The sequence below is a fragment of the Lytechinus variegatus genome, chromosome 2 (genome assembly GCF_018143015.1).
Source record: "Lytechinus variegatus isolate NC3 chromosome 2, Lvar_3.0, whole genome shotgun sequence".
Lineage (NCBI taxonomy): Eukaryota > Metazoa > Echinodermata > Echinoidea > Temnopleuroida > Toxopneustidae > Lytechinus > Lytechinus variegatus.
The window spans coordinates 70,054,820-70,325,480 of record NC_054741.1 but is presented as its reverse complement, the minus strand read 5'-3'; the positions used below and the strand labels follow the sequence as shown (position 1 = coordinate 70,325,480).

The 270,661-nt window shown below is 35.6% G+C and overlaps 12 protein-coding genes across 17 annotated transcripts; 7 read left to right on the top strand and 5 right to left on the bottom strand.

Moving 5' to 3' along the window:
• Positions 1-660: 660 nt before the first annotated feature.
• On the top strand, positions 661-12,063 carry LOC121406936 (protein CASP-like). The gene is made up of 8 exons (XM_041597811.1): positions 661-679; positions 5,430-5,566; positions 5,805-5,874; positions 6,145-6,248; positions 7,214-7,333; positions 8,553-8,696; positions 9,380-9,525; positions 11,982-12,063. Exons 1-8 carry the CDS (start codon positions 661-663, stop codon positions 12,061-12,063), a joined length of 822 nt encoding a protein of 273 aa, XP_041453745.1.
• A 3,415-nt stretch (positions 12,064-15,478) lies between these two features.
• LOC121408854 (hydroxyacid oxidase 1-like) lies at positions 15,479-28,624 on the bottom strand. Of its 2 annotated transcripts, XM_041600529.1 has the most exons (8): positions 28,429-28,624; positions 26,999-27,150; positions 25,984-26,245; positions 25,040-25,212; positions 17,388-17,479; positions 16,803-16,964; positions 16,247-16,316; positions 15,479-15,568 (listed from the first exon to the last, which is right to left on the bottom strand). In XM_041600529.1, the coding sequence occupies exons 1-8, from the start codon at positions 28,581-28,583 to the stop codon at positions 15,510-15,512; spliced, it is 1,125 nt and encodes a 374-aa protein (XP_041456463.1). In that variant the 5' UTR covers positions 28,584-28,624; the 3' UTR covers positions 15,479-15,509. The 2 variants fall into 2 exon arrangements, 1 of the variants encoding a protein (XP_041456463.1); XR_005969092.1 differs by lacking the exon at positions 15,479-15,568 and having other exon boundaries at positions 16,250-16,316; positions 16,803-16,960.
• On the bottom strand, positions 17,831-21,014 carry LOC121408855 (solute carrier family 35 member G1-like). Its single transcript, XM_041600530.1, has one exon. It carries the CDS (start codon positions 20,331-20,333, stop codon positions 19,215-19,217), a length of 1,119 nt encoding a protein of 372 aa, XP_041456464.1. The 5' UTR covers positions 20,334-21,014; the 3' UTR covers positions 17,831-19,214.
• Positions 28,625-30,884: 2,260 nt separating the features above from the next.
• On the top strand, positions 30,885-45,850 carry LOC121408853 (hydroxyacid oxidase 1-like). The gene is made up of 8 exons (XM_041600528.1): positions 30,885-31,222; positions 36,730-36,881; positions 38,512-38,791; positions 39,375-39,547; positions 39,927-40,018; positions 41,976-42,137; positions 43,506-43,575; positions 45,445-45,850. The coding sequence occupies exons 1-8, from the start codon at positions 31,074-31,076 to the stop codon at positions 45,501-45,503; spliced, it is 1,137 nt and encodes a 378-aa protein (XP_041456462.1). The 5' UTR covers positions 30,885-31,073; the 3' UTR covers positions 45,504-45,850.
• A 3,084-nt stretch (positions 45,851-48,934) lies between these two features.
• LOC121408852 (transmembrane protein 17-like) lies at positions 48,935-57,556 on the top strand. The gene is made up of 4 exons (XM_041600527.1): positions 48,935-49,107; positions 53,448-53,551; positions 54,694-54,807; positions 55,919-57,556. Exons 1-4 carry the CDS (start codon positions 49,008-49,010, stop codon positions 56,219-56,221), a joined length of 621 nt encoding a protein of 206 aa, XP_041456461.1. The 5' UTR covers positions 48,935-49,007; the 3' UTR covers positions 56,222-57,556.
• Positions 57,557-59,621: 2,065 nt separating this feature from the next.
• LOC121406935 (coiled-coil domain-containing protein 63-like) lies at positions 59,622-68,456 on the top strand. The gene is made up of 9 exons (XM_041597810.1): positions 59,622-59,804; positions 60,926-61,115; positions 61,429-61,551; positions 62,084-62,265; positions 62,649-62,845; positions 63,970-64,253; positions 64,755-65,006; positions 65,616-65,752; positions 66,183-68,456. The coding sequence occupies exons 1-9, from the start codon at positions 59,623-59,625 to the stop codon at positions 66,385-66,387; spliced, it is 1,752 nt and encodes a 583-aa protein (XP_041453744.1). The 5' UTR covers position 59,622; the 3' UTR covers positions 66,388-68,456.
• Positions 68,457-69,241: 785 nt separating this feature from the next.
• Positions 69,242-139,427, top strand: LOC121408851 (nuclear cap-binding protein subunit 3-like). Its single transcript, XM_041600525.1, has 11 exons — positions 69,242-69,500; positions 98,735-98,812; positions 107,314-107,443; positions 109,899-110,024; positions 122,534-122,722; positions 124,157-124,267; positions 124,731-124,874; positions 125,367-125,466; positions 127,059-127,180; positions 131,215-131,464; positions 136,201-139,427. Exons 1-11 carry the CDS (start codon positions 69,270-69,272, stop codon positions 136,619-136,621), a joined length of 1,902 nt encoding a protein of 633 aa, XP_041456459.1. The 5' UTR covers positions 69,242-69,269; the 3' UTR covers positions 136,622-139,427.
• Positions 139,428-142,088: 2,661 nt separating this feature from the next.
• Positions 142,089-157,243, bottom strand: LOC121408850 (ubiquitin carboxyl-terminal hydrolase 30-like). Its single transcript, XM_041600524.1, has 9 exons — positions 157,054-157,243; positions 152,076-152,246; positions 151,221-151,315; positions 150,405-150,503; positions 149,611-149,757; positions 148,879-149,214; positions 146,693-146,922; positions 145,519-145,740; positions 142,089-144,491 (listed from the first exon to the last, which is right to left on the bottom strand). Exons 1-9 carry the CDS (start codon positions 157,181-157,183, stop codon positions 144,266-144,268), a joined length of 1,656 nt encoding a protein of 551 aa, XP_041456458.1. The 5' UTR covers positions 157,184-157,243; the 3' UTR covers positions 142,089-144,265.
• Positions 157,244-166,552: 9,309 nt separating this feature from the next.
• Positions 166,553-185,746, top strand: LOC121408849 (vacuolar protein sorting-associated protein 37B-like). Of its 4 annotated transcripts, none has more exons than XM_041600522.1 (6): positions 166,553-166,730; positions 169,927-169,929; positions 171,357-171,841; positions 182,224-182,395; positions 182,729-182,811; positions 185,209-185,746. In XM_041600522.1, exons 3-6 carry the CDS (start codon positions 171,506-171,508, stop codon positions 185,590-185,592), a joined length of 975 nt encoding a protein of 324 aa, XP_041456456.1. In that variant the 5' UTR covers positions 166,553-166,730; positions 169,927-169,929; positions 171,357-171,505; the 3' UTR covers positions 185,593-185,746. The 4 variants fall into 4 exon arrangements, with proteins under 4 accessions (XP_041456456.1, XP_041456457.1, XP_041456455.1 ...); XM_041600523.1 differs by lacking the exon at positions 169,927-169,929 and adding an exon at positions 169,380-169,433; XM_041600521.1 differs by lacking the exon at positions 169,927-169,929.
• An 8,499-nt stretch (positions 185,747-194,245) lies between these two features.
• Positions 194,246-196,048, bottom strand: LOC121408848. Its single transcript, XM_041600519.1, has one exon. The coding sequence runs from the start codon at positions 195,942-195,944 to the stop codon at positions 194,784-194,786; it is 1,161 nt and encodes a 386-aa protein (XP_041456453.1). The 5' UTR covers positions 195,945-196,048; the 3' UTR covers positions 194,246-194,783.
• A 49-nt stretch (positions 196,049-196,097) lies between these two features.
• On the top strand, positions 196,098-206,549 carry LOC121408847 (arylsulfatase A-like). Its single transcript, XM_041600517.1, has 6 exons — positions 196,098-196,425; positions 198,098-198,352; positions 201,766-202,134; positions 202,790-203,042; positions 204,195-204,464; positions 205,877-206,549. The coding sequence occupies exons 1-6, from the start codon at positions 196,178-196,180 to the stop codon at positions 206,132-206,134; spliced, it is 1,653 nt and encodes a 550-aa protein (XP_041456451.1). The 5' UTR covers positions 196,098-196,177; the 3' UTR covers positions 206,135-206,549.
• An 18,811-nt stretch (positions 206,550-225,360) lies between these two features.
• On the bottom strand, positions 225,361-270,344 carry LOC121408846 (arylsulfatase A-like). 2 transcript variants are annotated; one of them, XM_041600515.1, is made up of 5 exons: positions 269,994-270,344; positions 252,032-252,249; positions 228,247-228,652; positions 227,388-227,637; positions 225,361-227,047 (listed from the first exon to the last, which is right to left on the bottom strand). In XM_041600515.1, the coding sequence occupies exons 1-5, from the start codon at positions 270,233-270,235 to the stop codon at positions 225,617-225,619; spliced, it is 2,547 nt and encodes an 848-aa protein (XP_041456449.1). In that variant the 5' UTR covers positions 270,236-270,344; the 3' UTR covers positions 225,361-225,616. The 2 variants fall into 2 exon arrangements, with proteins under 2 accessions (XP_041456449.1, XP_041456450.1); XM_041600516.1 differs by lacking the exon at positions 269,994-270,344 and adding an exon at positions 253,586-253,677.
• Positions 270,345-270,661: the final 317 nt, after the last annotated feature.

Genomic DNA, 270,661 nt, shown 5'->3' with positions numbered 1-270,661 from the left:
ACAGGTGTTTAAAGAGATCTGACTTAGATATCCCCTTAGATATACAGCGTAGTGGATCTTGATTTAAAGAGGAATAGGGAAAATACTCTCCAGATTTGAAAAGTTGATGTTAGTTTATGATGTGTGAAAAATGTTTGCAGGGATATGAAAACTGAAGGTATACCACCAAAGATTTGAGCACAAACCATCAGGAAATTCAATTGTCAAATGCCTTCCTTTGTTTCATGGAGAATGCATTAATTTTACATTTTTTGTCATTACAATGCTTCATTATTTAGATTAACCATTACATTCTGCATCTATGATGTATATGTTTTGGGTTATTTTGAAGCAAAACATTAAAAATCAGGAGTTGAATTTCTTTAAGAGCTTAAGGGGAAGAAGGAGGCACTGGGGAGTAATGGAAAATGGTGGAACATGTTTTTTTCCCCAAAGGCGTAATGATTTTCATTGAACATCAGTTCTTTTTTTTTCTTATGTTATTTAGAACAACATGGTACAGTGAATCATTAGAGAAAAAGAGGACAAGATCCTTATATACGAAACAATAGTATGTGAAAAGTTCCACACATACACACACAACCAGTGCATTTATCTTCATCTTCTTGAAGCAGCATTTACTCTGGAAGAAGGAGAGAGAAAGAGGGAGAGAGAGAAAACATGGAGGGAGAGGGGGAGAGTAAGGATGAGAAAGATAAAGACCAGTATTTGCCTTGTCATGACGAAGGAAAATTATTTGTGCCATATTAAGCGATGCCATATAGAACAATGTATTCATGAGCAATTATATTCTTACCAGATGCAAGACCGCAACATATTTATAAAAGGTAAATAAATACAGAGGTCTTGACATGTAAATCATTTGACCCAGAAAAATGTATGTTTGAACTACTTTGAAGACAGCAAAGTTATCTGTGGTGGTATTCTGAGGCCATTTTGAATTTTAAGATATTTCATTGTATCAATAAAGATCATATTATATCTCCCAGATTAAATGCAAAATTTTATCTGAAATTCATTTTGCATACCTAAACATGATTTTCAACAGAGCAGTGCTTTAGTAGACTTATTTATCGAGTCTTCTTGAACTCTTGGGCCTCGTCTTGTAAAGAGTTATGATTGATCGGATCAACCTCAAATATATGGAAATCCATCAATGTCATAATTTTTTTCTTCAAGAAATTTGCACAATGTCCTTTGAAGAGAAGCATACTGAATTGTCAAGCAAACAGTGAATGTATGAAAATACATAATTTTTAGATAAATATTTTGAAGAAACATGTAGATGTTGACGTTGCTGGCTTTCCATATTTGTGATTGATTGGATCAGTCATTACTGATTGTAAGATGGGACTAAGATATCAGTATTCAGTCAGCAGACGAGCATCTATTTACTTCATTATGCAGGACTGCCTATTGCTATGGCAGGCAGATTTATAGAAAATTAGGGTGTGAAAAGTTTAAATCATTTGTTATTCAATACTGAACATTTCAAGGGAATTGGTGCTCATGTTCTTTCTACATATGTTTGTATTTGTAACTGCAAAGAAAGGGTCACACATTGAAGTATCTGTCACGGTTGCATTTCAAAATTCTCATATTAATAATGGTTGTCCAATACTCCATGAAATTCAATGAAGTGCTGCTATAATCTTTTGTTCAGGTTTGAACCAGCCAGCCATCAATGATTGTTTTTGTCACGCAGGTAAAAAAAAAAGACTTCTCCTAATTGAAACTAAAGAAAATAAAATCAGTAGTCTGAATGATACGAAGTCCACCCATTTCTACATATCTACATTTATGATAGTGCTATGCTATGATGGTTTCTAATACATGAATATGTTTTGTTTGGGCATTATGACTAATTCTGGTTGTTTTGACCATCCTCCTTACTTTTCATGCAGTAAAAGTCATGTTTTACTCTCTGCATACAAACAAACAGAGCCGGGGTTTTCTTGGTCAATGGCACTTATCAAGTCTTATGTATAACATAAGACTAGTCTAGTAGATATCTTTTAGCTTGAAAAGGTCTTCAGTATATTTAAGTTTCAACTGTGACTGAATTTTCTTATGATAACCTCTCTTTTGTATGAAACCCATTGTCGTGTCAGACCATGAAGTGTTCTTGGTCAGACCTAACACAGCCAAAGTCATTATCATTCATCCAGTGCATTAAGCAATCCAACGTGTACTTATTTCATTGTATTATATTTCAATCATTTTGGGCGTAGAGGCAAATTCATATTTATTCAAACAAAGGGCTGAAGGTATGTGTATTCATCATGTTGTAATAGATGTTTCATTTGCTTTGTACTAGAGCAGGCTCTGTGGAGCAAAATGTAGCTGATAGTGAAAAAAACATTCTCTTTATTTCAAACCGAAGTATATTATTGATCATCATTACGATGGTGTACTTGTTCGGATTTATATTTCTGAAAACTTACATGTAAGTATCCCATAAAAATGCAGAGGATTGCATTAAATTCAGTTTGTCATTAATACATAAAAAACTAAGGAAAAAATATTCTTTTACAATTTGCCAGTAATGATATTTGTCACTAATACATGTAAAACTAAGGAAAAATATATTAATTCTATTGCAATTTGCCGGTAATGGTAAGAAGAAACAACAATAATTAATTTCGAAAGTATCTATTATATTTTGATTACAATATTATTCTATTTAAATACATCTTGCATATTGCTGCCAAAATGAAATCAGATGTGAGAATTGGTAAAATTGGGAGAAAATGGGAGCTTTTCATGGAAGGACTTGTCAGATTTTTTTTTTCAATAGAAACCATAGTAGCAGTCAGGCACTGTCGCTCCTCAGATCCAAACCAAGGACACCTGTCAAGATGAGAAATGTTGATGACATGCTCTCCTGGGGGTTTATTTGTTATTTAAAGTATTGTTTGACTTGAAAATAGTAACTTGCCTTTTCAAATAAAAAGATTATAACATTGAACAAAAATATCTACATGTATGATTACGGTAACTTTGCCATGGTAACATTTCTGAGCAGCCAATCACAATCACGGTAGTTACATCTACCATAAATTGATGACTTTAACAACTTACAATGTGTCAATTATTGTTATTTTAGCATTTTACCTTCTGACCATTTTGTATTATCCAGCCTAGAACCAGCATAGTCTGTAGTAGTATGTGTTTTGTGCTGCATCGTATGTACGTTTACTATTTATCTTGCCATTATTACTATGTTATTACTTTGTATACAATTCATGTTATATGATACGCAGGTAAAGTTGCTACTTACTAAGTAATCACCCATGTTGATGAAAACTAGTAAATGCTTTTTTTTTTCAGGAATGGAGTAAGATCTGGAGTTTCCTATGAGGCAGCTTGATAACAGTTTCTCCCATAGACATAATGTCACTAGTCCACTACCTAGACAAAGGCTGGTGTGACCTGAGCTTTTCCCAAGTTTTTTTTCTCAAAACCCATTCTTAACATCAAGTAAACCCCTTTTTTCATGTCTAGCAAAGAAATACTTGTAGGTGTACCATTAAAAGGAAGCAACAATTGTAATACATGTATTTGTATCTAAAGCAACAAGCTTCTTTGTGCCCTACAATCATTTACAAAGTCAAATATTTCAGCACTTGCTATGGTTTTGGGAAAATTCTTTCATTCATTTTGTTTTACATGAATTCAATTTTTTTGTGGTTGATGAGTGATGAAAGTGTTTTTACTAGCAAGCATTTTCTAGTCTTTATCAATATGGGCCATTGCGCTATCGCCCTCGAGGACAAGGACGTTTGCCAACTCCCCTTTTGCACTGAGAGGTAACGTCTTTCTTGCTCTCTAGGGTGATACACAATTGACTTCCAAACGTCACAAATATTGAGCAAAAGAATCATGTCTGTTTTCTCTTTTCTACAAAGTGTAAAATTAGGGAGGATTTTAATTGAACTGGAGGATTTCCCTGATGTCTAGGATGAAATCCTTGGTAAAAAAAGGATAATTTTTCCATTAAGAAATACATGAATAAAAGACATTGTCTTTAATTATTTCTAATTAGTGACGTCTCACTGGTATTCATTTGTGTTTTTTTTGTTGTTGTTGATAGTTTATGGTGGAGTGTGTGTGTGCTGTAAAGAGTCAGGGCAGTCATTAGTCTGGAAATTTTATTCGCTTGCTTTTTAGGGAAATGATAGAGTGGTTTTGTTTAGGCGGGGTTGAGGGAGATAGAGGAGAGAGAGAGAGAGGGTGGATGGGGACCATTGCAAACATGGAAATGATTGGAAAGAAAGGGAGGCAGACTAAAGAGACATTATGAAGAAGGGAGGGAGGGGAGACAGAGCTGAAGGAGGGTATGAAATAGATTGAGGGGGAGGCTTGAAGAACGAAGAGTTACACATGTATGACTATACTTTCATCTTTTGCTGCATTTGAAATTCTGTCACTATGATGGTGGGAGATAAAGAGAGGTGAGACCATGATCTCTGAAATTTGGTTGACACCCCACATTTGGATCTTTAATTTGAACACCATGGAACTGTTGCATTGGAAATAATGGTACCTTTCCATCTAATGGTAACTGCCATGGTAACAATGCTAAACTGCCAAAAATAAATCAAGGATTCCTTGAAAGTTACAGTTGGATGGCACAGTAACCATAACAATAGGGCCTTTCTCGGATGCCAACAGTACAGAAGTAAGAGTTATGTGTTTATTTAATCAGAGCCTGCCAAGTTCAGCTCTCAGAATAATTGATCTTGTTCAGAACCATCTTTGTTGCATGAGAGAAAACTCTTTTGAAAATATTTTTGTATACAGATATTTACAGAAAAGTGATAAGGAGCTTTCAAATTTGAATTTATACTTTTTGTTCAAGGCCAGGTATCTAACTGAATTTTATTTGACATCAATAAATCAATTATCTTATGTGCATGTAGCATCTTTTATACCCATTACAATAAACTTGATACTTTTGATATCACACTATTATACTTGTCAGATTTAAAAATCTTGGCAATATCATGTCTTATGCTTTATGTACATGCATGAGCAAAACCACCATAGTCACTATGCAGATTGGGTTGATCGGGCTGGAGTTAACCATCTGATCAAATTACTCCTAAGCAGAAATGGGATGATCATGAATTTGAGAGTCTGCCCTGTAAACTTTAATAGGGTGGGTTATCTGTACAATATCCATTCATGAAGGATCTCTCTCAGACAGGAGACTGGCAGTTCATTCTACAAATATTACATGAAAGCTGAAGTGGATATTACGTTGCCCAAAGTACCACAGTCAATGCTGGGTGATGTCTTCTGATTCCTGCATAGCAAGTACTGTGGACAGAGCTTTCCAAGTACAGTACTGTGAATGTTGCATCCTAAAGGCATCCATTCCTAGTTGATATACTGTACATGTATTTTTCAATGTTCTCATTCTCCAGGACGATGCTTGGAGCTACAGACTCAGTACACTCATCTCAACCAAACGGTGACGGAACAGAAGGATCTCATTGGTCAACTTGAGAAGGACCTTCTTAGTGTGAACGCACTCTCTACAAAGTACAGGGGAGAAGGAGAGGTAAGCTGTTAGTGTGAACAGTAACTGATTTGTGGCCACACAATGGCAGGGGCATGAGTATAAACCTCCCAAATAGCATGTAAAGAATTGTGATCATGTTTTTTAGCCACAGATCTAACACTGGAATGTTATTTAATCAAATTTCTGTTATTTCATTTTGAATTTATCATTTTTGAGATTTCATTAATATTTTATGAAATGTTTTCATATTTTCTGTATTCTTGCCAATGCAATGCAGGGCCAAGCCACTCCCTCAAACACAGAAGCAGAACTGGTAGCAAAGGCTGTAGGAGAACAAAACATTACCCGTAAGTAACCCTTTGTACCTAAAACAAGTTCAGAATACATAAAATACATGTTTTACTTTCTCTTAATGGATGAATACTTGTTTGATGTTATTTCTGCATTTCCAATCACAATGCAACGCAGTTTATTTTCTTGAGACAACAATTTGCTGTAGTAAAAATATAAGTATGAATATACTATGCAATTCAAAATATACCTTCATTTCATTTGACAATTTTCAGCAAAGTTCTTCAATCCATTAAAATCATACCTGTCTTGTTTATCATTGCTAGTTGCCAAGGAAACAGCTTCTACAGGAGGAGCTGCTGAGTCATTGCTTCCTATTGTTTCCAGTCAGAGAGAAAGATTTCGACTTAGGAATCAAGAACTAGAAGTGGTTAGTAACCCTAAAGGCGAACACGATATTGCTCAGCATCAAACTTCAGCAACATTTTATAAAAAATGCCAATTGGATATGAGACAAAATCAAAAACTTTCACATTGGCAGGAGTCTTTTTTGGTCACCTTTCTACCAACAAACTGCAAACCAATGTGGGGACTGACCTTATAATGAAATCATTATGATGTCTAATAATATGACTTTGACAAGGTCATAATGAGATGAGTATGATGATGACTTTACGTAGTGCGTCTTCTGGTTGTTGCAATATGTCTGAATGATGAGGCTTTTTTCAATGTCTAAAAAAAGGATGTGGAGGAAATGTATCTTTGTTGCTGAGAGTCTGCCAGTGATTTCAAAAGTCAGTATTATAAAATAAAAATAATGATAAAGAATGGGATCTATTCAAGATGAATAATTTTTACATGAATTCAGTTTTCAACAATACGTTTTACTGGGGTGACAAACTTCATGAAAAAAAAGCTAGATATTCAGGAATATGAAAATAAATGGCTACCATAACACTGCGTCCAGTAAGATAGTCTTCCATTCGACATAGTGGCTTTAGTTTTCAAGATACCTAGAGTGTGTTATGTACAGGACATCTAGGAAAACGAGAACAAAAATTTCCTTTTAAAATGTATTTACAAGGCTTTGCCACTCAGCAATGACTCATTTACAAAACTTTCTGTTGTGCTTAGTGATATGGGAATTTTAAAGCTGCCTACTCCTATTTCAATTGCAGAATAGAGTCTTGGGTGCTTGTAGTATTTCTTGTCCTGAATTAACAAAAATTATTCCAATCACAACTAGTGGTAAAGTATGCATGTGTGCAGTTTTTAGAATTCACCTTTTTTCCTAAAGATAACATTTTCAGTATAATTCTGATTTTCACTTGGAAATACCAAACATTCACATTGTAGCCTTATGATTGTGAAAAAAACATTTGTTTTTTCTTCCAGGAAAGTCGTCAGCACCAGCAGCAGAATATAGTCCTACAGAATGAAGTAGACAAACTGAGACAGGACAATGTGAAGCTCTATGAGAAAATCAGATTCTTACAGAGTTATCCATCATCAAGGGTAGGTCCTAGACCAGGTCCTTGGCTAGGAAACCCAAACCAAAGAAGAGAAGCAATATTATTGGAAAGCGTAAAATGAGAGAAACAATTTTAAAAGAGTTTCATCAAAATTGGTTATGAAATAAGAAAGTTATGGCAGTTTGAAAACTCTTGTTTTCTCAAATTGGCAACATACCTTAAAATGGCTGATTTTGTGGACAACTCTCCATTTGTTATGTACACATCAGATTTTGCTCATTATCTTTAAAATTGCATCTTGCCTCCTTCTGAGCACAACATATGTAATGGGAGAATATGATTCACACCATATATGTCAAGGTCAGGAGGAGATAAAGTGAAATATGTAAAATAAAGTAAAATTTTACTCTTTCCAATAAGATTGCTTCTCTTCTTGGGTTTTGATTTCCTTTAAAGGTAAATGCCAGTTTTGGTAACGATATCAAAATGAGTTCGTACAGAATCCAATGAATTAACCACATTAAGTGTCTGTTTGTATAAATAAAGAATATGTGCCAAAGGATTCCGGAAGAAATTGTGTAATTGCTGAGAAATTAGCAAATAATCACAGGATTCGGGTCAAGCGTTGGGCACGACATTCAAAGCAATAATACACTGTCCCAAGTGCGCTTATCTGTGTTGGTGATCTTCAGCGTGAATATTTTTCAGCGTAGATTTCAAGATTTCACAAATTTCAGTTTATGTGACTGTACCAGATCTAGATCCTCAATGATATACTGACAATTAGGCCTGGTTTTACAGACTTTCTCATGAAATCAGTGTTTACTGCAACTACTGGCATTTCTCTTTAAATATTGTCAGCAATGACTATATAAACTGGGTTCCAAAAGAAACTGATCAAACATTACAAGGGCACTGTACAAATTCCACTCAGTCAAAAGAAAGTCCATTGCTAATAAAATGGGATTAAAAAACTTCCCAGTTTATTAAACATGTCCAACATGGGCATATTTAACTGATGGACTTAATCACAAAAAAAGCTACATGAAAGTAATAACAAAATTTGACTGGAACAATTAAACAGCCACATACAGATCACCCAGCCAGGGGATGTGCCGGTAATCGGGGGATAATTTGAACATGGTGTGTATCTGTGTGCATTTGAAACAGCCACATTGAATCAATCATAGATATGAATTTGTCTTGATGAACTGAATATCAATTTGTTCAACTGAACTGAATTTCTTGATATTTCTCTGCAGGGCACCAACAGACTTGACGATACAGAGAGTCGATACCAGAGCCAGTATGAAGAAAGACTTGATCCATTCAACTCGTTTAGTAGGAAAGAGAAGCAGAGGAAATACATGGGACTCAGTCCATTTGATAAGGCTACTCTCAATATGGTAAGCATGTAAAACAGAGCTAAAAATGAGTTGACTAGCTGTAATGTATATCTATATGTGGAGAGACAAGATCAAGGAATGAGAGTAAGTCAGCAAACATAAATAACTGGTTTGTATCCACCTTGTTTTAAGAGCAGATGGTCTAGTTCTCAGATCATCAAACACCATAATAGTCATTATATCCAACCGTTCTTATATCAATTTAATCTAATTACCATTTGGTCTAATGATCACTAGGTCCAATACTCACTTTTAGTCTAATTCCTAGATGGTCTCATTTCCAGTTACACCACAGTGATTTTTATTAATCTTCTTATTTTCGCTCTTTTATTAAGCCCAGCAATTGTCTATCAGGACCAACTATTAAGGCTCACTTATTTCATATGGCATTTAGTTAACCCCAATCTCAGCTTTCCCAGTTGAAGTATAAATATAGACAGTTTTCATCAGCCACATTGGTGCCCATAATGTGAAATACCTATGACATGTTTGCTGTCAAAATCAAATGCTTCTAATTCAGTAACTATTTCAGTATCTTAAAATAAATCCACACCATTTAATATTGTTACTTTATTAATTCACTGATTGGACAAAATCTATGAATTACCTAACCATTTATATAATCTAAGACGACTGCCATGCTTGTGTTGTTTAATGCTATTGCCAATCTGTTTGTCTTTCAGGGTCGTTTAATCCTATCCAATAAGATAGCCCGTATGATCACCCTGACTTATACCATCATACTACATCTTCTAGTCTTCCTTGTCCTCTACAAGATGGCCCATACCGAATCCTGCAAGAGAGATCTGGCTTCAGAATGTGTGCAGAAGTAAGTATAATCTGTTTTCCAACCATCTTCTCTTTATGTGCGTGATGCAGTGACATGACATGGAGTTTGTTTATGAAGCGGTGCGCGTGGGTGGGATCATCGATCAACTTCATCAGATTTTGTTTAATTTTATTTATTCATTCTGTCGCATTTCCTATCTGTTGCTTTTGATACCATTGATGGATATAAGCCAAATATGTATGGCTGTTAGAGCTATGGTAGTTGATCCCCTCAGTGATGCGGATGTGACTATTTTCCTTCAGAGCTGCACCCCTCAGGAAAACATTCGCATTCACATCACTTGTGAACCATAGTTCCAACCTGGCCACTACATATATTTTTGTCTCACCTGCGAAGCAAAGTGAGACTATAGGCGCCGCTTTTCCGACGGCGGCGGCGGCGGCGTCAACGTCAAATCTTAACCTGAGGTTAAGTTTTTGAAATGATGTCATAACTTAGAAAGTATATGGACCTAGTTCATAAAACTTGGTCATAAGGTTAATCAAGTATTACTGAACATCCTATTAGAGTTTCATGTCACATGACCAAGGTCAAAGGTCATTTAGGGTCAATGAACTTAGACCATGTTGGAGGAATCAACATCGAAATCTTAACCTGAGGTTAAGTTTTTGAAATGTCATCATAACTTAGAAAATATATGGACCTAGTTCATGAAACTTGGACATAAGGTTAATCAAGTATCACTGAACATCCTGCATGAGTTTCACGTCACATGACCAAGGTCAAAGGTCATTTAGGGTCAATGAACTTTGGCCGAATTGGGGATATCTGTTGAATTCCCATCATAACTTTGAAAGTTTATGGATCTGATTAATGAAACTTGGACATAATAGTAATCAAGCATCACTGAACATTTTGTGCAAGTTTCAGGTCTCAGGATTAAGGTCAAAGGTCATTTAGGGTCAATGAACTTTGGCCGAATCGGGGGTATCTGTTGAATTACCATCATAACTTTGAAAGTTTATTGGTCTAGTTCATTTAACTTGGACATTAGAGTAATCAAGTATCACTGAACATCCTGTGCTCATTTCAGGTCACATGACCAAGGTCAAAGGTCAATGAACTTTGGCCGAATTGGGTGTATCTGTTGAATTACCATCATAACTTTGAATGTTTATGGATCTGATTCATGAAACTTGTACATAAGAGTAATCATGTATCACTGAACATCCTGTGCGAGTTTCAGGTCACATGATCAAGGTCAAAGGTCATGTAAGGTCAATGAACTTTGGCCATGTAGGGGTTTTTTGTTGAATAACCATCATATCTCTGTAAGTTTATTGGTCTAGTTCATAAAAAGTGGTCTAGTTCATTAAACTTGGACATAAGAGTAACCATGTATCACTGAACATCTTGTGCGAGTTAGAGTAGTATTCATAGTCAGCACTGCTGCTATATTGAACCGCGTGATGCAGGTGAGACGGCCAGAGGCATTCCACTTGTGTTAAATATCACCTGCATACAAAAGGCCTCTCTTCTTGTCTTCATTCAATCATTTTTAAACACAGGTTTTGATATGAATTCCATAAGCATTTTAAAAATTAACAAAGAATACAGCCATGCTCTGTTACATCTTCTTCTAATTTTTATTTCCACTTATAATACATGTATGAGTCATTTATAAAGACAATACGATTCTATGGAAAGTAAATAGTAGATAGCACTTTTTCCTATCGAAACTATCATACTCTACAAAAGACAGTAACCCTAGCACATATAGTAATATCGGAAGAAATATAGATGTTTTATTTCCACATTTTCTATTAACAATGGATAGTATGTTTGTTATGTACTCCTAATTAATCTACAGTAATTAGTAATTAAGGCACATAAATAAGCACACGTCTGATACTCTTGGTATATGATTCCAAAGCTAGTTTATTCCGCATTGCGCCTGCGCAGCTACAATTGTGAGTCATGGTATGACATCATGAATGACATCATTATCAATATATAACATCGTTGGTATATAGATTTGTATACATCTTCATGTTATAAAACAGGTATCGTAAGAATAATTTGTAAATGGTGATAATTCTGGTTAACAATATAATATACAAAATAAGTTAATGTAAGTTACCAATTCTTGAGTGAGGTAACTTTATACTATAAGGTAATAATGAAAATTAGAACCATACCATGGGAATTTTAAAAATTTTATTTAATTGCATCATGGATGTCATCAATATATTCACTTTACAGCCCCATTGACATCTATTCTTTTACTATACCCTTGATATAACTGTATGTATGTTACCAATATCCATATATCGCTCGAGCAAGTAGCCTCTTCAGCAAAGAAAAAAGTAAACTTACACTGAGAAAATTAGTTTTGGAAATGATTTTTTCTTTTTTAAATGGTAAGATAAAGAAAAACATAGTGTATATTTGCCATCTGATTTTGAATGCTTGATTTGAATTTTTCTTAAATGCAGATTTGCTGATCATATGCATATCTTCCACCCTGATGGTGGTGCCGAAGGGGGCGCTGTTCACGGTCAAAACGTAGGCGGCTGACACTATCGTCCAGTTTCCATCATCTCAAATTGGACACTTTCAAGAATATATTCCAAGCAACTGACGATGAGATTTTATTTGGTAATACTTAATGCTCCTTGTGAATAAATGCTGAATAGATTGTTAGGCTTTTTTTTTTCATTTGGAGCTTTATATTATGAATGATAAGCATAGATACTATGACCTGATATTCAGGTCAAAATAATATTTTGAGAACCAAATGGTGCGCAGCATGTGAACATTCAAATATCTGTAGCTTTTAATAGACATTGTTCAAATGTATAAGCACAATACTACTATAAAAGCAGAAAAATATTAGTTACTATTCCATTGCCTTGATTTTTGTTTGTTAATCTTTATTTTACTGCAATGATTTCTTTGTCCATATTACTCCTGTACATGTCATATGAATTGCAACTCTATGGGATTTACTGTATGTGAATTATTAGGTGCCAATTTTGTGACAGCTGTATGTTTAGAGAAAAATAAGTCTTTAGAATTCAAATATGGATCCATTGCTGAAAGAGTTAGATAAATATTCATAATAATAATGGCGATGTCTTATTGAGTGCATACACCGTCCAGAGATGCTCATTGCGCTGGCGCCATTAGAACATATTCAAACACAATGATTCTTTGGTTCTATTTGGTTGAAAATGAGATTCTTATATATTTTTGAGAAGTTTATTTCTATAGTTGCATTCGATTGTATTTCTTTCTCTGTTTAGCAATAATATAAGTGTGTTGCTAGTTTGACCATCTCCATGGCCACAAACATGATGTCAAATTCAGTGCTAGATGCTTTCACCTGCTGGCATTAAAAGATAATTGAATTGAATAATATAAGTGTGTTGCTAGTTTGACCATCTCCATGGCCACAAACATGATGTCAAATTCAGTGCTAGATGCTTTCACCTGCTGGCATTAAAAGATAATTGAATTGAGAATCATTATGCTCCTGAATTAATGTGAAATTAGAACCAGAGAGCATTGTGTAATACAATACAAAACAAGTCCCTTGAACTGCATTATGAATTGTGTTATTTTAAAATGAGCATTCTGATGATCATATCATGAATTTAGCGCTCATTTTCCTTGGATATTTTACTTTCTTTGTTTTGATTTGTTCTTAAATGATATCTGTTGTTTTGATATAAATTTGGTGGGTTTTTTTTTTCAAAGGGTTTCCTTTAATTTGCTCTTGTGCTACAGAGGGAAATTTCATAGAATGTTAAAATGACTCCTATGTTTCATCTGAAAACATATTGGAATGATAGATGATATTTTCAGCCTTCTCTCCTTCTACAAACATCCTTTATGACTTGTAAATCTAGTATCACAGAAATTATTTGGACAGGTGACTGTCATAAATTCCATTGTTAGTACATTTCATCATTGGAATATTAAGATGGTATTTTATACTGATCAATGCTTGTATAGATGCTTGTATTTCCAAATTAAGTTTGTGTGTAATGTATGAGCCTACTTTGATTGCTAGTTTGTTATGCTTTTAATGTTCATTTTGGAACATTCATACAAGTCATGTACTTCACTTTTTTTCTAACCGGAATTGGTGTGAACAGTGATGCCATCACTGTAGACATAAAAACATGTAATGAAAACATTTGCATATAAATACAAATTATTTTCTCTTTTACTGAAATGAAATAAAAGGATATGTTGAATGTTAAATCCTCTTCTGAATTTATTCACGCTTTTCATATGATTATTTCCTTATATTTAGAATCACACCAATGTCATGTTATCCAAGAATTGATTTATTTTAAACATTAAATTCTGTTTATTTTTTTCAATTTGCCATAATCCTCTGAAATAGGAACAGAATATTGATAATCACACTACTTTTCTTGCACAAGAATAATTATTTCACTCAGAATAATTTGGTCATGAAGTAAAATATATTAGTCCTGGGTATTCAATGCATTTCTTATACTCTTTGAAACTGATTAAAAATCAATATTGCAAGATGAAGGAGTAAGCCCGGTGAAACAATTATTCTTGTCACCTATGCTTACTGTTTTCTAGAATTTGACAAGAAGACTTATTTCTGACCAGAATATAGTGAAATATATATAACTCAACATTAGTTTCCCTAGTCAATGTTTACTTAGTCAATATACTTAGGTTTTTATAGAGTATGACTGGCAAAATATGCTAATGCCTGATGCCATGCTGAGATTAACAACTTTCTTGCTAATATATATTTTATTTCTAAACATGTAATACTTTGATTCATTTTTTACATGGTGTATGAATTGAATTCTTTTCATTTGAATTTTACTTTTCACCATTCTGTCTTTTGTTATTATTAGTGTGCTTGAATTATGAAAGATTTATACAGTCCCAGATATGTTTCTAGTTTGCTAATGAGATGTCCTGTGCCATTTCTACTGTTATTTCAACTTGTGATTAATATTTTTGAAATTTAAGATGCACACAGCATACATGTGTGACATCAATATAGTAAACATCATAAACTTGAGCTGTATTGTAGCCTAAAATATTATCATTATTTAAATATGAAAATAAGTCTTTATGTATTGTACTTTGTAGCTGTAATGATTAATCTAGATTTGTATATAAAATAAACTATTTAAGAAGAATTTGGTTGTATTTTGTACAACATGTTGTAAATGATATTTTCTGAACTACACACATCCACAAATATTGTCAACATCCAAGAATTTAAGTGCAGAATACTTGGTGGAAATTCTCAATTTAAGGTTTAATGTGATAATAGAATTAGTTGACACTTCAATAATCCTGTCCATATGTTTGAAATATATACCCCCTTCTACAATCAAAATGATTCCAAAGAAAAGTTACATTTGGGAACAATTAATTGTTTGTAACCTTATTTAATCTGCCTGTCTTCTTCAAATTGGCAACAAGGATTAAGCTTATGTATCCAAAATAAAAAAAATTTATATAGAACATCTTAAGTAGTTGTAACGTTGCATTGAACAGGCTATTTTGAAGTATCAATGGCACTGCCAATCTGAGGATTTTATGCAGGGGTGGATCCAAGTTTTTCCAAAAGGGTGGAAAATTTTTCAGAGGGGGGAAAAAAGGTTTTCAACCAAAAATTAAGAATATTTCAGACCCGAAAAAATTGACAAGTAAAAAAAAAGGTCTTTAATGGCATTTTTACATTACAAATTTTTTTTTTTTGCTTCTCAAAAGGGGTGGCAAGTGCCCCCCCCCCCTGCATGGATTCGCGCCTGATTTTAGGGATTATTCTACTGAATGGATGGGAGTTTCTCTCCTTTGGTGTATTTGCATGTTGTCAAGTGCTCTGGATAAAAAGTTATTCGGCTAACCAACATGTCGCATTGTCCTGAATCGGTAAAAGGGGCTTGGCAATCTTGTGCCTCCTTGTTACCCAAACTCATAAGCTGAGTGGCGTTTGGTTTATGATGTTGAATTCAGAGGTAAGATTTCCGAGCTATCAATGAAGGTGGAATGTCCTGGACATTGGTGCAACCTGTCAAATATAACATTAACAGAATAATTCTGTCAGGTATACTGAAAGAGTGCTCTATATTGCAAGATCATTTATATTTACACGGAATGTGATTGTTTGACAGGGTATATTAGCTTTTCTTATGCTGTAATATACATATTAAATCTAGGATCCAACTATATAAATTACAGGCAATCACGAGGGTGAGATAAATAGACAGATGAATTCAAATGGTTACACAAATAAGAGATAAAAGTATATAAATCGAAAGTTAAATAGATATAAAAACCAAAAAGAGAAAGATATAGATAGAAATAAATATTTTAGCCCATATGGCCTCTATTGGCCAAACGTAACGAAATATAATTTTTTTTTAAAATTAATTAACAATTTGGGAATGGATTAACTTTACAAAATTACATGAAGAGGTAAAAGGTGAATATCATGAAAAAGGGGCGAGATACTTCCTTTTATATAAATAATCATTATATTATCAGAAACATTAATAACTAGACTATCCAGACTAAAATAGGATCGTGATATAACCCTACAGGAAAGTACCCAGTGTGACATCAACACATAGTCGCTAGGTAAAAAAAAATCTGAATAGCGAATACAGATAAATTGGAGCATTTTCACTTGATAGTTACTATTAACATCATCACTGTTGTTTCCAGTAGGGAGGCACATTAGACTAACCTGAAATACCCAGGGCCATATCCAGTTCGTTTCGTAATATTGATAATACCTTGTTAACTCCAGCAGGTCCCTGTGAAAAAAGTGGAATTTTGATAATATGCCAACCATAGACCAAGACCACTAGTCTGTCAAAAAATTCTGAAAGGTACAATTCCTTTGTGTATGTTCCCCTTTTATTTCATAAAAACCAAGATCCCATATACTCACTGGGTTGTTATGAAGCATATAAAACTTGTGTATTGAACACAATCGCGGGGGGGGGGGGCAGAGATTTGAAATGTTTAGTTGCATAAAGTGTGATAGGTAAACAGCTATTATATGGGACCTAGGTAAACAAATAAGATAAAAGCGAAAGGAGGATATGATATGCAACACTTTGCTGCTTTTTTACACCTGGGTCGAGGACAGGGGTAAATATTTATTCGTTTTTAGAAACAATACACAATTCACACAACATCATGTTCCCACCCCCCCCCCTTCCCCATCGCCACCACACATACACTCTGCCAAGAGGGGTCAAGAGTTACTTTTTCCATTGGTCCATGCTTTTACTTACATCACAAGCTAGTCCCCAGAGTGCTGGTCTCCCGATCAGTACAGCCCGTGCTCCCAATCCTAGAGCTTTGAGGACATCGGTTCCTGATCGAATCCCTCCATCCATGTAAACCTCAACTCCACGACCTTTGACAGCTGACACAACTTCTGGTAGGACGTCTAACTGTGGCAACGTAATCAAACTATTTTAATCGCTTAAAATCTGCGGATAATGTTAAGTCAGTCATACCGACATGATGATAAAATATATAATTTACTTTCATGAAGATAGTAATATGAAATGAAATGCCTGATATCACAATGCACTTTTTGATGGCAATAATCAGAGAGGAAATAAGTCTAGGTTTGTTTTTAATTTTTTGAAAGTTCCCCCCGGAACTTCCCCACTCTAAAAACGGTTTCTCGACCTTTTAAAAAGTGCTGTCCTTGGCCCTTTTTAACGGTGATTTAGTCCTTTCCATTATGAGATGGAGAAAAAAACATCGAGTATATTTTTTATCATTTAATGCGAATGAGGCCTACAACGTCTCATCATGATCTCTTATTAAATATTGATGTACCCAGAGACATAAAATAATGAATTTACCGGAGCGGGAATGCCATCCATGTATCTTCCACCATGAGCTGATACGATGATTCCAGAGACACCAGCATCGGCCGCTTCTTGAGCAGCCTCTCCTGTAACAAGAATCAGGAAGGCATGAGAGAGGTGTTCTAAACAACACAATGACAAACATTTTCTGAGAAAAGGGGCGCTTTATCCCCATCGTTCCATGGCAGGGGCAATTGAACCACTTTTTTTTAATAAACGTGTATAAAAACGTATAGAATAAGTTGATAATGCATGGTCAGCACCAAGGTCAGCACCCCCCCCCCCCCCCCCCCCCTCACCTCAAATTACAAAACCGTTCTGCGACCCGTGTGAGTCTTCGCAACTGCAACGGAGACGGATTCAAGACCACAGTAAATGTATTGAAAATGCCTGTCAAATCATGATTTAAAAAAAAAAAACAGCTGGGAGATCTTTGTCGAAATCTTGTGAATCAGAACAGCAGTTTGTCCTAAGTTCGAGGCTGACGAAAAAATTCTAGTGGAATTCGCACCCAATTTTCCTTTTTACAACCCCTCAATAATTTATGATTCAGGTGAATTTGAAGACTTTTCTTATTTTCCTTTTATGTGTGCTCACTCATCCATCATCCATAAATAAACGGATCAGTTTTATTTTTCGTTCAGAATTCCATCCATAGGTTGATAAACATTACTTCTGAATTATATTGCTCAAGACATATTTGAAAAAAAAATATTGAATAAGGGCTTACACAATGTAAATGAGAGAAAAACGAAAATTTAACTGTGGCCTTTTTTCATGGACAACATTTTTATTTTTGCTGTGATTTTGTTTTTATGAAACTTGGCACATGACTTCAGAGCGACACTAACAAATACACACGCCAAAATACGACGGCCAAAGCCTTAATCTTTCTTCTCATTTACTTGATTTTCGAATATTGTGTGCTCCCTGAAGTACAAGACAGGGATTTTCATAAACTCAAAGCAAATGAACGATACAAGAATATAATGTGACAGATATCTAAAGAAAACAATTTAATTATCGTCAAAACAAAAAAAAGAACTTTTTACATTCCACGTGTTCATTAAAACATGAACACATAATTATATTCCCATAAAATCATTAGAACATGTTAAATATTGATGTACACATAGCGAACAAAATGTTGAGATTATTTAGTGCACAAAATGTAACCATATCTATCTACAAATTTTGAAAATGACATTGATATTTGTTTCCATTATAGGTGCTTAATGAACTATGAAATGATGAATATTATTACAAATATTGTTCCAGATCATGTCGAAAATCTGGAATTCATTCCGATAAATTGGAATCGAAGTAATTATGTATGCATTGTGTCTTTTGTGGTCACTTTCTTGAAGTCCCAAACCCTCTCTCTCGGAGAACTGTACGTTCCTCGCGCTATGGTATACTTTCGTCAGAAAATAGATGTATGTTTTTTGTGCAAAACAAAGGAATGATATCGTCATATCGTAGCCTTGAAACTTTGAGAATTTTACTTGTAATTCATACATAGCAAACTTCGGTAAAAAAAAATCAAGTAACTTTATTTTACCTGCAGTCAGAGAGAGGGGTAGGGGTTATACCCTGATTGTAAACAATTACCCTTGGATTGCATCCATTCGTGGTGTTAATTCCCTTCATATGCCGCGCTGCCATCGTATATTTGTAATATCACAAGCAATTGATTAGCAAAGGGGAAGAACAGAGTTTGTGCTTTGAAGGTAATATGGGGTCGTACCGATCGGCAAACTCACTGTAAAATGTTCACAACAGTATAATCAGTATATTGTATGATTTCAACGAATCGCGAGATCAACTCCTATTTTCAGAAAGTCTTCTCTTAGCAGCATAGTAAGAAGACATTGTTGCACCCACGGAGCTGCCTGTTACACAAAGACCTCCAATGATCTTAAAAGCATTCGGGGTAACGTCATAGAAGGCATAGTCTAAGACGAAGGTGCCAAAAACGGCTGTGGTCGAAATAACAGCAACAACTGCAGCATTTTCCGTCTGGAGTGCTATAGTGATGGTTATGACCTGAAAGTAGCCGATGATACAGGTAGCTAGGAGTATCTGACGATCATAACCACAACGAGGGATGGACCAGTCATTTAGGGCGGTTTCCAGTAATGCAGATCCAAAAAATCCGATGCAACCGTAAGCAAGATTAATGAGTTGTGCGTTTACCTTGAAGGGAGCAAGAAAGCGCAGAGAGATGTATATGAGAGACATACAAAGTGTTGCAGAAAATGCTGCGAGTAAGCCAAGTGGCGAATGGTCACTGTTGCTTTCAAGAAGACCATCAAAGATAGGCGCTGGCTGAACAACAAGGAACACGCCGACAACGCTAATGCAACACGATAAAGAAATTCCGATGGAGCAATTTTCCTTTAAACAGACGCATGCCAAGATACATGTAAGGAAGGTTGAACCTTGTCTGATACATTTGGCGGTTGAGATATCAAGATGTTGGATAGCGTAGTAATAGCTGATGGCCATTGCCATGCCGGCTATTCCCCTGAAAACTACAAGACTCCAAGCTTTGAGGGGCAGGGAAAGCGATACTCGCTGGCGTTGGAGATTTGGCGCCGTGAAGAGCACGATAGTCAGTGATCGGTAGAGCATAATCTGATTAGGAGACACTTTGCCAGATAAAAGTTTGATTGTCAGCGCGGCAAATGAAGTTAGGATTGCGTATGACAGCGCCCAGAAGATCCCTCTTCGTTGGATCATCACCTCAAAGATTCTAGTCCAAATACGTTTCTCTGTCTGTGTATTATCATTGTAACCCTCAGATAGTGCTTCACTTTCAGTGTGAAGAGAATCGTTATCAACGTTTTTCTGCTCGTCATCCCCAGTGGGATCTCTCTCTTCTTTGGCCATTATAGTATCTTTCAGGCATCTATCTGTTGGACAAACTACTTGCTTCATCAATAATTACTCTTTCACGCAGTTCCATTTTGCGTACAAAAACGTTTCGATCCTTAGCTTCCCAAGAAATAAAAGTGCTCAGTTACCAGCTACATAATAAATAGAGCAGACTGATCTGGTTTTCCAGTAGTATGTTTATATTAGCTCCCGGTATTAGCTACACGTTCATAGCCATTGCAAAGGTCAAATGAGTCTAGCTGTCATTGTAGCCAGCGATAGGCTAGTCTGCAGGCACAGACCCTGATTGAAACTTTGATCAGCAAGTGTGTCTCCACGCAAAGACTGCACATACAAAACTCGCTGTTTCAATTTGAGAGGGCCTTCAGTACACAAGGCATGAGTAGGCTGCACATTCAGACCCTTAACTCGAGTGAAGGGTTTGCACAGCAGACTAGCGGTAGGCTGCCTTTGGACTTCCGTAGTTGACTCTCAGTTGTATATTTGTTTAGACTGATGGGCTGTGCTATAACCTTTACTGAGGATAATAATCTCGAAATTATAGTTTCCACAATAAATGTCACATTTGAAAAAGCTCAAAGGATTGTTTGTTCAACAGTAATATTATCGAGATACTATCTGCCTTTTCACTATCTCGTAAATTATGTCTTCATACACTTCATACTGTAAACTAGCTATTCCGTTGCTTTGTATAGAGTCTTATCGTATTGTACCCCCCCCCCCCGTCACCTTAGAAGCCTATACCCTTTCCGTCTTTACCGCTCTTATATCCGGGTCTTGTATACGTCCTTGAAATCTGATATCATATTCCCTATAAATTTGATGCACATCGCTTAGTAAAATGTATTACCTGTGGATATGGTCGGAATATATAAGATCCCTTAATAAGTCAGGAGCGGTTGTAGAATAAAGGGGTTTTGGGGGAGGGGCTAATGAGGGATTTACTAACATGTATGGCGCGGGTCATTACGAGCAATGAAAAAAGAATATGACCATAAGACGAGAGACTACCGATTATAGGAAGCTGAAAATTTGAGTCTAAAACATAAGCCCCTCCCCCCGCCGGCTAAGTGATGATTATTTTGGGGAGTGCTGGTGACCAAACAAATATATTCACATAACAAATTATTTAAAATTTTATTTTAGAAGTTTATACTGTATATAACCACCAGCGCTTGCAATTTTGATTCACGGAAGAGAGGCAAACGAGATCGTAAACCAGCTAGAGATTTCTTATTTTCAAGAGTGAAGCTTAACATTTTAGAGAACTTTCAACATGTAATAGAGCAAACAGGAAATTGTTGGGAATTGGGTTTTTAATATAAATCCCAACCAGGCGCGCCGGAACACTTTCAGTTTTTTTTTTTTTTGGGGGGGGGGGCAAAATCCCGAAGGGGGCACAATATTTTTGACAGTATGAGATACCGAAGCGATCGAGTGGGAGAGGCTGTGGGACCCCCCCCCCCCCACGGTAAGGACTTTGTGTGAAAATGGAGTATAAAAGTTGCGTTTCTAATAGCATTCAAAAATAAATTTTCTTGAGAATTAAACAGTCTTGGAGTTCTTTTTGCTCCTTCTGTTTCCTCCCTTCTGACCCAGACTGGTGTTTCTTCATGATCAGGGTCGCAGTTCCAGCAAATTACGAGCCTTATTGCAAACGAAATTGTTTCAAACCAATGTAATATAGGCCTTTTAAAGACTTTAAGATGGCAAACATGACCGTACGCAGCCGGGGGCCGCCGATCGAGAGGGCAAAATTCACAAAATTCACCAAAAGTGTGCACGAAATCCTTCAATTTTATTCTAGAAAATTTTTAAGCCCCCATCACAAACCCCCTCGCTCTTAAGTTTCTTCGAAAATTTAGGTCTTGCAGCCCCACCCACTCCCGGATTGTTTTTATATTTTTGCAAACGTCCATGAATAACAAAAGCTGGGATGAACCAGAGAACATAGCTGCCATCTCGATCTGATTAGTAACAGATAATGGGAAGAAGTTTTGGAATCTAAAATACGTGCTATATCATATGAGCTGAAATAGTATCAGACAAAACGCCTTCCAATCATGCCAATGAAAAGGAATAGAGGAAAATACGGGGCTGTGAAAATATCTTAAGATTTTTTTTATAATAGAGCAGTACTGTAACGCTTATTTTTTTCTTTTATATTCTTTATTTACATTTTTATTCATATCTCGGATAATATGAGTCCGGTCAAGAAGACACTTTCACAGATTTTGTTTTTTTCATGTCTAAACATTATCTCAAGTTGCTTTCGAGTGGGATTTACCATTTTCACAAATTATAAATTATAATCCTCTACACATGATTATTCTGCGTGTAATTTTCTGATGACATGTCTATATTGAGTTGAAATGACCTTGGTATTTTCTTTAGGGCACTGACTTGTTAGCACTGTATTAACTCAATTCATATTTAGTTGAAAATAAAATAATAGAAACAAGTTTCTCGAGATGTTATGGTTTCTGGGCTTGACAGCTATGACATAGATTCCATATGTTGCTCGAGTAACTAGTGTTCACGCGCATTAGTGATATCGGGTCCGGTCTGAGCGCTTCTGGGCGACCGCGCGTTTGTTAGACGACACAGCCAGCATCATAGAGTTATAAACCTAATAATTGGTGGACCACTATCAATTTGCCATTCGATTTTAGTCTGAAATGTATTCATTAAAAGGTTAAACGTTATCACACTGTAATAAGATGGAAAAGGGGCTTATCAAAGGTATGTTTCACAGAGGAACTGTTCGTCGAAAGACGCGAGGCTTACTATGATAATGTATTTGCCCCGTCAGGGGCAAAATTTTTTCATTTTTGACAATGGAAATGACAATTTTCAGGCAGAAAAGTGCCTTCGTTTGCTTTTGTCCTTAAATAATTTATCCTTTTTCTACTTTCAGGGGGGCACATTGGGGGGGCAAAATCTCGTTTTGCCCCAAATTTTGCCCCAAATTTTATTTGGGGGGCAAGTGCCCCCCCCCCTGCCCCCCCGCTTCCGGCGCCCTTGATCCCAACCGCCCCTCCCTTATAGAATAACATAAAGTTGTTATTACTATATACATTGATAGGAATGTGGTGACCGAAAACGGAAATTTCAAAGTGAAACTTTTTTTTATTTATGAGTTTTATTGGTTTTACTATCACAAACATAATCACATTATTTACATATCATAACAAATTCATGGTTTATGCCTCTTTTTTATACATTGGTATTTTGATTTTCGGAGGCGGTTGAGGGGAAGGATAGGCCCTACTTGATTTATTTTAATCGTTCATAAATATGTCAAATCATCAAGTCCAAGATGATTTGTACACGACAGTATTCTGTATTGCTCGTCCATTGGAATTTGGCTTAGTATGTACTCACAATTTGATAGACCATAAATGTATTTTTAATTTATGTAAATCAATTTACGATCAATCGTCTGTAATAAAGTGACCGAGTGAGAGAATTAGCGAATTATAAGACTAGAATCTCACAGCACTTTACATGAATAAAATAATGATTAATATAGACATGTTGTTTTATTACGGTTATTTTTTTTGGGGGGGGGTGGGGCTACTGACTCTACTACCTCTTTCAGGAATGCAATGTAAAAGATTAATACTCTCTTCTATTGTGATATGCGTTGTGACCATTGGACGATTCCATTAAGTTTTACGTCCAATCACCAAAAATCAGACATCCCTGATACGATTTGTCTCTGTTTTCTGGTTCATAATATGTTTTAAAGCTCTCGAATTATCATTACTCTAGTCGTGAGAAATTCATGAAGTGAAATTAAAAAGGAGAAATCTGAGGGGTCAGACATAGCATTTTGGTTTAATTTGATATTTTCTATCTATGGCATTTTTTGTAATATTAACGATCCTTCTTATTTCAATTTTATCTCCTCCATCATGGGGTGCATCGCTCTCAACCAGTGGCAGTAAAACTGATATTCTGACAGACATAGAAACGGACGAGGAATTCACTGGAATTAATGTCCCCGTTAGCAATAACAAATCGTAAGACCGGGTCTTCAGCTTTCCCCAGATTGTTTCACTTCTTAACCCCCTAAAAATAATAAATTAATAGAAAAATTAAATTGCATTAAAATGAAAATAGAAATTAGTACAAACAATTACAAAAATGAAATAAAAGAAAATTACTAAATGAATGGATAAATAATGATAATAATGATATGTCAATTTACATAGCGCAGTTACTATAATAATTATGCAATCTACTGCACTTCATAATTAATTGCATGAATTGCCTTATAGGGACTATTTATGATTTAGTCCTACCGGTTACCTATTCACCTCACCTGTATGGGTCGATTTGGATCATTTCTTGCTGAAGGAAAATACGCTAACATGGCTGGGATTTGAACCTACGACACCCTGTTTCTTGATATGCAGACAAATCTACTGGACCACACCATTCCATAAATGATTAAATGCACAAATATTTATAGATCAACTAAAGAATATTGCAATAGATAAAAATTAAAGGATTAATGAATAATAAATGATGCATGAATAAATAAACAAATTAATAAATGCTGAATAATCATATTAGAACTGCATGGTTGGTGATCATGCCACTCTTTGTCTTGATGAAACTGACAGGGGGTAATATAATCCGGGGTAATAAAGATGTGCTTCTTTTATGTTAAAATGGCGTACAACATAATTTATCTAGCATTAAATATATTTGGCATTTAGTGAAAATCAATTACTCCTTACCCGTTAAGATACCCTTCAGCACGATTGGAAGTGATGTGATTGACTTGAGCCAAGTGATGTCATCCCATGTCTTAGGTGATTTGTACTGCTCAGCAAAAAAATGACGCAAGTTGACGTCACCTGAACGGATAGCTTCATTTACCTCTGGTATATCCAGAGCTAAATTTGTTGGTCTGTACGGTGGATTTATTTCATATAAAATTGTAGGGAAAAAAAGAAGAGGGCAATGACTAAATCTTGGCGAACATCCTTTCCTACAATGTATGCTGAAAATCATGATCCGGAAAGCGGGAATGATGGGGTGCTTATTGTGGGGGTGCTTCATAGGCCTATATGTCATACACCATTTAAATTGACAATATATTATCTACGTTCCATAAAGCGTCTACGTAGTGGTTTTCAAAACTCCATGATATGAAACTCTATGATAATGTAAGTATGTAACCATTGCAATGCGAATACTGTCATGACTGCCGTGGTTGTTAACAAGAATGACAGCCGATGAGATGTACGGCTACATTTTCAAACTAACCTATGCAAATACATAAAAAATGTGAGAGATTTTCGGATCGATTTTTTTAACCGTATTAAATAAAGATGTAAAATTTCCATGGAAGAATTGGTCTTTTGTCATGGGTCTATAAGAGATTTGAACTGTGACTCCACTGTGGTGACTCTAGGCTCAATGTTTGATGCATATTGTTGATATGTCTATCTTATCTTGAATAATTTATTTCATTAATACTATACATTTTCAATAATACACTGTAAGTATAATAAACAGTTTCCACCATGGGACCCGCAACACAAAGGTCTGCAGTGGATCGGAAATACAAACATGACAGCACAATTCTAAGTTGTTTCTGATTTGCCGTTTTTTAAACTGCATACCTTGGTGTTAAAGAGTCATTGATTCAAGACATCCCGAAGTTATATATTAATACCTTAGGTTTGGATCGTAATGATATCTCGATGTTGAAGATTTATTTGATGAAAAGTCTGGCCATAGAGGTAAATCGACCGTAAGCACGATCGCTTTGAATCCTTTTTTCTCAGCCTCCCTCACCACGTTTTCTGCAAAACGACGATCTCTGAAGAGATACAGCTGCATCCATTTCAATCCACCAGGAGCTACCTGAGAAACCTCGGCGATAGCTGAACTAGCAAAGGACGACATGATATACAGAGTGTCTGCATCTGCGGTTCCTATATATGGGCGATTTATTAAGCAATGAAATGAACATGATAAATTATAATAATAGGTTTACAATATCAAAAAGAAGCCTTGAAAGATTTAAGTAAAACAAAGTCTGAGATTATGATTTTCAAGAAATAAGAACGATATAAATGTGTTGTGCCTTTTTTATGTTTTTAAGCAATATACCAAGGGGAAATAATGGCTCTGTTGCTTGGTATGCCTGATGCCTTGCAAGCATGCAAACCAAGTGTTTTTTTTTTTTTTTTTGGAGTCTACAAAAGTTCCCAAAAAGTGACATAACCTTCAACAAAAGTTATTCAGTGTTTTGTTGTCTGATTTCTCTTGATATGTTCCATCATATTATTTTTAGCCTGGAGTATCCCTTTATACACAGACATTGGCGGCGGAAGCCAAAAAAATTAGGGGGTGTCCACCTGAAATTTTGGATGGACACATGTAAAAAAAAATTGACAATCAAAAAAAAAAAAAAAAAAAAAAAGGTCATCAACCTAAATTTTAGGGGGGACAACACACGTTTCAGGGTGGTACACGTGAATTTAGGGGGGGACGCAGGAAAAAAATTTGACAAGCAAAAAAAAAAAAAAAAAAAAAAAAAAGGTTATCAAACAAAAATTTAGGGGGGGACCGTCCCCCCCCTAAAATTTAGGGGGGGACACGTCCCCCCCGCTTCCGCCGCCTATGTACACAGAATCCGGTAATGCTCTCTCCTGGATGACGTGGGCAATTCTCTGGATATATACCTTTAGCCGATGCTGCCTCCGCATCGGGATGGGCGAAGCGTTGCGCTGCCGATGGAGCTACGCAGATAGGCATGCTGATTGGTTGACCCAACACAGTGGTAGACAAAGAACGACGTGTGACGTCACGAAGGATACGAGGACGAATCACGTAACTGGAAAGTGTCGGAAAGAGAGTGTATTGCGTTGAGCAGGAGTGGGAGAGAGCGTTTTTTCAAATCAGGTGTAGATGTTAAATTGTCACATTTTCCTTCATATCGTCGCTGAATCCACGAAGTGGCACAACGTCCCAAAATCATGTGAAAAGTAAATTGTGAGTATCTTTTTGTTTTAGGATTCAATTTCAAGTATCTTTCAGCTTTAGTATGCCTTTGCTATGGTCTATCATTTCACCGAAATTATAGAACCAAATTCTCTGTAATTAATGAGATAATTAAAGTAAAATAAACCCACACTAGCTTCAAAATCCGTTGTAAAATAATCCACGAAATGGCACGCACGTGCGCGCCGTTTCTACGCACGCTGAAGTAATATTTTCCACAAAACGACACTTGTCATGCTTGTGTTTGAATCACTGCTATGTCAAGATTTGATGTTTATTCGATAAAATGTTTACATGGGAAGAAGGAGTAAATACCTGGCTAGTGCATTCTTTATTCTGTTAAACTTCACAATCCAATAGCAACTATTAATTGAAAATGTACAAATCTTTTATCGCGTTTGTCTCGAAAAGTGATTTCGCGCATCAACGGTCGCGTGTGCCACTTCGTGGATTCGGCGACGATAGAGGTCTTTAAATTTCACTTGCCTATATCAGTATTCGATTTGCGGGTTTATTATATCTTTACAGACTATCCTCAGTATACAGACCAAATGATTGCAGTAACCCTTTGAACAGATCTAACCAATTCTATAGTGTTCCAACTGAAGTGCTTTTTGGATTGTAATATGCCGAATTTTCATTATGCAGTAAGTTTTTATGCTACTTGATGGTTTCATTTTCATCGTACGACAATCTTTTTCGCACGTAGACTATTCAATTCGCAAACCATGACTGGGGTGTTTCATAAACCTGCTCATAATTTAAGCGACTTTAAGAACGCGGACTGGTGAACCGACCAGTAAACCATCGCCAATGAACATTTTATATATATCATTTACCACAAGAAAGGATCACCATTCCCATCAGTCGCTCTTAAAGTCTCTCTTAACTTACTGAAAGTTTTATGAAACTGCCCCTGGTCTTTCACCTTTTCCCGAATATTCTCTTCGTCATCAATCTTTTTATTCTCCTAATATATCGATTCTGAAATAAAAGGTACCCCCCCCCCCACTAGCTATAGCCTGACGTTATTTTAGGCAAATTACGGCCGGGTGTAGTTACAAACGCTCACTATGCACAATGTTTTTGTTTAAAATGAATAAAAACTGACCGATCAAATGCAGTCACACTCTCTTGAAATGTAGACCGTTGTCCCGCTGCAGCATTATAAAACAACCAGCCTTCTTCTGTAAGCAACTCTTTAGCCCGACGTCGAAATTCCTCAATGGTGGTCAATGAAGTCCCTTTCCCCGATGAAGTGATCATGTTTCGAGCGCAAAGACAACTACAGCCCTGGTATGTGTCCGGTTAACTGACCGTCATAATATATTATGTACAGATTTTGTGTCCGCGTAATTATACATGCATTGAAGATCTTGGATCTTGATAAAGATTACAGGACTTTGGCATTGCTGCTGCAGTTGGAAAATTATTTATCAATTCATTGCAAGCTTCTTACGTCAATCTGCATGTATAGACACAAGCGTGATTTAATCACGTGTGAACCTCTGTAAAAAAGAACGGAAAAGATGTGAATTATCATAGCCCCACACAAGGATGTGAAAAAGTAGTTTTTATTTAGTGATATTAAAATATAAAGGCGTATGTGTAGGCCCTGTTACAACCGATAATGTCGCACCAACGCATAATGTCGCAATCTGCGACATTATTCCAAGAGCGTCCGACGCATAATGTCGCAGTCAACGCATAATGTCGTAGCTCTTCTAACGCATAATGTCACATGTCGCAACGCATAATGTCGCAGCAAATCGTCAACGCATAATGTCACATGTCGCAACGCATAATGTCACAGCGGTATTTTCTTCAGGACTCGAGCTACAGATAAGATATAAAACATGCTTTCACTTAGTATTTTGAGACACGAAAAAGAGAATGAAATTATTTTGAAATCAGGATTACTCTTTGTATGGATATTTGTCGCTTTATTACCATTTCGTCTACTGCCTTTTCCCCACTATCGCATGGTCTGATATCATTTCGTCTACCATTAGGAACATGGACGAAAATGAGAGTACACCAAGTGGTTATTAGACCAATTGGCTATTAGACCAAAAGGTAATAGACGTAATGATATTGGACAAAATGGATATTGGACCAACTGAAAAAATACAATTAGACTAAATGATAATAAACACAACGGCTATTAGACCAACTGGCTATTAGAAGAGATGGTAATTAGACGAAATTGTTATTGGACTATGTTGATAGTTGACTAACTAATGCGTTGACTGCGACATTATGCTTCGGACGCTCTTGGTATAATGTCGCAGATTGCGACATTATACATGCGTTGCTGCGACATTATGCGTTGGTGCGACATATAACAGGCCCGGCCTACTTATAAATTTTGGAGGTGGGGGAGGACAAAGCGGGTACTAAAAATTTTCTCTTCTCAAACCGGAAGTAAGGGAGCGATCAAGCAACTATTAAGATCATCAAGATCTTTAATTTTAATCCGACTCTGTTTTGCTTACATCAATTATTATGTAATGGTGTATTTTTTTCCTTAACAAAACCTTCGGAGTCAAAAACAAGTAACTGTTGCTGTAATATGAGAGGAACAAAATACCTCAGATTAAAGACATGAGATACACGTTTATTCATTTCATTTTGCATTCCCTCAATTTTCCCCTTCCCTTTTCCACTGTCCTTTCCTTCTAGCCGATCTGGGGAGGGCTATCCGGCAAAGGCTATATAATGATAAACACATTCTTAATCCTAATATTCCGAAGGGGGAGGGGGTAGTTTGTAAAATCCTTTAGGGAGCGCGTCGTGTCGTTTAGCGCAAATTTGCGATGCCCGGGTTCGCGATTACGATCGAAATAATGTCAGACCCAAAATTAGTTGCACTAAAAAAAATGACTTCATGTACAATGTCAATACAACGCCACATATAATATGACCTATAATTCATGTGTATTAGTGGTTATTTGTCCTTTAGGTGATATTAGTCATTTGCTTTGATGCTTTTTATGACCAAAATAATGTCACATTTTGTCGAATAAAACAATGAAAATTAAAAAGGTTACAAAAAAGAAATTCGACAAAATTATGAGAAAATATTCTTATACAGAAATATATTTCGGTTGCAATTGTTAGGAATTCTATTAATGTTTATGACCCAACAGCGTAGCTATTAGCTTTAATAGTTAGTGAATTGGAGCAAAATGTGTGGGTTTCAAAAATGTATCATTATAATTAATTCATATGAAATAAATAAAACTACATTTAATGAAACTTATCTATGCAATCGCATAGTTTATGTCATCGTGCAAATTTTCGTCGCGATCGCGCAACCCTCTGCTGAGACCGAGGGTGGAGGGGGGGGGGGGGGCGCATTATAAAAAAGTAAATAGATTTCAGTCACCTTTGTCATGTGTAATAGATATGCTGACTCAGCCGTAAAATGCGTTATACGGCACCTTGTACGACTGAATTGACATTTAATGAGTTCTTGTTCATCATTCAAAATGTGTATGTAAACGTTTTAGCTTTTGTAGTCGCACAATCAACTAAATTTCCTTTGAATTTCATTATCCTTGTATTGAAAATCATCAGACCTACAATGTTTCTTCTATATTCAACTTTTATGTTCCCCGGTTTGTTTCCTGTCAGCAGTCTTTACCTCTGTGACCTCAATACCCAACAGACCTTTGACAGAAATGACCACTGAGCGGACGGAAAAGAAAATCCCAGTGCATTTAGTTCCCTTTGACCAGTTGAGATAAAACCATCATGACCACAGCATCAGGAACACCAATGACTACGATCGAAGAGTTTCGATGTCGAGCGAAAGAGCTGTTATCACCGGAAGGTTGGTCGTTTTATGACGATGCGTCGGGGCGGAGGACAACGTACAATGATAGCATATCTGCTTTTGATCGGTAATTATTCATAACGTGTAATATCAAATACAAATTTCAGTTTACTTTTATGTTCTTCAAGCTTTATTGTTTGCCAGAGGCTTGTCAAAAAAAAATCTTAGAATTTATCACAATACTCTGTTACCGTCTTTATCAGCCCATTGTCCTTGTTAGACAAACAAAATATAGTAAATGATTTTGGTCTACTCATTTCACCGGTTAATAAACAATCATACACCACTCAATCCCCTAAATTGTCTTGTTGTAAAGAACGTTTTGCCCAACTTACAATTCCTTACAATGTAGGCCTACATGTAGATCTCTTGCTATACGGAGTGAGTAAACCTTGACCTCTCACAAATCCCAATTTATGGGAAAATATGCCATGAACACATAATCATGATGGCCGGAAAGAATATCTTCTCACAAATAATTTATGCGGTATGAGATTCACACTTGAATAATTAGTGTAGGTATTCTTTGTAGAGGTGTAAAGTTTGATTTGCTTCAAAAAAGTAAGGCATGACTGCAAATGCTGAATCCAGACGTCAATGATATCAACAAGAGTTGCAATACAATCCATTGCATAACACCTTATCAGTACTCAACATTATAATTATTTAATAAAAACTTTTTCGTACCAATTCTCAAGTTAATTTCATTGAAAAGGAATTTGGAAATATCTTTACTATAACTCATGTAGGACATCATTGGCATTTGAATTAATTAATTGCTGCCATTCTTTACTTTGGCGCAAATCGAACTTTACATAGTGGAAAATACCTTCTGATTATTCCAGCCGAGCGCTATCTGGGAGAAGCTGCTCTTTCAGACCATGTATATGTTCTTGACATATCCCCCCCCCGCCCCTTAAATTAGGGATTCGTGGGGTGTCAATTTTTGTTATTGAACTCCCACGGTAGATAACCATTTACAACAAATGGCGATTCTTTTAGTACACTTCGAACTGAAAAACAGTGTCAATCTTTAGCAAACATTGCCTCTTCCAAAGTTCGTAATTCCATTATCAGCAAATGCCATGATGTCGGAAGGGGCATCTTTGCAACCCCTCCCCCTAGATATAAGCATCGAGACTGTTTGGAAAACATTTATAGCCCTGATCTTCTTTATTTCTGTCTCATGTAGGCCTATATGATACTAGTACAACATAAATTAATTGGTCCGTAATAATTACATTCAACTTGTGCTTTCAATGGCTTTCAGAAAATACGACAAATCTTGAGGAAGACCTTCGTTTTGGAGAGAATAGCCGTAGAAACCATGGGGAAAAATATGCCTACACCTGAAGGGATAATTACTGCCCTTGTGACTTTCCCTTAAAACAAAAGAACTCCTTGAGCAAAGAAAGAAAGGAGTTAGAAGGCGGGAAGAAAAGAGAAAGAAGACTGAGTTGAAAATACAGAGTTCTGAGTCATGTTACAATGAATTACCTTTTAGTAATTTATACCTCAGTCACATTTGCTCTACGGTTTATTCATTCTTATTTCAACCACTATGTAGTCAGTGTTACAAAAAATTTTAAAATAGCTGTTTTCGACTCGCCGTATGGCCGCCGTATAGAGCAAATGTGACTGGGGTAGTAGTTAAAATAAAAATGCTATCTTTAGGCCATCTTAGTCTGCTATGCAGACTCTGAATGGCTCGTGAGGTGGGATCTGCTGGTTTGCGAAGCAAACCAGCCTGAAAGGGCGAGCGAAGCGAGCCAGCAGCCACAGTAGATCTAGTCTGATATGCAGACTCGTTGAATCAGCTGAGGTACACACACTGCAGATGTGGGTCTACATTTGTAGACTAGGCCATCTTGCCCTCACTATCAAAATATCATGGTGTCGCCAGTATACCCAGGTAAGCCCAAGCCTTTTTGTGTCACACCTCTATTTGTCACCCAGCACAACAAACGACTTTAATAGCTCTGAAACATTAATCACCTATAACCTTGACCAGGGCCCTGGGAACGATTATTTGGCCGAAGGTGCTGAAGTTGGCCTAAATTCAGGGGCTGATCCAGCTTTCGCCAATAAGGGGGGATTCGAAAAAAAATATATACCCATATTTTCCCCGATCGGCCACTGAAAGATGATTTATGTTTGTTTCTTCGTAACAGTCACTTCTTTGCTTTATTCTTATAAAACATAGTAATCTCATAAACCATATTTAAACAGTGCGAGCACAAAGCGCGAATTAATTTGGGGGAAATTTCATGTATCTTGAACACAATGCGTATATAACTGATCGAAAAGGGACTTGTTGAGGACTGTTTGTAGTTAGCCATAAGGCAATACATATTCAATAATCAAATAAAGCGAGCGCGAAGCGAGAGCTGACAATTTTTGACATTCCAACATAAAAAATTGAAATTTTAAGCATATTTTATAATCATGGGCAGGATAGGCATATAACTAAACAATGCGAGCGCGAAGCATGAGCAAAAAAGAGATTTAGACATAAAAACGGGTCACCCTATTCATGTTTTGTAAATCATGAAAAGAATGGGTAATTCGGTATCCTAAACAATAATGTAAGCGCGAAGCGCGAGCAGAAAATTTTAGTCTGAAACTGGATGATTTAAGAATGTTTTAGATAAAGAACAAGCTGTGTATCTTGATAAAAATGCGCGCGTGTGTTTAAGATTTATACCTAGTATCTGGGAATTCTAAACATATTTTTCTATCGTGAAAATCAATAATGTGATCGCGAAGCGCGAGCTGAAAATATCTGATATTCCTATCTGAAAAAGGGTCTATTTAATCACTAATTCAAGCACTATGTAGGAAAATTTGTGAAGCGAATATTATGGATCGCTCTTAATAAATGATGTGAGCGCGAAGCGCAAGCTGATAGTTTTATTATTTTATTTTGATCTAGGACCTGGACATTTTGTCATCATATGAAAATGATGACTTTCTTCTATTCCTCTAACTAAGCGTGAGATATTCCATTCTGAAAAAAGGATAATTTAATTATTAGGAATTCATGAAAATCTTTATGGAATACACAAAGAGAATACCTGACAAATCAAATAACTCGAGCGCGCAGCACGAGCTGAAAATTTCAATAAAACGGAAATTTTACAGAGCACTTTTTGAAAATCAATTTATAACTCAAACAAAATAATGGAAGCTCGATGTCAGAACTAAAATATGTTTTGTATATTGACTTCAAAACTTGATATTTTACGCTCCATATCAGCCTATAGAGGGAACATGAATAAATAAATAAAATAATTTTATAAAAAAGGTCAAGTCCACTCCACCTTAAAGTTAATTTGAATGAATAAAGATATATCAAAGAAGCATACACACTTAAAATGTTGGGCAACATACTGTCCACTGTGTTGGGTAATGTCTGTTAGTAAGATATATAAGTATATCCTGGGCAATTATTATCCAATTGAGCAAATTCATTCCCCAATTAGATTTTATTACCCACTTTAGGTGGATTCTAACCAATAGTTGTGTGGACTGTGGACAGTATGTTGTCCAGGGTTGGTTAAAAGTTGAGTTTTTTTTGCCCAACTATATATTTTAAGAGTGTAACGCTGAAAATATGAAGAAAAATCTTATTAATCACAGATTTGTGGTATTTCAATATTTTAGTCACATTTCATCCTATTATTATAGACATTAAAATTTTTGCAGATTCAACATTAACAAATCGTTTCAATCACAATATACTGCAAGAATCGGAATTCAATGCTTCAGGGAGGAATTACACATTGTTTCACATTCAGTGGCATGGCTAGGGGAGCACTGGGGGGTCCTTGCTTTTTCAGGGGGGCACCATTTTTTCTGGTGTGTGTGTAAATGTGTCACAAGGGCGGATCCGACTTTCGCCAATAGGGGACGGGGCCCGAAAATATCTTCACCTATATTTTCCCCGATCAGTCACTTCTTAGTTTTATTCTTATAAAACAACATAAATATGAAGTAATCTCATTAGCCTTATAAAAGTGCGAGCGTATTTTTTTTTTTACTTTAATGTATTTTGTCCTGAAAATATAATATTCTGGGCAATGCTATGTGTGATCCTGAACAAGATTTGTATGTAACTAGATGGTTACTACGAACGCCAAGCGCGAGCAGAATTTTTATTATTCTAAACTTACTAATAAACTGTTCTAGCATTATCGAAAAGGGACCTGTTAAGGACTGCTTATACAGTTACCCACGGAGATGGTATATAGTTCAATAATGCAAGCGCGGAGCGCAAGCAATTTTTTTTTACATTCCGACCTAAAAAATTGTCATTCTGAGCACTTTTTGTATCGATAAATGGGATAGGTATGTAACTAAACAATTGATGCGAACGCGAGAGGAAGAAAACAGAGATTTTAGACCTAAAAGCGGGACACTCAATTCATATTTTGTAAATCATAAATAGGATATAGGTAATTGGGTATCATTAATAGTGCGATCGTGAAGCGTGAGCAGACAATTATTGATATTTTGATGTGAAACTGGATAATTTAAGTACATTTTGAATAAAGAACATGCAGGCTATCGCGCATGTTTTAGATTTAGACCTAGAATCTGGGCATTCTGAAAACCTTTGTGTAATGGAACTTTATGGAATACACTTAGACAATAGGAACTTGGCAAATCAAACAATGTGACCACGCAGGGTGAGCTTGAAATGCTGATATGTAGACCATAAACCGGACATTTTACAAAGCACTTAAATTTGTAAATGAAAAAAAATAATGAAAGCTCGATGTCCGAGCAAAAATATGTTTTGTATATTGACTTCAAAACTTGCTTCATATCAGCCTATTGAGCAAGAAATGAATCTCATCGAACAGGCAATTCTGGCGCGAAGCGCAAGCAAATTTTTTTTATAGTAACATGAAAGATTTGTTTTTTTTGCAAGTCTCCCCTTCACATTATTTAATTCACTTGTCTTCCTCCACTTATTTTCCTCTTCTTTTTTTCTTCTATCTTTCTTCTTCTTTTCCTTTTTTCTTTTCTCCTTTCTCCCTTTTTCTTTTTTTTTTGCTCTGCCAATTTTTTTCAGGGGGGGACACCAAATCTCAGAAGGGGGGTATGTATTTTTTATCAAAATGTAACTTATCCATACTGTACACTGTTATTTTATATTGTTATTAAACTTGTTTGTGATATGTGTATGAGATGGTTATACTTAATAAAAACGTTTTAAAAAAATTCAGGGGGGGCACGTGCCCCCCAGGCCCCCCCCATACCTACGCCACTGTTCACATTATGAGGAAAACTGAATATTCAATGTTTATTTATTAAGATACAAATTATACAATGATCGAGCGAAATCATTGGTTCCCTTATTTGCACACCGACAATGACATCTATTTTGTGACATTAAGCCAAACCTTGAATTGTCATAACTTTTTACATTCAAAATTGATTGATTATATTTTTAATACATAAGAAATAATTTTGGGGATTCTTGGCCTTTATGGAGTTTATAAGGATATCTAATTTGAGATGGATCGTATAATCTGAATGGATCAAAATATATCATTTTTTATATTTTAGTTACGTGATTCGTCCTCGTATCCTTCGTGACGTCACGCACCGTTTATTGTCCACCACAGTATTGGGTCAACCAATCAGCATGCCTATATGTGTAGCACCGGCAGAAGCCCAACGGTTCGCCCATCCATCTGCCGAAGCAGAATCTGCGAAAGGTTCGTTGAAATTATTTGGGACAGACATCTCCACCCACACGCGCCTATACACACCCACACAAAGACGCAACATCCAAGTCACATCCCTCTACACACGCTCACGCACACACAATTACACGATGTCACATCCCCACAACCAATCACGCACACTCACACACCCTAGCTGTCCCGCTGTCCGTGACGGATATAGCTTTTTGCTAGGGGGGGGGGAGTTGACCAGTTGGTTTAAACCAATGACAAGTGAGTCTCTCCAACAAACCTGACACCAGTGGCGGATCTAGATTTTTGGTTGGGAGAGGGGAGTGGGTGACCAGTTGGTTCCAGGCAAACCAATGACGAGTTGCGACGTAGAACTAAACTCCTCAAAAAAAGTTTGGAAATCTGACTTTGATCGATAATCCCTCTTCAGTTTTAGTAACTATCAATATGTAATTAATGTCAATGAATAGATCATTTAATTCCCTTTAAGATGATACCCTTCATGATATGATTATGGTTTATATGGAGGTGCAGTGCCTTGAAATGTTTGGCAAGGTCAAAATTCAAAAGTTGCAAAATGACGCAAATTTTTCAGTAATTTCTTTTAATTGTTTTCATGCACCTTAACATCAACATTAACATGGAATCAAACACACCTCTGCACAAGCAAAAACATAACAAACAAACATGCATGGGTATTTCAAACAACGACACAAACCATCACTACAGAAGCAGGGGCTTGGTTTGAATTGATTTTCATCTCTACTGACACAGACAAAAAAAAACATGTTCTGTATTGACCCTTCATTACTATTTCTGCTCGTTTTGCAGCTTTTCAATCCAGACCTCATCCAACACTTTTGAATCCTTCTCTTTTCGTGATGGCATGATCATTACAAGCATGGTATCATCTTAAAGAGAATTAAATGATTTTATGAATGATTTCAAATATGCATTGTGTAACATTGGGAGTAGGGAGAAAGAAATGGTGAAACTGAGATTTCCAAACCCTTTTTGCTCGTTTTGCAGCTTTTCAATTCAGACCTCATCATCCAACATATTTGAATCCTGCTCTTTTTGTGATGACATGATCATAACAAGCATGGTATCACTTTAAAGAGAATTAAATTATCTTTCGACTGGAAAATCTAGTTTATCCCTAATGAGGCATTTTTTCTTCTTTATTCTTCGTCAGAATATGATGTATGTCACATGAAAATGTATTTTACACATACTACCATGTAGGAAGTATAGTCTGACATGAAGCCAAAATAACTATACACTATGGGAAAGCTGTGGAGAATGACAATACAAAGAAAGTTTCATGCATTTTCACTGCTTACCAGTGCAGTATTTTCCTTTGTCATCACTCAAAATCGTGATCCTACACACTCTAACTTGCAAGGAATTAAAATAAATCCAGGACTGCACTATAGAATATAATACCCCGAAAGATATAAATAAAAATTTGTATGTTTCTCATGCATCAGTCTCAAATTGCCCGCGTAAGGATAAAACGAGGATTTTCAGGGAAATTTCTTGTTATGAAGTTGGCTTGCTAATCTCCACCATACAGTATCAAATTTGATTCACATTATTAAATTACCGATGTTTTGATAAGCTCATATTTTAACTTTTAATCGTATACCAGGAGCGGCCGAAGCTGACACCATGTACATTTTATCATGTCTATCCAATGCATCCATCGCCGAGGTTTCACAGGCAGCACCGAATGGGTTACGATGGATGCAGCTATATCTCTTCACGGATCTTCGGATCTCTGAACACATGGTCAAGGAGGCTGAGAAACAAGGATTCAAAGCTATCGTTCTCACAGTTGATTTACCTCTTTGGGGAGACTATTCATTCTATAAATCTTCGCATGCAACATCTTCTTCAACATCGAGATACTATGGAGATCCAAGCCTGAGGTATGATGATATTGAAATTTGAAGAGTATAATTAGACTGCATATGCAGTTTTATTATAAATATTTTTCAAATTTCTTTCAATGTGAATCTTTTGATAATGAACGAATCATTATCAAAAGATTCACATTGGTGTCGATCGGGGAAGGGGGATGTTTGACATTCCTATATTGTTATCTATGAGGGAGAGGTTTTTTTTAGTTTAGAGGGGGTAGGGGGGGGGGTCAGTGACGTTATGAGCAAAACATTTAAATTTTGAAGGGGACACATTCTTTTTTTTTACCTGCGAGCGAGTATTTTTAACCCGTTTCATACGCCTATTATCATTTATCATTATAGAAAATAAGCTTAAACCTTGTTGGATAAAATCTACATGCATGTGCATTTTTTTTATATGAAAGATCGTTATCGAATCCAATTGTGAAATGCAAGTATTACAGACATGTTATTGGGCACATATTAATTCAGAAATGCAGTAAAACAATGAAAAAGGGAAAATAATTTGTGCACTGGGCTTTACTGTTGATGGAATTTGTCCCAAATCAAAACAGCAGGCATTGGTTTTAACTCTTATTATTTCATGTAGACCAGCAAATTTACGTTTGGATATACCAAAAGTGCGTGAAGCTATCCGTTCAGGTGATGTCAACTTACGTCGTTACATGGCTACAAATTACGAATCACCTAAAACATGGGATGACATCAAGTGGCTCAAGTCAATCACATCACTCCCGATTGTACTTAAGGGTATCCTGACAGGTAGGTAACATTTAATTTCACATTTAAAGCCATTGCAGTTAACATGTTTAAAACTTAAACAACAGTGTCTTATCATTACCTAACCAAGGCTAGTTTAATTGTTCCGTGTTGTCAGGGGTTATACAAGGTACAACTCATTTAGCCCTATTTCTTTATTGTGACATAATACCAGCAATTTATTAAAATCAACAGAGGCAAAAATTTAATAAGACCTTTAGGAGAGAAAAAAAGTTATGGGTGCTATGTTAGTTACGTTGTAAACTGACATGTTCTGCTTTACATTGACGTGACGATACCGGCTCACTAAGGTAAAATATTCTGACCATAAAATACTTGTGATGAAGTTTAGAGTAGCCTCCCATATTGGTTCTTGTTACAGGTGAGGCTGCTAGGGAAGCAGCCGATGCTGGTGTTTCTGGGATCATCGTATCAGCTCATGGTGGAAGACAAATGGATGGAGTCCCTGCTCCGGTATGTTAGCCCCCCCCCCCTCACCACCTTTACAAAGAAATTTTCATCATAGAGTTTATATCGCCCGTTCTGATTGGTTTGTTCTGTAAATCAATGAGAACACTCGATTTTTCATTCCTAAAACAAAATGGTTATTTTATTCCATCTTCTTGCTCACTGTCTCTATCTTTCAGTCAACCCAAACGAAAAGGTGATTTGAATAAAACAAGAAAAATCCAACAAGCATATCACTGAAAAATTCATTAAAATTGTATGTAAAATAAAGATGTTTTGACATTCTATTTTTTGCACATTCTGTTCGATAGGCAATGAGGGGACTGACGATATCACACACTCACTATTTCTTTTTATTTTCAAGAAATATGAAATATTTTAATTTCCTCCACATTCCTGTAAACAAAGTATTATTTTATTGAGCATGTGGAATCCCCATTGTTTTAACATTTTATGGATCAGTCACAATGGTCCCTATTGTCAATTCCGTAAAAATTAAAATACTGTGAAATTCAAACAATAAAAAAACAACAAAAGAAATAGTGAGTGAGGGATATCATCGAGTCTCTCATTTGCGTACGACTGAGTTGTGCATATAACTCAGGGGCGGCGATCCTGGGGAGCCGCGGGCACAATGCCCCCTTCCACTTTTTGAAGACCTGCATGAAAAATTGCCCTTTTTACGCAAGAAAAATGCCCTCACGAACGTAATATGTGCTCCTTTCACCTGAGGAGGACCCGTTTTAGGTGTTACCAAATGCCCTTTCTCGGACAAGTGCCAATATTTTACCAAACAATGCCCCCCCCCCCTCGAAAGTGTTATGTGCCCCTTTCACATGAGGACCTGTTTTATGTGATAACAAGTGCCATTTCTCGTATATCATGGCCAATTTTTACAAAAATGCCCCCTCACGAACGTGTTCAGTGCCTTTTCACCTGAGACGGACTCGTTTTATGTATGAGCAAGTGCCCCTTGAAACAAGAAAATAATATTCCCATTTCTTTATGTTACTACTTATGAATGAAAAGAGTAATCCTAATCTATCACAAAATTTGATTTTCATTACAAAAGTGTCAAAATATTTAATATTTGCTCGCTCGCATTCTTATAAAGTTTACGTGATGCGATTATCTAGCCCCTGAAAATTTTGTGCCCATTTACGCCACTGTTTTTTTTCTTTGTTTTAAGATAGTGCCTTTTTTCCTTGTGCCCCCCCCCCCTTTCAACTTCGCTCCGCCGCCGATTTTGATGAAGTTTTCAGCATTATGCTTGTTTGATTTTACTCTATTGATTCAAATCAACATTTATTGCGGATGGACTCGACCTTTAAGTTTAAAACCTCATCATTGGGCTGTTTAATCGGGTGAGCGAAATACATCTTCCATCTCAGTAAAAATAAATTATGTTGTAAGATGAATTTTTATCTTTTATTTTTCATTATTGTTCATACAAAGTTCGAATAATTGATTTCCACTTGGAAAACTCATGATTCTGTCACGAAATATCAATATTGATGGTATAAATGATCCCGTCTCCAAATTTAACTGGTAGCAGACTTCTGCCATGTCTGCCATCACAAAAAGCCGTACACGAAAAAAAACCCAGGGGAATGGTAAGCTAGGTCTCATCTTCTCTCCATTTTTTACTGAACTTGTGCGCTGTTGATATTCATAGGAATTACACAATAAGTCGTGTATCCACTTCAAACAACTATTTATATACCACGATGATGAAAGGTTATGTAGAGCATCTATGGTGATTATAATTTTTCTTCACTCATGTGATACTGTATTACTTAAAAAGGCGTTTGGCCTGCCGCAGTCATGGCAGATGGAAGGATATAAAAATAATGATGAAATACACATACATTTCGTTAAATACTTTACAACGATTTTCCAGAAAACCATCTCTTTATTGGTTTAAAATTAAACGTACATTTCTAATATAATTATATTTTCGCAGTTAGACGTCCTACCAGAAGTTGTATCAGCTGTCAAAGGTCGTGGTGTTGAGGTTTACATGGATGGAGGGGTTCGATCAGGAACCGATGTCCTCAAAGCTCTAGGATTGGGAGCACGGGCTGTACTGATCGGTAGACCAGCACTCTGGGGACTAGCTTGTGATGTAAGTGGGGGATGGGCATGACAATGCACAAAAAAGTTATCACCCACAATGTAAGGTCATTTTTGAATGATGTATGTCTCCCTGGGATTTCCGCCCATGGGGATCTGTAGAACAGAATAATCTTTTAGCATCCTAACCGATCATTATAGTCTTATCCATTTATCGATCACATGCAGCCTGCCCATCTCGATCCGATGCAACGCGATTTTTCAAGAAATCACATTCTGCATCAAATATGAAAGTTCCAAGAAGTATAATTATTTTATTTAAAGTTTGGCATACTGTTAGGAAATCTAAAATCATATTTTTACTTTGCGGCAAGCCCTGTGGTCGGAATAAAGTCCAAATCGGTCTCACGTCACAGCCGATGATGTCGTCATTACGATTTGGAACTGAATTTGTTTTTATTCATTCAGGGAGGCTCTATCTTGACTGAATTTCGATTTCAATAGTCTTACCACTACTCTGAACTCTGATCCGTAATATTTTATTAGTTGGAATATCCATATCAAATGCTATCACAATTAATTTGAAATTCGGATCGCAACGAATCGCACAGTATGAGAAGGGCTATAGTCACTTTATATTATAACAGAGAACGTCTAAAATCTCATTCGTTCTCGTGTAGTTCATCTCCAGAGTAACACATCATTATTACGAAACAAATCTCTCGAATCATTCATACCTGACAATATTTACGTGTTGCTATATATAGATTTAGCTACTTATACTTGGACTCGCTAGGTACTGTATTCTATTCCGACGATAAGTACTTTATTCCAGTGGCGGATCCAGGGAAGGGGCACATTCGGCCCGTGCCCCCCCCCCCCATTGGTAGGGCCCTGATGGGAACGATTATTCTAGTAGGAGTTGTTACGGGTGCTGATGTGAATTTGAAAAGAAAGAAAATCACTACTAAATGGAAGTCAATCAAATTGGTCCCGAGACTCCCGCTTCCCAGGACCATGGCCCTTTGAGAGCCATAATCAAAGTTGTTAGAGTAAATGTTCTTACACAAGTGTGCATCCCCCCCCCCCCCCGTTGTAAGGTATATCTTTAATGGAAATACGCCGTCCATACGGAAGTGAAGACATTTATTTATATTTTTCTTTTTATTATTATTTTGTTCGTCAATTTTTTCTCGGAAAAATGTGCCCCCCCCTTTGGAAAATCATGGATCCGCCCCTGCTTTATATCATAAACCAAGAGACAGAGGAACATCTGATTAAAGTTAATACATATAAAAAATACTGCTCTAATTTCATGTTAGATCTATGTCTAATTGAGGATATTGACGTTAAAACATAATTACTACGTTTTAGTATAATTGCATTCATATAATTTTGCAATTCGTTACTTTGTGCGCAGGGTGCTAATGGAGTCAAAAAGGTATTATCGATCTTACGGTATGAATTGGACTCTGCATTGGGCATTTCAGGTCAGTTTGTTTCTTTTACATTTCGCATTATTTATCATTTGTATGATGCAGGTTCATGGGGGAACTGTTTTATTTATTGTTTATATATATAATTATTTGTGAATATATACAATTATATTTTTGTATATAAAAAAAATACAAAAATGTTACAGGAAAAATTATAAATGGAGACGATACAAATGTCTTCTATTCCCACAAAGACTTAAGTATACTCGTCCCGACACCTAATTTAGAATTAAAGAAATTATCAAAATGGTTGAAAGCTAATAAACTCTCCCTAAATATAAGGAAAACAAATTTTATGTATTTTAAACACATTCAAACTAAACATATGTTCCTTAATATATACATAGATGACATCCCTATCATTGAAAAACGAGAAACCAAATTTTTAGGTGTATGGATTGACTCAAATTTAACCTGGAACAGTCACATTCACAATATTTGCATGATGGCATCCAGAGGAATAGGAATTTTGTTTAGATTAAAATATTATCTCTCCAAAAAATCATTATTTATGCTTTATAATTCGTTCGTTTTATCCCACTTATCTTACTGCAACTTAGTATGGGGGTATGGTAGTAAGGTAAAAATAGAAACGATTTTCCGTCTCCAAAAGAAAGCACTCCGCATATGTACTCATTCACATTTCATTGCACATACTGATCCAATATTTCACAACTTAAAAACATTGAAAATTGAAGATATTAACATTTATCAAACGGCCATATTTATGTTTAAATTTTCATCCAATACTATCCCGATTCCATTTCGCAATTTTTTGTTTACAACAAAGACATTCACAATTATCCAACACGGCATTCAACAGATCTTCACTTAACCAACCCAAGAATATTACTCGCTCATAAGACGATACGCCACCGTGGCCCAGACATTTGGATATTGCCACATGATATAAAACAATGTACATCTCTCTAATCGTTTAAAGCTTCGTTGAAAAAAATTCTTATTTCTAAGTATACCTAATTTGATTAACCTGCACTCACCCACATACACACACTTGCACTTCTTTTTACCATTTTTTTTCTACCAATATATATATATATATATATATATATATATATATATATATATATATATATATATATATATATATATATATAGTGACGATCAATTTATCAAATATAATTTATGATGGTTTTCATGTAGCCCCCTCTCCTGGCTGCTATTGCTTCAAGCACCTCTGTGCTTATAATAGCTGGCCCCTGTATTTTACCGAACTATATCACTTAGGTACGATTTAATTATCAGTCTTGTTTGTATTATTTACATTGTATCTTTTAAATTGTCACATTTAATTTGTATTCATTCAATTATGTGAACATGTTGATTTATCATTGATTTCTGAATAAAATGCAGAAACTCCTACAAAAAAAATATGGTTGGAAGGCCCACCACTCTAATACTTCCATGCATGAGGTCAAAATGGAAATCAATCCAAGTGAATCGGTATGTGTGTGTGTATGTGTGGGGGTCATGAGAATTTTTGCACACACTGGGAACAGTCGGCGCAGCCCTCCCCCCCAAAAAAAAAATAATAATAAAAAAATAAGTGCAGTATTGATACATTTTCAGGCTCGGTCTAGTATGCATGCCATTGCGACTCAGAGTTGCAGCTCGGCAAGTTGGCCTACAATTTAAAAGATATACGATGTAAAAGAGGTACACAATCTCAAATAGGAGCTAAAAGCAAGGGTTTTTAAATGACAACCGAACAGGTAATTACAGTATCATATTGGGTGTCAATAACCATTGATGTAAAATGCTTTGTGATCGAGGTCCTCCAGCTTGTGCATTACCAATCAGATGTCTGTGTTTCACATATTGTATTCATTTTATATTCCACAGGTTGCACCAATGTCCAAGACATTCCGTCATCATTGATAGCTCGAAAATCTTACCTCTGAATGTCTGCCGAACTCCTTCCATGGAAAGATCCCGACCACCATCAAGAATATACTAGAAGCATGATCAAGCCTTTAATTACCGATCCGCAGAATCGGAATTATTTAGTCAAGATTATTTGCAATATATATCCCAATTCCTCACACTATAGGAACATTACCCACATCATCGCCTCGCCAACACTCACCTACACAATGCACACACACTCATATACACACCCGCATAAAAAATGGAGTTGTATTTTATTCATTCATTTTACCACGGTTAAAAAGCCTGCTTTTAGCCGAAAGCTGCTTTTACAGCAAGACCGTGAACAATTACTGAATGCAAATAATAAAAAAATGAAAATGAGTTTAGAAAAATAATAACAACGAAATATATATATATGATGACGATAATGGAAATAAGAATGACGATAATAATAATGTTAATAATAATGCAACATTTATATAGCTGCATTGTATTGAATATGTATTTAAAAGATTTTTTTTTTGTAAGAGTGAATAAAAATTATTTGACCGGCATGCTGTACACATTTGTAGGCATATGCTCTATTTATTAATGTTTTAATGTTAGCTAATCTGAGTACTGACGTGCTTTTATAGATCCAATCAGCTAAGTGTATCTAATTACTTTTTACGGTCCTAAATACTGGAATTCTTTCAGCAGGGGCGGATCCAGAATTTTCCAAAAGGGGAGGGGGCAAATTTTTCGGAGATAAATTTTTGCAGAAAAAGGTTTTCAACAACAAATTAAGGATATTTCTTACCCGAAAAATTGACAAGCATGAAAAAGGTCTTCAATTTGAGGGGGCACACCTGTTTTAATGGCATTTTACATTACAAATTTTGATTTTGCTTCTCAAGGGGGGGGGGGCACGTGCCCCCTGTGTCCCCCTGGATCCGCGCCTGTCTCTCAGCAATGACATTATAAATGCCGCTAGTTTGAATTGTTTTAAATGAAGCTAGAAAAACGAGAAAGCGATCGGTAGCCAGCTTTGTTTTCCCTCCTCACCTCTTTTTTTTCTCTCTCTTTCTCTCTCCCTTTCCCCTCTTCCTCTTTTACCCACACCTAAGCACCACCCTATCCTTTCGGTTTCTTTTATTTCTTTCATTCTCCTTCCGTCAACTCCATATTCCATTTATCAATCATCGCATCAACTTTATTTATTCCCACCCCCTCCTCGTATGATACCTATCTTTTATCTATTTCTTTGAGGGATGTACATTTAACAAGCCCTGCTTTTCAGTGGATACCTCAATTTCCTCAACTTATATTTTATTAAAAAGATATATATAAATAGCCTTGCAGATGTTAAATCGATATTGTTCTACATTTCGTTTTACCATCATTGTATATTTGAGGCCGTCGTCAACATCAAGCAGGTCGCTCATGACGACGGTCTCCTGCGTTCTGAAATTTAGTTAAATAATATTTTTCATATACTTTTTTTATATCCAGAAAGAGATTGTAAATGATACGTGTGTCTAAAATGTATATATATGTAAAATCTATGTAATAATTGATTATGTTGTATTATGTTGAACATGTGGAACGCAGAAATAAATTTCAAGCAAGCAAGCAAATATATCATATTATGATTATCTTTATTGTTTATTGCTTACCGAAAACATTTATCTATTTCCTTTGTTTGGTCATATTGCTTACATTGTATATTCCCTTGTATTGATTTGTATGGTCATTATTTCATATTCGTGTAATATATGTTGAGTCGAAATGACTTGAATAAAGGAAACTTGAAACAAGTAAAAAGGAAGTATTTGAATACTTCAAAATTGTAAATACTATTTTCCTTTTTTTAAATAAACAGGAGATAACAACATGACTTGCCAAATAGATCAGAATGTCAGTCTTAAAAACGAATTGGCTCTATCAATGTACATAACGTAATACGGTCCTATAGGCCTATATTTTTTTATATTTGCATTATGAAAAATACGAGACATTTGACTTCCTCCTGCTCGTACGCACGGGCGTCCGTCGATATAACACATAATATTTTTATGAAAATATGCACCTTTTTTCTTAAAAGTTGATGGAGAGGGGGAAAATTAATCGTATCAAGTCGGGGTATTCAGTAATGAGTACAGGAGAAACTATATTTCACTGATTTTCATGATTCATCCCATTTGATTAACTCATCTATTCGTGTTTTGGGGCTAATCTTTCCCTTACGCATTGCTTTTTGGCAGAAGTTCTATGGAAAATGCACCTTTTTTCACACAAACTTTGAGACACTCTGTATTCATTCCCCCATTGCTCGAGAATGAATGGGCAGTTAACGACGGGGTTAAAGATTTATTGAGGAACGGAATGTATATTTTATGAAAATGAAAGCCATTTCCCCATTGGATGTTATCTTCAATACGTGTTTTTTAGATGAAATCAGTTATCGAATAGGCTCTCCTGGAATTTGAGGTCTCTATCGGTGACGTCACTCAGGATCGTCATGCCTGGACCATCGGCCAGGCAGGGGTCGCAATGGTATATGATTTATGCATAATGCACTCGATATATACAATAATCTTGTCCTCCCGTTCAAATGAATGTGAAACTCATATAATTTCCATCAGAGCATTCAACAGGAGAACTGTAGTACACATTTCTTTGTTATAAGTGAATTAAAGTCCCTCCAGTGAGTTTGCCTCACCCCTATTGTGAAAATGTATCACCCCTAAGTTGTAACACAGTCAGCTGTTTGCACTCAGGGTCACTCCGTGACCTGTGTGTGCGTTCAAAAGTTGTACACGACTTTCTGTCTCATTTAGGCAGAAATCTTTCATAATGAATCTGTTGCTCATGCACTACAATACTATTTTTTGAGGTTTCTGATATAATTTATTTGTCTTTGTGATAAATTCTAGAATCATGCATTAAAGTCTGTTTTGGAAATCCAACAAGCGTCTCAATGTGAATCATTTTTACACAGTAGGCCTAATAGTACCGTCGGTAGACGAGTGGGGGTGTGCGACACATTTTTTTCTAAAGTGCTGCCAGCAAAAGAAAAGAGTGGATGAAATGGAGAAGGTGGCAGAATCGAAGCAACAGATGATAATATAGAGGAAAAGAATAAAAACTAAAAATTAAAGGAGAAAGACGAAAAAAACAGGAGAGATAAAAATGAATTATTTTCGGGCATCTTTTCTCTCAGTATCTTATGGGAGTCTGGTAGGCCTACTTTCAAAAGTTTCATTCATTGTCTTTTTGTGGTCCTAATTCCACCCTAAATATACTCTAAACTGGTATTTTTTCCTGTATTTTTGCGATATTGATTTAGATAGAAGTTGCCAGCGCTAGCATTTAGCTAAAAATGTTGATCACATTGATTATAGGCCAAATGAAACTAAGTAAAAATGGAGAAACCGAAACAATTTGCAATTCGGTATTTATTCAATTAAGAGACACGTTACGAAACAAAATACCAACAACAACGAAAAAGAAGTCGCGAATTCGAAGAAAAATAAAAATTCTGATTGAAAATAAACATGGCTGGAGATTATATGAGGCAGAAATTGACGTCGTTTACAGAAGCTGTATTTCCAACTCGAAATGCTGTAAAGCGCCAGCATCATATGCTAAAACCTGGTGAGTACACAGTCACAAGAAATAATTTTTAGAGCGAATTCGTTTACGTAGCCCCATACGCTCGATTTGCTGTAGGTCTAGTGTTAGATCTGCGGAGCTGCGGCGGTTTTAACCCAGGCCAGGGAACTCCCGCCCGCGTCGCGGGCGGGAGCCCAGGGGCCGTATTCTGAGGTAATTTTATCTTTAAAATATTTATTTTATCTCTTAAAATGAAATTGGTATTCTGAGATGACATTTTATCTCTCAGATAAAAATTTTAATTTTATCTAGCGTATAAATTAACTATAAATTTTATCTTGCGTATCTATGATGATACGCAACAGAGCAGTGGCTGCGTAGACACATTCAATGAACAAGGTTATGATATAACCTTGTTCTCAGTTACATCTCCATGTGTGGCAAAATAAGGGTGGCAATGTTTGGCTTATTTTCTCTTTTTCTATGGGACAAATGCTTGATTTTCTTACAATTTTAGTTTTCATTACGGCTATTCATCATATAACTTGGCTCTTATGTAAAATTTGATTCTTTAAATTATTTTTTCTTAATTGAAAATAGAGATTGAAAAATGAAAATTTTCTTGCCATATTTCTTTCCACCAACAGAGGGAGTATACAAAAATATGCCCAAAATCCAAGTTTTTGAGCGCTCTGGTAAATACAAAAATTATTCCCAAGTTACTAATGAAAAATAAATTGCAACTGTATGGACATTAGTAATTTGGGTCACAAAAGTGATATTTTAATGATTTTTTTAGTGTGTGCTATGTACAGCATTCCTACCTGTAGATTTACCACAGGCAGGGTGGTAGCAGTGAACAAGTGCGTAGACATACCCATCGCGTATCCGGCCATTGCAACACGGGTGATGTGCTTGCCCCCAGCCCATGTTACTTTGAAGAAAAAATAAAATAAACTTAAAAGAGGGTAGGGGCTATTTTATCTCTGCGACGTTGATTTCGTCAATATTTCTAGGTAAATTAACTTCAAATGTTGGCATGAAAATTAAGAAAAATGATATATTCATTGAGAACAACACCTTAAAGTTATTCCTGTACAATCAGGAAGCATTTCATAAAACTTTTCTGGACTAATATTGTCTTTGAAATGATGCATGAAAAGATGCGATACAGACTTCGAAATAAAGATGAGAGTATTGTCATATTTGTTAAAAAGAAATCTTTGTAAAGACGCGCAAGCGTATAGTGCAAGCGTATTGAGGTCAATAAATTGACGCAATCTCACTCCTTCGCCACACCTCTTTGCGGAATGGATTTCCATTGGTTGAGTGATATGAGAGAGCTATAAAAGCGCGTTTCTAATTGGATATTGATTAAAAAATAGGTGTGTCTTACAGAGATAAAATGAAGATAAAATTGTTCTCAGAATACCAATTCGGAGAGATTTTAAGGGTATTTTATCTCACTGATTTTAACGGAGATAAAATATTTTATTTTATTTTATCTGAGATAAAATGAATCTCAGAATACCACCCCAGGACCTTACGTGTAAGGCATACTCACTTGACAAGCGTGAAGTTTGGTCAAAATAATTCTCCGAATAAATAGTTAAAACAGAAATCAAGCACTTACCACGATTATATGGATGAAGGTCTAACGAGTGGCAGTTTCCTGACATCTGGGCACAACCTCAAGTCAAAAAAACGAAAGTTCTCTCCTTCTACCCCAGTCTTGATTGGCCATTTTGTTACGATTCATAACAAAAATGGCCGATCGAGACGGGGGTAGAAGGAGAGAACTTCTCGTTTTTTTGAGGTTCCAGTTCCCTGGGCTATGGCGGTTTATGAATTTGTCATGAACAATGCCAATAATCAGTTCGTCTGTATGTAACGAACCTAGCATCACATTTTACTTTTAGGGAATATCTGTAATCTAGGCTATATATCTGTCTTGTCTATGCTAACCTAATAGGTCCCCCAACTTCCCAAGTCTGTGCATATCACCATATGTATTGTGTATTTGCGCAATTTTAGGCGGATCCAGGCCAGTAGGGCTCGGGCCGGCCCCCCTATTGGTGGAGCAAAAAAAGGGGAAAAGAAAAAAAAAAGAAGGGAAAAGAGAGGAGGAAAAGAAGGGGAAATACAAAAGGAGGAAGATGAGTGAATAAAATAAGATGAGGTAAAAACTTGGAAAATAATTTTTAGAAATCTTTCGTGTCTCCCTATATTATTTCGGCTGACGCTTCGCGCTCACATTGTCTTTTTAGGTGATTTACATGTACTGTCTTGCTTAATATGGAGCTCAAAATATCAAATTTTGAAGTCAATATAGAAAATATATTCAGCTCGAAAAGTGAACTTTCATTGTTTTTGTTTGATTTACAAATTGATTTTTAAAAAGTGCTCTGTAAAAATTTATGTTTTATGGTCTGAATATGAACATTTTCTGCTCGTGTTGTGTGCTCACAAAATTCTATTCGTCAGGTACCTATTATTTTCCTGTATTCCGAAAAGTTCTCAAAATATCCCTATTCAGGTCAGATTGCCAAAACGTATTAGCTAGTGCTGCATGCTTGCATTTTGATGGGTGAGTTATGTATATCTCAATATTAATTCTATAACATAAAATTCCCATTTCATGACAGTTTATCAAAAATTTCGGCTGGCAATTTGCGCTCGCATTGATTGTTGAAATATATTAACTCATGCATCTTATTCATAATTACAAAAGTGCATTAAATGTCCAGTTTTCAGGCCATAATATCAACAGATTTTTCACTCTCATTAGGCTTATTAGATTAATAAATAAGATATTGATTGAGTACCGTAATCAAATTGTCCCTTTTTTAGAATGGAATATTGACAAGTTTCATCTTGCACTTAGGAAAAGAAATAGGAAGATAGTGATCATTTTCATATGATGACATAATGTCCTTAGAATGTCCTGGTCCTATATCAAAACTCAAAGTGATAATAATGAAACATATCAGCTCTTTTTTAACTGTGATCCATATCCACCTCACAATTTTTCTATTAACTGATTGAAATACAGAGCTTAAATTGACTCTTTTTTTTCAGATTGGAATAACGCTTTATTGATTTTCATGACAAATAGGGGTATTTAGAATGCCCAGATTCTAGGCCAAAATTTTGTTCTCTATTTAAATCATTATTCAGTTTCAGATCAAAATATCAAAAATTTTCTTTGCACTCGTATTATAGAAAGATTTCCAATTACTCATTCTTTTCATTATTTATAAACTTGAATAAAGTGTCCAATTCTTTGGTGTAAATCTTGAATTTTTCTGCTTGTGCTTCACGCTACCAAAATTATTGTTTAGTTATATACTATATCCTTTTCACGATTACAAAAAGTGTGTTTAGAATTTCCATTCTTCAGGTAGAAATGTCAAAATATCCAGCTCATGCCTATTTTCAGCTCACATTATTTAATTATTGAAACATATGGCTAACTGTAAGCAGCCGTTATTAAAAACAGATTATTTTTTTATCAGATCAAAACGTATATAAAAAAAATCTCCTCGCACTTCGGGCTCACAGTAATTTAGTTAAATACACATCATGTTTAGGATCACAAACATTGCCCAGAATGTATCAATTTTAGTACAAAATACATGAAGTGGCTTCCGCTTCACGCTAGCACTATTGAAATAAGGCAAAAAGAAAATAAATTTTGAGCAGCCGATCTGTGTAATTTGAACGCGGAATGTCTATCACAGAATTGTGATAACTGATAACCTCTTTTGTTCAAGTCTAGATTCTGTAGATCTACAAGACTGCATCAAAAGTTGTTTTGCTGAGCTAGGTTCTACATGTTTGTTTGCTCCTCTTGGATGGTTGAAAAGATGTCTGAAATTTTAAAATAATTTTTTAGAGTAAGAAAAGTGATGATCCCAGTATTAAAGACTGAAAGAATAGCATACGGTGACAACAGTAATCCTGTGTGCTCTGGAGAGTAAAAATCATTTGCTAATCTTTGTGACATGCATGCAGTGGTGAATCTACAGGGTATGGGGGACTCCCGGGAGGGTTAAATGCCCCCCCCCATTGGCTGGCTGCAAATTAAAAAAAGGGAATGACCTACTATTTAAGCCAACTACTTTTTTGTGCTTTTCAAAGTTTTTGGGATCAAAATGACCTTCATTTAGTAGTATATTGTACTATTGTAGTGAAACCCTTTTTGGGGGCTTGTTTTCTTGTCAAATTTCTCAGTAAAACCATCCTTGGAGAAAGATAGACCCGCCCCTGTATATGTTTGTGGACACATAAATAAATGAAATTGTGGGCATGCTTAGTGATAGATTTAAAAATTAATACATTATTTTTGCCCTAAATATCGATAATTTCTGTGTTTCTTGCAGGCAATGAGCTAGTGTCCAGCTTACCACTTCAGGTTTCTCTCTACTTCAATGCCTTCTTCTTCCCAATCTGGGTTGTAACCTGTGTGGTTATGCTGCAATTAAAGGTATCTATCAATTCAATTCATCATTAATAAATCATTAACCCCTCTTACCAATACCACCTCTATTGGCATAAAAATAAATATGAGAAATTTAGAATAATTTCCATTGTTGATATGGGGATGGGGATATTGCTATTTGCTCAAAATGTACTAATGAGAAGTTCAGGATTTCCAATTTCAAGAGTAAGGGGGGTATGTGACCACATATACTATACATGTAGTAATGCTACTAGTATTTTCTTAATATCTGTAGGGCTTCATAAACTCTTTCCAAACACTTATTGATACGAAACATATTTTAGGGGTCATACTTCGTTTCAAACGATGATTAATTTGGTTGATTTTTTTCTCTATTTCCATTTTTTTTAATGTTTACATATATTTCTAGTTTTAAATATGCATGACTTTTAATCATGATATTTTAAAAGTGTAAATGTTAATTTATGAATGTTTTTAATACTCGCAACTTTGCTGATTTAATTTTGACAATGATATTTTTACAATGTTATAATTTCAATCAATTTAAACTTCTTTTTTTTAGATCGTCCAAAATGATTTTTTCTTGCTTTATTTGTTGATTATTTGTCTAGCACTAGAATTGTGATATATTGTAATCTTTTAATAATATACATGTACATTTTTACTTTGTAAATATGATAATATGAGTCTTCGGACTTTGTCATATACCATTTTCACAATAAAACCAGAATTGAATTGAATTGAATTAAAACTGAATAAATGATTTCTAGAAAAGCAAATGAATATACCGGTAAGCAATATAACAGTATTTTCATTGGTGTTTAATTCTTAAGTGTTTTATTCTTAAGTGAATAAAGCCAAGTCCTACTGGGGGCATGATGATGTCACAAACCCACATTTTATTTTGTTGTTTGTCATAGTGTGTTGAAAATATCTTTTTGTTTGTTTAAAAAAATTAATACCTGGCCTTACGGTAGAATATACATTGTGTAACGTCTGTACCTCCATTTTTCAATAATTGTCATTTAGATATCCTATGAGCACATCTAAGATAAAGTGAAATATTTCAGATTTCATATAAACTTCAAAAGAAAATGTACTCATGTATCTTTTTTCCACACTCTGTCTCTGTCTGCCTCACTAATTTCCCTGTCTCTCTATTTCAGTTTGCCCATCTGAATCAGATCTATCAGTTCATTAGCATCACCATGTATGTAGTACTGACTGGTGTAGAGATCATCAGGCTTTACCTTGGCTACCTTGGTAACTTACAGGAAAGGGTAAGATGATGATTGATCAGTCCAGCATATTTGCCTTTAAATTAATTAATTGACCCTAATTGGGGACTGACACATGTTACAAAGATACCTGAATGTTAACCAGGATTTATGTATTACGGAATATGTCTTGACCATGATCATTGCTTTTGCAGTATTCAAGGCTAAAGAAATACATCCTGGTCAAGGGCTGCGGAACGGTTTTTAAGGGGGGGGCTGACCATGAAAAAAAATCACAACCATATGGTCATTTTTACGTTTTTGTACATGTACACGGTTTTGGAAAAAACGGGGGCTGAAGCCTCCCCAGCGACCCCTTCCCCCCCTGCTTCCGCAGCCCCTGCTGGTAATGAATGAATTATTAAAATTACTGAATCTGGAGAACCTGATTACAATACCGAACTTCTTGCCAGTCAACTTACAGGTGTGATATTGCCTATTTTCAGTATGAAGATTGGCCACCTAATATATACGTGTATGTAGCTATAGATGCCACTGATCGACCTAGTAGGAAATTAGGGTTGTAATTTGCATGGCAGTACATAGGCCTATGACTTCAACAATTTGAATCAATGGTGCCTTTCAAGGTGCTGTGGTGTTTGTGTCTGATTTTGTTTGTGAGCAAATTGGAAATGTTCAAGGGAGACTTCCAGCTTCCTGGGCTGATGAGGTTTCTGGATTTCTTTGGCCATACAGGAGAGTGTGCTGCTTGCATATCTTGTATATTAACACCACGATCCAAACTGAGATTATTTCAGCACAAAATCTCACATTACTCAGGTTTTCAGAATACTCAAGTATTGTGGAAATGTTTGTATCAGGTGTCCAAAAAAGTTGCCTGTTTGCCAACATGTACCTATTTTGTAAGTCAAACTTTTAGATGAGGAGGAAAATTCACATCTCTTAAAGATTGGATCAAGTCCATACAGAGTGATATCTTCAATCATGAACATGAAAATAGTCCAAAATGTTTATTACACTCTTTTATTGTAAAATCAGATTTACTAAGACATCCTCATCAGACACTACTTAGCTCACCACAGTTTAACGTGCAAGACAATTTCCTCACTAAAAATCAATAATCACACCAGACTTGTATTCTTTCTTGCCACAGGTACCAGAGCTTGCCGGCTTTTGGCTTTTGACGCTTATTCTCCAGTTCCCGCTTGTCCTCTACCTGCTCGTCGACTCAAGGGCAATGCCGTTCCCCATTGAGCGAGCTGTCCACGTCATCTTCATACTCTTCCTTGCATTCGATATCATTGCGGGTTTCTTTGCTCTGAAGCGCATGACCCAGCACCAGGTAATGAAGTTCCATCTGCAGCAGTTTGATGATATCGAATTGATGGAAGATACTCCAGGAAGGTTTATGAACTCACCCAACATAACAACCCAAAGATACAAACCTCTTAGGTGACATGAAGTAGGAGCGATGTAATAAACTGAAATATGTAGGGGTGAAGATGTCAATGAGAGTTCTCTAAGGTCACTCGACCTTGGTGTAACTTGACTTAAGAAGTCAAAGATGAGATTTGATGACATCCAGCTGATTTCAGGTACTCCCAGGAAGGTTAATGAACTCTCTCAAGATAACGACACAAAGATACCAACCTCTAAGCTTACTTGACCTGGGCGAACTGAAGCGAACTAAAGTCTCAAATTCAAAGGTGAGATTTTAATGATATTGGGTTGGTGGAAGATACTCTAGGGAGGCTATGGAACTTGCCCAACATAACAACATAAAGATACAAATCACTAAAAGTTGATGTGACCTAGATTTGTTGAAGTGAATTTGAAGTTAGTTCAAAGATGAAAGTTTGTCAATATAAAGGTAATGTAAAGTATTCCATTGAAATAAGTGGTATTGCCCAACTTAGCAACTCCCCTTTAAAAACCTCTTTGGTGACCTGACCTTGGTGTTCATGATAGCCTTGGTTCAAGAAGTCCATAAACACCACGCAATGACTGCATTGTCAGAAAATTGAATCCCTTTCAATAAACATTGAGGTCATTTTATAACCATCCAAACTGAGAAATGATTTATTTCAATTTTGATTAAATTTACCAGATTTTACAGCAGTAGGTCTACAGTCACTGTGCTCATGAGCATGGTGTGTGTGATATGGATGGTCTTGACTCTTTTGTGAGAATTGCTAACAATCTTGCATCATTTGTATGCATACATCCATGGCAATGGCAGAGATGGTCACATTACCTTCTGGCAATCATTATGAGAATGACTCTGTAAATTATAATTCTCTCGGTGCTTTTCATGCTGACCCTTCTATCACCCAAGCCCAAGGCCTCAAGGTGATAGAAGGGCAGGTATGAAAAGCACTGAGAGAAAAATAATGATTTCCAGTGTCATCCGAATACAAAGTAGTCCATATTTGTTTTGCATTTTTAATTGTCCGTATTCTCACAGTTCATATTTGTTTTTATAGACCTCATCACATAACTCTAGACCCAGGGGCTAACTGGTATCTACTTTAGGACAATTCACTAAAAAAGCACTTTGTAATTTAAACAAACTTCATTGCTGCTGGTCAATGCAATCAATGTTAGCATATATGATCGAGAAGCAGCAGCCAGCTAGTGCACGCTCACGTAGCAACACAACTCGTGGCCTGGTCCTCAAAGGTTATGTGTTCTATCACAGGGTTTGGGGTGAAGCAAGTCAAAACCCTGAGATGATGATAGACAGATAGAATAAGAATCTTAGTTTGAGGAATATAATATACAAATTTATCAGGATTTGAAAAATTATATTGTATTATGAATATGGACCATTTTGGAGTATTCAAACAATTGGAATAACATGCTATTATCCCCTTATTTCATCTGTAATATCTTAAATTATATCAATGAATGTTCTCATTATACATTGAAATGATGTAATATGACTGATATGACATATCCTAGTTTTATCTTGGGTTTCATGAAATTATTTATTTATGCCTTGAATTCATACATTCCAGTTGATTTTAGTAATCATTGTAAATATATTTGTGTAAATATGTGTAATTTATAACATATATTTGATCCCCAGTTTTGTAAAATTTGAAATGAGGAATTACTGTTTTGAATAAATGTCTCATATAACAATAATGACTTTAAAATGCAAAATGGGATTTTTGTTGTTTCTTTTATACAATACATGTACGTGGTATACTTTTTCATTGAAATGAATTCTATTTAGATAAAAACTAATATTGTATGATTGAAAAATATAAATGATTCATCAAATTTTTCTCATGAATCAGAAAGTGGAAGACTGGGAGATAATGTATTGTGGTGGGGGGGGGGGAGAGAGAGAGGGAGGGGGTGTTAAAAGTGGGCGGGCATTGGAAAAATAAATTGTGACATGTGTCCAATTACAGTGCATATTTCAGTTATCATAGTAACTTTGCATCAGAAGATAGATTGAAAGTTTATTTTGCTGGTTATTTAGTCACTACACCATCTCGGTGCCCCTGTGAACTACAACTGATATCAAAGTTACCACGATTTGCTAAATCTCATTTGATAGAAGAGCCAGATTAAATAGACTAAAAGAGAAGAAATCATACCAAATGCACTTAAAAATGATTGATCCATAGTTCTAAATAAACATAAAAAGTGGCGTCTGAACGTTGCAAAGCTCATGTGCATTGGTTTGCAATCCTGACATAGAGATAGTAAACGTCAAAATTTGCAAAAAAGTATTAACTTTCGGATTTGTTATTGTTATCACTGTATATTAATATATTTTAGAAATATCTTGAAATATCTTTTTGGGGGGGATGGTAGTCCGATGGCCGGCCACTTTAGCAAACTGATAAAAACATAATTCTATCTCAGTTTTCTCAATATACCGACATCAATAACTTCGGTAATATTATGAAGGATTGAGCTTCGTGATATCTAATATTCTGTGGTACTAAATTTGAGTGGCTCATATACCCCCCCCCCCCGTGCCCCGAGATCGTCGCCCATGTTGATATATTACTCTTATGAAATACGTTAGAGGTTTTGAAATCAATGAATTGTCCAGTTTTATATGACACGTGGGTAATACTTATTTTTCTTTTAAAATATTTTTTGATCACTTGCTTCAAGCTTACTAGCAAATATTTGGGAGTTTTGCACCATATTCACACTCCTCTGAACTGTTTCCCTCATTATGCCACTTTCCTGTAAAATACAACTAAGGGCCTATCAGATTGACAACTCTTTATTATTCTACCTTCTCTTATTCTTCTTTTCCTTCCTCTTCTTCCTTTTCTTATTCTTCCTCTTCTTTTTTCCCATTTTCTATTCTTATCCTCCCTTTTATCTTCCCACTTATTTTTCCTTTTGTTATCCTTAATTTCCTTCTTTCCTCTTTTTTTCTATCTCTCTCTGTCTGTCTGTCTGTCTCTCTCTGTTTTACTAGTAGTATCCTCTTCTTCTCCTTACTCGTCTCTCACGTTTTCATTTCACGAGATTGGTCCTGATCTAAAGTTAAGAGTAGGCCTTGAGAGCATAAAATTCTCATCTTTTAAATTAAGGAGATGTCTTCCATTAATCTTATTTCGATAGCTATTTCATAAACCACTATTCACACATTTTTAATCCAAATAGGGAAATTATATTAACGCGAAGTCTACTGCAAAGCGCGTCTTTCATTGTTTTGACTGCGCGCATATAAACAATGCCCTAAATTCACCGCGCTTATTTTCGGATTGATCATTGTTATTTTACAGCGCAAAATGGAGCACAAACTAAAAATCATGTTCAGCAAATAAATTTGCAAATTATTAGGCCAATATAGGATTGACATCAATAAATTGGTCTAAGATGGCGGTAACTGCATCAATGAACCGTCGTCGATTGGAAACCCCAAGTATGAACGGGGATGCTGAGGCGGACTATGTGTTAGCAGAGCAGGAACTTGGTAAACTCCATCGGGAATATCGCATCCTCAAGAACCAAAGAAGGGCTTATCTTGAAGAGTCGCAAAACATCATCCGTAAACAAAAGTAAGTGATTCGATTCACCAAATAATTTTACTCCTTTCAATTTAGAGTGTCAAATAGAAATTTCCTATTAATGAATAGTCCAAGCATTATAGATCTAGGCTATATTCGTAAGTATAATGTCGTGACCTTATTGAGCCCTACCCCCCCCCATATTTTGCTTGTCACCTTGCAAATGGGAAAAATATATTTTGGCCGACTTGTCTTCAAACGTATAGTTTTTCTTTTATATTAGATTTTATAGATCTATTTAAACTGGGATCCCTTATTTGTTCAATTCTCATATTTTAGAATGGAATGGCATAAGCTGAGCTTATTTCTAGACTGAATAATTCCTAGGCCTACAGAGATTGAAACCTAGCTAGATTAAAAACCAACAAAGTCATAAGAAGAAAATAGTTATGATAGCAGAAAAGGAGGAGAAGAAAAGAAGGAGAAGAAAAAGAAGAAGAATAGATCTTCTAAAAGATTTTTAGTTTGAGGAGAAAAGGAAAGGAATTAGAAGGGGGAGGAGAAGACAATTAACGTTCATGGTAATCGTTAATTACGGTACTTTTTTTCATGAAATGGTGGTGTTGAGATTAGAACTGAGATTCGTTTGGGTTACGTCGCCCACCCCCTGTTAAAAGTGGAGCATTATAGGCAATAATTTTATGGCGATTATTATGTCGGTAAAAAAAATGAGACAGTGTGGTCTGCCATAGCATTATGTCTGCCCCTCTTTTAACCATAGGTCATATTTTCAGTTTTCAAAGAACAATAATGCTTATAAACGTCTCCAAGTTATCGTTTTAGCGATTTTCAAACCACAAACCTCATCTGCTCGGATGCCATAACGATAGATTAATAAGTCATTATGCCTCCTGTAAAAACCTAGTATTATAATGCAATGAAAAATTAATATTCCAGACTGCAGGTCCATGACGTGTCATGGGGTGGGGGCTAGAGAGGTTCCGTCGATGGGTGAATTCAGAATCGAAACTTGGGCCAAAAATGTTGAGGGGGCGAGATAAGGTGTATCGGGATAATTGCGAGCGATCAGAACATTTTGATATTTTTATCATAAAAATCAAATTTTGTGATATATTTTGATATAATACTCAGAAAACTGTCTTTTTTTAAAGTGGTCATATCGAATCCTTGAAGAATGAGCGATCGGAGATGGATACGGACCTGCGTCTTGCTAACAGTACCAGGGTTTGTGGAAAGGATGCCATTGATGAAGGGCTAATGAAAACACTCCTGCAGAATTACATCGAGTATAAAACACTCTGCGTCAATGAGAAGGAGGAGATCCGTGTATTGGATAAACAGGTAATAAAAATATACGATAGCAACATATATATTAGTCACCGTTTTTTTTTCTTTCTTTCTTTCTTTCTTTCTTTCTTTTTTCCTGCATTTCTTTAGATCTTTCTTTTCTTTTTCTTTATATCTGTTTTTTCATAATTTCATGCATTCATTATTTCATCATTAATACTGACATCGAGTTTCCGAAGTTATATTGTAAATGCATGTGTTTCCACTGTACTGGGTGCTTCTATACAAGGGAATGTTTTATAAAAAAAGAAGAAAAGTGAAGTAGTCCTCCCTACTCAAGGTACTTCATTTTGTTGTGATATTGTAGACACGAGTGATAGGAGAAGCCATGAGAAAGTACCGTATGGAGACTAAAGGCCGATCAGAGATGAATCGCTATCAACTTATTACCACCAAACGAACAAGAGTCATGGAAAACAGACTATACCGAGTAAGTTCAGGAAAGTCAGATCATAAGGATCCCCTCCCACCCCTCATTCCCCGAACACGTTCGATGGATCTTTTTGTATCTGCATAAAAAAATCCCCCCCCCCACTTAAATTTTTATATCCTCTACCGAATCATAGTGTTTCAGCATGGTTTCAGTGGTCTCAGAGTCATTTCCAATTGCATCATTGCACATACAAATCACAGGCGCATGTGATTGTCTAAAATCCTCGGGTTATGAAAATATCCGACTGGTCTGAAAGTACCCATAGACCAGAGAGGTGCATAGTGACACATTTTAATGTGCCCTAGTGTGGCACTCGGTCAATGTTCAAAGTAAAGATCCCCCCCTTTTTCAAAATAGAGAGAGAATAATGGAGGGGGGGGGGGTATTCATATAAATTTGGCTGAAGGACCTATGTTTTGGTTTTATTGTAAATGCATAAAAAGGCTACTAAAAAATATTTATCGCTTATTATAATCAATTGGCTTACATAAAAATAAAGGCTACAAAGTCAGTGTTTGATTATCATTAGTCCACAGTGACTTTCAACAAGGCACTCCGAAAGAACAGTGACCTACGAGAGAGAATCGAAGAACTGAGACGGGAACGGAGGTTGTACGATGCTCTCTACCGAAAGATGTGCTCTGACCAAAATGACCTCAAGGTCGAGATGAATGAAATCATCCAACAATCTACATCAGCATACGATTCAAGGTAAAAAAGCACTTTGTGCATTGAAGAAAAAATCATGAATACTTTTGGTAAACATAAAATTAGGAAAGTAAATTTTCGTTTTCTATATTGTCCTTTCAGATTAAAAATCTTGTAGGATGCCTCTTCGGAGTTCGAACATCAAACATTGACAAATCGCACCATCATGTTAGAATCTTTTTGGTTGGCCAATCAGATCAAGATCTGATTGGTTTAAAGCTTAGTTTGAGATATGATGCCGACATAATCCATTTTGTCAACATAACTATATTTTTAATGGCTATAAGTTACCACAAAAAAATATTCAACAATTTTAAACAACTTTACTCACTGAGTCAATTTGCAGTACTCATTCTAGATCACTGGATTTGTAATTGACTTTGTAGAGATGAAGCCCACAACAAAATGGCAGCTCTTCGTGAGAGGCTCGAAAAGGATCAGAATATGTTCAACATGGAGGTCAAAGGTCTTCAGCGAATCGTGGACCATGAAGAGAAGCTGAAAGCCTTCATGAATGTCAAGGCTCAGGATAGGACTGAACATCTCAAGGCTACTAATGAAGAGGTTCAAAGAAGAAAACAAAGTGAGATATATCATCATCATTGCCGGGTTCCCGGATTATTATGATCATAATCAAATAATTATGATTCGTAGTGAAAAAAAAATCATATTTAGTAGTACAGTATATGTGATATGAAAGAGGTATAAATACATTCATACAAAAATGATGAGTGGTATCTTTTTAAATTTGAGACAGGGGAGATTATGTGATATAAATGTTATAAATATGTATATAGGGATACGGAGCAGTCTTGCAAGGGCGTGGGCTGGTTTGGGGAGGTACACATCCTGGGGAGGTGGAACTATTAAAGTGGTATGGGGTGCACATCTTTGGGAGGTGGAACTAAAGTTTGGAAAATCTGCTGTTGAAAGCAGAAGGGGTAAAAATTTCGTTTTATTTGCCAGTGTCCATGGTGTCGGTCCTCCTCTGCCTCAGTGGGAGGGTGCACGTGCACCCCCAGCCGACGCCCTTGGCTTGTTCTAGAATAAGGTTGGACGAGATATAGCACATGGTTTGCTTTTTACTTCTGATGCACTTTAACCTCAATCCGCAAGATTTATTTCAACGAAAGAATAGATGAAAGATGAATTTATGAATGAAAGAGTAAACTAATCAGTTCAGTGAACAAAAAATTAATCAATAAACATATAGGGAATATATACTGATATGGATGTTCATAATATGCACAATATATATGTTGACTTTTGTTCTACATACACACATGTATTTCAGTATGTCTCTGTGTATGTCCTGCAGGTTGCTTGTCTCTTTGAACATGTTTCCTTGTTTAATACTTTTTCATTGTTTGTATTTATTATACATATGTATTTGTTACTTGTATGCAGGGCCCCAAGAAAAACAGTTCTTAGTCTACTGATGGGGTTACCCTGGGTAAAACAAAACCGAAATAAATAAATAATGAATTAATCAAATTATTAATGCATACATAAATTTACGAATGACTTATTGAATTTATGAATGAACAAAAAAATGTACTAACGAACAAACGAATGAACGAATGAATGATTGATTGAATGAATGAACGAACGAATAAATGAATGAAGGAATGATTGAAGGAATGATTGAATGAATGAATGAATAAAATAAAACCACCGATTATACGACCTTCTTACTCCCTCTCCCAGAGCATGGACAGGTAGATCCAGAGGAGACAAACCTCAATACCTTGGAGCTGTCTTTCATTCGGCTCCGATCAGCGACGGGTGAAGCCGACCTCGATAAACTCGTCCGCCGTTTCATCTACCGAGAAGGACTCAATTTCGCTCTCTTCAACTATGTCAACGAGGTCAACGATGACATCGAACTTCTCCAAGAGGAGATCAAGAAAATCGAGAATGATATGAAGGGTTTCAAGAGTCAAGGGATGGCCTTAGAAGGAGAGAGGCTTAACATAATGAAGCAATTGGAGGTGAAGAATCAATCCCTATATCCATAAGTCGCAGTCATACCAACGAAACTGACTCCAAGCCGACCTATAACGCATTACATTTTGCTCGGTCTGCGGCCGGCGTTTCATGAATACTTTAATTGCCATTATGGTAACTGCTGTGGGAGCCTTAATTGTGATTGGCTGCTGTGATGGTAGTTGCTATATGGTAGCAACAGTTGTATGAAAAGGCCAAAGGAGTCAGTTTCATTGGCGCGACACAAGATTTTTGATAGATGAACACTGCAAATTCTCCTGTTTATATACTTCACCTCCTCTTCCCTCCAAATCGAATATGATGGGGAGGGGGGATATAAAGTTATAGAAATCGGGCACATAGATTACTCCAGCTGTTTGTCGGTATAAGGCTACAACGAATTTTACCTGCATCAAATTGATATGTTTTCAATTTCATTACAAACTACATGAATAAGTTATTCATTATGAATGTGTGAATTTTTGCATTAATTATCTTTTGATCAGGCGAATGCTAATTCTGTCACCAAGTCAGCTAACCGTTTCGAAGGAAACGTGAAGAAGGTTTCAAAGCGACTCCATCGCTTAATGTCTGCAGTGGCGAGCACTGTCCGAAAACTGGGCTGCGACCAAACGGGCGTCATGAAGCGGCTAGGAGCTAGGGATGGTATTACCGAGTTCGATGCCATGGCCTACCTAGGACTCATTGAACAAACCATGAATGATCTGTTGCTAATCGACAAATGCAGAGAACACAAGGTGTGCATCATTATTTGTTCTTACTCTTTTACTACGAAAAAAAAGTATCACGAACGAAAAAACATCATATATCACTGTTTTATTGATTTGTTTTTTTTCAGTTACTTCCATTCTTTTTCAATCGACAATGATTGTGTAGCATCTTCATTATAATTTCTTTGGCAAAAGGGAAACATTATCTCGTCAGCTCATGTATGACCATTCAACAGCAGCTTCCGTGCGCCCGTGATTGAGTCTTTACATAATTATGTACGTATGAGATTGACCTTTGAGACTGACCTGTGACGTCTGCGTCCGAAAGACTTGACCATGAGCGCATTTAATGAACATTTTTCGTCTGATCCTTGTCAGATCTTTGTCAGAAATTGACAGACCCTTGATTTTGATTGGCGAGAAGCACAGTTCCTATAGTAAGTGTCGGATATATCAGGACTTGTCAGATAAAACGTCCAACAAGTCCTTTTATGAAGAAATGTACCCTGGGCCCGAACCGCGAACTGCTATTTGTAACTTCCCTTCATGTAGCTTGGATTACAGATGGCCCAGTTAAATCAGATTTTATTGTCCTTTTAATCGCATCATTATTGACGTTATAATCATGCCTTACAGAGATCGATTGTACCTAAAGCTGAAGATAAACAAGGTGGCAACCAACAAGACGGTCCAAAGGCAGCAGGAAGTGTGATCATGCCAAGACGCATACCCGTTCCGACTGTCGAGGTCACTATTAACCCTCCAACAATCAGGTAATAGTCATGAGAATTCTAATGAAATATGTTATGATCGATCACAAATTCTTGCAAGAAATCAGGAAGGGATAGAGTGGTAGGTTGATCATGTTGGTATCAGACTGATGAATAATCCTAGAGATTGGTTGATTATAATGTGAATAAGTTGAAACTAATTACATAAGTTATATATTTATTTTGAAAATGTATCAACAATTGATTGATTAATATAGAGATTCCTTGGTAGGTCATTGGATGACTGGTTGTAAACCTTTCTAACTGAATGTTTGATGAGGTGTTTCTGATTTGTTGACTTTAGTTGATTTATAAGGTTACCTTGCTTCTTACGTTATTTGTGGATGCCTTGGTGTTCAATGGTGGATGAGTGATCGAATGAATTTTATTTTTACACGTCGAATATAATGCGAATATTTTGTTGGTTCTGCAGAGATGAAATGGATGTCAGCGAGTATTCCTCATCCGCCGAGGTTCTAAACACAAGTGACCAACCCCTGACCCTCGAACAGGTTAAACGGAAGGTTACTCGAAGACTGCAGCGTCTTGAAGCTCAGAGGATCAAGAGCGGTGGCAAACCAATAAAGCCCACACAAAAGTCGACAACCGAGTCGCCGCAGAATGGAGCATCAGCCTAACGATCCCACGCAGGAACTACCAAACATGCCAAAGACGCGATGGTTCTAAATTATACAAGCAGTGCAGAATGGGAGGAATGAGGGCGGTTGAGGAAGGGGGGGGGGTACACAAAAAATGGGATGGCAATGGCTTGAGTGAGGGGTTAGGACCCTTAAACAAGGAATATTGTTGGTCAGTGGTCAAAACGAAAACTTGATTTTTTTTCTTACTTTTGGGTGTAAAAAAGGAGGAAAAGAAAGTTTGAATTTCTCTTTATTTTACTAGTTATCAAGGCCATGTTTCACGAAACTTGTTTTGAACAAGTACCCAACAATACCTTGTCAAAATTTGTTTTTCCTTTTTTTTCCAACCTGTCTTTTGTCCATATAACATGCCAAAGGGACAGAGCGTCACATTATTTCAAAAGTTCGTTATAGCGAATGGTCATCAGTCCGAAGTTTCGTTATTCTGAAATAAAAAAAAATCAATAGTTTGAGGACAAAACTTCTGAATAACGAACTTAACCTTCCGAATAACTAACCCGTTTGTTCTATATAGTATATCGTGTTTAGGCCTATTAACGAACCTTGAAAAGATTGGTACAACTTTGGGGGGGGGGATTAACGAACCCTTTTTCCTGTTTGGACTAGGAACCTTCAGATTATAAAGAGCGCATATTATTATCCTAGCTGTTATGTCAGCGTCAGCCATGGTATTTTTGTTCTTCACTTTTCTGAATATTAATGTTTTTGGTGATATGAGGGTAATTTAGCCCTCAGCTATAATTGAATGGCAGAATATCAGAAGCTGATGCCAGCAGAAGCCGTCGATTTCAAGTTTGAGGAAAAATCCTGGGGTTCAAGTTTAATTTATTAGGTGATTTCGAGTTCGGTGTTGGTGCAGGTGTTGATGGTGGAAGCATAATTTTCACTGCTTTCCATTTACAGCTCCAGCACCAGTCCTTATCGAGTTAAAAAAAATAATATTGATAGCATAATACCAGGTACAGGAGGTCTTGTCCCAAGTCTAAATATCATTCTTTTCTTTTCTTCTTTGGTGCTTATATCAGCCTTGATCCAGCATCAACAACAAATACCAACACCAAACTTGAAATCACCCAACATGCCCAATGTGTTTGAATTTGGAAGACTTAAGAGGACCGTTTTATGAAAGGTCTTGTCGATCGTTTTGTCCGACAGTTACCATAGGAACAGAAGTTCTCGGTCAATCTAAATCAAGTAAAAAGTTGTTAGATTACCAACTTATCAGAGAAATATTGATGAAACGCACCATGCGCATGATTTCGACCCATGCTGCACTTCTGAAAGCCAAGTTCGAGTTCTGTGCCCTGTAATCGCCATTATTCAAATTTACGATCAACTCTAATGTACGGTATCTAAGTTTTCCTATATGGTTTGCCATAAGATGTTTGGTGAAATCTACAATTGATCATATCATTAAAACTTTAATGTTATAGGGCAATATATTGAATTACTAACCTGTATATCAGTTGTGTAAAAATAATGTCCCCACAAAAATTCAGCTTCGTTAAGTCAAACTTTTGAGAGTGAAGCCACCCCCCCCCAAAAAAACACAGAATAAAATGAAGCATTGTTTCGGTATTGCCCAGTAAGAGTAAAATAAATAGGCCTAATGTTGATTCTGAAATTTGTATCATTTTAAGAGACCATTGTCAATGATGAGCTACCCTCAGTATGTAGAACATGAATAAAAGTAATTGAAACAAAATGAAAGAATTGTATTGATTTTCATCTGATATTTTGTTCTTTTTTCTTAAAACATATACAACCAATGACCTATCGCTTTTGCTTGGTGTCAAAGAAAAAAAAAAACGGGAGCGGTATCAGGATAGAGGCCTATATTTTCACAGGCAAATTGACCTGTTTCCTTTCACTTTCCTCCGGTCTACTGTTATGAATTCTCAATTCGCCATATATTTTCAAAGGTAAAAACATTAATACATTTCTAAAAGTTACAATACAATGGAGGAAGCAACTTAGTAGGCAAAGAGTGTGACGAGTGCAGACAATAAAGACACAATATGGCTATGGTAAAACTTATTCATACAAAGTACAATACCTAACGAGGGAAAATTGAAAACAAAACGGTAATTTTAAACCCACTATATCAAAAAAAGAAGGAAAGAAAGATGGGGGGTGTGGTTCCAGACTAAAAGTAGCGAGGGGCTTCTGGGGGCAGAGAAATTTTTGAAATGGGCATCATGGGAATGGGAGACTATGGCTGGGAATCGGTGTCTGTGATACCAGCCTGCATCCTGCCTCCCCCCCCCCCGGCAAAAAATGATTTCCAATTGTATAGCGTAGAAGCGTAACAACCGAGCGAATAAGCCCAATCTCAAAATTGCAGTTCGGGGGTATGGTATTTCGTGTCACGATAACTGGCAATCATTATAGGGGACCTGTGTTGTTACCTTCTCCAGAAGTTTTAATTGTTTATACACTGATGGGGGAGGCGAGGGTTGAAGCCCCCAAGCCCCCCCCCCCCGTAGAACCGCGACTGAATAGGAAGAGAAAAGAAAAGAAAAAAAAAAAAAGAAAAGAAGTTTTTAAAAAGAAACACATTTCTCTACAACCCTAATCTCGCTTGTTGTGATTGGTCGAAAGTTTTCTCCTTACCCCCGAATTACCCTGGCCGGAATAAACTCATTTGAAAAACAAATAAAATGAAACATGATAGTGTAGAAAAATATCGCTGAAAAATGTCACTGTTGGTCAATGGTGTTTGATTGATTTTCAGTGCTGTGAAACGTCTTTGCTTTGGTTACTAAGTTTACTTTTTTAGTTCTTTGTAAAAACAAGTCTTTGACCATATTGGGTTGAGACGACAAGACTATCTTCATTTCCGAAAAAAACATCTAAACATGGCGGACGATGACACGAAATCCCGCGACGATGCTGTGTCCTCTGTGCACGACAGCGACGTCGAGAGTGAAGATGAGAAGGAGGAAGTACTGCTCTTAGATAGCGATTCCGACGATGATTCAGACAGTGGTAGGAAACCGGTGGACTTGGCGCAAGCGGAGAAAGAAGAGAGGAAAATTCCTGTTACACATTCGACTTCGAGAATCGACCTGTCATTGTCGGACATTGTGGTGGGTATTGTTTTTACATGGCCCCGCACGTTACTTTTTGTGTTTGTTCACATCGCAATAATGTTTCATAAAATAAAAAGAGGAAGGGCATACGGTTAGGCTTAGGGAAGTTAAGTTTGTTGTAAAAAAATAATAGAAATGGTATTCTGAGATCCATTTCTATCAGATAAAATGAAATATTTTACTATCTATATTATCAGTGAGATAAAATACCTTTAAAAAGCTTAAAATCTTGACTCCAAATTGGTATTCTGTCTTTCTGATATTACCGAATACCGCCTTTACCCACTCCTAGTACCAATGAGGTCCAAACATTACATGTATGGACCTCATAGGCGACATCAGTGCTAAAATTGGGTTAGAGATTTATGTGGATCTAAATTTATTGTAATTTCAACAAAAGTACTAGCTAAATTTGAGGCTTTTGTTGAAATTTTGCTTTAATGATACATTAATGCTTCAATAAGTAACAAAAAATTGAAAGAAATGAAGGGGAACTTACATTTTGACGACTTTTTCCTGATTTTCTTGGCAGTTGTCCTTCACTTCTGACTCTCGATCGGACCTGATATGCAGATCACGTATACGCGTTCTCGTCAGGTGATCGGTCGGTTATTCTTTTCGCCAGATGTTGATAATTATATATTTCATAACGCAGCGTTCATCGCAAATTTAGCTGAAAGAGATTGAAGTTGAACAGCGCAAGCTTTAATTTATTCAGAAATAACGTTTGACTGCACAAGTTTCGCCTCGGACATTTAGGATCATTTGGTCCCATATTGGCGTAACTACGGGGGGGGGGGGGGGTGTCCCTACCACCGTCCACACCGGGCGTCCACAAGCCAGCAATTATCTTTTTTCTCTCTTTTTTTAACCAAAATGCTTCCCCCCAGAAAAAAAGAACCAGGGTTAAAGAGAAAGACAATTATGATAGAGGAACACAAAATACTTTATTTTTTCAGCTTTTAATGCATCGACTTATAATCAAATATTAAATGGGGCTTAGAACATTTTTTTAAAAAGTCAATTAATAAAAATATTCCGCTCTTCGGGATTTGAGCTTTCATGAAATATCCGATCTTTTTCATGATTACCGAAAATACTTCAAATGTCAAAAAAAAAATTATCGGTGTAGTAGCTGATACCTTGCGCCCGCCTTAATTATTTTAATGTTGAGATACTTTGCTTTAATTTAATGAATTCCTAAAAGCATTAATTCTCAGATCATTTGTCGCAATCGAATGATTCGATTGGTAAGCTAGTTGTATAATTATTATGATTCATGAATTGTTTAAAATGTGTCTCTCTATCAGTTTTGAATATTTAAAAAAATGTCAGCTCGTGCTTTTTGCTCGCAATATTTTGATTAGTAAGAAATTCTTGTGTATGCGAGTTTGATACATAAATAACTAGAGAGAGAGGGGGGGTGTCCCTCAGCTACTTGTCCTTGCTTATTCCAATTTTTTTTATTATGCTCGTGTTGTGAGTATTTCAAAGTCTTTTCTTTTTCTCACCCTTTTTATTGTCTCGGAGCTTCCCTCTATTTCTTTGCTACGATGTATAGCCCATCTTACTTGTTTCATTTTTTTATGTTCTCATTTCATTGAAAACATAATTATTAAACTGACGTAGAAGACTTTACAACAAAATTTTGATATTGTTTTTTCTTGTTTGTTTGGCTTTCTTTTTTCTTCTCCTCAGTCCTTTTTCTAATTAGTTTCCCTTTCCTTATTTTATATTATTTCATTTCATGAGGCATCCGCCAACTTATATACAACAACAAACGTTAGAGGCGGATATCCAGTAAGGGGGCGTGGTGGTGTGCCCTCTAAAAAGAGGAAAATAGGAAGGAAAAAAAGCAGGATTTATCTTGGTGAAGATGATAGTGGTGGTGATGGTGGCGGTGATGATGATGATGATGATGATAATAATGATGGTGGTAGTGGTGATAAAGATGAGAATGAAGTTGGTGACGATGATATGATGATGATGTAATTTTGTCTTTAAAAAAATAATAGTGCAAAGGCGAAATCATTTAAAGTTTATTATGAAAATAGCAGAAAAAAATAATTTGAAAAATTGTACGTATGCGTATGGAAAATCTATCCCCCACCAAAAAAGAAAAAAAGTGAGATTTTGTTTTGTTATTTGTGACGGCGTAGGCCTATGCGAACAGCTGTGTGATATAATTATGGTAAAAAAAGTAAATGAAATGCCAAGAAATACATGATAATGACTTTTATTGTACATTCAGTATATCAGTAGATAAATTCATACTCGTTCCAAAAAAAGAAGAAAGTGGGTATATTATGGACCATTAAAAATGGGCAGTTGCTCTATATATTATATTACATAGAATATATAGAGCAACTGCTCGTGTGTAGCGGTAAGTTATTCACCTGATCTACATAATTCATGCGGCGCACGGCGCGTGCGCAATGTTTAATAATTATTGTTGTGAATACAATGAATGTCATCAAAAACATAATAACACAGATCAAATAGTGCCAGCTCGACGCGCAAAATGAGAAAAAAAATATATATTTTCTGCCCTGATAATTTGATAACCCTAACCTAACCCAATTTCTAAGTATTTTTATCATAAACAGGATAACTATATACAATGATTGAAATTAACTTTATATTCTTTTGCGAACAAAATGAATATGAAAGACAGCTTTTTGATAAAGAACACAGTTTTAGAGCGTTAGAGCGCGATTTATACCTACTACCGCTAACATAGGCGGATCCAGGGGGGCCGAGGGGCCCGGGCCCCCCTATTGGCGGAGCAAAAAAAGAAAAAAAAAGAAAGGAAAAAAGAAAAGGAAGGGAAAAGAGAGGAAAAAAGAAGAAAGGCAAACATAAGAGGAGGAACATGATTAAATGAAATAACATTAGGGGAAGACTCTGAAAATAATTTTTTTTTAAATCTATTTGTTAGGATAAAAAATTTTCGCTCGCGCTTCGCGCCTTATTGTCTTTTAGGGTATTTGCATATCTTGCTCAATATGGAGCTTGAAAAATCAAACTTTGAAGTCATTATACAAAACATATTTCAGCTGGGAAATTGAACTTTCATTATTTTGTTTCATTTACAAATTGATTTTTAAAAAGTGCTCTGTAAAAATGTCTGTGATATCATCTGAACATTATCATTTTCTGCTTGCGCTGCGCGCTCGCAAAATTTGAATTTTCAGGTACGTATTATTTTCCTGTATTCCATAAAGTTCTCAAAAAGTTCCCTATTCAGGTCAGATTGTTAAAACGTATCAGCTAGCGCCGCACGCTATAGCATTTGGATTAGTCGGTTATGTATATCCCAATATTAATTCTAAATCAAACTAATTTGATGACAGTTTATCAAAAACTTCGACTCGCGATTTCTGCTCGCATTGATAGATATATAATGCCTCTTATGCATAATTACAAAGTGCTTTAAATGTCCAGTTTTCAGGCCATAAAATTAACACATTTCGCGCTCCCATGCGAGAGAAATAGGAAGATGGTCATCAATTTCATATGATGACATAATGCCCTCATAGCATGTTCCGGTCCTATGTAAAAACTCAAAGTAATAAAAATAAAATACATCAGCTCTTTTTTAACTGTGATCCATCACAATTCACAATTTTCCCACAAAGTGTTTGCATTACAGAGCTTAAATTCACCCTTTGTTATATCATATATTTTTAGCTCGCGCTTTGCGCTCTCTTTATTGATTTTCATGATAAGAAAGTTACTTAGAATACCCAAATTCTAGGTCGAAATCTAAAACACACGTTAATTCAGATACGCAGATTGTTCTCTATTTAAATCATTATCCAGTTTCAGATCACAATATCAAAAAGTGTCTGCTCGCGGATAAATAACTTATCCTTTTCATGATAAAACATGAATAGTGCGTCCAGAATCTTTCCCCATAATTTTGTTTACCCATCACATTTCTCCTATTTTCTCCTCCCTTTTATTTTCCATTAATTTTTCTTTCGTTCACTTTTTTTCTGTCCTCTTTTCCCATAATTTATTTTACCCATCACATTTCTCCCTATTTACTCTTCCCTTTTATTTTCCATTAATTTTTCTTTCGTTCACTTTTTTTCTGTCGCCTTTTCCCTTCTAAGTTCTATTTTTTTTTCTCGTCTCACCGCTTTTCCTCATCCCCAGCCCTCGATCGACGCCCGTGCAGATTCGCAAACAATATCAAGAGTATATGTCTACTTGCAAGGGCGGAAATCTCTCCCCAAAGGTAGGGGGACCAGGGGCTGGAAAATTTGACAAGCAAAAAACAAACAAAAAAAGAAGGTTTATCACCCTCTAAAGAAGGTCATCTTGACCAAAAGAAATTTGACAAGCAAACAAGCAAAAAAAAGGGGGCATGCCAAAAGTAAGATCGTCTCTTCCAAAATACATTTCGAATTTGAACGACATGACCAAAAATAGTAGGGGGACATTTCATAATGTGCCCCCTACTATTTTGGGTGAGGGGACATGTCCCCCGGCCCTGGGGTTTGCGCCCATGTGGGTGGGGGTGTTGCGCCTCCCTATCGGGATCATATCACAGCGAGTATACACTCTTCCATATTGGAAGAGTGTTTACTCGCTGAGATTTCGATCTCACACATAATTTTATAAAAAAAATAGAACAGCTACGCCTTGAACACAGGCCAAAATGCCTAACGATTTCTCCGCGGCATTAACAACTCTCGTAAAGGGCGCTCCATTTATAAATAACGTTGCATGAACAGCTCTCTATGGCGACGAAATTTACCGCGGAATTGCAGCCAGCAGCGTGGGAAATTGGCAGAAAATTCAAGAAGAGAACCGGTGAGTACCGATTTAACAGTATTCATGTATTAATTAATATTTATTTAATCATAAGAATAATTTTCTTTTACGGAAAGAAAGCTTAGTTCTAAGCTAGGGCGGCCCAAATGCGCGTGAGTGGAGTCCCAGTTTCTTAACACGGGTAAGTATTGCGGTGTCGCCTAGAGTGCCTTTACCAGGTTATTTTATCTCTAAAGTCAAAGATACACCTATTTTTGAAGCAATATCCAGTGAGAAATTTGGTTTTATAGCTCTCTCATCTCATTCAAGCTTTGGAAATCAATTCCGCTAGGACAGGTTTGGCAAAGCCTAGGAGCAAGATTGCGTTAATTATACGCTTGCGCATCTTTACATAGATTTCTTTTGAAACAAATGAAATGACAATATGAATACTCCAATCTTTTTTTCGCCATGTCAATATTGCATCATATACAAGCATCATTTCAAAGACAATATTAGTCAAGAAAAAGCTCATGAAATAATTCCTAATTCTATAGGAATAATGTTAAGGTGTTACTCTCAGTCTCTCAATAACTATAAATTTTTTCTTCATTTTCAATTCAACATTTTGTGCTTATTCACATAGCAATATTACTGAAATGAACGTCCTGGAGATACAATAATCCCCACCCTATTTTAAGTTTATTAGTTAATTTAATTATTAATATCTTACGAATTTTCTTTTTTATTATTCATTTCTTTCTTTAATATTATATATTTTTATTTTTCCGCCCTTTTCTTGTTGGCACAAAATCTCCAAATCTACATCAACAACTTTCGTCAAATTATCATCAGTTATGGGGACTTATGACATGTGTATAAAACAAGTTCAAGGGGTGGTATTCTGAAAATTGTCTTAACTTTTCTCTTAACTTTTCTTGTAAGTCAGCAAGATAACAGCGCGCTAAAATTCTCTTAAATTGGTATTCTGAAAATTGTCTTATCTCTGTAAGGACGTCCCCTATTTTATCTCTGACACGCCCAATATTCTGTCATCAACCAATTATTAAGCTTGTTATATGCTTAGGCCAACCAATAGAAGCATCTCTTCTTAAAAATAATGAAGCGCATTGTTGATATGAGGCGTAATTTCCTTGCTCCCCCGACGCTTATGCTTGTGCGCTTCTGTGCTAAAAATACACATGGCTCTTCTCAAAGATATATTTTCTCTGAAAAGATTCATCATCTCGAACACCAATTTGTAATTGCTGAAAAGTCTACCAATCCGTCATTATAATGTCTTTTGAATGTCTCCTTTTGTAAAACATGATGTTCTTGCGAGATGCAGCAAGAAATAATTATTGCAGACGGGCAAATATCGCATGAAACAATAAGTTACAATAGCCCCCCACCTCTTGTAAATTTTATTGTACTTTCCAAGGAAGATAAGAGAACGTAAAGATAAGATAATTTTCGGAATAGCTTGTAACTCGATATTTTATCTTGCGCACAGACATAATATGCGCCAATTATACATTTACGCATTATCATATCTCTGACATCATACGCGCTCAGTGAAAGTTACAAGAAAAGTTAAGACAATTTTCAGAATACGGCCCAAGGTCAAAAGTTCATCATGACGTCATCTAGACGGCATTTTGTAAAATCATATTATCAATCATATATCTTCATTATCAATTATCAAAAATTAACAATATTTACATTACATTAACTTCAGGTCAAGGGTCAACTGTCCATGTCATCAAAGGTCATGTAAAGGTCATAATGCGCACGATAATATGCCCTCAGAATACCACCCCAGGAAAATAATGATAAAAATATTGGTGAAGTATTATGGATTAAGAAAGTTAGATATCAAGATTTATTAATTTTATTTTTGTGTTACCTGCATAGCAGAGCAGTCTATAGGCACTGTTTTTTATCGGAGGCGGTGTCGTCAACAAGGTTAAGTTTTTGAAATGTCATCAACTTGGACGTAAGGGTAATCAAGTATTACTGAACATCCTGCCTGAGTTTCATGTCACATGATCAAGGTCAAAGGTCACTTAGGGTCCTCAAACTCTGACCATGTTGGGGGTATTTGTGGAATTGTCATAACTGTAAAAGTAGATGGATCTATTTCATGAGACTTGGACGTACATTGTAAGAAACCGTGTATCCCTGAATATCCTGTGTGCGTTTCAGGTCACATTACCAAGATCAAAGGTATTTAAGGTCAAGGAACATTGGCCATGTTGGGGGTATTTGTTGATTGGCATCTTAACTTAGCAAATTTGTGGATTTACACATGTAGTTCATCAAACCTAGACATAAGGATTATCAAGTATGTTTTGCACATGTCTAAATCACCTGATTACGGTCAAAGGTCATGTTGGGTCACCCAACATTGGGTCAATGGACATAGTATTTTATCCTCATATGAGTGTTTTCTTTTGTGAATAAGTATTCCGTAGCTGTTTTCAAAGTCAGCACTGTTGCTATATTGAATTGTGTAATGCAGGCGAGACTGCCGGAGGCGTTTCACTTGTTAAGTTACTGATTTGTGGTATAGTCGAACTCAAACCTTCCATACGCAAATTTCCCCATAAAAGAAGAAATGTTTTTTTAATATCAGTCTCATTAACACCATAAATCCTGGGTTTTAGGGTACTAAATTATTTGCACTCAAAAGTGGTTGCTACTTTCACCCAAGTCATCCAAGCAGATCACACTAAAATAATTGATAAATGACCCTCCCTCATTCCCATGGGTGCTGCCTCCCCCTAGCCTTGAGGAATCTGTGATGATATTTTATTAATATTTTCGTCATTGTCTTACATCACGGAGCCTTGACATGCTGGGTGTATGGCTGTATAGTGAATATTCAAAACAGTTGGATTTCCCATAAAAATCCATTATCAATTACATACATTTTTCAAAAACAAGGAATTTATCCTATTCTTTGACATTACTAGACCTGCCTATAATTTTTTTTTTATTTCATTCTAAAATAGGAAAAATGAAAGAGGTTTCTTACCAGGACAATCTACTGGTGCCAACTCCAAAATCTTTCCATGCTACGTAATACAATAGGCGTGAGCCTTGACTCATGTCGTGAATATTTGATTATGCAATTTAATTTGAAATTATAAACTTGTTATTTTTTAAAGTGAAAGTGGCAGAGAAGTTTTGATATGTAGATGGATTGTTTAGAAAATTAAAATTCCATGTTTGATAAAATAAAGCCATATGACGGATGAGGGGTTTGAAATGGTCAGTCAAAGAGGTGAAAAGGATGGAGCATTGTGGCCCAGTGGATTAGTTTTTGGACTTTGAAGCTGAGGGTCAAAATCCCAGCCATGGCATATTTTCCTTCAGCAAGAAATTTATCCACATTGTGCTGCACTTGACCCAGGTGAGGTAAGTGGGCACCTGGTAGGAATTTATTTCTTGTAACTACGGCTGCCAAGCTAAAGCCAGGGTAATCATATCCATGTCCTTTTGCAGCGCATACAAAGTTATAATCATACCGTGATATGCGCTGTACAAGAACTGTTTACTATTATTAAGTATTGTCATTATTAAGGTGTCAACCACTGAAAACCTGATGAAATTGCATGAGTGAAATAAGAACCAACTTTGATAAAGGCTTTTTCCAACATTTATTTAAAACAAAGATGAATGCTGAAAGAGTTAAGATGTAATGTAATTCACTTGACATGGCATTTTTCGGTATTTTCATTTCAACTTCATTGTGTCATTTGCACTTCTCTTTAGTGCATGTTTAGTGTATTTTCCACATAATAGTCCTCAAATGTAATGTATGGGTCCAAAAAGACTTTGTTACCCATTACACTTTTAGAAAGAAAGTTATTCAGTTATCTTCTTTAAAACTTCCCAGTATATTCATCATCTTGGATTGAGATTCAGAGAGCATCTTGTTGGTGGGATAATAGGTTGATGCTTTGCTGCCCTCTTCTGTTTGAACTTAGATGTTAAAGAATCAAAATTAACTGTCAAAGACAAGTAAATTCTCTAAAGGGAATTGCGGTGTTCAAAGCGACTGATTTGTGAGAGCTGCATCCCATTAGATCCTTTCTGTAACGCAGCAGAATTAAGTAAGACCGGCTGTTCTTCTCAGAAATGTAACCAATGGAGTTTCGTTTTTTAATTTGTTACCCCAAGAATAAGAATACATACTGTGGAATCCCCTGCTGCTTGCTGGTTTCAGGTCTTGCAGAATATTCTTAGGGTGATGTTGGATTGCTCTTGATGTAATTGTTCTAATAATAACAAGATTATCTGGACAGCGGTAATACCTAGATCTTGTGCTCACTGGAAATATCCCTATGAAGTACTATTAATTTGTTATTGTAGTTTTGCTTTTAATATGGCTATGAAATTTGACAATATGCTATCCCTGACCATTCGGTGGTGATGTTCTCAATGTTTATTCTGTGTTTTATTTATTACTTTGCCAAACTTATGAAGTAAGTGAATGGATAAACAATTTTATGTGAATATAAATGATTTTGATAAATATCCTGTAATAAAAATAATTTTATAGTTGGTCGCTGCCTCTTTTTACCAGCATCAGACCCATGTCTTGGGGGAAGGGGGGGGGGGGTTGCTGTCTATTTTTAAAAGAACAATCATCATATTACAAAAATCGAGGGCAAAGCCAGAGTGTCATCATTGGGAATGAAGAAGAAATACGGTCCTCTCGGCCAAACAGAAAAAAAACCGGTTGGGACAACAAATTGTAAATAATCATTTGAACTTTTGCTCAATCAAAGAAAGAATTGTACATGCGAGTATTTTTTAATCATATACATGTATTTATTTAAACAATTCTTGTTTGTATTCTTACTGAATTGTTAGTGTTGCATTCCATTATGTATATTGCATAGCCAAATTCTATGCATAAATTTTGTTTTATTATTTGAATGTAGAAATAAAATCAAGTAAGAAAAGAAACAAAAATGGTTGAGTCCCCTACATGTACCTCCATCCTACATGAACCACTGTACACGTACTTGTACAATTTAACAAACAATGCACTCTAGTTTTTCCATGAAGCATATCAGTATATCACGTAATCAAGTTAAAGATGCTCAACATTTTATTCATTATTAAGGTTTGCTTTCTACAAATTCATTTTTTTTGTGAATTTGATCTTTTTTGTTCTTTTTATATCTCCCTGGGCGAATGTATCCTATTTCACTGAGGATACATGAGTCACTATAGTGATAGAAATGGCTTGGAAATGTCAGCAACATCCAATTACTTGTGGGGCGAGACAGATAATGAAAGGAAAGAGGATGACATAAACTTTCACATGTGGGACTGAGAAGTGAATCTATTGAATGTGATGAGAGAGGATGTTTGCATTTGATTAAAACCACTCAAATTGTCTGTTATGCCTCAATAAGAGCTGGCAGTTAGTGGGACATGCTAAGAAGGGATTATTGGTACTGCTGGAATACTGCAAGTTCTAAAGAAACAGCCAAGCCCACCCCCCCCAAAAAAAAATAGGGAATGGCTCAGTTGAAACAAGAGTGCAACATGAAAGTGTTGAAATTCCATCATAATTTGATGAGAAGTTCATATTTTTTAAAGTATTACCATCAGTCACCCAAAGCATAATTCAAGCTGTAGGATACTAATTGATGATGTTTATTTTTTACTGGTAACCCTTATTTGAAAAGAATTTTTAAACCATTAATAAATCAATCCATGTAGTAACTCGAGGGAGACAGATGATGAAAAAGTATTGTCTATGACATTGCTCACACAGAAGACAATTTTAAGAAAGATGAGCATATGACATCATCAGTTCTCTGATTTTAATGCAGCTGATAGTATGCATGTCACTGCAAAAGATTGCCAAACTTCATTTATGGCCTTTCATATTTCTCACATCTCATTTTTAATTCTACTCCTGGAATGTTTTCATTTTCTAATGTTTTTTTGTTAGTCATAAAAAAAAATGTTTATGATCTAGAAAGATAAAACACCAGTACAGATAAACCATCTTTACTGTGTTATAGGACATGTTGATGGTTTTGATTAGCATCCATGTTTGCTGTTCAACTTTTACAAAACAATGATTCCTCAAGAGATCTGACCTTAGGTAATTGATTGTATGATGTACATCTTGTCACCCTCTTGATCATGAATGGGTGCAACCATCATGACAAAAGCTGAGTGGATGTTAGAGGGGAAATGAAGGTGTTAGATTCTCAAGGGTTGTGTCAGGAAGCAATTGGCACGATGGGTTGTCACACGCACACGCACCCACAATGGCCAAGAGCCGCTGGCACCAAGCCTACCAAGTACTGGTTGTTGTGTTCACACAGGGTCATTATAACTTAAGCGATATCAATAGATGTGATCGACAATTACAGACTTGTTAATCAAGCAAGAAATGCTTGTAGTTTCAAAGAGGATATGACTCTGTTATTTCTGTCCTGTTTTATCCTACAGTGTCCATAGTAACAGTACTTTTCAGTCAATCAAAATCAAGGAATATTGTCATATCTGACAACTTGTCGGATAATAAATGTTGAAGAAATGCTCCCCCAAACTGTCGTCTTGATCCAAAGGCCTCTCTAATCTCTATACAAGAAGAAAATTTTGAAAGTTCAAAATTGCTTTCTACAATGTACCTTATTTTGTTGGCCTGCATTTAAGGATTGTTTTAAAAGCTGAAAATATTTATGTAGATAAGATAAAGACATGCTAAGTACTCATAACCCATTCCTGCATGAAGAATATATTTTTTTCCCAAATACAGTGCTGGAAGCTGGATTTCTAATTTACAATGAAAGAAGTTTGAAAATGATTGGAGAATCTTATTAAACATCATTAATTCAAAGAAATTGGTCTGAAATGAGGTCCAAGAATGTCAGATATTTCTAGATTCTGTGTGCTTTTTTATGTTCCAAAAACAATTAGGTAAGGTTTAAAGCATCCTATTGTTTTAAAGATGGTACGGAATATGATAATAACATTTTTTTACAGTCTCTCAGGGAACTTACAGCATGTGGAGTCATGGCACAACTAAATGTTTCCATATTACTATAATCACATAGCCATAATAGCATATCCAGCTATGATCACTAGTTATCTCGATCTTGAATGTAAGATTTTGATGAATATAGGCATTCTAAAGATTCAGACAGTCTTCGAATTCAGATGCTCTGGTCACTTTTTCAAACCCAGGTTTTGTTGTAGAGAGTGGACAGCTGGCTTTATTTTGTTGCAACCGCAATTTGAGACTTACCTTGACACTATGCAGGAATTCCTCTCGCAATCATAGTCTGTAAGATTCAAGAAAATAAATGCACCCTAAAAAATATTGGATCTTGGTGGCATAAACAGAGGAAGGTGGAGATTAAAAGGATTAGGCAGGATGAAAAAAGGTCCTCCTTGCTAATTGCAGTGTAAGCGAGTGAAAATTGTTCAAGGTTTATTTTTTTTCTTTTTTTTCTGGTATATAATTGCAACACATCTGTGAGTTATTCCAAAACAAAATTAAAGAGGAAGTTCACCCTGAGCAAAATTTTGTTGTAAAAATAGCAGAAAAATAATAAAAGGTATTAGTGAAGGTTTGAGGAAAATCCATTAAAGATGAAGATAGTTATTGGAATTTTAAGTTTTGGATTTGTGACGTCATAAACGAGCAGCTGCCCCCTTTGTTGTGTAATATAAAATGCATGAATTTCAATTTTTAATGGTTCATGATGACCTTTTTTTAGGAGCAGGTGTGAAATGATTTGTCTATTATACTGAAAATACAATTAATTTTTTTTTTTCCATTTTCTGAGAAAATGGCTTTTATACATTGATTCCTTACTATTAGATATGTAGGAAAGCTGCTTGCATATGACATCACAAATCAAATAATTGAAATTCTAATAACCTTTTTAGTCTTTAATGGATTTTTCTCAAACTTTCACCAATATTTTTTATTATTTTTTTTGCTATTTTTACAATAATTTTTTTTGTCAAGGTGAACTTACCCTTTAACTTAACTACAAACAATAGAAATAAAATGCAAAATTGCAAACTGCCATTCAAGAGTTGATGTGTAGATTAACCCAACATTGCAGTAACTTGTCATAGATGAAAAATGGTCAAAGTACTTAGAATCTAAAACTTTATATCTTTTCTTCACACCTTACCTTCTTTCATTGTTACAGACCTGGGGAAAATCACTATATATTTCATGAAATCCCCTACCAGAGATACTTCACAAAGACTCAAGTCCTTGTGTCACTTAAAGACATGTGATATTCTTAGTTGCATATCACATTGGTGAGATAATCAGAGATATTTCTGTTATTCTAAGTGGGCCTGCTACTGCATGGTGATCATTGAAACCTCATCTTCTTTGTCTCCATGATTCAAATATTACCTGTAAGCTACAAGTATATGTGTGTATAGAGATTTAGCATGGCTTTTAGTCTCACTAAACTCTTTCTAAGACACCCTGCTCTATCTGGTGAAGATTAATACAGCGATGAAGCAACAGTGCTTAGATAGATGCAAGATGTGTCTTGAAGTTAAACCAGGCTTGTATGTGGTGTAAATTAGATCATCTTCTAGACACGTGTTTTCAACATAGTAACTATTACTCTTGTGTGTTTCGTCATTTCTTTTGGTTGATTTAATTTATCCTTATTCAAATTCAATTGGTTTGGTTTGGATTGATTTAATTCAATTTGATTTAATTTGATTTTTTTTTACTTTGAGTCCTATTCGAGGTAGACATAAAATATACCCTCATTCACCACTCACTGATGCACTCTCAAATGAAGAATGTTAGGTTGGTAATTGCTTGGAAGATAGAATAGAAGAGATTTTGAGTTTGATTTGAGATACGTTTAGATGTTGATTTTGTTGCTCACTAACCTTCTTCTCAGTGGTGCACTCTCAAAGAATTGTAGGTTGGTATTTGCTCGGAAGATAGATTGGGAGATATTTTTAGTTTGATTTGAGTCCTATTTAAGGATTAATTAAGTACCCCTCATCCACCATCCATTAATGTACTCTCAATGAAGATCGCAAGGATGGAGATTGCTCAAAAGAAAGGGTTTGGGTGATATATCCAGGTCATGCCAAATGGACTGCCTTACTCCTTTTAATGTAACAGAGCTTAATATACTTCCTTTAATCATTACATAGAAGAGTATCCCCTCTTTATTCTTGACTGCCCCCTCCAAGTCCCCTCCTCCCCTCCCCCATCCCTAAAAAATACTGGATGCTTAAGGTTAAGGAAAGGGAGTACTGTTATGTACAGGAGAGGGGAAGGGATACAAATGAACCAAATTTCAGTGTGTGAGATTGGAAAGGAAGAATTGTATAATGGTGATACACCTGTCGAAGGATCATCCCGAGTAGTGACAGCTTCAGAGTGAGTACAACTTCCTGCCAATTCTTGCCAAGATTTCCAATCCATGTTCTAGTTTGAGTGTTGTATATATGGGCCTGAAATAGATGTCATTATTGGTATATGATGATAGATATGCTACTCGCTTGCATTAGTCATTGTAGACCCAACCCTCCATTCTTTGTTTGAACATTGTTTTTTTTGGCAGAAGGAAAAGTCACACAATGTTTGTGCAGGTTACGAAGTCTTCTACAAGAACAAGTTTTATATAATAAAAATGAACATATAGTGACATCTCCAAATATGTGCACAAATTTTGCAAACTTTTTGTGTATGAGGAAAGAGTCTTCTGGAGGATACAGAATGCATTCACACACAAAAATGATTAATAAAAATGTTTAGCTGAACTAGAAATAGACAGTCAATGACTCTGCCTAACAGTACTCAAGTGTTGCAGACTTTATGAATATCTGATTTTGCATTTTTAAAAACATTTCTATCCATAAAAACGTTTGCATGCCTCCGCAAACACAGCTTTACTTTGGTTTGCATTATAGCATGACAGGTACAAGCAGTAACATTTGTTTTGTTAACTTTATTTGTCTCTTTCTGTACTTAATAAAAATAAACATTGAAAGTATCTTGTAAGTATTAAGCAATCTCATCTGATCTTGCATTCTTTTATATCAGCTGACTGCTCAAGTCAGGTAATAGAAGCTAACTTAATAGTCTATTCAATGGTGACTGACTATAATTGTGTCAGTAGTTTCTTTGTGTAAGCTGTGCAGTAGGAGCAGACTTTGAGCAGAATTTCATCGATGTAGGCATAGACTTTGAAGTGGGAAGCCATGATCAGCTTCATAGGAAACAGGGTTTGCAAGTTTGCAATTTTATTTCATCGTTTACAGATGGAGTTTCCCTGGTTACTTTTACTCTTTGGCGTGGTGATGGAAAGATTTGATCTGAAGCGGGAGTGATTTTATTAAACCGTGGAGATAGTGATCTAGGGAAGACAAGATATGTTTGGCTTGTGCAAGTCAAAGTTGTTGTAGGTCTATGAATCAAAAGTGATCTTTGTCACCTTTTGGAGACCTGTGCTTTCACCATAGAGCTGTGTTTTCACCAGCCTAAGAATTCAAAGCAAGTAATTGTGTTGATCCTTCATTTCAGAATATATATAATCTTCGTGTGAATTGTTTTTAAAGAAGCACATTCCTTTCCATCACTTTATCAAGAATGCAAACTTTATAAGAAAACAATATACAGCAGGCAATTAGATAGAAAATATAGAGATCTCAAAAGATGATAGTCATTACTGCTTTAGTTTTAAAGAAATCCAATGGAGGTGGTAGATTTCTGGAAAACTGTGTTGCCAAATTAAAAAACAGGTAAGCATGTTTTCGTAAAGTACACATAACTATAAAGATAGTAGTAGTATAGTATTATTTTCCATGTTAAAAAAAATGCAAAACAGGTGGATAGCCCATATTCAGTTTAGCCGACATGACTATACTGTTCTTCCATGGGGTCCACTAATGATTATTTAACACCAGAACCTTTGAAATCACTTTTCATCTTTGGATAGTAAAAACGTGCAAGTTCAACTAAGCAAGTTTAATGTATGCTTCTTTGGCAAATGCTAAAGTGGTTGGTTCAAATTTTTAAAAACTTGATTCTTGCCCTCGAGAGCTAATGATGGCTTTCCCTGAATGGGTTTCTGTACATGTACCAAGAATGAAAAAAGATAGGTGCTGAAAATAGCTAGAGAAAGATGGGAAACGAAAGAATAGGTGGGAAGAAGGGAGAGAGAAGGATGAAATTGGGATGAAATAGTAGGATATCAGGGGAGAAAGTAGAATAGAGAAGGTGGAGAATGGAAAGGAGTGCAAGGAACAAAAATGGAAGAAAAAATAAAGAAGGGAAAGATTGCCAAAATGAGGACTTTTAAAGCTTATCCTGAAGAAACGTATTTATGGAATATTTCATATATACTTCTTTTTCATTCAACAAAACATGAATATACCATGTAATTTCTTGCTTGTTTTTATAGCTTAATTAATAGCTAAATATAGCTGTTTTTATTTGATTATTAATCAGACCATTATTTAGTTTTTGTTTGTTACTTTCATTTTTATGGGGTGTGCGACATATTACATTACTCATATCCATTTACACACATTTAATGAGGAGGAAAAAATGATGGAAAGAAAGTTTGGAAAACCAAATGTATTAGTCATATCAACCATCAATACAACAAAGCTCATATTCTGAAAAGATATTTATCTATACTCTAGTTTGAAGTTGCAATTTCACTATGGATTGCCAAATGTGACACAAATTTCTAACAATTAAGGTTCAATTTATCCACTCTTTTGGCACTAAAATCATCAATAATCGGGAAATGATACTAAAATATTTTTTCTTCACCATTGAAGCATTCCGAAAATATACAATAAACATAAAAAAGCAATATAAACAAAGAAAAAAAAAGATTTTTATTGCCTTCCCTCCATTTTAGCGCAATTTAAATTAGGCTTCAGAATACATAACAGAGGGTTTAAGCAACTGTTGTTGATTATCACATTGTTACTTCAGGCTTACAAGAAGGTATAAAAGAAATAGTGTCTCATTAAGGATTTTACAAATCAGTAGTAATAATTGCACAAAGAAAAATATTGAAGTATTGTAATCATAATGAAATGACAATGGGCATATAATTGAATTACATTTAATTCCAAACTTTCTATAATGTTTAATGCTACTCATTGGACTGTGCAACATAGGTATGGAATTACTCTGGTAGTCAAATGCAATCTGACATGCTGATAAATATTCCTTGGGAATATTTCATCACAAATTAAGCACAAATATGAAAAAAAAACTTGTTTAATTAGTATACCAGTGTATGGCTCCCATACTAATTAGGGATGGTGGCAAGGCACCGCAAATTAGATTTGGCTTCGCCATGAGATTGGCTTCTCCCGGGAGAGCTGTAAAAAAGTCACGACCATTAGTGGGATATTTCCTCCCATGATGCATAGCGGTCTTGCGTGATTTGATTAGTGCGTTGATGATAGTGGCTTGTGATTTGACGGCTTGTTCAGAGGTGCGAAGAAACAAGACAGTGGAGATTAGGCTAAGCCTCGTCCCCTCCTTCAAGTATCCGCGAGCTCGTGGTGATCCGATACATGGCTCTGGGGCTGTTGGCTCACAGATTTGCTTGGAAAAAAAGAATATTGGCATTTTAACGGTGTTGAGTCTACATTTGTATATGTTTTAATGGTTTTCAGTAGGCTTTGGCCTATCAGTGGGAATCATGTAATTTTTGTAGAAGATCAGATTAGTTGGATGAAGTAAGGTCAGGGACATTGGTTTGAAAGGGTTTTCCCATATTCTATTTATGACGATTGCTCCTCGTCTTTGGTGATGTCATGGAAAAGAGCAGTTGTTAAATATTTAAAATAATTATGGGACTGGTAGATATGATTAGTTTATCTTTATTTCAATCACCGGCAAAAGGTTAAAAGTTTGTGAGATCATTTGTGTCGCAGGTAGTGAATAACATTAACAGACAAACTTCAAATACACTTGGACTGACCTTTTTTTCAGAGCCATACCAACATAAGTGTAGCCTAGTCCACATGAGCTTTCAAAATCTTGTTTTTGCCAAAGGTCTCATTATCATTGAGCTGGATAATTCTTGTTGCTATGGTAACACTGTCATTGATGGATTGGGATCTGAGATTCACTATAATGTGAAAGTTTAGTGTTCATCTCACCTTTAAAGTAGAGTATACAATATTTTATGAAGCAAAAATGTAGGCCTTGGTAAGAATCGCTTCTACATGTAGGAACTGTTCCAGTTCACGGTCAATCGTGGACCAGCCTACCCAGCGACTTGATCCTGGAGACCACATCATGAGGTGGTTTTCTGGATCATTGTGGATTTTTTTACATGAAGTATCTCTTCCTGAACTGGTAAAAAGCATTCACAAATACTCTGAAGTCTAAACTAGTACTCACTCAGGGCTCAAGGTCACCCAAGGCCAATGCCTCCGATGCCCTCAGAATGGCTCGATGCCTTTCCAAATATTTGTAAACTTAAGGCCAAAGTAAATGTCCTTTTTACTGAGGCCTTGGTGCCCTGTGGAAACCCAGTGCATATGTCCCATTGAAAAGTATGTTTTACAATTGATGCTCTTAAGTGAGCATCGCCTTATGGAGCGTTGTGGCCCAGTGGATTAGTCTTCTGACTTTGAAACAGAGGGTTGTGGGGCCAAATCCCAGCCATGGCGTAATTTCCTTCAGCAAGAAATTCATCCACATTGGGCTGCACTCAACCCAGGTGAGATAAATGGGTACCTGGCAGGAATTAATTCCTTGAAATGCCGCACTGTAAAAGGCTGTGGGACTAAAGCCAGGTTAATAACATCCAAAAGTCCATTGGAAGTGCATAGGGACGTTATGACATAATGTGATTTGCGCTGTTTTTATACAAGTACTGCGTTATTGGTATTATTCTCCTTCCTTCAGTGCCCTATTCTTAATTCAAGCCCACTCACTGATCAGTTTTAAAATCTAGGAAAGTAAGTGAAGAGGGACTAATTCTGAGTATGAAGCTAAATATGATCAGGAGAGTACAGGCTTAAATGCAATTTGTGGGCTATTTCTGTCATGATACTTGTCCACTTCATGTTTAACACTTGGAGTAAAGTGTAAATGCTCCTTGGCCCAAGGTTAGACTCTATACTTGAGCGAGAATGACCCCACTTGCTCTGATTGAAAAAGGATGATGAAAACAGTATTTTTTTTCTTGAGTAATGCTAATTGAGCAAGAATCTTGAGCTTGATCAAACTTGGGCTGATGGCGAACAGCTAATGTTATCCTTACGTATGTACAGAGCTATGATGACCTCAGAACTCCGTGAAGTTATCATCACTCACAAAGTGCAAGGTTTGCAGCCAAAGATAAGCTGTATCACATGCCCGTAGGTCTCTCTAGATCAGAATAGTCTACATGAGATTTGAACTTTTGGGAAAGCATGTCATCAAATAATGATTTTCATTGACAAGTTTGCTCCCAGCCAATCAGATTTCAGCAAATTATAAATAGTGATGATAATCAGGGGCGGAGCCTGGATTTTGCAAGGGAGGGGGGGCACATTTTCCAGAGGAAAATTTGACAAGCAAAAAAAAATGAAATAAACAAGGTTTTAAAAAAATTGTTCATTTTGTCCACATACAATTTGACATGCTGTAGCTGTCAAAGGGGGGGGGGGCACACTTGTGTAAAAACGCCATAGTTATGTTGAAAATATTGACTATGCCTCTCAAAGGTATGAGGGCACAGGCTGGATGTGCCCAACCCCCCCCCCCCTTGGATCCGCCACTGATGATACTGACATTAGGATTTCTATAGAGCATTTTCCAGAGGATATTATAAAGCACAACTGTCATTACACCAGCTTTAACTTGAGCTAGCGCTTCTTCAGCAGCTCTCAATTCATCTTTTCTTAAAAAGTGAAAAATCTATGAAAAAAATATTATTTGTGAAATGCCTCTTCATTCTGATAGCACATCTTTTATATCACATGATACAGAAAAAAGATTTATGTTCTGTATCATATTATCCAAGACAATTATGGTAATTTGAATTCCTTTTCTCTACAATGTATGAATTACAACCAACTGATTTGTACACTTTATTGAATGGTGTCATAACAGTTCAAAGTTTCATGACCATGGTGCTGGTAACTCCTTCATTAGAGTTACTCTGGACTAGAAACATGTCCCTCTTTGGGAATGTTTTTTTTTCTTTCATTCCCAATTGTTGTTTCACACTAAAGTTCGTTCTCAGAATGGAAAAAAAAGAAGTTTAATCAAAGGTGCAGTATCGAACATGCTGTATATTTTATTACTTTTTTTTCTCTGAGACAGCAAGGATATAGTTGTTGGGATGTCTCATCATAAGTGTTGTGATAAATTGGGTTTTCCCTTTAGCAAGGGTTTGGCCAGCCTAGTCAGCAATCAGAAAGTCTATCATTTCTCAGGTCATTTCAGATGCATTTCCTTTGTGAATATGATTGATAAACACATCCTGTATTAAGATGGGAAGTATTTCATACAGAAATTTTATTTTGAATTTTCGTGTTGCAGATTGACACAGTATTTTGAGAGACTCTGCTAAGTGGTGAAATTGTGAGGAAATTGATCTTGGAATTAGGAATGGGAAGTTTTCATTTACTGAAATTGTGTTTTCGTATTCAACTAGGATAGCTATTAGACTTAGATTGGTCATGTGTTCTCTTCAGGAACTTTGTGATCACTTTATTAATTCTATGAATCGTAAAATAGCCTTAAAACAGACATACTGGTCAAAGATTTTTGACATGTACTCATTGGAGTAAAATTGCTTGAATGACTAGAATGCTAGAATGAAGCAGTATACAGCGCGTCCCCAAAAAAATGTCCCTCTGTCATAGGACTGGATTAATTCTAAAATGTGGAAGGATTCTCAAATAAATGTTCATGAGTAGAAAGCTCATTTCATGATCTAACTTCTATGAAAATTTCATTGGTCGCGCTTCAGCGGTTTTGAATACACACTCTGTTACGTAACAGTGGTGCATTTTAGCCCATTCCAAGTTTGCAGTATTGATGCATTTCTTCATTGTCTGTAGCATGTTAACCCCCATTCTTACATCCAGGATCTGAGCAGGGATATTTCCCTAATCATATCCAGGCTCATTAAATCATAAACTTGAGCATGTTCAGAAGGACAAGAAACATAAAAATTAAATTTGTTTGATGATTGATAAGGGGAATCAGTGCACCAATTTGAAAGAAAATGTGAATGATGGATGAGTAAAATAAGCTGAAAAAAGGGGGAAATCCACAAGTTAATCACCCTTTGCGTTTACAAACAAACTTTACCATAGAAAATTTTGACTTGTCCTCAGTAGCTTATTAACTAAAAAAATAAATTAAAACAAAAATGCAGTATTGTTGGAATTATGCATGAAACAGACATGACCTGTTGTCTCAATCATTGTGCATATCCCGTTTATCAAACATGAAACGTACTGTCAAATACTGTTTTTGCCCTTCTGAACATGCTCCAGGTTGTGATTTGACGAGCCTGGTTAGATCATGGAGATTTCCATGGTCAGATCAGGGAATTCCTTGGTCAGAACAAGGAGATAGAGTTAATATCTCCTTGGTCAGAATGGTCAAAGGGGGTTGATATGCAAGAAAATGCAGAACAGAGAGCAGTGCTGCAACCCGGGGGGGCCACTTCCATTCACGAGTGGATACCATGCGCGACCATGGGGTCTCGAAAAGCACCCTAAACACGTAATTTCCATATTCTGAAAATGCACCCCTTAACAAGTGTTGGCGTGTGAAACCCTACCCTTAACAAGTATTGGAAACAAAACGATACTCTTGGCAAATATTCCCTGAAATGAACCCCTAAACAAGTACAGGAATGTTTTATTGTTACGGGTCCTTCGGTCGTCGGCTTTACCTTATTTGGTTTAGTACGACCCCACCTTCTACACCTCGCGCAAATCGGACTCTAAACACGTAGTGTTGGGGCAAAAAGGACATCCTTTATAAAACATTTTAATTTCGTTTTATCGTCCCCTGAAATTCGACCCTAAACACGTAATTTTCTAAGCGAAATAGATACCCTTTTTTCATTATTTTTGTGTTTTTGACACCCTTATCACGTTACGTACGTAATGTGCCCTATCGTGAAAAAGACATCCTTTTTACGTGTTTTTTTGGTCGCGCATGGTATCCACTCGTCAATGTAAGTGGCCCCCCCCCCCCGGGTGCTGCATGCATGCAAACTTGGAATGGGCTAAAAAGCACCACTGTTACATAATAGGCTGTGTATTCAAAACCACTGAAGCGAGACCAATGAAATTTTCACAGAAGTTAGAACAAGAGATGGGCTTCCTATATCCATACATTTCATTGAGAATAATTTTTATTTTTGGAAGTTATTCAGCCGCATATCAGAGGGACATTTTTTTTGGGACGCGCTGTATAATAGAACAGAAAGAGACAATAGATGCTTAACAGTGATTGGCTGTCAAGGTAAACAATTTAGGTGTAGTACCAGCCGCAAATTGAAGCGCAGCAACTAAAATGACGTAAGTGTTCTTACAAAATCCTTCTTGCAGCACAGAATCGGGTCTTTTAGCTCCAATGAGTGCCTGTCAAAAAGCTTCACTATGTCCGTTTTTAAAGCTATTTTACAATTTTGCGGTACCAAACACTTATTTAATTCTATGAATCTTAAGTATTTGAAAGGCCAACTCTGGTTTAACTTTCAGATGAAATATTCAGTCCTTATCTTACTTTCCTATGGGTATACCCGGTAAGTACAATTTGGACAAATGTAAAAAAAAGACACAACAAACATCTGATAAAAGGGGCTTTAGGCCGATCATTAGAGACCTTGGATTAATGTAATCCCCATCACATGGTATCAGAAGGGTTAACCTGTAAATTACATTGTATTATTTGCACTGCATCTATCATGGTGATGGTGTAATGGTTCTGATTCATGTCTCTTAATCAGAGAGTTGAAGGTTCAAATCCTTTAGCAAGAAATTTATTCATATTGTTCTGCCCTCAACCCAGGCAAGGTATTGTAGAGTGTATGACAGGTGTTCTGCTACAACCAGGGTAATTATACTGCGTTATTGGAGAGACAAACTGTTCCATCACTCTGATTATGTGTAAAATCAGTGCATAAAAATACAACAATAATACTGACTGCCTTTTGGATGCACACAGGTTATCTTAAATCAATAGGATCCATGCTTAAATGTTGCCATGTGACTTGAAAACTAGAACACTAGAAAAAATATATATGAAAAATTTGCTAGAAACTAACTTACACTTTGCTTTTCTGCAGAAAACTTTAAATCAATATTATGACCAAAGACTGATTGATACATGGATATGTGTAGATTAAGAACTGCTTGTGCACATCTCAGCCAGTTACTCCAAAATATGTTTTGAAAGTGGTTAACCCACTTGTTGTTCATGAGATCTGTCTGTAACCTAAGGGTAATTTCTTCATTTCTTGAAACTCACACTATTCCTCAGATGAACTAGGATATTGCTGGGACACTAAACTAGGGTATGGGGGTAGATTGAGCTGGCGGAAAGATGTCATATTAGCTACGTTCATCAGAGAATTTACCTTTTATGCCTTTTGCTAATTAAATAAAGGAACAGCATGATTATCAATACATTTTTGTGATGTTTGGCTAACTAAAATAAGCTACTGGTAAAGACTGATTTTAACTCTATAAACTAACATAAAATTCAAATCGATTAGATTTTCCATTGTCTAAAGTATGTGAAGCCTAAAGTTCGTCTGGGCTGACTGTCGTGTGAACGTAGCAATTGAAGACGATGGTTTAGAGGAAAGGGAAGGAATGAAAGCCAAGCTATAAGAGAAGGGTCACAGTTTTCAATTGATTCCATACAGGCTCAAATCCCTATCTTCCTTCTCATCTGATTATCCTGGTGCCAGTCTCTGGGGAACTGATATTAACAGATCTATTTTTTTCCTTTAGAAAGGAATTCTCAAGGGGAATTAATTGAAGTGTAATGAGACCATTCATCTGATCATTTCTTTTTTGTAATTTATTTCTTTGTTTATATGGATACAAAATTCACCCTTTAATTGATTCACAGGAAAATCCAACGTTGGTAATGACATGATTTGTCTGAAAGGAGAAAAGAAACGGAAAAATGTAAAAGTTTGAAAGAGATCACAAAGGAATAAGAAAGTTATGTCTGTTTGAAAATAGTAAAACTATGTAAATCTCAAGTTTGATAGTGTGCAGATAGTGAAGCAGACTCTTGAGAAATTTTACAAAGTAGAACTGCTTGTATCATTTGAAAAGAAGAACCTTACAAAGTTTTATACAGGGATGTACAGCCTATATGTTTGGGAGGTACCTTTCATCATACCCCTAAAGCTTCAGATGAAAGAAATAAAGACTTCATGTATCCACTTTCCAAATCCTACACAAATCAAATCTGATCAGACAAAAAATTCCCAAGAGATACTATTCAAGTAGGAGATTTGAAATAAGGCACCCACCTTCCAAAAATATCACTTAAAATATATTTGATATCACATCATCCTTCAAATCAAGCGTGAATAAATATAGAAAAGCAATTTGATAGGAATCAGATAAACTGCTGATAAGTGTGGTTCAAAATAGATGCATAAAGAAACAAAACTTAATTTTCAAATCCATGAAGTGTCAAATGCAAATGTGAACACCTACATTTGGAAAGGGAAGAGGGGAAAATCTATTAAGTGAAATAAAACATCAGTCTTCGATAGCAAGGTTGTGCTGGTAAGTATATTGTGGAATTTAAAGGTCAAGTCCACCTTAGAAAAAAGTTGATTTGAATCAATAGAGAAAAATCAGACAAGCACAATGCTGAAAAAATCATCAAAATCGGATGTAAAATAAGAAAGTTATGACATTTCAAAGTTTCGCTTATTTTTAACAAAATAGTTATATGAACGAGCCAGTTACATCCAAATGAGAGAGTTGATGATGTCACTATTTCTTTTGTTTTCATTGTTTGAATTATACAATATTTCAATTTTTACGAATTTGACAATTACGACCTCCTTGCCTGAAGCACAAAATGTTAAAGTAATGGAATTCCACGTGTTCAGGGAGGAATGAACCTTCATTTCACATGACAATGACGAGAAAATGAAAATATTTCATATTATATAATACAAAAGAAATAGTGAGTGAGTGATGTCATCAGTTCCTCATTTGCATACCGACTGAGATGTGCATATAACTGTTTTTTGAAATGAAGCAAAACTTTGAAATGCCATAACTTTCTTATTTTTCATTGTGATGAAATGTTCAGTGTTATGCTTGATGAATTTTTCCCTTTTTATTGAAATCAAGTTTTTGTTGGGGTGGACTTGTCCTTTGAGATGGCTTTACAAGAGGTGAAACATCTCAAAATGTCAAAACATGTCCATCCAAAAAGGGCAGCAACAACAGCATGAAGCCAAATTTACTTGCAACCTGGTCATAAAGGTTGTGTTGAGGACGTTAGAAAGAAATAGTTATCATACTTGATTTTTGAAGGATTAATTTGTTTTCTTCGGAATTGTTTAGCACATGATAAATACAATAAAAAATAAATAAATAGAATATGTTACAACTGATTTGTACTACCCTTTCTAACCCCCAATATTGCAACGGACAACAAAATAAAGAATGAATCGATGAATATTTATTGGGAATTCGGAAATGAAATTAAAGAATAAAAGTATAAAATTAGTATGATAATAGATGGAATAGAATGAATTTTATCAAGTCATTATAATATGATAAATGATTTGATTGAATGATGTAAATAATTTATGTTTTATTGGTAAATGAATAACTGTATTCAGTAATTGTAATGAAAACATTTGATTGATTGCCAGAAATGATTGAAATGTAGTAAATAAACGAATTGTAGAAAGATGAATAAAGACAATAAATGAACAAAAACTTGCATTATCCACTGAGTGAATGAAGGGATTACTTGATTAATTAAGTTATAAATTTAAAAAAGATGATTAATATCCCTTGTATAATTGCATTAATGATAGAGTTACCCCCCCCCCCCCCCCCCGGTATTGTGGGTTTTGAGTCCTGTACATCTTGTTAGAGCCACAGAATTTGATGGTGGTCAATTAAATTAAGAAATCAAATTGAACTTAAGAAGTCTGGTCTAAAAAGTACAAATACATGATATATTCATATTCTGTGTGTACCTTTTCTATGAGATATCATTTTCTTCCCAACTGATATTAGTAACGGGCTTTGAAATGTTTACGCTATTGAAGATAACAAATAAGCTAAACTTTTAAGAGCCCCAAGTTGTGACAGTGAGCGATTTTGAAACTGTTAATCACAACACTCTCTGTTCTATTGTCCATCATGCCCTAGCAGCCCCAAATTATGACCGATGTGCGCTTCTTGATGATGTTTTATTTAAAAACATTTTCTTAAACTGGGAAGAAATCAGTTGTATCCTAAGCTGACACATCTTTAGCCCCTTGTGAGTAGAAAACGTATGGGGCATGTTCACATGCAGACTTTAACGTTAAATATGCACGTCAGGATTATGTAGAGGGAGTGTGGGGTGTATATTCACTTACTTGGTTTCCAAGCTGGTGGTCTAACTTCTCAGATAGTCTAATATATCACCTGGGCTATTCTAATTTGGTCTACTATCAATACGTTCTAATTGCTGTTTAGCCTACCTTTCACTCGGACTATTTCTCATGTAACCTAATTCCCAGTTGATCTATAAGGTCTCATGTCAACTTCTTTTGCCTTATTATAAAGTGGTGTTAGATCAAGTGGATATTAGACGAAAAGGGTAGAGCCTAACAGAAAATTAGACAAAATGGCAGATTGGCTAAATAAAGACTATAAAGTGACTATTAGATGAACTGGTTGTAGCCGAATTAGGATTAAACCATGTGAGATGAAACTAAACATAAAGTAAATAAGTGGGTGTAGACCTGTCGGCATATACTGGAGTGTGGACAGGCCTAATGTATGTTCACATGTGAGTCTATTTATTGATTTCCCTTGAGCAGTGAATAGTGTCTGAATGAGAGGTGACAGGCACTGGGACCTTATTATCACGCTTCCTAGTCCCATTACGGCTGGCACGACAACTCACTCATTACCATAAACCATGAATATACATGAGCCAGGGTCTCTTCAACGTGCTGGCACACACGATCACAAATGACTCACTTTTATTTTTCATGATTATGTATGAGCCAACTGCCACTGTACTAAGAATGATGTTCATGAAGAAGGTGACAATTACAAGTGGACGGTTGCAGGAATTTTTCACAAGTTACAGCTGTGTTTGCACTTGTTGACATACAATAATTTTTTTAATGAACACATCAGTCCACAAAGTACAGTGAAATCTGTATAAGATATGAAGTTTTATCATATTTTTTTCTCTATGAAATTTGTAATATTAAGTTATTTTTCTAAATCTATGTTTCACATTTGAATAGATTTTTCACCACTTTCTCCATAATTATAATCTGGGATAAGTATGGTTTTGTTTACATTTCTATTGTAGTGTTGTTATGTTTTGTTGAACATATTTGTTGAATTGTTAGTTTCACACTGCTTGTCAAGTTAAAGCACCCTACAGAGTGAAGGAAAAGGAGAGCTAGAGGTGCGAGTGACAATGATCACTTCAGAATGTAAAACAGACTCATTTATGCAATCCATATGGCAGTGTTATTACTCCATTCACACTCCTGATAATCCAGATATCCGACGCGAAGAATAGGGAGACCAGTAATTCTATGAATATTCATGAGGTATGTGAAGGCCAGATTAATCATGAATATTGATAAGTTGTTGACAGGCGTTTGTCCATCGTTGAGCAGTTGAAGCAGTGCGAGGAACAAGCTTTCAGCTACTGGGGGAAGTGATCTAATATTCAAGAGAGGAAAAGCTGGAAACACGCAGAGCTTAGCATGCTCCAACCCACTGAGGGATGTGATGGCTTTACTATCTTGTGAATATTCATGAATAAAGTTTACCTCATTGGTTATAGTGGTGTATTGCTTAATGATTATCCACAAGCACAAGCTGAGCCTAATTTCCTATTGGTGCTTAGTGACTGATTGCTTCATGAATATTCATGGTAGAGAGCTGATTGGTTAGAACCGATATACTGTTGTATTACCAGCATTGAGTTGAAACTTCTGATTGGTTAAAAGTGCTGTAGTGCATGCCTACTGATTATTCATGACATATTGACATAGGCACCTGATTGGTTTAAAGTGATAAACAATCTTTACTTATTAAATTTGTGAAAGCATTAGATTACCCTAGAGTGCCGTCTGTATCTTTGATGATTAAAAAAAAATTAGGACCAATAACGTTACAAGTAATGAAATTAATATTTTCACATGATTGAAATCAGCAGCTCATATATGTACTCATATAAAAAAGAATGCCTAGGCGAGTGAGTCCAAAATAAAAGAGAGAGAGAGAATGCAAGAGCAAGTAAAATATGTTATTGAGAATTCAGTAGAATAGAAGTTTAAAATACATGTTACCAACTTGGTTAACTTGTAAGGTTTAATCATCTTCTTTTTTTGGTTTTTCAATTTGCACTTAATACCAATTTGTATATTATTTCCCATTCCAATATTTGTCTGTCTCTTAAGAAAATGATCCATACAATATTGAATAATAGTAATAAAGATGAGAGATGCTATTTTTGTGTAAATATTTTCTTTTTTGGGGGGAGGCATAAAGTTATTGTTTTATTGATTATATTGATCTTTAATTTTGCTCTTTAAATTATGTTGATCACAAATCTGAACTTTTTAATTGCAAGAAGGAATTGAATCGATATTGAATTTGAAAGCTTGTATTTTTCTCAGGTATGAGATGAGTCCATATTTTAATGAGAAGAGTCCTCTAAAATGTTAATATAAACTAAAACAATAAAAACTATGTATTTTTATTCTATTATACCTGTGCAAGATCAGTATGGCTAACCCTTGTATCAAAGTGGGAATTGCACGCATAGCCAAAGAAAAATAAAATAAAATGTAGCTTATGGCAAAGTGAAAAACAAAGTATTCCTAATTTTAAAGTTACTGGTAATGAAGTGATTGATAGTACTTGTGCAGTAATAATGTAGACAAGAAATATTAGGTTTACGATAAAGCAACATTTCAAAGATGATGGATCTGTCAGCATGATAAAGCAAACCTCATAAATATTCATAAGTAGTGTAAGCAAGCCTACGGGGTATCAAGACGCACAGGGTGATAGCCAAAAGACTCTCCATGCGGGAAGGGGATAACATCAACAAGGGGAAGGGGGCAACGTGACGCCTCTCAAAGACAGGCTCTCAGGATTATCCCGCTCACACTGATAGTCCGCCAGTGACTCGTACTGTTGGTGTCAATCCGATTGATTCTATCCTTGCTCTCTCTATTTTCAAACTACAGAAGGAGCAGAAGCATGTGAAACGTTATGAAAACAAGAACAGTGCCAATTTTGTGACTGGACTAGATATAACATCGAAGGTGAGAACCAAATTTTTATACTAATTTGCTTCCGTAGCACCTAACACTTACCCTACCAGAGTCCCAAGCATTCTTTTGCATTGCAGCATAATCATTTATGTTTATTTACAACCAAGTATATGTACATTTAAGTTTTGTTTTCTTAGACAGTCCTGGCACAGAATTTGGGGGCTTTATTTTCCATTTGAAAATTGATATACATACTTGATGTAGATCATACATAAGGGTTGTTGAATTTCTCCAGAGTTCTGTGGGTTTTTTTTCTATTGGGGGGGGGAATATAGTTATTGCACCCATGATTCAATTCAAAGTAGTAACTTAATCTGTATGACATTTAATGTTGTTGAAATTATGTGATTATTGTTCGTCGATATTTCTGTATTTTTGATATATTTTTAAAAACATTTTTCAAAGCTTGCTCCAACATACATGTACATGTAAGTAGTTATAAGCACAGCACCAGCAACTTATCTAATTTTCATAAACCAACTGCATCTTTATTGATAGAGTGTTTTGTAAATCGTTAATTGTTGATTATGTTAGATATAGTGATGAAAGAAAAAATATACATATAAACATGAACACTATAGCACGATAATTTCTCCATCCCACACTCTAAAATTGAAATGTTAAATCAACATTCCAAAGGTTTTAGAAGTGACAACCTTTTCTAAATGTTATATCCAACCTTGCTTAAAGGTCAATCTGACATTTTAAGTGGTAAATACAACATTTATCATTCCGTTGTTTAGAGTACAAAATTATTTCCTTAAAAATAATTCCCTATAATATAGTTGAAATTTTTACTATCATAGAATTACACAGATGTTACATTTTTTTAATTAATTGATTTAATTATTTAAATAATATTTTTACATTTACCATACTTAAGATAAAATTGGCTACATGTATTATATAATTCATACAGATTTATTGTTGTAAAGCTCATTCAGATGACCTCCATGGTTATTGTTTAACCCGGTATTCTCTGAAACATAATGAAAAATTTATGACTTTCAGTGAGTGTGTGCAACATGGGAAAGTGTGTTTGTGTAGGAGGTGGGGGCTTGTCAATATTTTTTGTAGGAGAATAATGAACTTATAAAATTGAATTGATTTTTCTCCTTGTTTCCTTTCTAATCAACAAAAAAAATTAGCATTGAGCCACCGGTGTTTAACAGATTACTGCAGCAAACATTTTCCACCAGTGTTAATTCATTGGTTTCATCATCTATTGGTGTTATAACTTATTATGTTGGTATTTTTAACACTATGTGGTGTTATTTATGTTTAGAAAAAATGTATACAACTTTGGTGTATTTCTAACTTTTTAGGATTTGGTCCTCTTAGTATACACTGACTGGTGTTCCTCTCAATACCATAGTTTAACCGGTGTAGAGTTGTTACATTTATCAGGTGCTATCATTTCCAAATCCTAAAGGTCTCTAGGTAAAAAAAAAAGAAGCCAGTGTATCATGTCAAGGGAAAGGCTATCTTATACGGTACAGTGATAATATTTTTTTTTTACTCTTGTGAAAATCCACCTTTTATTAACTCTTTGCATGCTGAATTAAGTTTGGGGGATAACGATGATACATGTAATTGTTTCCATTTATATTTAAAGATTTTTTTCTAACAATATTTGGCACACCAAGGATGTATACCCTTCTTGCTCAAGTCAAAGCTTAAACACAATAGTATCTGTCAGATATTGAACACATGTTATTTTCGAAAATATCAATAATTGAATAATTACACTGAATGCTTGCACGTTCTACATTTCATTGGCAATTTTCATGAAAATGCAAAATAAAAAAAATTCAACTAAAGTAGAGGGGAAGTTTTTGGAGCATGTTGACTTCTGGGAGCACAATATCACGGCATAATTGAAGGTCTAGGGTATCTTGATGAGCTATTAAAATCTGCTAAAACAAGAATTAGGGAAATTAGATTAGGAGGCATTAGCTTTGGTGCCAGTGGGTCCGTCCCAAGCTACTACCAAGTAGTACGGTCTGTCATCGCAGCGCAGGTCTGCGCAGCCGATTGAGCTGCAGAATTTGTAAACTAGGCTACGCCGATTGTTGATCATTGCATGCTTGTTGTTTTAGGACATGAACGTGCTAGCGGATGTAAAGTAGGTTGGAGTGTTCAGTTTAGAGTTATTGGCTTCATTAAAAAATTGTGAAAGTTGTTGATATCATGCAAAAAATATCTCTTAGTACTAAAGCCTTTGTAAAGCTTATATTTGGTAAAGGGTCAATAATGCTCATTATCATTTACATGTAATATTCAAATTTTCACAAAGAAGCAATGGTTGGAAAATTATCCAATAGCCACCCTATTTGTAAAAAAATGAATATATTCAATTTTATATACATGTATAATCAAATCAAATCAAATAAAATAAAATCTGAAAGCTACAGACAAAGATTATATTCTGAAACGTTCAGCCCATTCCATGTTTGAGCAGTGATTTTGTATAAAAATGAAAAACTATTGATATAGGCCCTATATTTTATTTGTCAAATTGAACTTAAGGTAATTTTTCACAACAATTTGTCCAATAAAACTAATTTTTATTCTGTAGGGCCTACATTCTACACATATCTGTTTTTAGAGGGTATATATTAAGGTACACACTTTCATATAATTTGCCATAGGACACATCATGGATGGGATTAGTGACTGTCACAGCCAAATTCGAGGGGACTCTACCAAAAATGGAAACATTTTTTTTTAGGCGTATAGGGACATTTGAAGATCATTTTAATGAAAGTTTGAGCCTGTAGTTGTGAAAGGGTCCTGCTTTCTAGACTCTTGTGTACATGTATGAAGTACATTTATCTTGCAGGGTAAGACCACCAGCCAACTACATTGTAGGCCTACAAAAGTTCTGTGTCAGATAGAGGTACATGCATGTATGCTGCTATATATTGGGTCCAATTTGATTTGCTCTGTTTTGCTGCAAATATTGTCATGATCATAATCATGTCATGTTTCATAATCAAAACAAGCCACAGTAGCTTTTCTCCCTTTTCTAGGGGCTCTAGCATAGAATCTTGCTGAATAGTTCAGTTTGGTAGATGGTTTCAAACTACTTGCAGACCCTTGATCAACATGAATCACACACGGTGCCTTCTGTCTGCATCCAATCCTCTAGGCTACTTGTCAAAAATTGATGATTTATAGAATTCTCAAACCCATAACAAGATGAGGAAACAGCTGCTCCAAGTCGGTAACTGGATCGGACCTTGGACAATTTTCTAATATTGAAGAATAGTTTGAAGATCGTCTGAACTTGATTTTCTCAGAAATGAAATTAGTCCATGAAGTCTGAAGTACATGTTGGCTTCTTTTGGTAATTATGCCAATATGTGTTGACTGATATTTTACTGTGTTCAATGCCAGACTGCCATTGTTCAATATGTAGATTGAAAACCATCTCCCTCTCACGTCCCTGATGGAACTTATGGCTCTGCAACTATGCAAGCATGCCTGAGGAAATTTTCAACTCAAGAAATAGAAAAGTTATAGAAATGGTGCATTTAAAAACCAGAAATTATGTTATGGATCTACAGGTCTGTAATTATGATAATCAGTTTATTGTCCCAGTACAGTAATCATAAACACCTTCATGCACCTTATAGCATAGCACTCTCTAGAGTAAAAATAAAGGAGTTTTTAAACAAATTATGGGTCCACATCAAGAGAAGTCTGTGGTTGAAACGGCTTTAATAGCTGGATGTATAGTACTTCATTCAAAAGTTGTATTGGAAGGAAATACACTTTGTTCAATATTATGAGGAAGAATTTGCAAAATTTAGATGTCATTTGCAAAAAAGCTGATTAATAAGGTTCTCCAATCTGGATTCATCGTGCATTATGCATTGGCACTTTTTTCAATGTTGTTTCACTTCTCTCGTATTTATACTATCCCCTGGTCTCTCACTCAGCTTTCTGTACGACAAGTTTTTTGAAGCAAACCATATGTATCTGAAGAACTTGTAACTACTCAAATAGTTCTTGCTTGCAGACACTTGTCTAGCCTATTCTGGCAGCCAGAAGTCTGGCATAGAGCATGGCTAGCTGTAGGCCTCCTACATGTATGTCAGCCAGGCAGGCGGCAAACCTGCAGTACAGGGAAACCATTGCTAGAAGGTACCGCCACTGACGCTGACATATTCTCTGTGAATTGAGATAATCAGGCCTTGCTACTTTGATAATTTGCGGGTTGGTTCCCCGTCTTTAATACTTCAAACCAAATTTGGTAAATAACATGGTTTGCAAACACAACTCCCTTGTATGTCTTTGTGTGAATTGTATGTAATGTACACTTAATCATATAATTTTAGTGGTTAGAGGATATTAAATTGTCTAGGTATGGATTTTTTAAAGTACTAATATTAATGCATAATTTAAGAAAAAAAATTCTTGCAAGCATATCACTAATATTAACACATCCTAAGTATTGTATGCTGCGAGATGGTTCTGAAGGGTTGCCAGAAGTTTGCAAATTAATTGGGTTTTATGATACATAAAAATATGCATTGTTGGTGAATATCTATGGTGATGGCCTTTGAGAATCTAAATTGATTGTGAATTTTCAGTCCTTTACACTTACATTATTCAATAGATTAACCAAATTAGAAAAGCAGTGAAATGGATCATATTTCATCTCATTAGAATTATCTTTATTGAGATCTAGATCTTAATGTCAAGTGTGATTTTCGTCCAACGTACCCCTGGGATTTCCAAGTTGATAAGGGTTAAGATCAAAGACATATGAGTTCTAAATAAGAAACATGTTTAGCAATCTGCTCCTCATTAATGTATTAAAACAAGAACATGTTGAAGGAAGGGCATGTTAAGCTTTACTACTCCACTCTCATTAGTGTTCTCCCAAATATGAGGATTATTCATGTAATGGAAAAGGCCTCATTAAATACCAATTTTTATCAGTGTTAGGGATTACAACTGTCCCACATGATTTACGAGGTATACTTTAGTAGAATAATTCATTAGGAAATTTCAGAAGTTCTTGGTGCTGTAATACAGCATTGATAATTAAATGCTAGAAAATTGTAAAATGGATTATGAAAAAAATAGTATTCTGCTATAATGTGTTAACTTCATTTGCAAGTTTTTGTCCTGAGAATTTGAGCTGTAAAATATCTTCTTGAGTAGAAAAATATTGGGCCTATTTTATTTTAAACGAGCCTGTTTAGGTGATATTTATTGTTTAAAAGGACAGCTAAGAGCTTATGAAATTATGAAAAATTGATGCATGCAGTTTAATTCTATAGTTAGAATTATTTCTCCAGAAGGAATATTATTGGAGGGAAATATATATTGATACATGTATACAAAGAAGTAACAACTTCAAGTATAATGAAGGGTCTTACGACTAAAGAATTTCAGTTGAGTACCACCTCATTTTTTAAGTACGATATAATGCTTTTTTATTGTCACTGATGTGTAGAATATTAATAGTTGATAGTCGTCTCCCTCCTATCTGATTTTTTCAGAGAGTCAAATTTTACTGAGAATTGTGTCAGAGGAGAGTCAACTCTATTGTAATTCATTTGAAATGAAATTAAGGATTTAAATCTAAATTATGAGTTATCTCTGTCACTCTCCTCAGCTGATCTGGATTTATTGTTTATTCTAAGTAGAAATTTGACAGTCAAAAAGGTGTCAAAAGAAAATATAAATGGTATTTTAGATAAATTCAAATTTATTCATTCAATCACAAGCACTCAGAATGTAAAGATCATAAAAGCATGTTGCCAAGCTACATATACATGTAATTAGAAAATTGATAAATATAATTTCTTAATAATGTTTATAAAGTGTTTACTGTAAATAATTTGCAAATATCTTTGTGACCTATAGAATTACTCTTTTGATTGATATATTATTGTTTGATCAATATCAAAGTGTATTTATAAAGATTCCTTTGACCCATTTTATTTCCAAGTGCCATCTGGAAATAGGTAATGAACAATATCCAGTATAGAAAGGAAGTCCAGCCTAGAGAAATTTTAGTTTTGATAAAAACAGTGGAATTTCATAATATTTGTGAGAAATGATGACAGATAACTTAACAGTTATTTTGCATTTTCTGAGTCTGTTATACTAACATCTCTTTTTTAAGATAAAATATATATATCATTTAGGTTGTTATAAAATATGAAATCATTCTATTAGGTTGTTAAAATGTGCAATGATTTGAAATTTATTCAGAACTTTGATAAGAAGTGTGATTAGTGTATTCTTGCAGTATATTTTTTAAAGGTCTGAATGAAAGCAGTTACATGTATGTTAAAGGTACCATGCCAAATGGTTTATGTCACAAAATTGCGAAGGATTATGGAGTAGTTCCAGATTTTTCTGATGGTGTCTGCGAAGCGTGTAACCTGTTTTTTATTACAGGAAAATGGGAAAGAACACTTTCCGATGACCAACTACATGTAGCATCCACTATCTGATATCAAATGAATATTACAATAATGTGAAATTCCCCAAGTGAATCTTCTCATGGGATGTTTTTAAAATAACCCTTTTGAATCAAGTGATGTGTGCATAAGTCTTTGAGGTATTTAATAGTATAGTCAAAATTATTAATACCTTCACTTTTCTATATTTTATGATATTGGTATACATCCACAGCCTCAGGTACTTATTAACCCTGTGGCAGGGTGAGTGGGTTGATGCTCCCACGTACATCTTTCTAATAATACAACAATCGAAAGTATGAAATCTCACCCTCAGGCTGACAAGTCCCTATAGGCTTGCTTGATTAGTTTCTGATAATTTCCAACAGTTTGGGGTAAAATCTAGACACTCTGTAGACAAATTTGAGATATGAACTGTAATCTAATTTTCAGGTTTATTCGGAGCAGATGTTTGGAGAGGTGTGTTGTCAGAGCTGTTGCTGTCACAGAACCTCATTGCATGGATGCATGCGTGAGTGAGTTGTGAAAGTGTGCCAGAGGCATGGAAGTTGATCAAGAAAGCGATTCATGTCCATTGAGATTTTTTTTTGCATTGTTTCATAAAACAGCTGAAGATAGATAAGGAAGTATGCGAACAAGAAATTGTTTGTTGGATTAAATAATTTTGCATCATAATCAAAGTTTTGCCAACTTTCGGTAGAGATTCAGGATATCCCAATTAGAGTTGAACTACATGTAGGTTAAAGACTACAATCTAAATGCAATTAACTTTCAACTTGCACGTAGGTGAATGGGTTCCCAGCAGGATTATTTCCTTGAATGCACATAGATAATATGCTGTAAAGTAGCATCTCAGTTACTGTTTGTTATGAAGTTACGCAATTTTTTCTTGAGTCTGCCTGCTTACCATAAAAACCTCAGATTTACCTTATTTCTTGTAATAAGAACATCATTCACCAGTTCATTTTAATATTGTGAAAATGTAACATTGATTATGTGAATTTCCTTTGCATTACGGATTACTTGAATTTCCTGACTGATTTGGGGGGTCAGCAGTTGCTGAGCCCTACCATTTGAAAGGAAAAATGATATAAAAGAGACCTGAGGCAAAATTGTTTTTGATAGATCCTATAGTGAGGCCTAATTGAATTTATATGCTACACTTCTTTTGAATCTTTGTGAAGGAAATGACAGCATACTGCACCCTGAAACTGAAACTATACCACCTCGAGAAAAAAAAATGATTGAAATATTCACGTGATGGAATATTCGCTCAAGGAAAGATTTGATTCACACCAGCCGTTATCTAATTTAGAGCTATCAGAAGACGCAATCGCAAGGATTTGAAGCTCGTAATTGACCAATGAAAAGAGATTGGAATGTGAGTAAGAGTGAGTGGAAGGGTTATGAGAGAGATAAATTGGGCTTAATTTGGTTCGTTTCAGTAAATGGGCGAAATTATCTTATCAGGAAACGTCCTTACAAGCACGGTCGCACGCTTGGAAGGTGTTGGATGCTTCGTGCCTTCGCAATGTTTGGAAGAGGTTTAATCCTGTAAATCTCAGCGAAATTAAGATTGTCATGATAACTAAAGCAGGTATAATAGAGAAGTTGGAGGAAGCCTGAGGCAGATAAGTCCTGTTGATAAGTCTCTCTTTGTAAAGGGAAGCTATTGATTAGCTTACTTTTACACCTAGACCCGCTTTCAAGTAGAGTGTTTCCACTCTCCCGCAGTTGTTTCCACTCGCTGAAATTAATTTCTCTCCTATGGAACTTCTTTCCATATTTCATTGCTTTATTTAGGAGTTCCTTTGCATATTAAATGAACTTTCCATCAAAACTATAAGAAGAGCCTCAAGCATAAACTATGCAAAGTGGACATCAAGAAAAGTAGGCTCTTCATACATATTTTTTATTCTTGATCTCAGAAGATCAAACATAATAAGAATTGTCAGTGTCTGAACTAAAAAAAATAATAGTGGTCTTATTGGTCCTAGCTGTTTTATTTTCATCAATTTTGTTTAATTTTTTTAAATTCTAAATCAGGAAGCCCGTCAGAAAAGAGCAGACAGAGCCAAAAGATTTGGCACAGCAAGCAAAGATAAAGCTGGAGAGGAGAAGGAGGAGCAGGAGGAGGATATATCAAACGTTATATTAGCTCCAGGATCTAAAATAGGTAAGATGATTTCTTCCATCATTGTATTATCTCTCTGACACTGTTCTCACTACCGTCCTAAAACAAGTTTAGTGGAAACTAGTTTAACGTGTAGTGAGAAAGGTCGAAGCGGTCTTGGAAGAAATCTTCCAAACTGATTCAGAAAGCCACCTCGCGATGTAGTTTTGAAGATCGCTTTGCCTCGTTAAACTGGTTTTAGTGTAAGTGAGGACACAACCGTTCTTCAGGAAGCGATCTTCGCACATTCCGTGCACGCTACTCCACACACTGTATGTGGAATGCCTACGTTGCGGTTTAAAATTACGTGCGAAACTTGTTACCCCACTGAGAGTACTCCTATAGCAACAAGACCGTTTTACATGAAGTGGTTTTGAAAACCACTTTGGGGTGGTCAGATGTGATCGCTAGCAAAGCGATCTTCCAAACTGGTTTCCTGAACAGATTTCCAGTAAACTAGTTTTAGAAAGTATAATGAGAATGGTGTCTCTGTCTCTTTTTCCATCTCTCTAGAACAGGTATATGTACATATACATTTAACCTGTTGCAGACCTAGACCACATCAGGTTGGAGGCTATGGGAAAAGCAGAATCATTTAGTCTTGAACAAGTTAAGATGCCTCTTCCTTCCTTTCTCTCTCTCTGTTTCTTTAAGACTCTTTTACCTCTGTTGTTTTCCCTTTTCTCTTTCTTTCTCATGTTTTCCTCTCTTTTCTCTTTTTTATCTTCAATCCCTTATCTTGATCCTTTCTACTATTGTGCCCCTGTCCATCTCTCTCACTCCCTCTTTCTTTCTGTCACTCCCCCTTTCTGCCTATATCTTGCTATCTACTTGTTCTATTTCTTTCCATCTTTCTTAAACAGTCATTTTACTTTTCATGTTTTCCTGCCATCTACTCTCCCATTCTTTTACTCACTCCTAAACCCATAATTCAATCATGTGAAAGGTGATTATTGTGCGCCGAGAAGAATGACCACACTCCCAAATAAAGCAAGAAAATTTTCAAATTGAGTAGATTTTAAACATGTTTTATAAGTTTTTAGACCGGTAGGAGGGGATTAGAGGGTGAGACAAATTAATTGTCATGAACAGTAAACTTGATAACACATTCAAAACATGTCTCCCTCACATTTAAATGCTCAGTAAACCATGTCAAAATGTAGATTATTAAGATTCTATGTTCTGATAATACAAGGTCCTGACGAGAGGTGAGTTTATTGCTGCTGGAAATAAGCAGACCCTACATACCTCCCAAAGATGGAAAGGAACATTAAAGCATTGAAAGCAGCGTGCGACACTGGCACCGGTCTGGCGTCTCTCTAAAATTGAAAAATGGCTCTCATGAATGATGTTGTGTGTATCTTTTTTTTTTTTGGAGGGGGGGGAGGTTACAATAAGAAATAACAAACAGCAATAAATTCAAGTTTTGTTTTTTCTATTCTGGGGGGACCAGTAAATTTTTAGGTTCAGACCGGTAAAAATGAAAAAAATGGGTATCTAATGGTCCGACATGATCAGGTCAGACCAGTAGAAAAAAAAGAACTAGTGTGGAGCCCTGTTGAAAGGAATATTGAGTTTAAAAACATCCATGTCAAGATGATATATGTACATGTATATGGATAGCATGATCATTACTTGCTTAAATTAGTGAACCTAGTAAACATGGTGAAGACTTGTTTAGGTAACCATTCCTAAGTTTTTACTTAATCATTTGAAATAAAAGAAAAGTTTGCAATTTTATCAATTGTTTATTCCATCATCTTGAAAATTTACACATTGGTTTGTTATTCCATGTTTATTTTCATGAAAAAAAAAGAATTTCTTTTTCATCATAAAATAGGAACTTGTATCTCACCTTTAAAACCAAATACTGACCTTAGGCTGAACTCCCTCTTTAAAAAGGGAGTAACATGTTAAGATCTTCATAAGATAAACGGGATGTGTTGAATAGCATAGGAAAAAAAAGTGTCTTCTGAGTCATTTTTTATGGGCCGTAAACAAAGATGAATATTGACATTATTGCTGCGGCAGTGATAGGAGGTTGTATGTAATGTGGAATTTTATGTCGTTTGATTCAGATTAGAAGTGACTTCTTGCTTTTAAATTCTTTCAGATGGACCAAGTTGTAAAAACTGTTCTTGATTGATGGCAAGTTCATACTCAATATGACCTGCTGTTGAGGCAAGAAAAAAAATATATCTGAGATGTGGGAAATTGTGAAAAAAGACCTGTTAAAATATCAGTTTGAACTAGGCACTACACCTATCTTCTCCTTTATTTTAAGTCCATCCAGGGCCTAATTCTTGAAAATGTATCATTAATAGTATAGTTAATGACCTATTGTTGCTACTTCATCAGTGTCCCCAAATTACTGTGAGAGAGTATCTTTCACTGTTCCATCTAATATACTTTGTATGACTGAAAGTAAATTTTATTTTCAATTTGTTCTTGTTATCAGATGGTAGTTTAGTTCGTCTGGAAGCAATTCATATAATAGGAGTGGATGACATGAGTACTCAGGATATCTTCAGCTATTTCCAAAGCTACGATCCATCCTCGATAGAATGGATCAATGACACATCATGTAAGTACACATTCATTATATCAGGGGGAGTTTAGATGAAGCCTATGTCTAAAGACCACACCAGGCAGACATTGAAAACAGGATATATGGAAATGTAATTGATTAATTACAGTAAAATCTTTTTAGGCCTAATATTTGACATCATAAAAATTTTGTGGAATATTGAAGAGTCCCGTTAGGCCCCTTTCACAATTGATGTTATGACTGCTTACAACCGTTGCGATTCCGCACAACATATATTGTGACCAAATGATCGCAAATGATCACACAAGCAATTGTGAAAGCCCCTTTTTTTTAGTAAGAACTTCCCTGACATTTTAAGCTGGAAGGTAATGTTGGACTGTGGATCGTTATCTTGATGCTGACCTAAAATGAGATACAGTACCTATTTTCTTTCTGTTGTTACTTAGTGGGAGTGGATATCCTACCTACTTGTACAATCAAATTTGCATTTAGACATTTGTTAATGTAACAGAAGGTGGGGCCTAAATGGCCGGTGGCCACCCACCTGCCCACGTTGCAAGAAACAATGACAGAAACAAAATATCATGAGTTCTGACAAAAAGTACATTATGTTGCAAATAAACTTTGTTTCCAAGTCAATGATGCTTGTAAATTCGGATGACAGTGATTCAAACGTATACATGGCTGGGCAAACGCTGGCCTATCTATAAGGATTTAATTTCAAATTTCAAGAGGGTAGTAAAAAATTATTAATAATCTAATCGGAACCCAAGAACAAGTCAAATTGCCTTTCCAGTCACGAGTAACTTATAGACAGCTTAAGAAAACTCTGCACTGGGACTGAGTCCAACTGGTATTAGTGGCTATAAACCAGAAGCTGTAGAAACTCTAATTTGAAAATATTTATGTTACCCATTGTAGTGAGCTTACAATCCAACCACAATGAACTTATAAAAAACAAGCATGCAACAAGTGTTCAGAAAGCACTAAATAAATGATCAAAGAACATGAAAGAAAGCATATATTTAGATCTTGTAGAAATAGATAAATTTTATTTTTGTTGATGATGGTGCTAGATGCTGAAATAAAAAGTAAGAGATGAGTAAGGTGGACTGATCAATTAAAAGTGACGAGTGCAAGTCTAATTTTAGGCGGAGTTTGTGGAAAAGGAGAGATTGTCATGCTGGGTTATATCCTGATATTGAGAGCCTACTGACAGGTGGATTGGTAGAAATAGATTGACCGCTATACCCATTCCTCAAAGCTAAAGTCAAGAAGCACCTTGTTATAGGTGAATGCATAGCAGACAGCTTGAAATAATGGGGGGGGGGTTGTATATAATAATATATAGAAATAAGGACTGCTATGAGAGGCATGGTTGTTTCTAGAGGCTCGAGAGGACCACAATGCGACTACGCCCGAGGGCTTTGCCTGATGTCATGTTCTGACCGATGCTGTATCTGTGAGCCGAAAGAAACAACCATGTTTCCAACATTATTGAAATTAGTCCATATATCTTTTATGAACCGAATTGATAATAATTCTCCAAATCTTCAAATGGTCTAAGAAGGTAAGATCAATAAATGGAACAGCTGATGTTACATCTAAACATTAACATAGGCTAACATTTAGCCTAATGTTATATTACTTGAAAAGTTAGATCGAAATTAGGCTTTACCTCAAAAAGTCTTGATGATTTGCAGAGACAGACAATCACTGGGAGAGCTAATTTATCTGCAGTTAGAAGATTAACCTAAGCTGGGATTCTTTCCTATACATGTAGTTTGTTCATTGTGATCAAATATTAGGGATAGAACAAGCGGAAGTCAAGTATCTTTATCATTTTATTGATATGCCATCAGGGCGGGGGGGGGGGGGGGTGGGCATGATTCTCTGATACATGGGGGGGGCATGATTCTCTGATACATGGTTTGACTAATAGCAAACTTTTAGTTTTAGTAGAAACAAAGTAATTTCACATTTTTTTAGCAGCATGGAGCGTTTGTTGGAAAACAAGCAACAATTAGATGCATTGATTTTTTTTATTACGATGATCATTTCTAGTTAAAATGGGTCATCAAATTGTGCTTTCTCGGCTAAAAGGAGTAAATCCCAGTAAAGGTACATTGTACATGTATTCATTAGGTTCTTAAATTAAAATAGATTTAAATAGATTTATTATTTTCATTGCCCATTTATTAGTCGGTTAATGATATTACCCCCTCAAAGCAATGTGTGATTAAAAACACGAAAGGCTGAAATTGTGTTTTAGATTATGTCATAGTCAACAATTACTAAAATCATACTTGACAAGAAAGTGCAACTGTTTCAATTAGAGCAGGAAGAGAAAATGATAATTGAATGTCTTCCGCTTCCCAACTTGTGTGGTTTATGCGACATTCACCCTTAAAAATGGGTGAAAGTGATGAGTTGATCGTGAGTGGAGAATGTTTTCTTCCTCTATTATTGTGAGGGAACTTTCGTTGCCATGAAGGGATTATATACCCTAAAAGAAACAATGGAACAATCCACCGAACATTGTCATGAGTGGAAACAATGGAAAAGTACATTTTGCCTGAGGGGATGACAGGTTCTTGCGTGCCAGTACCACCTGTAGCTTCTAATGAGCTGTCAAAGAGAGTTTTAAGTTTGAGCCCTGAACGGAGCAAGACGACTGCCTCAAGAGGAAAACCGCTTTTGACGTCATCTCAGGGAGGAAACAATGCCTTCCGCAATGAAACTTGCTCCAAGAAACTTACCGCTTAGGAAAGTAGGTAGAGTAAAGACAAATGATGGGGAGATTAATGTAGTATCAAAAGATTGAGAGGAAGGTTGAGAGGGGAGAGAGAGGGGGATAAGAGATGCAGAATTAGACAGAGCTAGAGAGAGACGGGTAATATGAATGGAGAGACAGAAAGGATAAAAGGAAAGGAGAGATAAAAAAAAAATTGCTGGGAAGCAGGAGACTGGGGGGAGATGAAGGGGAAAAAACAGATACCACAAACAAAAGTCAAGAAATAGAGGGGGGAGAGTGAGGGAAAGAGAGATATCAAATTATTGTTCCAGGGTAAAATGCCACTTGGTCCACATCGACTGCTATCCCACATGGTCTAAATCCTAGTTTGTCCACCACGAGCTCACCTACTAACCATTTAGTCTAGTAATAATATCCACTTGGTCTATTCGATTGGATGGACCTCCTTCTGAAACTTCTTCATGAAGCCAATTTTTATTTGACAGAGTGCAAAATAAGTGTTAGACAAAGTGGAATTTAAGTATAGGGTAGAACAGCGATTAGACCAAATTGATAATATACCAATTGGGTTTAGCCCATGTGGTTTAGGCTATCTGAGAAATGACATCTACAATCAGTAGCAGGTGAGAAATGCAGGAATTCTGCAACAAGGTTGAAAGAGTGTCTCCATGAAAGCTTACAAAGTCATTGCTTTCCTAGATTTTCTGTTCATGTATTTATTTTTCTTGTTGATTTGGGTATGCATGTATTCAGTAGTTTTGATGAAAATGATACAGGTCATACACGAACTGCTGATCTATAAACTTTGGCAGTAATGTTTGAAGGTGCGTCCCCTGAGAGCATATGAAAGCACCACTCTTCGTGATCATACACTGAGCTTTACACACCTATCACCAGGATGCATTTGGGCTGTTTGAGTGGAACTTTGCTCTACTTAACCCTACTCGGCCTGTCTTCATTCCTTCTTATTTCAATTAGTCAGTCATGTAAGCCGAGATTTAAAACGATGTCTCAAGACCCTTCCTATACATCCTCACTAGTAGATTCTATCTTCACCCCTCAGACTTAATCGTCATGGGGACGGCTTGTGACATTTCACAAGAGTGATTAGCTTCATGTTTTCAATGTTTCATGCTCCATTTCGAAAAAACATATGTGGTACGTTGAATTGCATTAATGACATTTTTTATTTTTCATTTTTGAAAGCAAGATAATTTCGGTCAAATCTAGGTGACGAACTGAAGTCGTAAGGGCCACAGATATGTACTCAATTCTGGTAAAACCATGGTTATTGACAAATTTTACAATTAAGCTTTTTGTAATATGTGACAAGTTAGTAAAAGATATCTTTGTCTCTTCTATTGGTCCCTTAAATATAAAACATACAAACAGTTGTACATTTCATTGTAACTTTAAATCTTTGGCAAATTATGTGCAAAAATTACATAAGATTTTATCTCTTGAATGTATATGTTACATGGCCCTTGACTTACAAGTATAGTATAATTATTTGAATGGTGAGTAAGACTCAAGTCATGTACAGATGATTTTAATTATTTGATGGACCATTTCATGTTCCATGATGATATTATATCTCATTCATATTTCTGCAGAATCAAATTTGAAATCACAATGGGATCAGCTAGGTCAACTATATTCTCTATATTCAACTATTACTGATTGTCAAAGTGGCCAGGTGGGTGTTTCATAAATGTGTTTGTAAGTTGCAAATAACTTTATGCCTAACTGGCAACCACCTAAGAATATGTTGCAGTTGTACGTAAAGTCATGAGTAATGTTATGAACAGCTTTTTGAAACACCCACTGATGACTTAATATTGAGAAAATAAGACCTACATTTAGTTAGTTGTTACCTAGTTGTTTGTTGCAAGTGGAAGAAGACTTCGTTGGATTTGTTCAACTTTATTGACTGGTATGGGGAAAGCAATTTTCTGACCTATCAACAACTTATTTAGTGCTTGATTTTCATAGTTTTCTCAAAACAACCATAACGCTAAGCTGCACTCAGATCTGAAATACTCATAAATATAAACATGACAGGACGTTGAACCTTTCAGGGCCAGGCCAATCAAGATGTATAATTTTTGACCCACCTTGAAAAATGAAAGGTGTGTAGGGTAAAGAAATACAAGTGTGACTTCCCTCGTATGTCAGAACTCAAGTCAAGTGCATGATGGGATTGAAAGGTTAAACGTATCAATATCAGTCGCCATAGAGCAATGAACTTACGTTTAACTTGCCAAAAGAGAGAGGGAAAAATTGTTGCAAAGATAAGATACGAGTTTCAAAGGCTTTTTGACAAAACAAATATATGAATTAGAAAGTATCATGATTTCCACGAGAGTTTGTTGCCGTCAGTGGAAGAGACAGGGTGGAGATTTGACACGTTCTGTCAACAACAAAAAACGATAGCATCAACTATAGGAATGATTAATCCCCTAATGTACATCATGTTTTGGGACCGAGGAAAAGACGCAAACATAATCACGTCTGTCATGAAATATGATTTTCCTGTGTCATGTGATTGTGTAGATTGAATCACCTGATGTTTACAATGAAATAAATTAGGATAGTATGTTAATATTACAAAAATATCTCAGCCAAGGCACTTTAAAATTTAACTTATATTCAATTTTTAGCATAAAGACATGTAATCTCTCTCTCTCTCGATCCCTCGCTCTCTCTAATCTTTCTTCAACAGTTCCTTTAATACTGAGAGTTGAAAAAAAACCATTTGGGTAGATTAATCGTGTAAACACATGGTTTGTTGCAAGGATTTATTTAATTAGCCATGAATTCAGAAACAAAAATATTTGTCTATATCAGACAGTATTGCTTCATCATACAATTACTACAGTGTTCTATTCTGGACAAGAGTAAAGAAAATCACATAATTTTGATAAACCTCACTGTGGGCAGTTTATAGCTCCTATCCTGAATAACATTGAGTAGATTAAATGAGAAATTGATATAACATTATTAGTTTCTTGGTCAACCCTACAATACAGATTGGTGAAAGGAAAAGTCTTTCTGAAGTCTACATGTATGTCTATCTTTATGTGCAGGTACGAGTGAAGATTAGATTTGGGCCTTTCTGAATAGATCTTGACTGGAAAGTCTATGCTCCAGTGATTCAGACAGGGGTCCAAATATTCACCCTCTAATTTTAAACTATTAAGCAACTGCCTGCAGGTTGTCTGATGTCATTATCATCTCCGATTGATTCTTTCCAGTTTGGTCTTAGAATAAGCCGCAAGAAAAGTATGTCTTGCAACTCAAGATATCCAATCGCTAATGTGAATTGATGGTGACATGCACTCCAATGTGACTCACCTATGTATAAAGTTTAGCGTTTTGATTGACTTCATGTTTTCATCGTCATTTTTGAAATTTCCTTTTCTTTATGTAATCATTCTTGCTCTTTATTTCTCTAGAAACCTCTCTCTGTCTCCTTTATATTCCCTCCTTTCATCTCCTTGTTTTATTTATCTGAAAATAAATATTTTATTATTCAACCTGATCCTAACTTAAAAAAAACTCTGAACCCATCTCTCTGCATGTTGAGGTAACCTCTGTGAAAAAAAAGAAAAATTAAGACATTTCATTTACAATACACTTATGATCAATATGTATTTATGTATGTTTTATGTGAGGATGTCAAAAACCTTCTTGAAACAGTCCAATCTACTTATAAGCCCTGCGTGTTTCCATTCACAAACCAATAGAAAGAATAAAGTAACGGATAGCGTCTGAAGGAAAAGTAAAGAATGGGAGACCTGGTAGTTGATGACCCAGTCAGGTGACTCTCTGGGGAGTATAACATAGGGGGGAAACAGGAAATGTAGCAGATTTAAGACAGGAATTGTAAAGTGGCATAGTAGGTTTCGATGGTTGGTTTCCACCTGATAGGGGGCCATTAGAACGGGGATTCTGGTTTTTATCTTCACGTTCTCGTCAGTCCTGAAGAAATGCTTTTGTACAATTATGAGAATTAATTTTTTGTTGTCATATTCTCCCATACAGATTAGGAACATATGGTCTTTATTTCCTGGTTACAACAGTGCATGTTCAGATCAAAGCAAGTTTTCTACAAAACTTCATGTTTTATAATGATTATTAATGATTTTGAACATATCAACATACATTTTGCCCTGGATGCTATGTAGAGCTTCTCTAATATTTTACCATGCAATAGAAAATAATATCTTGTAATATTAGATCAATCATGGTTCATCCTCTAGGTAAAGATCTTAGGCACCATTCTTATCTACTTTCTTAATCAAGTTTAGTAGAAATTACTTTAACATGTAATGGGAAGGCTGGAGCAATCTTGGAAATGATCAAACCAGTTCAGAAAACCAATGCGATTTTCAAGGTCGCTTTGCCTTGTTAAACTGGTTTAAGAGTAGGTGAGGACACAACTGTTTTGGGGGGAGATGATTTTCACACAAAAGCACAAGAATGTGTGCATGTTGGACGCACTACTCAGTACACACTGACCTGTATTCTCGAAAGGGGTTCCATGTCTACTCTACCATGGTACAAAACCATAAGTATGCAGATTACACTTATTTCATCATTTACACTAAGAAAAATCTAATTAAATATGCGCTTTTGGCAAAAGGGGAAGTGCAATAATACGAGAAATCTGCATAAACTGCGATTTTGTACCATAGTACAATTGAAACCTCTTTTGAGAATACAGACAACTGTGTGTAGGAATGCCTACACTGCAGTTCCAAATTTTTGTGTGAAACATCAAGAGACCCACTGAAAGTGTTCCCATAGGACAACACCACCTGACATGAAGCAGGTCTAGAAACCAGTTCAGGAGATGGTGATGAGAACTCTAGCCAAGCGATCTTCTAAAATGTTTTCTGAACTGGTTTAAGGGAAACCCCTTCAAGAAAGTACATAAAAAACAGTGTCTCTGGTCATCTGTGTATGAAATATATAGGATAGTTTGAGCAAATTTAGAAACCTTCTTTATCGTGTCAAAAAAATAGCCAATAATGTCTTTGATATCTTAACGTGCAATGGCAAATAATATCTCACGGTATGAGACCAATCATAGTTCATCCTCTAGATAAAGATCTCAGTCTCTGGTCATCTGTGTATGAATTAGATATGACACTGCTCCAAGGCTGGCTATCCTCAGAGAATCAGTCTGTAATCAGCAGCTCATTTGTAAATGACATCATTACAAACTGGACATGTGTGTTGCATTGGTTGCTATGAATCATCTAAGATAGATATGATGATTAGGGGAGATACCAGACATAAAGAGATGACTCTTTAGAACTGATTCAGAGTGAAATGCCTGTTGGGAACCAGGACGGTTTCACAGACTGTAGTATTGCTCATCTTGGCGAGGTTTTCATAAAAATGAGCAAAGTTTATGAACAGCTTTTCAAAAGAAGAGTTACAGTGTAAAAAGTGGAAAGAGGTCATTTAGATTTGGGGAAGTTGTGATAAAGGGATATATACTTTCATTTGACAAAATAGGCAGAGAAAATTCAATTCGATTTCCATCATAAGCCTGTAATGTTTCAAATTCTCCTTCATTTTGACAAGTAATGTGGTGGACATTGTGGTTTTCAGGAGTTTAATTGATTAGTCTCTCTTTCAGACTCTTCTTTATTGAGATTGAAATTGTTCATATTTGGTTGATATTTAACGCTACTATCTTTTCCCATTCTTTCCATATTTCTTATTTCTCTGTTTATCCTCTTCTTTGCTATCTACTGTAGATAACACAGAGAGCACTGCATGGCTTTGCTGTGTTTTTTTACATTTAGAATTACATGTACATTAAAATGATATGAAGTATTAAAAAAAGAGAAAACTTATGTGTAAAACAGGTCCCCTAAGTAAAAATAGATAAGAAAAAATAGTAACATTTATAAAACTCTTCTCCATTTCCTATGCCATGCTTAGGCAGATCACCAAACAATACTCTTGTTGAGGAAGGTTACGAATACAACTGTAACATACATAGACATAGGGATGTTATCAACAATATCGATAGCTGACAGCCATGTCTATTTGGAAGGAAAGTTTCTTCCAATTTGCCTTTCAACCTTGTAAATAATGTTTTGAATTCTGCTCTACTTCTATAACTATAAACTATAAACATGTATCACATATCACCTTATTCCTATTTTGAAATTGAGAGATTCTCAATTCTTCTTGTGATAGGTTGGGAAGTGCAGTACCCAGCCTAGCAACCCACACCTCGATGGATAAACCCTCTTGAAGAGACAGATTGAGTGATTCCTTAGACACAGTTGATAAGACCATGATCATTCACTGAGAGCCCAAAAGACATTAAATCTCCATGTTTTAAAGGCGGACAATGAGTAATGTCCTTCTAGCAGGGACTAGAGATGATTTACATTACATGATATTCATCTTTGTAGGTCAGACAAAGTGTCTCATATCCATTTCCTTGAGGACATTTCTTCTTGATGATGTACTTTCTTCAGTGGATAAATTTTCAGGAATTGATGTCACAAGTTGGCCTCATCTTGCGATTGGTTCAAATCAATCGCAACTAGAAATCCAGCGACACCATATTTTGTCTTTGAGATCTGAGCATCTTGCTTTTTCTGAAGGACCCCTTCCCAATTTTTAGTGTTATGAAACTTAATTCTTCTGTACCTTCCTCCTTTTAATACTGTAGACCTACAATTATTTGTGGGAACAAAGATGGAGGAGTTGTCTCAAATACACATCTCTTGTCACTTAAGCATTGGCAACTTCCAACCTAAAAGATGTTACTTCTCACTATGGTTACTATATATCCTTGCAAAGTGATGAACATGTCTATGTGCTTAAAATTATTCATGCTCTTGTCTCATTAGATTGTTTTTAGTAAGCAGTTAAACTTGTCAATCAATCTAAGTTATTATTGACATATAACCCAGGCCTGATATAACCTTCAGACATGATTGAAGGTCACCTTTGAATTATTATTAAGACTGAACAGACATTAGTACATTAATATGACCTTCAGACATTTGAGGTTATTATTTAATAATTTCATCAAAGTGTGCAAAATGCCAGATATGTATGTTCCACTTTTATGTTATGAATACTGTTCTAAAAATAGCAGGGTTATGAATAATGTTCAGTTCATGTGTCATTGTGTGAATTCAAATTGCTTCTACTTGCTAAAATTGATGCATTTAAAAAGTTGATAGACTATTTAGCATTATTATCAAAATCTGAAAGTTCACTGCACTTTCACTTGCATGTTCAAGGAGTAAGAACACATTTTAACTCTCTGGGATAATAGTTTGACAAAATTCATAAGTACTATCATCACCAAGTTCATGAAATTTTGATACTTCATTTAGCTATTGCTTTGAAAAGCTATTACATTTGCTTTTGCAAAAATAATACACTAAGTTAAGAATATATATTCTGCAATATTACTTTAAAGGGGTGGTTAGGGCTGAAAATATTTAAATAGAGTAAAATTCACAAAGCAAAATGCTGAAAATCTCATCAAAATCGGATTACAAATAATGAAGTTATTGAATTTTAAAGTTTATCAATATCTTGTGAAAACAGTTTTAGGAACATCATCATGAATTAGAGGTGCTGATGATGTCATATCTCCACTCTCCTTTTTCTCAAGTTATTACATGAAATCATAAATGTTTCATTTTGTCATACATGTGTGAATGATGTGTCTCCATTATGATGAAATAAGTTGCAGCAATAAATAACTAATGCACTTAATCAGTTGTCAGTCCAATTGTTATAGTTCTTGGTAGAAAATGTTTGAATATACCTAATTTCATATAATGAAATTCAAAAGAACAAGTGGAGACATGACATCATCAGCCCACCTAATGAATATTCATAAAGACATGCCTTGAACTGATGCACCGGAATAATGCAAATCTTTAAAATTCAATAACTTTGTTATTTGTTATCCGATTTTGATCAAATTTTCAGCATTTTGCTCTGTGAATTTTACTCTATTTATTGAGATATAAATAGCTCCAGGCTGGACAATCCCTTTAATAGTAGGTAGTACTAATAACACTTGACCACATATGAGTTCTCTGGGTGTTGACATCAAATAATAAGAATGGATTGATTGCTGAGTGATGTTTTTATCTAATTGACACAGATTACGGTTATGATATATATCATCATGTAATACAATAAACCATCAAGGAGAAAATCACATCCCTTCCAATTACAATCTGACACCAATGCTGCCATATTTATGGTAGGGCTGAGACAGTGGTTTCCCCAATTGTCAGATGTGGTTGAGGGTTTTTTTCCTCTTTGACGAGACATAGTAAGATAAGCTCTCCTTCTGTCCTTCCGCATGTTTACTCATGGTCCTTTGGCCAGAGGTGAAGATGGATTGAAGACAGGCTTACGGTTATGCAACAATTTGTTCAGAAAATTAGCAGAGGTACTCTGAGATTTCTTGGGTAATAAGATGAAATAAGATGAAATGAATTAAATTTACACAATAGTATTTATAAAGCAACATTATTGCTGTACTGTATCTAAAGCAGGTTATTTGCCATGTCATCTCGATTTTTCCTTTCTCATTTTAACTCATTAAATTATTAATTTTTAAATTCCTAGATCCAGTCAAACAAAGATGTCTATTGCCCTTGATAATTATTTTTTCTCAAACTGCCTTTTTATATGAAAAAGTGTCATTTTAAGTAGTAACTTTACCCTCATAATAAAGTTTAACGCCTGACATTCTACCAGAAGCAATACCACAGATAATACAATGTATCTAACCCTAGGTATTGTTATCAGGGTTTCATCGAAAAAGCAATGTCATGATTCGTATGAAGGTCCAAGGTTCATGATTAATTTTAGAAGTTTATATGTGATCAGCATCAGTAAACATGTGTTTCTGCATTGTCATTGATCAGTATTTTGGTTATCAAATCCCAGGCTGGCCAACAACAAAAAATGCATCAAACATCTAGTCTGATTTTATTAGAAATGTTGTAACCATCGGGGTCAGATTTACTTGTGTGTTGATTCAATAATCATTGAGTAACTTTATTTGGTGGACCCATGGGATTTAGGTGCAGGCTTTACCCTTCAAGAAGTTGGTAGCTGTTTGGAAACAGGAATAATTCATTTTCACCTGAAAATGTAAGCTTGGGGCGATTGCGCAAATCTCAGATCTGTTTGTGATCATCCTGTAGAGAGTTGAAAATGCACTACTTGTGACAGTTAGACATCCAAGAATTTATACTTTTTAGGGGGGGCTTGAAGAACAGGACCCTTTCTTTTTGACAGAAAAAGTAAATGCATTGGTATCCATCAAGATATGGTCACTTTTTCTACTTGAATTCATAGGAAGTACGTTCTGATGGCATCACTTCAGAAGTTAATTGTATTAAATCTCATTCAGTGTGAATCAAATCGAATTCTTTTTGTCGTAGGAACTGGTTTGGACCAATATGATCTCATCAGTCAATTATATTGCTTTTATGTTGTTTATCACTTTGCTAGTATGATTTTATTGATAATTTTATGCCTTCAAAGTGGTCAAATTTACCTGTGCTTATGATTGTGACAAACATTGTTCTTTCCTTCTGTGAAGCATCTTCAAGCTCTGTAAATATTCCGAACCCCCTTCCATTGCATTCTCTTGTCAGGTTTTCAAAATGCGAGGGATATCATTAGAAATGTATGAATGGATAGAATGTGTTTTCTTATCCTAGCAAATAATTTTTGATTAACCATCCCTTTTCTAATCAAATACCTACAGGTAATATAGTATGGCTGGACCCACACTCGGCTGCCAGGGCCCTTCTAGGTATGAGCAAACCTAGAGAAGGCTACTTCAAGCTTGGTCTGAAGAACCTAGCCCAGTCTAGGCATCTTATACAAGAGGAACAGGTCCAAGCACCCCAACCCAGTGTAGACCAGGACCCAGAGCCAATGGAAGAAGGAGGAGGTACAAGTTCTTTCCTAGACCTTTGGTCTTAGTTCATATTAGCTATAGGTAGCATTTTAGGATTTAGGGTATTTTAATGACTTGACAAATAACTAGAATATGAATGGCAAAGTGTGTGCCCGAAGGTTCCTTGTTAAAAAAAAATTGATAGAGAATTTAAAGTGTGGTATTTCAGTCTCTTGCATAGTCCAGCAAGCCAAACCCAAAACTAACAATAAATCACCTCAAATGTAATGAGAGATTTTCATTGAGATTAAGAGGCACATCCTTAGCTTTAGAATTATATACAACTTGTCAAAATTGATCAACAAAAACCCACACAAGTACTCAATTGAATGCAAAAGAAATTCAATGAGATTTTCAAGGAAGCAAAAAAAAATTCAGGGCTCATTCAAGCATTAGATATTTTCAAATAATGGTGTCAAAGAAAATCTTGTATCTTGTCTTTCATTCAACTGTATGAATGATAAGAATGACTCTTCCAGATAAGCTTATTTTCAAACTTGTGCTTTTTCAAGGCTAAATTACTTAGTTTGGCTACTTACAGAGAAACTATAGATTACATTTATTCAAATATTCTTGAAATTCCTTTGTCTTAAACTCCCTCCTATTTTTGTATGGTGAAAATTTCAGTTGTTATAAACCCGTCCCAATTTTCAATTTACTGTAAAAGTGTGCAAGTTCAACATATGCTCTTGTGTAAATGTTTATTTTTAGATGTATGGAGTTTGAAAGTTTACTCAAGATTTAATGATATCTAGCTCAATGCATCTCACTTTATTTGACAAGAACTTTGTATTCCATCCCCTATATAGAAATAAGTCATGGCAAATACCCCAAATTCCACCAATGTAATATTTAGAATCATTCATGTATTTTATCTGAGTCATTAGTTTATTAATAAAGCCATTGGAACTTGTGAAATATGTGAATGAACTAGGTAAACATACTAAAGAGTTTCGTTATCAAAATATCAAGATTAGGAACATGTGTAATTTGTATTGCCAAATATTTATTCAGTCTTGTTAAATAAGAATATCAGTTCTCAAGCATTTTTTTTTTGGGGGGGATAATTTTGAAATTGATTTATCATTGAAAAATAAATCAAGAAGGGATTCTGATGAGTTATTCATTAAACTTTATCTGGCAAAAATGAAAAATTCGCCAGATATCCGGGCTCTGATTTAAAAAAAAATCCAATAAATTCAAGCTTCATTTGCACTTGATAAATGGTGCAGATAAAATTGCTAGAGTTAATTATGATTCTTTGAAAATGTAGAATATTGTAATGAGAAAAATAACATATTTAATTGGTCTTATTTTGGGGGGAATGGTACTTGAGGACAAAACTTATTGCTAACTGGTTATTTGCAGTCATGTTTATCATCATAAAATGGCAAAAATAATCTGATTTCTTAATTTTCTTTGACTTAGATGAAGAAGAAGATGGTGTAGATTTGGTGAGTGACCTTGAGACTGGTGAGAAGGTCAGACCAGCAGCTACTAGAATCATACCCACCTCAACCAGTTCACATTCAAACTATGGTAAGAAATTTTTACATTATTGGTTGCACATTTTCTTCTTTTTTGTGTGAGAAATATTATTAAGAAAAAGTAACTTTTCTTTCACCTCAGAATGAAATGCAGTCATTCCTTGTGCCTTAAACTTCAATACTAATAAGGTAATGTCCACTTTTCAAATGATTGGGTTTTTTTATTGGTAATGTGCATACAGTAAATATGTGTCATTGGCTGTATGAGAAATACTGCTTAAAAGAATTCCCATGCAGTGAAATGAATTTGATGCTTATAAAAATCAGCCTCCATGCATAATTTGACTTTAAATGAAATGCAAATATATTTACTATTCATATATAGCTGCATAGCTTCTAAATCTGTCTGACTCGCAAGGAATTTGATTTATACATGGTGAATAACTCATGTTTTGCATAATCCTGTCTAGAATATTTCGACATATTCAAACTGAAGAATATTTTGATATTGACAGGAAGCAGAAGAGATGAAGGTATGGAAGGCATTCAGTTAGGTGATGAAGATCTAGGTCCAGTAGATATCACACATGAAGAGGCTCTCAGAAGAGGAATAACACATCATAGTACAGACCAAATACTCATGAGATACGCTACCAGAGGTGGGCATTCGTATTGATATGTACAAACAGTCATTTTGAACTGGGATATTGGCTCACTTTATACACAAATGAAATCAGAAATGAAATCACGTACAATAATACACTGATAATTTTCAGTGTGTATTAATTTGAAAGAAAATCATACTGATATATCCGTTCAGCAGTAAGAGATATGTTTCTGATATATTGAGTGCTCATACAAGTTTCATTATTGTATTAGAGAATATAGTCATACCAATTTTAAGTGAACTATTCATACGCTACGAGGGTTAACTGAATGATGTCAAATTTATATGAGTATCAGTTGATAATATCTCTCTGTTCTCAATCTTTATTACAAAAATATATCATGATATATTACTACTTCAGCTTTATTACCAAATTAATTACATTAGTCATTTGAAATTAAATAATTGAATTATCTGCAAAATTCATACCATCAGTCAGTGTGTTTAAACATGTACGTGTCTCTTTATATGTATTATTTTTCAGATGATGTGAAAGCAAAAGGGGCATATAAACACAGCCAGTATTATGTCAAATATGGCAATCCTAACTTTGGTGGGATGAGGGGGCTTATCACACAGTCAATGTAAGTCAACAATTGCTATTTCAATCCACCCCTTTTATTCCCTTTCTACCTCCCCCTCCCCCTTCTCTCTCTCTCTGTTCTTTTTATTGTTTCTCTCTTCTATCACTGTACAGACTCCAAGTTTTCTTTCTCCTTTTTTTCATAATATCTCTCTTTCTATTCTTCTCTTGGTTTTTTTTTCTGTCTCTCAGTATATATGTATCTATATTTCTTAAATTTTCCTCCTCCCTCTTACAATTTAGTAATGCAATTTGCCTATAATTTACCTATAGTAAAGCATTTTTTCAAAATCTTATTCTTACTTCTGACATTTGGTTTGTGTTGCTTTGTTTATTTGTGTTTTCATCACGTATATATGCATGGTTGCTGACTTCATAGAATAACACAAGAAGGAACACAGACACAAAGAAGTCGGCTATCATCCGTCTAATTCATTGATATCAAATCAACAGCTGCAATCCTATACTTGGCACATGGGGCAGTCGATTCATTAGCTCGCTACACACAAAAATCAAAGTTGGGTCAGTTCTCCCAAATTTGCTCCAAATGAGAGTTTCCTTCAATTTATCAGAGAGGATGATCCAACGTCCCATTTTCAGACAAAGATGTAATTTGTTTCTGCGGCATGAATTATGAATCTGGCTTATACCCATGGGGTTTAATGTGGAGTATGTGGGATGGGAAAATGAAGTCTGTCTAGTATTGTTGGGAATTTAATGAAATTTGTTAGAATTGCTTAGATTCAAGATGACATTCATGACATTACTATCTGCGGTGGGTTTTAGGCATATGATGGTATTCTCACAATTAAAGCTAGGACTCTGTCTAGACTATGGTAACAAGAATTTGAGTTCATGTTCTATGGTGTACTGGGGTTCATCTCTCTCCTTTGTTAGTCTTGAGATAATCTGCTGAAACTGATTTCTCCACACTATTATCTTTTATTTTCCCATTGGATGTCAAGAAAAAAAAAGAGAAATACTCGTCTTAAAGCAGCATTTCACTGTTTTTTTTGTGTTTTTTTTTATCAGGCCTTGTTGCATCTCAGAATTTACATGTTTATAGATTTGAAAGCAAGATGACCTAGACATTCCCTCAACTCTTTGTTGCAAAGGTTACTAAACATATAACTTTCTCCAAAGATTTGTCTGTAAGAAAGGATCAAACTGTATATTATCAGGCCTTGACAAATTATTTGCTAATATTTCAGATTAAGCAATATATTTGTAACTTTAAATGACATTGCTTGAAGAATTCTCTTCCACTGTTTGTTGCTGGGTTTTGCTATATTTTTCTTAAGAGATCATTACTTAGAACACATAAAAATGTTACTTTACCAGCCCAGAAAATCATTTGAATTTCAAGTTATGCAACATGTTTCTAGTTATTTCAATTTCAATTTAGTATGTTGATGTTTTTTCGTAAAGGAATTACTTTCTCAGCAGATCATTGTTAAGAACAGATCAAAATTTTACATTGACAAGCCTATACAATTCATTTTCTTTTGTACAAGTACAGAATGTTGCCACAGAAGCAGAAACTTGTTTCTCAATGTGATGATGTACAAGATGAAATGTATGTTATATCTATAGGAAACAGAAGATCCGACAGGGCAAGTACATCCCTGGACAGGCTCGGAAGAGGAGGTACGAAGAAGACTCAGATGGAGAGAGGGAACTAGAAGAGGAATGGCCTAGGAAACGCAGAGTACCTGGTAAGATGACTGGGAGAGTGTTTCACAAAGCTTGGTATCGGCAAACTACCAGCTGCTGTTATAAGCTACTGTAATCCTTGCAATTGATTGGCTGCTGGTGAATTTAACATGTAATACTAGATTTCTGGTTTTATGAAACAAGGCATGCGTTCATAGTGCTTATTATCAAAGGTAAATCACTGGTTTCTTTTATGAGCTACTGAAATCCTGGTTTTGAGTGACAAAGATCCATTTTATAATGGATTCCTAAATGTTTGTTATTGAATAGAAGTTTTCTAAAAACAGGTATGCATTCAATGGGAAGTTCAAGCAAGTATTAATAGGCTAATGAAAATTGGTCATCTCATCTTCTAAGAGCAAGTTTGTAATGGATTTCAAATATTTGTCATTGACAAGTTTAATAATAACAGTGTATTATTTCAAAAGCTTGCTATCTATTTAAAGTTTCAAGCTAGTGTTAATTAGCTATTGTAACTCTATCTTATTGGCCAGCATCAAATTTTTGGTTTAGCTTTGCAGAATTTGCACATTTTTATATGAATAAGTTAAAAAGGAAGAACCAAGAAAAAAGATAAGACTTGTAATTATGGGGTTAATCACTAAATTCCCATGCAGATATTGGCAGAAGATGAATGTCATCTTGGCTTGCCTTTAAAAATTGTGCAATTAAACTCCATTTTACATCAGAGAGATAGGATTGACATCAATTTATTAGCCACAATCACTTTGTATTAATCTCAAGTCCTTGTAAAGATGGATCATTACATTCTGTTTTATTATTAACAAGTACAAGAAGTAACCACAAAAAGGAGGAAGTTGCTGAAGTTTCTGTCTCATAAAAAAATGATAATGTGAGCTGTTTGGTAAAAGAGATTAAATCACACATGGAAAGTAATAGATTGGGACTACAGGAATTGGATCAATCAGGTCATATCCATCTACGGTCAGTTGACGGTGAACTGCTTATAACCTGAGGAGAAGAAAGATTTATTGCTTCAGGCTGAAACACATCTTTCATCGCTTCCTTGAGAGAATCGGTAGTTAATCCTTGTGCCAAGATTCTATCAAAATCACTTTGGTTGGTTTTCGTGGAAAAATTCTCTGTTTTGATCAGTTAATGAACTTATAGCTGATAGTTGTAGGAAAATTGTTGCTTCTCAGTAAGATTTAGACTGGGTAGTAAGAAAAAAATTGAATATCAAAAGATGAATTTTCTTCTAAAGAATTAAATTTTCATTAAAAAAACCATAAGTGCTGGTTGAAATTAATACAATTCTTGAATAGGACAAATCAGTTTTCTCATATTTTCAGACAGGTTAACAAACGTAGCCAAGGATGAAAATAGTTTAGTTTTCAACTCTTCAAGAGAGATCACTGTCAAAGCAAAAGCTGCATCACCTCTCTAATACTAAATGTAACATGGTTACTGTAACTGGTCTATGATTTGTCATGAGTGCATTATTAATCATAGGAGCATCAACACCTAAGCTTGAGCTTTAGGCATTTAAGTGTCGACCCTAATCTAACACCAGATTGTGACCTAGTACCGAGGTCTATACAGTTTGACAGAAATAAGGTTCAGATAAAGTTTAGTGTGCATTGGTCACTTTAAGTGTTTTGCTCTGACTGTGATATTAGTCACTGAAGCAATGAAGCTTGTAGGGATTGAGGCATTTTGTTGGGTTAACCCTAAACCCTAGTCTGAACCTAACTTACAAGCAAAGTCTATACCTTACTTTAGAATGAAAGCCCAGAGCAAAAGTCTGGTCACCTTCCTTACACCAGGGGATGTGCATGGGTCACTGGAGCTAATATATGATTTGACTATGAGTGTAATATTAGTCATTGAAGCATTGAAGCGAAGGCAAGGGATTGGGGCTTATTAGATCGGATTTTGGCGCCAGGCTGAATGGACCTAAGGGACTTGCGCGTAGTGAATGAGGTCATGGAGGTATTTTTAGACCAATGAGTTATCCTCGTTTAGAGGTCTGGTTTATGTAGTGAGTGTTTTTGCTGTACCAAAGGCATTGCTTGGGGTCATGTTAGGTCTGGTGTGGGATAACTTGGTTTATAAGGTCAGGGTAAACTGTGAGGTGTTGTGCGAACATTGGAGATCGATGTAAAGTCATATTTGAATTCCTAGCTTCATAGTGTATTGTCAATCAATAAATTGATCAAATGAAAGCAAGCTCAAAGCAAAAGTTGTATTACTTCTCACACCAAATGTTTACAAGGGTCACTGAAGGCAAAAAACCCCCATTTTTTCACTTTAAGGGGGGGGGCTACATTTCACAACCTATAACCTAAATTAACAATATGATAAGCTTTAACATTGTTGTGAATGGGGATATGTGGGGAATTTGTTTTATTTTCCTGGGCGCTTTTGAGCATGGGAGGAGGGGGCAAAATTGCTGTGAGCCCCCTCAGTTGTAATTATTTCCCTCAGTCACTGTGACAGGTCCATGATGGCTGTGACTACCATAGTACAGGAATATCTACTATTCAAGCTGGAACATCGGTCAATTACATTACGACAATCATATAGCGGGATGAATGTAAATGGGGTTTTTGCAAGCTTGGATTAAAACCACTCAAGATGTCCATTTCTAAATTGCACTCAACATTTCTTTGTTCCCTGTTCCCTTTTTGTCTAATTGGCACTAGGCCTGATTGCCAGAAGGTCTATAAATGACCACTTTGGGCCATTGTCACTTGGTCACTTAATTTACCTTTTTAAAGTCAATATACCATTTTATCTTAACTGAAGTGAAAGTAAGCCCAAGAAAATTGGAATTATTTGCCCGTATTCTGAAGTTGGGTTTAACTTAGACCATGGTCTAACTCTGCTAAAATAATGGGAAGCCGAACGTTTCAAAATTTTGTTTACAGTGAATGCTTCTCATGTTTACTGTTCTCTTTACTTATTCTTTAAGGGTGAAGACAGCTGTCATACTTATCCTTCCCAGTCAGCTGATAATGTTTTGGGAGTAAAATGAGCTGATACTTTGAACCTCTACTGTTAGAGATTTATGTAACAACTGGCTTTCCATAGTTAAACCTCAACTTAAAACCAGAGTTTAAATTAAACCCGACTTCAGAATACGGGCAATTGGTTTTAACCAAACAAGATATGAGATGAACTATTTATTATATAGCAAGTGAAAATAAGACCAAATGGTCAGTAGACTGATGGGTTGTAGTAAGAATGATGTTTGGCCATGTGGAAATGAATATCTGATAATTAGACCGAATGGTTTTAGACTTATCAAGACTGTGCCTAGTAATGAGTAATGTACTAATTACTTATTTCTGGGATTAACTGGAATTCTCAAAATGAAACAAAAGCATTATACCACACATAAAAATTCATTAAAGGACAAGTCAACCCGAACAAAAAGTTGATTTGAATAAAAAGAGAAAAATCCAACAAGTATAACACTAAAAATTTCATCAAAATCGGATGTAAAATAAGAAAGTTATGGCATTTTAAAGTTTTGCTTAAATTCACAAAACAGTTATATGCACATCCTGGTTGGTATGCAAATGAGAAGACTGATGACGTCATCCACTCACTATTTCTTTTGTATTTTATTGTGAGAAATATGAAATATTCTAATTTCCTCATTGTCAAGTGAAACAATGATTAATTCCTCCATGAACATGTGGAATTAGCATTGTTTAATACTATATGGTTCAGTCAAGTTGATTCTTATTGTCAAATCTGTAAAAAAAAATAAATATTGTATAATTCAGACAATAAAAAACAAAAGAAAAAGTGAGTGAGGGACATCATTGACTGTCTCATTTGCATGTCACTGAGTTGTGCATATCACTGTTTTGTGAAAAATAAGCGAAACTTTGAAATATCATAATTTTCTTATTTTACATCAGATTTTGATGAAATTTTCAGCATTATGCTAGTTTGATTTTTCTCTATTTGTTCAAAACAACATTTTTCTGGGGTGGACTTGACCTTTAAATGAAAGTCTTTGGAAAGTTTACTTGACTTTAAAATCCATTCTTCTGTCTTTCAGGGAGACTAGAGAGACGGTTAGGGGAACGGGAGACTGGCAGGCAGCACCGCTCACCTCTCCAACGACAACACAGTGAGGACGAGGCCGGCCGGAGCTCTGGGGATGATGAGGAAGAGGAGGAGGAGCAGGAGGAAGGAGTAAGTTTGGAGGCTGAAGTGAGGCATGCGTTGAGAGATCGGAACGATGGCAGACACAAGATGTCAAGAAGGATGTACGCTGATGAAATAGAAGATGAGATTAAAAAGATAAGGTAGGAAAACATGACGGATTCTTATCCTCACTTTCACGCATGGGTAGAATTCATCTTAAAAAAGTTGATTAGTTCAATCAGCTTTAAAGTTGATGTGATATTTTCAGACACAATTTTTTCTATGGTATCATTGGTTTCATTGCACTGTAAAACTACATAAATAACAGCATGAGCTCTGAGCCATTTGTGATTTAAGAAACAAGATGAATTTGGGAAGAATAGAGCAACAAGTATGCTATCTCTGGTTGCAATGGTTCTATGTTTAGAACCCCCTCACCCTTTTCCTTCTATTCTTTCCTCAATTATTTTTTTGTAGAGATATGGTGGTTTAGAGGATTTGTCACTGAAATTATAAGGAGATTTCTTCTATATTTAGAGCTTCTCACCCATTTTTTTCTGTTTCCTTCCCATGTTGATTCCTGTTGCACCTGTTTGAAATAAATGCTGCTATCAGCAAACAATGCTGCAAGTCTGTCACAATCAATTTGTGAAATGACTTCATCTGTTCATTTCATGTAATACAACATTCTACCCCTGTTTTGCTCCATTTTACCAGGGTGGAGGAAGTGTCATTTATATTGAATTCTCTTTGCCATTTAGCCAGCTTGAATTTACCATGCTTTATTACTTTAGGTGAAAATCATGTAACAAAGACAATTTATTCATACACAGAACCTTTATATCAAACCCATTGAAGAAATGTTGCATGCAATTTTGGAGTTCGGAATTGGACTACGAACACCAGGCTCTATGAACTTGAGGGATATATTTCACTTGTAATAATATTGCGACCAGAAGATAAGGGAGATATAAATTATGCCTTATTGAAAACAAGAATATGATTAATATTGTCCTGGCTACTAGTAGCAGTTTATAGACAAGCTTACTGACAGTTTTTCTGGAAGATTTTTCAAAGATTTCTTTAGCTAGATCATTCATTTTTTAGTGCTCATACTGAGCTCAATCTGTCATTTTTCAACACATTAGAAAAATGTGGTTTCATGATGGATAAGCAATTTATTAAGAATGGATGAGTTTGTGGATGGTGTTATTGTAACATTCAGGAGATAAGATCTGTCATTTTCTCATGTGATCTTCCTCTGCCATATATTTAGAATGTTAGAAGTGTGTTGAAATGTTGTTTCGGAATGGTCAGCTTCCTGCTTGTTTAATGAAGATTGTAAGATGATTAGGGCAGTAGTGTGCTGACAAACACCTACAATGTCAGTTTGTATTGTGTTATCATTTGTTTTTTTTCACTGAAAATATTATTTATTCCTATCCACTCAACTCCTCTTTCGTTTTCGTAATCTTCCCCTTTTCTCTTCCTAACCCCGTCTTTGTCTCTCATCCTCACTTATTTCATCCCCTGTGTCGGTTTCTTTTCATTTTGTTTCATATAGCCCCACTCCTCCCATTTCTCTTTATCTTGCTTTCTCGCTTTTTCTTCTCTACCTATCTCCCCTGAATCCCCTCACTATGTCCCCGAGTCCCCTCACAATGTCCCCGAGTCCCCTCACTATGTCCCCTGGATTTCCTTCCTGTATCTCTCCTCTTCCTCCTCTGCCACTACTTCCTGCTCCATATCTCTCCCCTTTTTCTGTCCCCATTTCTCTTCTCTCTATATATTCCACCTCCCATACTTATCTATAAACCTCTGTATCACCTTTTCTTTATATAATTTCCTCTGTAAAAGCTTCTTGTTCTGACGAAGATCTCTTTCCCATTGTTACATTGTACATGTTCTGTGTTGAGTAATTCAGATCAGCATAGAGGAAACATGAACCTCAGTCAACTGTCAAAATGACAGTTACTATGTGATCCTTCCCTCTGCTCCTGTACGTATATTGTCACTAAACAGCTCACTGCTGCTGAATGTTGTTGCTTGCCTTCACCACGAGTTTCACCTTGCGTGCTTCGTGGAGGGGACACCTATCTGGCTAATATTTGTGGTGGAAATTGGGCTCATTTCCCCCACTTGAGCGTAAACCCATTAGGGAATATCCCGTCTGCCGTGATACCAGGTCATGTGACCCCGAATGTGCCGCTGATGAAACATGAGCCTTTAACGACGCTCTGCCGAGGATGTGCCAGCTACGTTTACGACAAGTAAAAAGTTCAATTGGGCAAATTACTTTTGACATTTACCTGTTTATGATCTTTGCTTTATCTTATAATGTCAGTGTAAATGGTTTGGGAAGTTGTTCCAACTCTACTGTTTTTTCTTGTTCAACTGTCACCATGTCTTTGTCATCTCCTCTGCCTCTTTCTACCCTACCACCCCCCCCCCCCCACCCCTTATTCATCTTTGCCCTTTTCAAGTATATTGATATTTGGTTTGGAAATGTACAAGTCCTACACCTTTCAATCATCCTGCATATAAATGGCTAAAGAATTCATTTAGTTATCTCAAAATGTTGAGGTACTTCCCCTTTAATGGCTAACATTATAACTGAGAAACTTACACTTTTGAAAAACTGTAGATGGGGACATTTTCAGGTAATTTGTTTGATAAAAAAAAATTATTTTAAAATGCAAACATATTTTTTGTCTTTTTATGGGTATGGTTTACGGTTCCTGACTGCTAAGAAAGGAAGCAACTCATCAGAAATTTCCCTTTCAAACTCTTTACTTTTTTATAATTACTCAACATAACTTGAAGTGTATTAAAGCTACACTTTGTTTTTATATTTACTTTTAATAAATTGTGTATCATTTCAGATCTTTAAATCAAAAGTTATTGGGCCAAACCACAGAGAGTGTGCAATCGCGCTGATAGGAAAGTGGAAATGGCTGGTCAGTTCAAAAACATTTCCCAATCAAATTAATATAGCTACACCGTCAATCAAGAAATGGAGCCGTGCTGTGTGATGACTAAGTTCTTAACAGACTAAGCTCTCGATTTTCTTGTTTTCTTTAATCCGACACATTAAACAGGTGAAGAGATGTGGCAACAAACTTTTTGCTGGCAGTAATCAAACGATAAATAGAATACAAGGAATGGGGAACATCAAACCTTGAGCTTTTCTATCATGTATCTGTCTCGCTGTAACTACTCGTTTACCTGTTAAAAATCCCTAAATTCATCCTTGAAGCATTTAATAAATATGTATATTTTATCTCTTTATTTATATCCCTCTTTACCTGATTACATTGATACTTTTAATCACTACACACCCCCTTGGAAAAAACTGATATGACAAAATTGTAGGAGGAAAACATTTGTAGGAGGAAAATTATTACTGCTTTTGTCCATGAATACCTTTTTTTTCAACCCCCCCCCCCCTCCCCATTGACAAAATAATGCTACAGGCTCCTTTGTTATTGCAATGATTGTTGAATTCAACTTTTAGTTATGTGTAATTTGGCAACATTCGTGTGCTAATGGTTTTAAGGAAGTCTGTAAAACAGATGAGATTACTATCGGATGTTTTGATAAAATTTGCTGGTTTTATTCTCAAAGAGCAGTTTATATGACAGAGTCAGAAATGTAACAAAGAAATAGAAATGAGACATACGTGTACATGACCCTTGTAATGTTGTTTGATTTTCTTATTACCCTGGTAAGGTGACCTCCTTTTCAGAACCCAGATATTTTGACAGTAGTGAATGACGGGGGATCTTTAAGGTGAAATAACATGCAGATATTGAATTGGATAGGTGTATAGGAAGAGAGTTTATGTATGTGGGTGAGGGTGTGTCACTGTGTGTGTGTGTGTTTGAGGTCAGTATGCAGGGGTAGTCTTCATAGAGAGTTTGTAGCCATTTAATGAGGAGAATTGTACCATCGTTCGTTGCTTCTGATTTTTCAGGTCCTTTCATCCCATAGAGTGAGTGCATGGTGGAACTATAGGCATAACAAGCTTTGTTGTGTAAACTACAAAACTACGGAGCATGAGTAACCAAAGTGCACTGAGAAGCCTCATGATTGCTTTTGGAATGTTAGATCATCTTAAAGAATACTGTCACTGTTCAAAAGAATGAACTGCCATGTGTATATTCTGTTTAAAAGGATGTTATATGTTGCCATGTTAGCAGTGCTATATGGGTTCCATGATATTTGCTCCGCTGCAAATTCTGCATATTAATGGAATGATTAACTTCAACCCTGGATTTAACAATATACCCTATCCTAAACATAAAACCATATTGCAACCCTAACCATAACTCTAGTTCTTAGATAAAATAAAGTCCGGAGCAATTGTCAGCAGAGCAAATGTCGTGCCACCGTTATATGGAGCCTCCTCAAAATTTTCTCATTACTGTATATCTGTTTATGCTATCATTGTTTGCATTAATAATTTTTTTTTTCACTGAGGAACTCCAAAACACATTCATGAGTTATTGAATTGACACTGCACAATATTTTGCCAGAATGTATTGATTCCAGATATATGTACACACACACAGCCAAGTCAAGTTTAGTTGAAATAAAACTGACGCAGATATTTTTTACAGATTCTTCACTTTGGAAGTAATTTATCTTAGATTCTGTAAACCATGACTGGATAATGGTTGTCCTAACTGCTATTTTATTTCTGGAAACTAGATTAAAGTTGCAGGAATAGTGATGGGAATGGGTTGTAAAATTACAAAGAGATTGAATTTGAAACTTAGTAAAACTTATTTCTAAACCTATGGCTTTATTGTTTCTTTGTTTTAGTCCTAAATGAATTAAAAATTTCAAATAAACCAAAGATGTGTATTTTTTTTCTTATTTTCTGTTTGCGTCACAGAGATACTGTTGATGTCCAGCAAGCCACTGAACAGGTTGTGACTGATGCACGGGAGAGATTAAGACAGAGCCAAGGTCAGGGTCAAGAGAGACTGTCAGTCAAGAGTCGTCTAGGAGCCCTCGTTGGTCACTCAGTGACCCCTGCCCCATCCATGGAAAACCTCAAGGTGATCCTAGATGTCAATGATCGTGTGTCTGAAGGTTGGCAAAGTAGCGAAGAGGAGGAGGGCAGCGAGTCATTTCATGAGGACGTAGACTACGAGAGTGATGAGATTGACCTTGGCAATGACCTGAGGTCAAGGTTGAGTCGCAGGAAACCTGAAACATCCCAATTTCGACCCGGGTTCAGAGAGTCCGACACAAGACCAGCCTTCCTTGAAAATCTTCCCTCCCTTCAAATTGAGATCAGAGAAGAACACTGAAACAACTTAACCTTATGACCTTCATCAAGGTCAAGTGGGTCATTTATTACACCAGAGGAGAACATGAACTTTGCTATGCTGACCATGAACTGAACTGACCTATGACCTTCTAGGTCAAATGGTTATTTTTTTAGATAAGAAAAGAATGCTAATAATTGCAATAGGGTGACCCTGAATTGAACTGACCTTTCTCGGGGTTGAATGAGTCATAAGTTATATCCAAGCAATAGTTTGAGCCAAGTCGCTGCTCATTCTTTTTTTTCATCCCTAGGATTTTGATGGTATCTAGTAAATTATTCTCCCCCCCCCAAAAAAAAAAAATGAAATGTCTACACATGTGCCCATTAAAACAAACATTTTAGGAAGGGATTTTATGATTGATGCAATACAATCAATCGTAAAAAACAGTCCTATTATGAATTGTTTAGCATTGTGCAATGGGGCCTGTCTTATTATTAGAAGTTGTCATTAATAAATGTCAATCTCAGATGGAGATAAATCTTGATTCTTATAGATAAGTACACAGTTGAAATTAATCTTAATTTGAGATTCATCCCATTTTGAGATTAATTCTAAGAATCAAGATGTGATTGTGAATTTAGATTTGACCCTGACTTGGATCATTCATAAATGTGAAGTGAATGGAGCTTAATTGAATTTGCCACTCTTTGAGTTAAATGCCTGGCTGGATACTGCTTTTCAAAAAAAAATATTGACCAGCAAATGTATTGTTTGTATTTGAATATCAAATGTTTGTTTACATTCTTTTGTTAATTTTTAGATAAATTAAAGTTTTGTTAATTTTTAGATAAATTGCATACAGCAACAAGGTTTACTTGTGTTAAATAATTTTAGATTGACAAGAAGACTTGAATCAGTTAGGAAAGTTGCAACTAGAAAAAAATGCTATGTAACTTTGTTAACTTTATTATTACATATAGTTGCATGTTAATTTTAATTATTCTTTTTGAGTTTGAGTTCTTTACTTTTTTTTGGGGGGGGTAATTTTTTTTCCATGATGAGTGCAATGAAATTGGATTCATTCTAAATCACCAGTAATCAAGATTTTGATATTCAAGTTATTCTTTGTGAATATGAAAATGCATTGTAAAATATAACAAAATAATGTACAAAGTGGGAGGGATGCATTTTTGTACAGATTATAAATTTTCATATCTTTCATACATTCTTCTGTATATAAAGAGTAATGAAATATTGAACCTCCATTTATAACATTTTGTATGGAAGATGAGGAAGTAGAATTCTGGACTGAGAAAACAGAAGTTGACTGTATATTTTCATATTTCAATTGAAATTGATTATTTAAGGGGGTTTGTTATTGATGATTTTATAGTTTTGATATATATTTGGGGGTACTTAGGAATTTTGAAATTGTAAGACAACTATTGAATTGTCTTTGTTTTCCTTTTTGCTTATTACAATAACCGTGTGTTTCATTTCTGAATGATTAACTTTAAAGCATTTGACCAATTTGAATAAAGATAAAATGAGAGTTTAAGGTAAGCCACCTGGCTTGCTGGTTTGCTTTAACCCCTGATGAAATGGGATCATTGCCATCTTCTGAACGACACCTTTATCAATATATCTATAAACTTACATTAATACCAAGTGGTTCGTATCCATCCCTTGCTTGTGAAAGCAATACACCATCTGAAGACGGTGTAGTTAAGTAGATTGTCAGAACCCCGGTTTCTGAAGTTAGTCTGTCATCTCGACGATGTAGTTTCGTAGAACTTTCGGGGAAGACTTCATTTAAAAAAAAGCCAAATGCTCTAATCAAAAGCCTTTTTTTTTCTTTATAAATAATTAAGGATAACTTGTTGAATGTATTTGAAATGAGAATGTCTCAAGTGCAATATATGCAGCATTTGCTTTCTTACAGTAAATGTAGGATTCTATCATTCTTGTTAACTATTACTATTGCATTTATAAATTAAGGTCACATTTTATGTGTAGTTGGCTCCGTTATCTGATTTTGATTCATCCAGTCTCCTCTCCTAACCAGTCCCTTCTGACTAGTTTAGTTCACTCCCCTTCCGGTTCAGCTAAAACCTTTTTATTATTATTTTTTCACTTTTTTTCATACAGAAAGACATCTTTGATCATTCAAAATTACTCACATCACCAAGGAAATTAATATTTAAAACAAACAGACCTGTATGAAAAATAATAATGCATTTTCTCAAGTGCTCACTTCCACTCTGAATAGTCTTGTTTAGGGATCAATTGTTATGATTGCCATCGGAGAGTTCGATCACAGTTACCATCTTGGCAAACAAGGATTTCAAGATATAAATATTCCTGCTAGGTTAATCATTTTCATTTCCTGGGTCAAGGGCAGCACAGTATTGATGTTATTCCTGCTGAAGAAAATTGGTGCCATGGCTGTGATTATAAGCCAAGACTCTAATCTAAAGGCCAGATCAGAGATAGAGAATCACAATGTCATAGAAATGATGTACATCTACATTACTCTAATAATGTTGATGTGCTCCAATCCCATTGAGCTCGGAAGCCTAGGATATTAAGTCAGGTTGAATACAATCAATGATTTTATACCACCAAAAATAGGTTCTTATGAAGTTAAGAAAAATTGTTTTAAGGGGTTGTGTTATTATTAGTTCAAACTTAGGTGGAAGATACTATATAGTATTATAAGTCTGTTTTTTCAAGTTGTGTTCTTTCTTTCTTATATACCTCATGAGAATGTTGTATAACTTTTGTACGAAAGATAAGAATTCAAGTTTATGAAACGTGTGCCAGTGACTGGCTGATGTAAATAAAACGGCAAAAAGAAGTGAACTTTTTTGTGGAATTTAGTATCTGTGTGGTAACTTATCATCATAACTATAACCATCATCTGTCAAGACTATCATCATCATTGCCACCATCACCACCAATTTCCATCATCCCCACTACTATTTGCTAGTAAAATACTGGAATAGCATTGTCAGCATGAAAAAGAAGTTAGAAATTGGAACTACCTACCGGTATGCATTTTAGTCAGACTCAAACACAGACCAATGTTCAACTCGGGCGAATTCATCTCTCAGGCATACTGCCCTACTTTGACAAAAGGAGGCAAGAAACACCTTTCTGGTAACCAAGACTGAGATTTTGTGTTTACATTCTACAAATTGATTTCTTCATCCAGGCAAAATAACACAAAAAACACTATTGGGCTGCTAAGTATGAGATATGGCTGGTTTGTTAACCATTGTAGTGATGTATTGGTGTCTGTGCAAATCAAAGACATCTTTTCTTCTTTTACAGGAAATTAGTTTGTTTCTTGCCTCCTTCTGCCATTGTACAAAGGCATAGATGCAATAGACCAAACATTGTTCATGAATCAAGAGAAAGAATGAATAAGAAATAAACAGGAAGAATACAAAAGAAAAAACTTAATTTATTTCATATAATCTGTAACAAATACCATTAAAAGATTTACTACTTCATTGAATATATAGCATCTACACAATACATTGCAGATTTCATAACAACCACAATGTAAATATTGAAAAAACCTTCAGCTGATCAACCCAATTCATGGGATGTTAAATGACTTAAAGTAAACAAACCTTAATCTTTACTGTACGTGGGTGTGCCATTTTGTGTGTGAAATTATACACCACTTCAACATGGCAGGGCATTGAAATGCACGTTTTTGAAAATTCATTTTTAGTCATTTTCCAAAAGTATCTGATTTTAAAATGATTTCTGTAGAGATCAAATACAAACATGGAAACTGGTCCAGATTATGCCCATTCATTTTATTTGGCAAGCAGGATTACGCTCCTTGGCCCTAAGTTACGCAAGAGTGTACGATCAATTACAAAAAAAGTAATGGCCAATTTTTATTTACTGCATTTTGTTCCCAAATATCCAGCTTCAACTAAATAACATTGTTTCAAATAAGCAATTGATCAAAATACAAAGTGACCCATATTGTCTTTCACACAGTATTCTTGGTAGAACAGGCAACACTTCCTAAAACTGGGAGAGAGCAAAATGAATGGTACTATAAAAAAAGGTTACAAATTCTCTGCATCGTGCATGCAAAACAATCAATACTCACAGCAAGGCTAAAAAGCCAACCAAGCAAACTTACAATCATTGATCCATTTCCCTTTCAAAAAGGGAAAAGGGGAAAATTTTATACAGCATACATGCATAGAAAGCGTGCCAATTGGTAGATTTGCAGTCAAATGTCACTCAAAACTTTAAAATTCTCTCACTCCCCTTTAATTTCTTCCTATCTATAGTTGGTCTTCAATATTTTAATGGGAAAACTTGAGAATACAATATAAATTTAGTCATTTACATATATCTAGTTTGGGATGATTTGATTCTTCAAATATTTACAACAGGTTAAACTTAGCACAAAGGATTTATACTGACAGGACAAAAGTTTAGATAAGAGTTAGACAGTATCTAAAGATTTGCTTCATGTTTAGAATACTTCAATATTTTACTATAAAAGACATTAAGATTAATTAATGATCTTTGCAAAAGACATACAAAAGTGTTGATTACTGTTTTACTGTCAAAATCTAATGTCCTCAATCATATATGAATTGATCTATGTTAAAGTACACATCCAAAAGTACAAATTGTAATATCACTTTATTATATCACATAGTTCCAAAACCATATAGAATATACATGGGAAAAGGTACAGAAGGAAAATTATAACAATTAATTTTTTATGTTGAAAAAGTTCAATCTTTAACCTCTACCAATGGTGATTAAAATTCAGTTATGGACCACTTGCTAGGCAAGGGTATACCGAAAGAAATTAATACTGAATGATAATCAAATAAAGGTTATTCAATAACGCATGATATAAAAGCATTTGGACCAAACCATTGCCTCCGCAAATCAATCATTTAAAGGTCAAGTCCACCTCAGAAAAATGTTGATTTGACTAAATAGAGAAAAATAAGACAAGCACAATGCTGAAAAGTTCATCAAAATCAGATGTGAAATGAGAAAGTTATGACATTTCAAATTTTCGCTTATTTTTAATAAAATAGTTATATGAACGAGCCAGTTATATCCAAATAAGAGGGTTGATGATGTCACTCACTATTTCTTTTGTTTTTTATTGTTTGAATTATACAGAATTTCAATTTTAAGGAATTTGATGATTATGACCTCCTTGCCTGAAGCACATTATTTCAAAATAAAGGAATTCCACTTGTTAAGGGAGGAATGAAACTTCATTTCACATGACATTATCGAGAAAATAAAAATATTTCATATTTCATATAATAAGATACTGAAGAAATAGTGATGTCATCAGTTCCTTCATTTGCATACCGACCGAGATGTGCATATAACTGTTTTGTGAAATGAAGCGAAACTTTAAAATGTCATAACTTCCTTATTTTACATCCGATTTTGATGAAATTTTCAGTGTCATGCTTCTTGATTTTTTCTCTTTTTATGCAAATCAAGTTTTTGTTGGGGTGGACTTGTCTTTTAAGAACAGCATATAGAGTAACGCACACACACACACATCATAACCATTGGTATTAAACAATATTGCAACTATTCAACAGCTTCCATCTCCTTGGTCTGTCATCTCAAAGTGGTCAAGTAGAAACATCTTTTACCATACAGTCTCCACATGGTTCAACTAAAATATACATAGGCTTGACATGACCTATACAGGCTATACTTGGCATACCTATTATACAGAAATGCTGGGGTCATTCATAAAGCCATTTGTACAGTCATTTGTCTTTAAAAATAAATGTACAAATAACTGATTCAGGTATGAAGTGCTTACATGCCAGTCTAATAAGATTTATCCTGATGTTCTAGCAATATTTGTATATATTCAAAACGATTTTTATGTCAATTGTGGAGAATGAATCTCCAAACTAACTACATAAACCCCATTCCACAGTATGGAGACCCTTGAGATACGACTGAAAGGTGGAAAGCTGGCAAGGTCTTTCAGCACTCTTATAGATTACTGAAATTAGTGGTCTCTGTTGGATGGCTCTAAAAACCTGACAGCTTGACTGATTCTTCTTGTCTCACTGATCTTAGACTGGTCCCAACAGTGATCTTTAAATGGTCTTTCAGAGATCTCTTGCTCTCTGTAAAATGGAGGTATTAACATCTGCATATATTCAACTTTGGCTATGAGTATCAATGTGTCAAACATTGACTAAGAAACCCGATTTGACTTTCAAGTGTCCAGTCATTTGTATATTCGTTCACAACCTCTCACAAGAAGCTTTGAGAAAGAAACTCTAGATGATGAAACTGGCAAAAAACTCTTAAATTCTGTATCATTGGATATCAATCGATATGTTTCATGAAAGAGTGGCAGGCACTGCATTACATTACCCCCCCCCTCTCTCTCCTTTTCATACAATATAAAAAATTATGACTGATAGCACTGTCAGTGCTCACGAGTGATGACTGATCATCTCTCATGGTCTATCATCACTTGTGATCACGTTTGTGCTATGGATAGCAAGTTAAAGTAATGTCTGAATGACTTGTTACTGATCACCACTAGTTATAAATGGGCATAGCTTAGACTGTGCACTATTCGCATTATAATGTGTTATACATCACCATAGGCTACGTACATTGTGATGCCTCATACATCACAATGCTGCTGAGGAATAGTCAAATGTGTTGCCCATCGCAAAAGGTGATGACATCTGGTTAGCTTGTCATTGATCACCTGTTGAAATCTATCAAAAGTGGTATCATTTAAAAGAGACCTGTTTGATCTCCACAACTCAACATTGGCATCTCAATATAATGGTTGGTATTTGCAACAGTGAACTTTGTAATTCAAATCAATGGCTTGAAGTATGGATAGCCATATGGAGCAAATATATTCATTATAAAATGCTCCATATGTTTACAGGAATTCAGTCTTACATTTACAAGGTCAAGAAAAGACAAGAATAAGAAGAAACCAATTGGATAGTTCTAATACAATTACAGATGTTTGAGACTTTCGGTATCAAACTTGGTGTAAAGTCCAACATCTTCTGTGGCCGACTTATGCCAAAGATATGGCTATTTATACTAGACCAACGATTTAAACTGCAGTTGACCTTAATACATTTTCAATATGGTCAATGGATTCATCAAGATTTTACAGGGCTCCCAATATGGGATATCATAAATGACTTTCAATAAGGCAACTTGTTGGTTACCTTAAACATTTGTTTCCTCTTCATACATTGGCTGGCATGAGATGTCACTTGAAGGGGTCTATAAGGGATCTAATTCTCTTATTCAGGTGAAAAATAGGAAGTATTAAAGGTTTACCACAACCTTAAAGTGTATATTCCCTATACAATTTCCACATCATGATCACTGCAGAGGTTAGAGCAAAATCTTCATGGGATATAAGGCAGGTGTCTAGAAAATCTTTTTTGCTTCTAAAACAATCCCAGAACAATGCATGGATCAATGATGTCCAGGTTCCAACACAGGATTTGAATCCATGACCTTACATAAAATAAAACATGACCACAGTGATACGTTCTCACTAACACTCTCTTGTAGTAAAGCATATATTCCTTGTGTGACAGTACATCAGATATCTGAGCAATGTTGACAGTCTTTGGACATTGGGGTCTCTTCTCACTGACACTCCCTCTGGTAATAAAGCATGTATGCCTTCTGTGAGAGAACATCAGATAGCTGTGCAGTGTAAACACTCTCATCTGACACACACAACCAATGTGAATTCAAAGGTTCATTCGGTTTACTAGGCCCACGCCGATATGTCAGAAAATGTCCAGAGAATGCATTGCCAACGTGAACCACAGCCGAAGCTAGCCTGTACTTGGATTCCATGGGTCTGGAGCTGTAGAATGTTCAATAATAATATTGGTATGCATTAATTTACAAGGAATGCCAAGCTTTTGAGATGCATATCTTCAGTTTATGAGCACGATAAGAATGGAACATTGGAAAATGTCTATTTCAAACTCCCTTCACTATTAAAGGGGAATGAAACCTTTGAAACAAATAGACTTGTGTAGAAACAGAAAAATCAAAGAATAAGAATAAAGAAAGTTTGAGAAAAATCAGACAAATAATGAGAAAGTTATGAGCATTTGAATATTGCAATCACTAATGCTATGGAAATCCTCCCATTGGCAATGCGACAAGGATGTGTGATGTCACTGATGAACAACTTTCCCTTTGGTGGACTATAAAATACCCTCAAAATGTCTCTTTTTGCTTTTTCTAATGATGATACAAACTCTTTATCCATGATGTATTCTTAAAAAATATGTAATACATGCCCTCATGTAGAAAGAACACATGATCTATGGATAGATGTGATAAAAGAGGCAATTCAAGTGAAATACATACTAAAGTAACGGGGAGAGTTGTTCACAAGTGACATCACACATCTTTGTCGCATTGCCAATTTACTATCTCCATAGCATTAGTGATCGCAATATTCAAATGCTCATAACTTTCTCATTATTTGTCCGATTTTTCTCTAACTTTTGTTTGATCCGTTTCTTTGATTTTTCTGTTTTCACACAAACTATCTTGTTCCAATGGTTTCATTCTCCTTTAAAGTTTACAGATAATCAATCTAACACATACCCAGAATAAAATATTTGGCATATATTATTCGATTTTAATAATATATTATATTATTTGACTTTAATAATATATTTGACATATGAATGAAGAACAAGTTTTAAAAATATATTATGATTAATATTATGATATATTATTATGATTAGTGGAAAACTTAGACTTTAGGTTATGGTTTGATGTGGATGCCACTGCTGAGAATCACCACCCATGTCTTGCTTCTGTTATTAAATCAATGAAAGAAAAAAATTATGGGTGTTTTGATTTATTCATACCTGTAATTGCTGACATCTAGATAACTATCTTTATCATCTTCTAGAGTTGTATTCTCAAGGTTCTGTGTTCTCTCCTCTTCCTTATCCTCCTTTTCTTCTTCTTCCTCTTCCTCTTGCTCTGTTGGTCTCCATCCTCCGCCTACCAAGCGTAATGATGCAGGACGAGATGGAGAGAGAAACCGGTCTCCAATGAATGAGTGATTCATTGACGATGAACCCGATCTTCAAAAGGTCAATCATGAGAAATGCAAAGATTTTAATTTACAGTATCTAAATGTTCTTTACTTCAAAAAGCGGTTATCAACTAAGAGCAAGGTAATTCAAGTTAATTTTCATTTCATTTTGAGACATTTAGAAGTGATTTGTAGAATTGAAATTTACTGCTAAAGTCTCTAGTTCCAAAGGTAAAATAAAGCAATCATCACAAATTATACATTGTCTCATCTACAATGAATGGGAGCTTTGGTAACAATAAACAAAACTGCATAATAAATCAAGGAAAAAGAAAATTTTCTATAGCAGACATTTGGATGTTCTTTGTGAAAGTGAACTTACTGCCAGATCTCTAATTCCAAATGCAATTATTAGCCAAAGGCAATTTTTTTATAACAAATAGTTTATTGTTCAATCTACATTGGTTGAGAGATTCAGTGATCAAGAACCTGATCTAAACTGGTCCATCAAATAATAGAAAAATCATTTTCTAAAAATTCCTACTAAAAGTCTCCAAATCCAAAAGCAATCATGACAAATAATAAATTGTCTTATCTAAAATGATAGAAAGATTCTGTGACTACGAACTAAATCTGCACAAGGTCAATGAAAGTAAAGAGGAAAACAGATTATTTACAGACATCTAGATTTAATTTATAAAGTTGTCATTTGTACAATGATCTCTAGGTAAAAAAACAAGGGTATCAGCATCATTTTATATTTCATACAATATGAGGTTGCTACATGTAACTTTCCCATTACTCAAAAACAACAGTTTTCTGAGGAACCCTCAAACTTTTAGCAGCCCACAGACAACCACAATTTCACATATTGAAGGAACAATTTGAATAGACATACACTCAAGATGATCTCTCTGGCTTCCATGGCTGAGACATATTGGAACAATTGCAATTCAGTATCAGACAGTACCTGATCATCGAACAGCAGTCTATGTACTCACTTTTTGGTGGTTATTGTTTTCTGATTATTTGCAAGTGCTGTTTGCTGAACCAGTCGCAGTGACTTGGTGACACCTATGCTTCCATTATTACAGGTTGCGTTGACCGATGCCAGCCGGTATCTGCTCATATCAAGGACTTCAGGAAACATGATGTGTTCCTCTCTCCTGAAAGGAAGACCATCGGTTTGCCAACCAACACGCTGGATGTGAATGCAAAGACACTGGGGTAGCTGAAAGCAAGTATACAAACCATCAAATTATTAATTGATATGTTAAGGATAGATAATAGATAGATTTTTGCTTTGACAACAAACTATTAATTATTGATTGTTTGAAACTCAGAAAAATATATAATGAATTGGATGTGAATTAGAACTGAAAACACACAGCTAATAATAGAAAGGGCTAGTTTCATACAGACATAGAATTAGGGTAACTTTGGAAAAACCATGTCACGTCACCATGAAAACTGTTGTGTTTTGCCTCCATCTGTAGAGTTACCCAACTCGACGACTAAAGAAACAGTCTCAGTCAAGGATATAATATTTTGTCAACTATTTAATACAACCAGCCCATGTTTCCCGGCATATCAATCCAACTCAAGAGGGCGCATACTGCTACAATGCTAACATTAATTCATAATGTTACAACAAGTGGAATGCCTCTGGCCGTCTCACCTGCATCACGCGGTTCAATATAGCAGCAGTGCTGACTTTGAATACTACTCTAACTCGCTCAAGATGTTCAGTGATACATGGTTACTCTTATGTCCACTTTTTATGAACTAGACCAATAAACTGACAGAGATTTGATGGTTATTCAACAAAAAACCCAACATGGCCAAAGTTCATTGACCTTACATGACCTTTGACCTTGATCATGTGACCTGAAACTCGCACAGGATGTTCAGTGATACTTGATTACTCTTATGTACAAGTTTCATGAATCAGATCCATAAACTTTCAAAGTTTTGATGGTAATTCAACTGATACACCCACTTCGGCCAAAGTTCATTGACCTTTGACCTTGGTCATGTGACCTGAAATGCGCACAGGATGTTCAGTGATATTTGATTACTCATATGTCCAAGTTTAATGAACTAGACTAATAAACTTTCAAAGTTATGATGGTAATTCAACAGATACCCTCGATTTGGCCAAAGTTCATTGACCCTAAATGACCTTTGACCTTAATCATGAGACCTGAAACTTGCACAAAATATTCAGTGATGCTTGATTACTATTATGTTCAAGTTTCATGAATCAGATCCATAAACTTTCAAAGTTATGATGGGAATTCAACAGATATCCCCAATTCGGCCAAAGTTCATTGACCCTAAATGACCTTTGACCTTGGTCATGTGACGTGAAACTCATGCAGGATGTTCAGTGATACTTGATTAACCTTATGTCAAAGTTTCATGAACTAGGTCCATATATTTTCTAAGTTATGATGACATTTCAAAAACTTAACCTCAGGTTAAGATTTCAATGTTGATTCCTCCAACATGGTCTAAGTTCATTGACCCTAAATGACCTTTGACCTTGGTCATGTGACATGAAACTTTAATAGGATGTTCAGTAATACTTGATTAACCTTATGGCCAAGTTTCATGAACTAGGTCCATATACTTTCTAAGTTATGATGTCATTTCAAAAACTTAACCTCAGGTTAAGATTTGATGTTGACGCCGCCGCCGCCGCCGTCGCCGCCGCCGTCGGAAAAGCGGCGCCTATAGTCTCACTCTGCTTCGCAGGTGAGACAAAAACCATGATTGTGCTTATCTGCTGTCATGTTTCATGTATTTGTATCTACAAAAGTAGATACCATAATGGAAAAGTTACCATAAAGTAATCATTTTTAAAATATATAATACAGGGTTCTAGGACTTGAAACTCGGATCTGTATGAATTATTTCCATATCAGTACACCTTATTGATATTAACATTCAAACAGAAACTGAAGTAAAGCCAATCCCCAAACAAACTTGAAAAAATAAAGAAGTAGAATTTTTAGAAAGTTTTTTTCAGAAAGCTAGTAGAACACAATTACAGTCTGGATATTTGCAGAGATCTAGGATACCTTTATTCACGATTTCATTTTCACACACCTGCCATGCTGGGTGAAATGTGACAAAAATCAACAGCAAAATATTCTAAGTTTCCAGTAATCAATACTCTTCTCACCTTGCTAATAGTCATCTGTTTTTGGAAGACTCTTTTACACTTTTTCCTGGACCTGGCCTGTGGACTTGTCCCTGGACTGCTCTCCGCACTCACCTGGGAACCACTCTGCCTGTCCCCATCTCCTTGCACCTTCCTCGCCCCGTCCCCTCCTCCTACTCTACCCCCATCTTCCTGGGGACTGGTGGATGTCTTACTGCATTCTACGCACTCCACATCATGGACCAGCTCAGTGTGGGTGAATCTCTCTAGAATGCAGTCTAAGGAGAGGGTGCGGAGAAGGGATAGGGTGGGGATCGGCAGGGACAGACAGTCAAAGCTGGTGTACGTCACAGGATTCTGAAAGAGAGAGTGAAAGTCACAATTATTAATAATAAAAACAACAATAATAATTATAAGAACATATCATATGACAGAAAAACTTAGATTTTTAATTCTAGATGCTGTTTAATGCACACAAATCATTAAATTGTACAGACATTAATGATGATGTCAACGATAATAAAAGCACTGATCGTGATAATGATTTTCATCATTATCAACAAAACCTCTATAAGTACCAATATCACCACCACCACCATCTTTCACCATCATATGTCACTTCCATATGTTGGAACAATGATTCTGGGTAAGAATAGTGGAAGTAAGTAACCATGTTCTAAACCAAGTTGATATGACAGATATGTGCCCACACTGTTTGTAAGATGGGCCACAAAGCTTTGCATACTACTTTACCTTGTGTCCACATATTGTACATGATAGGTGGTGGGCTAGGAGTCCCCTGAATGGTGAATCAACGTCTCTGATGGTCACTCGGGGCAAGTTGGCTTTGATGCTTGACCTCAGCCCAGAATGATTCACTCTACCATTAGGTACATGCTTCTGAAAATTCAGACATAAATGAAATAAAAACGCTATTGTTTTATTTGGTTAAAAGCACATCTTCAACAGTATGCTACCCCCAAATTTAATCATTGATTCATATTTTATGCCGATATTGATTCAGAGCCACCAATGCTGTCAATCAAATGACTTAAAATGCAACTTTTGACTATCAAGTTAATGGGGAAGTTTTGCTCAGTGATGTACGAAGTAATCAAGAATAGAGTAAATGTATTATCAAAGGTGACACAACATTTGCTACGGTCTTAATATCTCAGACGGCATAGGGTTAGGATTGTAGAGTTTTTGGTTTAGGGTTTATTTAGTTTTGGAGGTTATATTTTATGTTTGGCTTAACGTACAGATTTTCCATCGGAGCATGGAACCATTGTCAAATGCCCGTTATAACAGAGAACAAAAAGGAGACTGTCGAAAATTGGTACTCAAAACAGCAGTTTAGTTCATAATTATGGGGAAAAAATAGTCAGCTCTGAAATTTAGAAGAATGAAACTGCTGTCCTGGTTCACCAAATTTTACAAAGAATTTTTTATTGTTCTTTGTCATTTGACAATACATTCACTCTGTTTTTGGAACCTCTGTACATCATTGAGCGAAGACTACCAATCAACTGGTTAATATTACTTACCACTAGCTTTGGAGCTTCACTCAGAGGCAGAGGAGAGGTTGGTTGTTCTCTATCTTCACTTAATTCACTTAACAAAAATTGAAATAATTCGTGAGCATCCTGTAAAAAAAAAAACACATTTTATTCATTTATTCATTCATACAATAGCCTCCCGATATTACCAAGCCTATATGCAGTGAATTGAAACTTTGAAAGATAATTCACTTCCACAGAATTAAATCTATCATAAAAACTCATATTGTGCCTATGTATATTATGGATGAAATTTACAGTTCATGTCTGACCACATTATTTGGGTCCCAAATAATTTTTCTCTGACACTAAAGAATAGAAACTAAAACATGCATTCATTTCCATGAGAAATCCAATGTAGCTTAAAATGAAGACAGTTTAATAACATTACCCTATCAAAAGCTAATAATAACATTATAACATAAAATATATAGCCACCTTTGTCTTTAGTCATCATGGATGGAAAATTGTGCAATTTGTGTATTTCATAATACATGTGCTACTAACGTTTGTTATCATGAGATGTTTATGGGTCGACCAATGTCTCAGGATGAACATGAATGACATCACGATAAGAGCGAAGCTTCTGCACATGAATTATGATTTACATTGATGGATTACAAAAATTATCAGTAGTCTGTAATAGTACAGTATTTGTAACTATCATCATCATCATAAGCATCACCATCATCAATGACATCAACATTAAACTACAATCATCATTATACATATCACTGGTCATGACTTCTGGTAGAACTTTAAACCTAAGATCTGTGCTGGATCTAATTTGGTATTCCTACATACCTGCTGCTCTTGTCCTGGTCTCCAATTTCGATTATAGAGAGAATATAAAACCTCATGAGGTGAGTACACAGTAGAAGAGGAATAATCATTAACACCTGCAAAGGAAATATGAGAGGGGAGAACGAAATATAAATACAGACATTACTCAAGTTTGGGTTGAATGACAAAACAAATTTAGACAGATTCCAACAAAATTACATCAAATGTTTTAAATACAAAATATACCTAAATCTTATAATGATTCTGGTAGGAAATCGGTAATCACTCAGAAGTATGCAAAAAAGCAAAGCATTCTCTCAATCTTTATCCAATCCATTATCAATTCTTACTTGTATGCTTGTAAAATTGTGTGTTTATATTTGTAAGCAACTTCCAGCTGGTTTCAATTTTTACATTTGGTTTATCAGAACTCATTATAATAATAATAAAAGATTACTTCATTTTCAGTTTAAAGACTTTCTCTCTCTCACTCCTCAAATCCTACAATTCTGCTTTGAATATCTGATTCAAATCAACATAGTTTCAGCATGATGAAAAAATGTCAACATGAATTCCCTTCCCAATCCCATTCACTAAATTGAAATAAAACAAGTCCTGTTCACATTCCAAAGTTCCTGTATTACAAAGATTTAGATAAATTCCATTAGTCTTAACTAAACACTAATGCCGAAATTCTTTACCAGACATTGTACAAAATGTTCCTCCCCCCCCAAAAAAAAAAGAGGTTCAATCTAAATGAACCACCAGCAAGTGCTCATCACAATTAGGGAAGGACCCCATGTCCTTTCCAAAGAATGATTGTATTAAAATGCAATGCATATCTAGTAAACCCTGAAGCTCAATACTTAAACCCACCTTCTAAGGTTCGTGAGAGCCTGTAAGCCAGCTCATTGCCTCTTCCCTTGAAGCATCCTCTCCTAAGGGCTCTATTAAGCCAAGCTAAGAATGCTGGACATGCTGCTAAACTCTGTAGGATGGTGTTCAGGTAACATGTGTTACCCAGATTCTCTAGACCAGCAACTTTTCCTGTGGGATGAGAAAGGTAAAAAAATATGGTGTAATTTTAGTCATTTCATCAAAGGCCTGAAAAAATGCAGCCTTTCTCATCGAACTCCTTGAATTATATGTAAAGTGAATGAGTGCACAGGTATGGGATGCCAAGGCGTCTAAAAATGACTAGCCGCAGTTTGTTTGCAAGAATTATATGTTACTCAAATTTTTGTTAGATTTTGAGGGGGACAAGTGCAGAGTACTCCAGCACATTTATAAAGGAGGCAGACAGAAACTTCTCAACGACTAGAATACAGAGTGTGACCATTCAATTTTATGGTTGCCTTGGTATTCTGCACAGAACAATAAGCCGATTTTCAGCACACACCTTGTAGTATATAAGCACCAACAATAATCATTGAATCTTGAAGTCTTCATGCTTGAATTTGTTCTGAAGTTCAATTCTAATTTTAGGTGCACAGCCACAGACATGGCCATGCCCTCCCCTTCACACGTGATCAAACTTGCACTGTTGCAGTCCATTTTCAAGAAGTGGAACTTGAACAGACCAATCCCCCCCCCAACTCTTACTTGCCTTGGCTTTTAGCCAAGTGCTTACAATCTTCCCCAAAATCCAGAAAATTTTGCTATTTTCCAAGATCATTTCAGGCAGAGAAATTAAAGGAAGTAATCTGGTAAGGTATCATTTTGCTCGCTCGCAATTATTTTGAGACTGAGCTCATAAATATTTATTGGCTAATGCAAGTATTTTACAATTCACGTTAATCATCAGCAGATTAAATTTTTTTTTTTAGATTGGCACTGCTCATATCGTCGCCCTCTCTCATACGCATCTTGTAACTAGGCTAGAAGGAAAATAGCGACAAGATCATCAGTGAGTATCTGCTCATCTTCTTACATGATTTTTCTTAATATTTCTAATATTTCTCGTGTAAAAAAAATTAAATGTATGTAATGGGGTGATTTTAACTTCTTTTCATTTTTACATAATTGTGTGGATAGCAAGTTAAACAAATCAAGTATTTTGGAGCAACATTGTTTTCTCCAAAATCTCAAACCTTCGTGTGGCCCAATGCTTTGCCGTGCCAGGCGTCATGGGGAGTAAGCCTACGTAGTAGAAATAATTTTACTCCCCAGACGCCTCCAGGCTAGACAGCTGGCAGCCGTCTGTTTCGAGGAGTTTTTTAACATTTTTTTTAAAAATCCTCCTCGTACACAGACGGCTCGCTATCGTGCAGCCACCATCAGGGGACTTGCAATGCAAAATCCCCCCGTTGGGGCTCTTCAAATTTTGTCTTTAACGAATAAAAATTTTGAAAATTAACGCGACAAAAATGCAAATTTATATTCTCTCTTGGCATTAATTGCCAAAAAACGGAGAAAAATGAAGTTAAAAGGAACAAAAACTGTGACTTACCTCGGCTGTCGCGCAAATTCACTTCCCGTTTTATCTGATCTCAAGTACATAAACATATGGCCATTGGGTCCCCTGTACAGATCGCGCTAGAACTTCGGTCTCTGTATTTGGTGAGTGAAGCCAACGGAGTTCAGCTGAACAACGGCCAACAAAACAGAAACCAAAGCTTTTGGTCTACCTCCAGGCTAGCCTAGCCAGGCAGCTTCTAGAGAGTAAAAATCATTTACTTACGTAGGCTTACTCTCGATGAAGCCAGGTCATCCTTCTCATTCACCTACAGCAAAGGATGCAAAATCTGAAACTTTCACCCCCGAGATTTCTACTTTCCTTCTAAAAGATCTAGCCCTAAATCATGTAGGCCTACATGGGATAAAACTTCATTTCCGACATTTCGACGCTCTCGTTGTTATTTTTGAATAAGGGAAAGCCTACGTTAGTAAATCATGATTAATATGATTTTTAATCTCTAGAACTATAGAAGCCGCAGCCAGCCTTGGCCCCACCCATGGTTTCAAATCATCTCGCATGCGAAGGATTCATACCCTTTTCATAAACCTATCCTCCAATTAGCCGCCTAAGAGTAATGCGGATAATCCAATAAAAATTGCGTTCATAAACTCCGAAAAAAGCCGCATCATTTTTACGAGCGCCCGTCCTGAAAAAGGCGGATAATCGCCATGACAACTGGACACGCCCCCTCCGATGCGGTTGTGTTGGAAAAGGGTGACCTTGTGACCGCACCATGGCAATTATCCGCATTATTTGGAAATGCGTTCATAAACTCAAAATCTTATCCCGATGCCGCTATTATGCGGATAATAGCAGCATCAGAGTAATGCGGATAACTCTTGTCCTCCTCCAATTTTACGACCAAATTATGCTGCTATTAGCCGCCTAATTCATTTTAATTGGGTTTATGAAAGGGGTATCATATGCACCTGGTGCACGCGAATCTTTCACACCATTTTTACTAAAATAACTATGACTTTACATCATAGAATTCTAATTTTGCTATGACACTTACCGAACCATATGGATCGTTTGTTGAATTCTCTTTGCTGTTTTTTTTAATAAAATAAGAGCATTTTTCGTGATCTTCACGTAGATACCTTCTGCTCAGCGTGGATATCAATTTTTGCCTAAAGAGGGCGCGCGATATTATTCACCAAGCCGGTAGGCACTTAAGAACCAAGTTTGAAAGGATACTCGTAAAATTACGTCACTCTCGCCAATGAATATTCATTAGATCGTGGTCGTGCGTGTTCAATACACACTGAGTGCATGCATGCAGAGAGTTTGTATTGAACACGCACGACCACGATCTAATGAATATTCATCGGCGAGAGTGACGTAATTTTACGAGTGTCCTTTCAAACTTGGTTCTTAAGTGCCTACCGTTTGTTTACGGTATACCTTTCTTTACGGTTTTGCAAACTAGCTGCATTCTAGGCGATCAGCATTATTTTCTTGCTCGTTCAATCCACTTTCATCATCATCTTGTCAAAAGATGGCGTACTTTACCAATAAGCATATACATGAGCACTCACACATTGTACGAGGTTAGTATGTACTAACCTCGTACAATAGACCGTGTTTGACCCTGGATTTCGAAGTAGTCGGCAAACATCGCTTCATTGCTGAAGTAATATTTGCCGAAACTCCTTCTCGCTACGCACCGGGGCTCTTGCCGGTAAGTAGCAATAGTTTATTAAATATGAAAATAATAATAAAATAATAATCATTAAAAAAAAGCAAATTTCGCTTACCTCGGCCTCGAAAGTGACTTCGCTTGTCTCTTCCACGGAATTACAAGGAAGCCCGTTGGTGGCGCTAATAATTTCACAACCTTGATTCAGCTCCTCGGTAATTTTATAACTGTATCTAAATTCTTTGAATGCGCAATCCTTATGATTAATTTACTAATTATGGGCACCAATGAATGAAATACCTTCAAAAACATAATTAAAGATTATTATTGGTGATGATAACACTTATTTGCAATTAATTTAAAAAGATGACTGATAAAAAAAAATGAAAATAATATACGTGCCTGGAAAGAAACCAGCAGTACAAGCTTTGACTTTAACTGGGCGTTGTGGCGTGCGCCTGTAATCCAAGCTGTGGGGAAGTTACAAATTGATGCAGAGGTTCAAGCCCCGGGTTCGAGCCCTGGTCACGTCTTTCGGATGGTGACGTTAAAGGTCGGTCCCAGACGTAAATAATCATATCTGATTGATACACGTCTGACAAAACTCAAACACACACACACACGAACGTCAATAATACGTATACGGTATACCAAAGTCTATACGATGAAAAGATTGGACACTTCACGGACTTTGCGTAATGCCTTGCGTCAATATGCATGTAAAATAGTGTAAGTGCCACTAGGTGCCTATTCTTTCCCTTGTCGTGTCTTTGATATGTATATAAATCGCGCGCCCTCTTCAGGAGAAAATTGATATCCACGCTGATTGATTTCTATCTCCGTGAAATCTGTCTGAAGATAAAAAAATATACATATTTTTAGAAACTTCAAGAAGTCATGGAAGGATCTAAATGATTCGGTAAGTGTCATAGCAGGATGTGGAATACCAAATCATACATGATGTTGTATGTGGGCAAAATCCCACTGTATTTTGGAAGTGTCGTGTGTGTCACGTGCGTATGACTGATATTCCTTCGCATGCGAGATGATATGAACCCATGGCATGGGTGATACATGAGATGCCTGTTGATTTTTGGTACAATTTCCTATTATGCGCTGACGACTTGAATCGAGAATGTTCGATAGGAAAATTTGCTTTTCGATTGTTGTTTGCGTACTTTCCACCGCAGTATCAATGATAACTAAGCCCAAGGACGGATTGAACGGTTGATATTTGGAGGTAGGCCCTAAGCGATAAAAACAGTTTTATAAATAATTACTTTTTAAAATGAAGTTAAAATATGAATGTTCAATTGCAAGAGTCATAGTGGATCGTGGAGAAATAGTGAAAAGTGTGGCGTGTTTTATTCCCTCACATTCGTGTGATGAATGAAAACGTCAAAGTCCACCATGAAATCACATGCATTGTGCGAGGTTACCTCGCATGTTGTGTGAGTGGCCTTGGCCCTTGCCCGGCATGTGACATTAAAAAAAAATAAACCCTTATTTTGTATAAATTCTCAATATTTTTTGTCAATGCCCTTCGACATGTTCAATGCCCTGATATCATGGAGACTGATATAGTAATACAGCCAAAGTATAGCTTAAAAGTAAGAGGGTATAACTTAGCAAAGGCCTAGGCCTAGATAAACTTTCTGCAACAACGACAAAATCACACTCGACATTGCGTCATTGCTTTTCCCCCACAGTCCCATACGCGTAAAAATATGTTGGGAGCGTCTGAGTAGAGTTCTTACTTTTTCTTCCGGTTCTCTTAGAATTGCTTGGTCCTGGGCTCCAAAGAATATACAACAATGCAACAGCTGCAGTTACACCTAACCCAATGATTGGCACAAGGTTTTCAGATTGGATGTGGAAACCTTTCATTTTCAAAATAAAGTCATGTCCGGTAGTTTCACAGATCGAGACACGGTAGACTAGCTACCTCGGACCAACAGCCACACTCGCGCGCGCCCCGCCAGGGCCCCGGGCCGGGCGCCGGCGGCCGAGCTTCATTGAAATGGATGGATCCGATGGATGGATGGATGGATCCGATGGATGGATGGATGGATGGATCCGATGGATGGATGGATGGATCCGATGGATGGATGGATCCGATGGCCGGATGGATCCGATGGATGGATGGATGGATCCGATGGATGGATGGATGGATGGATCAGATGGATGGATGGATGGATGGATGGACTCGATGGATGGATGGATCCGATGGATGGATGGATGGATGCCCGGATGGATCCAATGGATGGATGGATGGATGGATCCGATGGATGGACTCGATGGATGGATGGATCCGATGGATGGATGGATCGATGGATGGATGGATGCCCGGATTGATCGATGAGCGATTGATGGATCAAAATAAAATTTAATGGAAGAACGGGTGGATTAGTGGATTTTTCTGTGCAAGGATGAAATGAAGTATGGAAGGATTGATAGATCTAGATGCGTATCTCACAAATAATTTAAAGCAATGCGAGCGCGAAGCTGACAATGAATATTCTGATATTAAAAATGACATTTTAATAACTTAGTGTAGGAATTCATGAAAGGGATACATATAGGGCCTATCTCATCGTGGATCCCCAGTGGCGTAGCTACGGGGGGCCTGGGGGGCACGTGCCCCCCCCCAGAAAAAAATTGGCAGAGCAAAAAAAAATGGGAGAAAGAAGAAAAGAAAGAAGGAAAAGAAGAAGAAAGACAGAAGGAGGAAGACGAGTGAATGAAATAATGTGATGGGAAGACTTGAAAAAAAAAATCTTTCATGTTTATACTATATTAAATTTTTGCTTGCTCTTCGCGCCAGGATTGCCTGTTCGATGAGATTCATATCTTGCTCAATAGGCTGATATTGAGCAAGTTTTGAAGTCAATATACAAATCATATTTTAGCTCGGATATCGAGCTGTCATTATTTTTTTTTCATTTACAAATTTAAGTGCTCTGTAAAATGTTTGTTTTATGGTCTACATATCAGCATTTTAAGCTCACACTGCGTTGTCACATTGTTTGATTTGCCAAGTTCATATTGTCTACGTGTATTCCATAATGTTCCATTAAACAAAATTAATGTATTCAGAATGCCCAAATTCTCTGTCTAAATCTATAACATGCGCGATAAAAACTGAAAATGTACTTAAATTATCAATTTTCACATCAGAATATCAATAATTTTCTGCTCACGCTTCACGATCGCAATATTAATGATACCCAATTAACTATATCCTATTAATGATTTACAAAATATAAATAGAGTGTCCTGCTTTTAGGTCTAAAATCTCAATTTTCTTCTTCTCGCGCTCCGCGCTCGCAATTGTTTAGTTACATACCTTTCCGATTTATTAATACAAAAAGTGCTTAGAATGACAATTTTTTAAGTCGGAATGTCAAAAAAAATTTGCTCGCGCTTCGCGCTAGCATTATTGAAATATATACCGTCTTCGTGGGTAACTGTATAGTCCTTAACAGGTCCCTATTAGATAATAACCTGGCTAGAACAGTTAATACATGTTTTTGCTCGTTCTTGGCGTTCGCAGAAAACCATCTAGTTCTATATGAATCTTGTTCAGGATCACACATAACATTGCCCAGAATATTAAATTTTTGGGACAAAATACATGAAGTAAAAAAAACATTCGCTCGTGCTTCGCACTCTCACTTTTTTGTAAGGCTTATGAGATTATTTCATGTTACTTTATGTTGTTTTATAAGAATAAAACTAAAAGTGACTGATCGGGGAAAATATAGGTGAAGATAATTTCGGGCCCCGTCCCCTATTGGAGAAAGTCGGATCCGCCCTTGTGACACATACACATCGGAAATAAATGGTCGGTGCCCCCCCCTGAAAAAGCGAGGACCCCCCAGTGCCCCCCAGGAAAAAAAAAATCCTAGCTACGCCACTGTGGATCCCAAAGCGCGAGTTAAAAACCCTCAAAACATGACAGTTAATACAATTCAATTCAATATAAATCCAATTCATTTTATTTCATAATAAAATAAAAACATTTCAATTTGAAATTTAATCTATCATTATTTAAAAAAAAAGGACATCAAAAAAGTACCCACATTTACTTAAACCCTTCAAATTACATGTAGGCTTACATATCAGAAAAATGGAAACATTTATAGATGTATGCACATAATCGTAATAACACAAATATCATAAAATGAGATAATAAGCATATATACTGTCAGTATTGACAACGATTTTTTTTTTATTGGATGAACATTCAGGATGCGCATGGCTTGAGCAGAAATATATTTGTGACTTTATTGACTGATGAAAATTGATGTTCAAATTCTTCCCCTCCCCATATATAAAGCTTGCTTTATTCTCTTCCCTGTATTAGTAGTAGTAGTAGTAGTAGTAGTAGTATAGTAGTAGTAGTAGTAGTAGTAGTAGTAGTAGTAGTAGTAGTAGTAGTAGTAGTATAGTAGTAGAAGTAGTAGTAGTAGTAGAAGTAGCTAGTAGTAGTAGTAGTAGCAAAATGATATTTATTAAAACATCACAATGCAGCAATTTGCATTGGTTCAAAGTTGACTACACATTTACATGTATATTTCAATAATACAACGTTATGATAAGAAATAACTACACCTTAAAGGTCAAGTCAACCCCAGAAATGTTGCTTTGAATAAATAGAGAAAAATCAAACTCGCATAATGCTGAAAATTTCATCAAAATCGGATGTAAAATAAGAAAGTTAGGACATCAAAGTTTCACTTATTTTTCACAAAACATATGCACAACTCAGTGACATGCAAATTAATGAGACAGTCAGTGATGTCCCTAATACTCATGCACTATTTCTTTTGTTTTGTATTGTTTGAATTATACAATATTCCATTTTTTTACAGATTTAACAATAAGGACCGACTTGAATGAACCATATAGTATTAAACAATGCATATTCCACATGTTCAGGGAGGAATTAATCGTTGTTTCACTTGACAATGAGAAAATAAGAATATTTCACAAATATAATAAAATACAAAAGAAATAGTGAGTGGATGACGTCATCAGTCTCCTCATTTGCATACCAATCAGGATGTGCATATATATATCTTTTGTGAAATTAAGCGGAATTTTAAAATGACATAACTTTCTTATTTGACACCCGATTTTGATGAAATTTTCAGTGTTATGCTTGTTGGATTCTCTTTGTTTATTCAACTCAACTTTTCATTTGAGTGGACTTGTCCTTTATACCATAATGGTTGCGAGAGTGGCATAAAAAGAGTAAAAGGAAAAGAACGGTAGAAATGTAGGAGAGGGGGATATATAGAGGGCAATGAGGGAAGAACCATGAAGACAAGTGGAGAGGTGGGAATGAGACAATTTGAAAGAGTTGGTAAGAAGTAGGTAAGACGCAAAGTGCGGGGACCTTATCACTTTGTTTCCCATATCCATTCTCTAACACCGTTTTATTCCGTCTCGGCTATAAGTTCTTGCCTGCAACTATAAAATTATACATTAGGGCAAGGAATAAGATAAGTATATGTAAAATATGAAGAGTCATCTGGTTCAAGGGCGCCGGAAGCGGGGGGGCAGGGGGGGCACTTGCCCCCCCCCAAAGAAAATTTTGGGGGGGCAAAACGAGATTTTGCCCCCCCAATGTGCCCCCCTAAAAGTAGAAAAATGATATTATTTAAGGACAAAAGTAAACGATAAAGGCACTTTTCTGCTTAAGAATTGTCATTTCTTTTGTCAAAAATGAAAAAAATTCGCCCCTGACGGGGCAATTACACATCTTAGTAAGCCTTGTGTCTTTTGACGAACATGTCCCTCTGTGAAACATGCCTTTGATAAGCCCCTTTTCCATCTAATTACAGTGTGATAACGTTTAACCTTTAATACCCCCATTCCACAGAGAACAAGACCGCTGGAATACTTTTGAAAGACCATGAATTTTGGTTGATCTTTCAGAGGTCTCTCAATGAACCTACAATGGTCTTTGAGGTCTTACACAAGTTTTGACCAATCTTTCAGTGATCTTCGCGGTCTTCATGGGCTCCAAAACTTTTTGAAACGGTTCAAAACAGTCTTACAACGGTCTTACAGGAATATTGTCTTTCATGGTCTTTCAGTGGTCTTTCAGCAGTCTTTCAGCGGTCTTTCGATGAACTTTCAAAGGTCTTCATAGTCTTTCATTGATCTTTCGGCAGTCTCTCAATAATTCTGAAAGATCACTTATTGCTTAAAAGATCTCTGAAAGACCAATTAAAGATCTCGAGAGGACTAGTCTAAGACCAGTACGACAAGAAATATCCTTCAGTCTTTCAGTATTGTAAATATGTTCGATTATTTTGGAAAGTTATAGAAAGGTTGGTATTTTGTATTTTCAAGATTACTATTTCTATAGATGAAAAAACATTAATTATAGGTTATGATCTGCAAAATGCCAGCAATATTATGTGTAATCTATTTTGTGTTATTGCCCAATTTGTTATTTATCGAAATTACATAAAAAGCATATTCAAAGGAAAAAGATATAATGCGAATTCTTTATGGATTGAATTCAAACTTACTATGATTATTTATTTAGAAAATTTATGTAAACAAAAAAACAAGTTCGGAATTTTGAAAAAATGTGATATCCAAAAAATTATTGCATTATTGAATTGAATTGTTTTTTTTTTATTGTTTGTATATAAATGTACATGTTATTGTGAATAAATACCTCGATTAAGAGGATAAGAGAAAACAAATCCTTCAGTCTTTCAGAGTTCTTTGAGGGGTCTTTCTGAGCCATTCCACAGAGATGAACAATTTCATTGATCTTCAAAACCGCTGTAAGACCTCACCAATTTTAAGTCTTTCAGTGGTCTTTCAATGGTCTCCGTTCTGTGGAATGGGGGGCCTATTATAATGAATACATTTCAGACTAAAAAATTTGCATGCTGGCTGTGTCGGCTAACAAACGCGAGGTCGCCAAGAAACGCTCAGACCGGGGTGGTGTTTCATCAATATTTTCGTCCGACAAGTTGTAAGATCTGACAACTTTTCTGTATTCTGATTGGTTGAGAAGCATTGTTACCATAGTAACTGTCGGATAAAACAGGACTTGTCGGATAAAACGTCCTACAAGTCCTTTCATGAAACGCTCCCCGGACCAGATATCACCAACGCGCGTGAACGCTAGTTACTCGAGCAATATATGGAATCTGAAAATAGCTGTAAAACCGAAAAGTTTAAAGAGTTATAGAGGATTGAGTAATTGCTTATTGGATAAATGAGAAGATGCTAGCTTGATCGAGTCGGCGAAAGGAGTGCAGAGCAGGAGTACTCATCTATCAACTAATCAAGCCTCTTCTTCAACCTTTTCTGGTTTACTGTCTTTATCAAGACTACGCCCGTTTGAACAAAAAATTACTCGACTATCAACTGTTTACTTCCTCCTATCAATTTTACTTCTTCCTCTATCCACTTTTTTTTCGAAAACTCCACATGGTGTACCGTCAACCACATCCGCTGTTGGAATGTAATTGTTTTCTTCTAAATAATGTTACATAATGTACATTATAAACTGCCGTAGTTTGTTAGTTCATGATTATTTACAAATGAATATTTCCTGGAATTTGATATTCATCATTTCCTAGTTATGGTCACATTTTTCCCCAGAAAATATGTAAAGAAAAAAGATTTTGAAGGGGCCATCCAAAAGTGCTTGCAGCCAAAGGAAACACATAAATCGAGTAATGTTTTAAATTTTCAGAAAAGTTTTAAATTGTTGGACAATAATTAAGCAGGTCATATTTCTTTTTCCTCCAGTTACAAAATATGAAACGTTTTGCCTATGCATGGATAATCAGGGACTCTCTCCAATGCTGAGGTCAGAAATTATTTAAATAGAATGGGGATTTAAGCGCTTATCGTCGTCTGCCACGTCAGAACAGTTTGACATTTTGAATTCAAAAAGACATTGATTAGAATGTATTTTGGTTCTGTTGTTACGCTTCTTCTGCTTAATACACTCCTTGAAACTTATAATAATTGTGCTCTCTCGCGTCGTCCGTGTATGCAAATGTACATAAATAAATATTTCTGAAAGGATATTGCATGAAAAATGTAATTTCTGGTTTTTTGAGTCAATATAAGCGTATTACGTAATTTAATTGATCAGACACGAAAACCACATTCCGAATTATAAGATCGTTTTGCGCGTAGGTTCTCATAAACTCTGAATATAGTCTTTCGTAGTGAATTCTATGTTTAATTCTCAAGAAATTTATTTTTGAATTCTCTTTAATAGAAACGTAACTTTTAAACTCCATTTTTACACAAAGTCCTTACCGTGGGGGGGGGGGGGGTCCCACGCCCTCTCCCGCTCGATCGCTTCGGTATCTCACGCTGTCAAAAATATTGTGCCCCCTTCGGGATTTTGCCCCCCCCCCAAAACTGAAAGTGTTCCGGCGCGCCTGATCTGGTTTACTTTCAAGTTGATGACAAAAATCCACTCTTCTGGTCGGGGTGGGTATACTCGATCCTATAGTCTGCCGACCCCATTTGCTACTTCTTCTGATTTCCAGCAAGCAACTTATTTTGGGCAAGTTGGCTTTGCATGCTGAATTAATTTTTTGGGGATAATAATGACAATAGTTTCCCTGACATTAAAATTCAAGATATAAATTGCACCATTGATACTTGTTGTTATTATATAGAAGTTATCCAAGAACTTTTGCCTTTTAGCTTATCTAATTTGAAGGTTGGGGATGAAACTAATTATTATGATTGTTTAATCTAATCAGCGCGCAAAAGGTTAAAAGTGTTAAAATCAGAGGCAGGTATTTGTGCCTCACAAAAAAGTAAAAGAATAATTTCGATGAAACTTTAGGCCTATTCCATATCCCTGCACATCCATCTCCTGTTTTGTTTTGCGCTGTAGTGAAATTTTGATTAAAGTTATATACTTACTCATCATGATCATATACCAAATGAAGTTAATACGAATCCAATAAATAACACATATTCCCATTTCCATAAATAACATGTAGGCACGCTTCGCGCATGAGGGAAACATCTTCAGTGCTGACAGTGCATCACCTCTTTCCCATTTTGCCAATTTTGCACTCTATTTTCCCACATTCCAAAGTGTTGCGAACTATTAAATATTGTACTGTTTTATCCCATCATTCCGCGCAAACACGGAAATTGATATGCATCTAGGGTCATCAATCTCAACAACAGCTGTGATGACGGTGGTGCTATAATTTCAGCCCACACTTCCACCTGTCGGTGCTCATGGCGTTTCAAGAAAAATGAATATACATGTATACATAAACAAACTTGACATGGAATAGGAAAAGAATAGAAATGTGAATTCTCCTGAATAAAGCACACGATTAAACTAACTCATAAAAAAAACATTGGTCGAGAAACATATTTCTAATTCCTACCACATAGTAATTGATTTTTAGTGCCCCTACACAGGTGCCGCGGATACCACGTTCAAAAATGTAAAAATGACCATCCGACTGTAATTTTTGCATAGTCAGCCCCCCCCCCCCCTTAAAACCGTTCCGCGGCCCCTCAGTGCTCGATCAATGTTTGCTATCTGCATTTTTGGAGGGGGCTGGGGTTGTATTTTTTTAAAGCATGCATGCATGCCCATGCTGCCCCTTCCCGGCCTACGCGATACCGTTAGCAAACACTCAAAGCCTGAAAAAGAGGGGATGTATTTGAAAGTAATCTATCAAAAAATAGGAAAGTTTGATCTAAGTAGGCCGACATTTGAGTTGTCAATAAAGTCCCTCGAAAACAGGATATATCCAAATCACTCAAGCAACTGAACTGGCTACCAATTGAGAAGCGTATCCTCTTCAAAATCCTCGTCATAATGTAGAGCCTTATTTCCATAGATCAGAGAACTTTCATGTACAGGTTAGATTCATTTCAGTATACTATAGGTCAGAGAACTTTCTATAAACAAGTTGGAATGTGAGATGCAATTCAATACCTTTGCTCAGTGTTTGTAAATATCACTTCATTGTTTAGCCAGACATGGAGTTGACCTGGATTATGTGCTTCAGTTCATTGATTCTCTGTATGTTCGGTTACACACACATTGATGCACTATACACACCTCTTGCTGATTGGCTATTGATTTCTTTTATGTTGCATGCACTACTTCCTGATTGGTTATCTGATCTATCCTATGTTTCATGTGTTATAGATAGAGTGTGTCCACCCAGAGGACACACTACCTTTTGATTGGTTGATGTTTATGTGAATTGGATGATATAGTTTTTGGAAAGGCAGCAGAAATAAAGTGGGCCATGTGCTCTCGGGGAGTTGGACCCTAGCTTTGAAAAAAGAAAACTTCTCTGTGGAATTTATATACACCTGTGTAGTGAACCCTAAGTATTCTAACTCCAGTAGCCACCCTACAATAACATTCAAGAGCATCCAAGGAAAGTCCCCCTCATATACATCGCGAGCATGATCAACACCTACCAACCCTCCCGATCACTTTGGACATCCAACAAGAACCCTTTTCCACTTTTTTTTATTGTAAATTACATTCAGTTTAATCAATGTTGAGTAATAAATTTTCTACATAACTATTGTATGATTTTGTGAATTCATATTGGTTATAAGTGGTTAATTTTTTTTACTGAATTTATCCACTGTATATGATTATGTTAATCCCATGAGTATTTGTACAATGATTTGTATTGAACTGAATAATTAATAAATATTATTACAAAAAAGAACCTTTTAGTTGTTCCCAATGCAACCTCCCACACCCATGGCGACAGAGCCTTTTCAGTTGTGGCTCCTACACTCTGGAACTCACTCCCTCTTAGCTTAAGATCACATTCTTCTCTAAGTTCCTTTAAAGTAGCACTTAAGACATATCTCTTCCGTAAATAGTATGATTTTTTTTTTTTACAGTTAATGTCCGTAGTTAAGTTAGTATTTTAGATATGTAAGGTAGTTACGTTGGATGTTCTGTTATGTAAGGTAGTTAAGTTAATAAGTAAGTTTAGTTTATTAAGTTAAGTAGTTAGGTTTTGCATTATAAAGCGCTTGGAGAAATTTTGTTAGGCGCTATATAAATATTAGATTATTATTATATTATTACAATAAATCCAAATTCACAATTCACGGACTAAAAGCAACAACTAAATAAATGTTCCTGTCTATTAGAAAATGTTCAGCGCCCTCTATCACCATATCAGATCAATAACATCATTTCTACAAAAAGACTGCGCTGTCACTGTTTTTACATGTATGACATCGCTAGTCACACGTCTAGTCTAACTGTTAATTTATTCGACTTGGAAATTGGGAATTCTAAGGATGCTATAGACCTAGATTTACTCAAGACACTCAAGAGGCATACGGGGTTGTTGATTTCCGAATTCCGGACAGTCCAAACGAGAAACAATCAATGACAGTGTGTAACGTTTAAATTGTAAGTTCGACTCGACTGCAAGTTGCATTGTCTTCAGTTTCATTCACTCATTCATTGTTGTTAAAAAATGTTAGGCCTAGGCCTATTTATTATTAATCTTCATGACCTTAGTTTAATGTAATTTAGATCCATCTCGAATCATGCTAAAGTGATTAGATCCTAAATACATAGACACATATTCACAAATATATGATTCTAAATGGTGGGAAAAAAAATGACTTTGGCCTTTTTTGGGGGGATTTCAGGGGGCCAAACTTTTGGCGATTTCTTTCGATGGCCTAATTATAATAATGCAGCCTTTCTCATAAAAAAATCCAGAATCGTGTGTGTGCAAAATGAATGGACAAGGGGCACCATTTTTTTTGTTCAGTCTTATAAAATGACTGCCTGATCATTTCAAGTTTTTTAATGAGAATTGAGATATTAATTTAGCGCACTAACTCTGTCATAATGATCATGTAAGGAACATTGTCAACTGAAAGATATGTGAATAAAAAGAAATTTATATTAAATCTTAATTCAAATCGTTAGGTGCGCAGACTTTGGGCCTGATTCATGATAAAGCACTTGCAACTGTTGTAACTTTGCCATTATGGCAACTACCATGGTACATGTAATATGGCTCAGCAGCCAGTCACAATCAAGGTTTCCATGGTAGTTGCCATAACGGCAAAGTTACACACTGCAAGTTGCAAGTCCTTTATGAATCGGCCCTTGGGGACCACCATAACACATCTGATCTAACGGCTACAGAAGTACATTATACAGCATCAGGAGAATAGGATGCACTACCTCACCCTCTTCAATTTTCTTAAATCTCGGTTCACTTGCAAAAGCAATGGGAGGAACAAAGTGCTGGAATGAAAATTAACATTTTACTAAAATAATAGTTCTAATCTGCTTAATACCAGTATCTGGAAATGTGCGATGTGAAATCCAAAATTTTGATTTTTTTTTTATGTGCTAGAACATACCGGTATGTTCATTTATCGTGGCATGATGTCTGCCACTTCCACCGCAGTTTGTGCGGTGTATGGGATACATGTATGGGATACTCCGGTCTGTGGAGGGGACTGATACCGTAAAGCCAGACGAAATCTCAGCTCAGCAGAGCATATCCTGACCGAAATGCGAAACAGCATTTTTTTTTTGTCTCCCTAGAGAGAGTAAAATGTCATTACCAAACACCTTCAACTTTTGATCTAGGATTAATTTTACGATTTCTGACATTTTACTATTTAAATGATACATAACAACAACATAAATGATTTGATTATGAAATGAGTTTTTTAGTCAAAGTCAATCAAAGGTTAAATTTTAAACAAATTTAGTTTTTTCCCCCTTTGTGAAAAATTATCAAAACTTGTTTTCAAAGTCAGAAGTGAAAATTGTATGTACATGTACATGTAGGCCAGGCTGCAAGAGGCTTTCCACTTGTTACCACAATACAAGAAGTGGCATTTATCTTTAAAAGGAGACAGTGCCTATATTTAAAGAAATTGATTCTGCTTAACAACCATTCAGACTATTTCTCAGGGAATAATTTTCCTGGTATCACCTCACAATTTGCTCCACATTTTTGAAAGACTGCTATCCATAAAATCATTTGTATAGCATATTTTACATAGGACTGTAGATTACTTAGTTGATAGCTTTTCTTGTATGACCAAAAATGCTATCTATTTAAATTTGTGAAGCAAATTTATTCCCTGCAAGTATAATTGTTATGCAGGTTACATATTTGAGTTAACACATACTCTACCATTTAAATAACTGGGGCCCGTTGCATAAAACTTTTTACCTGAGAAAACTCAGTTTTTGGCCTGTGCTAAAGTCAATGGCGGAAATCAGACTAACCTTAGTTTTCAGTTTTTACCAGAGTTTTCTCAGGTAAAAAGTTTTATGCAACAGGCTTCAGGTATCTTCAAATTTTTAACTTATACAGTTCCATGGCATTTGCTCAAGCAATAGTTGCTACGCTCTAAACACACACTCATCAAGTGACCATCTTCAACCGTAGGTTTAGTGCTATACTAAAACCCTGTTGCAACCTTAACCCTACATATTACATGTAGATGAAATTTAGCTAGGCCAGGTTGAGCAAATGTTATGTCACCAAACTTGAGTAAAAGATGAAACTTGAACAATGTACATAGAAAATATATAAGGTTGACCTCATACAAATTCTAGGGTACACAGTTCCATGTAGGTTGCCCATGTATTTGCCTGCATTTCCTGGGAATTTCTCATTTTTTCCCCCCAGTATCATATCCGCTGTAGAGGTGTAATACAGGTATTTCTTGGGGAAATTGCCAACCCTGAAATATTTGTTTCACCTCAACTTTTAATTACTTTTGAGGGTCTTGCAGAATAATCAAGACAAAATTTGGTGTGATGGTAAGAGAAAACATTCTCTTTATCACATTTCTATGTCGTCTTGTTTTCTTTATGTAAACACTTTTTTTATACTTGGCACAAGGAATTGATCACATTGTACACTAAAAATGTTTTAATCACTATTTGTCAAATACTTAAGACAGTGGTAACTAGATATAGGAGCTATTATAGCCTTCTGTTGAGTATCTAAGTGTAATTGATTTGTCTCTTTTCCGCTCTAACCATTAAACTTGCTTTTTGTATTGTTTTTAGGAATTGAAGAGCAGGATCTGTCGCTATTTGATATCATTGCGATTTAGTTCTTAGGTCAGTCTTTGATAAAAAGGAAATATCTTCATAAGAGGGTGCTAGTTTGTGGCATGGTCTTTATTTGGTGGCGATGTCTCTTTGGGTGTGTTTGAATTGGATATTAGCAAACACCAAGTACACTGTACATCCACATGAGTTCTGGTTTTGTTTGTCTTGTCTTTTCTTGCTTTGAGTTGGCATGCAGGCTAGCTCTCTTTTCACAATTGCATCGCATTATCTTCTTTTTGAGGACATTGATATTTAGACACTTTTTCAATAAAACTTAAAGTGTTGCAGATTTATCAAACATCAAAATGTTAGGTATGTATAACAAGGGATGTGTTATTTTGAGCTTTAGTTAATTACAAATGTATAATGTGTAATAGGGGGGTTGAATTTCATACTTTAGCGAGGTTTAGGGAGCAAACATTGATGAAAATGGGAAAATTGAAAACATGAGTATGAAGTCTTACATTGCCAATTGATCCTGTATGAATAATGAGATGGTGAGAATGTGTATTTCAGAATTTGTGGCAGATTCCTGAATTTAAAAAATTGGCACTGTATGAATTTACTTTATCATGTGACTGTGACAGAAACATTTCAGATCCATTTTCAAATTAACTCATGATGGATCCTAGTTTTGCTTAAAACAGTATTGCTACTGATGCTACAAATACACTACAACATGAAAGCAATAAACTCTTTGACATGTTAGAGCCCTTAAAAATTTGAATCAACTGTTTTTTAATCAAAACTTTATTCAAAGAACAAGTTAATAGTTGATGTTCAGGTTCATCATGGATGTACATGTAGTAAACAAGAAAGCAATGCAGATTGAACTTTTATTCCTTTAAACATACATGTACATTCAGTTGAAGTATCAAGATATAATTAAGATCTATACTTTCAAGTTTTGTCAGCATCATAGAATCATAAAAAAATACACTTGCTTCCCGTGCAATGATGAAAAAACATAGGTTTACATGTGACAGAATATCTGTAAGAATCCTCACACGTTTGCAATGTTCAAATAGGCCTACTCATATTTGGGAAATTAGAATCATGGTATTGGTTTAAGAACAAAAGAGCATGTTTCTATTTCTATAGTAATATTGAAACAGCTGTTGTAAGGTTTGGTTCCATTTTCATTGACATTTATCACTAAAAAGGGTGTGGACAAAAATAGGACGCACATAAAATGTGGCATTAGTGACCTTGGGGTATTTCCAAATAGAACCCTGTAACACAAAACAGTGTTTGATTGTACAGTTGTTTTTTACACAAAAGTTCGATTGGACATGACATGATTAGTACAATCGTTCATCGTAAATCAGCGATCAATTGCTAAGTTTAGGGCTGTGAAGTAATCACAGGACATTATTAATGGATCGATTATAAACACCTCTCTAATTTTATATGCATAGAATTAGTACATGTATATATTAAGCTCTTATTCATAAAATGAACTTAATGAAGCTAGCCAAACTGCTAATTCTCGGTCTAGATCTACACTCTGTTGAACTGCACACCTAGCCGTTGCAAAATTGACCTCAAAAGATGAGCAATTCTTTGAGCTGAGGGGATTCAGAGAGTGTTATTTCTGGATATGAGTGTTGTCTTACCATTCAGGACCCAATATTCTCTAATATTTAAATGGAAATCATGGGGGAGGAATTTGATGTCATGCATTTCATGTTTGAAGAATATTAAACAGTTTTTAGTAAAGGATTAAGAATATCCTTGAGTGTGGGTTTGCATTTTGTATAATTTTATTTTAAATTTGTCTTTGATGTCATGAATCTTATTTGATGTGAGAATTTATGACAATCATGGTTGGGCATTTGGCCTTGTTTTATAAGAGAACAATTTACAATGAGATAACAAGTGGAGTATTATCATCAATTGTTTTGGACAATATTTTTTGTTTGTTCATTGCAGGCCCCATCTATACAGAATCTTTAAGGTATAGAACTGCATACTATCCTCAATTTCCTGGTGGTCCAGCACCGCACCCAACCTTCCTCCCCCACCCACCTCCACCGACATCAACCCAACCACAACCACCGCCCCCACCTCAACATCCTGCCATGTATAGCAGTCACAGTTACCCGTATGCCTTCAATCAATCCCCCCACCAGACCCCACCCAGCCACACCCCACCTCAACCTTACATGCCCATGCCTTCCCATTCCCAGCCCAACCTGAGCTATCCACACCCCTCACCCGCCCCTCCCTCCTACCCTACCCCTCCGACATCGGCAACATCATCACCAGCAGCATCCATGACAGCAGTGGGAGGAACACCAGGGGCGAGCAGGGGGTCATCGGAGTTCCCCCTCCTGACACACTTGTCAGTGGATGAACTTCAAAGGTTACTTGCCGCGGAGGACAAACTGAATGATATTGCGGATGATGCAAATCAGGTAAGACTTGAAAAGTTCATTTGCAAACTTTTTCACTCTAGTTCAAACATTAATACCCTTTTCATAAACCCATCCTCCAATTAGCCGCCTAAGAGTAATGCGGATAATTCAGTAAAAATTGCGTTCACAAACTCCGAAAATAATCCGCACTATTTTTACGAGCGCCCGTCCTGAAAAAGGCGGATAATCATCATGACAACTGCACACGCCCCCTCCGATGCGATTGTGTTGGAAAAGGGTGACCTTGTGACCGCACCATGGCAATTATCCGCATTATTTGGAAATGCGTTCATAAAGTCCAAATCTGGTCCCGATGCTGCTATTATGCGGATAATAGCAGCATCAAAATAATGCGGATAACTCTGGTCCTCCTCTGATTTTACGACCAAATTATGCTGCTATTAGCCGCATAATTGGGTTTATGAAAGGGGTATAAGACTGATGTTGTACTAAGAACTGCCTTTTTTAATTGATTTGTAGTATTTTTTAAAAATACAAACATATTTTTTTGTAACATTTGGGTCTTTGACTTGATCTACAGACACAGACCCTATAACTGGCACTTAAATCAGGAAGTGGGTCTCGAATATTAAGTTGCAACCATGAAGCTTCATTGCAGGGTGGCTGGGAGGGGGGTGGCAAGATTTTGTTTTTTGTTTGGCAAAAAACAAAGTCTTGACAAGCACCCTTAAAGTGGCAAGAATTTTGGCAAGCAAAAATTGACAAGTAAAGCAAAAAGAAAGAAAGAAAGAAAGGAAGGAAGGAAGGAAGGAAGGAAGAAAGAAAGAAAGAAAGAAAGAAAGAAAAAAGAAAAGAAGAAAAGAAATATGTTTTCATGAAGGGGAGTGGTGTTATTGGCACACATTACATGGTCTGTGTTTGTATTTCTGCGCTTCTAATGCTGTTCAAAGCAAATTACACAATTTTTTCCCCAAATTCATCTTCCACTCATATAGTGAATGTAAATGTAGAACTATTTATTATGAACCAAACTATACTGATTTAATACTTCAGGAGCAAATGAAAAGATATCATACAATTACAGAGTAAAAATTTGTCAGGTTCATATTTAGAATAAACACCAATTATTGAATTGAAAATATGTTAAAAGTAAAATGTAAAAAAAATATTGATATACAAGTTCATTACATTATTTACAATGTATTTTGATGTGATTTGGACAGAGGAGTCTATAATCTGGCAATTTACTTCCTTATTGATGTTATGTTTGCCTTTGAATTTCTTGTTATCTACAATGTCTAATGCCGTGATTATGTGTATGTTCTTGTTTGTTTTGATTTCCTTGATAAATGATAATTCCACTTTTTGGTGGATGTTTATTGAAACATCCAGTTTTCCTCCAAATTGGAATTAAAGGACAAATCCAACCCAAAAAAAGTTGATTTGAATGAAAAGAGAAAAATCCAACAAACAAAAAACTGAAAATTTCATCAAAATCGGATGTAAGTATGTAAACTAAGAAAGTTGTGACATTTAAAGTTTTGGTTAATTTCTCAAAACAGTTATTTGCACATCCTGTTCGATATGCAAATGAGGAAGCTGATGACGTCATCCACTCATTTCTTTTGTATTTTAAATATTTCCTCATTGTCAAGTGAAACAAAGGGTAATTGCTCCCTGAACATGTGATTGTTTTAATACTGTACAGTTCAGTCTAGTTGATCCTTATTTTCAAATCTGTAAAAAATGAAATAACATGTATAATTTAAACAATGAAACCCAAAAGAAATAGTGAGTGAGGGACATCATCGACTGTCTCATTTGCATGTTATTGAGTTGTGCATATCACTGTTTTGTGAAAGATATTAAAGCGAAACTTTAGAATGTCATAACTTAATTCTTCTCTATTTATTCAAATCAACATTTCTCCGGGGTGGACTTGACCTTTAATCATCCCAAATGCAGTGCAGACGGTGGTGAGCGACGTCATAATAATAATAATAATAATAATAATAATACACAACATTTATAAAGCGCTTTATACATAATGTTTCAAAGCGCTAAGAAAAGATAGAAATGATAAGAGTACGAATAGTATAAGACAATTAATTAGGATTATATAGTATACAACAAATATAATGAAAGTAAGAATATCATTACTACAATTAATTAGAAATACAATATAGAAATAATCTAAACAGATACAACTTAAATACAAAAGATCGACATCTGAATCAATTAAAATCATAAACTACTGAAATATTAAATACAATATGACTTGTGATACAATTTAACTGAGGGGTATAATTACATGCAAATCAGTAAGGCAGGGAAGGATAGGATAACCAAAATTAAAAGAGGTGAGTTTTCAAGAGGGACTTAAACAATTCTAATGGTGGCGCTTCACGTACATTAATGGGGAGACTATTCCAAAGCTTGGGGGCGATTACTGAAAAGGATCTGTCACCGTAGTTGGTTTTTGTTCGGGGTCCAGGCAGCAGTTGAAGATGGGCAGTAGTGTGTGAGCGGAGGCGTCGAGGTGCAGATAAAACTGATGAGTACCGGAGGGAGACGAGGTTCTGTAGATATGAAGGGGCTTGGTTGTGGATACACTTGTAAACTAGAAGGAGAATTTTGAAGACAATGCGCTTCTGTACTGGTAACCAATGGAGAGACCTGATGATTGGGGTGATGTGTTCATACTTTTTAGTCCGAGTAACTAGTCTGGCTGCGGTATTCTGGATGCGTTGAAGGGGAGCAATGTGGGATTGGGGAAGACCAGCTAGGAGGCTATTACAATAATCAAGATGGGAGGACACAAATGCGTGGATGAGTTTCTCAGTAGCTGTGGTGTTGAGGTATTTTCGGATTCGGCCAATTCTGGCTATACCCCAAGAAGCCGTCCTGCACTTGTCGCGGATGTGTTGTACAAGAGAAAGATGGTTGTCAAAAGTCACACCTAGATCACGAACACACTCCGATTTCTGGACACATGTTCCAGACAGATGCAAGGGAGACAGATCATCAGACTGCTGCCTGAACCTGGATGATATATGCAGCATTTCAGTCTTTGCTTCGTTTAGCTTCAAGTTATTGATTAAGGACCAAGACTTGACATCACGTAAACACTCAGTGAGTCTACTGATAGCACCCTTTCTGTCACCAACATCAGCTCTCATAACAAGATACAGCTGGGTATCATCTGCATACATAACGTGATGTATGCCATGATGTGAAGCAATAACATCGCAAAGAGGGCCAGTGTAGAGAATGAAAAGCAGAGGGCCCACAACCGACCCTTGTGGGACGCCCCATCGGAGAGGGAATGACTGCGACAGAGAGCCCCTAACTGCAACTCTCTGGAGACGGTCACAAAGATAGGACTTTATCCACTCAAGCGCAGATCCATTTACACCGTATGTGGTTTCGAGTCGCTTGAAGAGTGTCGTGTGGTCCAGGCAGTCAAACGCAGACGAGAAGTCCAATAGTACCAGACAAGCTTCGAGTCCACTGTCAGCTGCTAACAGAAGATCATTTGCGACCTTTAACAAGGCTGTCTCAGTCGAGTGATGGTGCCGATACGACGACTGGTTTGCTGGAAACAAGTCGTTGGACTCTAGGTAAGACCTAAGCTGCATGGACACAATCCTCTCTAGAACTTTGCTAAGGAAAGGGAGGTTGGCGATCGGCCTGTAGTTCTTGAAGTCATTCCTGTCAAGTGATGACTTCTTTAGGAGAGGTGTTATGAGAGGTGTTATGGTGAGGTGAGGAGAGGATACTAACTTACAATGCACTGCAACTGCGACCCAGTTGCAGTAGGATCGTAGACCTAATCTCAGACATCAAATCTCAGACATTTGACATATTAAATCTTTCTGTGATGTTTTTGTGAATTTGCTAATTTCAGCCATTGTCCTAGACAATGATGTAATGGCTAATTTGCTGTGCTGCTACTGCTGCACATACAACAGAACATACACGCAAAAGAAGAGGCGCAAATAGATGGGAGGGTGCTGCAGAGCAGTTGCGATGTTTGCACTGGCATGCAATGTGATTTTTGCACTGATGTGCGATTGGCAACTTTCTTCCAAGTGGATCCTACACATTGCAATCACATCGCATTGTGTGCTCTGGGCTTGAGTAGACAGAAATCGGACATAAAAGTGTTCTGGTTCTTCTTCCAATATTTAATTGTGAAGTCAGGACAGGTGATGAAATATTACATTCAATATAGTTTGTTTCTCTGTTTTCGTTGAAAATTGTAGTGTTCATTGTCTACATTCAACTCTCAGCATGGAGGAGTGCACTTTGTGGGTTTATTTCCGATTCGTCTAATGCCAATTCGTCCAATTGCCAACTCGTCCACTATCATTTTGTCTACAATCAGTTTGTAAACTATCAACATGGTCTAATTGCCAATTTGTCCACTCACCATTTCATCTAATAACCTGTTGGTCCAATAACCATTTGGTCCATGCATGTATACCACTTGGTCTATTTGGACTAAGTGTTCATTGTGCAAAAATATTAGACCAACTGGTTATGAGACGAATGATCGTAGACAAAATGGTTTATGTTGATCATAGGTATTTTGGCTTTAGTTTATTTTAAAGGAGAATGAAACCTTTGAACAAGACAGCTTGTGTGAAAACAGAAAAATCAAAGTTCTGAATATCATCATACACATCATGCATTTTAAAAGTATGTATTCAAGTCATCATAAACCATTGAATGATATGATTTTCTGGTTAGCTTAACACATGTGACATAACAAATTTGAAAATTCAATACGGATTTTGACAAACTTTAATCAATGTTTTTCTCAAAGTTTCTTGCTTTTATTAAAACCAAAGTGGCATACATGTACATGTAGACCTGAAGACCTTTTGAACTTCCCTTATGTATCCAGTGTGACTGAAGAATTGATTTAGCAATCATTTTGAAATTAGTTGCAGTAGGAGGGAATATACGTGTACATGTAGACCTACATACATGTATTTGTTTGTAGATCTGCAAACAAAGAGAGATACGATAGTACTCTTAGAAGTATTTTAAGCTATTACAACTATTATTAATAGCCCTTATGATTCATTCAGGTATTGGTTTTGAAAGTAGCTGACATCACCCACATTTGTTTGTTTAACCTCGTGCTGTATATTGTAAACAATACTTACTGTACATCAGTACAAGTACACATAATACTTAGGCCGACATGTACATGGATATTATAATTCACGCATTGTATGCATGGAGCTCCATGGTACATGTACATGTAACTACCTGCATGTAATCTACATACATGTACAGTTTATCAATGAAAAATCAAATGACAAGATGGGCCTTATATGTACAACCTTGGATAAACATTAATAGTCTGTGTCATGGGGTTGAATTTACATGATGATAATCAAGGTTTACTGGTAGCATTATACATATAGGCCTATTTCTGTCCACAAGTAGTTGAGTACTATACAATGTACAGGACAAACTACATTATGAATTGCAATTTCCATGATTTTGAAGGTGTACAGTTCTCAGTACATGTAGCTTTGTAAACCTCTGTTACTTAATGTGTATAATAATGCTTGCATGTAAAGATGAGCTGAACATGTGCTTTTGTGGTGAGTGAACTTCCTTCATTTGTGGAAGAGAGCTCACCTTGTGGTTTACAGGTACTCTACATGTACAGTCGGCCTACATGTACTCTATATTTTTTCAACAATTACATATGGCCAAGCCTACATGTATATTGCATTTTACACTGTTGGTGAGACCCATGTTGTAAATATGGTATAAATGTACGTACAATACATGAAAAGAAAGGGGGCATGAAATTTAAATTTATTGCATTTCACAATGTGTACCAAACTACCAATAATGCTTAGAAAGAATCTTCCATGCATGGAGATACAAGAGAAAAGATTGCATGCAATAATTCAGAATCAGAAATATTCACTTAAAGGGGAAGTTCACCCTGAAGAAAACTTTGTTGTAAAAATAGCAGAAAAAATAGTAAAAAATATTGGTGAAGGTTTGAGGAAAATCCGTTAAAGAGTAAGAAAGTTATTAGAGTTCAAAGTTTTGGATTTGTGACGTCATAAACGAGCAGTTGCCCCATGTGTTATGTAATATAGAATGCATGAATTTCAAATTTTGTATGGTTCCTAATGACTTAATTTTGTTTTCTATTCATGATCAGGTGTGAAATGATTTGTCTATTGATATACAAAAGGTACAGTCAAAACCATTTTAAATTTTCTGAGAAAATGACATTTCATTGATTTTTTACCATTCGCTATGTAGGAATGCTGCTCGCATATGACGTCACAAATCAAATAATTGAAATTCTAATAACTTTTTAATTATTTGATGAATTTTTCTCAAACCTTCGGCAGTTTTTTTATTATTTTTTCTGCTATTTTTACAATAAATTTTTTGTCAGGGTGAACTTCCCCTTTAAATGATACAGGCCTACATAATAGCAATGCCTTTTTATTAAAATGAAGATTATTTTTTTTTTTTGTAATTCACCTTCATTCATATTGGATTCTGAAGGGTAAAACAATAGGGAAGTTTACGTAGACTTTTACTCAAATCAGTAAAAATCCTTGAATGGAGGCTGAATCAGGGTCTGCCCCCTTATCACTTTGCATTGGATATGACAAGTAAGCTTGTGAGAACGTTACCCCTGCTGTTTAGGGAAGCATTCCTTCCCATACTGTACACTGTCTAAAACTCATATCATCCAGGAAGCTGACACATGTCTTGTACGTTGTAAAATCAGCAATACTTTATTTCGAAAGACACTTCCTCAGATGATAGCTTTATATTGAAGTACTTTGGATATCGTTATAATTTTACTGGAGGAAGTGAAAGTTACATTGGCATAATACTTGCCTGGATCAATATAGCAGACAACTGTGAAGATCATCAGATTCATCCTACATTCCGGCAGACTTGAACATTAATTGTTATACTACAGGAAGTATGTGCATTCATACAAGGGATAGGTAATACACCTCAATGGACATTTCCTGGGAAGACATTCTTGGGAAGCTGTGATGTACAAGAATGACCCATTTTCTTCATCCTCTCTGCAGACTCGACAAGTATATCCCCAGCTCAGTAGCATCTTTTTGGCTATAAATTATGGCAGGAAGGTAATAGTTAATCACCTCCACAGGAATTCCTGAGAACACAGCAAGAGATTTGTGATCATTATATAGTAACTTTGAAATTGTGAAGCAAACTTCTTTAATATCACATTGCACTTGAAATTTGTTGTCCCTGGAGCTGCATGTGCAGGTGCACAGAAGTCGGGAACATTGGCTTTGAATACATTGGGAAGATCATTTTATGTTTGTGAAAGGAAAAAACCTGACAAATGAGACAGAATATGGTACAAAATTTCCTGACTACAGGCATATATTCGATATTCTTCAAGAAGCTGCCTACAGCAATCATTTCTTCATGATCAGAGATCTGGCCTTCTGGCTTCTGCCTCCATTCTTTGTTTTTTATGCTGTTCTAATACTGCAGAGAGTACCGTAATTGTGACTTATATTATTTACAAAGTGTACAACTTGAATGGGACTTTCTTGAGTAATATTAGACATTCATGAAGTAACAATCAGGGCACCTTGATTTGTGCTTCAGCTCTGCATACATGTAGCCCTCGACTGGCCTGGAACTACTGCTGGAAACCAAGACAACCTTTCTCTCAAGGTTTTCATCACTATCATTTGAAGTATCATCATGAATAATTTCATCAGATCAGCCAAACCACCTGGTGTGCAGGGAAAGAAAGTAGGTTGTTTCATGGACCTATTACAAAAAGGTCCATGGTGATTTTGAATTAGAATGTTGTGACTTTTATTTTGCACATTAAAGGAGAATGAAACCATTGGAACGAGATAGCTTGTTTGAAAACAGAAAAATCAAAGAAACAGATCAACAAATGTTTGAGAAAAATCGGACAAATAATGAGAAAGAATGAGCATTTGAATATTGCGATCACTATTGCTATGGAGATAGCAAATTGGCAATGCGACAAAGATGTGTGATGTCACTGATAAACAACTCTCCCCATTACTTTAGTATATATATTTCACTTGAATTGCCTCTTTTATCACATCTATCCATAGATCATGTGTTCTTTCTACATGAGGGCATGTAATACATATTTTTTAAGAATACATAATGGATAAAGAGTTTGTATCATCGTAAGAAAAAGCAAAAAGAGACATTTTGAGGGTATTTTATAGTCCACCAAAGGGAAAGTTGTTCATCAGTGACATCACACATCCTTGTCGCATTGCCAATGGGAGGATCTCCATAGCATTAGTGATTGCAATATTCAAATGCTCATAACTTTCTCATTATTTGTCCGATTTTTCTCAAACTTTCTTTATTCTTATTCTTTTATTTTTCTGTTTCTACACAAGCCTATTTGTTCCAAAGGTTTCATTCCCCTTTAAGCTGAACTTTTTCCCTCACTTTTTTGCACCATTGCACTCACAGGCTATTCAACTCTTTGTTACAGGCCATCTGAACTTTTGAGCAAGGACAGTAGTATTGTGAATCTAGAAAAAAAAATATCACACTCAATCTGTTAGTTAAGTGCACTGAAGTGTTCAATTTTATCAAATTATAGTTGTGTAGTATTCACTGGAACACTTGTACATTTTCTGTGTAATTTTGAAAAGCAGTTACAATACATCTTTGTTGCATGAATCTATTTTGCCTGTGAAGTTGTATTCAAAAAGCTGATTTGCTAGTAGGTCCATGGTAGTAGCTACTGAGGGAAATTCTTACAGCATGGATTATCTTTCAGAGGTATTTACATATGTTTGTAGGAATAAGAGGTGCATGTTTTTTAGACTCAAAATTTCTTTCAATGCATGTCTATCATACACTTAACACAGTACATGTACATGAAAGCATTCAACTAAAATGAACTGTACATGTGTAGGTACTGTTTTGATTGTTAAATTGCTGAATTCTGACATACAATGTACTTATGCTTGTATACATACTGTTTGTTTGATAAATATTAAGTTGTTGACATTGTACAGCATGCATACATTTATAGTGTCCACAAAAAAGAACATTCATATTTATGTACATGTATGTAGAATGTAATCAATGAATGCTTCATGAAGCTCCTTAAATGAATTTACAGCTTTATTCTTACAAACTGAACACATCTGTTAAACATACACATGTACATGTAGTTGGCCTACATGTTTTATTAGTTGTGTAACTTAATTACCTTACTGTACATGAACCTGTAGGCCTACATATGTATAAGTTGATAGTTTAAATATAAAATATACCCTAATCTTGTTTCACATTGTTTTTTCATGATTATTGATTGGAGAGATGTAGTGTACAAGATGGTGTTACTTCCGGTTTTTAATTCTTGTTTTTTATTGAAAATAATATTTTAAACAGGTCTCTTTAATTCAACATACAGGTACATGTACTTTGTTGCTTCAACTTCACCAGAAATTAAATATTGTCTTGATTTTTTGCTACAAGGATTCTTTATTAAATCTATCATTAACCCTGTTTTATCATTTAAAAGGTAATCAAATATTGAACCTCAAAGCTTTTTTTCATGTACCGTGTCCATTGGATTGTCTCATGTATCATTTGAAAGTATATGGTTTATGCACAATTTGCACATTTATCAAATGATCATGATGATAAACCACCTGAGTGTTGTATATGTCAGAAAGTATGTTATCGTGGTTGTCATCATTGGAAGTGGTGGTGATGTTGTTGTAATTCATTGTTATTTTCATTATTATTATTGTTATAATTACCATTATCAGACATGCCAACTTCCCTTTTTAGAGTATTTGTTCCTCTTTTTGCTATAAATACACCAATACTTTTTTTGTTTGATTTGTTACTTTTTAAAAAATCTCTGATCATGGAGTATGTATTATACACAGCGTGTAACACTAGTGCCGGTCCGACTGTCCCAGACTGGTTAAAATCACTGTCGGGCCAGTAGCTTGTTGCATTGAAAAGAAAAAGTAAATTCTTGCCTACGAGCACAGCACATGTTTAAGGGTGAATTATCAATTTTTAAGCAGAGTAATTTCACATGTCTTTTCACTGATCTCACTACAACAGGCTGGTGATTGGTACATTGAGACAAATTTTCAATAATACTCTGTTTTTTGTCAAAAATCCTTTTTTTTCCTTATAAAAATCCTTTTTTTTTGGTGTAGAAGGTTGGCAGGGCTGCATTATCATGATGTTAGGCCTACTAAAGCTAGGATACTAATTAATGGTGATGACTGATGATAATGTGCCTCAGATTGACATTCCTTTATGAATATAATTTCATATTTATATCATTATTATATTTTTTACATTTTCTTTTTGACCATTTTATTATGGATGCCCAGAATAAACAGAGGAGGGTCGACAAGGAAATGGCTATGGCAGAGAATAGGAGTCTAGCAGACTTCAATCTATCACGAGAAACAAGGTTACGGGAAGGACGCAACCAGCTAGCACGACTCCACGAAGAGGCCAAGAGGATACGAGAAATTTATGATGTAGACAGGAGAAGATTAGGTATGAATATTAACCCTTTGTCCACTAGATATCAAACTGAAGACTGCTATCGTATTAAAAGCCTGTGTAGCTAAAGAAATGATTGTGATCTACTTTTGAAACTTGAAAAAAAAGAAGAGAATTTTCACAAAGTTGTGTGCGTTATGAATGCATAGTGTAAAGGGCATTCAGATGATGAGTACAATTGAATAGGCACCTTTTGAGTGTCATCTTTAATTATATAGAAGTCATCCAGAAGTTGTCAAGAATAGTGGTCAAAAGGTGGTATACTACAAATCATGTTTTCGTATAGTTCAAACCTAAAGTTCCAGTTGATGTTTCTTTTTGTTTCAGAGTCTTTAAATGAGAATTATTCATTGGATGCTGCCAAAGTCATGTTAGAAACCTCAGCAACCAAGACAGAAGAAGAATCAGAGGTTGGTATTATTGGGATTTTTACTGTGATTTGATGATCAACAGAGGGCTCTAATGCCTCGTTCCCACTCTGATCTGTTACCAATCCCATGGTTGGCTGTTCGTAGCTGATCACGATTATTCCAGGATTAAGATCACAGATTTAATCATCATGCGATTTGTGACAGTGGGAACTTGGTGTTACATAAAGCTCTTTGCAAAATAACAATATGACAAATTATTGGAATTAGTTCATATGCTAATGAAATTAATAACCAACAAATTTTCATAGTGTTTTTTATAGCAAAGTGGGGCTGAATATGTCTACTCCAATTCATGCTAATGAATATGTGGAGCGTTGTGGCCCAGTGGATAAGTCTTCTGACTTTGAAACAGAGGGTCGTGGGTTCGAATCCCAGCCATGGCGTAATTTCCTTCAGCAAGAAATTTATCCACATTGTGCTGCACTCGACCCAGTTGAGGTGAATGGGTACCCGGCAGGATTAATTCCTTGAATGCATGAGCGCTGAGAGGCAGCTCGAGCTAAAGCCGGGGTAATAATAATAATAACAACGCGCCTTGGAATAGAATATTTCTAGATGGATGGCACTATATAAATGCCTATTATTATTATTAAGCTTTGTACTTTAATGCTTGTTTTGTATAAGTCATTTTATCTAAATGTACAAAGATTATTTTTCATTTATAACTGATTGGAATTAAAAGAATTGAGAGGCTGACATATATATATATATATAGAATCCAAAATACAAGTATGTTCCCTTCAAACCTAAGTTCATGCATAACTTATAACAGCTTAATGAATCTCCCCTAGATAGCAAATGGGTATTTCTCCAACTTCATGACAGGATCTCCAGGCATACTGTACTTATTGCTTGCGTGGTTGAAACTTGAAATCAACCTCATTTATCAGTACTTACAAGTTATTCAATTACATGAACAAATAATGGGTTTATTTTGTGCCATGAAGGATTTTAGAGCATGAAGCAAAAGGGGAAACATGGGGTAATGCTAAAAGCATTTTGTTGCAAAGTACCAATGCCTCCCTGATTAATATATAGTAAAGATGATATGGAAGGGATGTGGTATGTTCCCTGTTCTTATTTCTGTATGCCAATACCCTATCATTATGGTAATGTTACCAATGCAACAGAAGTGAGTGCATATTGTTTGTGGCATGGCATAAATTATATGAACAGTTTATGGTCTTCTTAATGTAATGTTACTGGGTCCCATATGCAAAATGAGCATAACTGAGGAGAGGGGAAAATTCACAAACCCCTGAACAGGGTAAATGAGGGATACATCAACTACAATGTAACATAAAGTACAACATAATCCAAGTATTACATAAAAGGGATGGCTAATTGTCTATTTCACTTTACTGTCGGTTTCCTGTAATAGGAGGGGGCCGGGTGTGGTGGGGGGGGGGTGGGGTTGTAATAAGCCTACTAACTTTAGGCGGTGTAGGGATTTCTGTTTGTATTAATGCATGAAAATTACTAATTTAGGGACTTCAAGATATTTGAGATCCATGCAAGTACTTTGAATTTCAGTGGAAACTCAATAAGTCAGTTGTTATTACAGTCAAGGAAATGAAAAGGGTATGAAAAGTCCATTTCCTGTATTGATTACTTGAGAGGGTGGAAAATCCTCATTCGAAACCTGGGAAGAGATGAATAATTATTTATGTTATTTAATCACTATAAAAGAATCCCAGTAGGACAATGACCACAAGTTTTTATTTTGGCTTTTGGGTCTACATGTATGTAAAATGTATCACATTTTCATGTTCATGTTCAAAAATGGTCTGTTATGTGAGACATTTGAAATTATAAAGTAGGGAATTAATGAGAAAGTACAAATATATATCTGAAGGTTAATTTCTCTTCATTTGAGTTCATCATGTTTTCTGTCTCAATGGTAAAAAGAAAATATTGAAAAGGCGAATGCTGTCTGTTATACTAAGGTTCATAAGAAATGAATTGCCTTCTCGCATTCTAATAATGGCATGCACTATTGTGACAGAGCAAGGCACAAGATGTGCATGCTCCTCTTAGCAAAAAAAGATTGCAAGGATCCTCACCCAATTCCAGAAATGCCTCTCATGTTTGAAGTGATAATCTGTTTAATGTTTCGGGGTTTATTCTTTTCAGATTTTTTTGGGGAAAGTTCTTCTTGGTCTGAATGGGGACCTTTTCTTGTCTAAAAAAAATTTGTCTCATGAAATTCTTGATTCCCTGGATTATATATGAATGCTTAAGCAGCTTAATTAAATTACTTGTATGTTATGTTTATATATTGTTCAACTCAAGAGGAAGTACCTTCTTGTGAGTATTTTTGCTTGTAAATGTTATTCACACTTGACTTGAATCATCTGTTTGTTTCATCCAACTCAGGAAATTGCTGAAGAGTTCTTGAACGGCAACTTACCCTTATCGGATTTTGTTGAACAATTTATCCAGAGGCGCTCGATGGCACACATACGACGGATTAAATCAGACAAAATGCAAGAACTGTTGAGAAATTCTAGTAGCACCAATCCTCCAGCTGCACAGAATGTAGATATCCCCATGACCACGCCCATGGGCTACACCCCCATGCCCACCAGACCTGCACCTGCTGCCCCCCCTGCTACCGGTAGCCAGATACCTATGTACTATCCTGGATACTCTTCACACACCCCTGCACCTGTTCCTGCCCCAGTAGCAGCCAGTGGGTCGTCATGGTCACCCTACCAAGGATCGTCCAGTACACCATCCCTACCGGTTTATCCCCGTTAACAGCATCTATAAACTGCCAAAATGAGACTGAGCATTATTAGATGAAGGCACTGGTAATGGAGGCAGTGACAACGGGCAGCCATCAACAAGTGCAGGTTGAGTTCAATCTTGATGCTAATCATTCTATGTTTGGACAAGTTGAAGGAGCTACATGTAGATCTAGTAAACCTGTCCCTTTTCTTGAGAGAATTCATCTCTGTAACCATTTACAAATTAAGTCCTTAGTAGTACATTTTAAATTCAGGAATGTTGTTGCTGTTTAGAATTTCAAACTCTGTTTATATTAGAAGGCTTATAGGTCAGGATATACAATAGAATGGCAGGTTTCTTGAGAGTGTATCACAAAATTGTTGCCATATCAGGCATGGAAGAACCTCATGCTTAGTACAAGGAACATGGTAGGGCAACACTCATTGTAAGAGAGCAAGTTTCCCCAAGGGTACGGCTATAGAGCCAAGCCATCAAACTTGGTCATAACGTGGAGAAGGTTTACGGTTCACCATGTGTAATAGGAAGAAGGGAATAAAATACAGGCAGAAAGATTGAAATGGAAAGACGAGAAAAGATGAAAAGAGGAAATTAGAAGTATTCTTTTCTGGTAAGTGAGTGAAGTCCTGAAAAGGACAGTAAACCAGATGAGATAAGCTGAATATGGCTTGAGTGGCGATGGTTTGAGTAGTAGCAGGATGAAGTGAAGAGAGGTAACTCAACGTTTCGGGCAGGTTGACTCTCCGTCTTCAGGAGAAAATAATTACCAATTCTGCAAAGAGAATTCTGATTGTGAGAGCATTAATTCAAGAAATATATTCAAAATGAACAGAGCAATGTCACTATCACTTTATAGAAGGATATCTGATCTGTTGGGCATTTCATAAAAAAGCAGTTCGTAAAGTTACACACAACTTTGCGCACAACTGGAATGTTTTCTCAGGCGCTAAGTCGGTTACCTAGGGATTTATCATGTAGCACAAGATAGGATCACCAGTCGTGCGTAAGGTCATTTGTAACGTACAAACAGCTTTATGCTGAAATTGCTGAAATGTAATATGGTACTGAAAACCATCTGATTGTCCATTGAAAGTCACTCACAAAACTTCTCCCCTTATTTCAATGCTAGAATCGGTTCTTCCTTGATTGGAATCCTAACTTTAACATCCCCAAGCATTCTTTGACAGTGTCCATAATATTTCAAAGAAAATATTTTTCATATATATATATGCTGTCATTAGTGGGATCAGCCTTGATTGTTAGTATAGCAAAATGTATATTTTACTATATAATCATGCATGCTAGCCTTGCTTTTCTATATGATTATTATTATGATGAAATGTGGTTAAATCTGATCATGTATTGATATATTTTGCATGTACACTGCCATTTAAAGTTGGTAGTCTGTAATAATCATCATTTATTCTCTCTCTCTCTTTTTTTTTTTTTTACTTTTCATTGAAAAATAAAAACTAACGTTAAAGATCTTAACATTCAATTGGGACATACTTTAATGGAAAAATCTTCTGAAATCAAGTGGAAAGCCCTGGCTCTACCATCATTGACAACTACCATGGTAACGTAATTAGTTCTTCAGGCTTAAAATCATATGAGTGTAGGAGGGGATTGGGATCTGCCCCCCCCCCAGAAAAAAAAATCCCATGACCAAATAAAGAAAAAGAGGGGGGGGGGTCCGAGTGAAATGGAAAATGATATGTCAAAAATATATTCCAAAATTTAATTTTCATAAAAAGGCCCAGATTTTTGCTTGCTTGCTTACACCATAACACTTCCCTGCTTACACCATAACCATAACACTTCCCTGCTTACACAGTTTGAGTTTGTGCACACATATGGTTTTGTTTATTATGCCACTGCTGAAAGTGATTTGAATAAATGAGTAAAATAAGCATAACACTGAAGATGTCTGGAGTCCTCTGATGAAGCCATCTCTCTATTTTTCTTTTTTAATTTCATGGTGTGAAACTACAATTATTCAAATTTCTGCTCTAAAAATTAAAACCAGAGTTAACTGCTGAATCAAAATGTAAAATTTATATTTCTTTACCTTATGTAGTTTTAGAGAAAGGAAATATATTTCAATAGTCAAATGTATGAAAAGTAAGATTACGCAAAAAAGATAGATTAAGCTTTCAATGCTTTAATTTATCAGTTTACTCTTTTTATTCTTTTTATACTTTCTTTGGCCCCCCGAGTACTCCTCTATGTCAACAGTTATTTTTTTCCGTGGTATTAATACTACTGATGACAAATGTACCAAATATTAGTAAGTTCAATGCATGGGGACGCTGATCTGTAGAAGTATTGATGGATATTTTGTGATCAAGCACCACAAAACTACCAAACAATCACCAGCAATTATCTTTTAGTATGTGATTGATTCTGAATGATGTATAACTCATTATGATCCTAATACCATTTACCAAAAGAAGAATATTCACTACCAAAAGGGGATTAGAATTTTAGTTTATTGAAGTGCTCTGATGACCAGTAGCCCATTATGAACAAAGGTGACAATTGAAAGATTAAATGTCAATAGTATTTTTGTGGAAGGAGTCATCAAATCACCGTGTTCTTTGATATGAATCAAGTTTGCGTGTCAGTGCAATTGCATGCTTTAGAGTGAACTTATACAGTGTAGATTACATTGAAAGTCAAATGGTGATGTCCAAAAATAATTTACAATAAAAAATTTATTTAAAAATCAGTCATGAAACAGCATGTGTTTATTTGGTACAACCTAGTTTTACAGTACATAGACAAGTAAATGATACTATCAGAAAATATCACAGTACATAGACAAATGAATGATATTTCCAGAAAAAATCAAAAATGTTTGTTTGATAGTTGTGACCAAGAACAGTGTTGACAAGCTCCAAATGAAGATGACACTGTGGATCCAGGTTGTATGAAAAATACTTGTTTGTATAACTTATTTAATATGGGAATGTTAAGATTTTGATAAATAACCATCAGCTTTCAGATTTTGAAAGACCATGACATTGAGTTTTCTGTTATGTACCGGTTTAAATGTATATTCATATTTTGGTTAATAAGCTAAATGATGGTGTGTGCCGTCTCACTGCATGAAATTCATCAAATCAATATTATTTTGTCAGATTCAGTTGTAAATTACACTACATAATTCTGTGTCATTACTATTGCTTCATTAAAGGATTCATATTCTTGATTGAATTTTTATGTTTTGAATGTTATTGATTGAATTATTATTTCTGAGTGATCTTGCCATTGAGTGTTGTAGGATTAAGGGCCTTTTATTTTTTTCCCGTCATTTTGTACTAATCTATTTATTCAGGATCTATAGACTAGGTGTCTGTTTGAGTCCATATTTCCTTTACTTGAATATATTGTTATATTCATATTGATGAAAAAGATAACCATATGTTCCCTTTATTACCAATAAAAATAATGTCACAATTTTGGATATTCTCATTGATAATGTGAAAGCCTTTCAAGTAGACATTGCAATGGTCTCTGTAGGTGTTTCTGAATATAACACATGCAGTCATGATATAAATATGGCATCATTATTCACATGCTGCAATTGAGTCTGTTGTGCCAGTCAGTCCTATTCAAGCATGAAAGTTAAGAGCTTAGATTGTTATGTGGGTGGGGGGGTCATGCAATATGCCCCTCTCCTTTGACTAGCAATGGATGATTCTCTGTGGAATAGCACAGGAAGCACTAAAACTTACATGCCGGGTTGGGATGATTGATTTTTTTTTCTTCCAAGTCTGAAAATAACTTCACCTTATTGGGCCATTGTAGAGTACCGAAGTGATGTCACAATTTATTTTTTCAATTCTGTCATTTTTTATACCATATTTTGGTTGAGCATGATGAAAATCCCCTACAATCCAAATTTTTGGGATTGGGTCCATGGGCCCGAAGATAGGACCTCATAAATACATAATTGGCCCTATTGAAATCAATGTATTATTGGCCTGGTTCTAAATGTTATGAACCAGGCCAATGACACATTGATTTCAAGTTGATAGCAAAAAGGATTAACTATCACTCCCTTTGTAACATTTTGAATCATGCTTTTGGCAATGAATTTACTTTAATTTGGCTCTTACCTTTTGGCAGCTGTTATTCATTGCATGTTTTGGCAGTATTATTTCCTACGTATGATTTGCAGTACTGTTTGATGTCTCAAAAAAAAATATGTTGTAATATTAAATTGTTTTTACTTGTACTTCATTCTGATTTTGAATGAAATCTTTAGAGTGATTAATTTATTTTCACATTTGATTTAATGCTCTTGTAGTGTTCTCTTGAAGAAATTTATTTGTATATTAACCAGCATTTTGATTGATATATTATTTGTTTAGAGTGATTAAAAATTTTGGGTGCTTTTATTCTAAAAATGTTGGAGGGATGCAAACTGGTTTGGCTATCACAGAATGGTTTCATGCACTGATATGGCAGTGTACACCTGAATCTTAGCATGTGTTTTTCTTTCATTTAAAGAAATATTGTAAGTCTTTTGAAATTACCACTTGGTCTAATCCCACTTGTTTAATGCTAGATTGGTCTCTTCAAACATCTTTTTTTTTCAGCTATCCTGTTTTTTTCAATATTCATGTGATAACTAAAGAAACATTAGATCAACTTCAAATTTAGTCTTAGTTATACAGTAGTTACAATGATCTGAACAAGTTCTGGGGTCACGAGGTCAAGTTAAAGGTCATAGAGGTCATTATATACCTGAAAATATATCTTTTTGTAGTAAATAAAGAAATGTTTGAGGGATGAATTTCTAACTTGGCTCATTTTTTTTGTATTAGTGCTGTAATATAACATTTCCAATCCGTTTAAGAAAGAATGATCGGCTTTGGGGTTGCAGTTTCAAACGCCAATGGTCATAGAGGTCATTATTTCAAAATTTTAGAAGTTGGGTGTGTAATGATTATGTTCTTGATTTATAGGAGGTATACATACATTTTGAAAATCCATCTTTTATTAGTAATTTCATCTTTAATCAATCAGCAAATTATAAAGTAAACATTGGATGAATTAACATGCATCATTCAAGCATAGGTTTTCCAAAGAAAAATGTTTAATGTGCAAACATATTCAAAGCTAGTAATGTGAAAATACTATATTTGATTATTAAAGATCTAGGTAACTACTGAAGCAAGATTTCAAGTACATGTACATCTACATCAATATTTTTCATATTTCAATCATCCTTGTAATTTGTCTGGCCTTTTTAAAATTAGTATTTGCCCATCTGGCATGCTTATAACTCACTGCTGGTGTCATTTCCTGATGCATGCGTGTATTGGATCAGTAATTACCGAATACCAGTCTGAAAGACTCTTTACCTTTGTTTTACATACATTTACACAAGATATTTAATTTTAGATCATTTCCTGTGATTCTTATGAATTTTTTTCATTCGCCTGTACCTCCAATCACATAGATTAAGAGTATAATGAGCAAATGAACAAATTGTTGTCAGGATATTTTTTCATCTTTACTCTATCTCATGTTGTGTATCAATGCATTCATTTGATCACTCATGTATAAATGGCATTGATGGAATGTTAATATTTACATGTACATTTTTGTGGAATGTAATGACCTATCCTAGGAACATAAATGTTCAAGACCCAGTGCATCTACATTTCTGAATGATAAATGTGTTAGAGTTAGTTTTAAAGGACAAGTCCACCCCAAAAAAGAGTTGATTTGAATAAAAACAGAAAAATCCAATGAGTAAAACACTGAAAATTTCATCAAAATTGGTTGTAACTTAAAAGTTATGACATTGTTTAGTTTCACTTACCGGTAATTTCTCAATACAGTAATATGCACATCCTGTTCGGTATGCAAATGAGGGGACTGATGACATCACTCACTCACTATTTCTTTTGTATTTCATTATATGAAATGTGATTTATTCCCATTTTCTCTTCATTGCCCTTGAAACAAAGTTTCATTCCTCCCTGAATACGTGGAATTACCAGCGCCTTAACATTTTATGGTTCAGTCAAGTTGGTCCTTATTGTCAAATCTGTTAAAATCGAAATATTCTATATTTCAAACAATAAAAAACAAAAGAAATAGTGAGTGCGGGACATAATCGACTCATTTGCATGTTATTGAGTTGTGCATATAATTATTTTTGTGAAAAATAAGCGAAACTTTAAAATGTCAAAACTTTATTTTACATCTGATTTTGATGAAATTTTCAGCGTTATGTTTGATTTTTATCTACATGTATCAATTCAAATCAACATTTTTATAGGGTAGACTTGACCTTTAGTCAAAATATTCATGTAAAACAGCTACCCATGTATCTTAATTTGTTATAGTCATTGTCATTTTTGGCTTCATTGCAAATGTTTACAGAACCCCAATATCCAGATATTTGGCAGTATAGTGTGTGTGTCAATATTGTACATGAATATACATGTACATTGAGTGTGTAACTTTATTGCTTTAAAAATCAAATTTCATGTACATGTAAATGTATATTCATAACAAATGTAATAAATACAATATCATTATCATGATTCTTGTAATATTGAAATTATTGATGTATGGAATTTTGTAAATCTGTTGATTTCCAGTGAAAAGTAATGTAGCAACCAGTAGGTCTAGTATGTAGAGTTTTTATGATAAAGGATGAGGGGTGAAAGAGAGAGAAGGGAGGGAGAGAGAGAAAAGGTAGGGGGAGGGAGAAGGTACAGGGGAGAGATGAATGAGGCAGAAGAGTAAGAGAAAGCAATGTAAATTATTTATAGAGATTGGGCACCTCTTCAAGTCTATTGTATTGTGTTAAAGCTGAGAGGGATAAACAACCATGTTCAAAATCACTCTTCTTGATGACAAAAAGAAATCACAAGTTCAACATACATCATTGTGATTTTAAAATCCATCTTAAAATAGATAATAATTTATTCATCCACACACATACTGTGAAAAAAATCAACTTCAAATACTTGTTTGGCAGTTGAGTGTACCATAGTACATGTAGTAATGAATCTTCTACAGAAATTTGAACATATACCCATTCCATGCCATCACTATTTTAGCACAGTACCCTGTAGTCAGTGTACATGTACATGTAAAAGAACCTGATGAGTCAACTTTGCAAATCTCTGTTTAATCAATTGGGGCAACAAAGTTGAGAAATGGGAGTATCGACTTGGCCAAATTGTATCTAGTAGACGTTCATGTAAAAGTTCATGAACATGTGAAATTGTAACTGCTTTGAACATTTTACCAGCTATGGACCAATATCATATTTCTAAAGAAAATGCAGCAATTGGCATTTTCAACTTTAAAAAATTCTTATATTTACTTAATTTTTGTCAATAAACTTATTCAAAATTAATTATTTCATCTTATTCTTCCATAATTTGATTGTTTGTAGCAGATAAATTCAACAAAGTTCTTCAAACAACAGATTAAAATGGCATGCTTGGCTTAAAGTACAGTAAAGTACATGTACATGTATATTGCTTTGAAACTTGGTGTACATGTATTTAACCAACCCAACACTTTAAAGGGATGGTCCGGGCTGAAAACATTTACACATGTATATCTTGATAAATAGAGTAAAATTCACAGAGCAAAATGCTTTAAAAAATCATCATAATCAGATAACAAATAAAAAAGTTATTTGTTATTTTAAAGTTTATCAATATTTTGTGAAAACAGTTGTATGCACATCATCATCAATATTCATTAGATGGGCTGATGATATCACATCCCTACTTTCCTGTTTTTTTTAATGTTATTACATGAAATAAATTTTTTCATTTTTTCATACATGTGTAAATGATGTGTCTCCATTATGATGAAATAAGTTGTGGCAGTAAATCAATGCACTTAATCAGTTGTCAATTTAATTGCTTTAGTTCTTGGTGGAAAATATTTTATATAATAAAATACAAAAGAACAAGTGGAAATATGTCATCATCAGCCCACCTAATGAATATTTTTAAAGACATGCCTAGAACTGTTTCACCTGAATAATGCAAATCTTTGAAATTCAATAACTTTGTTATTTGTAATGCGATTTTGATCAAATTTTCAGCATTTTACTCTATTGTGATATGAATATTTCCAGCCTGGACAATCCCTTTAATATGAAACATGTAATCCAACTGATTGGATGTGGCTTCTTATGATTAAAATTACCAGTAGCCCATTGTTTGTTGGCTTTTTATTAATCTACAGTATACATGATATACTTGTAGAATTGTAGATGCATCAATTAACTTCAATAATAGCAATGTAGGATACAATCATCAAAAGAACAAAGAAAATCAGCTGCAGACACATTAATGATGCAGTGGGTATTTAAAATATCTCTTGTACACAATCTTCTAGAACAAGATGTAGTTCCCATAAGTTCATCAATACAATCATTATCAAAGGTATAAGAGCAGCAAAGCATGATTAAATTTTGGGAAAAACAATACAATAAAATATGATAATATGGGGAATATATATATAAGGCAACAAGCACATTACATATATAAATAAAAGATGAATTCCCTCAAAATAATAGGTACACTGTACATCTGTACAGAGTTGATGAAAGATAATACTGTATTGTATGTGTACCCTAGATATTACACTATCACACCTATTACAATATTGGTCAAATTTATTTCCTCTAAAGTAAATCTTGCTTATTTTGTCTTTCGTTTATGCGTTTCATTAAGAGTATTGAAATTTGATACATGAATTACCATAATTTATTTCTCCATCTAATAACATGAAAATAATCAGTTGTTAAACTTTGTCTTATGAGCCCCATACACTGTATCATATTTCAGTATCTTCACAACTAAATTTGCACTTTCACAACAAATTGCTTGTTTCAATGATGAAAAAAATAAAATTCAATATCGATAGATTTGATTAAAATAAAACTAAAATCCAAATAAAAATGATATACAGGTGTACATGTACAGGTAAAAATATTGAGATTCTAAAAATAATCTAGTAAAAAGTGAATATTTTGACACACCCTACATGTAATTGTAGGTGTTGGTTGAAGAAAGGAGGAACCTGGATATGTTCTTAAAATTAAGGTCTACAAAAATGTACATTGTATACAATGCTTAAAATAATAGTTTAAAATCAATGTATATCATGTGATATTTATTTTACTGGTACATAGATAAATTTTCTAGTTATCTTCTATCTTTTTGAGCTTGTGATTTTTTTTCATTAGCATTTAATGCATCATTCCATTCGACACTCTTTACAGCCATTACAATTGCTGCAATCATGAAAACTGCAAGAATGAATGGAGAGATCTTGGCCCTCTTCTGGAGCTCCATATATTCCTCAATGCGCTGCTGTCTCTCAGCTCTGTCCCTCTGTTCCTTGTCCCGAGCATCCTTGTAGTGCTTGCTGAAGAAATCATCCATGTTCTTGGCTTGGCGTTTTGCCTCCATGCTGAAAGGGATACCAGACCCGGTGTATGTAGGATTGCGATGGATTTCTTCGGCAACCTTCTCTTCTGGTTTCACCTCTCCATGAACATCCCGCTGGTTGAGGGTGCCACGGTCATAGCGCTTACGTAGTGTGAGGTTCCCGAGAACGCTGTAGGCTTCGTTGATCAACGCAAACTTTCGTTGGGCTTCCTTGCTACCTGCATTTTTGTCTGGATGATAGATCTTAGAAAGCTTGAAGTAGGCCTCCTTGACCTGGGCTTGAGTCGCACTTGGTGTGGTGTTGAGAACTTCATAATAAGACTTCTCTTTATGACGGGATCTTGGTCCAGTTGCATAATGCCTCACTAGCGGTTCCTTCAAAATGCCAACACTTTCTCTTTGCTTAAAAGATAGACTTGAAAAATAATTAGGGTGAAGTAGAACTTGTGATGAACTGAATGCTGTTCTCATACATGAAAACAATTGAACACCATCACTCTGTCTCAACTCTTTTTTACTTAGCTTCGATTGGTAATGGCTCAATCTCATTCTAATTCTTTTAATAATTTCTCCAAAAGTTGAGGTAGTTTTCTGTAAAGTCCCATGATCTGTCCCCGGCCCTGCTGATACCTTGGACATAAATACTTGATATTTAAAGTCAGACAATGTAGAAGATTGGTGTATATTGTCCAAACATGAAGAAGCTTCTGCTATCGGAGTATCAGGTATACTTGCCCCCTTGAGTTCCGGCTGATCGCGATCACAGGAAGCCGTTGGTAGCTGCAAACAACTCACCAATCCAAACGCCTTCTTCAGCTTTACTTGATTGTCAGTGCCATAACGTTTTATCAAGAACTTGTTTTTACGTGGGACTTCGTACCTACAAAAACAAGATCTTCTGAAGAAAGCTGCCATTTTCCAATAATTTCTCTATCAGCCGTTTCCAAATAATTGATCATTATTTCGGCTTACTGCGCGCGTTTCGACTTATTTAGCATCGACTCGAAGTCGAAGGCTCGCGCGATGACCTTCCTTTGATCGATCGACCTTTCGCGAGATCACGTGCTTGCCAGACAGATCACCTGACATGCCTGAGCTGAGCTGACATCAACACGAACAAGAAAAACATTTTGAACAAGTTAACCACCATGAATTTGCAAGATATTTCTTTAAACTGCTGTCGAATTGTTGCGGTGTTAATGATATGGATATCAAATTCATATGCTGCACAGTCTAAGCCAAACATTGTTCTTCTCTACGCCGATGACTTGGGTTTTGGTGATCTGCAGGCTTACGGACACCCGACAAGCTCAACGCCCAACCTCAACCGTCTTGCAGCCGAAGGTCTCCGCTTCACTCAGTTTTATTCCTCAGCTCCCGTATGCAGTCCATCGAGGTATCATCTCTGCGCCTTGGCTCTTAAGTTAACACATTTCCTGAGATCTTCCATTATTCCATAACACTAACAGGGAGGGGGTAGACAACTGTCAGCCGTCTGTTTCGATGAGTTTTTAACATTCATTTTTTTTTATTTCTCCTCGTACACAGACACTGTCAGCTTGCGATCGTGCAGCTGCCATTTTTAGGGGGTTAGAAATGCAAAATCCTCCTGACAGGGCTCATCAATTTTTGTCTTTATTTCATAAAAATATATAAAAAGAACTGGACAAAATAAAGAATTATTCCGTTTTTGCCTTAATATGGCACCAAAATGGGAAAAAATAAACTTATAAAGAATATGGGAAAAAACAATGACTTACTTGGGCTGACGTGCTACTCTCAGTCTCACTTCCATCAAGTTCCATGGTTTATCAAACTTAATGCATAAACATAGGGCCATTGAGTCCTGTACAGATTGAGTTAGAACTTAGGTCTAGGGCTGTATTTGGTAAGTGGAGCCAACAGAGTTCAGCGGAACAACCAATTTCACAGAGCCCGAAGCTTTTGGTCTCCAGGGAGAAATTAATTGTCCACAAAATGTCATTGCAAGTCTCAGTCACATTTCAAATTTGAGGTCAATAAACAATATGCCTACCCCTTTTTCAAATATTGCAATTGGGAATGGCTGTATTTCGGCCTTAATCTCGATGTCATTGTTCAAATCCCCAGTCAGACATCGCTTCGCCGTAATTTTGAAAAAAAAGTAAGAAGTGAGCAACAGAAAGATTTGCATGTGGCAGTTTGTTTTCATGATTTGGTCGATAACTTCAGTCCATAGAAACCAAGCGAAGCAATGTCTGACTGGGGATTTGAACGATAATGTTGGGATCGAGGCCAAAATACAGCCGTTTCCAATCGAGATATTTGGAAAAGTGGTAGGCATTATTGTTTATTGACCTCGAAATATGAACGAAAGACTTGCGATGACATTTACAAACAATTTCTGGTAGGGAAATTTGCTCGAAGTCGGCCAGTGCAAAACTGCATTAGTGTCAAAATTAGATGGGCATGATGGGATATCAAATGAACTTTGGGCATGAACTTGTCATTCATTTTTTTTACTTGGATACTTATTTATACATGTAGATGCTTCTGAACAAAGGCTTAATTCAGAGCCTCTGTATTCAGATCCAAATTCTGTCTCCTCTTTAGGTTGGCTGGATCATGACCTGGTGGGTCAGCGTCAAACTTGAATTTCTTAGGTTCAAATCTCCAATACTTATCCAGTCCATTCTCAAAACTCTGAACACTGGGTGCATTAACTAATTCATTACCAAGGAGACTATATCAAACATGTGCAAGGTTTCCTCATTCTTATGTAGAAAGATTTTTTTCATATACTGGTAAAAATATATAGGTTTGATAATTTCGGGCCTATAATTCATTGGCTTGCCTTTGTTCTCAAAATTGTTGGCTTATACCATTAAAGTTATATGATACTTGATATAACATATAGTTCAGCAACAAAACATTTTGATAAATTTGATTCAGCAAGCAAAAAAAAAATGATTGTGAGTGTGTGTGAAAGGTTGCATCTGCACTCTAGATCTACATTACTCACACAATATCCCTGATGGAAGATCAGCTGGTAATTCAATGTAAATCATGTTTATTTGAAATTTCTTTAGGGCTGCCATTTTGACGGGAAGATACCATGTTCGTACAGGAGTCTATCCAGGAGTGTTTGACCCTGCATCTTCTGGAGGGCTCCCTCACAATGAGACAACAATAGCAGAGATACTCCGCCCCCTTGGATACCAGACGAGTATCATCGGCAAGTGGCATCTAGGTGTTGGGAAGGATGGTGAATATCTTCCTACTTCTCAAGGATTTGATCACTATTATGGCATTCCATACTCTCAAGATTTTTGCCCATGCTTAGTGTAAGTATATTGGTCCATTTTCAGGAAGCGGTAAAATGACATTAAACCATGTCTTAGATAAGCGGTTTGACTATAGATGGGTAGGCCTCCATGATCTGTAGCTTGAATTGATGCAAATAAAAAAAATAAATTTATCCGTATTTTCAGTTCATTTTATTTAAAATTCTTAATAAAACATAACTCAAAATTACATGTATCAACACACAAGGTAATGCTTACAATTGCATATGTACATGGCATAAAATATTAACATATTAAAGATTTGAGGAAAAGCAAAATACAAAATTGAGATGGCATGTTGATTAGGCTACGTAGTGGGGGAAATGAAAGATTTGCATCAACAATAAACCAGATAAAATCTATATTGAAATTGAAAAGAAGGACAGTACAGATACCACACAAACCCGACATAAAACAGTTTCAGATGAAAAGAGAAAAATGCATTTCAAATTTTCAAGCTATCAGCAATTATTTGGTACTCGTACCAAAAAAACTCACCTAAAGTGATCAAGTTATATAAATTGTGTACTAATCCAATACATTCTAGGAACATGGGAATTTCCCAGAATACCTTGATTTGAATGGTTGTAGATCATCTTGCACTATGGGAATTATGACTGATACATAATTTCTGTTAAGGACAAGCTTTTTGTAAGTGTGTCCTCATCCCTGGTTTACAAATCCTACATGTATAAAAATGATAGATGTTGAATTTATAATGATAAATGTTGAATTTATCAGCCAATCAAATAATATAAATTAAGGGACTAGGACCCCATTACATGAAAGCAACCATGATTGCTTTAATTTGGGATGTTTAGTATTGATTGCTGTTGAACATCATAACTACTGGTTGCCATGAATGCAAAAGGGGATAAATGGTTAAAATGTTTTGATAAAAACAGTATTCTGAATTTCCCTCTAAGAGACATTAAAGACCAGACTGAAAATAAGTATATCTAATTAAACAGAGTAAAATTCATTGAGCTAAATGCAGATAATTTTATCAAAATCTGATAACAGATAACAAAGCTATTAGATATTAATGTTAAACAATATTTTGTGAAAACAGTTGTATGCACGTCTTCATGAGTACATGTATTCATTTATTCATTAGGTGAACTGATGATGTCATGTCCCCAATTTCGCTTTTCTTATATGTAGTCATAATTATTTCATAATTTTATTTGTGAATATATCTCCCTTATATTGAAATAAGTTGCAGAAATGAATATCTAATGCAATCATTCAGTTGTCAATCCAATTTTTATAATTCAAAAAAGAAAAATTTGAATAAACATATTTTCATAAAATTACATACAAAAGAACAAGTAGGGATATGACATCAATTTGTTCATTGAATATTCATGGACACATGCATAGAACTGTTTCACTGAAATACATGTCATGCAAATCTTGTTTAAATGTCATAACATTGATGTTCTTTGTCCGATTTTCATGGGATTTTCGGTGTTTTGTTTGTATGATTTTTCTTAATCCATCAAATATATTATTTTCAGTCTGGAGTACCCCTTTAAGAGAAGACCCTACCTGATACAAAATGGCCTTTGAAGTGCACTGTTTCAACATCTACTGCGGATTACATTTCGGCTTTAGTTTTAGTTATTTTCAAGCTTTCCTTAGTACATGTCACTATTCCCATTCATTATTAGATATTAAGGCATCTACCCTAAAATGGTTATGATGGGGAGGATTTAAACTAAAAATGTGTTTTACTAGATAGATTTTAAGACTTTTACATTAATATTTAATTCAATTGGGTGCCCAATAAAATCAAATATCTGCATGTTTATGTCTTTGTTTATATATTAACTTTTTTTCAAGCATTAAAGGAATTGGCCTAATATTTCAGGACATAATCTTTGTCAGTTGCTAATATGCAATTATTAAATCTGTAAAGTACCCTCGAAGGGCTATTTTAATAGAACATAAAAATATGCCGATTGAGGACGAGATCATAGATGCCAAATTCAAAATCTTACAGATGAAAAAATGTCTAATTTAAATATTAAATTCTATAGCCTGGAAGCTAATTCAGTGACTTCTACACTTAACCCTAATTCACCCGGGGGGGGGGCAACCTGCCAATTTTCGCGATATATCTGTTGCGCGAAATTTTTTCTCCTCGCAGCTCACTGACATTTTACATTCAAGTCTCGCGCAAATTTTGAGACCAAAGTTGTGACGCCCGGGTACGCGGTTACGACATTACGCAACATTATGCAAGTGCATGTCAGACCCAAAATTGCTCATAAATGTGATTTCATGTACAAATCCAATGCAAATTGCATATTTAGCCAAAATTCATAAATGTATCATTATTTCTACTTTTACTGATTAAACTTAATTAATTTTGCCTTGTTTATGATCAGAATTATGTCTGGAACAATTTCCATTGAAAAAACAATAAAAAACAAAAAGTTAAAAAACAGAGAAATACATAAGAAATTCATAAAACAATAAAATACATAAGAAATTTATTTCCAAACCAAAGTTTTTTTGAATTACGATTGTTAAGAATGCTAAAAAGAAAATTTTTACCAAAAATTAGCATTCTAGGAGCTTTATTTAGTGAATTAGAGCAAAAAGTATGATTTACTCATGAATTAGCATAATTAATTCATATAAAATAAAATCTCATTATTTTGGAAAATTTTACCATACAGCCTTGTAGATTACATCGCACACTACCAGCGTGCAAATTTTTGCGTCGCTCGCGCGATCGGCGGCCGAGATCTTAAGGGGGGGCCATAATGGCCCCCCCCTCGGAATGACAAGAATCAAAATACCCCGGGAGATTTAGGGTTAAAATGGTAATATTTGAATGTTAGGTGATAATCTGGTCTAATTCACTTTACTGACCTTTACCAAAGCTTCAGACATCATAGACTTGATATTTCCTGTTCATTTTTCTTATAATCATGTCTATTAGTCTGTAGTCCATTTTATGAAGACTTGTTAACAGATGCATTATTTCAATAACCAGTTTACTATTAGCCTATCAAGTTGAATGATTTTAGTAGTACATGTATTGCAAATTTGTTATAACAAGTTTTATGAAATAGGCCCCAGAATTTAAAAGGATATCTCGAGATGTACTTGGCCTTTAATGCTCGAAAGTTGGATTTACCCCATCTTAAAACTGTTGCAGCCAATTTCAATTTGATTATTGTAGATCTAGGCATGAAATCGTAACGCATATTTATAGACACAATCAGACAGACATATCTACTTCTATTCTAATGAGATTTTGATTAAGCATACAAAAAACAAGCATTTTTTGTCATGTGTGTTTTAGTTTGTTGGTTTTTATATAAGATTTGCTAGCACTGTTTAATATAATGAATATCATGAAAATTATTTGATTTTGGTTTTAATTTTTCTTTTTTCAGCTGCTTCTATCCCGAAGACCCTTGTTTTGATGACTGTCGCACCAATGAAAGCCCATGCCCTATCTTCAACGACACAGTCATCGTTGAACAACCCGCGAATCTCGCCACCATCGAGGCACGCTACACGAACCTTGCAAAGAAATACATCTCTGACAACGCAGCGGCGGACCAGCCATTTTTCCTCTATTACGCCTACCACCATACGCACCACCCACAGTTTGCAGGAGAGCAGTTCCGCAATACAACGATCAGGGGCACGTTCGGCGACTCACTGGCAGAGTTAGATTGGAGTGTTGGTGAGGTGTTGAATCAGCTAGATAGCAGTGGAATAGCAGACAACACGTTTATATTCTTCACTTCTGATAATGGGTAGGAAAAACTAAATATTGGCACCAGGAATTGTACTTAGGAATTGAATATATACCGGTATTCGGTTGGGGGTAATGTTTCATTCAGAAATAAGACTGGTTTAAGTTCATGGGGTCATATATCATCCAACTTGACAATTAAAATATTTTTGCACAGCCTTTTAATATTTTTATGATTTTCTAGTGAATTCAGATTTTTTTTTTTGCTTATTATTATCCAGCGTGATATAGTAAAAGCTTCATAATCCTTTTTAGTTATGCCTTCATCTACATGTATTCATGGACAAACATTAAGCAAGAACCTTGAATAATAAATTTTCTTTTTTGTTCTTACCAAAACTTGAAATTAGGATACTATTTAGCAGTATAAATGTATGACTCAACTCCACATCACTCAAATTATGCTCAGGGAATGGAGGCTATTCGGTCGTACAAATTGGCACTTTTAATTGACTATGATTGCTAGACCACATTTTGTGAATAATTATTCAGAAATTGATTTGAATGGTATATTGATGATTATAATTTACAGAGAATTTGCTCATAAATTTTTCTTCCCTAAACAAAGACAAATCCTTGACAGTACGGACCATAGGACTTTGTAATATTACTTTGTTGAAATGTCTTTTAAATCATTTTTTTTCTCTTAAATACAGCCCAAGCCTTACTCGAGAAGTAAGAGGTGGAAATGCAGGGCTTCTGAAGTGTGGCAAAGGTACCACCTATGAGGGCGGTGTTCGTGTACCGGGTATCGCACGCTGGCCCGGTCGCATTAATCCAGGTCGCACGATCGAACTGGCTTCTCAGATTGACCTCCTACCAACGATTGCGAATATAACGGGAGCTACACTACCCGAGGTGCTGTTAGATGGAGTAGACATGAGCCCAATACTGTTTGAAGGAAAGAAGGTGAGTTACACACCATCTGTTTGGACTCAAATTTCCCAACATGTACCTGATAAAGAACCAAAACATGAGAGAAGTAATTAGTAGCAGTTGTAATAACACTAGCAGAAATATTAATTGTAGTTGCAGTAGCAGTAGTTGTAGTATTAGAAGAAGTAGTATTGTACATGTAGTAGTAGCAGTAGTGGTATTAGTAGTGGTCTAGTGGTTATTACACTTGTATTTCAATCTGAGGGACGTGGGTTCGATTCCCTGCCACGACGTGTTTTCCTTCAGCAAGAAATTGTGCGGCACTCACACAGGTGAGTTGAATGGGTACCCAGTAGGAAGATATTTCTCGAATGCCAGAGCGGCTGTAGGCAGCACGGCTATAACTGGGGTAATAAGAAGAATAACATTGTGATGCGTAGTTGAGTATATACATTTAGAAACTGCGCAATATAAATGTACAATTGTTATTATTATAGCAGTAGTAGTAGTAGTAGTAGTAGTAGTAGTAGTAGTAGTAGTAGTAGTAGTAGTAGTAGTAGTAGTAGTAGTAGTAGTAGTAGTAGTAGTAGTAGTAGTAGTAGTAGTAGTAGTAGTAGTAGTAGTAGTAGTAGTAGTAGTAGTAGTAGTAGTAGTAGTAGTAGTAGTAGTAGTAGTAGTAGTAGTAGTAGTAGTAGTAGTAGTAGTAGTAGTAGTAGTAGTAGTAGTAGTAGTAGTAGTAGTAGTAGTAGTAGTAGTAGTAGTAGTAGTAGTAGTAGTAGTAGAAGTAGTAGTAGTAGTAGAAGTAGTAGTAGAAGCAGCAACACTGGCAGTTTGTAATAGAATCGGAAGTTGGAGTTCTAGTTGTAAATGAAGTATTGCAATTTTGTATCTACATGTATTCTTTATGATACCTTGTTCAGATGTGGTGAGTCAAATTTTGTTTATAAAAAGTTAGTGATTTTTGTCTTGCCATGTCTCAAAAGGCATTAAACTGAAGTTTTGATCGCAGTTTTATAATCATGAATTTTACCATATGCACCTTGGCCCAAACACATTTACATGAAATCCAAACCAAGATCATGAAAAAACTTAACATGTAAATAATAAAAATGTATCTACACATAAAATAATGACTCAAAAATATTATCATCGTTTCTCTTTCATGTTGATGATTTTCATCACCAGAGTTTGAGAGAAGACTACATCTACTACCCTGAAAACGCCAACCCCAAGATTGGCATCTATGCAGTGAGATGGCACCAGTACAAAGCACATTATTACACCCAGGGTGCCGGTACCAGCGGTTCCTTCAACCATGACAAGGATTGTCGACCCACGGCCAATCGGACTTCCCATAATCCTCCACTTCTATATGATCTTCACCAGGATGCGTCAGAGCTTTATGATCTCAGGAACAGTACTTACTATCCAGAAGTGATTGCTGAGATTGAACAGGTAAAGTAGGTTTGGTGCCTTGATAATGAATAACAACTCAACCCACTTGGTCTAATGAATAGTTAGTCTCACCCACATGTCGCGATTCCAGTTTGTCTAAAAGTTCAGGGTTTTTTCACTAAGATCTAGGTATTACCAAATACATGTAGTGCGAATTGCTCTAAGGCACAATATCTTTCCATGTCAGAGCTATATGCAATCTACATGTTCAAAAATAGAACTGAATGATGTAATCAAAGGTTTGGTCAGGTGACTGAAATGTCAGTATTTTCAATGGATTTATTGAGTGCATGTCCTTGTGAATATTTCTATCATGACATGTATCCCAGCCTAATACCATTCAAGTGAACCAATGGCCTGAATTTACAAAGGTGGTTTTGAAAACCCACGGTTGAATCTATGATTTCCTGTATAAATCACGCTTAATTTAGCACGTATCGAGTGTGTGTATAAAAAATTCCAATGCTGATGCGCGCTTTTGTCACAGTGCACCAAATTGACGCTTGTTACCATGGTTAGATACGCTATTTTATTCATGAGTCCACTGTTTTAAGAATAGACTCGTTAATTTAAAACGGTGGAATCATGAATAAAATAGCGTGGATAACCAAAGCAACAGGCATCAATCTGTCAGACTGTGACAAGAGCGAGCATCAGCATTGGACGTTTTTTAATATGCTCGGTGAAATAAGCAGAATTTATACAGGAAATGTGCATAAACCATGGACTCAACCGTGGGTTTTCAAAACCACATTTGTGAATTCGGGCCAGTGAGTTTGAATTTAAATTATGCAAAAGAGGCTGGGAGAAGCTGAGAAATATTGAGCCCAGATATCACAGGAAATAGATATCTCTCATTATAGTGAATTCTCCACCTCCCAGATGTTCTAAAGTTCTAATAATCATTTTTTTAGGCTTTGTAGTTATTTAGCTCATTTAAATAATTTCTATATTAGCTTTGCAAAGTTCTTCTAGATATAATATACAGTTCATTATATACTGCAGATAGACCTGGGTGGTGTTTCAAAAAGATTTATGTATGTCTTGAATTCATGCTTAGGTACCAACGCTCATCTTGTTCAACGAGTAATATCATTGATGGATAAACATTAGAGTGTGTTCTTTGTGCATTATCTCACCAATGAGATGATGCATTACATACTATATGCAACTGGGAATATAATTGCAATTTGTAGTCACACTTTATTATTTGTGTAACACCTCTCAGCATAAGAGATGAAATGAAGAGAACTTAGTAGGCGAAGTGGAAAGTCAATCATTTGACCATTTAAAAGAGAAGAATAGAAAGTTCAAGATTTTTTGTACTGTTATTTCCAATCTTATCTCAAAAATATCGAGTAAATATCAAGAACAATCATCTTTTACTTATCTGTCTTTTTTTTCAATGGCAGGTCAAGGCAAAATTTGAAGCTACCATGTTCTGGCCCAAATCAGAGGTACGCAAACCGGACAACAAGAACTTAGAACCCTGCTGCGACCCCGGATGCACACCCTTCCCAGAATGCTGTCAGTGTCATTCGGACAGTGACCGAGTAGCTAGTGACCACGATAGTCATTTACATTGGAGTAAAGAGATGTTAGGTGAGGGCTGGAGGTCAAGGCCAATTGTACAGGTCCAGGAACAAGAACATCTAAATGGTCATCGGTAACAGTGGTAGAGGATGATTTTTTTAACACTTGAACAATATGAAAGACGTTTTTTCCAGGAAAAGTTCTAGCTTATACTTTCAGCAGCCCAATTTGAATTCATTTAGAAATGAATTATTTTGAGAAAAGGAAGTGCAATGGCAAAAAAAATTATACTTTACAACCTTCTATGTTTAATGTATCTAAGTTATGCTTAGGAAATTCAGGAGTGTCTCTGTACTTCAGTTTCTTTCCCAATTTCTTGACTTGGCATTTGAGCTACTAGGGTAAAAAAAAAATATAGCTGCTTTGTTTCAGCTTTTTATTTGATTTTATAAAGTTTGTTAATCAAATTCTCGTAGCTTAAAGGTGTAAAAACAAAAAATGAAATATTAAAGGGGAAGGAAACCTTTGGAACAATTAGGCTTGTGTCGAAACATAAAAATCAAAGAAAAACAACAAAGAAAGTTTGAGAAAAATCGGACAAATAATGAGAAAGTTATGAGCATTTGAATATTGCAATCACTTATGCTATGGAGATCCTCCTGTTGGCAATGCGACAAGGATGTGTGATGTCACATATGTGAACAACTTTCCCTTTGATGGACTATAAAATACCCTCAAAATGTCTCTTTTTGCTTTTACTTATGGTGGTACAAACTCTTTATCCATGATTTATTCTTTAAAAATCTGTATTACAAGCAATCCTATAGAAAGAACACATGATCTATGGATAGATGTGATGATAGAGGCAATTTAAGTGAAATATAATACTAAAGTAATGGGGAGAGTTGTTCACAAGTGACATCACACATATTTGTCTCGTTGCCAATGTGAGGATCTCCATAGCATTAGTGATTGCAATATTCAAATGCTCATAACTTTCTCATTATTTGTCCGATTTTTCTCAAACTTTCGTTGATCTGTTTCTTTGATTTTTCTGTTTTCACACAAGCTATCTTGTTCCAAATGTTTCATTCTCCTTTAGATCAGATCAGACTGACATAATACTAACTGAACAAATGAAACGATTCTTGTATTTCTCAGTTTTTTTCCAATGTATATTAGCTAAAATAGTGAATTGAATATTGTTGATTTTTTTTAAGGATTCATCCATTTTCATTATTAATTAATTAATCTATTTATTTACTTTTTTTTGGGGGGGTACATTTCTGTAAAGTTGATATGTCCAACCCTCTATTTGCTGAAGTGATTTCTCCTGTTTTATGTTTATCTCATTTCTTGACTTTAGTTTTATCAGTCAGTTTCAGGGTTTGTTGCATTCAAAGAATGTCCTTCAGTATATATTCTCTATGATCATTGTCATTTGTTAAGTACACTTGGTCACTTGAAATTAATCTCTCATCAAATGTTTGTAGTTCTAACACATGTGATGTGTATAACATGTTATTGTATACATAGGATGTAAGTCAATAGCTCAGATAACATGTATTGCAATCAACAGAATTCATTAGAAATATAGAAAACATTACCTGTGGTCCCATTTCAGGCACGCCCAATGAAACGGCCAATTGCCATCCAGCTCAGTGCTACACAATACCTATATGAGAAAGAGTCATTCTGCTCTCCATAGTTGCACCTTTCCTTCATGTAGTACTACAAAACATGGCATGCGGCAGTGCCACTCAACAGACCATCTAATTCTTCTAATTATTTCAAATCTGATGATTGCAATAGACCAGTTCATAGTTACTTCATGGACAATTTTGGTCAAATGACCTTTCATTTCTCTCATTATGATAGGCAGATTTCAAAGCAAGATATTACGTAAGCTTGCCTTAATACATAGCAGGATGAAGAATTTGAATAGACCAGGTGACTGGAATAGCACACCAGTGAACACTTTATGAAGGTATCTGTTGCATTCCTAAATTGAATGCATATCATAGCATGTTGCACCATGTACTTGGCAAACTGAAATACCAGTTGTTCGTGGATGTATTGTGGTTTTTTGCGGATGTAAATGAAAACCACAATTCAAAAGAATGTATAAATAATCAAGACATCACTGGTGCTTATCTCATGAAATGTTAAATCACTTTGTCACTTAAGTACCAATGACCTTCTGATCATGTGCAGAATGGAACTACGAAGTAGCTTATTTCTGTAGCTTATAACAGTATTTTTGCTTGCCATTTAAAATACGATTACCGAGACTGAGCAGCTAATTATGCTGAGGAAAGCCATTGGTCTTTCTTTATACCTTGGTCACATTTGTTCTACGGCGGCCGTACAGCGAGTTGAAAACAGCCATTTTAACATTTTTTTTGTACCAGCTGAATATAGGTGGTTTGCATAAAAATGAATAAAACGGCTGTTTTAGACTCGCCGTACGGCCGCCATAGAGCAAATGTGACCGAGGTATTAGGGAGATGCAGAAGCATTTCAGGGGTGGCACAATAGGAAGCATGGGGCCGCAGCATCCGACCCCCCCCTCCAAAAAAAGATAAAGCTAAACATGGGAGAAAAGAGAACTTATGGCTTGGTTATTATGTAATAACATATTTTATATTTTGAAAAATTAATCAGTCGGTTTGGACCAATACCACAGTGTCACCCCTGATAAAGAATCTCAATAGGTATGAATTGTTTAACTATGTTAGTTTGTATGATGTAATTACATTATGATTTATCAATGGTGAGAGGAAAATAAAGATATTTATTTTTATTACATTTCAGAACATTCTTGTCATTGGATGTATCTTTGATCTCTGTGTTTCACGAGTTGTGTGTCACTAACAAAACTGAATGGCAGTCTTGCTTTTCTATTGCTTTTTTTAAGTATCTTTGTTTAGAAGTTAACTGGAATAGAAGGAGGAGGAGAAGACGAAGAGAAGGGGAAAAAATGAAATGTAAAAAAATAAATCAAGAAATGAAGATGAAGAAAAGAGGAAGAAAGCTGATGAATGAGTAGTCAGAATAAATCAAAGAAGAAGGTAGAGGAGAAGAAGGAGGAGGAGGAGGAAAAGTGAAGAAGGGGAGCAAAGACGAAGAGGAAATTGTTTACTCTAAAATATCAAATATCAAAGGATTTCCGATTTTGAAAAGGGAAAGAATTCTCAACAGTACATAACATGACATCCAATGATGTTCTTGAAAGATCAAGTAATCTGTTGGTTGTGACGAATATTGAAAAAACATAAAATAATCATTCGTTCAAGTTGCATTAACCCTATCAAGGCCGGGGGGGGGGCCTCGGAGGCCCCCCCCCCCTCAACAAATCGCGCAATATTTTCGCCGTGCGAAATTTTTTGACCGCGCCACTCGCTGACTTTTTAGTCTTGCGCAACTTTTGAGACCAACTTTGCGTCCTCCAGGTACGTGGTTCCGAAATTACGCAACATTATGTAAGTGCATGTCAGACCGAAAATTGCTCAAAAACGTGATTTCGTGTACAAAGTCAATGCAAATTGTGTTTTCAACCAAAATTCATAAATGTATGATTATTTTTAGTTTTGCTGCTCTAAATGTATTTATTTTATGCTTTTTATGATCACAGAAGAGTCCCCAACAAATTTCATTGAAAAAACAATGAAAAACAAAAGGTCAAAAAACAAAGAAATACATAAGAAATTGCAAAAAACAATAAAATACATAAGAAAATGATTTGATATCGCAATTTTTTTCATGTACACTTGCTAAGAACACCACAAAGAGTTTCCATACCAAAAATTAGTACATTTGGAGCTTTATTTAGGGAGTTAGAGGAAAAAGTATGATTTCGCATACTAATTACGCATAAATTAGCATAATCACTTAATAGCGACTCGCACGAAAAAAAATACTATACAATCTTGGAGATTATGTCCCAGGCAACCAGCATACCAATTTTCGGCGCGATCGCGCGGTCGACGGCCGAGATCTTAGGGGGGGCCTGGGAGGCCCCCCCCCCCCCGGCCATATGAACTCCCAAAATACCCCGGCCTAGATAGGGTTAAAGCAGTGTAATTGTCCTTTGTTATCCAAATCATCTGAGGTAAATTATGAGCTGGGGGCGTTTCATCAATATTTTCGTCTGATAAGTTGTCAGATCTGACAACTTTCTTTCTGATTGGTTGAGAAGCACTGTTACTATAGAAATTGTCAGATAAAACAGGACTTGTCGGATAAAACGTTTAAGTCCTTTCATGAAACGCTCCCCAGGTCTCTGGTGCCTTTTAGCAAAAACTTAGTGGTTTTTTTTGTGTATTATTTCTTCTCACACTCCCTTCCTAATGGCTCTTGATACCGCCCCCAATCTCTTATGAATTCTTTTTTTATATATACCAGTGCACACCTAGAAACCAATAATTCATATAGCATTTCCATTTATTTGAAATTTTATGAATTCAGATTTATCCTTTCTCATCTACCGCCCTCTCCTGTGCCCCTTTAAATTCAACTTAACGTTCTATCTCCGCTATTCTAATGTCAATCCCGCGCACTAAACCCTCAAAGCTTAGATACAATTTTTTTTTAACCCTTTATGATCTACTCTCTATTTCAAAAAGTACAATACCGCATGCCCCAACAATACTACCTGTGACTTCTTTCTTTCTTTTTCTGTTTCTTTGTTTTTTTCTTCTCTCTTCTCTTCTCTTCACACTCTTTACTCTGTCTCTCTCATTCCCAAGATCCCTTCCTTTTTCTCTTTCCGTCCCACCCATCTCGCTTGTCTACATTCCAATTTATATCTATACGTCTTTCACATCCCCCTTTCTATACCTTTCGATGCCCCCATAATTGTTACCTTCATCACCTTTTTTCATGCCATATCCAGCATTCGTCATCGCCCTATCCTGTCTGTTATGTTTAACATGAATGTCAATGCCAAACTATTATAACTTAATTATCAGTCTAGCTCGTGTTTTTTTAAGGAGACGATTATAATGATGGAAGGGAAGAACATACTTAGGGGAAACAACCTATTAGAGACAGCCTCTCGACATCACAATCCCGATAAACTTACAAATAAAATCAGATTTCGCTAATGAAATTAGACATAACATGGTCTCACATTCTCATCATCATTAAAGGTCAAGTCCACCTCAGAAAAATGTTGATTTGAATAAATTGAGAAAAATAAGACAAGCACAATGCTGAAGATTTCATCAAAATCGGATGTAAAATAAGAAAGTTATAACATTTCAAAGTTTCGCTTATTTCTAAAAAAAAAATAGTTATATGAACGAGCCAGTTACATCCAAATGAGAGAGCCGATGATGTCACTCACTCACTATTTCTTTTGTTTTTTATTGTTTGAATTATACAATATTTCAATTTTTACGAATTTGATGATTAGGACCTCCTTGCCTGAATCACAAAATGTTATAGAAGAATGGAATTCCACGTGTTCAGGGAGGAATGAAACTTCATTTCACATGACAATGACAAGAAAATCAAAATATTTCATATTTCAAACAATAAAAAACAAAAGAAATAGTGAGTGAGTGACATCATCGACTCTCTCATTTTGGCTCGTTCATATAACTGTTTGTGAAATGAAGCGAAACTTTAAAAATGTCATAACTTTCTTATTTTACATCCGATTTTGATGAAATTTTCATGTTATGCTTGTTGAATTTTTCTCTTTTTATTCAAATCAAGTTTTTGTTGGGGTGGACTTGTCCTTTAATAGCATGACAATAGTTTTCATCAATGCAGCGTGTGATAAAAATCATGGCTTCTTCCTTCATCTGTTCATGCATAGTTTAGCATAAAACCTTATTTCAACCCTTTATTTTAGACGAAATCATGGCAATAGACCCCGATATCGTGCCACCATGAGGGCATGCACGTTTATTATTAGTTTTATCACCATTCACTTATTTCATTTTCAGGGATTACATCTTCATTTATATGCAAACCCCCGGTGCAAACCGTTTTCTTTCAAAAATTGACTTGCAGTGACAAAAAAAATCAATCTCCTACATAAAACACAGTCAAGGCCTATACGGTATTCATCTTCTTGGTGGATTGTACTCTATTTTGAGTAGGTTGGGACTGATACCCGGGACTGATATCTCCAACAATCTTCTAAAATCGCCGAACTTTTCATATTGCTAATCAGTAAATAGATTTTAAACACAAGAGCAGATCCGCTGCATGATAAAGCTTTTTATTTTATAATTGTATTCTTAGTCAGCATTTTTTTTATTATTATTTTGTTTCAACGGTCTAGGTTGCCGCAAGCCACTTTGGCATCAGAGATCCATAGGAAAGAGTTCTCCATCATCATGACAATGTACTTCTAGTCTGCGATATTTTATGCATGTTTGATTCTATTTTCAGAATTAAGACGACAATCTGTCGGCTCACATATTTGTATATTAAAAAAACGAAACCATTAATCCTTTTCCCAGGCAATTTGCAGTTTAGAACAGGAAAAGCAAGTATTGAGGTTGCACCTATTCAACTGACACGCGGACTGCTATCTTCAGAAGAAAGCATTCTGGTAATATCTATTACTACAAAATTCGTCTCGCAAGCCAAAGTTAGTAAATGGAACTTAAATTTCATGTGTGCAATTAGGAGATTTTGGCAACGGTATAGACAGCAATTTGTCACATTTTACAGGGGCCTGCATGCTGGACCTCCGCCTGAAGGCACAAAATGCTCCCCCTCCCCTTTTCCTTGCGCTCCAATGATCTAATAACAACACTTCAAGAAAATATAAACTGCAACGAAATTTATCTCGTCAAACTTTATTGGTCATGTTATGAGGTTTAAAGAAATCATAATAAACAGTTTAGGTCAATTTCGGGGCGATTTTTTTTGTATTTTTAATTCTTTATTCATTCGTTATTTCAACTAAAACCACATAAAAAAGAATACCCAAAATACTTTTATTTATTCCATGCGTGACCCTAGGAAAGACAACATTATACCATTCAAACAATAAAACAATATTATAATAACGAAATGAAACTATATATATAGGACTGTTTGCTGTGTAGGGACAACATTCCAGCATGGAGAGAAGAAAGACTGCTCCAATAAGAGAAAGAACAAAAGTGAAACAACATTTGAAAAACATAAGAAGACAAAAATTGCGGAAAGAGATTGCTTGGTCGTTGAACTATAATAACCCCTTATTCTAAGTAACAATCTAAGATGTTACCCACATTTAATCTAACGTTACCCACATTTTTGGGCGAAGGGGACGATATAATTCTTTCATTACAATAAAATGTGTCTTTTGACAACTCATTCAGAGAAAAACCATAAAGTCATTTCAGAGAAATCACTCATGAAAGAAATGGCTGTCAGCACGAGATATAAATGAAGAACAATGATATAAAATACATGCAGGGCAAACGACCTGTCATTTTTTTTTTTTTGTAAACAAATTTTCGGCATTACTCCTATGTATTAAGATCGCATGCTCGATCTTAATACATAGGTGTAATGCCGAAAATTTGTTTACAAATTATGATTTCCTCCTATTAAAGCCTCTTTATTTAAGACCTGTCATTTATTTTAAGGTTATACCAAGAAACTTCCATAAGTTTGCACTTATTTTCTTTCATCTGTAAATTCTTGTATATTTGATACTAATAAAGTAATTTATTCAATGTACTAATGATCACCATTGTTATGATTATTATTATGATATTATTTTGTTGTGAAATGATTTCCTTTTTATTATGATCCTGGTGACTAAAATTTTGGGTTTAGAAAATAACATCCGCACTAATGCCAAGAGTCATGCCCAATTCTATTATCAATAAACACGACTTATTCTATTAACTTGTACAGCGGCGGGCTTTAATACGACACATGTCCTTGCCACCCCCAGATAAACCACAAATACTCTTGAACGTGTGCTTCTATATCCTCTTTTATGATGATAGGCCTATATTTTGTGTTTATTAAGAAATTAATGTTATACACATTACAATACTACACACAATATGAGATGATCGATTATCAATAAAAAGGCATGGCTTCGATCTCATGAAGGCATTCCATACACTTCAGGGACAGGGGTAAATGCCCCAATCAGGCAGAATTAAACTTCAGTGTCTACCCTGGGCGCCATAATGCCCAGATACGCCACTCATATAACCTCATCTTAATAAAATATTTAAATAATAAAAAATCGGTCCAATTTAGCCAAGCCACTGTATATGCCAGGGTAATGAACAGAATGGCTCGAACTCGGTAACATAGGTACACACAGGGGTCGTTCGCGGGAAGGAACCACAAGTTTTTTTTTTTTCCAAGAATAAAGTAAAAACCAACATGAAAAAACCACTGAGTGTCAAAGAGTGAAGAGGTATAAGGTTAATCTAATTTCCATGCCTCACAGCGCGTTTAATAGCACGGAGTTGATTGATAACATTTTCTCAAGCAATGATCAGGCTGATCCATGTTAGCTGCTACTTAGACCCCCCCCCTCTCTCTCTACTTTAAACGATCACGGCTCTATATAGCAATTACATCGTCTGCTGATAATTGAAAGGCATATCGCCTTTTGTTTTCAAGCTCCACGGAAATAATTTCACTCACAACCGATACGAATTTACCTTTGACAAAATCCCCCTTTCCCGGCTTCAAGGAATTGCAGTGCACCACATCCTCTTAAGGGTTTTCGATAATTTATTTATTAATATTTTTTTAAGTGGATGGGAGGGGATAATTCTGGAAAATTTTCTAGCCGAGAGAAGGAGCCCAAACAGAACAATGAACTTGTTCATCCCGAAAACAGTTTCAGGAACCAGGTCAAATTCTTATTTGGTTGTTTGCACCGTCAAGAGAGAAAAAACGTTAATTTAAGGATCTATCTCTTTCTTATATAATATGCATGATTTGAGGTTTGATTTGCGGGTTAGGGAGGGGGTCGTGCTCAGTGCATAGGACAGTGGCCTACGTTTTGAAAAGTGTGCTGGTTTGCTGACACAAAAGTAATTCGGGTCAAATCCCTTCATTATAGCATACCAACCTAATTTCCAGGGGGCTCACCCCCCCCCCTAAAAAAAGGGGGGGAAAAAGACCGAAAGATTTTTTTTCTGAATGATTACTAGATTATTTAATTCATTCATCATAAATTACTGTGCTAATTCGGAAACCTTTACTTATTGTATACACTATGCTTTCTGTATATTTATTTATTATTTTGTATTACAAGTACATATTCCATAGCTGTAAAAATTGTTTGTTTTTTGTACAAAGCAATAATTCAGATACAATGCATAGGCCTACATGTAATTTCAATTTCGCGGGAGGGGGGGCTACAATATACAAGCTCTGCATTTCAGTTGGCCCTCCCTCCCTTTTAATTTATAATTTATATTTTGCTTTGAATTTGATAATTGTCCATTGTAATATACTTCAAGTGTGATTATATGTTGCTATGTCAACTGCATAATGATTGTAAATATGAAGAATTGAAAGTAGAAAATAAAAACATTGAGTTGAATTTTTAAAAAATCCGTCAACAGCCCTATTTCCCAGTTCCATGGAACAGGCCTACGATGACAACCTACCAACAGAAATCTTATAATAAACATCAATGTAGTGTCACGGTGATCAAGGAGATGTCTCCTTGGTGTGATATGGAGTATAATTCAAAGCATGTTTCCCTTACTGTTCTCAGATTTCGTGTCGTTCACTCAATTTTCATGTTTCAAGTTTACTGGATCATATTTCACAAAATCTACGTAAGTGTAATTTCCATATGTCTCATTGTAGGTCCGGTGCCTATTTGCCCCAAAGAATTCATGTTCAGATTTTAAATTGTTTGAAATGGTGATTTTCAATGTTTCTGAAATTTCACATTTTTAAGAAGCTGTCTCCCATTGCCACAGTTTTAATTATCCTCAAAGGTTTTTTTTTCACTCAAGTCAGTGACATCTTTCAACTAACGCTGTTTACTACATACTTCTCTCAACACCCATGCTCAGTTTAGCCCACCACGGGGGATGCAAACAAAATAGATCACATGATAAGATCAGGAAACTAACAATTCCTTGTGAAGATTTCAAACATCTAGTTTTCAGTGAACCAAGACTAGAGCATGTGGGCAAGTAATGTGTGACACGACTCAAACATAATACAGAGCAGAATTTATAGTAATTCAATAGGAAAATTGCTTTGTTCACAGGCCCGTATTCTGAACTGAAGGTTTAATTAAACCCTGGTTTATAGTTGTAGTTTAACTATGGAAAGCCAATTGAGGAACAAAGCCCTAACAGTACACATTCAATTTATTAACTCATATGCCACCCAAATTGTTCATAATTGTCTGGGAATGATAACTGAAGTATTTTCTTCCTTATGAAAGAAAAAGGGAACATAATAGTAAACCTAGGAAATATGCAATATAAACAGAATTTTTGAATTTTTGGCTCCCCATAATTTTAGCACTGAGTTAGAAATCGGTCTATGTCAAACCCGAATTCAGAATATGGGCCATAGTCTCTTGATTTAAAATATTGACAGGGAATGTGACATTCATCATGTTTTTTGTAATCAATTAACACAATTTTAACATAAATAATGTCTGAAGCTGTAATGAAAACACTGTAATGACCACAAAGCCTCTTTTTTTAGGAGGGGGGGGGGGGTGTCAAAGTTTACTGTCACAAAGAGAGAAAATAGGGATAATACAGTAACAAGTGGAATGCCTCTGGCCGTCTCACCTGCACCACGCGGTTCAATATAGCAGCAGTGCTGACTTTGAATACTACTCGAACTCGCACAAGATGTTCAGTGATACATGGTTACACTTATGTCCACTTTTTATGAACTAGACCAATAAACTTACAGAGATATGATGGTTATTCAACAAAAAACCCCAACATGGCCAAAGTTCATTGACCTTACATGACCTTTGACCTTGATCATGTGACCTGAAACTCGCACAGAATGTTCAGTGATACTTGATTACTCTTATGTACAAGTTTCATGAATCAGATCCATAAACTTTCAAAGTTTTGATGGTAATTCAACTGATACACCCAATTCGGCCAAAGTTCATTGACCTTTGACCTTGGTCATGTGACCTGAAACGCGCACAGGATGTTCAGTGATATCTGATTACTCATATGTCCAAGTTTAATGAACTAGACTAATAAACTTTCAAAGTTATGATGGTAATTCAACAGATACCCCTGATTCGGCCAAAGTTCATTGACCCTAAATGACCTTTGACCTTAATCATGAGACCTGAAACTTGCACAAAATATTCAGTGATGTTTGATTACTATTATGTCCAAGTTTCTTGAATCAGATCCATAAACTTTCAAAGTTATGATGGGAATTCAACAGATATCCCCAATTCGGCCAAAGTTCATTGACCCTAAATGACCTTTGACCTTGGTCATGTGACGTGAAACTCATGCAGGATGTTCAGTGATACTTGATTAACCTTATGTCCAAGTTTCATGAACTAGGTCCATATATTTTCTAAGTTATGATGACATTTCAAAAACTTAACCTCAGGTTAAGATTTCAATGTTGATTCCTCCAACATGGTCTAAGTTCATTGACCCTAAATGACCTTTGACCTTGGTCATGTGACATGAAACTTTAATAGGATGTTCAGTAATACTTGATTAACCTTATGGCCAAGTTTCATGAACTAGGTCCATATACTTTCTAAGTTATGATGTCATTTCAAAAACTTAACCTCAGGTTAAGATTTGATGTTGACGCCGCCGCCGCCGCCGTCGGAAAAGCGGCGCCTATAGTCTCACTCTGCTTCGCAGGTGAGACAAAAACTGTTGCAGAATTTTTCTGAGATGGTACAATGTTGATAAGTCTATGATGTATGCCATGATATTTAACAGACTTTTTATTGGATGCCCATAAACTTAAATTTCAGATACTTGCATGAAAATAAACTAGTTAGCAGATCATAATAAAACCCCCAACAAATTGATTCCATAATTAAAACTAAAAATGGGGGTTATGCCTAGTCTAATTGACAAAATGTAAGGACTTTGAGGAATGGGATGAATCTACTTATTATCTACAAAGCATCAAGCACACACACCGTCTTCTAATGAAAAAAAGAAGATATTTTGACAAATAATTTTTATGAGTATTGTTGAGCAGTTTTAATGATAAATAATTATTTCTTAAATAATATCCCAATTAATGAATAACAAATGTATTGATTATCAAGATACAATGGGTATCGAGTTGTCTTAGAATCCTTAGAAATCATTGAATTTCCATTAAAAACACAAACTGAAATACAATACATTTTTTAATATCAAAAGTATTATATATAACAATAATTGTTTCCAGAAGCCTTTTTTTTATTTTTAGTAACAAAATACAGATTACTACACTATATTCCAAACTAAATTTGGGCGAATATCAGCACCCAAATATGCTGGAGGAACTATGTAACAAAGTGAAAAATGCATGAATACCTCAAAGTTTTGGGAGTTCCTTTATATTATTGCAGAATCGGGGATCAATCAGATGACAAAATAAAAAAAAAATCAATGTGAATATAAATACAAGACAAGAACAAAAAAGAGGCTTATTTTCACAATTTATCTGATAAGAATTGGATGATTATTATGAGATGCTATACTGTAGGTTGATAATGCCATGATTTCATTCAAATATGAAAAGCTTCCCTAATAATAATACAAAAAAAAACTCAGAAAGTATGATAATTTACTACATTAAGGATTCTTGACTTTGCCCAAATGCCAAAAAATACGATTAAAAAAACTTTGAAGCAAAATTTCTACATGTACACATTTAAATTGACTTTGTCTCAATCTTGCATAAAAGTTTTTTTTTAACAAAATACAAATATTACATAAAATATCATTTTTCAATGGAAGCTATTTTGTACTGTTTGTATAATCAAAACTACAATACACAATGGATTTCATCTCATTTGATTGATTCTCATTAAAACATAAAATATGAAATCTGCAGCTGTTAATTCGTTACAAAAATTTACACTACAGCAAATTGCACTAGCACATACCACACTTTTAAAAAGTACATAAAGAAGACATTTTGAAATATCTAACTTCTATAAAGGATTTTGATGAAGAGTAAAATTAAAATTTGAAGAGTAAAATTAAAATTTGAAACCTAAAAATGATGAAATTAAAAAAAAATGAGTAACAGATTTATCCTAATCAATAAAGAGCACCCGATAGAAAAGTCAAACCAAATCTCTAAAACTGCCTTTTTTCAACCAAAATGTGGCATTTTGAGGTCCTGCATTTAGGGGTGCCACAAGAAAAATATAATTACAAAACATATATATTTCAGTGTATAATATTGACGTCAAACCCAAAATAACCCAAAATAGAAAGAGGGAGTAGAGTAATGAAAATTCATGTTTGAAAAATAAAGTTCAGTTTAACTTCCCTCTCTCGCATAATTCTTTATCAAGAATGTTTATTACTTCATTAACTAAAATATAATGACCCTGTCAAATTTGTAACAAGGGGTATAAACATATTTGTGTCTTTCATATCAATAATACATAGCAAAACTAATTTACAACACAAGAAAACACATTTCCAAGAAACAGAATATCCAGCTTTTCATTTACTACTGCAATGACATTATATATTCCAAATATTTAATTAATGTAGCTTCAGGATGTACATATTTATAATTCAGAAAGAATCCAACAATGAACATTTTATTTTTCATAGGTAAACTAATCAATGTCTATCAACAATACTTTTTTTACAGCATCAATGAGCCAAATCTTTATGTCAAATTCAATGAATAAGTTCTAATGTGATGCAATCAAATGAACTGGAGTTTGGGATTATATCATTTTGAAAATGATTTTTAATATAGCATGGCTGGCATAAATAACGGAAAAGTTTCCAATATTCTGAAAATGAAAAATAATGTGTTATCAATTTTGGTAGAAAAAAATGAGGAGTAACATGGAAAAATATTACTGAACTGCTAATATCGTGATGGTCTTTAATATTTATATACATCTTCGAATTTCTGAAACTTCACCAACCAGCTTGTAAGATTTTCATAAAAATCTAAATATGTTCATGATATTCTCAAGGATATTTTTTATTACAGTTCAATAGGATAACATCAGATGTAAATGCCTGGAAATCTCCTGGCTTAGAAACATAATAAATATTCCTAAAACATTAGATATGACAATGAATTGATTTTCAATTATCAATTGAAATGAACTTTGAGCAGTATAAAGAAATGTAAAAATGAATTCAATTACATAATGAAAAATGGCAAAAAATGGCATAAAAACTGAATACTTTTAATAGAAAAAATGCATAATGGGAGAAAAACTCTTTGCATTGTTTATATTCTATTATACAGTGCGTATCAAAAAAAGTTTACACTTTGAAAAAGCCCTGGGAGTTTAAAAATATACATGTGGGTATTTTTTTCACTGATAATCTTGGGTTTGAGTCTCATCTTTCCAATGAAAGTAAAAGTTTTGACAGAATGTTACACTTGAGTGAGCATTTTTTCCATTTTTGTAAAGCTCACAGAAATCTGTTTGTGCAGAAATAATCGTTTTCACGCTGTGTCAAGGGGAAAGGGCGAAATCAAACTTACCCTGCAAAACATTTCTCTTACATTTCCCTTGCACTTTTAGTTAAATGAAATAAAATGGATACATTCAAGCATTTTGTAACAATTTTGCCACCCAAATTGAAATTTTAACATTTAGTAAGCACAATCTACCCTTTTTGTGCCAGCTGGATCTGAGGACATAACTGAATCTGAACAAAAGTTTATATCAGATATCTCCAGCATTATTTTTTTTATCATTTAATGTGGGTTTACATTTCATTTTTCATTTAATACTTGCTTCTCCAGACTTTTCCCAAGCTTGAGAGTGATTAACAAAATGAAAATCAAGCCTAAGCCATTTCATGTGGATCACAGCTCAGTGTAAAGCCAATAACGTCTCGATGGCCTCGGTGTGTGGGGTGGGGCGCAATGCACTCTTCAAAGTGTTTTGGGCAAGGAAACAAGTTTTAAAAGGTAAAAGATATCTTCAAATCAATTTTATTAGCTAAATTCCACGTGTTCTTCATGATTAAGGTCTACTTTTATTTGCATAACTATTTCAAAGTTCTGTGCAAATCATTTTTCTCTAACTTTTCAGAAGAAAGTGGTGCTCACTCAAGCGAAAATATTTTTTGACAGTTATATCGTCATTTGCTTAAATGGATCTGTACCAATGTTAAAATGTGGAAAAATCTTCAGAATATTACAAATGTGTAAATTTACAGGATTTTTTCAAAATGTAAACTTTTTTTTGATATGCACTGTATAACAGCTTAGTCTTATTATCAATGAAAATAATGAAACTTTTGGATAATGAAGTGATCAGGAGATGCTATGGCATATTACCACGAGAGAAAACGCCACAATGAGGCAAAAATTTGTTTTCAAGCTAACTCACGATTCAGTACAGCACCAATGTATATAAAAGGAATATTACAAGTATCATCAACTGTTTCTGCATGGGCATGATAACACACTTCATGTACGCAAAGGATGTCATTCCTGAATGTGAGCAATAATTTCTTGGTTTTGAAAAAAAGATTAAAAAAAGGTCCAAAAAAAATCTAAATGTCCAAAAATCAATGGTTATCATTACCATTTTAGTTCAGTGGGAAGGTTGACATTCTGAGTGGGTTATGAGTTTATTAAAAATGGATTGTAATTCCAATCCTTTGACTCAATAACCTAAATGCATTAGAGTTACTACTACAGTGCGTCCCAGAAAAAACGAAACCGAGATTTAGCAATGATTTATCATAACTTAATCATAAATAAAATAGACAAATGACATATCAATGTAAAGCTTAGAATCTCCTCTTTCATCTGGTATTACTTAGATTATTCCTCATTCACGCATGAGTGAGTAAAAACAATTCGAAGAGAGGATGCCAAAAACTCACTTGGCGGGGGGTATCTGAATTTCAAAAAGAAAATCACATGACTAACAAGTTCAATATCTGCTCTTTTCTTTGATACCTCAATCACAGAAAATGGTCGAGAATTAAAAAAGTTATGATCCCTCAAAATAATGCTTGTATTTCCCTAATTTCATTAAATAAACTTGTTTTCACCGGTTTCCCACAGAAGCTATCGCACGGTAACAAAAGACTTCATGCATGGCTGATCGTTAACAAAACGGAGTGTCGAGTGAGTTTGAACGCTAGCCTGTAAAACCTCTTAATTTCTGAAATTATTGAAATTCAAGCCTTATTTCAAATAACCAGAACTTTGTTATTTCTTGACCATTTTCTGTAATTGAGGTATCAAATTAAAGAGCAGATATTGAACTTTTTAAAAATGTGGTTTTCTTTTTAAAACACTGATACGGCCCGCCAAGTGACTTTTTGGTATCCCCTTTTCAAATTGTTTTTGCTCACTCATGCGTGAATGAGAAATAATCTAAGTAATACCAGATGAAATAGGAGATTCTAAGCTTTACATTGATAGGTCATTTGTCTATTTTATTTATGATTAAGTCATGATAAATCATCACTAAATCTCGGTTTCGTTTTTTTCTGGGACGCACTGTATAATGAATTTGACATCTAATGGTAACCACCATGGTAACAATTCTTAATAGCCAATAAAAATATAGGATTTCATGGAAGTTATCATTGAATGCTGAGATTACTGAATAAGATACAAAGTAAATAGTCTGCCTTCACTGTTTGCAATCTCAAGGCATTCTTGTAGATGAACTCTAACTTCAACATGGCTTTTATGAAAGCAATTACTGTATAGAATGACAAGTTTTTACTAACAATTTACTGTTGGTGTCAAAAGAACATTAACATTTTCAAAACACTGTATTCTCTCTTTGCGAAATGAGAGCACTAAAAGGGCTCGAAACCCCAAGGTCTCAACTTTCATTTTCTTTTAGTATGAATATCAGTTCAATTTATCAATTTATCAGACCTTATATAGCACTACCACCTATTTTGCCCACTTCCTGTGACGAACTAACAGAAAAGTTGTGAAGAATTGATCCTATTTCAATGTAAAAATATCTAGTTTTCATTAACTTCTGGTACCCTGTGACATATTACGTGTACCTTAATTTCAAACATATATATGTACTCTACGAAGAATGTTCATATCCAATTATTCTAAAATCTATGACTTATAAATGAGACTATCATTTGCTCCTATTTGTACAATGCCCATTATGCCCTGTTTGCACAATGCTAAGTTTAGATTTCTACACACACACAGTTAAAAAGTACTCAAAATTGAAAAAAAATAAAATGAATACAGATATCCAAATTTTAAAAAATGCACAATTTACAGCAGCAACAGACAAAATACATAGGCACTAACAAAAATCATTATTCATTAATTGAATAAATTGCATTATTAATCGTAAGTACACATATGCTTGCATATTCATTAATTTGTACGAGGCACAATGTTTTCACTCCTAAGGCAACGTTTACTGTCATTTATTACAAAATATATATTCTGATATAAAATATACTACAAAAAATGCATTCAGCCTGTGAGCCAGGCTAGGCAGTGTGTTGATAGCACCTGTTTATTTTATAAAGACACTTTCGGACTCCAAAGCAGGGAATAATTTTATTTTACAAGTTCGATTAGCATTTTTGGTCATAAGAGAAAAGCTCTAAACTTAATTTTGGAAAACTAGATGTTGAATCTGCTCCACAAGACTTTTTGTTGTAGCAGGTTTTAAAAAATGTGGAGTACATTTCGATGCGATACAAGGAAAATTATTCCCTGTGTGGGGGAGACTAATGCAAAACTTTACAAACCACTGGTACATGGCAGGACAAGTGGATTTCTCAATCATTTGAGGTCACATTGATTAGCAATAGTGTACACGTGTTGATGTTGATTACAATTTACATGACTGAAAAACTTGCTATAAACATATCAGTGCAAAGTATATTATAGCCATAACTTCTCAAATACAAAGAAATGATATGAAAGAAGGTCTGAATCTCTTGAGGTTTTTTTTTCAAACTAAGCAAAATTTGTGCATGTCCTGCTAAATTTCCCTTTGACAGTCATAAAACGATATACTTGCATGACATGATATTTACACATGTGTGGGATATTAATTCCCCTTTTAAGACTAAAAAAAAAAAAAACCTCATTTAACAAGTGCATAGGTTCATAAGTGAGTGTTAGATAGATAATGACAGCCGAGTGCAGACCCTGCAATGTGTTTTCCTGCATAGCATTATAAATACATACCCTGCATCGTAAAGCCTCATACTCTCACTGACCATTTTCAAATAGAAAATAGCAATGAGACGCTGAATTTTGTTCAAACTACAGACTTAATTCATACTTAAATGGGAAATGCACCCCTAAGAAAAGATTGTTGTAAAAATAGCGGAAAAAATAGTAACAAAATATCGGTAAAGGTTTGAGGAAAATCAATCAAAAATTAAGAAAGTTATCAGAATTTTGGGTTTTGGATTTGGAACATTATAAACGAGCACCTGCCCCATATGTTAGGTAATATAAAATGCATTTATAAATTTCAAAATTTTAATGGTTCGTGACGATTTATTTATGTTTTCTTTTCAGGAGCGGGTGTGAAATGATTTGTCTATTGATTTACTGAAGGTACAGTTAAAATTTTTTAAATTTTCTGAAAAAATGACATTTCATTGATTTTTTACCATACGCATATGACGTCACAAATAAAAAAAAAATTAAATTCTAATAAGAGCCCTGGAAAATCTTAATTCACTGTAATATTGAAGCTTCTTCAAAGTTGTGGAAAATAGCCCCTAAATATTGAAAATAATTCTTTTATCTGCTCTCATTAGCCCTCTTACTTTCTTGACATATCTGTGGATGTCTCACACCACAATTTGTCGGTGTTCATCCGAACTGTCACATCAGTCAATTTCAGTCAAAATATTAATTTTGATATTTTGCAGAAAGTGGATTCTATACAAAATTAGATTTAGAGGCAGAAACTTATTTTAGTTTCTGAGAAGGCGAGGTCATTCAACTTTTTGATAATATGCGCAAATCCCACTGAAAACATGTACTGAAGCAAACAACTGCCAACAAATAATCATTTCTGCAATGTGGTAAGTATTGTTGTATTTCCTATCACATTTTTGTACAGGGAAACTCTAAACCGCTCAAACCAAAATTAAAAGCTTGTAGCTCTTTTGCGATATTTTCTCGGATTCTTGGTTTTGCATAAAATAAAGATACCAATGTCAAGCAATTGTCTTGGTTTTTCCTGCCCTACCATGTATATCTCTAGCAATGAAAATCTTGCAAGGCTGTGGACAAAAGTGTGGAAATCATAGTAAACTTTTAAGTAGATTTTCTCTGAAATGGGTTTGCACTTTCAAATCTGTGATATGACGGTTCGGATGACCATCAACGAGGATAATGGTGTAATAGCAACACATGTTCATACTGGCACTTCAGAAATTCAACATTATGCATTCTCTTTCACCAATCCATTGACACAGAAGCATCATGTTTGCAGTAACATGCATCTGTAGTTTCCATCAAAAGTTAAATGTCCGATCATCGTTTCGATCTGTACCAAACCTTATTTTCCGCAACTCTTTTTTGTTTTGCCTCTCTAATCTCCTGTCAATGTTCTTCTGGTCTCTGTTTTGTCTCCTACGGTCTTTGATCACTATGTCAAATGCCAATGGTGCATTTGGTGTGGTCTCAAATGCTTCTTCATAAGTGTTTGCCACCTGTTGGACTTGAGTGTCTGCAAGAGGGTTGGCAATGCCTCCTAGACTACTCTCATCCATTTGCTCATTGGAACTGTCCCAGGCAACAAAGCTCCCGAAGTAATTATTGATTGTTTGTCCTGTTGCATCTCTCAAGTTGTCTCTGCCTTGATGAGAACCACTTCCCCCATATCCCACACCTGATTCCTTTCTCCCATTCTGTGGGCTAGGTGTTTCACTGGTGGTATGTAAGTGTGAAGGATTCAGATAATGTAAGTTGCTACCACTACCAGCACTTTCTCTAGCATCTTCAGGAATATTTACTTGACCATTTAACCTGGCTTCTTTCCGCGCACCTTCTCTTCGTCTATCTCTTTGGTTTTCTCCAAAAGTGTTCCCACTGTCTCTGTGTCTATCCCGACTCCGATCCCTATCGCCCCTCAATGGAGGATCTTCAGCTGTGATGATCCGGACTCTTCCTCTAGGACTGACTTTCATTCTTTCCCTCGTGCCATCACTATCCTTCTCCCAGCCTCTTTGTGGTTTATCCCTCACCCGATCTCTGTCTGTGACTCCTACTGGAGGGTCATCAAAGATTCCCCTGTTGTTATCTCTGTTTCCATCCCTTACTCTATCTCTACCTGCACCTCTATCAAGATCAGCATCTAAGAAGACATCTTGAGCATTGTCCCTCCCTCTTTTCTGGTCTTTATTAAACGCCAGCTGCCTTCGGCCCTCCTCTCGCTCTCGTTTAAAGAGCTCCTTCCTCTCCTTCCTCTTCATCTTCCCTTCCCTGTTGCTATCTTGCCAGATGTCGGTGTAGAGCTCCCAAGGATTGTAGGCAATTGAGCTTGTCAGGGTGCAGTGGCAGCAGTACGGCTGTGGCTCACATCCAGGATTGCAACAGGGCATGTACTCACTGTAAGATGGTTTATGCATCTCTGACACAGCCCACTCCATCCTCCCATCAAAGTCTTCCCTAATGCGGGTGATGAGCTGGATGATATCCTGGTACTCAGGCTCGTAGGCAATGTTGTACTGTTCTGCAGGATCCCTGTGGAGGTCATAGAGAAGGGGAGGGCTGTGTTTGGTTCTCTTGGCAGTCTTCCTGCAGTCTGGGTCGGGATGTCCCACCCCTGAGAGAGTGGAACCCTTGGTGTAGAAGTGAGCCTTGTATTGCTTGTAACGAACTGCAAAGGAATTCTGTTTCTCACTGGCTGCTGGTGAGTAGTAGAAGAACGTCTCTCTCAAACTCTACAAGATTCAACAAGAAAAAAAAAAGGTTACATATTAGCAAGCATGCTGTGAATATCCATATTTTTTTTGCAAATTATCAGCACAATAATTTTTTTACACTAATTCTTGACTTATGAAGATAGATATCTTCTTGAGTTTTACAAGACATTATTAAGCAAAGTAGGATAGGTTATAAGCATTTTGGGTAACCCTAGGGATGTTGTCAGGTGGGAATAGACAGGAAAGAAGACAGAGAATGAGAGAATGGGTGAAAAAAAAATTGAGAGGAGGGTGGGGAATGAGTCATAGACGGAAACAGGAACAGTCACAAGATGAGATGTTCAGAAAGGCTACTCACCTTGCCATCATTAAAGAGAAATGGTGCCATGTCTACACCGTCTAACACAGCATTGGGAAGTCTGGCCCCTGTGATCTTGGCTACAGTTGGTAGAATATCCAAGGTGCTGGAAAGTTCTAAGGTGTAACCAGGCTTGATACGACCCTTCCAGTGGGCTATGGCTGGGACCCGAACACCTCCCTCGTAGGTGGTGGCCTTGCCACACTTTAAAAGTCCTACACTGCCTCCCCATCGCTTAGAGAGACTTGGTCTGTAGTACAAGGTGAAATGCAATAACTTTAGGAATTTATGCTATAAAACTGTGAAATCTTCTCACTATGCAGCAAATTATGTTATATATTATGGGAGTTCTTTCACAATGAGCAAATTTTGATACTACAAAATAGTGTACTTCCCCAGAGCATGGTCTGACCAATGTGGTGAGGTGTTTTAACTTGACACATTGGCTACTGAAGTATGACTTCAGAAAACTAATAACTATTTAAAATTCACAGAAGCTAATAGTGATCACAGTTTATCAGTGATAACCATTGGAATGAAACAAAAATCTCCTATTTGTCATTTGTGAGGTAAATGTAGAAGATAATATCCTTCAAAAGAATCTGCAAGTTTAACTTAAGTATGGGAACTTGGGAACATACATGTAATTTTTTTTCAATTGCACCAAGGTGTTTTTGTCCAGTTAAAAAAAATTATTTCAATTATTAATCATCCAATGCAATGCACTTTCAATACAAATTTTGACATTTTCTGTGAAAAACAGTTCAAAATGCTGCAAAAAAGCAACAATTGTCCACGATGGATAAGAAAGAGTTATGTTTCCCTTTAGTCTATCAAAGCTGCCATTGACAACACATACCCATTGTCTGCACTGAAGAAGATGAATGTATCCTCCCATATATCCTGCTGATCAAGCTCTTCCATCACCTGCCCAATCTCCCAGTCCATCGCTGCCAGGGCGTCACCGTAGTCACCCCGAGCAGTCGCCCCAGTGTTCCTCCAGTCTGCATACTGCGGGTCATGGGTATGCTGGAAGGAGTAGTACAGAAAGAAGGGTTTCCCAGCGTCAACACTCTTCCTGATGGCCCTGCGAGCCTGAGTGGCGTACTTCTCATCCAGAGTCATCAGGTCGATGGGTTGTTCGATGATAGTGGTGCCATTGTAGAGAGGACAGGGACTGAAGTTCTGCTTGCAGCTGTAGACGCAGGTTCGGTTTGGATGAAAGCAGATGCTGCATGGACAGTGACTGTGAGATGCAGGAAGACCTAAAGGGTATCAACAAGAAATCAAATGAAAGACAGTTATTAATAAATTGAAAAGCATGAAGGGACTTATGGGTCTTGGTTGCAGCCGCTGTACACACAGGTCAGATGAATGCTGATACTGAATGGACGGTGACTGCAGGATGCCAGGGAGTGTTTCATCAACATTTTCATCCGACAAGTTGTCAGATCTGATATCTTTCCCCTAATGTTGATTGGCTGAGAGGCACTGTTCCTATGGTAACTGTCGGATAAAATGGGACTTGTTGGATAAAACTTCTGACCAGACCTTTCATGAAATGCTCCCCAAAGAAAACGGTCATCAAGAAGTAGTAGAGTTGGCAGGGGCTCAAGTCTGTTGGCAGCTGATCTGAAGACACCTTCTGTTCAGATGAAAGAATATTGTGTATTGGTGGTAACTGAGGAATCAGGAACATCTGAAGGATATCCAGAGATCAAACAGTAAAAATAAAGATTTTGTAAAATATATTGCATGAAACGAAATTAGGCATGACCATGTCTCTAGAATTGAAGGAAAGTTTAGTTGAAATTGAAAATGTGAAAGATGGTTATTAGTTCTTACTTCTTGATATCATTTGGATGGATATCAAAAGAAAAAAAAATGTCCACTGATGGTTTGCTTTTTGTAAGTCCTATATTGAAAGAATAGCAAGAAATGAGTCATAAGTTCAGAATAAAACATTAATGCATTGTTTTTGTGTAGCCTTATGCTGTTAATCTGTGTATACTGTTATACTTTTAATATAATTTATGGAAAATGAGTGAATTTCTGTTAACTGAAAATAAAGATCTCACACAACCTTCCTTTCATTACTTTGAAACAGATTCTTAAACAACAAATTCACATGATTTTGAGTACTTTTCAGAATACTCTTCTGAAATCCTTTAAATCTGATTGACTGAGCCCGAGAGACAAAATGACCAGTGAGATCACTGACAAGATGCTATACTAGATATTTCTGAAAGTAATACACTTCCCAATTACAATATTTTAGTGTGCAAAATCTTCATTTACAGGATAATGAAAACACTGGGAACAAGCTAGTTTGCATGAAAACAGAAAATCAAGGAACAAATCAATGAAACTTTATAATAAGAAAGTTATGAGCATTTGAAAATTGAGATCACTGAATATGTGGATATCTTCCCATTGTCAATGCGACCAAAATGTATGATGTCACACTGGTAACTCCCTAATTACTTTTTTACATATATTACCTAAATTGTAATTTATCAAGTCTATCCATTGATCAAGTGGTTTTGTTTCCATGGGAGGACATGTAGTGAAGTTTTCATGAAATATATCATAGACAAACGTTTGCAATGCCATTAGAAGGAGGAAAAAAGATGTTTTGGGGCATAGTTTCAGTATACACAGGGGACAGTTGTACTTCCAGGACATCACAAATCCTGGTCACATTGCCAATGGAGGATCTATATAGCTAGAGATTTTTAAATTCAAATGCTCGTAACTTTCTTGTTTGTCCAATTGTTCTCAAACTTTCATTGATCTTATTGTTTTATTCTTCTCTTATCCATACAAGCTAATTTGTTCCTAGGCTTTCATTTTCCTTTAACAGTAAAAATGAAAGTGTAGAAAAAGCACACTAATGATCTACACGAGCTTGTACCTGCATGCAGAAATTAAGGAACAAATTTTAGCGCAAACTGACAGTTGCTATGGCAACTGTCCAATGCATAAACCACAGACGAAGCATAATGAAGATATTGCCAATACATTTTCATACTTCAATGGGCCACATTATGTTGGGCAGCGAGTGAGGAAGATTATAATCATGACTCATGATCTATTATTGAATTATGTAATATCCAACATCCATGTTATCCGTTTGTTAACTGGTTATAAGACTGATGACTGGAATTTGGCACATAAATGTAAATAAATTCAAAATAACTTGTGAATAAATATTAATATCAAAGGCATTAGCAATATTATTTCTGGCCAACTTGTGAAAATATGCATCTTGAGCCTGTTTATAGCACATTTTACAAATTTCTTTCAAGGTGTGAAGATCATTTAGGTCACTTTTAATGCAAGTTTTATTTAACATTTAAAGCTAGGGTTTTCATTTACATTGACGGATGAATGAATTATGTTTGCAGGTAATTTATAAAAAAAAGGTATCTCATATGGTGCATCATCATAAATTGGTAATGCAAAAGAAGGTCCTTGCAAAGACCCATTTGAGTAATTGGCTCCATGTTTTCACTGCAGCAACATACATTAGTATGCTAAGTTATCTCAAGAAACCCCAAAACACAGCTTAAAATTACCAAATGGTGCAAACTCTGACACCATTCTAAAAACCAGTTGGTACAGGAAACCATTTTGAAAGATCGCATTGCTGGCGTTCCCATTTGATCACCTAAAAGTGGTTTTCAAAACCACTTCACATAAAGCAGTCTTGTTGCTATGGGAATACTCTCAGTGGGGTGACATATTTTGCGCGAAATTTGAAACTGCAGCATAGGCATTCAACATACAGTGTGTGGAGTACCACGCTCGAAATGTGCGAAAATCACTGCCCGAAGAACAGTTGTGTTCTCACTTACGCTAGAACCAGTTCAACGAGGCAAAGCGATCTTCAAAACTACATCACAAGGTGGTTTTCTGAAGCGTTTGGAAGATCGCTTCTATGACAGCTTCGACCGTTCTCATTACAAGTTAAACTAGTTTCCACTAAACTAGTTTTAGGATGGTAGTGAGAATGGTGTCTGAAGTCAGACTGGGTGCATCTGTATGTATTCTAGGAAATACTGAAACTCTAGCTATTTACACACCTTTATCCAAATATATAAATAGAAAAACATAAGAAATTTGATTAGTAGGCAAATCATTCCAAAATGAAATACCATGACAAAACATTTATCACTTTCAATTGTTCTCAAGTGTTCTGTGTGGATGTAATTCAAGTGTACAAAAGTAGGTCAAAACAACAATATCAATGTCCGATGGTCTGAATTTCACTGAAAAAGGTCATAACATTCAGGGTTTCCTCACCGATAACAATGGCTTTCATAGTATATAAGACTAAAGACACTTGAGTTCCTGATGCCTGAAAATAGTTACAACATAATGCGCACTTAAAAATGTCAAGTCTTCTACTGGAATACTAGTATTAGGAATTATGTTCAAAAATATTCAAAAAATAATTAATAGCTTTCAGTCCTTGTAAAAGCTGGTTCAAATATTAGATTTGCACAAAAAGAGATATTTTGTTATTGAATTAAATGAATTCATAATTCATCATCCTCTTACAGGAATAAATGTAATATTTGAGAAATAGAGTTTGAGATTACAAAAAATGATCTGTTTCAAATGATATAATGGATTCCATGGAAACTATTTTAATAGTCAAAATCCGAGCCAGTGTTTATACTATACCAACATTGATCCTTCTAACTGCAACTATTCCCTGCAACAGTGAGAAAATATTCACAACATTGCTATATGACAGCTATCAAACTTGTTTCATTCAAGTTTTTTGTTGTTGTTGTTGGCTTCATGCTTTTTGAGTATAGAAAGATCATGCTATCTAGTATCTACATGTATCTTGACTTTAAATTTATATGCTACTAATAGCCAAATTTTCTGTCTTCTCAGAAACTAATTCTGAGGTCTTTGTTGTTCTAAATTCAAATTCTGTTATCTTAAGGGATATGTACAACACACACAACAATGCATGGCAAAATCTATTTGTAAAAAATGTAACTCCTGTAGTACCAGATTATGATGAAGATGTAACTCACTTTAATAAGAAACTCACGCTAAACACTGAAGACAGGTTTGATTTAGAATTTCTGCTGATGAACAGTTGTATTTTATTTTACTTTATTTTATTTTGGCATATGCTTTGTTATCATTTCATTTTGCTGTATATATTGGTTATTTTATTTTTATTCTTGCTGAAAACTGCAATTTTCTATAACATAATTCTGTGTTTTTCCTGAATTCAGTGTATTTTAAACATGTTTTCTCTTTTTGGTCACTTTACCAACCAGACAAATGTGGACACTGAATTCTAGTTCAAAGCAATACTTAAACAATATACCACATGTACTGTGGGTCCAAAACAGTTTCAGTGAATTTTAAGTTGAGGCTATGTCCATTAAAATATCAACACCAGATGTAGGGATGAACATCTTAAGGCCTGGTCACACCACACGAGCGTTGTTGGAGCAGTCATGGAGCGTAGGGAGAGGGTCGAATTTCGCTCACAAAATTGGGGGAAAAAATCGAATTGAAAAAAAAAAAAAAAATCGAAATTGAAAATGGTGAACTGCAGCGGGCGGTGATGATTTTTTCTCTCCGCTCCACGACCGCTCCAACAACGCTCGGACGGTGTGACCAGGCCTAAAGAAGCTGAACTCGATTGATATCTAACTTAAGAATTGCAATCAATCACTCAATGCCCATGACCAATCAAGATCATCGCTGCATTCACACTTTCTTCCAAAAAATTTCCATGAACCAATCACAGTTTTTCTATATTTTCCATCCATCAGCAGAATGTGTTACACAGTGTGAAAGCCAAACTAAAACAATGAAAACAATGACTATTCCAGTTTGTTTTTAAATAGTAATCCTTGGATTCCAATTAGGTTTATGAATGTACCACTCTACAAGGCTACAAAGCTACACTCATAGAACCATGGTCCATGAATCTAACTCCATATTTGGCAAAGTTTTCACAGTCAACTGGGTTCAATGTTCTCTCCGGTACCTATAGTGAGAGGGGGGGGGGGGCGGTGGACTAGAATTAAAAGTGGTATGTAGATAACCTCATAACCAACCCATGTTAAAAATATTTTGTTTGCTATAAGCAGATTTAAATGATTTGAAAATAAGTTTAAATCCTATCTATACATGTAGTTTTGGTAATTCTCCCAAAAGCCAATGTCACTACTTGTATTCCAAGTTAGTACGAGACAATATGGATGTGTTTGCCCTAACATGCATCAGATGTGAAGAATATGGAATAGAAATGTGATTGATTCGATAAATTTACTGATTTTACATTGAAATTAAATATCCAAGTATATTTGGCAGGAAAGAAAAAAAAAACATGTTCAAACTAAAAATACTGGGTTATTCAAAATGAATTTTGTTCTTTAATAACAATATACTAATTATGGTTATCAATCTCTTTATAGGTCAAGTCCACCACAGAAAAATGCAGATTCAAATAAAAAGAGAAATATCAAACTAACATAATGCTGAAAATTTCATCAAAATTGGGTGTAAAATAAGAAAAAGTTATGACATTTTAAAGTTTAGCTTGTTTTTCACAGAACAGTGATATGCACAACTCAGTGACATGCAAATGAGATAGACGATGTCCATCACTCACAATTTCTTGTTTTTTATTGTTTGAATTATACAATATTTCATTTTTTACAAATTTGACAGGGACAAACTTGACTGAAAGATATAGTATTAAAGAATGCTAATTCCACATGTTCAGGGAGGAATTAATTGTCATTTCACTTGAGAGTGAGGAGATAACTAGAATATTTCATTTAATAAAATACAAAAGAAATAGTGAGTGGATGACATCATCAGTCTCCTCATTTGCATACCGACCAGGATGTGCATATAACTGTTTTGTGAAACTTAAAAATGTCATAACTTTCTTATTTTACATCCGATTTTGATGAAATTTTTAGTGTAATTGTTTTTGGATTTACCTTTTTTTTCAAATGAACTTATTGTTGGGGTGGACTTGTCCTTTAAGAAGTTCTTCCAACCCTGTGGTTATGCAACCAACCTTCAATTTGAACCAATGGCCCGCTGGTTGCAAGACCATTGCTTAAAACCACCGTAACATTATGTATCTCCTTCTTCACATCTTTGAGGCATTTAAAGTATACAATGCTTTTGTTGAACTGTCTGCTTATTACACAAAACAAACAAATTATTTCCACAAAACAAACTGAATCCTCTTTGAACAGCTGACTGTTCAAATAAATTATCAGGTAAAAGGAATATTTGCTCTTCTTATGAAATACATTGTATAATATGATTTTGTGCAAATATGAATAATGTGGTATTAAGCAAACATACTTGGTTGACAACCAGAACCAAAATACTTTTTTTTCTCATGGACATATTGTGTTAACCATACTAGACAACAAATGACACCCACTGATCAGACATGAAATAAATATTGGGTGAAATATGTATAGAATTTTATCTATTGAATTATATTATCAGTCTACATACCTGGGGGTGTTTCACAAAGATATAAGTATGACTAGTGGGGGTATTGCAAGAAACTCGCGATCAATTGCAAGTCAATTTTGGTTCTTAAATCAATCATTTGTCTTGCAGATAATTGCAAATTAGTGATTGATTGATAATTTGCTCCTTGAAACAAGAGGTTTAATCTGATTTGCTACAGCTAACATTGATCTATCAGCTGTAAATTTGCAACAGAATATTTGCAAATGATCGCAAATATTTTCTTGCAACATCCCATAGAGGCGCACTTAAATGCTAATACACACATGATATGTAACACAATCTGATTGATGGATATGTGGTAGTGTACGACCAATGTAGTGATGCCTTCTATACCGTAGGCTAAGCAATTGGGAATTTAAGTGCAACTCTAAGTCACACTTAAATCTTTGTGAAACACCCCCTTGACATCTCTAGCCTTTGAATTCATACTACCTTGTGACAATTCATGGACAAATTATTAACCCTGGAATGAGGAAATCTATTACAAAGCAAACGGTTATTTCCATAGCCACTCGGCCTCATCAAAATAGTGATGTTGCTATGGAGAATATGTTTATGCACAGTGGATATGTAAGTCCAGTAAACATCCAAAAGAGAATCTTAATTGGATAAAAACTAGAACAATTCCTGCAAGTAGACCCTTTAGCATCAGAATCATGATTTAAGCTGGTCCTAGAACCCGTTCTCATCTACTTTCTTAAACCAGTTTAATGTTTAATGGGAATGCTGAAAGCGATTTTGGAAGTGATTTCGAGTGGTCTTCCAAACCAGTTTGAAAATCCATCACATGTGGTATTTAAACACCACTGGCATGACTGGTTTCAAGGGATACTTCAGGATGAAAACAATATGATTTGCACAGGTAAAGTGACAACACCTTTGCCAAGCCAAAATTTTGGGACCAACTTTATGGGCTGGCCTATCTTCATATGGCCAGATGAAAAGAGAGACTTTCATGGGCAATATAATGGAAAGCATGGTATATAAAAAGAAAGGATTCCAAAATTTTCCAAGGGGTATCAGAGATGCCATCTAGAATTACCCCCCCCCCAAAAAAAAAATATAAAGAAAGAAAATAAGCACTTTTTTGTTGCAAAGTAATTGTTTATCATATTACTTTTTTATGACAAAGAAAGTTTAAAACATCAGCAAAACATTTTTTTTAAAATATTTTACTGCTGAGGCATATTTGATTTTGCTTTGTTTATTACTACTTTTTTGTATTTAGGTAAATGCAACCACAACTGAGTTTTCAGTGAAATTCTTCTGCACCAGTGTTATGAACCGGCACAATAATACATTGATTTCAATGGGCTAATTATGTATTCATGTGGTCATATCTTGGGCGACCATGGACTGATTCCCACCAAATTTAGGTAGTGGATGTATTTCTTCATGCTCTACCAAACTATGGTATCAAAAATGCTGAAATGCACAAATGGAAAATTGATGACATCTTACTTCTGTTCATTTGGATGACAAACAAAAACTAAAGGAAGGGAGAGAAGTGGTCATAGGCCTTGTCTTCAAGACCTTCCATGCATGGAGCTATGTTTATTGTTCTAAATTTCTAAGAATTCTGTTTGTATGTCATGCGCAGTATGTGCATAAGGCAATGACTCCTGAGACCCCCCCCCCCCTGGTTTGCTTTCTAGGAAATTCACTCTAGAGAATGAATGAAGCTTCTGTAGAGAAAACATCAAATTAGAAAAGACACGGCCTATTGCATCATGTTGGCAGCATTTCTGCAGTGGCAAATTGTTTCTTTTTAATTTCACTTTACCTAAACTTTTAGGCTGTAGGCCTACCAATTTTCCTCAAAAACTCTGAATGAACAATATACATGGTAGAGCAATACCCCTGAAATGAAACTTCTCAAAAGTAAAGTTCTTTAAGATTAATGATCTCCAAAGCAAACATATTACACCTCATTGAAAAGATTCAACACCTTAGAATGACCTCTGCTGAAGGTAAATAGATTAATCTCCTTGCTAAGACCAGTATCATGACTCATTCACACCACAGAAAAAAAAGCGTATGCATGCACGAATTAACGTTTGGAGACAGGAAATGTAATGATGTCACAAAGGCATTGGCATCCCTAATCCTGTTAAAATCAATCTAATTGAGGATAAATTAATGATAAGCTAAAGTGAATACATATCATATTAAAAAACATGTAGGATACTATCTAACTTGATGAAATTAATAATTATGGCATCTGTCGTTATTGAAGTTAACATCAAATACATCAAAATAATTTCTTTATAATACTGCTTAATTTTCCAACACTGATTGAGACATTTTGCATTACAATGTGCAAAAATAATTAGTCACTTTAACATTTTTATAAAACACTGTAAAAATTGTGAGTCTGAATGGGGTATGTGTGTGTGTGGGGGGGGTGGAATACTTGAAGATCTTGATCCTGCATTGACCTTACTACAAGAGAGATAAAAGAAACTCAATAACTCAAGAAACCAAAACTGAGAATGATACCATGTTGAGAAGGGGCTCGATAAAAAAAGTGCATGTGACAAGTTCATAGAAACTCAGCATGCATAAGAACAAGAAATTCCACAAGAATTAAGATTACCTGAAATAGTTTGTACAAGTCTCAGTTAAGGGCTAGGTTGCAACTTTCTGGAACACTCTAATCTAATAGACAGTTTAGGATGATCATTTTTTTTTAATTTAGACTTCCAAGTATTAGCTTTATTTTAATATAGGCCAATTTATTGACTGTTTATAAACTTTTCCAATGATTGGAATATGGAATGCCAAAATAGGTAAATATGTAAATCAAAGTGCATTGCATTAGCTTTAATTATGCTGTAGGCCTACAAAACCATACAGTATGTTGTTTCCAAAAATTGGTTTAAGATTATTTGCAAACAATAACGAGTTAACCTGAAAGGTGCACATTGACATTTTTTTGTTCCAGTAATTTGTAAAATTGTATACTAGTACACCTACAATGACTATGTAGGGCCACAAAGCTTATATTTTGCTAAGGCATCAAAACCCTTGAAACCAATGGGCAGTGCTCTATGAATGTAAACTAAGTCCAAATTATTGTATCTAACTTTGATAAAATAAAAAAAACTGACATTTTTGAAACGGTTGGAGGAGGAACTTGTCTTACAATGAGTGGTAATCCTAAAGATAACATGTTGATCTAAAGTTGATACCTAGTATAAGAAGTGAGAGGGAGGCAATGTCACGTACATGCTGTGCACTTCTACCATAGATTCTTGCAAGATTCAAGACTTTCCTCACCAAATGTGCTATGTTACAGATCAAGACATGGTACATGTACAATGCAAATGTCAATGTGATTCAACTGGCATGTGCAAGCGGGTGAAAAAATAAGGTTGCCTGGCCAGGTTGCTCCCAAGGGAGTGGTGATGGTGTACTTAAAGTGAGAAACAGTGATGGTACGAAAATAATATGTAACGCAGGTAGAATTGCATTTTTTAATCTAAATAGTGCTCAAAAGACTTTAGTTTAACAAGCAAAGTATTTAAGTCCTGCCAGCATTGTGCAATATGATATAACAGCAGAGCTGACTTTAGAAATAACTTAGATTATAACATTTCAATAAAGAGAAAAAATATATTTGATAAATAAGTCCATAGTTTGTTGATCTCCAATGACCCTTAAACTTGACTTTGAAACTTTTTATTCATTTGATAATGATATTCTGTATTTATATAGCGCTTATTACACATAGGAATAATGTCTCTTTAACTGCTTCACAGATATTATTCTGTCATCGGATTCTGGCTTGTCTGAACTCAATGCATGCACTTTCTCCACTCCCTGGGGAGCATTCTAACATAAGTTATAAACTCAATTGGTATGTTTTTGCATCTTACCAGGTCCCCATTTAACACCTGGGTGCAGGGTGGCAAAGGTAAAACGTGGATTAAAACCTTGCCAACGAACGCCAGGCCGTGGTGGAATTTGAACACAAACGTGTATATCATAATCTGTACAAGCTTCAAGGAATAATATAATGAATGGGGATGACAATTAAGTTATAAAAATGACAAAATATAAATTTTATCCAAGTTTATTAAAGATTATTATAAGAAGTTATATATCTTTTTAAATAAGAGCTTTGTAATAATAACAATTGTCTTGGAAACATTGTACTTTCCATCCTCTTCACAAATTCAGTTAATCACTGGAGCTACAGTAGAATATTCTTACAGCTATTGATAGCATCTTAAATAAATAACATTTTTCAAAAGAGAACAAAACAAGATATGGCTGGAACTACATTTCAAAGGAAAGAAAGCGAGAGCTTGTTTGTCTTGAATGTTATCCTGGAGAGTAGGAATTGGTGCTGTTCATAAAGAAAAAAACTGAAACTAGATTTATAGAATACATTGGCATCATGTAGCGCCAGACAGGTTCAAGGTAAGTTCATACTTTATCAAATAAACGTTCAATCCAATACACCTTGCTAAAAATAAAATAAGGAACCAGATTAAGGGATGGTATCTAAATATACAGAGGCAAGTTAAAAAGTAGAACGTGAAAACATCTATACAGGTCCTGCTGCAGAAAAACTTAAGTCTGCTCCAGTAAATATGGTAACTTCCATGTAAACAGGGCTTGACTTTTCTTCATTCCCTCCTCCCCCTCACTTTCTCTTCTTCTCCTAAATCATATTTTTCCTTCTCACCTATTTCTTCTCTTCCTCCCTCTTTTTTTCTAAAAAATACTGCTCATCCCTCCTTTTCTCATTCCTTTCCTCTTCTCCCCCTTCCTTTGTTCCTTCCATTTCTCCATAATCCGTCTCAATCTTACTCCTCAATCTCTCTTCCCATTCCCTTCCTCCCCCTACTCCTCCTTTTTTCTCTTCTTCCCCCACTCTCTACTGGCTACCATCTTCCCTTTTCTCCTTCCCTTTCTCGCATCTTTCTCTTCACTTTCCCTTTTTTCCTCCTCTTCTATTGGTCTTCTTCCTCTTTTTCTTTTCTTTTTTTCTATAATTATGCTTTTAAGTCAAGTTCTTGTGAAATTTCAGGCATCAGGAAAATGGTACACTGTAAAAACTGCGGTGTTAAAACTGACACCAATTGGTGTTAATAGAGGACCACACCCTGAGGTGTTAAATTACACCCTAGAAATTAAACATAACACCAAAGAGTGTAAATGTAACAACAAAAGGTGTTGTAATAACACCTATAGGTGTAAAACTAACACCACCAATTTAACACCGGTGTAAAATAACTGGTGTGGTCCTCTATGTACACCGGTTAACACCACAGTTTTTGCTGTGTATATGTAACCATTGACTTTCACAAGTTCATTTCACTTTAATAATATATCACTTTCCAAATTTCCAACATAATACAAAATTGCTAATGCTTAATGTATACAAAAGATTCTTTGATCAAGACCTCTTCAAATTCTTCAAATATCACCCCATGTGAAGGTGGAATGATGAAGGAGTGGGATATCCAGGAATTCCTAGTTTCAAAATTCGATGAATTTTTCATAGTAGGGGCCTACATGTAGCACGTAAACTGTACTGCATTTTGAAGGCTTTCCCAACATGAACCATACAGTCCCTATAAAAGGTGAACAAAGGTGGATGTCATCATTTCAGATGGACCGACCATGCACAAATACCAAAACGATGATTAATATATAACTTCTGGGAAAATTGTACTTGTTTTCATGTTTATCAAAACACCCAAAATATTGACCTAACAAATTACAGACCAGAAAGTCCATTATATCTTATAAATACTTAAATACATTTATAAGCAGTTACAATGAAAATAACTTTTTGAAGATAATTAGCCCCCAAAATATGAATTCAGCTGTATTTTGGGAAATTCCTCCCCTAGCGTGACTACAATTTAAAAAGAAATAAAGGCTGGCCTCTAGTATTAACTGCTCTATTATTGGTCTCTCATTCATAAGGATTCTAAAATCTGTAGACTCTTTCACCCAATTGTTGTCAGGAATGCATTTTGTACAATTAAAATATTATTTGTGATATGGACAAATAGAAGGGTCAATCGTTCATTAGGAGACATAAAAACACATGGTTCATGAGGGGGAGGGGCAGTAGAGGGGCGAGAATGGACAAGAACTGTGAATGGGAATTAAGAATTGAGAATGAGGGTGAAAGGAAAAAAATAAGGCGGTGCTGCACCAGCCCGAGTTTGATATTCATGATTAATCTCGAGATTCAAGAAACCCCGTCTCCACCATCGCAAGAAGAGCAATTCCTGCACGAGCGAGGCATCACTGTATTATGGTCTGACGCCGTGAATAAATAATTCGTAGTGCGTCTGCACCTGCGAATTAGTGGAATAATTCGTAAAATAGCGTGCTATTTTGCAAATAATCCCAAGTTGACTTGGGATTGCAATCTCAAGATAAATCCTACGAACTAACGCGAAAACTGCGTCTCCATTACAACTAATAATTTTGAGATTGTTCAGATCGGGATAATTTGCTGGATCAGAAATAGCGCGCTAATTTGAAAACTCAGGCTGATGCAGATGGCCTTTTAGAAATAAAAAAAACATTTTGAATATTTCAATAAAGGTCAACATTTCTTTGTTCATTCATTCAGCAATGAGGAACTGATTTTAATCATGTCTACCTACCTAAGGGGCTTTCACAATTGCTCGTGCGATTGTTTGCGATCATTTGGTCACAAAATATGATGCACCGAATCGCAACGGTTGTAAGCAGTCCCACCACCAATTGTGAAAGGGGCTTTAGAGGCATCTCATGACTCAATGGTTGGAGATACTATCAAACTAACAAAGGCAATAAAACAATCGATTCTACTCTTGGATCCATAATGAAACAAATGAAATGTCTTATGCATACAGAAACATAGTTCTTATTTCTGATAAAACTGAAACTGAAGATGATTTGAGTCCTTTGTTCAATGCTGAAATTCATAAACACTATAGATTTAAATATTCCAAATTCCATCTTGCAACTTCATGTAACTCATTACAGGTAAACAATTGCACAAAAAAGAGATTTCATCACCACAACAAAATGTGTGAAATCAGAGAATAATCCTCAGTCATCCTGGATATACAACTGAAACTAAACATTTGATTGCTTTTCTTTGTAAAGGGTCCAATTTCAACAATAAAATATTGATGAAAAAAAATCTCTGGTTTTGGTTGATCATACTTTTTCATTAATTTAAAATCAAATAAAAAAATTAAAAAAGTTCCAAGACAAAAATATGTTAAAAAATAATACTGTCGACCCCAAAACATGATTCACGAAATGAGTTTTCCCTTGAATATGCTTGATATGAATATCAGGGGTTGCATTCCCCCCCAAAAAAAAAAACCCCAAAACTTTCCGGGGGGGGGGGGGGGGTACATCCGGCCAGTGCCCTCCTTTTGAGATTCATATTCATATTTTCAATGGGAATATGCAACTATTTTCTATTTTTTTCGCTTGTCAAATTTTACATGGGACAAAATGACCTTCAGCTATTGGGGGAAAACCTTTTTTTCTTTTGCTTCTTTAATTTTTCTAGGGGAAATGTGCCCCCCACCCTCTTGGAAAATCCTGGATCTGCCCCTGATCATCCCACAGTTTTCAAGGAAGAATTTTTTACGTGATATAAATTCATGAATATCATCCTTATCATCATTCCTGTTGTTATGATAAATAATATTATATAGTTATCAATGAAATAATTCCAGAAAAGTCAATTTTTTTCTCACTCACTCTGCTCACTATTAATTTCCTTTTGTACAAAAATAATCTAGGATGGCATGTGTGCACACACCCAAGCATATTTTCTTCTTTCTTTGAAATGATCTTTTATTTATTTCATTTCAAACATGAAAATCATCACAGTGAATCATACATAATATTTTTTTAGCATAGTTGAAATCAGCACTGAGCTATACATACATAGGATAGGCTATGTCAAAACATGGAGGTAGAAAGAAAAAATATAGGCTCATGTTTATTACGAATTTGATCGTTTTGACCAAGTAAATGTGCAATATACAGCATTGTCTCTCAGAAAAATTGACCAATCACACCACACAATTCATGAATTCTAAGTACCAGACTATTGAAAGTCTGGTAATAAGGAAAATCAGTTTTTAAAAATACCAGTGTAAAATGGGCTTTCAGTGCCAGACAACCTCCAATCCAAGCTCAATTTTACCATTGACCCCTTTTGTCTGGAACTATGGTGACTCCTCTACATTCAATACTAAAGTCAGTTGACAGACAAATTAAAGGGGTAATTGAATTCCATCCAAAAGCAAAATAGAGTGAAAAACAACACTTATCTAGTGAAAGTGTAAAGAATCATCAAATCGAAGATATTAAATCTAAGTCACACATGCATAAAATTAATATTTACACTTTCTCTTAAAATGATGTTGTATATGATTCAAGTCACCAAATCATAAACTTAATTCATATCTCAATGCCATATCAAGTGTAAGATGAAAATTAAATTTTGATAGAGAATACGTTGGCTTCTTTTCCACTTGCATGTAAAAAGAATGTAACTGATATCTATAGATATATTTCAACTAAGCAAACTTTCAAAACATGTGATAGAAATAATCCAGTCATTTGTAAATTTGTACAGAACTTTAAAAAGAACTTTAGAAATAGCTTTATGAAAGCAGCCCCCAGGACCCCTGTTAGCATTGAACCCTGATCAATATGATCTTAATTTAAAGCATGATTTGGATTCCTAGGTGGGACCTACTAGAAAGCCAGTCCTAAGCTCAGCGGGAGCTTGGTGGGAAATTCTGCATAACGAAGGATACCCCAAAACAGACTGAGAACATGAGCTTGATCATGAAGGCAGAAATTTCTACCTCCTTGGCTTGATCAAGCCAAGGTCAAAACTCCTCTCTTTCACATCCTTTCTTTCCTCTAATAAAAGAGAATTGTACATAATCTCTGTAACTTGCTGGAAAACAAACATTCTATTCTTAATGAAGTAAGCACTTTATTTTCTCCTGATAAACAGAAGTGGAAATTTACATGATAATATTCATATGCAAAATAACTTTGTTCAAATATGATGAAATATAAAAATACTTGTTAGTCCAGAGCAATCCTTCAAGAACAAAAAATATCAATTTAAAGATGAATAATAGCCCAGCCTTATCATCCTATAACCATGACAATAAATTTTCAAATATATTTGGAAAATGCCAGGGCCTTGAATGTCTTTACCCCATGACAAATGTTTGTGCATGGAAACACAATTTACAATGTATTTGGAAAATGGGAATTGCATGTTTTTACCCAATGATGGTGCCTATTTTATGCACACTGGCCCAAACCTGAGGAAACATTTCATCTACAAAGGCCCATATTCTGAAGTCAGGATTAACTTAGACCACGGTCTAACTATGTACTAAAAATTATGGGAAGCCTAAAATTCTGTTTATACTGTATATTTCTTATGTTTACTATTTTGTTTCCTTTTGTTTTCATACGAAAGCAAAATAATTCAGTGATCATTCCCAGATAATTATGAACCATTTGGGTATCATATGAGTTAATAAATTGAATTGTTAGGGATTTCTGACCCAATTGGTTCTCCATAGGTAAAACACAAATTTAAGCCAGGCTTTAATTTAAACCTGACTTCAGAATACGGGCCAAAGAGTTTTCCTTGGTTTTTGGTCACATGTTGCTACTATAGCAACACAATTTCCAACTGATTTGAAAAATATATCTTCCACATCTTTACCTCAAGACGAATGTGTGTACAAAATTTCATGAGAATTGGTTAGAAACTGGGGAAGTGGCTTGAACCGCAAGTTTTTTAATATTGTGCTATCATGGCAACTCAACGAAATATTGTCATGCACATCATTACCTCAAGGCAATAATATGTTACCATAGCAACACAATTTGAGCACTTGTAAAGAATATGTCTTGCACATCTCCAGCACATGACCAATATATATGCTACAAATTTGTTAAAAACTTGACATAGTTCAGACCACAATAGTTGCAACGGACTGACTACCTGCCCACCTAACTAGGTGGTTTCAAACCGCCTCGATCACAAGAATCCCCGTTAAATTACAAGAACTTTTTTTGGCTAAAAAATACCCATTAATTATTCCTGCATTTACACCGCCCCGAAACGTACCCTTCGGGTAAGTTCCTGAAGTTACGAGCATATGCAGTATGGTCTGATAAGCAGGCAAGGTGCGAGATGCAAAATCACTAGCCCAGCAGCCACCCACGCCGCCGCGCCCAACGACACGCTGGGCTAAAAGTTCCCGTAATTTGCTTTCACATCGCTAAAATACCTAGAACCTTGGAAAAATCCCCGCGAAAGTTCTCGTAATTTCGCCAAGTACCTACGATTTAGCGGGTATTTTCTTTCGGGGAAATTACGCGTAGATTGCTTTCAGATTACAGAAAATACCTGGTATTTTCTGATCGGGGTAAATTTCCCGATCAGAGAATACCTGGAACTGACGAACTTCGAGGCGGTCTGAAACCACCTACTGTATGTTGATTCCTATATGTGCACCCCTTCAAAAGTGCAGAAATTAAAAAGTTTATGTGATAGTACATGTACACTGTTTATTGAGGTGCCTTTAGAAATAGACTGATTATCATCTTGCTTAATGTGTACATCAGGCAGAGGGTGGGAGGACAAAGTGGAGGAATTATGGGGGTGGCTGATGAAATGATTAAGAAATGTTAACTGCAATATTAAAGGATTGGTGAAAAGTTTAAGAACTCTTCATGCAGTGCATGTACACACATACAAGCAAAAACACCTCCTCCCCTCCCTATGTACAGGCCTCAAATGCAGCTTCTAAATAGGTTACAGGAACACAAATAGAGGAATTATGACGAACAATCAGACCATACATTTTTATCAAATGATGGTCTGCTTACCTACATAGGTTAAAGCAATTCTCTATCCAAACCCGAATCTCAAAGAAATCTAAGTTTCTTCATGGAAGTGAAGAGGGAAAAGAATGAATCCTGTTGAATTACAATTCGAGGTGGTTCCAGAATTTCAAAATACACATAGGGGTGTTCCAACGGTGAAAAGGACTTTACAGAGCATGAGCGGGAAGGGGATGCAGACTCCAGGATTGAAAAAAAATAAGGATTGTTGTGCAAGGCACAATGCCTTTATCAATGCTCTAATAACCTACTTCTAACAAAACATAAATCTAACCACACACTCAGAAGTGAAATATGAAGTAAAATGTTTTTTGACAGTTTGTTTTTCTCTTTTATCCTAAAAACCTGATTTTATTTATTTTTATATCTACGGAAATGAATGTATTATTTACATCTATAAAATGGTGCTGACAAATATATTTTGGCAGCGTCAACAAAAACTTAATCGGTCATGGACATAGGAGGACAATTAGAAACATTGTCTGTACCACACAGAGATGACTTCTACCACAGACATAGCTTCAAACTAGAACTGTCAGGAACAGTTACAATCAGAAATATGCCATGCAATCAACAACACCGTTCTCATTACGCTTTCTAAAACTAGTTTACTGGAAACCGGTTCAAGAAACCAGTTTGGAAGATCGCTTTGCTAGTGTTTCCATTTGATCACCCGACAGTGGATTTCAAAATCGCTTCACGTAAAGCAATCTTGTTGCTATGGAAACATTCTCAGTGGGCTGACACGTTTCACAAGAAATTCAAAACCCCAGTGTAGACATTTTACACCTGTCATGTGGAGTAGCGCGCTCAAGCAAAGATCGCTTCCAGAAATGGTTGAGTCCTCATGCTAAAACCAGTTTTACGAGGCAAAGCGATCTTCAAAAATTCATCGCGAGGTGGCTTTCTTAACCAGCTTGGAAGATCACTTCCAACATCGCTTCGACCGTTCTCATGACATGTTAAACTAGTTTCCACTAAACTAGTTTTAGGATGGTAGTGAGAATGGTATCAACCTCTCTTAAAGACATGAACCTATTGACCTTTATGTCATTTTTATATAATGATTGCTATCAAGGGAAATGGTATCTAAGTTTTAGCTAGTCTCTATTTGCCCAAATGTGCATCCCTAGGATGTGTGTCACTCTCAGCCAATCCATGGCCCAGGGGTGTATTCTTATTAGCCATTGGGTGTATTAGCATCGGGTACATGTACAGTCCTATTCCTATCCCAAAGGTGCATCCTTATGCCCAGGGTGTATCCTACTAGAAAAAGGATGCACTCCTGTTACTATAAGCCCAGGGGCATATCCATTTTTGCCCAGGGGTACGGTATTTCTATCATCCAATGGTACATGTATATCCCTATTATCCAAAAGGTCTACCCCTATGAGCCAAGTGAGTATTAGCTAAGGAGTTTAGCCCAGGGGTATAACCCTATTTAAAGGACAAGTCCAACCCCAACAAAAAGTTGATTTGAATAAAAAGAAAAAAATCCAACAAGCCTAACACTGAATATTTCATTAAAATTGGATGTACATGTAAATTAAAAAAGTTATATTTCAAAATTTCGCTAAACTTCAGAAAAACGGTTATATGCATATCCTGGTCGGTATGCAAATGAGGGAACTGATGACATCACCCACTCACTATTTCTTTTGTATTTCAATATATGAAATATTCAAATTTTTCCCTCATTGTCCTGTGAAACAAAGTTTTATTTCTCCCTGAACATGTTGAATTACCACAGGTTAACATTTCATGGTTCAGTATAAACGTTGGTCCTCATTGTCAAATCTGCAAAAATTTGAATAATGTATAATTCGAACAATGAAAAACAAAAGAAATAGTGAGTGAGGGACATCATTGATTCTCTCGTTTGCATGTGGCTTAAATTGTACATATAACTATTTTGTGAAAAATAAGCAGAACTTTAAAATGTCATAACTTTCTTATTTTACATCCAATTTTGATGAAATTTTCAGCATAATGCTTGTCTGATTTTTCCCATATTGATTCAAATCAACCTTTTTCTAAGGTGAACTTGACCTTTAATTATCACAGGGATGCATCCATATTATCAAAGGAGTGTACTCCTATATGAGCCAAGGTTTGTATCCCTATATAAGCCATGAACGGATGTATCCTCATTATCCCAAGGGTGTATTCAATTTAGCCTATCAAATGGGGAAAGACCTTGATATTTACAACAGAACTTTCTATAGGACAGCATTTGTTATTCTCCAATGTATTTTAGCCAAAACGGAGTGAAATTGAAACTTTTTTTTCTAATTTTCATTTTCTGCTCCGATTTCATCATGATGTCATATTTACGCTCAAATATCATTTATGATATGATTTGATTACATGCAATGTGCAAAGGACAATATTGTATATGTAAGGCGTTCTGAGAAAGATGTCATACTAAAATCACAAAAAAAGGCTCCCTAAGATGGCAATGCACAGATTTCTCAGTCTGGGAAGCCCTGCCTTGTGAATGCAGAGTTGGTATTGTCCTCCCGAAAGAGATTCTAAAGTAGCTCGTAACCATTTTGGCATGAAAAGACTAAGTTCAATGATAGGATTCGTAAAAACTGACAAAACATCTAAGCACATCCATTTATTTCATTAATATGCATTTCATTATTTGCATACCATGGTATTCTTTAATAAAACGACAAACTTTGCTGCCGACAATTTACTATTTAGCTTAAAAAGAATTATAGATCCACAACACAAAAACATATTTCAAGTTTCATGTTCCAAGGTAGGGTGAGCAAGATTCTAGAAATATTTTCATTCAATGTATTATTATTTTGCTTGCATTGTACATACTGTCAGATTTTTCATTAAAAAGTGCCAAATAACATAATAATAATGATGATGATAATTTCATTTTATTCATTAATGCTATGAATTAAACTTGAACTTTAAAATTAAAACTAAAATCCAGGGGCTGAAGTGTTCAAATTAATGTTGATTAGAGAACTATTTTAACGGCGAATCCTAAATTGTTGAAAATAATTCTCATAAAATTGGAAGTTCAAATGAACTGTATAATATAGACAAGGCTCCACACTAACTTTTTTCTTGGTGGCCCAAACAATCTACCAAAATCATCAATTTCATATTTTTGGTGGCCCTAAAACAATAGAAAACATAACAATTTATCAAAACTTTGGTAGCCCAACCGGGCCACCAAGTGTTGGCTTTTACAAAATTTTGGTGGCCCGACTCTCATTTTTGGTTGCCCCGGGCCACCGGGCCACTGCTAATGTCGAGCCCTGATATAGATTTTAGACATGTAAAAAATTCATTTTTGCTATATACTTCGTTTTTTTGCACAAAAATAAAAGAAATGCAATCAGATTGGATTTAATTAATTTTCAGCAGGTGATTCAAGTAATGGATTTTCAAAATATTTCATTGAGTCTTGAAATACTGCTACAATTGGTGTATTATGACTGACTGGAGGTTCAAGAATACAAGGTGTTCTCTGGTTGGGAAATTTATACTGATCTACCCCAATTAGAAAATACCAGGTATTTCTGCCGATGCTGCAAAAGTAAATACTTGTAATATTCCTGATTGAAAATATCCACATTCGCAAGGACTTTTCCAGGATCACAGGTATTCACACAGTGTAAAAGGAAATAACGAGAACTCAACAGCCTGATCTACGTGCGCTGCCGAACTACTGCTTTTAAATTACGCACCTCGCCTTCTAATCAGACCATACTGCGCATGTCAAAAACCTTCCAAGGACTTTAATACCCATGTGCTTCTGGTCGGTGTGAATATGAAAATTAATTATTGGGTATTTTGAAGCAATTTCTTGTCCAGGCATTCTGGTGCTCGAATTGGTTTGAATAGGCCTACGCCTAATAGGTATCTTCAAAGGAAAACTTTTTTTAATGTAATAAAGTTATTTGAGACTACTGAAATATAATGAAGAATTTTCATGTTGCAATTGTGACATAAGTCAACAATAAGAGCCATATTATTGACCACCTCTGAACCCAAAGGAATCCTTTTCTCTTTTTGACATTGTTAAGAAAACACATGTATATTACATGCATATATCACTGAAGGATCGGGTCAGGAATTCAAGAAAAAAAAACAAATAATATGATATTCAAAAACTCACTTTATCTAACGATGTGTTAAAACCTATTCAAATAGGCCTTCCTATCATACAACTTTCATTTTTGGAAGTGGAACTATATGGACTGTCAATTGGAAGAAGTCTATCACTGTTAAATAAAGGGGTAAATGCAGAATGCAAGAAACACCATTCTGGGTTTCCAAAATGACAGTTAAGCAGAGAAGTCATTTTACATAATGCTTATTGTCATAAACTATTATAAAGGAATTATCTGTATACCTCATGTAACCTTGAAAATTGTATAGGAATCCTTAGTTAGGAAAATAGTGTCTGTAGCTTTAAATGCTTTAATGATCAAAAAAATGTTTTTACGGACCTAAATACGAAACCCCCTGTACTAACTAACTATCCATCACTCTTTCTGTCAAGACATTTCCATTGTGGAGAACTGGGTTGGTATCACAGGACCATTGTGAGAGCAGAGAGACATTCCAACCTAATTTTGTTTAGCAAACTCTAAATTGAGGATGATTAATAGTCTACTGCTCACATACCAACAGGGTTTAGTTGAAGCCTCAAGAGTTCACGTAATCACTTGGGATTACTGAACTTTTGGAGGAGAAAGAAGCAGAAAAAACATTTACAGAGGCACCTCAGGGCTTGAAAGTAACAGACATTACAATGCATAGATACTGCACAATTAACATACTAGGATTAACTATCAAGGATTTGTTATCAGCCATATGGTAACTTGGTAAAATATTTGATTTAGAAAACCTTTTAATATTTGATTTCATATTTTCTGTAACAAAGTAAAAAAAAAAAAGCAATAAATATCAAGAATCGGTGGGCTACTTTCAATCCATCTTGTAACTCATCAAGTGGAGCGCCTCTAGCAGTCTCGCCTGCATTATGCGATTTGATATAGCAGCAGTGCTGATCTGAAAACAGCTATTGAATAATTATTCACAAAGAAAACATTCATATGATAATAAAATACTATGTCCATTGACCCAAATGACCTATGACCATGATCATGTGACCTAAAAATATGTGCAAAATGATAATTCAGACATGTAGTACTTGATTACCCTTATTTTTAATGTCTATGTTTCATGAGCTAGATGCATAAACTTTTAAAGTTATGGCAATTCCACAAATAGCCCCAACATTACCAAATTGACCCTAAGTGACCTTTGATCTTGGTCATCTGACCTGAAACTCCACAGGATGTTCAGGGATACTTGATGGCTCTTATGTCCAAGTTTCGTAAACTAGATTTAAAAAAATGTAAAAGTTATGATGACTATTCCACAAGTACCCCCATCATGGCCCAAGTTTGTTGATCCTAAGTGACATTTGACCTTGGTCAGGTGACCTGAAACTCAGGCAAGATCTTCAGTGACACACTATTACCCTTATGTTTCATGAACTAGTCCATACTCTTTCTAAGTTATGACGACATTTCAAAAACTTAACCTTGGTTAAGATTTCAATATTGATTCCCCAACATGTTCTACAGATTTAAGTTCCTTGACCCTAAATGACCTTTGACTTTGGTCATGTGACCTGAAACTCATACAGCATGTTAAGTAACACTCAATTACCCTTATGTCCAAGTTTCGTGATCCAAGTCCATATACTTTTTTAAGTTCTGATGACATTTCAAAAACTTAATCTTGGTTAAGATTTCAATGTTGAGGACGCCGCCACCACCGCAGCCGTTGGAAAAGCGGGGCCTATATTCTCGCTCTGTTATGCAGGCAAAAATCTTACCATCAACATCGATGGTAACCAATATGAGAAGTTGAATACCTTTGTTATCACTGGCCGTTAAGGTTGCCATGGTAACTGACAATGAATTTTAAAGCTTATGTCATTTCAAATGACATATTGGCTCAGATATCAATATCTTACACATGTGTTCATAAAGCTAAAACAAGATTGTAACTTTCAGCTATACGCATGACTGCACATTTCAAAATTCATGCTTATATCAGAGCTCAGATGATTCTTTGAACTTATTCTTTAATATCATGAGGAAGCAAAAGAAACCTACCTAAGAACTCGTCAAAACCATGGGCGGGTGGGAGGTACCTCCCTTCACGCCCCACACCGAGATGCCACTTGCCAACCATAGCTGTGTAGTAGCCACGCCCCTTGACCATTTCTGCGATGGTTTCCTCACGGTGTGGAAGGCCTCCAGACGATGTGACATTGAAGACACCAGGATAGATCCCAGATCGCATGTGGTAGCGGCCGGTAAGAAGAGCAGCTCTGCAAAGAGAGATAATTTCTTTAAATTTTATAAATATCTCTTAAGATGCATCATCAAAAGTCAGAGTCCCATTTTCTTTTCCAATAGGAATCATGCAATCATTTTTTCATCATGAATCCTTATATTGTTGTCGTATAACAGTAGGGAATGCGGACAAGAGGCTTAGAACCTTTAAAGCTGGATCCCTCATGAAAGACATGGCACAGACTTTTAGTAAAGTACATGTACCTCAATACTGTACAATGCATGGTCTGCCATCTGCAGATTGGTAGATGGCCAATCATGTTGCCTAATGGCATGACTGATCTGTCCAATACGATGTAGGGTCTAATCAACCTAACTTCAAGGAATAGCAATACAAAGATTGCATCTTTTGAAGAAGACTTTGACAGGAATGCCTGCTACAGATTCATTAGCAGTTACCCCTCAATCATAATCCTCTCTTTATTTGTTTATATTGAATGATATTGTATGTTTCAATATTGTATTTTATTTTGAAAAAAGGGTAAATACTGGATTTCCTCCTGAATCCTGATCTGTCCATGTAGTCATAACCATTTAATGGTGAGGGCTATAGAAAAATAGAGGAAGACATTGTAAACCTCCTAAAACAGAGGCAATGGCATATTGGATATCTTTACTAAAAGGATTTCTTTTTTCCAGCTTGTGAATTGGAACAGAGTAAATGAAAGTTGTTCATTACCATATGGGCTACTACTGAACAGTTTATAAGTCTGTCCCAATGATACAAATTTACAGCATCCACTTTTCAACCCAATGGCTGGCAAAAAAAGTCATCCATATTGTGTTTCTTTTTCTCAGTCAGTATGACTCCCACATCAAAATAGCATGTTCATGTGATATTTCAGTCTCTTTCTTCACTTTTGCAAGACATCATAATAAATTAAATACAACGTTCAGGCATTCATTACCCTTTGAGATGATAAAGGATTATCTCCCATTACTCCACTCTGAAAATGAAATCCCCTATTTATAGTTGTAAAATTCAGTTTTGCTAGCCTCTGAAATGTATGTGTTCAGTGTACTTTAGCGTAGGTTAACAACCTCCTTGTGTTCTGAAAAATGGCCAAGCAGAGCCGAAGTGGCATCTGTGACAAAGGTAATTGAATGGTATTGACAGAATCAATTACTTGCAAACATGTAGTCGACACCTAAAGTATATTGTTGCTTCATCTCATTTCATGCCTTGAGGCGATAGGGATGATAAATCAACAACATGAAAGGGAAAATTACCCCAGTTAAGCCCAGATATATCACCAACTTAAGCTCCCAAAGACATCATTTACCCTCAAAGTTAAAAGCCAGGATTCTGACCTGAATATGAATAGAAATTTGATGTTTGGGTACTGCTGTTTCTCTTGCTGCAAGCCTGGCCAAGGGATATGGGCCATGCATTCACTAAGCCGCTCTAATCCGATCTATCACCCTGAAATCTTTGATTTGTAAGTCAAGTTTGCATGGAGGAAATGAAGGGAAACTGGGACAATAGTCAATTTGTCACAACTGACTGATCCTGTTTACCGTATCTATTTCAGGTGAAGGCTGCAATGAATAGACTTGAATCCTATCTCCACTATCTCTCATGCTACAGCAAATTATTTCAAATGACTTGAGGTCAGACCCAGAACCTGTATTATTAACACATGATTACAACACAAGGAATATTGTATTTTCCCCATTTGCTCTTTTCAAACAGGATACATTCTATTTCTCTCTAGTAGATTACTGCAAATTATGGAAGACTTGGTAAAATTAAATCAGAATGGCCAGAAGCAAAGAGTCCTTCGGACCATAATAATTTTGTGAACCTGTATTTGCCAGCAACCCTCTCAGTCACCATTTGCATCTACTTTCTTAAACTAAAAAATAGTGGAAACCAGTATAATGATCGGGAATGCCATCTTAGCATGTAAGGATAGGGTATGAATGTTGGGCACGCTACTCAGTACACTGTGTTGAGTTCATGAACATTACCAACAAGACCCCTTACGTGAATTGGCTATGGGAACCGGTCAGGAGATGGTTATGAGAACACTAGCAATGCGATTTTCTAAACTGGTTTCCTATAACCTGGCTTGGAGGAAACCAGTTTAAAATGTAGATGAGAACTGGGTCCCAGGTCTCAATATTCTGAGTAAGTTGAAGCAAGGTGATTCAACTTACAAGTAAGATGTCAGTGGGAAATAGTTTTCCACAAATTGACAAGAGATTGATGCAACAACTTTTAAAAACACGTACTGCATCATAAAATGAGAACTAGTATCATGCCTGCAGCCAGGTGCTGCTCAATCACATTTTATACATTGTATACGTAGCTATAGAAGTGTCATTGTTGACAAAAATTGAGAGAAAATATATCCAATGGGTTATTACCAGTAAATAATTTGATTCATACAATACCCCCCCCTCCACCACCACTACCACTACTACTGGGACCCACATCCCCCACCCTCACCCGGCACCCCCTCTGAGTGTGTGGGTGTATGTGTGTGAGTGTGAAATCATGCAAACATTTCAAGCTTGCCTCTTGTCACTTACCACAAAGGGTCTAAAAAATTGGGGAGGAGATATTTTTCTTTCCCAAGCCCCAGAAGTGATGAAAGAAGGAGGAATTAGGCATACATTCCTCAAAATATACATGTTCAACTATGAGGGATAAATAAGAACAGAAATCAGTGAGCCTTGATTTTTTTTCTGAGGGAACTGTTTAAAATGGGGAAAGACATGTATGTCTGGAAATTTTGGTATTTAAAGGACAAGTCCACCCCAATAAAAAGTTTATTTGAATAAGAAACTAAAAATCCAACAAGCAAACACTGGAAATTTCATCAAAATCGGATGTGAAATAAAAAAAGTTATGACATTTTAAAGTTTTGCTTTATAATTTCACAAAACAGTTATATGCACATCCTGGTCAGTATGAAGTTCTATTGAAATAATTCAAATTTTCTCCTCATTGTCAAGTGAAACAACAACCAATTTCTCCCTGAACATGTGGAATTAGCATTGTTTAATACTATATATTTCAGTAAGGTTGGTCCTTACTGTCAAATGTGTAAAAAAAAAATTGATAATGTATAATTCAAACAATAAAAAAATAAATAATGAATGAGGGACATCATTGACTGTCTCACTTGCATGTCACTGAGTTGTGCATATTACTGTTTTGTGAAAAATAAAGGAAACTTTTAAACATCATAATTTTCTTATTTTAAATCCGATTTTGATGAAATCTTCAGTGTTATGCTTGTTTCATTTGTCTTTAAAAAGGGGGGCTCAATTATACAGAAATAAGCCCATCCACTCCCTCTGCTGTGCACACTTGTCAAATATTTTATATCAAAGATTTCTTATAGTTGCACCAAACCAGACCAAAAGTTTGAAGAACAAATACCAAATATGTGATAATAAACTCCGAAATTTACCTTGGCTTTTAAAGTCACATTTTTGCATCATTTTCTGAAGATACATTTTCTCTCCAAACTTTTTACACATTATTGTGGTCAAGCATTTATACAGCCAATATAGTGGCAATCCCTCCTAGGTATAAGGGCTTGATCATGCATGCTGAGGGTCGGAAGCGACATTAACAACATATGCAGAGGGAATTTCTCATGCATAGTATATGACAGTTTTTCTAATCACTCACAATAATTCTGAGTTCATCATCAGCTTATGGGTTGTTTTGTTATTGAGATTCATATATTCAGTATCTGAACACACTGTAAATCATGTGCGTTTTGTATATTTTTGTAACTTAAGCAGCTCAAAAAAACATGAGATTAAAAAATAGGCCATAATTCAAAAGGGGAAAAGTAGGCGTAATCCTTTGATAACTTTCCTTCCTTTATTTTCCTTTGAAGTTCATACAACAACATTCAAAGATTTCAAAAGGCCTGAAGGGGTGCTTTTCATACCCACCCAATCTCAGAAAGTATCTGATCAAATTTCCAATCAGGTGACCAGGGGCCTGTAGCATAAAACTTTTTACCTGAGAAAACTCTGGTAAAAACTGAAAACTAAGGTTAGTCTGATTTCTGCCATTGACTTTTACACAGGGCAAAAACCCCGGTAAAAACAACCAGAGTTTTCTCAGGTAAAAATTTTTATGCAACGGGCCCCTGTTCTGCATTTAAATGTGCTTCAAGCTGGTATAAGCTAGCATAGTACATGTAGCTAATGACTGGCTGGTTGCTTACTTATTAAGTAATTGAAAGCTACATGTAGCAAACCATAAAATTTGGCTCATTTCTATGCCTGCTTTTTACAAACTTATAAAGCTACATGCATCCGCTCGCTAGTTATTAGCTTGCTGCTAGCTAGTTATTGTGGTTGGCCGCGAGCTTGGAATTTCTGTGAGGGCGAGCAGAAAACACAAGGTATTTTCCACTTTTGAAAGTACTTGTAAGTACATCTCTTAAACAAAATAATTCCAACTTAAAAATAATCGGAGCAGTGTGAAAGCAAATTATATGAGTTTGAGATATGATATGTGACAAGGAAAATGTGCACCTTTTGTAAGGGGATGCACAAGGTTTGGGTAAATTGCAAATTCGTCTACTGCCAACTCATCCACTCACGACATGGTCTGTACTTAGTCTAATGCCATTCCGTCCATCAACATTTTGTCTAACAACCATTTGGTCCGATCATCATTTCATCTAATATCCATTTCATTTTAATTCATTTTCCACAATTAACACTTAGTCCACTTAGATCAAATGGTTAATCGACTACATGTAAGTAGCTATTGGACCAACTGGTTTTATGAAATGGTTAGTGGACAAATTGGAAATAAACCAAGGTTTGTTTCTACATGTAGCTCTTAACTAATAAAATCTGTCTAGTTCAGTCAGATGGGGGGGGGGGCTGCAGTTTGAAAAGTTTTTCCAATTAACATGTATTTTTATAATCAAGTAGGTATGAATACACCTTGATTTTGGATCAGGCAAACAAGAATTTTCTCACAGCTATGAGGGAATACACAATGTAATCAAAGATCTTATCAAAACACACTATACATGTACTTCCCACTCAAAATTAATTTAAGATATTATAGAAATAAGCCAAAGGTACCATGATTATCACATTTTTTTGTTGTCGGATGAAAAATTTTGATGTAAAAGTATGAGGCTAAGTAAATCATGTATGAAGGCCTACTTTACACTTAACAGTTCAACAAAATCTTTGCTCTCTGGAAATTTTAGCTTAGCAGAAGCTCTCGGGTCTGTATCTATGGACCTCCAAAGAAAATACACCACTTAATAAAATTGAAACATGAAGAAAAGGTCTTTACTGCACCATCTGTCACTTCAGCAAATCAAATTTTCTCACAAATTAAATTTACAGTCTACAATGTAAGTGCCACACAATGTGATCCAACATCACATGGTTTATTTCCAATTCGTCTAATGCCAATTCGTCCAATTGCCAACTCGTCTACTATCATTTGGTCTACCATCAGTTCTTTAACTCCCCACATGTTCTACTTTCATTTAGGCTAATGCCATTCCGTCTTTTAACCAGTTGGTCCAATAGCCATTAGTCTATATACCATTTGGTGTAACTGGACTAAGTGTTTGTTGGGCGAAATGAATGAAAATGAAATGGATATTAGACCAAATGGTTATGAGACGAAATGGTCATACATGAAGACAAAATGGTGATTAGACAAAGTGGTGATTGGACCAAATGGTTAATGGACCAAATTGTTGTTAGACGAAATGTTGATGGACGGAATGGCATTACACTTAATAAAGCTAAACCATGTGGTGAGTGGATGAGATGGCAGTAGATGATTTGGCAATTTACCCATCACATTGGTTCCAACTAAAATCAACATCACTTTGGAAGACATGAAAACATCATTATTACCCTTGTGACAACATGCCATCGTTTTGAAGGTTATCGCCATTTGATTGAAGGTGTTGATGATGACTGAGGCAGGCATATGGAACAGCTTCATATTTCAAGTTTTCATATTTGGCAGGGAATGGCATTGACTTGATATACAACATGTATGACATAATCTGTTGAGAGGCAAGAGGATCTCGAGCATAACAAACAACCATGTCATGTGATAAAACAATGCTCATCAGAGTAGATGAGTAGACAAGATATTTCGTCTGTGCAAGTTGGGAAGAGACATCTCCTCTTCTTCTTGTCCTCATCAAGTCAACTTGGACACCCATCATCCCATTCTTCTTTTGTCTCCTAAACCTGAATTACAAGTACCTCATCACTTTGGTGCACTTTTTAGCTTTCACAGTATTTACACATTTCAGCTATATATAAGCTGAGAGTGTGATCTCATCAAATCTCTCATGTGGGGGCGTTGTGGAGTGGTGGTTACGACGCTTGTCTTCCAATCTGAGGAACGTGGGTCCGATTCCCATCCATTGGGTATAGGTTCGATTCCCATTCAATGGGTGTTTTCCTTCAGCAAGAAATTTACCCACATTGTGCTGCACTCAACCCAGGTGAGATGAATGGGTATCCAGTAGGAAGAAATTCCTCAAATGCTTGAGCACCTACATGTATATGGGCAGTGCAGCTAAAGCCAGGGTAATAATAGCAGCGTTCTGTATCCCCATCAGACAAAACGTGCTTTAAAAATCCAACTATTATTATTAAATCTGACAGTAAAAAATTCTTGTGAAAATTGCCAAATTTTTAGTAAATCTGATCTTCCAGTTTCACCACAATCCTCTATATTCCACTATGTATATAAGAACAGGTTATTGTAATGAGTATGAGTAATGACTACATTTTTTGAAAACTTAAAAACTGAAAATATCTAGTAGAGGCAATAGATAAAGTATTAATATCATGTGAAAAGTATGCCTAGAATTGGTAGAATCAATGTTATTCAAGACAACAGAGTTTCAGCTAATTATCACTTTCAGATTATTTCATATCAGACAGAGTCAATGCACTTCAGCAGCATGAAAATTATGAAATAATAACGTTATTATATAAACATTTTGTAGATAATAAAGTATATTCTTACCGTGTTTACACATTGACTCGGCTCGGGGGTTGAAAAAAAATCAGAACTTTATAAAAAGTTTTTACAATATCCTACACAGTATCGTGAGAAAGCATATAACAGATTCAGAAATTATGTAACCTTAAAGCTTAGACAAGCTAAGAGTAATTTTTATTTCAAGAAATTCAATGATTTCAAAGACAACACAAGAAAGACTTGGCAATGTATTAATACAATTTTGGGAAAAAACAAAAGCTCATCTTCAAGTATTAATTCTGTAAAACTGAATGGTGAAATTGTAACTAATAAAAAAACAATTGCAAATGCCTTTAATGATTTTTTTGCTACAATTGGTACTAAATTGTCTTATCAACAATTTAACAATTCTAATACTAATTTTGCTTCTTATCTAGATGACCCCAATTTGGAATCGTTATATCTCAAACCAATAAAACCAAGTGAAATAATTGATATAGTTTTAAAAATGAAAAGCAATACAAGTTCTGGTCATGATTCTATAGGTATCAAAGTTGTCAAGAAAATCATTCGTTTACCAGTCATTTGTGAAAATCTTAGTCATATTTTTAACTGTAGTATATCTACTGGCAAATATCCTGACTTAATGAAAATAGCCAGAGTAACACCAATTTACAAAAAAGGTGATACGAGTGAACTTAATAATTATAGACCAATCTCTGTACTCTCAATATTTGCTAAAATACTAGAAAGATGTATGTATAATAGAGTTGTTTCTTTTTTTGATAAACTCCAAGTTCTTTTCTGTACTCAGTTTGGTTTTAGATGTGGGCACTCCACATCTTCTGCAATATTGGAATTGATTCATAAAATTACGCAAGCAATAGAAAGGAAAGAATATACATTAACAGTTTTTATTGATTTGTCAAAAGCTTTTGACATTATAGATCACTCAATTTTATTTCATAAATTGCATTACTATGGGATCAGAGGTATTGTTTTAAACTGGTTTCGAAGTTATTTGTATGAACGACAACAATATACAGTTATAGATGGTATGGAATCAAAATATAATACAGTAAGATGTGGAGTGCCCCAGGGCTCTATACTTGGTCCCCTTCTGTTTTTTATTTATATAAACGACTTGCCAAAATGTTCAACCTTATTAAATTACATATTATTTGCAGACGACACCAGTATTTTTCTTTCTAATCCTGATCCAACTCAACTTATCAATACCATGAACACCCAATTAATAAAATTACATCAATGGATGTGTGCCAATAAACTGATTTTAAATGTAGATAAAACTAACTATGTAATATTTGGTACACGTAAAATTAGTAATAACATCCCAAATATTCATTATAATCATCGTATTATTGATAGAGTGTCAAGTACTAAGTTCTTAGGTGTTATTATTGATGATAAGTTGTCTTGGAATAATCATATAAGTCATCTATGTGGTACCATATCTAGAAATATCGGAATTCTTAGAAAATTGTCATTTTTACCCAGAAATATTCTCAAATTATTGTATCATTCTTTAATATCTTCTCATTTAAGTTATTGTTCCACAGTGTGGGGCTTCTCATCAAAATATAATCTCAATCGTATATTTCGTCTACAGAAAAGGGCACTAAGAGTTATAACTCATTCTCATCATTTACATCCTTCTTCCCCTCTATTTTCCAAAATGAATATTCTTTCAATCCATAGTATTATTTCTTTACAAACTGGTTCTTTCATGAATAACTGTTATCATGGTAGTATGCCACCATCCCTTTTAAATTATTTTATATTGAATCGATCCATTCATTCTCATAATACACGAAATAGATGCAAATTTCATCCTCCTCTGTGTCCAACTGAGCTAGCCAAATCAACCATTTTTTATCAGGGCCCTATACTGTGGAACAGTCTACCTGTTAAACTTCAGACAGCAAAGACATGTAAACTTTTCAACTTTAATTACAAACGACACTTACTTTACACTGAGCAACCCCTTTCTCTTGACAAATAATCATAGCCTCTCCCTCTCTGTTTCTTTCCTCCTTCTTTCCTGTCCTGTCTTATGCTATATGGATGTATTTTTATGATTATGTATGTATTATGTTTTATGTATTATGTATTACGTACTATGTGTACTTATGCATGTTATATTGGGCCATCCAAACAAGCCTGATGAGCTTTCATTTGGTCCACCACTATTTTAAAATGTATTTGTATATTGCTTTGTACATATTTTAATTTTGTGGAAATAAATGAAATGAAATGAAATGAAACACGAGAGCCGTGCTCAACACGGCAATTTTATGCTGTGTAAACGCGATCAGAGTGATCCGCGAGCCGTGTCGAACACGGCTTTATCGATCCTACAAAATCGAAGGTTTCAACCCGCGACCCGAGTCAGACTCGGCAATTTTTTCGTGTGTAAACAGAAAGCCGTGTCGAACTCTCTTGACCTAGGTCCCTGCGCGCTTTCACTTTTGGGATTGTTGTTGTTCGCACGGACAAGATTCGATTCCGGCGGTGAATTTCCCGCCTTTAATTTGCGACGTCATAATTCTTCCGTTCGAGATCCGCGAGCCGTGTTGAACTCGCCTTTTCATATGTACGTATGAACGCGATCTCTGATCCCTTCTTCGCAGTCTTCAACCCGGCTCGCGGATTCAACACGCGAGCCGAGTCGATGTGTAAACACGGTATCTATTAAATTTGATGTGTGAATATATGATGTGGTTCTAGACAGGCCTCAGCTTCTCAGCCTTCTGACAGTTCAGTCATGATATTAAACGCATTCAGACAGACTCGAATTTAAGAATACCGGGCATTGCTTGTATCAAGAAATTTAGGCTGATCTACCCATGGACCTATCTACCTGTGTCAGAAAATACCAGATATTTTCAACAATATATTAAAGCAAATTACGTGCAATATTCCCAAAAGAAAATACCAGCTACATAGTAGGTACTTGCCAAAATCATGAATAAGAAAAACTTTCACACGGATTTGTCCAGGGTCACAGTAATTCTTACATTGTGAGAGCATGGACCTACTGCTAGTAGGTCCATGGTGAGAGCAAATTATGAGAATTTGTCTTTGGGCAGTGATTTTGAATCATGCGCCTCTCCTGTTAATAGTCACATCATACTACCTACATAAAGACTTTCCGGAAAAGGTCTGCTTTGGGTTGGTGTGATTGCACAAAATAATTACTACATGTAGGTATATTCAACAAGTTCTTGTAATTTAACAGGTATTCTGGACATCAAGTCGGTCTGAATACACCTTAAGTGTAGGCCCATTTCCTTCATAGAAAGTAGCGAGGCTACTTGAATGGACCTTGTCCCTCCCTACCTTGACAGTCTGAACTTGTCATCTTTGGTCTTTATTTACCCAATGGGGTTTGGATTGCTCTTGACCCTCAAGGTGACACAATGTCAAAGGTCATGTGCTATCAACAATACCTGAGCATTCTCCAAATTTGATAGCTTTGTTAATTTCTTATTTCTCTAAATTCTCTTCATTTAAAAAAAAAAATCTTATTGAGCCGTATTCTTGAGATTTCTTTTGAAACTGATGAGGACTATTTTTTTATAATTTGGGGGCAAATTTACCTTCCACCACGTTTCTCTCCTACTTTTTATTCACTGAGGGAGTTTACACAAATATTCTTTACTATTGTATATGTCCACCCTAGATTTGATGTCGCAGAAGCAGAAAGGAAAATCCTAGATGTGGTGCAACAACTGGAGACAAATTCTCCAGAGACGGTTCAGCTAGTTTAGGGGATATGAACAATTGTGAATTAGAAAGGTTCCTACCGCAATATGTTCAATATGTGAATACGCCAACTAGAGGAGACCGTATTTTAGATATTAAGTGTTATGGTAACATTGCAATGTATAAAGTAATTTCAAAAGCCGCAATTGGCAGCTCGGATCATAAATTCCCAAGTACAGGCAGAAACTAAAAAGGTTTAAATCTGTGTTGAGGAATGTTAAGGAGTGGAATAAGAACAATATGATGGCCTTGCAGTTGCCTGGAATGTACAGACTGGGACAAACTAGTTGATGAATCATCTCTGAATGAAACAGTAACTATAATTAGCGATTACATTAAATTCTGCGAAGATATGACCATGGACGGACACAACCCACAGAATATTATTAATGGAAAATGAAAACGCATTAAGTAATATTGATAATAAAGATAGTGAAAGAAATTTTGAAAGAATTCAAGAGGTGAGTTGTTCGTAGGAAGAAAGAATTTGGATCTGAAATGAAAAATAACTTGAAAACTGGTAATTAAAAAAAAAAGCCTGGGAAAGTCTCAGAAGAATAATTGGATATGTGAAAAATAAAATTACTTCCATTGATAACCCTAAAGTTTTTGTTGGAAACCTGACTGCCTTTTTCTCATGTGTTTAGTTAATTTCAATAGGAACAGGGTAGAGTTAAAAAACATTCAGAGGGTGTTATTAAGCCGTGTAACAGAGCAAGATAGGAATGTTATTACTGAAGGGTTTTTTAGGAAGGTGCTTATAAAAAGTAGTATAAAGCAACAGGGAACGGGGACCCAGACGGGTTAGGTGGAAGAGTGTTAATAGGTGGTTTCAGACCGCCTCGAAGTTCGTCAGTTCCAGGTATTCTCTGATAGGGAAATTTACCTGATCAGAAAATACCAGGTATTTTGGTAATGTGAAAGCAAACTACATGTAATTTCCCCGAAAGACAATACCCGCTAAATAGTAGGTACTTGGCGAAATTACGAGAACCTTGCCTGCTTATCAGACCATACTGCGCATGCTCGTAACTTCAGGAACTTATCCCGTGAAGGGTATGTTTCGGGGCGGTGTGAATGCAGGAATAATTAATGGGTATTTTTCAGCCTAAAAAAGTTCTCGTCTCGTAATCTAAAGGGGATTCTTGTGATCGAGGGGGTTTGAAACCACCTATAGTCATGTAGTCAACAGCTCTGTGGCATTTTCAGTTGTGGTCATTAGATTCACGCACAATTCCATTGTTGTGGAAATCTGCCATCATTTCCCCTGTACCCAAAGTAGCCGAACCAAGACAGTTACACAAATTCAAGCCTTAACACCCATGATTATGAAATGTATTTGGAAGGTTGTTAGAGATTAAAGGAAGAAACAAAGAACATTGTGGACTCGCTCCATTTTGCATATCAAGATAACAGAGGTGTTGAGGTCTTGAGGGGGGGGGGGGTGCAGTCAAATGCATTCTGTACACATGCGTGACCAAATTATTTCCTCAAACGAGTTCTTTCTCTGTGTGAAAAATAAACCCCTAAACAAGTTTTTCGCAGGCTTTATTTACACATTTTGGCCCTTAAACAAGTTGTCGCCAGAATATGACCACAGGGAAAAAGTTTTGGGGAAAAACATACCCTAAACATGTTTGGGTAGTCTTAAAAAAAAAGCTTTGGAAAAGAAAATACCCTAAATACGTTTGACCCCACGAATGACCATTGACCTCTCTTTCAAAATCACCCTTTAATTTATTTCATTTCAGCATGACAATAAATTTTGAATACCTGAATATCTACTTCACATCATCTTTGTGGAGACATATGATGGGGATTTGGGTATGAGAGAGTTCGCTATTACCTGACTTAGGATTTTCCCCCATTGGGAAGACTTTTAACATAAATAAATTTTGAAACAAAATTTTCAACAAGGAATCACATAATGTAGGCATACTGAGAGTCGCTCGGAGTTGTAAACCAAAGTAACCTTTTTGTCCAGCTTAAAAAAAATAGCTTTGCAAAATATACATTGTAGGCATAAATCATTAAAATTTCCATCTTTAAACTCTTTGAAAAACGTCCTTTGGGCCTGTCACTCAAATGTCCAAAGAACAATTCTTGTTGTTGAACGTTGCATTAGTTTCATGACAATTTCAGAAAATATTCGTTCCATTATTGTTTGTAAATATCCCACAGCTCTGGTCATAAGGAGAGCAACCTTCTTGCCCAGATACAAATTTCTGAGCAAATACTTCACAAAATGCTTCATTTCTTCTGATCTCACCTTCCCCTCCTTCAATTGAGTACTGTATTTGCATAGGAGGTGTGAACCAACACAATCATCAGTGCCATTGGTAGGGGGGAAAATGTGGGAGGAAAACGACAAAGAGAGTAAGAGAAACATAGCCACTTTCACACCAGAAAAAAATGTTTGAATGAAAATTTCTGCCCAAAAAGTTCAGTCAAGAGGGGTACTTATTAAAAAAAAACATTTGCTTTGATAGCATCCCCTGTACTAAAATTTTGCTTGTCTACACAGTAGTACACACATTTAAGTAGATCATAGACTAGATGCCTATGTTTTATTTCTTTCCAAGTATTATTTCAGAAAGGCACCATGTCACTCAAAATCCAAACTACATTTGACTATGTATGCATTCTCCGCAAACCAGGCACCAATTCAGCACTCGAATGGAGAGTGGAAAATATAGATTACTGTCTTGCCAAAGGCTACTCTTGTTGGGATCTGATCCCATCAATTTTTTTAAAAACATTTTAATATCAATTTGAATACTCTTAAATGCAAAATGTTGATTTGATTTCATACCTTTCTATGTAATAATGATCCACATTTTCCACACTATGTGTACTTCCATAACATCAATTTGGAATACCTGTACCTCTATGTTTGAATAACTTAAATACTTCTAAATATGAAGTTCAATTCTGAATAAATGATAGAGCAGTCAACAGTTTCTACAGAGCCAAATTGTATCCAATTACAGTGTACATGCCTCTACAATTCATAGGCTAATAATCAGAGGAGTAGCTTTACATTTAATTTAATATATTAATGTAGTTTTGGCAAGGTGCTTGTGTCACCTTGAGCCAATCGAAAGCCAGCTTATGATCATCCAAAAGACCCTGGTCAGGTATTATAACATAATAAATAGATACCCAAAATGTAATTCCACTACACAATGTTTTGTTATATCATGCTGTATTGTGCAGTGTTCAGTATTGATTGCTGTATTATGAGGAAAAGAATCTGGGTAATATAAGATAGCTAAAGTTACTTAACAACATTCATGGACATAGATCAGTACCACATGTAGTACATATATACGTTGACGTTTAATACAGGCATATTGGTGAGTGGTGATCACTCTCGGAGAAAAATGCACTTAAGTCCAAGTAAAGATTTTATTAAAACCAAGCAATCTCAAACAATGAAAATTGTGCAAGTCAAACAGACATACTATTTGTGGGTTCCATAATTTTGCTACCCAATACTCACTGATTCTGTATTCAAGAATCAATAAAAAATTGGAAAATGCATCACATAGGCCTACAACTTTCTTATCCCCGAGTTATAATGAAATATTCACTAAACATTATAAAAAAATAATTTGTATTTATGTATGGACTTGGCCTACAAAAACTTAATGTAAAGAAATGAAGCTCATCTGAAGATCACAAGTTCTAAAATCGCAAATCTTAATGAAGTATTATCTAATGATAATGCAAAATACAAGTAAACAAATTAATAGTCCTCTGGCTCTCAACAGAGACATTACATTATTTCATCCATTTGCTGTTCTTATGTGGCAACTGTGATGCATGAATAACTGCATACAAATGAGACTTCTAAAGGATTGAGATGAATTTCGCTGGTGTGAATAGGGTGAGGGTGGGGTTAGCAGAAGGAGGGTAGTAACCCTTTGGGAGCTATTAAATTGTAAGTTGGTTGAGCCCAAGAAAAGTCATATAGGATTTCATGCAGGACAATGAATGTTCTCGGGCGCTGTTCAGTGTACGGTTCCTGTACAAACCCGAAGGATAAATAAAGATTTCCAACACAGTCACTCACCTATTCATGGGGCCTGCATCGCTCTGGGATACGGCCAATTCTGAAGTGCATTTGCAACAAAAAACATGGAACTTTGATGACTTGAATAGTATTGTAGAAGAAGAGATTTGGGACAAATGTTGCACAAAAGTTAATTCCTTACCCCATATACAAGATCTATGGAAGGAGTATGAGTGAAAGGTGGGCGAATGCAAAGTTGGTTCGAAAAGCAAGAAATGCTGGTTGGTACATGTAGGCCTATCTCCTTGCCACGAGAGTTGTAGATGTTCACAGTTTTGACTGACAGTGACATCAAGTCAAACATCCTGTAAAATTATTATATGGACTAAAAGCACTTGAAAAACAATTTGGCAAAATTGATTAGACAAGAAAAGGATAATGACCACACATTGAATGCAACCATCTATGTTTGAAAATAAAATATCACTCTACGTCAAATCCATACTGGTATCTTTCTTGCTCAAATTTTCACTCCTTTTCTCAACTCTCGCATCACACAACTGGGCCATGTAACATGATGCTTTATAGCGATTGATCATGGAGCTAACTTTTTTATTTCTCTATCGATCATAAACTATAATGCAAAATGCACAGAAGACCAGAAGCTTTCTGTGTTAAGAGCATTTTTTTTATATAAAGGTGGCACACTGTATCTACAAATATACCTGGCCCAACTCCAACTTTGGTAACCACCGACTTGTCTACACTCAGCAGGCACAAACCCTAGGAAGAATCTGAAGCTAAGTAGGAGATTTAGATTTGCTCATGTACTGTGGCTGCTTGTGTCCACCCTAAACAAATGTATTTATATCTTGTTTTATTTTAATCGGTGCTTGTAGACTAACCACTGAATGCCTTCATAAAATTTATATCAAAATCTTAAAAATGGAAAGATGCTGAGAAAAGAAAAACAAGGACATACTATCACAATATAGATCTTACCACTGAAAACAGTCATGTTGCAAATCCTGCACAACCAGTGTAAAGGTTAAATGTACCATTTCTTTTTATACGTCACAACTCACAAATGTTATTTAAAAAATCTTCATTATACTTCTTTTTCAGTATATGTTCCTTCTATAATGGAAGGATATTCATAGAGCTGCAAAAAAAAAAAGATTTTGTTTTACAATTTCACATGACCGGCAAAAAAAAAAACGGTACGGTATAGGGCCTACAAGTGTAGGACTATATTATCAGGGGTGTGTGAATGTTACACCATCAAAACTGCTGCACTAGGACTCATGTTATTCTGATGACACTTGAGTATGGATGAATGCAATCAACAATTTCAACAGAATCATTCACCAGCATCCCAAGGCAGTGAGATCTAAACAAGCTACTTCTTCTCTCCCCTTTCAAAGTCAAACGTGTTATTGTGCCCTCCCTGTGACCGAGTATACTCAGAATCCCCACTCAGAGACAGAGTGTGAAAAGGATTTAAGGCATCAGCCCCTGAACACAATAGTGTCTGTTTCCATTGTTTGGTCCAGCTTTCTTCTTCCTCTGACCACTTCCTACCCACTTCTATTGTCCAAAGACCCAATCGAGATGGCCTCATATGGCCGCAAAAATCTCCTTCACCTTAAACAGTCAGAGATTTTTCCTGGAGAAACATGTTTACACTGTGACTGTGGGAAACAATATGGCCTATTGTCTTTTCTTGAAGGGGGGTAGGATAAATTAGGATGACCCTGTATTTGGGAGTGATGGGAAATTATATATATATTAAATTCATAACTATTTAGATTTTTAACTTGGCTTATCGATGTCCCCCATAGCACACTACACCTGGGGGTGTTTCATGAAAGTTGTCAGCACTGACTAAATTGTCCGATTGTCGGTGCTGACAATTTCAGTGAAATCCTGGGTTTTGATTGGCTGTTAGGCACTTGCCTCTGACTGTTACTATGGTAACTGTCGGAGAAAACTAACTTGTCAGAGCTGACAACTTTCATGAAACACTCCCCAGCTTTCCTGGTAAATGTTCAGTGTATACTTCAGGCCTCCTAAGACCTAAAAGCAATCTAAATACAACGTATAGTCATAGGTCAAACTGTTGAAGCGAATCAATTTGGACAATGAAAATAATGTACTTTTCCAAATATCTACACAATTAGGCATTATGGCATACACATTTAATCAAACTACATGAAACTTAGAATTTTTCAAAGGTCCAAGTTCAATTCTAAGACTCTCAGGTCTCTTCTTTCTTTTGATAACATTTTCTTTTGTATTCTTCCTCTGTTAAGGTCAGAGATCACTGGTATCAGTAGAAATGACTGCATTCAAGACTAAACCATTTCCGAGATAACTGATACATGAAGTCTGTAAAAACCCAACAATAGGCCTACACTCAATATCTAAATATCATGACTTATTTTCTTAGACGGCAATAAGAATAGATTATCACTGTGATAGATCTACATTGTATGTTATCACAAGAAAGAAGAGACTTGATAGTCTTAGAATTGAACTTGGATCTTTGAAAAATTCTAACTTTCATGTAGTTTGTTTGAAAAAAAAATGAAGCCACATGAAATTAAAAAAAATAATGCATTAAAACTTCTATCCAGCTTAATTATCATTGACTTTGTGACAGTGATTGGATCTTTGACAGGAAACCAAATCTTGTATTTTTATATGTAGCATTTAACACATCAAAAGAATCATACACTGACTAGTATCATGACAATTTGACAATTTAAGCACATAGAAACAAATTTGTTTGAGAAAGAGGAACAATTCAATATCAACATGAATAAAATCCACCCAACAAAATCTAACATTTTAAACCTAACATTAAAAGTAAAAAGTTCTAGTCTAGACGATATGAGACACTGACAAACTTTTGATCTGTTCCCGCCCTAACCGGCCCTGGCTGGTTTCATTCCTACCTGGATGGGCTGCATATAGCCGCCGCGGCGTAGAACTGAGTGAACACCTTCCCGTCGCGAGCCAGTCGGTTGAGGTTGGGCGTAGACGACGTTGGGTGTCCGTACACCTGAAGGTCTCCATATCCCAAGTCGTCTGCAAACAAAATGATCACATTTGGACGACGATTTTTCTTTCTCGCATCGACAAAAAAGATCACCATCAACAACAGCAGAGTGCTGCTAAGTAGACGTCTAGGATCCATCCCTTCTACATTAAAGATTTGAAGCACAAGAGTTACTTGTTGATACCCCGCCTTGGAGTTGGCGTTTGCTCCCGATCGATCGGGCGGTGAATAACTACTGATCTGATATCAAGTTATTTTACCGTACCGCGGTATCGGTCGTACGAGTATGGTGCAGGTGCGCATGCCGGGGACGTGGCCGTGGGCCGAGGCTAGGTAGGCTAGGGCTCGGCCGAGGGGAATTCTCAAAAGTTGATTCAACGCTGGTCTTTTGATGGCGCTGTTCTAAAGGCGTGAAATTACCACATCAATATTCCGTCGAGTTATGACTAATTATATGGGGTACACCAGGTTGAAAATTATGTGATATGCAGATAACAATAAATTAGGCAAACATAATATAAAAAACATAACGAAAAAATCATAAAAATCGGAAAAGGAATAACA

Excerpts from the sequence above, each read along its gene's own strand:
- LOC121406936 (XM_041597811.1), top strand. Across the intron at positions 5,567-5,804 it reads AGTACAGGGGAGAAGGAGAG|GGCCAAGCCACTCCCTCAAA; the intron begins GTAAGCTGTTAG and ends AATGCAATGCAG. Across the intron at positions 7,334-8,552 it reads AGAGTTATCCATCATCAAGG|GGCACCAACAGACTTGACGA; the intron begins GTAGGTCCTAGA and ends ATTTCTCTGCAG.
- LOC121408855 (XM_041600530.1), bottom strand. The coding sequence starts at position 20,333 with ATGAAGCAAGTAGTTTGTCCAACAGATAGATGCCTGAAAGATACTATA.
- LOC121408854 (XM_041600529.1), bottom strand. The coding sequence starts at position 28,583 with ATGATCACTTCATCGGGGAAAGGGACTTCATTGACCACCATTGAGGAA. Across the intron at positions 25,213-25,983 it reads CATTACGATCCAAACCTAAG|ACCAACAAATTTAGCTCTGG; the intron begins GTATTAATATAT and ends TCCACCGTACAG. Across the intron at positions 16,317-16,802 it reads TCTGGGGACTAGCTTGTGAT|GGACCTGCTGGAGTTAACAA; the intron begins GTAAGTAAAAGC and ends CTTTTTTCACAG.
- LOC121408853 (XM_041600528.1), top strand. The coding sequence starts at position 31,074 with ATGACCACAGCATCAGGAACACCAATGACTACGATCGAAGAGTTTCGA. Across the intron at positions 40,019-41,975 it reads TGGATGGAGTCCCTGCTCCG|TTAGACGTCCTACCAGAAGT; the intron begins GTATGTTAGCCC and ends ATATTTTCGCAG. Across the intron at positions 43,576-45,444 it reads CTCTGCATTGGGCATTTCAG|GTTGCACCAATGTCCAAGAC; the intron begins GTCAGTTTGTTT and ends TATATTCCACAG.
- LOC121408852 (XM_041600527.1), top strand. The coding sequence starts at position 49,008 with ATGGCTGGAGATTATATGAGGCAGAAATTGACGTCGTTTACAGAAGCT. Across the intron at positions 49,108-53,447 it reads GCATCATATGCTAAAACCTG|GCAATGAGCTAGTGTCCAGC; the intron begins GTGAGTACACAG and ends TGTTTCTTGCAG. Across the intron at positions 53,552-54,693 it reads TGGTTATGCTGCAATTAAAG|TTTGCCCATCTGAATCAGAT; the intron begins GTATCTATCAAT and ends TCTCTATTTCAG.
- LOC121406935 (XM_041597810.1), top strand. The coding sequence starts at position 59,623 with ATGGCGGTAACTGCATCAATGAACCGTCGTCGATTGGAAACCCCAAGT. Across the intron at positions 62,266-62,648 it reads ACATCAGCATACGATTCAAG|AGATGAAGCCCACAACAAAA; the intron begins GTAAAAAAGCAC and ends TTGACTTTGTAG. Across the intron at positions 62,846-63,969 it reads GGTTCAAAGAAGAAAACAAA|AGCATGGACAGGTAGATCCA; the intron begins GTGAGATATATC and ends TCCCTCTCCCAG.
- LOC121408851 (XM_041600525.1), top strand. The coding sequence starts at position 69,270 with ATGGCGGACGATGACACGAAATCCCGCGACGATGCTGTGTCCTCTGTG. Across the intron at positions 122,723-124,156 it reads GCCAATGGAAGAAGGAGGAG|ATGAAGAAGAAGATGGTGTA; the intron begins GTACAAGTTCTT and ends TCTTTGACTTAG. Across the intron at positions 127,181-131,214 it reads TAGGAAACGCAGAGTACCTG|GGAGACTAGAGAGACGGTTA; the intron begins GTAAGATGACTG and ends TCTGTCTTTCAG.
- LOC121408850 (XM_041600524.1), bottom strand. The coding sequence starts at position 157,183 with ATGAAAGGTTTCCACATCCAATCTGAAAACCTTGTGCCAATCATTGGG. Across the intron at positions 149,215-149,610 it reads GTACAATATGTGGACACAAG|AATCCTGTGACGTACACCAG; the intron begins GTAAAGTAGTAT and ends TCTCTCTTTCAG. Across the intron at positions 146,923-148,878 it reads AACAGATGACTATTAGCAAG|CTACCCCAGTGTCTTTGCAT; the intron begins GTGAGAAGAGTA and ends ACTTGCTTTCAG.
- LOC121408849 (XM_041600520.1), top strand. Across the intron at positions 171,842-182,223 it reads TTGCGGATGATGCAAATCAG|AATAAACAGAGGAGGGTCGA; the intron begins GTAAGACTTGAA and ends ATGGATGCCCAG. Across the intron at positions 182,812-185,208 it reads AGACAGAAGAAGAATCAGAG|GAAATTGCTGAAGAGTTCTT; the intron begins GTTGGTATTATT and ends CATCCAACTCAG.
- LOC121408848 (XM_041600519.1), bottom strand. The coding sequence starts at position 195,944 with ATGGCAGCTTTCTTCAGAAGATCTTGTTTTTGTAGGTACGAAGTCCCA.
- LOC121408847 (XM_041600517.1), top strand. The coding sequence starts at position 196,178 with ATGAATTTGCAAGATATTTCTTTAAACTGCTGTCGAATTGTTGCGGTG. Across the intron at positions 198,353-201,765 it reads GATTTTTGCCCATGCTTAGT|CTGCTTCTATCCCGAAGACC; the intron begins GTAAGTATATTG and ends TTCTTTTTTCAG. Across the intron at positions 203,043-204,194 it reads TACTGTTTGAAGGAAAGAAG|AGTTTGAGAGAAGACTACAT; the intron begins GTGAGTTACACA and ends TTTCATCACCAG.
- LOC121408846 (XM_041600515.1), bottom strand. The coding sequence starts at position 270,235 with ATGGATCCTAGACGTCTACTTAGCAGCACTCTGCTGTTGTTGATGGTG. Across the intron at positions 252,250-269,993 it reads GCTATATGCAGCCCATCCAG|AGCTGCTCTTCTTACCGGCC; the intron begins GTAGGAATGAAA and ends CTCTCTTTGCAG. Across the intron at positions 228,653-252,031 it reads TGGTTTTGACGAGTTCTTAG|GTCTTCCTGCATCTCACAGT; the intron begins GTAGGTTTCTTT and ends GATACCCTTTAG.